The sequence below is a fragment of the Pelodiscus sinensis genome, chromosome 6, assembly GCF_052426305.1.
Source record: "Pelodiscus sinensis isolate ZL-2025 chromosome 6, ASM5242630v1, whole genome shotgun sequence".
NCBI lineage: Eukaryota > Metazoa > Chordata > Testudines > Trionychidae > Pelodiscus > Pelodiscus sinensis.
In genome coordinates, this window is record NC_143057.1 from 104,001,410 (window position 1) to 104,289,767 (window position 288,358).

General features: G+C 43.6%; 5 protein-coding genes, 2 long non-coding RNA genes and 1 other non-coding gene across 15 annotated transcripts; 5 read left to right on the forward strand and 3 right to left on the reverse strand.

The window, feature by feature from the left end:
- Positions 1 to 4,054: 4,054 nt before the first annotated feature.
- On the forward strand, positions 4,055 to 29,087 carry LOC112544104 (uncharacterized). 2 transcript variants are annotated; one of them, XR_012904936.2, is made up of 4 exons: positions 4,055 to 6,101; positions 19,985 to 20,085; positions 28,015 to 28,090; positions 28,950 to 29,087. It is a non-coding gene; the product is annotated as an uncharacterized LOC112544104 (long non-coding RNA). The 2 variants fall into 2 exon arrangements; XR_003087430.3 differs by lacking the exon at positions 4,055 to 6,101 and adding an exon at positions 11,786 to 12,029.
- Positions 15,966 to 58,874, reverse strand: C7 (complement C7). Of its 3 annotated transcripts, none has more exons than XM_006139492.5 (18): positions 58,679 to 58,870; positions 58,314 to 58,369; positions 55,932 to 56,007; positions 54,788 to 54,929; positions 53,358 to 53,499; positions 47,132 to 47,270; positions 45,502 to 45,636; positions 43,770 to 44,013; positions 42,926 to 43,039; positions 39,103 to 39,269; positions 37,505 to 37,733; positions 36,625 to 36,796; positions 35,607 to 35,694; positions 33,510 to 33,642; positions 29,013 to 29,204; positions 28,256 to 28,352; positions 20,234 to 20,418; positions 15,966 to 18,341 (listed from the first exon to the last, which is right to left on the reverse strand). In XM_006139492.5, the coding sequence occupies exons 1-18, from the start codon at positions 58,694 to 58,696 to the stop codon at positions 18,154 to 18,156; spliced, it is 2,517 nt and encodes an 838-aa protein (XP_006139554.3). In that variant the 5' UTR covers positions 58,697 to 58,870; the 3' UTR covers positions 15,966 to 18,153. The 3 variants fall into 3 exon arrangements, with proteins under 3 accessions (XP_006139554.3, XP_006139553.3, XP_089635535.1); XM_006139491.5 differs by having other exon boundaries at positions 55,932 to 56,010; XM_089779409.1 differs by lacking the exons at positions 15,966 to 18,341; positions 20,234 to 20,418; positions 28,256 to 28,352 and adding an exon at positions 28,442 to 28,796 and having other exon boundaries at positions 55,932 to 56,010; positions 58,679 to 58,874.
- A 25,461-nt stretch (positions 58,875 to 84,335) lies between these two features.
- On the forward strand, positions 84,336 to 88,946 carry RPL37 (ribosomal protein L37). The gene is made up of 4 exons (XM_006139490.4): positions 84,336 to 84,491; positions 85,451 to 85,586; positions 86,462 to 86,546; positions 88,833 to 88,946. The coding sequence occupies exons 1-4, from the start codon at positions 84,489 to 84,491 to the stop codon at positions 88,900 to 88,902; spliced, it is 294 nt and encodes a 97-aa protein (XP_006139552.1). The 5' UTR covers positions 84,336 to 84,488; the 3' UTR covers positions 88,903 to 88,946.
- LOC112544111 (small nucleolar RNA SNORD72) lies at positions 88,645 to 88,725 on the forward strand. The gene has a single exon (XR_003087436.1). It is a non-coding gene; the product is annotated as a small nucleolar RNA SNORD72 (small nucleolar RNA).
- Positions 88,947 to 100,019: 11,073 nt separating the features above from the next.
- Positions 100,020 to 128,149, forward strand: PRKAA1 (protein kinase AMP-activated catalytic subunit alpha 1). Of its 3 annotated transcripts, none has more exons than XM_006139488.5 (9): positions 100,020 to 100,205; positions 106,193 to 106,334; positions 113,458 to 113,551; positions 114,365 to 114,509; positions 116,299 to 116,386; positions 118,487 to 118,711; positions 121,148 to 121,634; positions 121,792 to 121,918; positions 125,222 to 128,149. In XM_006139488.5, the coding sequence occupies exons 1-9, from the start codon at positions 100,034 to 100,036 to the stop codon at positions 125,464 to 125,466; spliced, it is 1,725 nt and encodes a 574-aa protein (XP_006139550.2). In that variant the 5' UTR covers positions 100,020 to 100,033; the 3' UTR covers positions 125,467 to 128,149. The 3 variants fall into 3 exon arrangements, with proteins under 3 accessions (XP_006139550.2, XP_006139551.2, XP_075788623.1); XM_006139489.5 differs by lacking the exon at positions 100,020 to 100,205 and adding an exon at positions 100,240 to 101,234; XM_075932508.2 differs by lacking the exons at positions 100,020 to 100,205; positions 106,193 to 106,334; positions 113,458 to 113,551; positions 114,365 to 114,509 and adding an exon at positions 115,353 to 115,428.
- A 378-nt stretch (positions 128,150 to 128,527) lies between these two features.
- On the reverse strand, positions 128,528 to 140,880 carry LOC106733091 (uncharacterized). Its single transcript, XR_012904937.2, has 3 exons — positions 136,396 to 140,880; positions 136,106 to 136,283; positions 128,528 to 134,728 (listed from the first exon to the last, which is right to left on the reverse strand). It is a non-coding gene; the product is annotated as an uncharacterized LOC106733091 (long non-coding RNA).
- A 131-nt stretch (positions 140,881 to 141,011) lies between these two features.
- Positions 141,012 to 207,147, forward strand: TTC33 (tetratricopeptide repeat domain 33). 3 transcript variants are annotated; one of them, XM_014581757.4, is made up of 6 exons: positions 141,045 to 141,127; positions 141,907 to 142,097; positions 142,870 to 143,099; positions 185,866 to 185,947; positions 194,734 to 194,865; positions 206,168 to 207,147. In XM_014581757.4, exons 3-6 carry the CDS (start codon positions 142,879 to 142,881, stop codon positions 206,519 to 206,521), a joined length of 789 nt encoding a protein of 262 aa, XP_014437243.1. In that variant the 5' UTR covers positions 141,045 to 141,127; positions 141,907 to 142,097; positions 142,870 to 142,878; the 3' UTR covers positions 206,522 to 207,147. The 3 variants fall into 3 exon arrangements, with proteins under 3 accessions (XP_006139547.1, XP_014437243.1, XP_006139548.1); XM_006139485.5 differs by lacking the exon at positions 141,907 to 142,097 and having other exon boundaries at positions 141,012 to 141,127; XM_006139486.5 differs by lacking the exons at positions 141,045 to 141,127; positions 141,907 to 142,097 and adding an exon at positions 141,130 to 141,262.
- A 3,631-nt stretch (positions 207,148 to 210,778) lies between these two features.
- PTGER4 (prostaglandin E receptor 4) lies at positions 210,779 to 223,426 on the reverse strand. Its single transcript, XM_006139483.5, has 2 exons — positions 221,720 to 223,426; positions 210,779 to 212,988 (listed from the first exon to the last, which is right to left on the reverse strand). Exons 1-2 carry the CDS (start codon positions 222,542 to 222,544, stop codon positions 212,395 to 212,397), a joined length of 1,419 nt encoding a protein of 472 aa, XP_006139545.1. The 5' UTR covers positions 222,545 to 223,426; the 3' UTR covers positions 210,779 to 212,394.
- Between the last annotated feature and the right edge of the window lie 64,932 nt (positions 223,427 to 288,358).

Genomic DNA, 288,358 nt, shown 5'->3' on the forward strand with positions numbered 1-288,358 from the left:
AGTTCGAACTAGGTAAACCTCATTCTACGAGGACTAAGCCTAGTTCGAACTTACTAGTTCGAATTAAGGGGTGTGTAGCCCCTTAATTCGAACTAGTGGGAGGCTAGCCCTCCCCAGCTTTCTCTGGTGGCCACTCTGGCCAACACCAGGGAAACTCGTATGCCCCACTCCCGGCTCCAGCCCCCTTAAAGGGGCACGGGCTGGCTACGATGCCCGTGCCAGGTGGAAGCCTGCCAGCACCCAGCTAGCAGACCCTGCACCTGGCACGGCTCGAGCCAGCCACCCGATGCCCCCCAGCCCTCCCCCTCTTCCCGGGACCAGGCTGGCGGCTCCTGGGAGCTAGCCCGGGACCGCAAGAGGCGGGCACCCGCCTGGGCTAGTGCGGACATCATGGACCTCGTCCATAACCTCTGCACTAGGCACAGGAAAGTGGCCGTCTAGGGCAGGAGAGCTGCCAGCCTGGCCACCCAGGACCAGGTGTGCATGAAAATCAAGGTGGTCCACTGAGACCCCCGACCCTGAGCCCTGAGCTTACAATGGCCGTCCTGGGTCAGACCAAAGGTCCATCTATCCCAGTAGCCTGTCTGCCGACAGCGGCCAACCCTAGGGACCCTGGAGGAGATGGACCAAAGACAGTGACCAAGCCATTTGTCTCGTGCCATCCCTCTCCAGCCTGCTACAAACTTTGGGCAGGGACACCACTCCTACCCCCTGGCTAATACCATTCCATGGACCCAACCTCCATGACTTGATCTCACTTCTCTGTAAACTCTGTTCTAGTTCTAGCCTTCACAGCCTCCTGCAGCAAGGAGTTCCACAGGTTGACTCTTTGCTTTGTGAAGAAGAACTTTCTGTTACTAGTTTGAAGCCTGCTACCCATTCCTTTCCTTTGGTGTCCTCTAGTCCTTCTATTATGGGAACTAATGAAGAACTTTTCTGTATGCACCCTCTCCACCCCACTCATGCTTTTATAGACCTCTATCATATCCCCCCCTCCATCTCTTCTTTTCTAAGCTGAAAAGTCCCAGTCTCTTTAGCCTCTCTTCATATGGGACCTGTTCCAAACCCCTCATCATTGTAGTTACCCTCCCCTCTCCCACCCTCTCTCTTCCCCTCTCCCACCTCCTTTTCCCAGTCTCCCCCAGTTTTGTTCAATAAAGAGAGATTCTATTTTTGAACACAATTGTCTTTTATTTTGTACATCAGGAAGGGGGACTAGGGAAGAGTAAGTGGAAGGAGGTGAGGGAGGAATGGGGTACGAGCCCCCGATGGGGAGGACTGGGCTGGCTCTGTGGGCTTCTGGGGGTGGAAGCTCTCCTGCAGCTCCCAGATTACCCCCTCTCCCTAGATGGCAGCCTGCGGCAAGTGCAGCCGGTCTGATGGCCGAGTGCTGTGATGTGCCCAGTGTGGGTACTCCGGGCACTCCAAGCCAGGACTGCTTTGCAAGCGGGGCACCCCTGAGAACTGTCTGTCCGGGGTGGGGGTCAGGTCCCTTTAAGCACAGCCCTCGGCTAACCTGAGACAGCAGCTCCACGCTCTAAGTCCTCATCTGATGCCCTGCCGGCACTGCTTCCGGCCATCCTTAACCCCAGTTCAGGGTCCACTTAATGTGGACATGCTAGTTCAAATTAGCAAAATGCTAATTCAAACTAGTTTTTTAGTCTGGATGCGTTAGTTCGAATTAGCTTAGTTCGAATTAACTAATTCGAACTAAGTTAGTTCGAATTAGCGCTGTAGTGTAGACATACCCTTAGAGTGCCCATGCTAAATGAAGCTGGTAAGAATACTTACTACCCACTCTAAATACCCATTGTTTGGTTTTTTTTATGTCATTAAGATGTGGAATGTAGTCGAGCCATCCAGCCAACATCTTTGTTTAGATTTCCATTGTAGCACTCAAATTTGTAAATGAAATTAAGTTCTGTAGCTGGCTTTTGAAATTAGTTTGAAATATTATGATGCCTTTGAGATCTATTAATGAGTGCCCAAGCAAGTTAAATGTTCCCGAACAAGAACATTTGTGTGTTGCCTTTTTGGATATCTGATTTGTGTCCATTTATTCTTTCTCATAGGCTATGTCTAGACTGCAGGCTTCTTTCGAAAGAGAGCGTCTAGACTGCACGGAGAAATTTCAAAAAAGCGGCTTGCTTTTTCGAAAGAAAGCATCCAGTGAGTCTGGATGCTCTCTTTTGAAGAAGCCCGATTTACATTGAAGAACGCCTTCTTTTGAAAGAGGAACTTTCGAAAGAAGGCGTTCTTCCTCGTGAAATGAGGTTTACCGCCATCGAAAGAAAAGCCGCGTTCTTTTGAATTAATTTCGAAAGAACGCGGCTTGAGTCTGGACGCAGGGGAAGTTTTTTCGAAAAAAGGCTACTTTTTTCGAAAAAAACCCTGAGTCTGGACACAGCCATAGAGACTGCCCAGTATGGCCAATATACAAAGCTGATGCCCATTGCTGGCATTTGATGGCATAGATCACATTAGTGGATGTGCAGTTGTATGATCCTTTGATGTAGTGGTTTACTTGGTTAAGTCCTGTGATGATATTGCTTATATAGCTGTGTGGACAGAATTGGCATCAGGGTTGATTGCAAGTGTGGGTTCCTGGATAAGTATGATGGAGGTGTGCTGCGTGGTTATTGGAAAGAATTTGTTTGAGGCTGGAGGTTTGTCTATAGGTGAGGACTGGCCTGTCCCCCAAGGCTTGTGAGAGTGGGGGTCATTTTCCAGGATAGGTTGTAGATTGTTGATAATGCGTTGGAGGGGTTTAAGTTGAGGACTATTCATTGTTACTAAAGTTTTTGTATTTGCTTGGTAAGGCATAGGTATAAGTGAAGCCCGTAGCTCAATGAGCCCACAAGCCTCAAGGCCTTTAAGACAATAGCTGCCTTAACTAAACTAATCAAGGCATGAGGCCTAAAATGCCTTCACATAAGCAGCTAACCAGGATCATAAGAAATCACAAAATAGAATACTGTAGTAAACTAGCATGAGTGAACTGATATCATGTAACCACAAGATAATATCTATCAGCTTTAGACCTATTAAATTAGGAACATCAGCAACAACATCTAGCCACAAGAATACCATGGTAATTAATCGATGTGTAAGATAATAAGCTATGTAAGAAGGGAAGCCTCTCTGGATTGGAGTGTTAGTGACTTTGGTAATTGGGCTAATAAGTATATTACAAGGACAGAACACCTTTCCTAAATGTAATTCTCTCCTTTGTGCACATTGGGTTCTTCATAATAACTTCAATATTTCTGGGAGCAGAACTATCCCAAATCACAGCATGTGAACTGGGAATTAACACCTAATCAATAGATCAGGCAGCACACAAGATACATTGATTTCTAAGTTCAGAAATTGTGACAATAGGGAAACAGCATCAAAATGGCAGCAAGGCGGGAATCAGAACAGGATTGGTTGAAAAGGTCATGGGTATTCCCTTTAAATAGAATTAGTATTTCATAGCTTAATATGGATGTATGTCAATGTGCTAAAACAAAGAGTGTGAGATTGCAGTGGAAGAGGCTGTAAACCAGTGGCCTATCACTTTAAGAATGAAAGGTGTTGTTATTTTAATAGTGTATCTTGTCTAACTGGGAGCAAATAGTACAACTGTGTGATGCTGAGCCTGAATATGGGTGCCTGGCATCAGCCCTACTAGAAAATGGATTCATCAAGAAGAGGAGGTAAAACAAGTTGTTGATGTGTCTGAGGAGCCATATCCTCAGTGTAAATCAATGTTGCTCTGATAAAGTCAATGGAACTTTGCCAATATGCACAAGTCATGGTTGTGGCCCAATGCTTGCAGAAATGGGTCATTAGTTTTTGGAGAATTAGATTCCCCTTCCCCCCTCACACACACCCTTTTATTTTTATACTGAAAATTAGTCATTACTTGGAAAAAAATCCTTACAATGCTTGAAGATTCAAACAAATCATAGCCCAAATTATGGCTGACCCTGTGTAAGGGTATGAGAGGGGGGCAGACTCCGTCATCAGTCCTCCTCAGTGTGCCTGCTGAAGGGGCTGCAGGGTGCTGGGTGAGAGAGCTTCGTAACAGCAATGGTTGCATTAGTAACCACAGATGGGGTTTTCAGCTAGATCGCAAATATCAAAGTCTAGAAAACTGCAGTCTGTTCAAAGACAATTGGTAAATAGAAGAAAAGATTAAATGTGGGGAATGAATTATTCACTGCAAATTATGCACCCAGATATTGCCATGTCTTCTTTCAATGAATATTCAATGTACTCATTATTTATTTTAATTTTAGAATTTTAATTTTTAGAATAAAAAAGTACTTAATTGGGGAAGGAGCTGAAGTCACATGAATGGCTGGATATAATTCCAAGGGGTTATAATCCCAATAAGCAAGAAAGATGGTACAACTATATGATGCTGAACCTGAATGCAGGGGCCTTACACCAGCTCTGCTAGAAAATGGATTCATCAAGGTGAAAGGTAAATAAATTCCTGAGGTGTCTACTAGGTTGAACATGGACACAACAAAGCATTAAGTGCCAGCATAAGAAACAAGGTAAGTTAATGCTTAACTACTGAATTCAGGAGCAAAAGAATTATAAAGTAAATACCTTAGTATCCATCTACTAATTTAACCTAACAAAGGACATCTTTGCAAGTGGCATAAATATATCCAATATTAAGAATCTCTTTTAAATCTACTAAGTGAATTTATAGACCAATAAAGTACAAGCTATTAAGTCTGCAATATGCTAGTGATATCATTATTATTGTTTTGGTCTACTACAGATATTAAGTTTATGGTATAGCTATGTTAAATCCAAGTTTGCTTGCTAGAGGCAGTGCAAACATAGTTAGGTTGTTTTATCTGTGACATTTCTCAGAGAGTAGTATGTCAACATTCATTGTGCAACTATGTTATTTACTGTGCAAATTTGCAGCAGTGAGTTTTCCTGTAAACTTGCAACATTTTTCTTGGCTGACACCCTGCACAAAGTGTTTCTGCTGGGAAAAGAGTAGCAGCTACATTCTTCCATTTACATGAGAGACAGAGGGATGTTTGCACTCACAGATCAGAAAGACGGTACATCAAAAGGTGCCCCGCAGAGTGTGCAAAAATTCAGAGACATTGCTTACTGGTCATTGCATACTCTCAACATATTGCTCATCTTTTCAAAAAATAAGAAGATATATGAATAACAAGAACCCTGTATTGATGTATGCAACAGTTGCCAACACCGGCTCTGCCTTTCTGCTAATTACATCTCTAAGCATACCTTTTTGAGTAAAGCATTTAAAAACATTAAAATGGCTGCTGTGTGTATCATTGTACTTTCCAGAGCTGGATTTAGATACCTCTACTATTTTAGAATCATTGTCATAACCACTTCTCTACATGCTAATGCTCAGATGTATTTTCTTAGTTTACATATGGAATGCCACTAAGAGCATGTCTAGACTACAACATTTAGTCAATTTTATTTAATTCGACATTGAGCATTCAATTTAGCAAGAGCAATTTTCCATGTTGCCTTTTAGGTGGCTGCTGTCGATGGAGCACACCTTCACTTCCGGGGTTGCTTCGACTCAAGGAGCTATCCCATAGTCCCTTCAACAGATTAGAATTCTGGGCTAGGATCCCAATGCCTCATGGGATGAAAACATTGTTATGGGTGGTAATGGGTGCCAGTAATCAGACTCCCATGTCTGTGTCTCAGAACCAGCCTTGTCTTATGGTATGCTTTTCTAAGCTCCTTTATTTTCACATGGCATTGCTCTATATCCCTTGTGCATTCCTTATCCATCATGCGCTATGTGATTTTGGCATAGATATCAGTGTTTTGTTTGCTGGTTCAGAGCTCTGCCAACATATTCTCTCTCCTCTACCCCCTAGTAATCAGATCCACTAAATACTCCATGCTGGAAGTGTTTGTGACCCTGGGCATGCATGCTCGGCTGTGCTGGTAAGTGCTCCATGCATGCTGCTTCAACCGGAAATGAACATTCAAAAGTTCTTGGGACTTTTCCTGCTCATCTGGTTGAAAAGCTTTGGCGTTCAAAGTGCTCAGCGGAGCATTCACAGTGGAGCTCTCTGGATCACCACCTGGAGGTCAGTAACTCCAACTTCCAATACACAGAGTTTACCATGCCCTTAAATAGGGACATGAATGCTTTACGCCACTAGTTCAGGTGGAGTACAGGGGTCAATTTTAAAATCTCTTTGTCTACATTGTCCAGTCGACGTACTCATTAAAAATTGGACCTAAGACTGAATAATTGATCTAAGCTCATAGTGTAGACTAGCCCCCATGCTAGAATATTTTTGTAAGGAACATCTTTAATGCCAACATCACAGATGAATTGCTGTGTAACCTGGTGAAGAAGAAAGCAGAAACAAATCCTGGCTATTAGCCAGAATGGGTAGGAATGGTATCCCTAGCCTCTGTTTGTCTGGAAATGAATGATAGGAAAGGGATCATTTGATGATTACCTGTTGTGTTCACTCCCTCTAGTGCATCTGGCTTTGGCCACCATCAGCAGACAAGGGCTAGGTGGACCTTTGGTCTGATCCAGTATGGCCATACTTATGTACTTATTAAGTACAGTAGTTACGTGTGTAGTTATTCAAGATCATAGTACTAGAGATGCTTGAAAGAGCTCTAATATAACCTACCTACAACAGCATACTATTAAACTGTTACTTTGTCACAGAAGTTGGCCACATAGCCAGCAGAGGAATGAACTTGGTGGCCTCTCTGGATTCCTTACAGTCCTACAATTCTATGGTAGCCATGGTAAATGATCACTCTACTTACAGGCTTCTGGCCTCTTGCTAAAATTAATTCTGTACATTTAGTTATAACTGGTTTTCTTAAACAATGAACAGACCAAAAATATTTTACAGCAAACATCATCAGTGCTGAAATGTGTCAATCATTCTGTCTGCTGCTCTCAAGGTAGAATTCAGCCATATGATTTTACAGAAGCTAAATAATAAATGGGGGGTGGAGAGAGAAATCACTAAGGAACACACACACACACACACACACACACACACACACACACACACACACACACACACACACACAGAAATCTGAGTCCTAAATGAGCTAAAACATCTCAAGAATTCTGTCAAAATAAAATCCAATATACCTCACTCCCCAAGGGGCCAGAATTCATCCTTTCTGTTATTAAGCCAAATCTATCTCATCTCTGGTAGTACACAGAGGAAAAAATCAATAACATTTTATTTTACTGATCAATAACCATGTGCAGTATTTACTCCATAATTAATTGCATGAGAGGAACATCAAATTGCATGGCAAAGTAAATGCACAATCTGAGAGAGGTGAAGCTGATATGTAGTGTTATGAATAGCAAGATGTAACAACTTTAGAGCACTGTGTGACCAAGTCGGTGAGGGAAAATTATGTTGTATTTGATTTCCATCCTGACTGAATTAATTTAATGTAGATTGGGTGCTGTGGCAAGAACAAAAAGGGAAGCAAAACAATGGCTACTAGCTAAGAACACCCAGTCTCACACTTGAAAAAGATCTGCTTCAGGTACCTTACATCCTGTGTCAGAGGAAGATGCATGCAAGTCTGCGTTGCCCAGCTGGGAACATGGAACTCAAAAGAATACCAAATAGTAAAAAAAAAAAAAAACACCCTACAGACAGTTTGGTGATGCACTGTCTAGTCTGTCTGGCCCAACAAAGACCATCAGCTAGTCAGTTGACACATTGGCTATGTCTAGACTACAAGCCTCTTTCGAAAGAGAGCATCTAGACTACAAGCAGATTTTTCGAAAAAGTGAGTCGCTTTTTTGAAAGAGAGTCTAGACGCTCTCTTTTGAAAAAGCACAGTTTGCATTGAATAGCATGTTTTTTTGAAAAAATACTTTTGAAAAAAGGCATTATTCTGAGGTTTACTGCGCTCAAAAAAACTGCCACGTTCTTTCGATTTACTTTTCAAAGAATGCAGCTGCAGTATAGATGCAGGTGAACTTTTTCCAAAAAAGGCTGTTTTTTTAAAAAAACCCTGAGGTCTAGACACACCAATTGAGATAAGGCAGGGGATACACCTTATGACTCAGCAAGACATATAGGGGCATGTCTATGGACAGAAAACTTCCAGACCATGTTCTAGGCATCCTGTGTATGAGAGAAGGAAGTAGAAGCCATGTGGCAAAAGAAATATAAAAGACAGCTGCATTTTCCCCATCTTATTTTTATTCCTGCTGCTCATCTCTGGAGAGTAACCTTTCTACAACAGTGAGGAGTCTTGTGGCACCTTAAATATTAACATGTTCGTTTTTAAGGTGCCACAGAATTTCTCATCATTTTTGCAGATGCAAACCAGCACAGCACCCTCTGATACTTTCCACAAATGAAGTCTGACCAAAGTACTGAATGACACATTCAAGCTATGGATGTGCCCCAAAAGACACTAACCAATTCACCAGTAGTGCAAGGAACCTGATGGACTTTGAAGTTTATGGATATGACTGTTTGACCATTTAACATCTCTCCTCTTGTTCTCTTTTCTTTACAATAAAACTTTTGTTTTAGACAATAAAGGATTAGCTGGTAGCATAGTATTTTGGGTAAGATCTAAACCTGCGTGACTGGTAATGTGGCTGTATCTGTAAAAACAACAAGGAGTCCTGTCGCACCTTAAAGACTAACAGATTTTATTTGGGTAAAACCACTTTGTCAGATGCCTGGACTCCATGCATCTGACAATGTTGGGTTTTTATCCACGAAAGCTTATGCCCAAATAAATCTGTTAATCTTTAAGGTGCCACGGGACTCCTTGCATTTATTTTTGTTTTGTTTTTTTAAATAACTTCTTACTTACTGAGCCTCGGTGCTGGCAGCCAGACAACTGGATTTCAATAAAAGAAGCTGTGGGGATTGCTTTTCCTCCCTTTTTGATAACCAGTGTGGGAGATCAGAAGCACAGTTTGTGACTGGTTGGGAAGATTCAATTTAGCTTTACCCACCAGTGTTGGGGAATATCCAACATACCCTTTTGCAGCCTGCCCTAATGTTGGCATTTCCAGTATAGTCTGCCCCATGCACCTCTGGTCACATCAAGGACAAAGAGTGTTGTTGCCCTGATTATGTGAATCAAGGACAGTGGAATAGTGGAACTTTTTTATGACAGAGGGATTCGCCATAAACTAAGTAGCACTCGCTAGACAACGGGCATGGGTTCCAAACCCAGTCAAGCTGAGAGAGGCTGGGGACAGGTATTTGAACCAGGTGGTGGGGCCCTGTCTGAGGGCCTGTGACGGGGTGGGCCCCGCCTACCCCACTGAAGCAGGCCCACCCCGCACTGATCCCGCAATCGCGCTCTCACTTCTGGGGATGGCGCGGCGGGAACTGACAACTTGCAGGCGGTGAAGCGCCGCCGTGCACCAGCCGGGCAACGGGACAGCTGGCGTTGCTAGGCAACGCGCCCCGCGCGAGTGGGGAGACATGGCGGCCGGAAGTGACGGCGAGGGGCGGGGAGGGGTGACGTCAGACGCCCGGGGAAGGGGATCCAGGCGGTATAAACCCCCCCCCCCCCCCCGGGGAGTACTCGGGGGCGGCGGTTGGGGAGAAAGGAGCGAGGAGCACGGAACGAGGGATATAGGGGGCATTGAAGCAGGTAGGGTGGAAGTAGCCCAGGGCAGGGCACGGAGCCGGCGCACCGGTGGTTAAGGGGATAAACCCCTCCGGTGGGAGAGGTCCGAGAGACTCTGTCCTTAGGGCCCTGGGCTGGGGTCTGGGAGTGAGGGTGGGCCCAGACCCCCCACCCCGCGCACCCTAGGTGCAACGAAACAGAAAAAACTGCTAGTAGCTATAGTCACGCAACTCGGGAAGACTACAAAAGGGAGGGGGAGCAACGGGGCCTCCACAGGGCCTAAAAACACCAATTGCATCCCCTCCTTTCTCTACTGTGAAATATCAGAGCTAATTTGGATTCCATTAGGAGTCTAGTTGCAAGCTGCTGAGCTGACTTCACTGTGAGCCAATGATGCACTAGCACTGAGGCTCCTCTATGCACTGAACTTGCTGAAGAGCTGAACTCACTGGCTGTGTCTAGACTGGCAAGTTTTTCCGGAAAATTAGCAGCTTTTCCAGAAAAACTTGCCAGCTGTCTACACTGGCCACTTGAATTTCCGGAAAAGCACTGACGATCTCATGTAAAATCATCAGTGCTTTTCCGGAAAAACTATACTGCTCCCGTTTGGGCAAAAGTCTTTTTCCAAAAGACTTTTGCCCAAAAGGGCCAGTGTAGACAGCATAGTACTGTTTTCCGCAAAAAAGCCCCGATCGCAAAAATGCCGATCGGGGCTTTTTTGTGGAAAAGCGTGTCTAGATTGGCCACAGATGCTTTTCCGCAAAAATTGCTTTTGCAAAAAAGCATCCTGGCAATCTAGATGCGCTTTTCCAAAAATGCTTTTAACTGAAAACTTTTCCGTTAAAAGCATTTTCGGAAATTCATGCCAGTCTAGACGTAGCCACTGTGTGCTGAGGGGAGCCTCATGCTGTTTTGCTGAAGAGCTGAAATCTACTATGAGCTGAAATCACTGTGTGCTGTGGGGAGCCTGACGTTATACTGCTGAGCTACTAGCAGAGCAGTTCGTGGGATGGCTAGCAGAGCAGTTTGCGGGAAAGACTGGCAGGTGCATGCGACCAGCGGAGCGGTTGGCGGGGACGACCAGCGGGCAGCCAGTAGGAGTGGCAGCAGGCAGCCAGTGAAGCAGCTGCAAGAACAACCAGCTGGCAGCCAGTGGCGTGGACCAAGATGGCTGGCAGAGCAGGACAGTATGTGGGACAGCTGGAGCGGCTCGTGGGACAGCAGGTGGAATGTGGCAGAGTGACTTGCGTTAACAGTGGCAGTAGAACCCTATGGAGAGGCGGAGCCGTCGGCAGACCATGTAAGGTATATCAATCCCCGCCCCCTCCATTCCATCTAGGTTGGGATAGGAAAACCCTGCCAGTGAACTTTTGAACCCTGGGGCGGCACTGACCTAGGGCAGAGACTTTTGGGGTGTCGGACTTTGGGTGATTTTTTGGGTTGCTGGACTCAAGAGACTCTCTGGGTATTGGACTTTTGGGGACTTTGGGTGATTCTTGGCTGGGGGGTGGGTCTTTGTTCATGTTTGGTCTATGAATCCGAGTTGTGGTGTTTTCCCAATTTAATGCTGATGTCGGTTACCTCATGTTATTAAAGATTTGCCTCTATACCGAAGCTCTGTGCTTGCGAGAGGGGAAGAATTACCTCTTTGAGGCGCCCAGGGGTGTGTGTAAGATTTCCCAGGTCACTGGATGGGGGCTCGAGGCAGTGTTGTATTATGTTGTTGGGAGGAGACCTCTAGATACTGAACCTGGCCCTTGCAGCTATTAACTCAGCCTGGCAGAAGGGTTACACTATATGTAAGAAAATGCACATGCCCAAACCAATGCCTGATAATTCTCTCTAGTAAAAAAAAAATCTTTCTTTTGTGGCTGTCATAATTCATTGTAGGATTGGGAAACAGAGCATGACTTGATGATAGTCTGTTCTTTTCATTCCCTCTGGGGCACCTGCCATTCCATTGGCCACTGTCGGAAGATAGAATATTGGGCTAGACGAACCTTTGGTCTGAACCAGTTAGCCATTCTTATCTAGATTATTCACCCATCTAGATACTGCATAATCCACAGTAGTAAACAGTGGGAGTCTCCCCTCCAATTGTGTTTGACCATCTGTATCGCTGCCCTGAAGTCACACCGTGGGCCAAGCCAAATTTCTGGCCATTCCAGAAAGCAGCCAATTGCGCCAATCCAGTCTCATCATCCCAGATGGCAAACAGGTGGGTATAAATTGAGGTTTCTATCCGCAGTTGCTGCTGCTGCTCTGTGAGGACATAGCTATTGGCCACTGTTCAGCCAAGGTTGGTACTGGACTGGTTGCACTGGATTGACAGCTCTGGACATGAATGCATGACAAGCTGCTGGGAAAGGATATCAGTCATGACAAGTCAACAGAAACTGCAGAAAGTAGGTGTTTTCTTCTAGATCTTCTTGTGAGAAGTGTGTGTTGTTTATTGGAACTATTGTCAACGTTATGTGCAGCAGGCTGTTTTCATTTTTTCGTAGTCCTCCATAATGGGATCTTGCCAAAGTTCTGGAGGAGCTACATGAGCCAACACTTAGAAATTAGATATGAATGTGTGATTATGGCAACTACTAATGATATGGGTAGCTCTACTCAGTTCTGAATCAATGGGATGAGTACGCCAGCATCTGCCTCAAACTGTTGTATAATAACAAATAGGAAATAAAACCAGAACTGAGAATAGGTTTCACTCCCCAGAAGGTTCCTGCCAGATTCTGCTGGATGGTGGCCAGCAGAGACGCATTGTGGGGGGATAAATGAACTGTCCAATCCCCAGTAAAAAAGAAAACAATCTCAAATAAATGCAACCTTTTTGTTATTGCTGTTAAAAGTATGTAGTAAATTTGGATAAACTTCCCACCTCCTTACTTGCTTCTTAACTTGGATTCTTTATTATGGTCTCAGCTGGTCTAGCAACTTTTAAACAGAAGGTGATGTATTAACATGATATGGGTTCCAGCTTTACCCTGGGGTTTCAATCAGGAGGAACAGAATTCAGTAAATTCTGAGCAACTTTGAGCTGGAGAGGTGCAAAGAGTGTGAAATTTGATAAGACCATGTGACCAGATTCCAACATAGAAATCCCTGAATTGACATTGCTCTAAACAGAATATCATCAAAGACAGGGAACTCCTGGGGTCAGGTAGAAGGAACCAACATGGAAATAAGAAACCAGACTATGTATCTGGTTGGGGTGAGAAGGCAGAAGGGATGGGAGGCAGAGAAGATGGAGTACGGGGGTGAAAAGGCAGGAGGAATAAGGAAGTAGACTAGTACCCACAGAATGCACAGATGAGGCCTGATAAGAATTCAAACTTAAAGGGATTCACCAGAGTGAACTGTATGAAATTTACCAGCTGCAATATTTTGTGTCTTCTCACTATTGGGCAGAAGTTTTAGTAAATGTGGAAATTTCTGTGAGCTGGTATGTAATTATAAATCACCGTGAGTGGGTTTCTTTGAACTGTTCCTTAAGCAAGGATTTTCAGGCTTTCTTAAGATACCATGCTATTTTCTATGGACATTTTCCTCTTTTTTTAGGCATAGATCACAGGGTCTCTATTGTCTGTGTATATTTATCAGGAATTTTGCACTGAATATGGTTTTCTTTTTGCCTTCAGCAGTGTAAGGAGTTCAGAGCAGTAAAGTCTTTGTCAATTCACATTTCATGCTAGCTGCTCAGAGGAAAAGAGTAGCAACTGCTAATCTGTAACCTAGAAATAATGCTCTGTGCCTTGAGGGGCAGATATATACCCTCCGAAAATATTAGAGCAGAGAAAATTTTCAGGGCAAATAATCTATTGGATTCACTGCTCCTGGTTTTGGGGCTTTTTCTCCTCTTTGAGACCCGGTTAATTTTCTCAAATTCAAGTTATGTTGATTGGTTTTCAAAGAACATTTGTGTTGCATGTTCCTTATTCAAACTATTTGCATCAAGCTTCCAGTGCAAATACTCATGTTTAGAAATTCAAAATGAATCCCTATTAATATGGTATTGCTTAAAATTCACAGTGTCCATGAACAATCCTGTACATAGGGGCTGCGTCTACACTGGCATGATTCTGCGCAAATACTTTTAACGGAAAAAAATTTCCGTTAAAAGTATTTGCGCAAGAGAGCGTCTACACTGGCATGTGCTTTTGTGCAAAAGATATGCTTTTGCACAAAAGCATCTATGCCAATGTAGACGCTCTCTTGTGCAAGAAAGCACCAATGGCCATTTTAGCCATCGGGCTTTCTTGCGCAAGAAATTAATATTGCCTGTCTACACTGGCCTCTTGCACAAGAATACTTGTGCAAGAGGGCTTATCCCTGAGCGGGAGCATCAGAGTGTTTGCGCAAGAAGCACTAATTTCGTACATTAGAACATCAGTGTTCTTGCGCAAATACTCGCGGCCAGTGTAGACAGGTGGCAAGATTTTGCGCAAAAGCAATTGCTTTTGCGCAAAATCTTGCCAATGTAGACACAGCCTAGGAGAAAGGGTGGGAGAGACAGCTTGAGTTATAAGGCATTCATTGGGAGTCAGGAATGTAATGTATGGATAAATTGTATTATACACTTCAGCCACAGGACTCATAGAATCATAGGATATGAGAACTGGAGGGGACCTTGAGAGATCACCAAGTGTACTCCCCTGCCTTCATGGCAGGACGAAGCAACATCTAACTCATGCCTGATAGATGCTTAACTAACCTGCTCTTAAATATCTTCAGTGATGGAGATTCCACAATCCCCCCAGGCAATTTATTCCAGTGTTTAACCACCCTGACAGTTAGGAAGTTTTTTCTAATGCCCAACCTAAACCTCCCTTGCTGCAGTTTAAGCCCATTGCCTATCCTCGGAGGTCAAGCACAATCATTTTTCTCCCTCCTCCTTGTAACACCATTTTAGACTCTAAAATTTTATCTCTTTGATCTTCCCTGAGGGGTACAGTGGTGGCCACTCTGCCTACACAGCAGGGGCTCCCCAGGAAAGTTTATTAATGTGTCAGAAGATGGAGCAGGAATTCTTGCTGCACTTCTCTACAAAGCTCTCAGAGTGATACTCTTTCATCCTTCTCAGAAGGCTTCTGGGGTGCCCTGCCTTTTTCTGTCCTCCCCAGTAGGACACCTTTTCATGCCAAGCCAGCAGTAAGTGACTAGGCATCATTGCAGCACAAAGCATTGCAGCATAAGGTCAGGTCTGGGCCCATTCCATCAGCATCTGCTCCCTATCATGCTCTGTGATTCGGAGAAGACTGATAGGCTACGTCTACACTGGCATGAATTTCTGAAAATGCTTTTAACGGAAAAGTTTTCCATTAAAAGCATTTTCAGAAAAGTGCTTCTAGATTGGCAGGATGCTTTGGCGCAGAAGCACTTTTTGCGGAAAAGCGTCCGTGGTCAATCTAGACGCGGTGAAAAAGGCGATTGGGGCTTTTTTGCGGAAAACAGTACTATGCTGTCTACACTGGCCCTTTTGCGCAAAAGTCTTTCGGAAAAAGACTTTTGCCCAAACGGGAGCAGCATAGTTTTTCCAGAAAAGCACTGATGATGTTACATGAGATCGTCAGTGCTTTTCCAGAAATTCAAGCAGCCAGTGTAGACAGCTGGCAAGTTTTTCCGCAAAAGCAGATGATTTTGCGGAAAAACTTGCCAGTCTAGACACAGCCATAGTGTGCATGGCAACCTGAATGAAATAGGGGAAACACCATAACTGACAGCACTGAGGCATCCTATCCCCAACTAATCATGACTCCAGGTTTGCTGCCACCTTTGCAAAGGGCTCGAAGGGGTTATCCCAGGCTATAAACACACCTGGTCATCCTCCCCTCCACCCAAGCTATTGTGGGAAAGGAGAGCTGCAGGCATGCTGGGGTGTGGTGAACACACCCTGACCACATGAGCCCTTACAAATGCATTTGGTCCTACGCTCTTTTGCAGGGCCCTTTTGCAAATGCAGACACCTAGGTATCCAGGAGGGCCGAACATTACAAACACTCTGTCACACATTTTCAGTGGGAAAGCAAAAGAGCAAGAACCCCAACCTGTTGCTTACCATGCCTGCCATCACACCAAGCCCAGTTGCCCTGTGCTGTGTCTAGACACTTAAAATAATAACTTTGGCTTTGTACATAACACATATCTTTCCTGCAGCATAGTGCTTCATTCACTGAAAAAGAGTTAACCTTCTGTTTCACAATGCATCTCCTCTGAAGCCTACCCCGATTCTTCTTCCGCCCCCCCTCAAAAAACCCCTGCTCCAACAGTGTCTCTGTTACCCACACCCCCAAATCCTCCAGCACTTTGGCTACCACAGATCAGAAGAAGAAAAAACATTCACAGGATGACATTTTTAATGAGCAAATGCAATCAGCCCACACTGACAGAGCCCAACTGAATGCATGGAGGAGAACCATGTTACAGATCATACTGAACAGGAGAAGAGGAGAGCATGCAGGGAAGATGAGTGTAAGATGCAGGATGAGATTTTGAGACTTGAGTGAGCAAACCGAGCTCTCGCGTTAAAAGTATTTGCGCAAAATCTTGCCAATGTAGACATAGCCCCAGTGACGTCTCCTGGAACAGAAGGTTGTCATTCCTACAGTTTTGATTGCTCCACAGGGGGATTACAATAAGCCATTTACCCTCACATCCCCCATCCCCCACCCCCCAATCAGAGCTCATGTCCTGAATTCCTTTTCTGTCTCTGTTCCCCGTGTTTCTTAAATAAAAATGCATGATTTCAAAACAATGGGATCTTTATTATCTGTGCTAACTATGTGGTGGTTTGGGGGTGGGTGGTCTATAGGCCATTACATATAATTCAGGGGACACTACATTAAGAGCAACATACATAAGTGTGACATCACAGTCACAAAATAATGACACTTGTTTTCAAAGCCTCTCTGATTCACAGTGCCCCTCAGTGTGCTCTCCTTATTGCCCTGGTGTCTGGCTACTGATACATAGTGCTCATATATAGATTATAATCTGCCTCCCTCCCAACCCTGGCAGAAGCTTTTCCCCCCTTACTGTCACGCATATTATGGAGCACACAGCAAGCAGGCAAAACAATGGAAATGTTGTTTTCACTGAGGTCTAACCTAGATAATAAACTCTGAAATTATCCCTTTTAAATGGCCAAAGGCACAGTCCATCATCATTCTGAACTTGTGCAGCCTGTAGTTGGACTGCTCCTTACTGTGGTCCTGGCTGCCTGAGTACGGCTTCATGAGCCACAGAAGCAAGGGGTAGGCTGGGTCTCCAAGCATAACTATTGACATTTCAACATCTTCCAATGGTTATTTTCCAGTCTGGGAAGAAATAAAGCAGCCTTCTGAAGAGACCAGAGATCCTAAATTGCTCATGTCATGCTCCTTTCTTGACCATCCCACATTGATGTTGGTGAACTGGCCTTTGTGATCCACCAGCATCTGCAATACCATTGAGAAGTACCCCATGCAGCTTATGTACTCTTTGGCAAGGTGGTCCGGTGCCAAGATAGGGATATGCATTCCTATCTATCCTCCCACCACATTTAAGGGACCCCATTATGGCAAAGCCATTGACTATATCCTGCATGTAGCTGCCTATATTTGAAAGTTTAGCTCTCAGTGAAAGTTAGGGTGATGTGAAATACGGTTATATTTGTATGACACATAATTGTGCATAAGAAGCTACAGGATATTAATTCTTTTCATTATTTTAAGCTGTCTTCATTATTAGTGCACATTGCTTTGATTTATAAATGCTTCAGGCTCAGTGATAGGTACAGTGCTGTGCATTCAGTGGGCTTAATTGAATAAGGCAAAATGGGAACAAAATTACTTCATTAAAAGGAAATAATCTCATCTCTTATTGCATTAATGGGCCATTTTTTCCCCTGGTTTCAACACAGGGAACCTAGCTGGTCTAATCAGTGTATGTGTGCATTTGTGTGCTTTGTTTTCAAATGAATTTACATGGTTTAGACATTTAAATCAATCGCCCCTTATAAATAGCACTGCGGTATTTGCTGATTTAGACTATGAGTCTACAAATTGTTCCATGTACCTGCAGGAAATAAGATGAAGGGTCAAGGCCAATTTTGGAAACATTTTAACCCAAAGGAAGTGGAATGCAAACTTGCCCATTCCAAGTCAGAGCCATAGAGCTACAGAGTCAATGTTCAACTTGATTCAAATCCTACTGAAGTGAATTGAAAGACCAAAGGTGCCTGAATTAGTGGTGGGTGGGAGGTGGTGCTGCAGAATCCCCAGCTTGAAGTGGTTTCCATTATATGCAGGGTTCCAGTTTGGTATAACAGCTGTCAACATCCCCATGACACAAATTGTCATAGCACGCCTGGGAAAGACCCTCACGGATTTCAGTGGGCTTTGTGTAACACATTAAACAGAATAAGGTTTTATGTACATAGAAAGGAAAAAATAAACTCAAAGCCGCTTTTCAGCATAAAAGATCATATAACCTACAAGTGACATTTTGACATCCCCTGGCAGGAAGCAAAATGAATCATGAAACATCTTATTTGCTCTGTACATCACAGGGCCTTATGCTGACTAGGGTGACCGTCTTCCCGCGGCACTTGAGGAGACCAGCCTCACATTCAGTCATAGTCCTACTGGCGGCTTTCCCATTCACTTCAACGCAGATGCTTATTCCTCCCTCGTCGCATTGCCCAGCTTCTCGGCACACACACATGTTGGTTTGAGCTTAAAAAAACCACACACAGCAGTATTAGTATCTAATCCACTGAAGGAAAAACAGGTTCCTAACCAGCTATCAGAAACTGTCCCAGTAACTGAGCTCTTGGTCAGATGTTAATCAATATTACAGTTCAGTAGAAAAACTACAAGGACATTCAGGCTGGTGTGCTGTTGCAACAAGAGTCATAAGCCGTGTTTCCTGTAAACTGTGCACTTGTGCAGCCACTCGGGAGAGATTTTAATGCCACCCAGCTGAATAGCAGATCACCCACAGCTACGTTTTGTTTCTGCTGGTGATGCACATTCACACATGCCTACGTGCACATAAAATTTATTTTGCACATGGATGGAAAAATACACACGTGGATGGAAAAGATGAGAGAGGATATTGGTTATAAGTGTGTACTGGGACTGCTGCTAGTCGGAGCGGTTTTTTAAGTGCTTGCTGAGGATGACCCATTTAAAATTACTGCTTGAAAAAATACTAGCATGATTTATTAGTTGTTAAGTGGACCAGAAACTTTAAAAAAAACACATAAGATGAGAGGTTCCTGTTCCAGAGAGTAATAAGCCAAGACCCTGATCCTGCAGACTCTACATATGTGTTTATTTTTACTAACATAAATAATCTCACTAGTTCTGCTCACATACGTAAAAGTATGCACATGCATAAGCATTCACAGGATCAGGGCCTAAATAGCAACATGCAAACAATAAGGGGTATGAGATTTATTTTCCATTCCTATTTCCATTCATGTTTGTGTATTTAGGTATAAATGTACAGTTAGCTGGCCTTATTTAATGCTGAGCTATTTTGAATGTCTATTTGTTTAATTTTTGCCCAATTTCTTCACTTTCTATTTTAACCCTTTACCCATTTTATATTTTATATAGTTGTTTATTTTCAAAGCAATATTTGCTAAGGATCATTGCTTGAATCCACTAGACAAGAGATAAAAATGTTTTTGATAGAGTTTTATTGTAAGATATGTAACAATAATTAGTATGTATGTGGGGGTTTCAAATCATTTTATAAATGCTACTTTTGTTCAGCCTAGATGTAGCAGAATTTACAAAGAAGATTCAATGATAAGAATCATTAGGAGCTTGGAAGAACTTCTATTTCAGGATAAATTGAAAAGATTGCAAATATGTACTTTAGAAAAGAGAGAGAAATGAGTGTATAATGTACAAGTCCATGTGACGATATGGAGCACAGCACTTCTATTCACTTCTGTTTGCTTTTGCTCATAATGAAGGACCAAGGAGACTTTCAATGAAATTGAAAGACAGCAAGGAAGTACTTTTTCCACACAATGTGTAATTAGCCACTGAATTTTTATTGCTCCAAGATAACATTAGAGCAAACACTCCAAGGGATTCAGAAAAGGATTGGACATGGGTGTGAATAGTAACATCCAGAGTTAAGATGAGCAAGGATTTAGAAACAGACACCTGGGTAAAATTGTGGTCCCTCTGAAGTTAGTGGGAATTTTACCATTGATTTCATGGGGTCAGGATTTTACCCCATAGGCTCTAGAAGGGATATGAAATATCCTGCTTTGACCTCTAATTCATGGGATTTTGCAAGAAACTGTCCCTATGGACAGGTCATTCCACAATTATTTCCTACAGGCTTTTTTTTTCAGCACAGAAGCTTCTGGTTGGTATTAGAGACCAGACATTGGACTAGATGGGACTACGTTCTGCTTCAGGAGGGCAAGTCTGATGTTCCTAAAACTTCTGAAAGGTAGGAATTATTATATGTTTTATAAATGAGTTAATGGAAGCACATCAAGCCAAGAGCAGAGTCATGGCCAGTGTACAAGTGGCTATAGGTTTTCTTTTATTCACAAGCAGCTTTTCTTAGTCCATCCCCATTAATTGTGAGGACTCACCATTACATGTTTCCCACAAATGACATGAGCCACAAGGTTTTGCAGCTGCAGCAGGCATTTTGCAGTTTTCCTCACTGGTCAAAGAGTATTCTCTGCCCATACACTCAAGAGCATACATCTTACACACTGTTAAGGCTGTGTTTCTCTTGTTTCTCTCATCTGTGGCACACACATCCAGGGATGGTCTGAAAAGAAAAGCGGAAATCAGGTTTTTTCATATGCCTTACCTTGATACCCTTTAAACGGAAAAAACAAACCATTGTGTCATATTATGATCTTGTGTACATTGGTGTATCCACAGCAACTTCAGTGAAGTTACTTGTGGCTTACATCCAGGTAAGTGAGATCAGAATTAGGCTTTCTTCGGGTATATCTACACTTGCACCCTCTTTCAAGAGAGGATGCAAATGTAGACATTCGAAATTGCAAATGAAGCCAGATTTAAATATCTCGTGCTTCATTTGCATATTTGCATTCTGGCACTATATTGAAATAGAGCTATTTTGAAATAACAGACGCTGTTAAGACATGGTTATTTCGAGAGAAAACCCTTCTCTTAAAATAACTGGTAAACCTCATTGTATGAGGAATAAGGGTTATTTTGAGAGAAGGGTTTTCTCTCAAAATAACTGTGTCTTAACAGTGTCTTATTTTGAAATAGCGCTATTTCAAACTAGCACCATAACGTAAATATGCAAATGAAGCATGGGATATTTAAATCTGGCTTCATTTGCAATTTCGAATGTCTACATTTGCATCCCTCTTTCGAAAGAGGGTGCAAGTGTAGACATACCCTTTGTGTCTTCAGCATAAGTATGCTTTGCGTAACTGAGACCTTTATCTGCCCTTTGAAGTCCCTGTGAATTTTGATTTGACTTCAGTGGGAGCATGTTTTAACCTTTGGGCCCAGATCCAGCAAGGCACCCAGATTTAGGTGTCTAAATATTGGTTTTTAGGTATCACTGAGATCCACAAATTGGCTGCTTCACTGCTGCCTCTCCTTCTTGACAGCTATTAAGAAGCACAAGCAACAGGATGAAAGATAATATGGAGCATAATATATTGCCATTATATAAATTATTGATACTCCCTAGAACACACTGAGCAGTGCTTTCCAAATGGACTGGAGAGTTTGGAGGTGTTCAGAGAAGGGTGACAAGTATGTGAGGGTATGTCTACACTACCACCCTAGTTCGAACTAGGGTGGTTAATGTAGTCAATCGAAGTTGCAAATGAAGCCCGGGATTTAAATATCCCGGGTTTCATTTACATTTTGCCGGGCGCCACCATTTTTAAATCCCCGGTAGTTCGGACTCCGTGCCCATGGCTACACGCAGCACGGAGTAGGTAGTTCAAATTAGAAAGCCTAATTCGAACTACCTACTCCGTGCCGCATGTAGCCGCGGGCACAGAGTCCAAACTACCGGGGATTTAAAAATGGTGGCGCCCGGCAAGATGTAAATGAAGCCCGGGATATTTAAATCCCGGGCTTCATTTGCAACTTCTATTGACTACATTAACCATCCTAGTCCGAACTAGGGTAGTAGTATAGACATACTAGGAATAAGGAAAAAGCTCTCAGGGAAGAGTGACTGAAAATATTGTGATCACTGTAGAAATTAGATGAATAAGAGGCTATATGACAAAGCCTATTAAATAAAGAATGATTTAGGGAAGTTAGATCAGTAATTTCTATTATTGCTGTCATCTAGCTCTAGGAAAAGGGGGCATGCAAGGAAACTGAAAGGTGAGAAAATCAAAACTTATAAAAGGAAATAATATCATAGAAATATAGCACTAGAAAGAACCTCAATAGGTCATAGTCCAGTCCCCTGCACTGAAGCAGGAATATGTATTTTTTTCAACTGTTCCTGATGGATGTCCGTCTAATCTGTTCTTAAAAACCTCCAATGATGGTGATCCTGCAATTTACTTAGGTAAGTTGTTCCAGGGCATAACTACCCTGACAATAAGTTTTTTCCTAATGTCTAACCTGGGTATCACTTGGTGGAATTTAAGACCATTTCTTCAAGTCCTGCGTTCAGTATATAAAAAGTACAATTTACTATTCTTTTTATAACAAACTGTTAAAAAAGTGTTGTTATGTCCCCCTTTGCAATTCTCTTCACGTTCTCCTTCACAATTCCAAGTCAAACAAACCAATTTTTTTCAGTCTTTCCTCATAGGTAATGTTTTCTAGACCTTAAATCATTTTTGTTGCTCTTCTCTGGTCTTTCTTCAATTGGTTGACATCTTTCCTGATGTATAATGCCCAGAACTGAATACAAGACTCCAGTTAAGCCTTATCAGTGCTGACTAGAATGGAAGAATTGCTTCACATGTCTTGCTTCCAATATTGCTAATCCCATAATAGTGTTCACTTTTCTGCAGTAGTATTACATTGCTAACTCAAACTGACTTTGTGATCTACTATAACCCTCAGATTCTTTTCTGCAGGAATCTTTGCTAAGCAGTTATTCCCCATTTTGTACTTATATAAATGATTGCTCCTTCCTACCAGTTGTACTTTGCATTTGTATTGACTGAATTTCATCTTAATTATTTCAGGACATTTCTCCAGTTTGTCAAGATCATTTTGAATTCTGTCCTCCAAAGCACTTGCTAACCTTGGTATTAGCCACAAACTTTAGAAGTGTGCCATTTTCCAAATAATTTATTAGGAGTCACATTGAATAGAACTGGACCCTGGACAGATCCCTGTGATATACCATTCCTGCTTGACTGTAAACCACTGATAACTAGTCTGAGTACAATTTTCCAGCCAGGTGTCCATCTTTATAATAGGTTTGTTTTGGCAATATTCCCCTAATTCTCTTATGAAAAGGTCATGTGAGACTGTATCAAAATTCTTAATAAGATTGAGATATTTAACATCTACCACTTCCCTCCTCCCCATCTACCAGGCTTGGTAACTTGTCAAAAAAAGAATATTAGGTTACTTTGACACTATTTGTTTTTGACAAATCCATATTGATTTTTACAAATCAATTTATTATCTTCTAGGTATCAACTTGATTGTTTGATTATTTGCTACATTATCTTTCCATGTATCTAAGTTAAATTCACTGGTCTGTAATTCTCTGGATTGTCCTTATTCCCCTTTTTCTAGACATATACTATATTTTCCAGTGGAAGGGCCAGTTCAGCCCTGTCTCTGTTCAAACCCACAAATGCCTCAGAGAGCTTGTACTTGTGAAATACCCCATTTAGCTTAGTTATAAAATTAGTTTTCACTACCCTTATCTACTATATATTTGAGAAAGTCTGTCTGACTGTCTGTTTGTTCAAGAATTCCTCATAAATATTAAGACCTAGGACCACCAAATTTGGTATGCAGCTTCCTCCTACCATAGCTTAGCAAGTTATGGTTTGATTGTGCCAGGAAAATGGAATGTGCCTGGAATGGGATTGCTTCTCATAAAAAACATGCAGAAAAGAGACAGAATTGCAGGCAGGTGAAGAGTTGGCTGGGGGCACCCCTTCTCCCATCTAGGACTGACTCAACTCCATACTTCCCACCCCAAGACGCCCTTTAGGGACATTGTTCCCCTTTGTCAGGGAATGAGGGGTAAGTGCACAATTTCCTGCATTCTTCTCTCTGCCTGAGGAGCATAGAGGGCAGGCAAATCTGGAACTGCCCCAGCCAAGGGGGCATGCATCGCTCCCCTGGCAATGCCTGCTGGAGCTGCACCAGCCAAGCACCTGTGGGATGGAGGTAGCTGTTGGGCTCTGCTCAACTGAAGGGGGGAGGTCAATGCATATTTTTCTTCCTCTGCCCTAAAGTATATAGTGAATATCAGTCCAAAAGACGGGAACCCTCCTCTTTTACCCTGGCTGCTACCCACACTGGGGCATAGGGATGGGGTCCTAGGCTCAGCTTGGCAGGTTAAATCCAGTATTTGAGGGAGAAGGTGGGGAGAAGCTGAACTAGCACAGGCTATCATTGCCCACCCACCTGAAAGTCAGGGCCCACTCACATTTTGATTCCTAGCTATACCATGGAGATCTACTCTCTAGTAATTAATTAGATTTACAGTGACCAAAGTGGTGGCTCAGCTGCTGTTGTCCAGCATTCTTCTATATTTTTTTTCCTATCCCGTTCACCACAATTTCTCAGAGATAATTGGTAATGGCTCAGAGATTTCTTTTTACATTTTAATGTGACTGTGGAATTTAGTGGCATGTGATGTTAGAGACATTCGAATGGATAACAAGACTATCTAGAGTCTTAATAGTTAATGCAATAAAAAGAGCGTTTTGGAAGGATATTTTTAAACTTTCTGCTTCAGGATTGAAACCAATGTCTACCAATTGGGGATTAGGATAAAGCTCTCATGTGGGGCAGATTATCTCACATCTGCTCACTGTGGAATTTTGCACTTTCCTGCAACTAGGGCTGGCCACTGTCAAAGACAGTGCAGTGGACTACATGGACCATGGGTCTGACCCACTGGAGCCAATCCCTCTGTGTAGTGAGCCAGAGTGGGAGGAACCCCTCCATGACCCTTAGTGGGTAGAGTCCTACCCCACCTCACCATCCTGCCAGAAGTCAGGAGACAGAACAGGAAGTACAAAAGGCTTCAGGAGCTACTTGGAACCCAGCTGCCAGCCAGATGCCTCCCTGAGATCCAGAGATAGGAGGTTGCCTCAGACCTCAAGGAAGTTGAGGACTGGCCTCGACTGCCAGAACCATTACAGACCCAGACCCAGAAGAACTGCCAGCTCCATTCCTTATAACCTGGAGGACTGCTACTAGACCAGGTGTGCCCAGAGGAGGAATTAGGAAGTAGCCCAGAAGTAGCTGACTCTGATGTGGCTGGAGGAGTGCCAGTGAGTGAGTCAGCATTTTGTGGTCAGCAACTCCACTGACCCAGCCAGTATTCCAGCTCTAGGTTGGCAATCAGTGGAGTGGGTGAGCCTGCCTCCCCCCTGCTACACTAATCCATGGGTGGTAATCTCCTCCCCACTGTTTCAGAGCTAGGAGATGCAACTGCTTTGCAACCGCACCCTGAATTAGGGCCTGGGCTCACTGATTATGTTTGTGGAGTGGCCCTTGGTCAAGGATTATATTTGTGACACCTGTCACCTTACTGATGCCCTATGCTCAGCACCCAAGTGTTTAGCGAGGCAGAGTGGCCAGCCACAGACCTGGAGATGGTGGAGCCAAACCCCAATTGGACTTCACTGTGTAATCTGTTGTTGTTCCCAGCATAATCAATATAGGCTTTGGCTAGTGTTCCCTCTAATTTGTGCGGCAGCACAGCTTGACAGGTGATTAATCAGCCCTGCCCAGTCAGAGGCTCAGGGCTCCATGACTGACTGGACAGAGATGATTAATCACCTGTGAAGCTGTGCTGCTGCGCAGCTCAGAGGGAACACTGGTCTTGGCAGTCAGTTGTATTGGAGCCTCTTATGCACAGTTCTGGATTTGGACCATGGCTTATTATTCTTCTATTGCCTGCTTTTTTGGCCTTTGACACTTTACTCAAAGTGGCAGAAAAGTAGATAAACAATTATTTTGCAATCAGTTCGCTATTTAAAAAAAAAATCCCAATATTTAGCAGAGAGCATAAAACAATCATTAAAGAAGACTAGATGGAATAGGCACCTACTCAGTTGAGATGAAGTTTGCTGCCATTTAGGGAATAAGAATGTAATTTAAACTTGTTCTCTTAGGTCTTATCTTTCCTATGACAGTAAATTGACCTAAATGACATTTACTCCAGCAACATAAATGACGTCACTGGAGTTGATGTAGCTTAGATCAAATTCCCCCAGCATCGTCATTTCCCTACGTTGACAGGAAATGTTCTCCCTTTGACTTCCTTTAGTCTTCTTGGTGAGATGGCGTATCGGGGTTGACTAGAGAGTTCTCTGCTGGTGATTTAATGGGTCTTTACTAAACCTGCTAAATAGACAACCCCTGCATTGATTGCAACAGCGTTGTTCTCCCTAGTGGTGAAGTCAAGCCCTTATTCTGAGCCTGGTACTACCTTAGTTTGTTGTGGAGACAACTCAGCCTCCACTCAGCCCACTTGAGGAAGTGTGGAAGTGATGACAGATTACATATTGTCTGTCTTAGGGTATTTCTACACTACCCTCCTAGTTCGAACTAGGAGGGTAATGTAGGCATACCGCACTTGCAAATGAAGCCCGGGATTTGAATTTCCCGGGCTTCATTTGCATAAGCAGGGAGCCGCAATTTTTAAAACCCCGCTGGTTCGAACCCCGTGCAGCGCGGCTACACGGAGCTCGAACTAGGTAGTTCGGACTAGGCTTCCTATTCCGAACTACCGGTACACCTAGTTCGAGCCCCGTGTAGCCGCGCTGCACGGGGTTCGAACCAGCGGGGTTTTAAAAATGGCGGCTCCCCGCTTATGCAAATGAAACCCGGAAAATTCAAATCCCGGGCTTCATTTGCAAGTGCGGAATGCCTACATTACCCTGCTAGTTCGAACTAGCGGGGTAGTGTAGACATACCCTCAGGTATTAAGAAAGCCCTCAGCACCATAATATCTGAGCACATCCTACCTGTAATGTATTTATCCTCAAAACTCCTCCAGCAGGTAGGCAAGTGTAATTATTCTCCCTTTAAAAACGAGGAATGGGGAACAGAGATTCTGGGAATTTTAAAGGTATTTAAGCATCTCAAGATACAGTTGGGTGCCTAATGAGATTTTCAAAAGCAAGGTGCCTATCTGTGTGTTTAGGTGCCTAAATATCTTTAAAAATCCACCTGAAGTGATTTCCTGAGGGTCACACTGAATGTTTGAATTTAAAGCTATTGCCCTAACCATATGATCATCCTTTCTCATAGCACAGGGATGCATCAGACCTACTAAAACTGAATGAGACCCATTCACTTCAATTAATGTTCAGACATTCAAAATGTGCTAGGGAGAGCTTGTGTTAGCCAAGTGGCACTTTCAAAAATGCCTGCAGATAGACCAGACTAACATGGCTTCATCTCTATCACTATTCTGCATACATAAGAGTGCAACTTCCATTGATAAGTCCCAATGAAAATCCCCTCTGCCACCCTGGCTCACAGTGAATAGAACTTTCTTCCCTGAGCTACTCCACCAAAGTCAGTAGATTAGGACTATTCATGTACTTACTAATCCCTCACCAACAAGGGGCCAGATTCTCCATAGAGTACTGTTCCCTCTGAACAAGGGCCTGATTCTGTATAGTACTTGCCATGAGCCACTCCCATTGAGATGGAAATGGCCAAATTTCAAGCACTCACACCCAAAATGTTCAGCTGTTATCAAAATCTGGCACCTACTGTGGGCACAGAACTCTTTTGACCATTCAGTCTTTACTGCCTATAGATCCCAGCCATTTTTCTGTTTTCACAAATTAAAAAAAAAAATTAGTGGTTGAACCACTTTTATTTCATGCACAATAAAGGCTAACCCAAACTGCAGCACCATTTGTCCCCTTTGTAAAGTGATCTGAAGACTCAAAGCACCATAGAAATGACAATAATAAACTCAAGCCAGACTGCACATTATGAGGTGCAAAAAGGTGACCTTGAGCACTCTACCAGTGTCACAAGATGGTTTCTTCAAATTGCTGTGTAAATAGGAGATCAGATTATAGCACTCTCATAACTCTCCAGTCTCTCGATAAACTGCCTGGTTTATTTCACATGCTTATTACTTGGATAAGTTACGTCCCTGGGGAACTCAGCTCTTACTCTCCCTGGATCTTCTAAATATCTAGAATAACATTTTCTATTTTCTCTCATTTCACAGATTAAGTAGAGCTGAAATTATCCTTTTAACTTCAGCCATTTACCTAAGTTCCATCACTGCTAATGCCCGCTGACAGGTAAGTGAAGAACAGGGGACAGATTGAGCAGTACTGTAAACAAATCACAGTGCCTTTCCCTGGTATAAGTGAAGCTGTCTAATTGGTCATGGACTGAACTCCTGAGAAATTTAATTTGTCTTGAATAAAGTGAGAAAGTTATCGTCAACATCAGGCTGAACTTACCCACACTCATAAGGCATTTTACATACACATTTTGACTGCTGCACTTTCTCCCATGGCTGACATTTAACTTCTGTCAATTCTGGTTTCACACTGGGTACTAAGGCGAAAGAACACAGACAAAACCATTATAAAGCAGAAAAAGAAAGGACTATTTAATGGCGACTGGAATTATCCCCATCGTTGCATTAAAAAGGCATTGGGTTATTACATTATGCTTTAAAATTACAGCCTGCTTGTTCATTAAATTATCTGTTGTGTAGATGGAATCAATAGAATTTAAAAATATAATCAACTCTGTAGCAAGTGCAACTGCTGAATACTGTTCTAGCTCTGGGCCCAGAGTTAGACGGGGGGGACGTGAGTACTAGATGTGATTGTGGGATAATGAGACCATAGCTTATCGTGCTGATCAATGTTGTTTCCTTTTCCTCCCCTGTCAGTTTGTTTGTATCAATCTTCTATCTCTTGTCTGCCTGCTCTTCTGGGTGGGGTCTGTCTTTTTGCCCTGTGTTTATACAGCACCTAGCACAATAGGCTCCTGCTGATAATACAAATAACAAAGAATAATAACAATTTGCAAGTGCTGTCTACAGTCTTAAATTCTACTCCCCATTCTACAGTAATGGTCTATTTCTGCTGTACTGATCAGCACTGAAAATAGTAATGTTAATAGCTACATTACTCTATCCATTAGGAAGCACTGCCTCTCCAATCACTACCAGGATTTCATCCAGACCAAATAACTACAATGGCTTACCTCTTCTTTTGCACTGAATATCCTTTATATCCGGAGACCACTTGAGGTTGGGCTCACAAAGAATGAGAGCTGCCCCTTCCAAATGCATGCCATCTTGACAGGACAGAGTTATCTTCTCTCCAATCTCATAAGAAGGTTTCCATGGCTCCCCTCTCATGCCCTCCATCAGGACAGGTAAGACACAAGCTGTTTCTAAGAAATGAAGACAGCAAAGGGAATGGTGACTTTGTAGTTTGATCAGAAAGTAGTCAAACATTTCTTGTCTTGCCTTAAATGCTTTGAGTCTATTGCCCATGTTAAGAACAAACTCAGCTATTATTGTTAGGAAGACCCTAATTGTATTAATACAGAATATTAAGCTATTTGCTAAACATTAAGGCTGTGTCTAGACTGCAGGGTTTTTCGAAAAAAGTAGCCTTTTTTCGAGAAAACTTCACCTGCGCCTAGACTACAGCCGTGTTCTTTCGAAATTAAATTGAAAGAACGTGGCTTTTCTTTCGACAGCGGTACTCCTCATTTCACAAGTGCTCTTTTGAAAAAAGTGCTCTTTTGAAAGTGCTCTTTCGAAAAAAGGCGCTATATAATGCAAACTGTGCTTTTTCGAAACAGAGCATCCAGACTGCCTGGGTGCTCTCTTTCGAAAAATGGCTTGCTTTTTCGAAAGTACTGGTTGTCTAGATGCTCTTTTTCAAAAGAGGCTTTTTCGAAAGATACTTTCGAAAAAGCCTCTTTCGAAAGAGGCTTGCAGTCTAGACGTAGCCTAACTGGGTTGTTTGAGGCTGTACCAGAAACAAAGACAATCCCACCCCCAGACCTTCCAAACTAGTGTGCACTGGGATTTCCTAGGATAAACTACACAGGTGTAAATCATGTTTCACTAAGGTATTCATCTCTCACTGATGCAGTTATACCAGTGTCTGACACTCCAGTATTGACAAGATTCAGTTAAGATACATTGGGTATGTCTACACTACCCTCTAGTTCGAACTAGGGTGGTAATGTAGGCATACCGCACTTGAAAATGAAGCCCGCGATTTGAATTTCGCGGGCTTCATTTGCATAAGCCGGCCCCCGCCATTTTTAAATGCCGGGTTGTTCGAACCCCGTGCCGCGCGGCTACACGCGGCACGCGCTAGATAGTTCGAACTAGCAAGCCATTCCGCACTATCTGTGGAACGAGGCGTACAGATAGTGCGGAATGGCTTGCTAGTTCAAACTATCTAGCCCGTGCCGCGTGTAGCCGCGCGGCACGGGGTTCGAACAACCCGGCATTTAAAAATGGCGCCGGCCGGCTTATGCAAATGAAGCCCGGGAAATTCAAATCCCGGGCTTCATTTGCAAGTGCGGTATGCCTACATTACCACCCTAGTTCGAACTAGGGTGGTAGTGTAGACATACCCATTGAGAGGCCCAGGAGATGTTCAAGTTTTGTTTTGGTGGAGAAGGCAACTGATTGCCATGAGCTAATGTTTGTAGACAATGCAAAAGAAATGAGTCTTTTGCAGTGATGGAAATGAAGTAGTAGAAGCCTAATCCTGGGATTGGAAGGATAACTCCATGCATGTCATGGAAGCACAAGAATAGGAGGTCACAGAGTGGACATTAAGGCTGACACGTATGATAGTGAGAAGATGGGATCTGGATCTAGACCAAGCTGCTTTCTATCTAGAAAGATGCCTGTCTATTAGATGCACCATTTTAGTAGGTGACCCACAAATAAAAATGGATCACTGGGCTGCACAGCGGGAAGTGAGAAGAGAATGCTGGAGACATACGCTAAAACATTTTTATACACCCCACTTAGTTCATTAGCTGAGTTTTGAGCTCACCAGGATACTACAATATCTACTGGAAAACTATCTCAGGCCAGAACTGTCCCTAAGACTGTGACAGGGCATTCCCTCCCACGCTGAGCATGAGAGGGTTAAACCAGCTCTGAGGGCTGAGAAGGCTCCACTCCCTGAACCTTACTGAGCATGCCCAAGCTGTTGTGCTATAAAATAGAGCAGCCCAGCTCATTTGGGGCTTGTAGCCAGAGGGAAAGGATGTGCCTTACCAGCTCCAGGCAAACCAAAGTGACTGCCCAAACGCTGAGGCACTACCACACAGGCTGGAGACTCGACACATCTAGAGGCTGCACAGGTTCCAGAAGCAAGTGGAAGTAGCCAGATCCCAGAGGAGGGAGGGGAGCTGGAGAGCCACCAGCAAACAGAAACATTTGAAGCAGGAAGCAGCACAGGGACGGTGACGGCTACAGGGTGAGTGAGCCGCCATTGGAGAGTCAGCATGTTGCAGCTGAATTTCCCTGCTGACTCAGTGGCTAGAACAAGCCACTAACAGGGCCCAAGTCTGGGGTCCAATGGAGAGGGAGGGTCTGGACCACCCCAACCTCCCACTGGGGGATGTAAATCTTTTCTCTATCTATGACCCCTTAAATAGACTCTGACCATTGGGTTGCATGGGAACTATTGAACTTTGCTGCCCTGCCAATAGGGGCTAGTTACAGACTTTGACTATTGGGACTGTCCTGTCAATAGGGGCTAGATACAGATTCTTACCAGGAGACTACAGGGAAGGATTAGACAGACTTTGGGTGTGTGAGATTGGAGACACCGGCTGGGGAGAAAGGGGGTGAATTCAAGCATGACAGGCATGAGGCAGGCACCCTCACCCTGTCCTGGATGAGCATGCAAACGGTGCTCAGCCATGTAACAAGGACCCCAAGTAAGTTTTTGCATTATTATTTTACACAGAGATTTTTGAAGTACATTAACTAATAATGATAATTTTTGGCCATAGGCTCCGGGCTAATTTGATCCCCAAATATGTGTCTCTTAGAAATGAATTCACCATCCACTCCAAGATGTATTAGTTAAGACCATGGAGAGTTTTTGTTCCTAAGGAGAATTAAGCAGATAGTATCCAGTATAGTAAGAGGGCTAAATTCTCTGTAAGCTGTGCAGCTTCATGACCCCGCAGCTGTTTTCTGAGCTCTACTCAGAAATTCAGAGTTACCATGCATGCGGGGAGCTCAGCTGACCGGCAGAGGGAGTGGTGTCGTTTTGCTGAGCAAGCAACTAAATGGGGCTGCTCTGTACTTGAAACTCAGCAGCTTCTTGAGCAGGTAATAAAAAGTGAAATAAGGAGACAATAAGTGGCTGGGGTGGAAGGAGGGAAGGAGTGAGTAATTAATTAATTAATTAATTGGCTGAGGTGGAGTAAGAGGGGAGGAGAGTTTGGAGAGTCCCAGCTGTGCCTGGAGAGAGAGGCAGAAACTGAGCGCACTCAGGCTTCCTGGGATGGGGGAGGTAAGGGGCTGACTGCATGGACTAGGTGAGGGAAAGAGGAAGTGGTTGGATGCTGGCATTGGAGTGAGTTGGAAGGGGGGAGTGAGTTTGTGCTGTGAGGTGGGCGAGGTGTGGATAATTTGTGTTTTAGCTGGGAATTAGGACGGGGCAGACTGCTGGTGCCTGCTAGTCTGAGAAACCGATTTTATCCCAGCTCCCACATAGGCTGAGAAGAGCAGATTGTATAGGGGTAGGTTGGAAGAAAAGAGGGTGGGTGGGTGCTGGCATGTATGCAGTGAGGTGAAGGTAGGGGCAGTTTGTTTGGGTGTCCCTGACTAGCTGCAGTCCTCTGGCTGGCTGGGTTGAAGGAGGGAGAAGAGGGAAAGCAGGCTGCACGGAGTGGGTGTGTGCCAGGACATTTGCATGACAGCATTTCAAACGAAGTTTACATTGGTGTTAATGACTTAAAGTAAGAAAGAAAGATTCTTTTAACAGAATTTTTTGGAGTGTTGCACATATCTAAAACTCTGATTTCAATGATTTTTTTAAAGCCTTTGTTACTAATTAATACATGCTGTATTATATTACATTAAGACCAGACCTTTGCTATGTGGTAGAGTTCTGGCTCTTATGAGTCAGAAGTAGCAAGTACTAGGTTTGATGCTAGTTGTTTTGTAGGATGAAACCTTATTTGCAAGCTCTTGGAAAAAAATGCATCTGTCTACAAACCCTGAAGCCAGGTATTAATTTGTTCTGGGGCTTTTACATATATGGGTGTGTATGTTTGTATTGGTGGTGCACATCCACACACTACCTCAATATTGGTGTTGCACATAAGAAATGTCAATCCTCTCAAGGATAGAAAATGTTAGTGGGAATACTGTAGGAGGGTACATCGGAGTCAGGAAGAAATTTACTTCTGCATTATACCTTTGGCCTGATGCATTGTGAAATTTCTGGTTCAATTTTTGCCTTCCTTACAACTAGAACAGATGAGCCAGTTGTCCATTATATTATAGCAATTTCTATATTCAAAGAAAGAAAAGCAATTTAAGTCTGATTCTAGGTTGAGAATTGAAAGACTGTGTCTGTGTACATTCCTCCTCTGCCCTTTCCTCTATTCTTGAAAAATAGATAAGGGGAAAGTTTCACTGGGATTCAAAAGTCAACTTTCAATTGTACTTTGCAGTGAAAATCAATTTAAACATACTCTTGCATTGCATATCCCCAATGAGCCACTTTAAACCTTGCCCACATTTAGCAACAGGATCACCAACAAGAGAATAACCATCTCTGCAGGCGTAAACAACACTTTTCCCAACAGGATATGAGGAATCAGCATTCTGAAAGGAAATAAAGAGGGAAAGCTTTGAATGTGAAACAATAAGTCTGTAATAACCACTAAAATATCAAACTCTTTTTTGATTTCTAAGAAATCTGACAATTAACTGAGCAAATATAATCCTATGGTTTGCAAGATTTTACCTTTCTCTTCTGAGATAAAATAATACATGCAGGATGATAAATCATTGACTGGAAAAACAATTTGCAAAATACATGTTAGAGTACAATCCTTCAAACCTTACTCATGTAGGTAGACTCCATGAAGGCCATTACGTTTTAGATTTTTTTAAAAACTGATTCCTAGTAAATTTAAGGGAAAGGTATTTCTTGTGCATTTGCTAAAACTTACAGTACTGCTAACAGGGCCATCCTTACAAATTATGGGGCTCTACACAACTGAGAGCCCCCTAGCTTGGGGTCCAGGTGCTTCCCTCCCCCACCGGCCTAGTACGTGCTGGGAGCCTGGCCGCCTTGTGATTCCCCCTTTTTCCCTTCCCCACATAACTCCTTCCAGGGGTTGGTGATTTCCCCCCTCCCCTGACACTGCTTCCTTCATCCACCCATCCCCTGCAGCATACTGGAACTCAAGGGCTTCCCTGAGACTGGTGCAGTGCTGCAGAGGGTGAGAGCTCCTCTCTGCTCCTGGTCTGGTAGCAGGGAGGCCTCTGCTGCCTGAGAAGACCATGTTGGGGAGGAGGCAGGAAGGAGCCCTGCAGCAGCCACAAGCATACAGGTGTACACAACTGTGTAACGACACCTGAAAATGTGATGCCCTAAAATTATGGTGCCCCAAATTTTTGGCTGCCCTACACAGCCATGTATTTTGCGTATGCCTAGAGAGGGCCCTGACTGCTGTAAGTGTTAGCTATTTCTCATAGCAACCAAAAGAGTGCTAGGCACCTCACAGGATGGATAAGACACCATCGCTAGTCCACATATAAGGTCTCTTGGTACTCTCTTATTAAATCATGTCTGATATTAGACCCAGTCCTGCCACTGAAAGCACTTGGACCCTTGTGCATATACAGAGTCCTAGCTGGGACAAAAAGGTTGTGTCTACATTGGTGCGATCTTGTGCAAAAGGAACTGCTTTTGCGCAAAAACTTGTTGCGTGTCTACACTGGCCGCGAGTTTTTGCACAAGAATACTGATGTTCTAATGTATGAAATCAGTGCTTCTTGCGCAAGAACTATGATGCTCCCACTCAGGAATAAGGAATAAACTGTTCTTGTGCAAGAGGCCAGTGTAGACAGGCAACATGAATTTCTTGCGCAAGAAAGCCCTATGGTTAAAATGGCCATCAGAGCTTTCTTGCACAAAAGAGCATCTACACTGGCATGGATTCTCTTGTGCAAAAGCAAATCTCTTGTGCAAAGGCACATGCCAATATAGACGCTCTCTTCTGGAAGGGTTTTTGCACAAGAACTCTTCCTCAAGAGTTCTTGCGCAAAATCATGCCAGTGTAGACGTAGCCATAGAGTCTTCCAATGGTTAGAGCACATGACTTGGAATCAGGAGACCTGCATTCTATTCCTACTTCTACCACCAAATTTGCTGTGTAATGTTGAGCAGCTCACGTCACTTCTCTGTGCCTCTTTCCCTCCTACCCTTTGTCCATCTTGTCTATTTTAAATGTTAAGCTCTTTGAGGCATAGACACTCTTATTATGTTTTATACATGGCTTAGCACAACAGGCCCCTGATCTCTGCTGAAGGCTGTTGGTATTGCAGGTAATAAAGGTGAGGAAGGGGGAAGTTGTAAGTAAAATAAATCTTGGGTAACTTCTTATAAACTTAATCCCAGGGGAACATGCCAAAGATTTTTCTACAGCATCATATTAAATGTATCAAGACTAATCCAGAGTTGTGGGAGAACTACTATGAGTATATTTACTACAGCTCTACCACTGCAGCACAAAACAGAGCATAGAATGAGCAGTAAAAAGAACTTTTTTATAACCTACTTCAACAAATCCATTTTCCAAGAGCGGGGGAGGTGAGCAGAATTCTGTGGGGATTATGGACATATCAAAGCAGTGTGGTTCAATCAAACTGTAAAGTAAACATTTTAAGATAGTAAATATAATCACAAAGTTTAAGAGGGTTTTTTAGTCATTCTTCTAAAATACTGCTCTTCTCAGAGAAGCCCCTTTTCAGGGCCAATCTGCGTTCCCTTGTGTCATAATCAGACTAAACTCATTTATCATGAGTTTTTTGAGAGAGAATGTGAAGATTAGAGTGGAGTTAAGCCTATAGGTCCACTTCATATCAGGGTCATAGCTCTGGAATTTCACTCTTTCAGGTTTGAACAAACACAAAAACTTGATGTTTTGGTTCAGTCTAAGACACTGAATTTCTGTGACAGTTAACCAAATTACAAGTAATTTTGAGTCAAAATCATAAATAGTCATAAGAACGGCCATACTGGGTCGGACCAAAGGTCCATCTAGCTCAGTAGCCTGTCTACCAACAGTGGCCAGCACCTGGTGCCCCAGAGAGTGTGGACCGAAGACAATGATCAAGCGATTTGTCTCCTGCCATCCCTCTCCAGCCTCTGACAAACAGAGGCCAAGAACACCATTTTATGCCCTGGCTAATAGCCTTTTATGGACCTAACCTCCATGAAATTATCTAGCTTCTCTTTAAACTCTATTATAGTCCTAGCCTTCACAGCCTCCTCTGGCAAGGAGTTCCACAGGTTGACTACACGCTGTGTGAAGAAGAACTTTCTTTTATTAGTTTTAAACCTGCTACCCATTAACTTCATTTGGTGTCCTCTAGTTCTTCTATTTAGGGAACTAATAAATAACTTTTCTTTATCGGCCCTCTCCACACCACTCATGATATTATATACCTCTATCATATCCCCCTTCAGTCTCCTCTTTTCTAAACTGAAAAGTCCCAGTCGCTTTAACCTCTCCTCATATGGGACCCAGATCTCCCTCTTTGCATTTGAGCTCAAGGTGTTTCCGATCCACTTACCGAAAATGCTGCAACTCCTCATCCTCACATTGTCTGCTTTCAAACTGTTCTCCAATGCAGGATAACCCGCCACCACTAGGTGGTGGATTATTGCATGTTCGACTTCTTGTCTTTCTTCCTCCTGAGCAAGGACTCCAAGAGGACCAGCAACTCCACCTTCCATCAATTACTCCTGTATAATGTTAGAGTGAGACTTGACATTAGAGGTAAGTCTATTGCCCTTTTAGGGGCTGCTGGTACTCCTAAAAGCAGGAAACAACAATTAAAGGGATTGATGATCCCGAACGACTATCTTGGAGATGAATCCAAGATATTACTATCATGGATCTGATACTTTTCTTGCAATTTCAAAAGCCGGCTGAAGACAAAAGCCTGATTGCTTTCCATTCCTTAAACAGACTTTCCCCCAGGGAGGGAATCTTTTGTTTATTCTCCCCATCCCCATAGAAAAATACCAGATTCAAGATGGATTCTAGTTCCAGGTGGCATGGTCACATGTCTTTCCAGGACCAACCACAGTTTGGGCTTATGGGAAAAACAAAACCATTTATAGAGCATTACCTTGAGTACCAAGCAATTATGTTTCTGGAGTATCAGTAATGGCCTCATTAGCACATTTAGACTTATAAAGAGAGCCACACTTTATATGTATAACTTCACATACAAGAATGGTACATGGACAAAAATAGAATATACACATTCAGCAGATTATAATTTTAAAGTTACAGTGTTGCATGAAGCATTTTTCATAAAGTGTCTTCAAGTTATGCATATTCATAAGCCAATTCTCACAAAGCATGGGGGGAGGACTGTGATATTGTCATTGCAAGCAGAAAAGTATGCCTTAAACATATGAAATCTCAAAACAAAGAGTACATACCTGGCTGATCTTGTACGAGATATCCGAGTTCACAAGCTGTTCCAAACGTATATGGTTTGCAGAAACACAGGCACTCAGTTTCTACTATGGCAGGTTCACCACCATTTTGACAAGGCCGACATTTGCAGGGATCATTCTCACTCAGATACTCTTCAATGGCTAGTTTCAGGTAATGCCTTTTAACAGAGGCACAGGTCACTTCTTTTACCAGCTCATACAATGGTGTTAGCTAAAGGCAATAAACAGATAAATTTAAGTATCTTAAGCGTGTAGCAGTTTAATCGCACATTGGTTGCATGCTATACTTGGAGTATTTATATTGTGTGGACAGCTCTCCAAAGAGGGAAAACTCTTCATCGATCTTTAATAGGAAAGATCAAATCAGGTCTCATTTACACTCAAAACCAATTCTGGGGATCATTTGTTAAAGTCACTTGCAGCACAACTTATTGAAACAAAATTCAGCCATGGCTGTGTGAACTGGGTCTTACTAATGCTATGCCATGTAAAAAACTATGCACTAACCAAAATCTCAATGTGAACCTCACCTGTTCACAAACTTGTATATTTTAAGCAATTGTAAGACTTGTTTCATTGTATAATGATTAAGATGATGGAAAAACAATACTTTGCACTTCTAGAACCGTTTCACAGAATTCTACACTTCCTGAGGTCACACTAAATCCCAAACTCATTCATAGAATTCATTCTTTTCATTTTAATCTCTGCCCCACTTTTTGAGCCCTGATATCTAAGCAGATGGATCCCTGTGCTCATACAGAGCAGTAGTGAAATGATTGGGGCCATGCATAAGGACAGGGATCTAACTTTACAAAATTCAGTGCTGAGTCAGAGCCTGGATTTTGATTTTGTAAAACTGCCAGTCATTGCTGTCCATTTTTTTCTCTCAGTCTGCTTTGCCTGTGCACATTTTTCTTATTTTCATTTTATAATGCAATCAGGTATGGTTACCAGATGGTTTTCAAAAAATACCAGACACATTTGATCTCAGATTGGGGGGATGGTGGGGTGTACCAACTGTCAGGGAGCAGGGCTGGCAGGGAGGGGGTCGGGGGCAGGGCTGCCTGGGGTGGGCTTTGGGGGGAGGGAACCGGCAGTTGGGGAGCAGGGCTGGCCTGGGTGCATGCAGATCCCGGGGTGCTGCCCGTCCCACGCATGGTCCTGGCAGGGCGCATGGCCAAGTCCGGCCACGGGGATTCCATCCCATCCCAGCCCCGCCCCCCTCCTCTCTACTGTGTAGTTGCGTACTGCCTGGCTGGTAGACAATCTCATGCAGTGTGAGCTTGTCTACCAGCCAAGCAGTATGCCACTACGTACTGATATTCATGATGATGATAATAAAACTTACTTAATTAGAAAATATTGGACATTTACATGTCCGGTATTTTCTCAATTTGTTTCCCGGGAAGACAGCTCAAATACTGGACTGTCCGGTTTTAAACGGACACCTAGCAACCCTACAATCAGGACACAAAATTATTGCCATTTACAACTGGTGCTGATTAACCCCTATATCTTAATCATTTCCCCACTTCAAATAAACCCATCTGTGTTAGAAAACTAGTATCAGGGCTTACCTTTTGTTTAATTATTTTGGGGTAGTATATCACTGATCCAGCCCAGAAGGAATATCTTTCACTATTTCCAGCAGGATTATTCAAATCTATATAAGCAAGGCCAGCAACCGCTGCTGGATTTCCTCCCTCTACATAGGGATCACCTTTAATCTGATTATGACTGCTTCCTACACATTCAGGGATGAGAAATACAGAAGAGCAGCATTGGTATGTTTTCATGTAGCCATAGAAAATCCACAATATAAGGCAAATAGCTGTGTGACCAATTAAAGGACACATTAGCAGAGAATTTAAGTACTCTATCGGGTGTATATTAGAATGGTAATAGCAGACTAAATACTGAAATGATGTATCCCAACCAGGGAAGGGCAAGGGCAGAAGTGCATACAGGGAAAACAGCTCTAGAACCATTCCAAGTCCTTACAGTGGAAATGCTACAGTGTGTAAAGAAGGTGTGCATCTTTTAGAAACCTACCTTCATCCCCTGCTCCTGCAGTGACTTTCTATGCAGATGGCCACAGCAACAGCTCAGAAAACAGTTCACAAGCCTAAGCTTTGTTTGCTCTTACAACACACAGCTCAGTTCTCAAGGTGGCCCCCTAGACCCACCAATGGATTCTCCTCACACTGAACTCACAATGAGCAGCAAGCAGGTGGTCTCCAGGTGAGGAAAAGAGCACATAACCCATGGAAAACAAATCCAACAGAAAACAGATAAGCATGAACAAGATGGTTAGGATGGGAAACTAGAGAGGGGATAAGGCAAGAGAAAGTGCATAGAAAAAAGTAGATATATAGGTCTGGATCAATGAAGGGACTAAGCCTTTGCAATGCTGAGGACTGTGATGCCTAACTTAGAAAATCACAGGAACAACACTGCAGTTCACAAAGCCTGAGGGTCACGGGTGGTGAATTATATGGGCTCGTGGTGCCTGTGCTTCAGCAATATTCAGAGCTGGGGGGCCTGCTCCAGCAATATTTGGAGCTGTGTCTCTCCCCCAGCCCTGCCTGGAGCGGGCCCTGACTCCCCCCGACAATCAGTCGGACCGTCCCTGCTGTGCGCAGCGTTCAGTTGGCTCCCAGTTGCCGGCATGTGCTGCCAGCTGCTGCTGCTGCCACCATGCACAGCATTTCCAGGTGAGTGAGAAGACGCCCAAGCGTGACGTCATGGCCTGGGACTTTAAAACTGCTCAGCATGGTTTGTGTCGCATGGCCTAGCTCCCGGTTCAGAGTCCGGGGACTTCTGTGGCCTGAGCGCAGACTCCGGCCCTGCAAAGTGGAAGGCAGAAGGTAGGGCAGGGCAGGGCAGGGGAAGGGGGAAAACTAGGGAGAAGGTGTGGGAGAGGAAGGGGCTTGTGTGGAGGGGAGGGGTGGGAGAGGAAGGGGCTTGTGTGGAGGGGAAGAGGGAGGGGGTGGGAGAAGAAGGCAATAAGGGTCAGCCTGGAGGAGAAACAAATGCCAGGGGGCCAAATGGAGACAATGAGGAAAAGGGCAGGAGGGGAAGTGTCAGTGGGAGGGGGGACAGGGTGATGCTGGGAGAGGCGAGGGTAAGGGCATTGGGGGCTAGAAGGGGGAAGGGGAGATGCTGGGAGAAGGCTTGAAAGAAGGGGTGGGCATGAGAAAGGTGGGGATGGAGCAAGTCATGTGTGAGGGCACAGAGGGGCATGAGAGGAATGGGGACAGAAAGCGGTGAGGGGGTGGGCATCAGGGAAAAAGAGGGCAAAGGGGGCAGTAAGGGAAGGAGGAGGCACCAGGAGGGTGCAGGGCTAAGGGAAGGTGCAGGTGCCAGGAGATTCTGGGGGTGAAGCAGAAGGGCAGACACCTGCAGGGGAGGGACCAGCACCAGCAGGAGAGAGGCAGGGCAGGTGTGTAGAAGGAGGTGTTAGAAGAGAGGATGATGCGGGGTAGCTCACATGATCAGAGTGGGGCTACTGGAGGAGTGGGCACAGAGAGGAGAGAAGGGCAAAGAGGGAAGAGAAGGTCTCAGGAGGGTTCAGGGCAGTGAGAAGGACTGGAGTCAGGACAGCAGAGGAGGGTGAGGAGTTGGGGGGCAGCAGGCACGAGGGGAGCTGATGGAGTAAGGGGAGAAGACATGGCAGCAGAGAGAAAAGGTAAAGATTTTTGAGATATTTATTAATAACTTGGTTGCCACAGTGGCACATCCAAACAAGCCCCATGAACTCAGTACTGGTGCACGACACAAAATTCATTCTGCTCATGGGAGGAAACTCTTAGGCTATGTCTACACTGGTGGCTTCTTGCACAAGAACATCTTGCACAAGGGTTCTTGTGCAAGAAGTCTTGTGCAAGAACATGTCCACACTGCCATGTACGAGCTGTGCTTTTGCGCAAGAGCATCCATGACAGTGTGGACGCTCTCTTGCGCAAGAAAGCTCTGATGGCCATTTTAGCCATAGGGGTTTCTTGTGCAAGAAATCCCTGCCGAGCATCCACACTGCCCTCTTGTGCAAGAGAGTTTACACCTGTTAGAAAAGAGCGTAGCTCTTGCGCAAGACGCCCTCTCTTACCCTGCCGTACTGTAAATTTCCTTGCTCAAGAGCAGGTGGGCAGTGTGGATGTTCTATGGGTTCTTGTGCATGAACAGCTGTACTTGCACAAGAAGCCGTGAATGTAGACATAGCCTTAGAGGGAACATTTTCCCCAGCCTTTCTGCCCCCGAGTTAATGTCACACATTGGGTTAATGCAATTGCAGGATAGTTGCATGAGGAGGGATTGGTGGGGGCCAAACTAATCTTTGTTGGTAGGAGGATGGTGGGAAAAGTCCTTCAAGAGGGGTGATATGACACCTTTTACTTCTGGTCATGTATCCATCTTGCCCCGAGCGTGTTACTTCCAGAGGTGTGGTTAACAGGGGTCAGGGGCATGGTTAACCGGGGCCAAGGGGCATGGCTAATGAGGGGTCGGGGCGTGGTTAACAGGGGTCAGGGGATGTGGCTAATGGGGCACCACCAAAAATTATACAAACCTGCCTCACCTTCCTGAGGTAGGTGCCCTGCAGAAGGCATGAGAAGAATCAGGCACCTAGGAATGCAAACATCTAGTTCGGCCTCCTGCCAGCCTTAACAGATGTGAGTCTAGCCTGCTGTTAAACACTTCCAGTGATAGGGATTCCACATGCTCCCTTGGAAAACTGATTCTAAAGCTTAACTGCCCTTATACTTAGACATTTTTTCTTAATAGCTCCTTTGCTGGAGATAAAGGCAATTACTACTTGTTCTTCTCTTTATAACAGACCTTAACATAGTTGAAGACTGTTAGCAGGTGCCCCCACCCATCAATATTTTTTTCTCAAGATTAAATAAATCCAAGTGTTTTTAACTGGCCTCAGAGGTCAAGTTTTCTAAACCATTATCATTTTTGTTGCTCTCCTCTGCACTTTTTCCAGCTTGTCCACATCTCTCCAAAAGTGCAGCATCCAAAACTGAACACAGCTCTCCAGATGAGGACTCATGAGTGCAAGTAGTAGAGTGGCTAAATTACCCCACACACCCCATCTTACACACAACTCCTTTTAATATACCTCAGAATTATATTTGCCTTTTTCACAACCACGTTATGTTGTTGGGTCATTTTCAATTTATGATCCACTACAATCTCCAGAAACCTTTTAGCTACAGCCTAGTTAATTATTCCCCACTTTATATTTGTGCCTTTGATTTTTTTTTCTTCCACTTGTAGTACTTTGCACTTAACAAAATGAAATTCAATAAAGTCGACCTTAGACCAACTCTCCAATTAAAGGTCATTTTGAATTCTCATTTTTGACATATCCTGAAATCTCTGTATCATGGAATCACTTACCTGAAGATGATCTTAACACCTCATTCAGTTTTGTGCAGGTGGTTTTTTTCTTTTTTATGAAGAGAAAACGCTTACTTGATGTTGTACATTGGCGCATGTCTAGAATACTCAAATCTGGAAAGAAATAGATCCAGTCACCTGTAGGCTGAAAATTAATTTCTGATTTTGGATTCCTTCGTGGTGCTCCCATTGACCTTAGGCAGAAAACAACTGCAATATTTTTTTTGAAGGAGGGGACAACTAAAAAGCAGTTCTAATGTTAAGGGGTCACAGTAATTAGTAGCTATCCAAGGACAATGCCTAAGGATACTGGCAGAAAGCTGGAGGATGTATTTGTGTATATTTTATTTCCTTTTTTTCGATTTATCCCTTTACTCACCCCCACCAATGGGCCCCCCCCCCCCCACACCCAGCATTGGTTGTATCTTTGAGTGCCATCCTATGTGCAGTTTTGACCTTTGCTTTATTTTTATTTTGCTCTGCTTTTGCTAGAGATGACCTTTAAGAAAACCTCATATCCAAACACCTCTGAATTTTGGGGCTATTCAAAATCCAAACCAGGATTAGGATCCAAATTTTGCAAATGGTGTTTTAAATTTATAGTGCATAGAACCAAACGTATAATAGGCTAAAATCCAAATGTCCCTGAACTTTGAGTGTTCAAAACCCACATCAGGATCTAAAAACAGCTGTGTGCGCCCATCTCTAGCATATTATTAATATGGTGACTGGTGAGAAAGCACTGCATGTCTTTTTTTTTTTTAATTATTAGCTTGGAGGATCTAGGCAAGTATTTCTTCACTTGTACATTCTCTGTTCACTGTAACATACTCTAGTACTCTACCTTCTGTTTTCATTTTTTCAGTATCCATATAAAAGAGAACTTTATAATGTCCTCCCAGAGATCCAGAGTGCAGGAAGTGAGTACCAAAATGTTCAATTAATCTCCGGTATGCACTATATTCATAGACAGCTGGAAGGTTGGCAAGCTCTTTCCAGAATGGCTCCGTAAGAGTTAGAAATTCTGGGCGATTATTAATGAATTGTGCAACTTCCACATCATTCTCAACAACCATTAAATGGTTACTCTAAAAAGATGAAAATAAATCAGTCATACAGCTATTTAAAAATGGAATGGCTTCTGCCAATCAGCTCATCAGGATTCTGTACTTGCTAATGGACAATAGTTTTCACATATGTTCATTATGTTACCCCTACGTTCTGATTCACTTTTGTCCTGAGTACTTATCATGTATGTATGGCTCTTGTGATAAGGTAATTTTGTTTGTTTAAGAGACTGGATTTTTCTTTTCCTTTGGTTTTCCCTTTGAGGCTCTGTTCTTTCTCCTGTAATGGGTTTTCCTGTTTTGTGTGATAGGACCATCTGAGTGAATGTGATATGACTACTGTGGGAAGTAGACAGTCATTTTCTTTTTAATAACTGCAGCTTTCGTTCTTCACTCTCCACCTCCCCAGAACTTCAAACGAACAAATAGGTAAATGCATATTCCTGCATAATTAGGGAAGCTGCAGCAACCCCTACCTTGAAATAATTTCCATTATAGAGAGGGTTTACAGTGTGCTTCAATGGCTCTCACTTCCCCCCTTGTAAAAACTGTTCCAGCACCCCTGTATTTCTGTGTAAAAATTGGTTGCCAAGCATGAGCTGGCTAGCAGAGCATGATTGATAAGTTCAGCTGGAGACAAAAGTACTACAGTTCAGAAAACAGAGGCACCTGTAAATTCTCTTTTCTTTGCACCCTAGTGCAAAGTCTGGAGCAGGCTTTCCATGGTTTTATAAGTACCCCACTCATCTCTTTTTGTGACAACTCAGAACTAGTTAGCCACCTGCTCACAATAAATATGGCCTTCTCAGCTTTTCTTCCAGTTAAAGAAGTATTGTACTGAATTTATTAATCTCTTCATAGGTAAACGGTGTACACATTTCTGTGTAATAACATAAAAATGGTTTCTGAAACTTGATAGCAATCAGATATGTGCTAAAAACATATAAGTCTTCAATTAGCTAAAATCTGAGTTTTAGTCCAAGATACTAACATAACCTCAAACAGGAAGCACTCAAGGCATTGAATTAGCACTTGCCTATAATTTTGACTTAAAATAAAGCTTTCTTTTTTCATAAAGGATTAAGTAAAGTTCTCAGTTGAGTTCAGTTCTGAAATAGTTTGTCTTGCAGGTAGGCTATAAAATTTTAACCCTTCATTGTAGAATATTTTTAAATGCCTTTATATGCTGAAGAAAGTAATAAGGTGAAAAGAAAACAATATTTAATTGAACTGTTTGGAATAAAATTATCAGCATGGAAAATATTAATCAGTTATGAAAAGAAGCCAGTGAGTTTATTACTCTATAGCAAAAGCAGTCAACAAATCAAATAAACAGATAAACAGCAATTACAATAGCAAAAAATAAACTAACATAAACCAGCCTAAGTTGCACCAAAAGTGCCAGGATAAGACCAAAAAAAACTGTCATGAGTGCTCAAATTATAAAACAATATTGAGGCTTTAATCAGTCATGGAAAATTTTAAAGCACAAAGACAGTATATACATACCTTTTTGCTACTTTCCTCATGTGTTTTTTTGGAATAGTGATGGCCACTTTTTGAGATTACCTGTCTTTCTGTGTCTTTCATATAAGACCAACTACTGTTGTAAAACTCATAGCTAAAATCATTCTGAATTTTCACCTAGAAAAAGGAAAATGCAGTCCTTTATAATGGCAATTAGATGCACGTGCACTTCCTGGCACAGAGAGACTTTGAAGATTTCTTTGGGTGAATACATTCCAAGTGCTGTAGGAATACAGGATAATCAAACATTTTTGTAGAAACACAATAGTATGTAAGTGGATTAAAGGACAGACCCTGTTCCAGCTGAAATCAATGGGAGCAGGATCAAGCTTGTTAATGATTTGACAGTGAACAAAGCATCCCTCTGGCTATGTCTACACTGCCATTTTTTTTTTGGCAGAAGATATGCAAATTGCACTCATTTGCATATCTTCTGCCGATCCGTTTTGCTGAAGCCGTTTTGCCACTAAAAAGCCCTGTATAGACAGGGCCATTTGTCAGGGAAAAAAAACATTTTGCGCAAGATCCTGTAAACTTCATTTTTTGAAGAATAAGGGATCTTGCGCAAAAGGGGGGAGGGGAGTTCCGGCAAATGGCTCTGTCTACATGGGGCTTTTTAGTGGCAAAACCTTGTCCACAAAATGGATTGGCAGAAGATATGCAAATGAGAGCACAATTGAGTATCTTCTGCCGAAAAAACCCAGCAATGTAACATAGTCTTAGAGGGATGTAATATTTGTCTGCAAACATCCTAAGAGGCGTATGCATGCTATACTTCTAAAGAATGAGCAGATGCAAGAGCTGCTCATGGTCATAGGAAACCAAGTGAGGACAGACCCAGGCACTCAGTCTTCATCTCTTAAGGCCAAGCCCTTACTATCTCTACCATGCTTTGGCCCTCATCTTGAAAACATTTATGCACATACTTGACTTTAATCTTGTGAATACTCCAATTGTTGGGTAATAATCTTCTCTCTGAAGCCCTCAGTGAGTTGAACACATTCCATGGGCACAGAACGCTTCCATTGAATTAAAGGAGACGTAGGATGAAGACTTTGACCTAAGCAATAACATTTGGGGTTCTGTTCCTTTCTTCTAGTGATAAATCCTCCACTTAATGGTTATTAAAACTACAAAACATATATTCAATTTTCTAGGAAGATATAAACTTAACTCTCAGCAGATGCATTAGTTAGATTCTTGCCTGGTGTAACTTGACATAACTTCATGGACTTTGATGGAGTTAAGCCAAGTTTTGCTAGCTAAGGATCTGGCACGAGATCTCCAAAACTGCTTTTTTGCTGTTGGCAATCCTATTGCTTAAAAACATAGGCTGTTCAGGGACAATTTCCCAGCTCAGTGCAGTTCAATGGTGCTAATTGCTCCTCTGTCTGGATTTAATCCTTTCTGATGTATTGTGCATTGCCTTCTCCTTGGGGTTGGCTGAGTGAAGGAGCTACCAGCTAACTGAACCAACAGACTAGAAAGTGTGTTTGCCACAAGGAACTCTTCCCAGGAAGACTGTCACCTCCATGAAACTTTTTATACTTTGCATTATTCTCACAGGTCTAAACAGGACTCCCTAACCAAAGGTATAGTAAAGAAAACCTACTTGGAATGTGTAGGCAAGAAGGCTTTCACTCAGCCTGTAGTATTCTCTCTGATCACCACTAAACACCTTTCTGCACTGTCCACCAAAACTTGCAGTATGTATAACTTTTCCCCTTGTCTCTCCAGTAATGGCATCAAAGCTGCAAGAGAAAAAATACACAGATAGCTTAAGGCAACAGAGTTGCTCACAGGAAACCATGGTCAACAGGATGTGAAAACTGATATAATTGAATTGTGTTATATGGGCATTTAACAATCAAAAATGGACTTAGGGCCTTAGTGTAGGCAGTTTACCCTGGTCTACACTAGGAAGTTATTTCGAAATAACTCCCCTTATTTCAAAATAACAAGTGGAGCATCCACACTACCAAGCTTGTTCTTTTGAAATAAGAGGCTGGTTATTTTGAAATAACCCGTGCTTCCACGAGGAATAAAGCTTATTTCAAAATAGTTCTTTCAAAATAGCGGTACTGCGGACGCTCCACTGCTGCTATTTCGAAATAACTGCTCCCCAGAGTCATTCAAAGTAATTACTCCTCCGTGCTAAGTCAAAGTCCACATTAAGGGTAAGCCTACACTGCACACCTATTCTGAAATAAGCTCTTCCAGAATTCCTAAAACTGAAATACTACCTGCATAAGTGAAAAAACAAATTGACAGACCCAAAAGAGAAAATAACAGAACTCCACTTGTTATTGCCCACAGTCCACAATTCAGACTCCTTTATACACAATCTACAACCCATCTTGGAAAATGATCCCTCACTCTAAGGCCTTGGGAGAAAATCCTATTCTCACTTACAGACAACCCCCCAATCTGAAACGATTTATTTCCGGTAACCATGCCACATAACCACATCATAAGCATCCAGGAACCCAGCCTTGCAACCAACCACGGTGCCAACTCTGCCCACATATCTATACAAGCAAATTCATCACTGGAGTCAACAACATAAGCTACCAAATCAAAAGGTCATTTGACTTCACATCCAGTAATTCGATCTATGCCAGCAATGCCCCACTGCTATATATATTGGACAAACTGGAAAGTCCCTCCGGGAAAGAATCAATGGACACAAATCAGATATACATAAAGAGAACATACAGAAACCTGTTGGGGAACACTTTAATCTTCCTAATCACTGTTTAAAAGATCTTCAAGTGGCTGTCTCGTCACAAACCAATTCTACTAGCCAAATGCAGAGAGGCGTTGGAATTAAAATTCATCCGCAAATTCAATTCTCATGCTCATGGCCTCAATTGTGATGAGGGATGGTTGGGACATTATCAGCCTAACATTCAATGAAGGTGCCAACAGCTCTTTGTGTAGATTCCTGTGTTAGGAAGGGTACTGTCTATTGACTTTGATTCTTATCTGCTTTGTTTTAATTACCCAATCTTCAGGTGCTTACTGATTCCCAGTTCTGCCTTCCTGTTTTTCCCTTTGATATTTCCATACCCTCTGCTCCTTGTTTCCTGCCCCTCCTTCCTTTCCTCTCTCCCCCACCCTCTTCTCCCCTATTTATTTTAGGTCTGCACATCCTAAACTCAGAACTCTGGTCATCTGAAGAAGTGGACTGTGCCCACAAAAGCTCATGATACCATCTACATGTTTTTGTTAGTCTATAATGTGCTACCAGACCATTTGTTAGTTTGTACAGGACAAACTTAAAAAACATCTCGGCTACCCTCTGAAGTTTCTATTCTACAATAGTTATTGTGAAATAACTTATTTTGAAATAGCACATCTACACAGCAGAGAAGCCTCAAAATTAGTCCGAGGCAGGCTTCCCTAACGTAGACGTGCTATCTTGATTTAGAGCCCCAGAAAGCACTGGGGAGGAATAACATAGAATGGCCCTGGTGAGGGGCTTTTTCGAAATAGCTCTACACATGCCTTATTTTGAAATAGCTGTTTCGGAATAGGTGTTATTCCTTGCAGAATGAGGTTTAGAGATTTCAAGATAATTTCAAAACAACAGACGGCTTATCTTGAAATAACAGAATGGCTGTGAAGTCACTTGCATTGTTGTTTCAAAATAATGACAGGTACCTAGAAACAATGGTGCAGTGTAAATGCATCCTGAGGGAATTTCTTCATCATCATCCACAACTATGGTCTCAATGCCCATTGGTGTCAGATGCCTCCCTCACTATTTACTTCCATCTTTCCCTGTCCAATGCGGAGTGGCTTTGGTGTGGAGCTAGTCTGCAGAAACTATCTACTATATCATCTACCCATTCTCTGTGGGGTCTACCTCTCCTATTTGAACCATCCATTATGCTGAATATCAAGGTCTTGACTTTTTGCTCATCATTCATTCTGCAGATATGCCCGAATAGCTGTAGCTTCTGCTGTATAACCTTCTGCAGTAGGTTCTCTTTTGGCTATATCTTCCTTTTATAATTCCTCGTTGGTGACCTTCTGCATCCATCCTATTCTCAGGATCTTTCTATAACAACTCATCTCAAATGCCAATATCCTTCTCTTCGAATCTTTCGTTATCACCCATTTCTCGCATCCATACAACAAGCTGCTGAATACACACGTTTTCAAGACACTTAGGAAAGAAGCTAAACTAATTGCTTTGCTTTCCCAGATCTTAGCCATCGCCTTCAAACTCGCTCTTGCTTTTGCTATTCTAGTCGCTATTTCCTTCATACGGTCTAGATCATACATCATGTTGCTCCCCAAATATGTGAACTTCTCTATGTTCTCTAGTTTGATCCCATCTACACTGATCTTCCTTCCTATTTCCTTATCTCCAAATACCATTGTCTTTGTGTTATTGATATTCATAATCAGTCCGTATTGCTTCCCTTCCTCATTTAGCACCTGCATCTTCTCGCTAACTTCTCTTCATCTTCCTCAATGATAACTATATCATCCATGAACCTCAAGTTGTTAATTCTCATCCAGTGCACTGATATCCCTTCTACCTCTTCCTTGATCTTGTCTATCACCCTCTCTAAGTGTGTGATGAAGATATTCGGCAATATCAGATCTTTGTCTTGTACCTCTACTCATTCTAAACCAACTTCCCAACTCTCTGCACATTCTCACCGCTGCCTCCGCATTATCGTTGATATCCTTCAACAACCATATCCGTCTACTATCCACTCCGTACGACTCCAACACCACCCAGGTCACTTTCTGATCTATACTGTCAAATGCCTTCTGAAAATTGACGAAGCAAATGTAGATATTCTTGTTCATTCATCGAGCTTTCTCCGCTATCAATCTTAATGCCAATATCTGCTGTATGGTACTTCTATCTTTCCTGAATCCCTCTTGCTCATCCACTAGATGTTCTTCTATCTGCAGTCTCAATCTCTCCATCAGTATCATCATCAGCACCTTGCCTAGATAACTCGTTAGGGCAATCGTTCTATAGTTCTTGCACTCCAACGCGCTTCCTTTCTTGTGTATTGTCACTAGCACAGATCTTGTCCATTAAGTGCCTTCCCTTCTTTCCATGCTATATTATATAGTCAGTGTATTTCCCGAATCAGACTTTCTCCACCGTATTTGATCATCTCTCCGGTGATCTTATTTCCAGGGCTCTTGTTGTTCTTTAGTCATTTCACTGCTCTTTCTACTTCCTCCTTCAAAATATCGGTCTTGCTCTTGATACTCAGTGGTGATATCTTTCAGTTCTTCAATCAGTCTGTCTGAGACACTTGGGTCCAACTGTGCTTTGTACAGATTGGTACAATATCTCGTCCATCGCTGCACAACTTTCTCCTTGTTCATGAGCACCTTGTCGTTCTCATCTTTGCCATCTGCTTCGGCTACCACTTCCTATTAATATTCCTAATCATCCTATACACCTCCCTGATCTTACACTCCTCATAATACCTCTTTATATCTTCACACAGCTCCTCTAACCATTTCACCTTTTCCATTCTGGCCAATTTCTTTTACTTCATTGCATTTCACTCTATATTGCTGTTCTACCCTCTGTGAGACATCCCTTCTGATCTTCAATGTTCTCTTCTCTTGGACCAACTTCAGTGTCTCTTGCATAATCCACTTCTTATTGATCTTCTCTTCTTCCGGAAGTGTCTTCTCAATTGCTTCTTCTATCACCAAGGCTATCCCTTCAACTCTTTTATCTAGGTCTTTCTCTGTGCCCACATTCCTGATCTTCTCTTTGAGCACTGCTCTGTACGCATTCCCTATTTCTTCCTTACCTAGCCTCTCCACATCTCTTCATTTCTTAAACTGTCTTATACTTTCTCTTAAGTTTCATATTGATGTTTGCAATCAACATGGATTCCCAAACTGGGGGGCATGGCCTGCTGGGGGGCATTAAGAAATTCCAGGGGAGGCACGAGGTGACCCGTCTTCCCCCTTCCCCCAGCTGCTATTTTTGGCCAGTCCCCCCCCCCCCCCCTTTTTTTTTTTTTTTTTGCTTAACAAGTTTTGCTTCTATGGGGGGAGAGGGAACAGTGTGAAGGTGTCTCAAAAATCAAAAAGGGGGTGTGATGCCAAAAAGTTTGGGAACCACTGCACTAGACTGTGGTCCGAGTCCATATCCGCTCCTTGCAAAGTTCGGCACTGCTGTACTGATGTTACCCATCTTCTTCTTATCAAGATCATATCTATCATGTTCTTGGACTTCCCATCATTCGATTACCATGTCCACTTCCTACAGTCCTTTTGTTGGAATCTCATGTTGCAGCTCAGCATATCATGCTCCTTGTTTATCTGGGCAATGTCCTAGCCGGCATCTTTTATCAGTTAGTTGTACTGGCATCAGATTTCATTCGTATTGTTGTTTTACGATCAGCGCATCAACACTCCTCTGACCAATGCTCCTCCTTTATCCAGGCTTGAGACTGGCATGAAACCCCTAGACTCTACATGGCAGAGTTTAAGGGAGCCTGCCTCACACTAATTTCGAGGCTTCCCTGTAGTATCAACATGCTATTTAGAAATAGTTATTTTGGGACACGCTATTTAGAAAGTTATTTTATAATAAACAAGTTATTTCGAAATAATTTCCTGGTGTAGACGTGCCCTAAGTTAGTGAGCACCAATTTACTGATACAGGCAGTCCCCGACTTACGCGGATCCGACTTATGTCGGATCCACACTTACGAACGGGGCTTTCTCGCCCCGGAGGTCGAGGTGGCGGATTGTTACCTGCGAGCTCCAGGGCGAGAGAGCCCCGTTCATAAGCTGCTCCGGTGCCCCTGGTCTGCTGGAGACCGTCTCCAGCAGACCAGGGGCACCGGGTGGGTTCCTGCTTCTGGGGCTTTGCCAAAGCAAAGCCTCAGAAGCGCGGGAACCCGCCGCGGCTGCGGCTTCAGTCCCGGTGCCTGTGGTCTGCTGGGGACGATCCCCAGCAGACCACAGGCACCGGGACTGAAGCCGCAGCCGCGGCGGTTCCCCGCGCTTCTGAGGCTTTGCTCTGGCAAAGCCTCAGAGGCGCGGCACCCCCCTGCCGCTGCGGCTCTGCTCCCGTGTCCCTGGTCTGCTGGGGGGGGAGGGGGCGCAGCTAGTGTGCCTCCCTCCCCCCCCAGCAGACCAGGCTTTTGTTTTGGACCCTGGGGCAGAGCAGCTGGGGCGCTGCCGATTGGTCCTGCAGCGCCGCTCTGGGCACTACTGGACCAACCCGGCAGCACCCCAGCTGCTCTGCCCCAGGTCCTGATTCAGCCGCTGCTGGTCAGTTTCAGCAGTGGCTGAATCAGGACGCCTGGGGCAGAGCAGCTGGGGTGCTGCTGGGTTGGTCCAGTAGCGCCGAGGAGCGGTGCTACTGGAGCAACCCAGCAGCACCCCAGCTGCTCTGCCCCAGGCGTCCTGATTCAGCCACTGCTGAACTGACCAGCGCTGACTACAGGAAGCCCGAGGCAGAGTTGCTCTGCCCCAGGCTTCCTGGAATCAGCCGCTGATCAGTTTCAGCAGCAGCTGACTTGGGGAAGCTTGGGGTTCTTAAGTTGAATCTGTATGTAAGTCAGAACTGGCGGTCAGTTTCAGCAGCAGCTGAATCTGGACACCTGTTCCGACTTACATACAGATTCAACTTAAGAACAAACCTACAGTCCCTATCTTGTACGTAACCCGGGGTCTGCCTGTATTTGAAATGGGAGTGTGCCAGTATGTACAATACAACATTTATTGTTTCTAAGAAGTCATAGATTTGTTTTAAAATGCTACAAAAATACAACTTAATTAGCACAGATGTCGGTATAACATGAGATGGGATCTGCAGAGTAGCTCACCCAGCTCCTGTAAGTTCTGCATTAGGAGGCATTTTATCAATGTCGCAAGCTGGTCTGCTCTCTTCACACTGATCCTCATCAGCACCATCTTGCTCACAATCCTGGTCTCCATTGCATACCAGGGATTTACTAATGCATTGACCTAAAACCAAAACAAAAATCTAAGAGAAAGGGGGAAATGTAGGATTGTCCATGTGGATACAGATGAAATCAAAAACATGTTAATTAGTCAATGTAATCACATGTCCTCATTTTGTGAGGTTAAGATTAAAAACAAGCTGAATAAAAACTGTAAACTCAAGAAAAACTTGGATTAAGGAGCTTGCCTCTGTGACCCATATATCACTGGAAGATCAGAGTTCAAATTCTGTTTTTCTCCCTCTGAGGGTACGTCTAAACTACATGGCTCCATAAACGGAGCCATGTAGATTTGTTTTTTTGGCAAAGGCAAATGAAGCTGCGATTTAAATGATCGCGGCTTCATTTAAATTTACATGGCTGCCGCGCTGAGCCAACAAACAGCTGATCAGCTGTTTGTCCGCTCAGCGCGCTAGTCTGGACACTCCTCTGCCGACATCAAAGCCCTTTGTCGGCAGCCCCGGTAAACCTCATCCCACGAGGAATAACGGGGCTGCCGACAAAGGGCTTTGATGCAGGGGAGCGTCCAGACTAGCACACTGAGCGGACAAACAGCTGATCAGCTGTTTGTCGGCTCAGCGCGGCAGCCATGTAAATTTAAATGAAGCCGCGATCATTTAAATCGCAGCTTCATTTGCCTTTGCCTAATTATCTAATCTACATGGTTCTATCGATGGAGCCATGTAGTCTAGACACAGCATGATAGTGAACACTGTCTCTAAAAAAGTGACATGTGAATTGAACTGAGGGCATTACTGAACGTTATAAAAATACAGCGCAGCTTACTGGTGTGTATACACTAGAATGCAGCCTTAAATTGCATGATCACATATTAGGCCTGATTCTTCTCTGGTTTAGGCTAGTTTTACTCCATTGTAACTCCTCTGAAGGCAGTTGTTACCCCTGTTAACATTAGTGTGAAAAAGGGGAGAATTGGGCTCATCATTTCCATGCAACCCATAGCTCATTCCGATAGACCAGGGGATAGTGGTTGTGAATGGTGCAATTAAAACCCAGATAATTCATCATTTAAATTTACTGTTTGTGAAACTCAGAGTAAAACAGGGCCCTCTGTGTGCAACTGAACAGTGTGCATACAGGAGTGTTGGTGTGATGATAGTATATCTGATCTTTGGCCTGTGAATTTATTTTCTGTAAACTCTGGAGTTTTCATCCTTTGGTTTTATTTAACCTAGGATACTGTGATTTTTCTGATAAATGGGAAGCACCATCACACAATTATCTTCATAACTTTATTAGAAAGTTATGAAACATAAAATAAAATTAAATACCTGAAAAGCACCTGAACCTATCACCACAGCCCTCCTCTGTTGGGCATCCTCTCGTAGGAACACATTGTCGTGTTTCAAAGGCACTCCCAACACATGGGTTTCCCCCATATTGGCCATAAACTGCTATTGTTCTTCTACGAATCTGAATGGAAATCAATAGAAGCCTTTAGGAAGTGCAAACCGAAGGCAGAAATATTAGACTGCTTTCATGACAGCACAACAAATCTTTTGCTTTAATTATTTGAAACATTAATTTACATTTCCTGAAAACAAACACATGTTACTACAAATTAACAATATATTTTTTAATGGTTTAATAGAAAGGACTCCTCTGTTTTTAGCCCTAGTCCACTTATAAATCCAATTACTCTGTTCTAAAACCTAGGTACCACTTGGGAATTTTAGGAGCAAGTTGAAAATACTACTTTTTCCCTTCATTTTAGAAACATTGTTAATGGTGTCAGTTACTCCTGGAACTGACCTGTCAGAACTAAACTAAAACAGCTATCAACCCCAGCAGGAAGAAACTAGTGCAAAATCAAATGTGACAAAAGCTAAAATTAGACAAATGATTTTATTATTTTTGTTTTGTTTTTGTTTTATTTTTTGTATCTCAAAATAAATTCATGTTCATGTCAACTCTTCTGAAAAGGTGCACAATGGCCATTTTTAAATCCAAACCCATCCATTTGCCTATCTCTAATTAATGACTTATCAAAGGATGAAACAAGGAATCTGAAAATCAAAAATACCTCACTTGAGTAAAAGTGCCAATATAGAAAACTTTCAGTTTGTTTCTATTAGGAATGGCATACAATGGAGCAATTGGGTCATCCAATAAAAACTGACACACAATAGAAATCAATAGATATCAGCTGAAGAATTATAATCGAGTTTATGGGAATTTTGACTAGGACTTTTTTAAATTATCACCAAAACAGAAACAACTGGGTCAGTTATGCTTATGATTTTTATCCACTTTCCTAACATCAGTGTCCTTTCCTTCTATAGGATCAGCTCTTAATCTGTCTTTCTTGGAATATTGCAGGCTTTTCTTTCTCTGACAGATATAATGCTACCATAATTACTATAAAAATGCAAATTCAGGAAAGCAAAAGGGAAAAAAGCATTCATAGCTTTATACCTGAGTCTTAGTGCAGCCATCACATTCAGACCAAGGGCCATAAGGATTCCAATGACAATTGACTGGAGAGGAAGGACTGCTTCAATATTATTTATTGCGTTATTTAAAAAAAGAGAGAGAAAACCGTGTAAGGAATTGCAACATCTCCATTCATAAGCACTAGCACCTAGTTTTCAGATATAGCTGAATGGATGTTGATTAAAAATATGGGGCCTAACTGGGCTCCAACTGAAACCAATGGGATTTGATCATCATGCCACAGAAAAATCTCTTCTAACCACAAGACAGCCAGAAGAAACTATCCCTGAGGAGGCACATGGTCAGTCCTGAATGCAAGCACAGATTATATCAAAACTATACAATAGGAGTCAGATTCTGTTATCACAGCACAACCCTGTGTCCTGGTAGGACAGGGAGAGGCCAGATTGCAGAGGGAGCTCCCTCTGCAAATTCTCAGGCTCAGCCAGAATTCTGAGGAAGTGCACATTGCAATGACTAGGGTGATCATATTTCCCCATGCCAAATACAGGATACCAAGGTGGGGGACCTGCCGGTGCTTGGGACTTTAGCCCAAAAGGGGTGGCTGCTGGCACTTGGGGCTTCAGTCTTGCAATGAGGGTGGGGGGAAGAGGTGGAGGCACTCAGGGCTTCAGCCCTGTGGGGCGGAGGGGAGGAGAGCTGCTAGCAATCGGGGCTCCAGCCCCAGAGTGGTTGGGGGGGAAAGAGTTACCATTGCTCGGAGCTACAGCCCCATAGTAATGGGGGGAGGAACCACCAGTGCTCAGGGCTCCCACGGCTGAGTCTCCGAGGACCAGCAGCACCACGCCCACCCTACACTGCTGCAGGGATGAAGTTCGGCCCTGCAGCATGCAGAGAGGGAACAGGAGAGGAGGGGAGCTGCTAGTGCTTGGTGTTTCAGCAGCTGAAGCCCTGAGCACTGGCAGCTCCTCCCCACTCCCTGCTACAGCAGAAATACAGGACAATGTGTCTGGGGTTTTTTGTTTTTGTTTAAGTTGGGACGCTGGGAACCTTAAATACAGGACTGTGCTGGAGAAAATGAGATGGGTGGTCTCTCTAGCACAGAGGCGTAGCGAGAGTGTTATGTGCCCGGGGGCAAAGGCAAAATTTGTGCCCCACCCTGCCGCTGCTGTGAGGTGGGGCCCTAGACTTAGCACATGGATGAGCCCAACTCTGGGAGGAAGGGGAAGGGGGAAGCTTGTACCGCATCTTCCCTCGCCCCTATCAGTTTGGGGCCAGGCCCCTGCATGCACTAACCTGCCAGCAGAGATGGAGGAGGGTTGGGCTGGGGGTGGGGAGGAGGCTCCAGCTGCTGCCTGGCAGGTGGAGGAGGAACAGGCAAGCTGAGGGCTGACAGGGGGATGGAGGGGGACTAAACTGGTGCCCTCCCCCCCCCGTGTGGCATCCAGGGGCACCAGTTTAGTCCCCCGCCACCTCCCCGCTGCCCCCTCACTACACCACTGTTCTAGCAGGCTGTGTCTACACTGGGCCACTTATTCCGGAAAATCAGCCGCTTTTCCGGAATATGCTGCGAGCTGTCTACACTGGCCCTTGAATTTCCGGAAAAGCAACGACGCTCTACTGTACAAAATCAGCCGCTATTCTGGAAAAACTATTCTGCTCCCGCTCGGGCATAAGTCCTTATTCCGGAACACTGTTCCGGAAAAGGGCCAGTGTAGACAGCCCAGTATCTTTTCCGGAAAAGCACATCTACATTGGCCACAGACGCTTTTCTGGAAAACGGGCTTTTCCGGAAAAGCAGCCTGTTAATGTAGACGCTCCTTTTCTGGAAAAACTGAAAACGGAATAGCATTTCCGGAAATTCATGCCAGTGTAGACACAGCCGCAATGTGTTGTATCATGCAAGTAAGGTACTAACAAACTTCCACAGGCCGTTATTTAACAAAGGTGAAACCTCTTTACAAAGTTGCTGCTGCTCCCCTCTGTAGCTCTCACTCAGGCCTGGCCCATCTCCTTCCCCCTTCTTCCTGTTTTCTGTGCTTCCAGATTCCCAACAGCCAGTGCTCCCAGTTCTAATAATTACAAGCAGCATCTAAAACACCACACAATGGCAGAACATGCTCCCACACAGCTTGTCAGCTCTTCCAGTGTGTTCAGAGGGAGGCAGGCAAAAGCCTCTCTAACCCTCAGCTCCCTCCCTTCCCCCCCACCATAGGAGTGGTTGTTGGCTCTGATGATCCTCATAGGGAAAGTGGCTTAATTTTCATCGGGACACAAGCTGAGGGATTCCTATAACTTTCTCCCCATGGTGTGGGCCAGCGAGGTCTATGGAAGCCTATATATATACACATTAAACAAATCATTGTCATTTTCTAGCATACACAATTCCAAATAAATACTCACCTGGAAAAACCTGGAAAGAAACCTGTAATTTCCACCAGAAGGAAAAACGCAAACACCTGACCGAGAAGGAGGGAAAACAATCATTAATGTTCTATTTCTTCTGCTTTTTCCTTTTGCGTGAGTTTCGCCAGCCTTAGGGTCTGGTCTGGAGCCCTTATTCCAGTCAAACTCCAACGCACAGAAATACTGGCACTGCTCATAATGATCTGAAATCTGAAGATTAGCCACCCACACCACATTTTCTTTTTGTCTGCTTTAATGCAGTTTTATCCCATCATATTTTTCAGCCAAGCATCTTCTTTTTTAAATTAATGTTTTATCTTTATTAATGTCACTGGTAGAAATTAGTCAAGTGATTGTCTTACCTGCATGTTAGGAGACATGCTCTGATATCCAGCAACTACCAGGGAAGAAATGTACCTCCTCTGGGAATAAGGGATAATCCAGCAGCAGGAGGAGTCTATCTCTTCCGGAATCTGACTCTGCCTTGCTGGTTTGCTTTTCTTTCACAGAAAGACTGAGCAATACAGAGGAATTTAAATCTTGACCCATTTAATCACCTCCTGGGACACAAACAGGCTGTTCCTGTAGCTGCTTGGTGTCTTAAAGTCAGAATAATATACATATAAATCAAGGCTTGACTGTGCTAACTAGGGCAGGCATTAAAATTATGGGAAGGACTCACTGAAAGAAAATTTCGTTTCTCTCCCTTTTTATTATGGTGCAACGTCTTTCAGTTAAACTCTACTTTTCAGAGACTACGAGCCAGCTTTGACCTCAGTTACAAAAATATAGAGTAACTTCAACCTCTTCAGTGGAGGGAGTTACCCTGGTTTACTCCTGTATGACTGATGCTAGATTCTGGCCACAAATTCTTACTACATGTTTCGGTAGGGGTGATGTGCAGTAGCAATCCTAATCTCCACACATCAGTTTCTACCTTGAAAAATCAGGTCAGGATTCAAGTTTGGGTCTGAGTCTTCCAAAAAAAAACAACCCTCAGTGATGTGGCCCCCAAATGAGACACCTCACTCCTCTGGAGCTCCAGACATGGAAGGGACAGGGAGAACTGAGATTCAGGGCTTCCAATAGGCCAGATTTATTTTTCTGGGGTTCTGGAGTTAGTGGATTTTGTGGACTCCCTTCGATTCTGGGAGGGGGACAAAAATGAAGGGTACAGTATGCAGGACAAGGCTGCCTGCAAGTGCGATAGGGATGGGGGTACAGGATCTGGGTAGGAAGTAAGGTGCAGGAGGGGGGTGAAGGTGCAAGATTTGGGTGGAAGGTAAGGTGCAGAAGCAGGCTGGGAGTATGGTGTCTGGCCAGGGAGGAGGGAGCAAGAGCAAGGGAGGGTGCAGTGTGTGGTGAGGAGCAATGGTGGAGGGTGCAGTGTGTGGCAGGAGCAATGGTGGATGCAGGAGTAGGGTGGGAGTAGATGTTTGGCCAGGAGGGAGGTGCAAGAGCAAGTGCGGGTGCAAGAGCAGGCTGGGGGTAGGGTGTCTGGCCACAAGCGAGGGTGCAGAGTGTGGCCAGGAGGGAGGGTGCAGGAGCAAGGGAAGGACTAGGAGCAACCTGGGGTGTGGGGTCTTGGCAGGGGAAGGAGAGTGAGTGGTGGGGATTGGTGTGGGAGTCTGGGCATGCGGAAAGACACTTACCTGGCTTAACACCCTGTTGCATCAGGGAAAGCCTCTGGACAGCATGTCACTGCACTGCTGTTCCCCCAGCAGGATGAGGAGCAGGAGGGAGCTCAGCTCCCACCTGGCTAGCAATTAGCTCCTGGGCTCCCCACTCCCATAACTATTCAGTTCATTTATCCTACAAGAGATGTTGGCTCCCGGCGTCCCCCACAGCAGGACTCTCCAGGATGCTTCACAGGCTACAAGACTGCCAGGAACTGTGCAACATTGACACTAGGAGTCGTTATACAGGAATCTCTCACCTGGTGCAGAGAAGGAGCTGGCCCTGAGGTGGGATAGGGGAGTTGTTTAGGCAGGGATCCCCTGCTCAGTGCTGAGATGCAGCCACCTCTGGGGTGGAACTGTGTAAAAGCAGCACTGACTGCATAGTCGTTCAGTGAGCTTTTGATTGATGCTGACCTCAGATTCCTGATGTGATGCTAAAGGGGTTGATTATCTGTCTCTAGATGGGGGGGGTGTCTAGTTTGTTAGAACTGGGGATTCAGGGAGGTCAAAAATGAAGGGGTCAAGTTGCAGGAGAGGGCTCTGGGCTTGGGCAGGGGGTTGAAGTGCAGGCTCTGGGGTGGGGCTGAGGATGAGGGTTTTGAAGTGCAGGAAGTATTTTAGGGCTGGAACAAGGGGCTAGGGTGTGAGGAGGTGCTGGGTGTGGGCTCCATGGGAGGGGACTCTGGGTGGGAGCAGAGAGTTGGAGTGTGGAAGGTGTTTGAGAGTGTAGGGTCCTGGAGCACAGTTCCCTCCCCTGAGTGATGGCTCCAACGCTCCCATTGGCCAGGAATTGTGACCAATGGGCGCTGCAGTGTACCATCTGCAGGAAAGAGGGTAGCATGCAGTTGGAGTCTCACTGCACCTAGGAGCTGCAGGGACCTGGCAGTCGTTTCCAGGAGCCACATGGAGCCAAGGCAGATAGGTAGCCTCTCTTAGCCCTGGGCCCCTGCTGTGCTGTCAACCAGACTCTTAACAGCGCAGTCATCAACTGGAAGTGCCAGGGTCCCTTTTTGACCAGGCTTTTTCATCAGCAACTGGGTGCCTAGCAACATTACATTCTGAGCATGTTGCAAAACGCTCTATGCCACTCATTAAGATGTTTTTATTTTTATTATGTTGACATAGCAGGAGAATTTAAATTGGCACAAGGAGCAGTGTTGTGTGCACACCAGCACTGTTTTGCTGATTATAACTGACTTTTGTCCACAGAATTGTGTAGTTTACACAAAGCTTAAGGCTACTTTCTGCAATAAAACAATAATGTGATGGGTTTAGACATGATCCCAGTAAAGGCAATGAGAATTATTTTGCAAACACCTACATGGGCCAAATTGCTTTTAATCTATAAGACTATTCACAGGAGGTAAAATTCATCCCGTTGCTGATGGGAAGTGGAACTGAAATGGTGTAGATGGCTGATTTTTACCAGCTTCATTTTTGTCTGAGTTCATTGTCCGTTATATTCTTAAACAAAATCTGTGAAACTAGTTTTGTCCTAGCAACTATTTTGCAACACTTTTTTAATTATAGCTACTAAGGGTCATTGCTGATGGTTTTTATTATGCATTAAGAAGTGCGCCCAAAGTTGCACCCTTTTCCACTAAAGTAGTGTATGAAAACATTTGGGAAAAGAAGCAAAGGGCCATCCATAAGGCCAAGCAGAGACTGTCTTGTCCTAAATGAGAATTCCAACACAAGAATTAGTAGTGTAATGGCTGCATTCACTAGACCAATGATATTCTGCCTAGTCTGAAGATGGCATGAATTGCTGCTGGCTGTATTTTAAGGCAAACTAAGGTCAGCCAGTATATAATTACATCAGTGATATTTCCCTGTAGGCTTTTGATACTTTTACAAGATTGATGTGAAGATTTCACCCATAGTTTACAAGGCTTTAAATGGCCTTGCATCTTCATTTTTTTCCCCTGAGTTCATTATCTGTTATATTACCAAGTATAATCTATGTTCTGTAATTGCTGCAAATGCCAGGGAGTAAATCACTGTTGGGTGGAGAAAAAATACATTTTCATTATGGTTTAAATAGTGACATTCTCATTCTCTCTCCTCACCCCTCATCTCCCCTCTTCCCCCAAAAAATCTCTGTGTGTTTCTGGATTTTTATGATTGTGTTAATGTTGTCTGGCTTTTTATAATTAGCTGAAATTACCTGCTTTGCTTTCAATGTATTTGTTACATTTCAGGGATTAATGCCAAGTGCCTTGGGATGCATCTCCATAAATGTGTCAAATGACATTAATATTGTACTAGCTATAACTCAAATGATTTTATCCCCTGGGGCTTCTTACATGGTTTCCTTATATATGCTACTATGTGTGCTAGGTAAAACAAACATAAGTGAAATGCTGAGAGAATGCATGAATTCATGTTAGACTAACCTCAGTAACGTATTTTGATTCATTTAGTGCCTACACTGAATTTTAGGGGATTAAGTGTGACTTGAATTGTGCAGGTCCAGTGCCCAGGGTGGAATTTCACCCAATATGCTTGCATGTGCCAGTAGGTTTTTGATATTACAGGCAGTCCGGGTTACGTACAAGATAGGGACTGTAGGTTTGTTCTTAAGTTGAATCTGTATGTAAGTCGGAACTGGCGTCAGCCGCTGCTGAAACTGATCAGTTTCAACCACGGCTGAATCTGGATGCCAGTTCTGACTTACATACAGATTCAACTTAAGAAACCCAGGCGTCCCCAAGTCAGCTGCTGCTGAAACTGATCAGCAGCTGATTCCAGGAAGCCTGGGGCAGAGCAACTCTGCCTCGGGCTTCCTGTAGTCAGCCGCTGGTCAGTTTCAGCAGCAGCTGACTTGGGGACGCCTGGGGCAAAGCAGCTGGGGTGCTCCTGGGTTGGTCTGGAGCGGCGCTGCGGGACCAACCCAGCAGCCCCCAGCTGCTCTACCCCAGGGGTAGGCAAGAAAAGACTGGTCTGCTGGGGGGGCACTAGCTGCACCCCCCCCCCCCAGCAGACCAGGGGGACAGGAGCAAAGCCGCGTAGCACGCCCGCTGGGGGCGTGCTCCAAGGCTTTGCTCCCCGTCTCCCTACAGACCAGGGAGATGGAGAGCAAAGCCGCGGAGCAAGCCCGCTGCAGGCGTGCTCCAAGGCTTTGCTCCCCGTCTCCCTGCAGACCAGGGAGACGGAGAGCAAAGCCACTGAGCACGCCTGCAGCGGGACAGCCCGGGCACGCTTGGGCTGTCCCCCTGCGGGCGTGCTCCAAGGCTTTGCTCCCCATCTCCCTGCAGACCAGGGAGACGGAGAGCAAAGCCTGGGCGGCTTTGCTCAGGTGTCCCTGGTCTGCTGGGGGGGTCCAGCGGCTTTGCAGACCAGTGAGACCGGGAGAAGCTTTTCTCGCCCCGGAGGACATGAGTGGCGACCAGCCGCCCGTGAGCTCCGGGGCGAGAAAAGCCCTGTTTGTAAGTGCGGATCCGACATAAGTCGGATCCGCGTAAGTCGGGGACTGCCTGTACTTATTGATCATTTAGGGCTAGATTGTAACAATTAGTGCTGTGTGAGGAGTGGCATGGAACTGGCACAAGTACTTAAATGGCCTACAGTAGGGCTGTGAGTAGGGGAAGACACATATACTTTGTTGCAGGGAATAGGACCCCATTGGTCCCAAATAGGCTAGTAAAGAAAGGGATAATAGGAGCAGGACATGGCAGGCCACTGAGTTTGTGGTTCATATGGATCCACTGACAGCAAGCCACACATAGCGCACAGATGGACTGCACTAACATTTAAGCTGTTTTTTAGGTGGGGTAGGGAATCTGTCCCTGACAAACCCAAAAGGCAAAGAGGGTAACATTTTTCAATATTTCTAAGTGATTTAGGACCCTGGGGGGGTCATCGTTTTTTTCCTCCTAAATCACTTAGGTGCTTTTCAGTATTGAATCCATAGTCTAATTATTCTGGCTTTGTATAGTGAATTGAACAACACCCATGATGTTTTGATACTTCCAGTTCTTTTGTGTTTCTAGTATATCTGCATTATTAGTATTGGAAATATTGTTATTGGAATTGATCAGAAGACAAAACTCGCCTTGTAAGAAATTTTGAATGAATCAATCATTGCTCAAAATGTTTTGGGCAAAATCTTTTGATTTTTCTTCAGGAAGTTTCAGAACAATCTGGAACAAGCACATAATATGTTCCTCTCAATAAAGCAAACAAAATGTCCTTTATTTTGAAGGAAAGCTAGAGAAAAAGCTGACAGGCAAATCTTGACATAAACAGAAAGGCTTTCAGAGTTGTTTTTCAAAGTAAGACAGCATTCTTAGGGCCATCTGAAATTCATCAAGATTTGTCAAGTTGCACAAGAGGTTTGTAATTACTTCTGTCTCCAGCTTCAATGCTTCTCATAATGTGCTTTCTTCTCACAGAGATATGATCAGTTCTAACTGAACCTAAAATTTAAGTTTTTTGTGAAAATAAGCATTTGCAAAAATTAAGCCAATGAGCTAGAGTCTTTGTTGTGGTCAAGAACACAGTACAATTTGGGGTGCATGTGGTAGTGTTGATGACACACAGCTGACATACAGCTCACTTTTGCACTCCCTAGCTATATGTTAGTCCAAACCCCCAACATAAATTAGAGCAGCCTGAAGATTAAGCTATAGGCTAGTCCTTGCCTACAGACAGCCCCCCAACCTGAAGCAAATCCTTACCAGCAGCCACACACCACACCACAGATACACTTTCCCAGGAACCTACCCCTGCAACAAACCCCATTGCCAGCTCTGTCCACACATCTACTCAAGTGATACCATCACAGGACCCAACCATATAAGCCACAACATCAGGGGCTCATACACCTGCACATCCACTAATGTGATATATGCCATCATGTGCCAGCAATGCCCCTCTGCCATGTATATTGGCCAAACCGGACAATCTCTAAACCAAAGGATAGATGGACACAAATTGGACCTTAGGAATAGTCATAAACTTGTAGGAGAATATTTTAACCTCCCTGGACATTCAATAATGGATTTAAAAGTAGCCATTCTTCTACAAAGGAATTTTATCATCCAGTTACAGAGGGAGACAGCTGAACTGAAGTTTATTTACATGTTCAACGCTATCAACTTTAGCTTGAGTAAAGATCTTAACTGATTAATGCCCTACAAAGGTAATTTCCCCACCTTTGATGATCACATTTCCACATCAAATGCTATGAATGAGATACAGCCAGCCTGACTTAATTAGCTGCATTAACACTGGTCCTGCAATTGACAGGTAACTTATTCTGCTGTTATATATACCCTGGATTCTGTATTTCCATTCCAACTCATTTGATGAAGTGGGTTTTACCCATGAAAGCTCACGTCCTAATAAATGTGTTAGTCTCTAAGGGTATGTCTACACTACCACCCTAGTTTGAACTAGGGTGGTTAATGTAGGCAACCGAAGTTGCAAATGAAGCCCGGGATTTAAATATCCTGGGCTTCATTTGCATCTTGCCGGATGCCGCCATTTTTAAAGCCCCGGTAGTTTGGACTCCGTGCCCGCGACTACACGTGGCACGGAGTAGGTAGTTCGGGTTAGGCTCTCTAATCCGAACTACCGTTACTCCTCATGGAACAAGGTGTACCGATAGTTCGGATTAGAGAGCCTAATCCGAACTACCTACTCCGTGCCACGTGTAGCTGCGGGCACAGAGTCCAAACTACCGGGGCTTTAAAAATAGCGGTGCCCGGTAAGATGCAAATGAAGCCAGGGATATTTAAATCCCGGGCTTCATTTGCAACTTCGGTTGCCTACATTAACCACCCTCGTTCGAACTAGGGTGGTAGTGTAGACATACCCTAAGGGTGTGTATACACAGCAAAGTTATTTCAGAATAATGGCTGTTATTCTGAAATAACTATGCGAGCATCTACACAGCCATTCCATTATTTTGAAATAATTTAATAACGGATGGCTTATTCTAACTTCTGTAAACCTCATTCTATGAAGAATAACGCCTATTCCGAAACAGCTATTTCAAAATAAGGTGTTTATAGATGCTCTACGTCTGCTTTTTCGAAATAGAATGCCCCTTGTGAGGGGCTAAGTTATTCCTCCTAGGGCTCTAAATTGAGATAGCTCGTCTACATTAGGGAAGCCTGCCTCGGAATAATTTTTAGGCTTCCCTGCAGTGTAAATGTGCTATTTCAAAATAAGCTATTTTGGAATAACTATTCCAGAATAGCTTGTTGCAAAATATCTGAGCAGTGTAGACGTAGCTTAAGGTACCACAGAATTACTCAGGCTGCGTCTAAACTGGCATGATTTTGCACAAATGCTTTTAATGGAAAGGTTTTTCCGTTAAAAGTATTTGCGCACGACAGCGTCTATACTGGCATGTGCCTTTGCGCAAAAGATTTGCTTTTGCACAAAAGCATCCATGCCAGTGTAGAGGCTCTCTTGCGCAAGAAAGCTTTGATGGCCATTTTAGCCATTGGGCTTTCTTGCACAAGAAATTAGCGTTGCTGTCTACACTGGCCCTCTTGCACAAGAATACTTGCGCAAGAGGGCTTATCCCTGAGCGGGAACATCAGAGTATTTGCGCAAGAACCACTGATTTTGTACATTACAAAGTCAGTGTTCTTGCGCAAATACTCGCAGCCAGTGTAGACAGGCAGCAAGATTTTGTGCAAAAGCAGCCGCTTTTGTGCAAAATCATGCCCGTCTAGACACAGCCTCATTGTTTTTGAAGTTAAAATAGCCCCATTTCTCCAGGATTCTGAGGGCCAGATTTTCAGAAGTATTTAGGCACCTAAAGATGTAGATAGGTACCTAACAAAATATGAATTAAGTGCTTAACTGCTTTTGAAAATCTCAGTAGGTGCAGACCCACATCTTGAGATGCCTGCCCCAAATAGCTTTGAAAATCTGAACACCTTTGATTTCATTGGAAGCAGGATTCATGCTCAATACCACAGTTCCAAAGAGCCCTACTGCTCAGACATCCTTGAAGAAGGTGCAACAAAAGCAACCCTTTGAGCCAAGCTACCAGGGTCAGGATGGACACATGACCAAAGGAAAGGGTGTCATGTGACTCCTCTAAGAATTCCTCCCACCATCTTCTACCAATAGGGATTGGTTTGGCCCCCCATAGGAGCTCCTCTATGCAACTATACCGTCCAGGTGGAGGGAGCAGGAGCAGGCTGGGGATAGATGTCTGGCCAGGGGGTAAGGTGCAGGAGCAGGCCAGGAGGGCGGGTGTCTGGGCAGAAGAGAGGGTGCAGGAGCAAGAGAGGGTGTCGGTGCAAGCGGGGGGGGGGCATAAGGGGAGCATAAAGAGGTGGTGGGGGCATAAAGAGGGGATGGCAGGGGTTTGCTGGGTGGTGCACTGAAATGCAGGGTACTCCGGAAGCCATCCCAGCCACCTGCCAGCAAAGCACCAAGACAGGGAGCCACCTATGTGCTCTGTGAGGAGAGCAAGAGTATTGCTGCTGCGCTAAGGATGAGTCTTTGCAAGCTCTGGCAGCTGGGGAAGGGAAATAAACAGCAGTGCACTGGCCATTTCTAGCTTGCTGTTTCTCCTGCAGGACTTTTCAGAACATTTTGCTATTTGATCAGGACACTGGGACAGAGCAGTTAAATTTGGGACTGTCCCAGATTTTCTGTGTCAGAGTACTCATAGCCAGACCCCTACACTCACCCCACCAGCCAGAAAGCCTGCCCCCTGGCCAAACACCCCCTGCCCAAAATCCCTCCTGCCCCCGGTCCAAAATCCCCCCACCCCCCGTTCCTGGCCAGACACCCCTTGCCACCAGCCACCTGGCCAGTAAGCCTGCCCCCTGTCCAAAATCCCCCCTTCCTCCAGCCCCCCATTCAAAATTCCCCCTGCCTCCTGGCCAGATACTCCTTGCCCCCTGCCCCTAGCCAGACCTCACACCCTCACCACCTTCTAAACCCCACCTCCCGCCTAGATTCTGTACTCGCATCCTTATCCCATTTACTGGCAGCCCTGGCCTGCACATTTAATGCATCATTTATGGCTCCAACCCAGAGCCTAGGGGCCCCCACAAAATCCACTAACCCTGGAACACCAGAAGAGTAAATCTAGCCTGAGGCCTTGAACTTCAGTCCTCCCTGCTCCTCCCTCCCCGTACCAGGAGAATGAGATGTTTCAGTTGGGGAGGGGGGGTCACATCAGTGAGGGTTGGAGGTTTTTTGGAATTTTTTTTTTTTTTTTTTTTTTTTTTTTTTTTGCTTCTCACTTGTGTGGTCCCCAACTGGCTTTTCTATGGGTCAGTGGCCCTCAATCCAAAACAGTTTCCCCACACCTGCCATAAAGAAAGACAATGTTGAAACCTTTTGTGTTGTACATAATATTTACTTTATTTAAAAATGAATCCTGGCCAACAAGCCCCCATTTGGGGCTCAGCCCCATCTAGCCACAGCATCATAACACTCCTGCACCACCCCACACACACACCAACCCTGAGCCCATCATACATCTGAACCCCCTTCCCTGAGCCCCACATCCCCAAACTCATGCACTTGCACATCCCAGACTCCTGCACCCATACATCCCCAGTACCCTGCCATAACATTCCTGCATCCCCACATACCCCATCCTTGTGCCGAGTTCATCATACACCCCAATCTCCTACCCTGAGCCCCTCATATACCTCAACCCAGACTCCTTCACCTCCACATCCTCTACCCCTGCCATAAGATTGACAGATGACAGCCTGAATGTATACATGAAGCTGGATTTGACCAGTTATGATGTAAACTTCAAAGAACTGTGTGAAAAGATGTAGCAGCAGAAGTCCCATTAAATAAAGTCTGTGAGTACTGTATAATGTTTCATTTGTGCTATCATTAATCATTGTCAATTATCAATAATATTAAGTTGCATTTTTTCAGTCATGCAAATGGGCATTCTTATACGGCTCTCTGTTGATCACCTATTCTGAATTTTGATGTAGTTTGGCTCTGTTTTGAAAAGGTTGTCAACTCCTAGCTTAAAGGGAACCCTGGTTCATGTGTTTTCTGTGTCACTTTGCCTGGCTGGGCACAATCTAGTCTTAACAGTTCATATTAAGGGAAAGAAAATGAAATACTGCAGGCACTACAGATGTTATATTGTAGCAGATTTCCCAGATGCAACTTGTATGCTTTGTTTCCAGTAAATGGAAAATTGCCTGGACCCAGAAAGATAGTTCCAGAATAAACAGAGAAAAATATGTGTAATTATAAACTAAAACTGACATATTAGTCCTTAAACACTTAGGCCTAGATCTTCGGCTAATGTAAAGTGCAGTAATCCTATTGACTTCAATAGAACTGTGCCAGTTTATACCAGCTTAGAAATTGGCTTTTGCAGTCTACAAAGTTAGAATTTTCAATCAGCTACTTTGTTTTTGTTTTTGTTTTGACATATTTTTGATATCTCGAGGTCCCTTCCAGTCCTATGATTCTATGATAGTTTATGCATTATATCAGAGCAGTCAAAAATACACAAAAGAAAGCCAAACAAAACAAGCAGAAGAGTTTATGCAAATGGCAGTTTTTCCATTGTAAAATGTTAACACGGAAAGCAACTTCCTAGAACAATTCTCTAGACCAGCTACAACAATATGATGGTTTATTTTTAAAAAAATCATTTGGATCAGTTGTACCTCAGACTCAGTGTTTGTAAAAAAAAAATACTTTGAGGAAAGAGAGAAATTTATTTTAAGTAAGTACATGTAAGTATGCATAAATTGTTAATTCTTAACACTATTTTTATTATTTTCCAAACCAATTGTAAGTGACATGGTTTGCTGGTTTTGAACTTCCTGGACTTTCTGTTTAATAACACTCACTCTGACAAATTATTTTTTTCTTTGCCCCTGCACAATATTATAAGCTTGAGTCAATATTTTTCAAAATTCAGGATCTTAATTACACCTTGGAATATGTGAGCAAGTGGGCGTTAAGGCTTTGTATTTGACAAACATACATTTGTGAACTCAAAATAGATTCCCAACCTAGCTCATGTATGTTTTGTACAATTTACATTGGCTCATGTTCTTTGGTGCAGAGATTTGAAAATGTGGTCTTTAAACACATATTTGGTACTAACTGAAACCAATTTAAGCAGCCTCAGCAAAGAAACCATGACTGGACAATAGAAACTGAATTACACTTTTACTTTTGGGAATGGATTCATGTTAGGAATTCATGTCCATTGCACAAAATGCACAGCAACTTCTAGGGAAGAGGGGAACAAGAGGTTATGCTTTAAGGTCCAACTGTTTAAAGCAAGGTTGGTGTGTAATAAACTTAACTGCATCCATCTACTATATATTTGAGAGAGTTTGTTTGGACTGTAAGTGAGTGAGTGGGTCTGCCTGTCTGTCCATCTGTTTGTTCAAGAACTCCTACATGGTAAGAGCTGGGCCCACCAAATTTGTATGTAGCTTCCTCTTATTATAACGGAAAGTAAAGTAAAGGGGGAGATGAGCCTCCCTAAATTCCCCCCCCCCCCAAGTCATATGGGGACACATAAACTCCTCCTAAAGGCTAAGATCACCAAATGTTGCGTATAGCTTCCTCTTAGCATATCTTAAATCAAGGTAAGGGGATTGGGAAAGCTCCCACCACCCAACCATACAAGGATGCATGAAACCATACAGAAAAGAAACAGAATCACCAGGCAGGTGAAAAGGACTGGCTGAGGGCATGCACCCCACCCTGGTCTGGGACTGCCCCAACCTCAAGCCTCCTATCCCCTAGGTGCCCTTTAGGGAGGGCAGGGGGAGCTGCAGCTTTCCTTTCTCCTGTCCTCGGATTCATAAGGGAACACTGCTGGGTGTTCCCCTTTGTCAGGGAGTGAGGGGAAAATGCAGTTTGCTTCATTCCTCAATCTGGCTGGGGAGCTCTAGGAAGCAGATGAATCTGGATCTGCCCAGCCAAGGAACATGTGTCCCTCCTCCAGTAGTGCCAGTTGAAGCTTCAGCAACTATGGACAGGTGCTTCTCTCCTAGCCCCAAGCTGTTAGTGAAAGAGGGCTGGGATAGTTTTCTCTCCCCAGAGAAGTTTGCATACTGAACTCTCATCCCCACTCCCACTCCAGAGCAATGATTTTAATGAAGAAAAACAAAAAGTAACTGCATTAAGGACCCAAGCAACACTGGGTAAATCTTCTAGTAATTTAAATAAAGGTGAGATGCTTGACAATGAATGCAGAACTGGTTGGGTGACACAATGAAGGTGTGCTGACACCGTTGCATCTGTCTAGTTATGCAATTCTATATGAAGCAAGAGACAACTGAGAGGGTGATATAACCATCTTGTTTAAATCTGGCCTTACATTTAGGTCTCCCTTTCCAAACTGCATTTGAATGAGTGTCCTGGGAATGGGATTAAGACAGGACCCCTATCATAAGACAAATTATGATATTAAGGACTGATGTTCATGAAGGAGACAAGCCTTTCAAAATATTTGTTTGCCACTATCTTTGTATTAGTAACATTTAATATTTTCAACTTTTAATTTAGTTTCACCTAAAGCAGTTTATTGTATTTTGGCACCTTTTTTTTTTTTGTCTGCTTATCTTTTTTTGGATAACAAGCAAATTTAATAACATTCAGTAGTTTATCTTGAAATAGTGTTAGATCAGCTATATCTTTACTGGGCTTTTACTGTACATTAACACGCTAGCCATAATTTAACTTACTTTTTACCTTTATTTTTACATGCTTACTTATATTGTTTTGAAACAAGTGCTTTAAATTAATTACAGGTAGTTTAAAATGTTCACTTTTATATCTTTTGGCCATTTTACCAAAACACAATGTACCCATTTTATTATTTAAGCATTTTACTTCTTTGTTATTCAATTAGTTAATTAATCTAAATTTAACGTCCCTAACCTGAAGCCTCCTATGTTCAAGGCAAAAGAGCCTTTCATTCCTCTCCTGTTGTCCCTTATTTGTAGTCTTGCCTATCCAAAGGTAAGATAAGAGGGAAGGTCCTTTCATGGCTTTAGTACTTGTTAAAAGACAGGAAACAAAGTTTAGGAATAAATGGTCAGTTTTCAGAATGGAGAGCGGTAACTAGTGGTGGGGTCCCCCAAGGGTCTATACTAGGACCAATCCTATTTAACCTATGTATAAATGATCTGAAAAAAGGGTAAACAGTGAGGTGGCAAAATTTGTGATGATACTAAACTGCTTAAGATAGCAATTTAGAACAAAGCAGACTGTGAAGAACTTCAAAAGGATCTCACAAAACTAGCTGACTGGAAAACAAAATGGCAAATGAATTTTAATGTAGATAAAAGCAAAGTAATGTACATTGAAAAAAAATGCAAACTATATATGAACAAAATGATGGGGACCAATTTAGCTATAACCACTCAAGAGTGAGATCTTGGAGTCATTGTGGATAGCTCTCTGAAAACATCCACTCAGGCTACGTCTACACTGCAAGGTTTTTGCACAAAAATGTTCATTTTTTTGCAAAAACCTATGGAGTGTCAACACCTTAAATGTGCTTTTGCATAAATAAATCAGCAGTAAAATGGCAGAACAGAGGATTTTTGCTGGTGTAGGTAAACCTCTTTCTACAAAGTATAACTCCCTTTTGCGCTATAGCTATTGCGCAAAAAGGCAAGTGTGGATGCTCCAGAGGGGTTTCTTGCGCAAGAAATCCCTAAGGGAAAAAGCACAAGGTGCTATGATGGCCATTCTGTGAAAGGCCATCAGAGCTTTCTTGCACAAGATCATCTATGCAGCACAGATGCTCTCTTGCACAAAAGCACATCGCTTTTGCGATGCGCTTTGAGGTGTGGACGTGTTCTTGTGCAAGAAGTTTTTGTGCAATAACTCCTGCAGAAAAGGTTTCTTGCGCAAGAAGCCTGGAGCGTAGACATAGCCTCAATGTGCAGTGGCAGTCAAAAAAAAGCAAACAATGTTAAGAATCATTAAAAAAAGCAATAGAGAATAAGAGAGAGAATATCTTATTGCCTCTATATAAACCCATGGTACATCCACATCTTGAAAGCTGCATACACATGTGGTCGCCTCATCTCAAAGATATATTATCTTTAGAAAAGGGCAACAACAATGATTAGAGGTTTGGAACAGATGCCATATGAAGAGAATTTTTAAATACAAGGGAATATTTTAACCTAAAATTAATTGGGTTTTTTTGGTGCTGTTTACTTTGGGATATTACTTTTTAATGTGTCAAGGGCCCCTCTTACCCAAGCCACCACTTGGCAGGCCTCTCACTCCTAACCCAAAGCTTGGGGTTTGCAGCAGGTCTCTGTGGTAGGGAGCCTGGCCATGCCTCCTCAGACTCCCTACTTAACTGCCTCCACCTAATGCTGTTACGGATTGTTCTCTCAAACCTCTTCCTCACTGTCTCTCCACCACCTCCCTTCCATCCTCTCTCACACACACCCAGCTTCCAACTGCTGAAGCTTTTAAAGGCCCTCAGTCAGCCAGCAGCGGAGTCAGCTGGCCCCAATCTGCCTGAGCCAGCTCCCTCCCAGCTGCATCTAATTGGCATGCAGCTCTCTGCTTTTACTAACAGGGTTTTTTTAAATCTTTTTGGGCTGCCTTTTTCCTTCTCTACAGCAGCTCCCTGGCCTGACCCTGCTACAGTAAACACATAGGCAGATTTACCCAGCGTTGTCCTGATCCTCCAAAGTAGGGGGCTAGAAGCGTGGGGAGTGCAGGACTCAGAGGCTATGTCTACACTGGAGGCTTCTTGCGCAAGCACATATTGTGCAAGGGTTCTTGTATAAGAAGTCTTGCGCAAGAAAACATCCACACTGCCATGTGAGAGATGTGCTTTTGCGCAAGAGCACCTATGGCAGTGTGGATGCTCTCCTGCACAAGAAAGCTCTGATGGCCATTTTAGCCATAGGGTTTTCTTGCGCAATAATCTGTGCGGAGCATCCATATTGCCCTCTTGCGCAAAGCTCCTGCACAAGAGGGCTTACACATGATAAAGAGCTTAGCGCTTGCGCAAGAAGCCCTCTCTTACCACGCCATACTGTAAATTTCCTTGCTCAAGAGCGGGTGGGCAGTGTGGATGCTCTGCGGATTCTTGTGCAAGAATGGCCATACTTGCGCAAGAAGCCGCGAGTGTAGACATAGCCAGGCAGAGATCTGGGGATATATGGAATGGGGAGCGCAAAAGGCTGGGGATGGCAGGGGTATGCGAGTGAGGGTTGGAGGTTGAGGAGAGGTTCATCATGGGGGTTTCATAGTCAGGAGTACAATTAGCCTCCCATCTGGCTACTAGTGCTGTTTTCTGTCCCCTCAGCCCCCTCCCAGCCCCACTGCTGTGGCCAAGGGCCAGACAGGAATCCCCTTGTAACATCCATTTTTGCTTGCCTGGAGCATACAGGGCACACAGAGCAGAAGGCCCAGGCTGTGTGACCGTGAATGGCTATAAACAGAGATATGCCAATTGCTGACCAAGAGGCTGCCAAGGAGTGCCCTTGACTTAACCCATATTGATACGAACACACATCCATCCGTGGGGGGAGGAATCTCTCGCCCAGTAAAAAAATGTCTAGTGCTCACAATTTAGTTATCTCTCTTGCAAGTGTAAATTAACTTGAAACTTGCTTGTAAGAACTGGCGCCACAAAACGGACCAGTACAATTTGGCATCTTAGATAAGAAAGAGAATACGGGCCCCCAGGGGTATAAAGATAGGTCCAGCAGCGCATTTTCTCTGAGTGTCAATCTACCATCTATCTGCTGGTCGGGTTTGGTGTTTGATCTCCCGAGGTTCCAAGGGGACGCCCACCTCGTATTCGTCTTTCCTAGGAATTGAGAGACCGGCCCTGGCCTGACACGCTGGAGTCGAGAGGCACAGAAAGGGGTAAAAATTGTACCTGGATGTGGTCCTTTGTTTAAATATATATATACATAGACTTAGAGCTCTTTAAAGATTAAGCTGTCACTTGGTACCATTATTTCTATTTTCTATCTTTATTTTCTTAGCCCTCTCTTACCACGCCATACTGTAAATTTCCTTGCTCAAGAGCGGGTGGGCAGTGTGGATGCTCTGCGGATTCTTGTGCAAGAATGGCCATACTTGCGCAAGAAGCCGCGAGTGTAGACATAGCCAGGCAGAGATCTGGGGATATATGGAATGGGGAGCGCAAAAGGCTGGGGATGGCAGGGGTATGCGAGTGAGGGTTGGAGGTTGAGGAGAGGTTCATCATGGGGGTTTCATAGTCAGGAGTACAATTAGCCTCCCATCTGGCTACTAGTGCTGTTTTCTGTCCCCTCAGCCCCCTCCCAGCCCCACTGCTGTGGCCAAGGGCCAGGAGGGAGGCAAAGGGTTTGGGGCAGCTAAGATACTTTCTCCATGTGCTGGAAGGCAAGATGTCCCTGCCCTGCTGGTCACTCCCTTGGTGGTGCAGCTTCCCCTAGTGGGCATTCTGTGGGTATCTCTCCCCTGTGGACTCGCTGCCCCTAGTGGCCACTCTCCTATCGCATCCTTCCAAACAGTAGCCCCTCCCTTTGCATGTTAATAGCCCCTTTCCCAGAGCTTCCAGTTGTCCTGGCACAGCCAAACCCTGACCTTGCTTAAGTTAGAAGAGGAGGCTCCTTACCAAATTTGGTGGCCCTAGCTCTTACCACTTAGGAGTCCTTGTACAAACAGACTGACACACAGATAGATGCACTCTAAAATATATACAGTATGTAGAAAAGGAGTTAAAAAGTATTTTGCCAGGATTATCAGCTGGGGCCCTTCCTTGTTGTAAGGTTAATTTTTTAACATATCTTAGCAAAACCTTATTTTTCTTTTTCATTTGTTTTGCCTGCTTTATAATATTTGGGATTGTTGTTTTAATTCCCTATTTTTTTCTTTACAGAATTAATTTGTGCTGGGGTATTGGTAGCAAAAAATTTCCATTTTTTAATTTCCTTATCAGATGCTATCCTTTTCTTTAGTAAGTCTGAATTTTCATTCTTGCACTCAGATCATTTTTTAAATGCGTCATTACAGGATTTCCATAAGAGCCAGTCTGCAGCAATACCTCCTTTTATTGAGGTTGAGGGTTTGCAAGCCAGTGTGTATTTAGCCAATTTGTCCTCCAGATCTGCAATGGTATAAAGATCAGCTAAGGCATTGCCATACCTTGGGCTATGCCTAAAGTAATGCAAGATTTGTTTAAAAGGTGTACTCTCTTTTTTAAATGACAACTTCTCTTCCTCTTCATGAGGGGTCTTTTTCATAGATTTTTACTTCCTTTTTTTAAACATTTTCACAAATATTTCATTTGTTATTTCTCTGCTCTGGTATAATACAGAAATCAGCCAGCAGTCATGTATATGCTCACACACACACTGTCCTGCTAAAGTTGTTATAGTTGCCAATTTGTGGCTCGGACCAATTTTATGGCCAGTTATATTGGGCCCGTGTGTAGGAGCCAGGTTCTGCTGGTCACAATCCCAATGCTCTGAGGCTGTTGCTTGGCAGGATGAACCCAAAGTCTCATGGAAAGGCACCTCATATTTTATAGGAGTTTTTCTTATACAACTGTATGAGTTTTGCTGCATCATGTTGCAAACAGTCACTTTGAAACATAATCAGTCACTTTGCAATATATGTTTATTTGGATCTTTACACATTGCCAGTGCTTGCTTTTAATCTCGCAGGGTATGTCTACACTACAAAGTTAGTTCGAACTAACGGACGTTAGTTCGAACTAACTTTAATAGGTGCTACACTAGCGCTCCGCTAGTTCGAATTTGAATCGAACTAGCGGAGCGCTTAGTTCGAACTAGGTAAACCTCATTTTACGAGGACTAACGCCTAGTTCGAACTAGCTAGTTCGAACTAAGGGCTGTGTAGCCCTTTAGTTCGAACTAGTGGGAGGCTAGCCCTCCCCAGGTTTCCCTGGTGGCCACTCTGGCCAACACCAGGGAAACTCTATGCCCCCCTCCCGGCCCCGGACCCCTTAAAGGGGCACGGGCTGGCTACGGTGCCCGTGCCAGGTGCAAGCCTGCCAGCACCCAGCTAGCAGACCCTGCACCTGGCACGGCACAGAGCCACCCACCCGATGCCCCCCAGCCCACCCCCTCTTGCCGGGACCAGGCTGGCGGCTCCCGGGAGCTTGCCCTGGACCGCAAGAGGCGGGCACCTTCCTGGGCTAGTGCGGACATCGTGGACCTCGTCCACGATCTCCGCACTAGGCACAGGAAAGTGGCTGTCTAGGGCAGGAGAGCTGCCAGCCTGGCCACCCAGGACCAGGTGTGCATGAAAATCAAGGGGGTCCACTGAGACCCCCGACACTGAGCCCTGAGCTTACAATGGCCGTACTGGGTCAGACCAAAGGTCCATCTAGCCCAGTAGCCTGTCTGCCAACAGCGGCCAACCCTAGGGACCCTGGAGGGGATGGACCGAAGACAATGACTAAGCCATTTGTCTCGTGCCATCCCTCTCCAGCCTTCCACAAACTTTGGGCAGGGACACCACTCCTACCCTCTGGCTAATAGGACTCCATGGACCCAACCTCCATCACTTTATCTCACTTCCCTTTCAACTCTGTTCTAGTTGTAGCCTTCACAGCCTCCTGCAGCAAGGAGTTCCACAGGTTAACTATTTGCTTTGTCAAGAAGAACAACTTTCTCTTACTAGTTTCAAGCCTGCTACCCATTCCTTTCCTTTGGTGTCCTCTAGTCCTTCTTTATGGGAACTCAGGAAGAACTTTTCTGAATGCACCCTCTCCACCCAACCCCTGCTTTTAGAGACCTCTATCCTGTCCCCCCTCCGTCTCCTCTTTTCTAAGCTGAACAGTCCCAGTCTCTGTAGCCTTTCTTCATCTGGGACCTGTTCCCAACCCCTGATCATGTTAGTTGCCCTCCCCTCTCCCAGCCTTTCTCTTCCCCTCTCCCACCTCCTTTTCCCAGTGTCCCCCAGTTTTTTTCAATAAAGACAGAGTCAATGTTGGAAGAAACGTTATCTTTATTTTGTACATCAATAAGAAGAGGGGCTAGGGAAGGGTAAGTGGAAGGAGGTGAGGGAGGAATGGGGTACGAGCCCCCGATGGGGAGGACTGGGCTGGCTCTGCGGGCTTCTGGGGGTGGAAGCTCTCCTGCAGCCCCCCAATTACTCCCTCTCCCCAGATGGCAGCCTGCGGCAAGTGCAGCCGGGCTGATGGCCGAGTGGTGTGATGTGCCCAGTGTGGGCACTCAGGGCACTCCAAGCCAGAACTTCTTTGGAAGCGGGGCACCCCTTAGAACTGTGTGTCCGGGGTGGGGGTCGGGACCCTTTAAGCGCAGCCCTCGGCTAGCCTGAGACAGCATCTCCATGCTCTAAGTCCTCCTTTTATGCCCTGCCGGCACTGCTTCCGGCCATCCTTAAGCCCTGTTCAGAGTCCACTCAATGTGGACTTACTAGTTCGAACTAGCAAAACGCTAGTTCGAACTAGTTTTTAGTTCTAGACGCGTTAGTTCGAACTAGCGCTGTAGTGTAGACGTACCCAGAGTCATCAATCTGCCCCTCCCTCAGCACTAAATACAATGGGCACATTCAATAGTTCCTTGGTACTGCCAAGTCTTCGGTCCCCTTCCTCTTACCGTCTGGATACTCTGATGGCCTTCAGACTATTTTCATTTTAAACACTTACATTTTTTTACTTACACAAGGAAGGATTACATAGTTGCTTTTGTAAAAAAAATATTTAGTACAAAATATTTTAAGATGAAAGAAACTACTACTATTATTAATTATTTTCATAATATGAAAGCATTTTTATATTCTAAAATAAGAGAGCAGTCCTGGGGTAGATAAGGGTAAGTCACAAGGACCTTCTGGACTCTTCCCCCTGGATGTTAGTAACAGAAACCGACAGCCTAGCTGATGTGTCTTTACCAATGGCATTTCAGCTAGCCAAAAAGGATGGCAGGCAGGATACACTGAGGCTCATTACATTGTATAAGGCTACATTCTAAGAACATAAGAACAGCCATACTGGGTCAGACCAATGGTCCAGCCAGCCCAGTATCCTGTCTGATGACAGTGGCCAATACCAGATGCCCCAGAGGGAGGGAATCCTCACATGGTAATCCTCACATCCTCACAGGTAATCCTCACATGATCCCTCCCGGGTCACCCACCTCCAGAGAAATAGAGGCTAGGGACACCACTCCCACCCATCCTGGCTAATAGCCATTGATGGACCTAACCTCCATGAATTTATCTAACTCTTTTTTGAACCCTGTTAAAGTCCTAGCCTTCACCACATCCTCTGGCAAGGAGTTCCACAGGTTGACTGTGCACTGAGTGAAGAAAAACGTCCTTTGTTTTAAACCTGCTACCTATTAATTTATTTCGGTGACCCCTAGTTCTTATATTATGGGAAGAAGTAAATAAATTTTCCTTATTCACTTTATCCACACCAGTCATGATTTTATAGACCTCTGTCATATCCTTCCTTAGTCTCCTCTTTTCTAAGCTGAAAAGTCCAAGTCTTTTTAATCTCTCTTCATATAGGACCCGTTCCAAACCCCTAATCATTTTTGTTGCCCTTTTCTGAACCTTTTCCAATGCCAATATATCTTTTTTGAGATGAGGCGATGCATCTGGATGTAGTAGTCAAGATGTAAGCATTTCATGGTTTTAAATAGAATATTACGATATTTTTGTCTTATTCTCTATCCCTTTCTTTAATGGCCCCTAACATTCTATTTGCTTTTTTGACTGTTGCTGCACACTGAAACTACGTCTATACTGTGCTCAGGTGCACAAGAAAATATGCAAATGAGGCAAAGCAGTGAATATCACCGTGCCTCATTTGCATACTTAATAAGCTGTCATTTTTGTGAAAGGGGCTTTTGTGCAAGAGCCGTTCTGCCTGAAAAAAAGCGGTAGAACGGCTCTTGCGCAAGAGGGAGGTTTTACGCAAAAAGGAGCCATGTAGATGACTCCATTTTGTGGAAAAGCCCCTTGTGCAAAAATGGTGGCTCATTAAGTATGCAAATGAGGTGCAGCGATATTCACTGCTTCACCTCATTGCATATTTTCTTGCGCAAGAGAGCGCAGTATAGACTTAGCTGGAGGCTACATCTAGACTGCAGAGTTTTTCCGAAATACCAGAGTAGTATGGGTATTTTCCTCTTGTTATATATATAAAACAATTGAACATCCAGGGGGACTCTTCAGTAAGACGTAGGAATGGCTGGAGGCAGAAATGGTTTAGTCAGTTGCAAACTTTCTTGCATTTTAGCAAGTAATTTCTTAAAATAATTTTCTACCAATTTTTAAAAATCATTTTAATAACATAGAAGCTTTTTATATATTCACTAGTTTCTGGATACCCCAGCCTTGCACATATGAATAAACTTAGTTTTTCTTACAATAATAAAGCACAACTGTAACTTTGTAATATGAATTTCAACCAACTGATACAATTCATAGTCGTTTACGAGGAAGTAATCAAAGGGTTTCTTAGTAAATGTATGATAGGAAGAAGTTAGCTAAATTACACTGTCCTCTAGTGGCAATCAACATTGCTGTTCTCTACATTCTAACTAGAAATAATAGAATCTCTTAGAGCAGTAGTCCCCACTGCAGTGCCCGCGGGCGCCATGGCGCCTGCCATGGCATTTACATGCACCCGCCAAGTGCTCAGGGCCGGCCCCGCCCCGGGCGCATGGCACATGCGCGGTGCTGGTCCCAGGTGCGCAGCACATGTGCGGCGCCAACCCCAGGCGCATGGCTGGCTCCGCCCCTGGGCGCACAGCGCATGGGGAGCGCCGGCCCCGGGCACACGGTGCATGGGGAGTGCTGGCCCCGGGTGCGCAGCGCGTGAGTGTCCCCATGCCCAGGCGCATGGCGCATGGGCAGCCCCGCCTCCAGGCGTGCAGTGCATGGGTAGCCCGCACCAGGGCGCATGGCGCATGGAAAGCACCGGCCCCAGGTACGCGGCTATGGGGAGCACCAGCCCTGGGCGCGTGGTGAATTGGCAGCCCCACCCCCGCATCACATGGGGTCGCCACCCCTGGGCATGCAGTGCATGTGCGGCCCTGTCCCTGGGTGCCCGGCAGCTCCAAAAGCTTGGGGACCACTGTCTTAGGGTATGTCTACACTACAGTGTTATTTAGATCATGTCGCCTCCAGGGGGCAGATCCATAGGAGCATCCGTCAGCCTTCCATGGGCTGCCTGCTGCGGAGAGACCCGGGTCCTAGCAGCTAAAGACATGGGTATAATAAGCTCTCCCTGCAAACTCTGGGGCGTCTGTCAGCCTGTTGGCTGCCCACCGCGAAGGCACACTGGTCCTACCAGTCAAAGACACAGATGTAAAACTTCTCGGGGCGCCCGTCGGCCTCCCCTAAGGCTGCCCTCTGAGACAGGACCTCATGTCCTAGCAGTTGAAGACTCAGGTGTATAACACACACACACACGCACTGCCCTGACCATCGGCTGACTAGAAGGGGGAAGGGAAGCTCAGGGCTCAGGGTTGGGGGTCTTGCCGGACCAACTTGATTGTCATGCAAACCTGCTCCTGAGTTTGCATGTGGCCTTTGGTGGCCAGGCTGGCAGCTATCTTGCCATAGACAGCTGTGTTCCCCTATCTAGTGCAGAGATAATGGACGTTGGGGGTATCCCCCCCAACCTGAATAAGGTCCATGATCTCCACCCTGGACCAGGAAGGCACCCGCCTTCTCCGGGCTCTGGCAGGCTCCTGGGAGCTGGCAGACTGCTCCTGAGGAGCGGTAGAGGGCTGGCTGCCAGTGGCTTGCTGGCTCATGTTTTGGAGCCACTGGGTCACGGGCAGTGACTGCTGGTTCTGGTCTGGCAGGCCTGGAGCTGGCACAGGAACTGTGGTCAGAGTCTACCCCTTTAAGGGCTCTGGGGAGGGTGGGAGGGAGAGAAGTGTTCTTGGTTGAGGCTGGAGTGGCCACCAGGGCACGCTGGGAAGGCTGGAGGCCCCCTATTTCAAAATAAGTGTCTACACAGCAGACCAGGGAGACCGAGAGCAAAGCCGCGGAGCACGCCCGCAGCGGGACAGCCCAAGCGCGCCCGGGCTGTCCCGCTGCGGGCGTGCTCCAAGACTTTGCTCCCCATCTCCCTGCAGACCAGGGAGATGGGGAGTAAAGCCGCTGAGCACGCCCGCAGCGGGACAGCCCAGGCACACTTGGGCTGTCCCCCTGCGGGCGTGTTCCGTGGCTTTGCTCCTGTTCCCCTGGTCTGCTGGGGGGGAGGTCCAGCAAAGCCGCTGGACCCCCCCAGCAGACCAGGGACACCAGAGCAAAGCCACCACCTGGGCGGCTTTGCTCGTGTACCGGGGAGGAAAGCCGCCCAGGCAGCGGGAGTCCCGCTGCCTGGGCGGCTTTGCTCCGGGGCAAACGAGCAAAGCCGCCCAGGCAGCGGGACTCCCGTCGCCTGGGCGGCTTTGCTCGGGTGTCCCTGGTCTGCTGGGGGGTCCAGCGGCTTTGCTGGACCCCCCCCCAGCAGACCAGGGAGACCGGGAGAAGCTTTTCTCGCCCCAGAGGACACAGGTGGCGACCCACCGCCCGTGAGCTCCGGGGCGAGAAAAGCCCCGTTCATAAGTGCGGATCCGACATAAGTCGGAGCCGCGTAAGTCGGGGACTGCCTGTATGTGTTTGCCATAGTCCCAAGCAGCCTGAGGTCTCTGAATATGAATCCTCCAATTTTCTTTAAAAACGTAATGCTGGATAGTTTTAGAATCAACACCTTTGTATTACATGGTCCATCTAAGTTGATACAACACATCCTAGCACATATCCATCCAACATCTCTCATCTCCATAATCCAAGGCTACGTCTAGACTGGCATGACTTTCCGCAAATGCTTTTAACGGAAAAGTTTTCCGTTAAAAGCATTTGCGGAAAAGAGCGTCTAGATTGGCACAGATGCTTTTCTGCAAAAAGTGCTTTTGCAGAAAAGCGTCTGTGCCAATCTGAGCTGTCTACACTGGCCCTTTTGCACAAAAGCTTTGCACAAAAGGACTTTTGTCCGAACAAGAGCAGCATAGTATTTCCGCAAGAAGCACTGATTTCAGACAGTAGGAAGTCAGTGTTCTTGCGGAAATTCAAGCGTGCAGTGTAGACAGCTGGCAAGTTTTTCCGCAAAAGCAGCTGCTTTTGTGGAAAAACTTGCCAGTTTAGACGCAGCCCAAGAGGCTACTGGTTTAAACTGCTATGCCTACTGAACCAGAAGGGATACTCCAATTGTTCATTCTAGCAGCTTTAGTCAATTTGCACTACTGAAACAATGAAACTACTTCACCTGTTATTATGAAATCTATGATGCCTACTGTGACACCTTACATTCTCAGATTTTTCCTGAACATAATTACAAGCACATATATCTTTGCTGGATTTACAAATGGAATTGAGAATAGGGACTGCCCTGACTTGTTCCATGGATTAAAATGAATGTGGCAGAAATCGTAGTTGTGAATAACACTGAATTATAATTAAATTTGTTCAGTGTAAAATCCAAAACCATTTTATGTACCAGAAATAAAAAATAAGGCTTTTTCATGGAGTCAGGAGCCATTTTATTTTCATGATCAGTAGTATATTATCTCACTTCTTGAGACATCAATCCTAAATCATCAAGTGAATGAGATTACACATATTATTCTGATAACGAGCAATTTAGGAAATTGAGCAACACTACAGCTCAGCAGGAAGACAGGTACATGGTGCTTACAAGATTCACAAAGTAGTGACATGGGAATCATTTTATAAATGGTAGATTACTTAAAAATAATCTCATGGGTTTTGATAATTGGGAGTGGTGCCACAGCATTATTATTATATCCCTCTGGTTAACACCCCCGCTCCCCCCCACTCCAGTCTCCCTTTGTTAAAGTTGCTAGTTCAGGTTTCATCTACTCTAGGAGCTTTCATCCTGATCATAACAGCCATAAAACCTGAGCCACTGGAATAATAATTTACAATAACTACCCAGAAGCTTGCCCCAGTGGAAAATAAGAACCAGTGGATGCAGCAGATTCCTCCTTTCCTAGACGAGCAAAAAAGGGGAAGCCAGTCCAATAGTCAAGGTGAGAGTTCTCTAGTCCCGCCCCGCCCCCGCGCAATCGCGTCTGGGGAATTAATCTGTCGTTCCTGTGGTTTCAAGACAACCCCGGGGGCTCTGCTCGGACCTCCCCGCTGTGTCATGTCGCTCTATCCGCCATCCATCCCCCGCCCCTCGGGCCTAGGTCCCCCGGGTCGTCCCCCACAGCTGCCCCCTTCCCAGCCCTGGGCTCCCCTGCTGTATCTCCCCATCTCTTGCCCCTCCTTTGGGGCCTTGGCTCCCAGGCACTGTTACCCCATTGCTCGTCCCTCGACAGTCCCCCACCCTTCTGACCCGGCTCGCTCGTCCCCCCTCCTCCCACCTTTGGCCCGGGCTCAGGCTCCCCCACCACGTCTCCCCGCGCCGGGCGGAGAGGTTTCCCCGGAGCACCCGGAAGTGGCGCGCGGGACATAGCGGAAGTGCGGGGCGGGCCCAGGTCTCTTTGGTGCTGGCGGCCGGAGGAAGATGGTGAGCGCCGGGAGGGGGTCGGGGAAATCCGCTGCCATCCAGCGGGGTTTGGGGCTTGCGCGGCGCGAAGACGCTGCCCCGTGTCCGGCTCGTCCACACGGCACGATGGAGCTGCGCGCTGGGGCTCCAGCCCGCCTCTGGCGCGGGCCTGAGCAGAGGCGCCGCTGCCGGGGCTGGTCATGTTCTCTGTTGCCGCGCCGGGTGGCTGAGAACCGGGGGGGGGGTGTCTCCGCATTTGGGGTCCTCCCCGCGGGCATCTGCCCCCGCTTCTCTCCGCCCCCTGCCCCCGCATGCCGGGCCAGGACCCTCCTGCCCCATGGAACTAGCTCTGAATGCCCCGAGGGCCTGCTTGTGCTGGCCAGGCGGCGTTAACAGCGCGGTAGCGAAGGGTAAACCAGTAACCTGCTTGGCAAACATCCGATAAAAGCCTCCTGTTCGTTGGGGGGGGGAAGGGTCAGTGGCGCAAAACGGGGTGTGCGTGGGGAGCCAGCAAATATGAGAGGGCGTGAAGTAGGAAGGACTGCCTAGATCTAGGACTGTCAAAACCATTGTGCCAAGTTGTTTTTCTGGTGAAAAATATTTAAAAAGTAGCTTGTCCAGAAAGAGTGCTTTGATGAAGTGATGAAAGATCATTTATGGGGTTGAGATCAGAATTAGGAATCTAAAAATTTCTAGACCATTTCCAAGCAGTTAGTGCTGTCTCATTTTTATAGTATAAAGGTGGGGACATACAGAAATGTAATTCCTATTTAAGAAATTGAGATGTGATACTCATCTCAGTTTTATGTATGTTAGATGTACTTCCACCTCTGAGGTTGTGCTCACCTTTGATTGCTCCCTTAGAGTGTCTGGAGAGTTTCAAAATACATTGTTTTTAGGCACATATTAAATAAAAATAAGATTTTGACTAGTGTTTAACTAAGACTTTCTGACATACAACTTCCTGAGTTCTATTTCAGACGAAGGGAACATCGTCATTTGGTAAGCGCCGCAATAAGACCCACACTTTGTGCCGTCGCTGCGGATCCAAGGCATACCATCTCCAGAAGTCCACCTGTGGGAAATGTGGGTACCCTGCTAAGCGCAAGAGAAAGTGTAAGTATGGAATCTTCACAAATTATTTGTGTAAACTTTATTCTTTGAATTAGTTTTTTATGAAGAAACTGTTTATGTAATATCAGGATAGTCACTTGTGAAAGTGATGATTCTGTGTCCATGAACAAAATCAAAACCGTATTTTCTGTGATTTAATAGAAAAAAATTGTATAAGGCTGTGGTGTCCATTCAGTTCTGAAGCAGTAGCCATCGTAAACTAGCCACGCTCAACTCATGTGCTAGTAGCTAGTGTGTTGGAGACTATGTGTATAAAGAGTTCTTTGGTATTCTGCAGTGCACTTAAGAGTTTTCACAGGGCTTTTTGGTCACTACCTACTGTTTTCTTTATTATACATAAAAAAAAAAACCTGGGAAAATGAGCGCTTAAGTTTTAAGAATGTGATAGTACATGGTTAATCAATGAGTTTGGGTTCTTTGGTTAACTTTTACAATTACATGCAAGACGGGGATGCCCCCAGCCTCCCCTCCATGCTGCTGCTTCTGTATCAGAGGCAGCAGTATGGGGGGGAGGGGCAGGAAAAGCTGGCTCCTCACGCACACCGGCTCTTGCGAAACGGCTCGCACTCAGCGTGTAAATGTGGAACCACTGAAAAATTCAACAATTCCATGTTTCCAAAAACCATCCCGAATTTTAACATCCCTATTAAGTTCCCATTGTACCCATGTGATATGCTCTGCAAATAGATATACTTCTCCAAATCAAATGTATACATATATACAGTGACCCCATGGAAACAACCACTTGTCAATGTGCATATATATATTCAAAATATTGTCTTGCATATATGTTACTAAAGATTTGCTCTGCAATTGCGTGATACTAAATACATCTAATTGTGTAAATTGCTTTCCAGATAACTGGAGTGCCAAGGCTAAAAGACGCAACACCACTGGTACTGGTCGTATGAGGCACCTGAAAAATGTCTACCGTCGATTCAGGTACAGCACTGATTTTCAACAATGCAAGTTACACTATAACATGAAACCTGCACAGGCTTCTAATACCTTTTTAAAAAACATTGTCCAAATAAACACTTATTGTCTTTTTCTTTTGTAATTTATGCAGTACGTGTGTAGTCTTAAATTTTTCAGTTTATTGCAAGCATACTGTAACTTAAGGTTTATGATAATTCTTATATTTGACCCAGCGTTCTTTGGTAGCATTCTCCATTTTTGTAGCAGGATCACAGAATGAAAGTTCTGAGTTCTAAAGCAGGATCTCCCGTAACATGTCAAATGAACTTAACTACCTCACTGTATGTTTAATGAATGTTTATAAATGCTTTGGAAAGCCCAGTTAATGGGGGCTACATCAGAGATAGTATTGTTAGTTTCACATTTAACTTTGGCTTTATAAACAAGCAGGAATCAGAAATGGAAGTAATATTATCTCTTAAATGTGAAGCAGTATCTACACGAAAGTGTAGATAACTTGATATTTTAGTTAAAATAGCTATGCCAGTATTTTCCTCTATTGTTGAGGAATGAAGAACATAAGAGAAAAGGAGTTAATGGAATTTTCCACAGTGTTGATACTAGTGACATAAAAAGTCGTTTAAAAGGTAACAGTGTAACCGCTAAAAATCTTAGGTCAGTAGGGGCGGCCAGTAGGGGCTGCCAGCCGGAGTGGGGCGGGAGCCCCTGCCAGGGCCTGGCTTCTGCTGGGACAGAGCCTTCATTGGGAACTGCTGACTCTCCAGTTGGATAGAGTTTAATCGATAACATTAACTGATTAGCATTTCTTGATTAATCAGTTAAACTCTAGCATCCTTAGTTAATACATTTCTCTTTGGGATGATTGGCTTTCTGTTTCTGCACTTTGTTTCACTACTCCATGTTTAGATGATGTATGCTCTGGCAGGCTTGAAAGGATTTTCAGACTTTCACCTTATCTTTCAAAAATAGATCATTTTAGTCTTGTCCAGCACTCATTTTTGGGGGGCAGATTACTTCAAATTATCATTAGATCTGATAATTCTTCCAGGCACTGATAAAGTAAATTGAAGAGATTTTGCATCTCACAGATTGGGGCCTGTTGTCCATTAAAAAGAGTACTTATTTTTCTATCTTCTGGTTGGTGGTAGTTGCACGAGATCTTTGAAAGATTTCAGAGAGTTTTTGGCCCATGTGAGGCATTACTAGCAGAATCCGGAGATGATATTGTGATCATCGTATTTTGCTTTAAATTGTGGAGGAAATCATGTCATATTGATGAGAAATATTTTGATTTCCAGGATAGCCACCCATGAATAGCTAACACATTTTTGTTAGTCTGTTCCTTTTGCAAGAAACGTCATGATTGCCAGGATTGATGAGTTAGCAATATGTGTAAATAGTACAGCAATACTAATCCAAGAAAATGTACCTTATTAACACTAAGATAGTTATGTTTAATAAGTTGAAATTGCATTCAAAATGAATCACTTAAAATCGTGCCTTCCATGTTTCAATGTGGAGTTCATATGTAATCCAAAGCATCACTACTTCATGATATAAAATATAACAAATTAACACTGATTTCATTAGTGATTCTGTAGTGTTGCTCTTGAAAGTCCAAAAAAGGTTTATAGCTAGAGTCAGTGTTAGCACTCATCCTTTTGGCAAATGTAGTCCTTTTCCTACAGCAGCTGTCATAGCAAAGTTGTAATAAACCCCATAGTGTCCTGCAGCCTTCTATATGATATATCTAAGGCCATGTCTACACTACTCCTGAAGTTGCTCAAGATGTGAAAAAACATCCCTGAACAACGCAAGTTACACCAACAGAGCACTGACCATACTGCAGGAGAGCTGTTCCTATGGACATAGCTATGTTGATAGGAGAGCTCTCCCCTGTCTGTATAGAGCAGCTACATGTATGATTGCCGCTGTAAGCTCACTTGTGTACACATGGCCCAATGCATTTGTTAGCTGCATTTAATTGCCTTATCTTGGTGAAATTTGAAGTTTGTTTGTTTGTTCTCTGGCCACTCGCACTTTGCTTCAGTTTACTTCATTAGTAATTGGAAGCTAGGGGATTTGTATTGTGTTCATGAGCAGCTTGTCAATGATGTTTCTCTTTAAAAATGTCTGAACATATGAGTTCCATAGTGATTTTGACCTGTAACTGAGATAAGCTGAACCAAAAACATTGTCTGAAACTTTCTAATCAATACTACTTTGTGGAGCCTAGAATAGAAAATTCTTTCAAAAACACTAACTCTGTTACTGTCTTTGTACATACAGGAATGGATTCCGTGAAGGAACAACACCTAAGCCCAAGAGAGCTGCTGTTGCAGCATCCAGCTCATCTTAAGGACTCATCTGTTTGTTAAAATAAATGGCCTAATATAGAAAAAAGTTGTCAGGGTTTTTTTTACACATTTTACTTTTTTGAATGGTAAGAAGTCTATGTTTATGTGTGGGTGTAATAGATTCTGACAGTGTTGTGTTGAAATTTATAAAACGCATTCTGTTAAATGATTCTCATGTAATCATATTACATGAAAGAGTGTTCATCTAAATATTACAATTGCTGACATTTTACCAGCACAATTTTCTAATCTACATCCATCCATAGATGTTCATTGCTTAGTAGCTTATTACTGTTATAACTAATTTGTACACAAATGTGCACAGTTCTAGATATGACTGTATATAAGATGCATATTTTCCTTATTCCATCTGAAAGAAAGCAATTTACTCTCTAAGGGACTATAAATATTATTCCAATAGAGTTGCCATGTGCACTGGAGCATACTTTAAGAATGATTTATGGCTTTAGTTTTAGCTGATGGCTATCTTTGATGTTTCTGGTCTTGCATATGTTGTACTTTATCTAACCCATTTGTTCAGAGGGTTATTGTTGAGTTGAGTGAAATGTTCAAATCTGAAAAGAATTAGTGTTTTAAGTCACTAATGAACTTGTGGCCTTAGCCTAGTCCAGTGGTCCCCAACCTTTAGAGGCTCCCAGGCGCCCGGGGGTGGGGCCACTCACGCGCCGGGCACCCGGGGGGTGAGCCGCGTGTCCAGGGGCACGCCAGGGGACAGGGATGCCCTTGCACCCGGCGCCGGCATGTGCCCTGGGGCTGGGGCCACCCGAGCATCTTGCACCCAGGGCCGAGGCCGCACAAGCGCCTTGTGCCATGGGGCCGGCGCCGCCGCCCGAGCCGCGCGCCAGGGGCTGGCACTGGCGCCGCTCAAGCGCTGTGTGCCCCCATGTGCCCCGGGGCTGGGGCCGCCTGAGCGCTGCACAGCTGGCGCCGGTGCGTGCCACACGCCTGGGGCTGGCACCTCCAGTGCGCTGTGCACCGGGGGCAGAGCAGGAGCGGCCCAGGTTGTTGGTGGGCACGCACAAATGCCCCGGCGGGTGCCATGGCGCCCATGGGCACCGAGTTGGGGACCACTGGCCTAGTCATTATTACTAAAGACCTAACCAACAGTTGGGGGTCAGGCATCTGGATAGGAGTCTCCCTGCTCTTCCAAAAAGCAAAAGAAGCAGGACCGTAGTAACATTCTATTGCAAGAAGAAGCTAAATGAATTCTTTGCTTCAGTCTTCACGGCTGAGGATATTGGGGAGATTCCCAAATCCGAGCCATTCTTTTAGGTGATAAATCTGAGGAATTGTCCCAGATTTATATTGTCCCAGATGGTCATTACAGGAGGTTTTGGAACAAATTTATAAAGTTAACAGTAACAAGTCACTGGGACCGGATGGCATTCACCCAAAAGTTCTGAAAGAACTCAAATGTGAAATTGCAGAACTATTATCTGTGGTTTGTAACCCATCCTTTAAATCTGCTTCTGTACCTAATGATTGGAAGATAGCTAACGTGATGCCAATATTTAAAAGGGGCTCTAGATGTGATCCTGGCAATTACAGACCGGTAAGTCTAATGTCAGTACCAAGCAAATTAGTTGAAACTATAGTAAAGAATAAAATTGTCAGACACGTAGATGAACATAATTTGTTGGGGGAAAGTCAACATGGTTTCTGTAAAGGGCAATCATGCCTTACTAATCTGCTAGAGTTCTTCGCGGGGATCAGCAAACGTGTGGACAAGGGGGATCCAGGGAATATAGTATACTTAGATTTCCAGAAAGTCTTTGACAAGGTCCCTCACTGAAGGGTCTTAAGTAAAGTAAGTTCATGGGATAAGAGGGAAGGCCCTTTCATGGATTGATAACTGGTTAAAAGACAAGAAGCGGTAGGAATAAATGGTAAGTTTTTAGAATGGAGAGAGGTAACTAGTAGGGTCCCCCAAGGGTCTGTCCTAGGACCCATCCTATTCAACTTATTTATAAATTATTTAGAAAAAAGGGTAAGCAGGTGGCAAAATTTGCCGATGATACCAAACTGCTCAAGAGAATTAAGACCAAAGCAGACTGAAGAGCTTCAAAAAGATCTCACCAAAGTGATTGAGCAACAAAATGGCAAATGAAATGTAATGTTGACAAATGTCATGTACATTAGAAAAAATAATCCCAACTATACATACAATATGATGGAGACTAATTTAGCTACAACTAAAGAGAGATCTTGGAGTCATTGTGGATAGATCTCTGAAAACACCCAATCAGTGTGCAGCGGCAGTCAAAAAAGCAAATAGAATGTTAGGAATCATTCAAAAAGGGATAGAGAATAAGACAGAAAATATCTTATTGCCTCTATAGAAAACTATGGTATGCCCACATCTTGAACACTGTGTACAGATGTGGTTGCCTCGCCTAAAAAAAGATGCATTGGTATTGGAAAAGGTTCAGAAAAGGGCAACAAAAATTATTAGGGTTTTGGACAGGTCCCATATGAAGAGAGATTAAAAAGACTTGGACTTTTCATCTTAGAAAAGAGGAGACTAAGAGGGGTTATGATAGAGGTCTGTAAAATCATGACTGGTATGGAAAAATGAATAAGGAAAAGGTTTTTACTTATTCCCACAATATAAGAGCTGGGGGGGGGTGTCACTAAATGTAATTAATAGGCAGCAGGTTTAAAACAAGGGAGTTTTTCTTCACTCTGCGCAGTCAACCTTTGGAACTCCTTCTGAGATGATGTGATGATGGCTAGGACTTTAACAGGGTTCAAAAAAGAGCTAGATAGATTCCTGGAGGTTAGGTCCATCAATGGCGATTAGCCAGTATGGGTAGGTATGGTGTCCCTAGCCTCTGGAAATGAGTGACAGGAGAGGGATCATGTGAGGATTATCTGTTGTGTTCCCTCCCTCTGGGGCATCTGGTATTTACCACTGTCAGCAGACAGGACTGGGCTAGGTAGACTGTTGGTCTGACTCAGTATGACCGTCCTTACATTCTAATAAAGGTACCATGTGTAAGGACACTTTCTCCTTGCACCCCTAGGAAGTAGTGCTCTAGGGGTTAGAGATGTGCTCAACATGTGACTTACTTACATAGGTTGAATGACTGCATTACTGAATGAATTTTGCGCATTAGTTATGTGAAGGAACTGGTTAGGAGTCTTGCAGTGGATATTCATGGTTCTGATTCTTAACAGCCTACCCTGGAGGACTTGGTCATCCACAGCTTGTTCTTTATCTCTTTGGATAATGCTATTTGAAAAACTGCTGTATTGGTGAAATAGTAGGCTGACTTGAGGCTCTTTAGGTGAGGGAGAGGCCTAATAGATAAGACCGCAAGGTTGAGTATTTACTGGTACAGTAGGCCTACAACCAGGCTGAGATATTTATGGTACCTTTTTGTTCACCTTGTAACAGTTCAAGAGTGCAAGATGTTAACAAGCATCTATCACTACACCTTATTACACTAGAAAGAAAGATCAGTCACAAGTTAATATTCTGATATTTTTAAAAGGTGTTACTCGTGTCTTTGCTTTCATAACCAGTGATAATGGTCTGCCACATACCCATCTATCAAGCTGGAGATGGGTATATGATAGACCTCGAGCAAAGAGAAATTGGGGAGGGATTGCAACAGTGATTTTTTTGCATCTGAATGCATGTACAGATCTATCCAAGCTATACAATTTTAGACCTACTAGGGCTATTTCTAAACTAGGAAAAATTATTACTGCCCTAGTCCTTCCCTCAGCCGGTCCTGTCTTTGTATATACAGGAATAGATTCCATGAAGGAACAACACCCAAGCCCAAAAGCTGCTGCTGCAGCATCCAACTCATTTTAAGGACTTGATCTGTTTTTTAAAATAAATGGAAAAAGTTGTCAGGCTTTTTTTTTTTTTTTTTAAACACAAAAACCTGCTGTATCATCAATAGCACAACCACTACCATCAAGCATTTTGATACTGCCAAATTATTTGTTATTTTGTTGAAAAAGACATTTTAAGATTTCACTTTACACTTAATGTGTTGTGGTTTCTCATTTAATCTTGTAAGTATATATACATAGGCATTTTTAACCAATTTTTACATATTTGTAAGGAGATTCATCTATACCACATGACTACTGTCATGGTAAAGTGTAATGGTGAGGAAATTAAAAGAAACTAAGGTTCTTAGGAAAGCTTCCATACTGAGCTGTAAAGTTTGGCCTATATCACTTTTCCAAAATCCTTGAATGAGAACATCCACAGCCCTTGAACCCTAGGGAAAGGTTCTGTACTAGTCCCCAGATATAGAGGATGTAAATTCTCTTTCTACGTGGCAAAACATTAGTATCTCTGATTTTCAAGAACACAGCCCACTTAGGAATTTTTATTTTGTGAGCAATCAGATCTACTGACTGGAAAATCCAATATGCTGTTATCAAGGAAAATGCCTAGTCCTTTTCTACTACTGCTTCCCTGATGTGAATTACGTTGGGCTGTATTATGTGAGGAAAAAGGTCAATTTGTGTCATAAATAGAAGTGCTAGCGCAGAAAATCAATAATGTGTATGTAACACTGAAAGAGATGAATGAAGGGATTTTTATACAGGACAATAATATAGTAACCTGTTGACTACTTGAACACCAAATAAAAAATGCAAACCTGGTCAATTACACTTTTGTGAAATTCCTCTGAATACAGTACAAATGATACAAGTCATTTATAGACAGTTGTTGGAGCTGTAGGTCAATATCAATTGAATTAACATCAGTTTTTCTAGGTTCTTGCTTTGTTGTAATCTGCTAAACTAAGGTATCTTTAACAAACACCATAAAATAGTTAATGTGATAATTACTTGTGAATTATTTATTTTGAACATTAAAATCATACTTGTACTTGAGAACCAGTTTTTTTATTTTTTGAAGGGTAGGAGTGAAGCACTTATAAATAAGAGCTACTTTTTCATGTTTTAACATTCTGAAGCTTTCCAATACTCTTAAGCTTGTCCATGTTTTAAAAACGAAGACCCATTTATTTGTAATTATTGTATTGATAATAACAAGGCTATTCTAAAACTGATTGTAATAAGGTTTGTCTTATCACCATCTCTTTCTCAGAGCTTGGATCATCACCTTATTTATAAGAAGCCTCTGTTTCTCTAGAGCAGTGTTTCCCAATTTTATTTGGCCATGGAACCCTTTTCAGCTTTTCAGAATTTCAAGGAATCTGTAGTATCAGAGGGGTAGCCATATTAGTCTGGATCTGCAAAAGCGACAAGGAGTCCTGTAGCACCTTATAGACTAACAGATGTATTGGAGCATAAGCTTTTGTGGGCAAAGACCCACTTCGTCAAATGCATGACAAAGTGGGTCTTTGCCCACGAAAGCTTATGCTCCAATACATCTGTTAGTCTATAAGGTGCTACAGGACTACTTGTTGCTTTTTAAGGAACCCCTAGGTTTATCAAGCAAAAAACAGGGGGACCCACCAGTGCATGAAAATCACATTCCTTCCCCAAGACCCCACCCCTTCCTTGATGCCCTATCCTCTCTGTTCTCCTTTCTCCATCACTTGCTATCCCCAGCCTTGGGTTGAGGCAGGAGATGCAGGCTCTGAGGTGGGAATGAGGGATTTGGGTGTGGGAAGGGGTGAGAAGTGTGAGCTCTGGAAGGGAATTTGGATGCAGGAGAAGGGGATGCTGGCTCGGGGAGGGGGCTCCAGGCTGGGGAGTGTTGGGCTCAGGTGGAAGGTTGGGGTGCTGAGCAAGCCACATGCTTGTGGATGTGAGGGGCTCAGAGAGGGAGGCTGTGAGTGTGATGGGCTCAGGACACAGATTTGTGATGTGTGGATGGTGCAGGAGTGTTGTGGCAGAAGACTGAGGCTGTGGGGATGCGGGAGTTTGTGGATGTGAGAGGCTCAGGACAGGGGGTTCCAGAGTATGATAGACTCAGATTTGGTGTTAGGTGGTGCAGGAGTGTTATGATGCTTCAATGAGATGGGGTTTGGTCCCAATTGAGGGCTTGTTGCCAGGCTTTATTTTTAAATAAAATATTGTCAAACTCAAAAGGTTTTAGCATTGTCGTTATTTATGAGAGGGGTGGAGAACCTGTTTTGAGTCAGGGATCACTGACCCACAGAAAAGTCAGTTGGGGCCACACAAGTGAGATGCAAAAAAATCCCTCCAAAACCCCCAAGCCTCACTAATGTAGCCCCAACTGTGCTGGTGAGGGCAGGAGATAGGGTGCTAGTGGGTGCTGGGGCCAGGGAGAGGGTGCTAGTGGGTGCTGGGGCCAGGGAGAGGGTGCTAGTGGGCCTGTGTGGGTGGCAGGATTCTGGCATAGGTGACGGACTGCTGGAGCAGGATGCTGGGGCAGGTGGCAGGATGCTGGGGTCAGGGACATGGTCCTGCTGGGCACTGGAGTGGGTGGCAGGGTGCTGGGACAAGGAACAGGGTGATGCTGGGGTGGAGGACAGAGTGCTGGTGTAGGTAGCAGAGTGCTGGGGCCAGAGCCAGGGTCCTGGGGTGGGTGGCAGGGTGCTGGGGCCGGGGACAGGGTGCTGCTGGGTGCTGGGGACAGTGCTGGTGGGGGCAGGGGCAGGGTACTTGTGTGGGGGAGGTCTGGACAGGGGCAGGGGGCAGGGGAAGCTGGGACCAGTACCTGGCAATCCTGCAGCACCTCTGGGTTCTGGGAAGTGTGTGACTGCACTTCCCCTCCCCAAACAGCTGGTGTGTGCACTGCCTGAACAGCAGGGGCTGTTGCACCCCAGCAACTTACTTCCATGATGTCATCCTGCAGGGGAGGGGGGGAAGGGTGCGGGGAGTCCCAGGGCAGAGCGCACTGCCTGCACAGTTGGATCTGCACAGCTCCGGGTCTCCTGGCCTCTCCCCACCACCGCTCAGAAAGGCCGTGGAACTAAGTTACCGGGTGCCACAGCCCCAGCTGTTCAGGCAGCATGCACTGGCTCCTTTGGGGAGGAGAAGTGCTTCCCTCCCTGCTGTAGGTCACGTGGGATCACCCCTGTCTGGCACCCCCTTAGTGTGCCGGCCGGGAGCAACTGTTCCCCTCTGCCTCCGCCTCGCTACGCCTCTGCGTTGCCAGGAAGGAAGGGGAAACAAGTGTGCTGCCTCTGACCCCAAAAAAGTGACCAGACATGATGACCCAGGTGTGCTGCTTCTATGGAGCCCTCAGCTGAAGCTACAGAAAGGGTGCTAAGGCTTATTGGTCCTGATAGTTACTCCATGTTCCTGGCTGAGAGATGAGGGCCCAGTCAGAGACATGCACATCCTAAACGTGACTGAATGGATGATATCAATGGGAAGATTTCTGCTTCTTCCATCATAGGATGCTATTTCAGAAAGGCCTGTTGGGATAAGATAGGGAACAGCATTTTTGCACAGTGACTAGCCAGCCTAGGGAGGAGGACTGTAAACTAGGTTCAAAGGGAGTAGGTGACAAAATCCCACAGGTAAGCATAAAAGTTACATTAGCAGAAGTCTAGGTGGGATGGGGGGAATAAGAAAAATTACATTAGGGCCATAGGAGCAAACAGGGAATTCACTTCAAGTGTCTACACACACATATGAGAGACTGGAAGAACTGGAAATATTAGTACTTATCACAGAGATAGTGGTGCAAATCCATAGATCTCTGCATCCACAGATGTAGATGCAGATGTCTGCAGCTCGTTTTTGCATATATGAATGTGGATACCAATTTTGTTTCTAGAACCCCACAAATTTGTGGATATCTACTTTATAGCCGTGGGTATCTTTTGATGCAGATATCTACGGCTCATTTTTGCAGATATGGATGCCAATACAGATACAAATTTTTTATCCATTCAGGGCTCTATAAACAGCAATGATTCTCAATCTTCAGCCCAGTCAACACAAATCTGTGCTGTGACATCCTCAGGGCTATTTAGATAGTATTAAACATATTGTGGGCTGCATAATATATAACCCACTATGCTAATAGGTTATAAACCACTAGCATCTAGAGATGCAGCTTGTTCAGGAATTACAGGCATAAGGAGAAGGTGTAGTTGATCTCAGGTCCAGAAGGTGAAAAGCAAACTAGGTAAGTCTTTAGGTAAAAATAAAAGGGGGGGAAATAGAGGTTATGCCCACTGTTCCCTGTTAGCTGAGCACTTAGGCAGCCACACAGGAGAGATTCAGATGCCACCCACATGACTAGCAGAGCACCTACAGCCAGCAGCATGTGTTCCTACTGGTGGTGCACATTCACACATGCTTCTGCATGTAACAGAATTTATTGTGTATATGGATGAAGAAAATTAGAGGGAACATTGGTGATGCCATGGTAAGAGGTCTTCTTACAGACCTTAAAATCAGGGAGAGGAAGTGGAGGAGGCGTTTCTAGAACAATATCCAGAGCAGAAGAGCTAGTAATGATGGGGGACTTCAGCTACTCAGACATCTGTTGGAAAAGTAATATGGCAAAAGAACAATATTTAGAGTAAGTGCTTGGCATGTATTCAGAAGCCATTTTGTTTCAGAAAGCGGAGGAAGTAACCAGCCAGACAGACATTTTAGACTTGATTCTGACCACAGGGAGAAAATACTTTTGTGTCTGAAGGTGGAATACAAATTACTAGGGGTTTGGAATGGGTCCCATATGAAGAGAGATTAAAAAGACTGGGGCTATGTCTACATGGCTGAGAAAAGTCGGGAAAAGATACACAAATTACTGAGGGGCCAAATTTCAGAAAAAACTCCTCTTTCAGAACTGAGAGGAATACAAGGATGCCAAAAGAACATGTCTGCTTTTTTTCCGTTCCAAAAAAGCGGACACATTCCTTGTCCTCCAGTATCCTGGAAAAGCTCTGCAGTCTAGATGTACCCTTAATCTCATCTTTCTAAAATGAGAAATCCCAGGCTATGTCTACACAGCAACATTATTTCAGGATAATGTCCGTTATCCCAAAATAGCGTTCTCTGCATCTTAACAGCACACCTGTTATTTCGAAATAATGGGTGTCTTATTCCAGCTTCCTTTAAATCTCATTGCATGAGGGATAAGGAAGATGCTGGAATAGCGTTCTATTTCAAAATTAAATTTCAAAATAGGTTATCTTGAAATAAGCTACGCAAATTGTGTAGCTTATTTTGTGCTATGCGCAACAATGTAGACAAGGGCAACTCAACACGCGGCCTCTGGGCTGCATGCGTTTGTGTGCAACCCGTGGTGCGGCTTAGGTTTACATGGGGTTCAATACGCAGCCCACAATGGGATCCTTTGAACACAGCCTCCACTGGGAACATGCTCCACAGCGGCGAGTCAATATAATGGTCAATATAATGGTCTTCTGTTGATATGTGTTTTAGTAATTAAATTTCTGGATTGTCATTGCTCATTAAAAGTGCTGTCATATGGGTGGAAATTGGGTAAACATTGCATTTTATTAATATCAGAAGAACTGACTTAAATGGGGCTAGTGATTGCAGGGCCAGATTAAGGGGGGGGGAGCTAGCCGGGCAACTGCCCGGGGTGCCAACCTATGGGGGCGCCAATCAATGGCTATTACCCAGGATGGGTAGGAATGATGTCCCTAGCCTCTGTTTGTCAAAGGCTAGAAATGGATGACAGGAAAGGGATTACATGATGATTACCTGTTCTGTTCACTCCCTCTGGGGCATCTAGCATTGGCCACTGTTGGAAGACAGGATACTGTGCTAGATGGATCTTTGATCTGACCCAGTATTGTCATTCTTATGTAGAAACATACAGATATTTTCCAGAAGAAGCCTAACCCCAAACACAAACTTAACTTTTAACGTCACTTTGCTATTTGCAAAGGCAGATTCCTTCTCTGCAAAACTGGATGACTGACCAGGCCATAGGAAATCCCATTCTGGTGACAGTCTAATGATACTCAGCGCTGAACTAACAGTGGTAACATTTTATTAAAATCTGAAAATGGTGAATTCTCCCACAGCAATTTTATTGTAAGTACGCAATATTGTACGTTCATTTCCCCATTCTGGCATTACTATGGACACCAGGTGGCCTTGAAAACTGGGAATATGTAGTGGGAGCTTGTTAACTCACTGGAGATGCTGATTTCCTGAAGGAACTGCCAGCTGGCAGAGCAGATCACACTAATTGGACTGAGCAATTGGACTAATTGTCAGGAGCAATTTCATCAAGCTTAATATCACAGCTTAACACCCTGCATTCTTCACCCCAGTCCTTCCAGTGACTGCCTCCTTTTCTAAGTCACTCATCTTTGCAAGGTAACAAGGAAGAGTAGTTGCCTCAGAGAGCACACCCCCCCCTTTCCATTTCCCTGACATCCCCCCATCTTACCCAGATGGGGTAGGTAGTGGATAGGCTCTTTATTTTGGATATCAGCTTAGAATAGAGATGTAAAAAGTTGTGTAAAAATGTAACCACTAAAAATCCTGCAGACCTTACAGCAAAGCTTCCCCAGGAGCAAGGCTGACAACCCCTGTGGATCCTGCTCCTGGGAAGCTGGATACTGCCGACCCACAAAGAAGTCTCCCTGGGAGTGGAGGCATGGGGCTGCTGGCCCTGCTCCCAGGCAACCAACTGTCACGCTGTGATCTGCACTATATCTGGCTCCCTGGGAGCAGGACTAGCAGCTGCAGCCGGTCCTACCCCAGAGCAGGCTTCATTGCGGCTCCAGAGGAGCCAGTATGTAACCTGTGGCAGGACAAGCGGGGAGCTGTTCCAGGGAACCGGTAAACGAATGGGTGAGGCTTATCGGTTAACCGTTTACATCCTTAGCCTGCCTTCCCGGCCTTGCCTCGTCTTTTCCCAGCATTTCCCTACGGAGTGGCTCACTTCGCCACTACCTAGCCAACCTCTGTCGCCCCCATGCACCCCTCCTTGCATTCTCACCTCTCCTCGCCCCCCATCTGTGCCCCCTTACATCTCCCATCTCTAGAAACCCATCCAGCTCCCAGGGCTGCGAGGCACAATCCCGGCCCCGGACACCTGCAGCAGCCTCCTCCTCCCCCATGCGCCGCGCGCCCCCGCTAGGTGCAGTTAGATGATTCCACACCCACCCCGGAAAGACACGTGGTTTGCTCGTGCGGAAGGCGATAAGTGGCTGGTCAGGCCATGGGTCCGCTTCCGGGTTCGGTGCGGGAGGGCGCTGTATGTTTGCTCCTCCCCCGAGCCGCCCTCTCTGGGCTATCGCAATGCGCAGACTCGGCTCCTGGCTCAAGATGGCGGCGGCGGATAAACAGAAACATGAACACGGGCGGGTGAAGATCGGGCACTACATCCTGGGGGACACGCTGGGCGTCGGCACCTTCGGCAAAGTCAAGGGTGAGAGCTGGAGACCCCCCGGGGGGGCTGGTGCCCTGGGATTTGGGGTCCTTTCGGGGCGGGGAGGGCTGTAGGGTCTGGCCTGCGGGAGCTGGAGCCGCTCGCCCCTCCTGCTGGCCTGAGGGAGCTGGGTCCTTCCCGCCCCCCTCCGTCAGCCGGAGAGCGGGAGCGGGGGGCCGGGTCTTTGTTCCCGCTCTCCGCCCGTGCGGCACTGCCCTGCCTTGTGTACCCGCCGCAGTCACCTTGCAGGCTGGCGCCACTGTCTCCGGCCTCCGCCCGTCTGCGAGCGGGCGCCGAGCCACCCCCCCTCCCCCGGATCCCATGCGCGGGAGGGCGGCGGACACGGTCCCCTGCCTGAGCGGGGGCGGCTCGCCCGGGGCCCGAGGCGTGCGCGGCCCGGAGGCCATGCGGCCTGGGTCCGTAGTGCGCAGCTCGGCATGTCGCGGCCCCGGCCGGCGTTAAGCTGCGCCGGTGGCTGGGCTCTCCCGGAGTCTCCGGTTTGCGGACACCATCCGGAGCTCTGACGCTGCCAGGATCATAACGGTGCTGCGGCAGCCCCAGAGCCCGCTTATCGGCCGTGCAGCAAGAGCGCCCTGCAGCCGACGCCTGTGCCTACATAAGAGTCGCGCCCGCTGCCTCTAATCGCGGTCAGCTCCCTACAGTTTAACAGCCATTTTCCCGGTGTGGGCTCGGCCACTGTTTCAGACACGATACTAGGTTCTTAGGTGAATCCTCGTGTCTGGTGTAGCAGTTCCTGCGTTTTAACGAGGTCCTGAAGCGGAGTGCAGAAAGCGGGGAGGTAGGCTGGTGGAGAGAGACCGAGCAAAGGCTGTTCCCCTGAAGTTCCTGCAACTTCTGCTGTCCGAGAACCTTGGGGCATCTGGAAGGCGGGCACCTGAGAGACAGTCATTTCAGTTAGACTCCAGTCGAACATCTAAGTTTCAGTTTCCATAATGTAGTTACAGCATGGGAAAATAGTGAAATCAGTGCAATGCTTTTGGAGGGTGTGGAAATGGCTTCTGTTACGTTGTAAGTATATACAGGAAATTATAATCGAATTTGCTGATTTTTGACAATGTTTGGGACCTACCGTCTTGGAACAAAAAACAACCATTGCTTAGTGGAGGAATAGCTTCAATTTTTAAAAAAGCATTAAGAAAATGTGTGTGTTGAAATTCAGCATCACATTTTCAGTTAACAGTGATTGTAACCACCCTTGTGTTTAGAATATTCTGAGTTATGCAGTAAAAATATCAAAGGTTAACACTGATTTAGTCTTTATTTAATTTTGTGAGATTACTTTTTCAAAGTTTCATTTTAAGTATGTTAGTGGTAAAATTCTACATAAAACAATGATGCTTAGCAGTTTTGTAAGGCAGGACACTTTCCGCCCAGTTTACTAATGGGGATACAGAAGTATAGAAAAGTTTTGATGTAGCCTACCTCATTGTATAGCCGTGGGTATATATATCTACATAGTAAGTTAACCCCAATAACAGTGAAGATGTGGCAGCATAGGCTAGCAATTAAAATAGTACCTTCTGGCTTTGTATTTGAGCAGTTAACCAGCATTGAAGTTTGTGCTGACACTTCCTCACTATTATTACTGTCTGTGCTACTAAACTAAAATGGGTGTGGATATGCCTGTCTGTGCTAGTCATACCATCCTTCACCATGTAAACATAGCCTTAATCACATAGCCAATATTAGGACTGCATATGCTGAAGCCACTAACATCGGCATCTTAAAATATGAGAGTCCTGTTGATATATTGTGGATATGTAAATTAGAAATTTCCCCTCATAACTAAGGATGTAAGCGACTAGTCGTCTGGCTGAAAAGCATAAGTTTATCAGATAGTCACTTCCTCCCTCTCCCCTTCCCCCGCCTCTATCAGAGGCAGCAGTGGGAGGGATGGGACAGGAGCCAGTGCAGGGGGGGCTAACTTAAAAGCTGGTCCGTCTGTCCCCAGCACCATCTCCGGGGTGCTGCATGGCCCCCCTGCCTCCATTAGAGGCCACAGGAGAGGGATAGGGAGGCTGCTGTGAAACAGTCCCTGTCCGTTGTGGCCCGGTCTGTTCTGGTAGCAGCCCCTGGCTGTGGCCAGCCCTGGCCACCATGAACAGGGGCTGGCTGGCAGGGGTACTCAAATTGGGATTGCATGGTTATTATATGGGCCAACTGCTCATAACTTCCTTCACTCCAACCCTGCTTACTCTTCAGCATTTTTAACAGTGTTAAATATTTTCTTAAAAGCGTTTTTAATTTATAAGGGGGATCACACTTGGAGGTTTGTTGTTTGAGAACCACTGAGATAAGAAATGGAATTGTACTAGGGACTGGAAAGAGATGTATTCACCAAAATATGTAAATTGTTTTATTGTTGTAACTATTTGTTTGACTAACTGAAGTGTGTTGTGCAACTAAGAAAAAAGAGATGCCAATAGTAATCAAGTAAGGTACAAAATATTTTAAAAATGGGAAGGATATAGGTTAAATTGTTTAGCTACGAATTCTGTAAATTTTAAGCTTTTCCCAGAATTTTTTTTAACTCTTATGTTATTTAACTGAAGGGAAATGTAAAATGTGATTTGTGTCAGTTGCAGAAACATACCAGAAAGGTAGAAGATAAAAAATCTTTCTGTTGCTTAAAAATATACCAGAAAGGTAGAAGATAAAAGATCTTTCTGTTGCTTAACCAACATGCATGCAGTACCAAAATACAGATAGTAGAGCTTGTACTTTGTACTTTGGGGCAGGCTGAAAGATGTAAGTGCTGTGAAACTGTTCTCCCTATAAAGTAATATCCTTTCTGCATTCTGCTGATCTATTTATCTATTTTTGATTTGAACCTGGGTTAGCTAAAGACTTATCAATAAAATAATTGAACCCTAATAACACTTTGCCAAGAGTATCCACTGGGGCTGTGCACATATCTTACAAAAAGGTTCTAGGCTCGTGCATGTGAGATGGATATACTTGTAGATGGATCTTTTTGGACACATAAGAACTGTACTTCTCCTGACTCTTAAGTGCTGTATTATTTTATCTTTATTATGGACTTTGGTGATAGCTGACGGTTTCCTCTATGGGTCAGTTAACTTTTTTTTTCATTGCTACTAGCTGCATAAATGGTCTTTGCAAGACCAAGATAAGATGTTATACTGTCCTAACAAGGAGCTATCTTGCATTTGCAGGGTGAAAGCTTACCCACCTGGAAAGTACAAGTGGAAGGCTTTTCTGACATTTGTGGTCCTAATGCTCTTGTTGTGCGTCCACATTTAATGTTGGTTCTATAATGTTGACGAATACAGCAGATGTTCTATGTAATACTCTTTTGAGGGTTTTGTAATAGTCTATCACAATGACCCTTTCATGCAACTCAGAAAGTAGTAATGCCAATCACCAAGGTCTTGCTATTATTTCTAACCCAGGGAAGAGAGAGCTGCTCACCACACCTAAATGGAGCTACTGAATCATATATAAAACTGCTGTTGTCAGGGAGCTGCAACTGAGTCACTAGAAATCTTCGGGAGCACTATGATCCAAGTTTTACTGCAAGCAAACCTGACAAACTAGGAAGAACCTTGATGTAAATTAAATGCTGGTACAAGAGGTCTTGGCTTTTCTAGAGACAGTTGGAAATATCTAGGGAAATTAGGAGCAAGAGCTGGTGAAAAGGACTAAGAGGAAGAAGGATTTGAGCTGCACAATTGGGGCAAGGGTTAATCAGTACATCAGAATAATCTATTTTAGGGATATCCACTAAGGATGTTAAGAGGCGGGTAAGCTACTAATCATGTAGTCTATAAAAATTTGTATAGACTATACCAGTGGTCCCCAACTTTTGGGGCTGCTGGGTGCCCGGGGATGGCCCAGATCATTCCACGGGTGCACATAAATGCCCCGGCAGGCGCCATGGTGCACGTAGGCACCACATTGGGGACCACTGGACTACACGATTAGTCAGGAAAGGCTTTCTCAGTTCCTGTTCGTGCCAGGTCCAGGAGATACCCCATCTGCAGCTTAAATGTAGTAAGAGCTGGGCACACAGGCAGCCTGGCTCCTACCACATTTAAAATGTAGAGGTACAGTGGGTCTAGCTCCCAGACCCAGCATGAGCCAAGACTGAGCCGGGCTTGCTCAGTCCCAGCTGGTGCTGGATCAGGCATCCTCTGCAACCAGCCCAGGGCTGCCGCAGGCAGATAGAGGCTACTTAGGCTGGCCATGAACAGGGACTGCTGATAGAGCAGCCTCTGCCCATGGAAACCTCTCCTGATAGAGGCAGGAGTATAGAAGGGGTGCAGGTAGCACCGTGGAGGTAGTGCTGGGGAGAGCCAGCTTGTAAGCCTGCTCCCCGCATCTGATCCCCTCCCCTTGTGCTCTGCATTTAAAACTTGGATTGGCAGGCTGGCCTGTCCAGGTTTTAAATGAAGAGCATGTAGGATAGGTGAGCTGCCTGCCACTCCGCACTACTGCCTCTGATACAGAGGTAGCAACATAGGGTGGCAGGCAGGAGCTGGTTTAAAAACCAGAGCCATGGGATGCTGGAGCTGGTCTGTGCGGGGAGCTGTGGGATGCTGAAACAGCCTCTGTCTATGGAGAACTTGCTCTGCCCCCTGCAGACAGTTGCTGCTGCTGCTGCTGCCAGGCACTGCTGCCTCTATCAGAGGCAGAAGTGCAAGGTCACAGGGGATCCTGGGGAGTAAGGTTGGGAGTGCACCAGCTACCGCCCATTCCCGGGGGGGGATGGGGGAGACTATCCAGTAATCATGTAATCACTAAGAATTTTAGCGGTTACACAATTATTGAAATACCCAATTTCTAATATTCCTATTTATTTAGGAAGATTAAACTTCACGGTGTAACTTCCAAATTCTTACAGGATGTTTTTGTTCAATAAATACATTGAAAGAAGATTCTGTAATCTTTCCCGTAGCTTCTACTCACTATTTATCTAATATAATCTGACACAGGATTAGGTAGTTGAACCAAAGAGTGAATTTAAACTAAACCTGAACCAAAGTGTGGTCGTCCCCTCCCCCCCCCCGTTTATGAAACCTGACCTGGGGTGTGGAGGGAGGGGGAAGGTTTCAGAACAATATTTTAAAAGATACTTAAATATTAGTTCTGTCCTCTGTCTCTCTTGCTGGGTTGTAATTGGTGTGTTAATGTTTTCATGACCACAATTTTCTATTTTAACTATTCCATAGGGGTTGGGCTTATTTTTATGGCATAAAAGAAATATATTGGTAAGGTTTTTGGTAATGCTACCATTAGTGTGTATGCATACATGCATGCTGTAAATAAGTAGTGGTAAGATAACTGTTCCCAATTGTATGCGAAGTCAGATGAACTATAGTTAAATAGACTTTAATTGCCAGCTGTAAATTGTAGTTAATCAAAGTAACTGATGAAGTATAAAGTAGGCAATAACTGTAAAAATAATGGTAAAGAAACCTAAGACTCTTGTTTATTGGCGGAAGAACCTTCCTTGAAGAAGGGGAAGTAGACTTGCAAGGTGATAGCTCCAGAGATGTAAGGACCACAAGCAAATTGGCCAAAAAGCTTAAATGATTTATATAAAGTAGGCTAATGGGATCCCTGGTAACAAGGGCAATGCTGGGGATACAAAATGACCTTTAAGTTGAGGAGTCTCTTGTTTGAGAGAGCAACAAATGTGCTAACACCTGAAAACTAATGAAGGCCCTGCAAGACGTGGAAAATCTCGGACTAAAGAGAGCTAATGCAATAGGGGTATAGGTTTATTGCTCCACTTCTAAATTGACTCCTGATCTTGCCCTACAGGTATAGAGGAGAGGGGAGCGTCTAATCACTGCTTACCCTACAACCTTCTCTAGGATAATGGGGATTGGAGAGAGCACTCTAATCTTGCTATGGTGTTTCCAAACCACAGAAGATTCTAACTAAATTAATTTATTCTGAAAAGTGCTTGGTAATTCTGACTCTTTACTTTTTTCTGGTAGTTGGCAAACATGAGCTGACAGGCCACAAAGTGGCAGTGAAGATATTAAATCGACAGAAGATTCGTAGCCTTGATGTAGTAGGAAAAATCCGCAGAGAGATTCAGAACCTCAAGCTTTTTAGACATCCACATATAATTAAACTGTAAGTCGTTCTTATTTTTATTACCTCTATACTTAGAGCTTTGTTGAAGTAGAACACTATTTTATGTTCAATATCCATTGTACAAATTTAAAAGTAGAGGGCAATGTTACTGTTCCAATAAAATTTAACTTTTTTCCTATCAGCTATCCAATTATAAGGTTTGTGCTGCAATGCATCTAAAGGAAATTTGTTTTATGTGAAAATATATCATCCTTAAATCTTTGGTTGCAAGCTGGTAAGATAGTGTTCATAAATGGAATTGCTAGCAAAACAACAAAACTCTTCAGTCCTCAACTGCTAGTTGGAATTAAGTGGTTAGGTTGGACCTTATTTTTCTGTTTGCAAATTGGCAATGAGTAATTAGCATGGAGTTGAGGGGAAATTGTTTCTACAGGGAGGTCCAGACTTACTCTCTCCTACCATGGTTTTCTAGCTTCCTGTCAGTGCAGTATGGTGTATCCAGCTGTAGCTTTGCTCTTTAGAAGTTTCTTTGAGACAGATAGTAATCTGTCATACATGACTTTAGTATATAGAAGGGAAGAACTCTAAAAAAGTTTGTCCTCACTGTAGAGTTAACTGCAGTGATCAGTCTTCTAAGAGTGAGCACCTGGGTTGGCCTAATTCAGGGTTGGCAGCCTATGACTCTCTGAAGCTTGAGCCTAGACCCTCCCACCCCCTGCTCTCCCCGCAGCAGATAGCCCACGATGGCTCTACAACAGGCCTGGGAAAAACACCCCTCTGCTGACGGGATCGGGCCTGTGGAAGCAGCATGGAGCACCTAGGCAGCCTCCCATGCTTGCCCTGCCCCTGTGCACCACTCAGAAAAGCAGCTGCAGAGCGCTTTGTTTTCTACACACTGTGAGTGAGCAGGGGAGGGGGTGATTGGTGCCTCATGGCTGCTCCCACCCCCAGCACAATCCCATTGGCTAGTTCTGGCCAATGGAAGCTGCCTGTTTCAAGAACATGTGGGAAGCACCAATCCCTCTCCCCTCAGGCTCTTAGTCACCGAGCACATGGCCAGGCAGCTTGTGTGGTGGCAGGGGAGAAATGGGCTGAGCTGCAAGTCTCACTGGTATGTGTCCTGGCCAGAGCTTGCCTCTGGCACCTCAGCCCCTGCCTTCTCTCATATCCCACAACCCAAACCCTCTGCCCCCTTCCTGAGCCCGAGCCCATACCCCTCCCAGATACTGCACCACAATCTCCTGCCCCAGAACACCATCCAAACCCCTGGCCAGACACCCACCAGCATCCCACTCATGCCCCCTCTCACCTGACCAGACATGCACCAGCACCCTGCCCCCGACCAGACATCCACCTGCACCCTGCTCCTGTCCTTTTCCCCCCTGGCCAAATAACTACTCCCAGTTGACTCCTGCACCCTACATCCCACCCAGATTCAGTACCTCGCACACTGGACACTTCATTTTTGGCCCCAACCCAGAGACCTTGAACGTCAGTCCTCCCTGCCCTTCTTCTCCTTCCCTCCCCCCCTCCCCCTCCGGGGAATGAGGGGTCTCAGTTGGGGGCTTGGATGTTTCAGGAGCATTTGGTTTTTTTGCTTCTCACTTGTGTTCTTCAACTGATATTTCTGTGGGACAGTGGCCCCTAACCCAAAAAAGGTTCCCCATCTCTGCCATAAATAAAGACAATGTTGAAACCTTTTCTGTTTGGACATATTTTACTTTATTTAAAAATGAAGCCTGGCCAGCAAGCCCACAACTGGGACCCAGTCCCCATCTGCCTGCAGCATCATAACACTCCTGCACCCCCCACACTAACCCTGAGCCCATCATACATCTAACCCCCCAGCCCTGAGCCAACCAAGAATTATTATGATTCTCTACTTTATAAAATGTTGTTGTTGCTTGTCTTAATTTGAAATATTCCCTGTTGTGATTTTGACCTTTCTTAATAGACCAACTTTTTTCCAATTCTAAATGTTAATCTGATCAAATCTTAAAATTGCAAGGTGTTAAAAGGCTGACAATGGCATAGCCAAAGTGGTGTAATATATAATTTATTTTTCTACAAACTGATTTCCCACTCTGAAATATTAGGTTAAGGTAGTGTTTCCCAAAGTATGAGGCACATCCCAAAAGTTAGAGAGGTTTCAAAGGACTAGTGGGCACAAGGGACAAGATGTCTGAGACATTTTTCTAGAGTCAATCTTCTATTTAAAAAACTGAAGGGCTGGGTCTACTAGGGATGTTAAATAGCATTTACCCCCACTGCATCTCTACCTCCTCTGCCCCCCTCCTTCCTCCCCTCGCCCCATGGAGATGGTGATCAGAGGCAGCAAGAGGGGGAAGTGACTTGTCAAGTAGTGACTTGACTACCCGGTGACTTGACTACCCGATAAGCCTAGGCTTATTGGATAGTCAATTAGTACCTTATATCCCCTTATATACCTTATATCCCTAGTTTCTACATCTGGGGTCAGCAGCCTTTCTGCAGTGGCTTGTCAAGCTTTAACCCTCTTGCCCTGGGCCACATCGCTCTCCTGAGAATGGGGGTAGGGCCCTCCGCCATATGCCCCACTTAATCATATGCCCTGGGCTCCATTCCAGCTTTTCCTTTGGCGGGGGGAGCAGTGTGTGTGTGCTTCCCAGGGAGCTGGCATGGAGCCTTGGGGCTTCCCCTACAGGAAGCTGGCACTGGCTCCAATCTTGCAAGGGACATGGGCTGGGGTCAGTGTGGCTTGGGCGGGGGGAGGGCTCAGGGAAATAGGCAAGGTGGGGGTGGGTGTCCAGCCCACTGCTGGCCCCATGCTCCCTGCGGGGTTTCTGTTTTTGAAATGTACAAGTGCCCCACTGGAGCTCTTGTACATTTCAAAAGCGGAATCCCAGTAGAACTGGCGTAAGCAAAGATTGCTTCAGTCCCTGCTTGTGCCGTTTCCTGCTGTGCCTTTACCTCCCCTGCCCTCTTGCAGAGACGGTGCTGAGGTGAACCAGCTTTTAAGCTGGCTCCCCCCAGCGCCGGCTCCTGCCTTCACCCCCCCCCCCCCCATTGCTGCCCCTCTCTGATAGAGGCAGTGACTAGTTGCATCACTAGTCAACTATCAGATAAGCTTATGCTTACTTGATAGTTAGTCGCTTACATCCCTTGGCCCAGAGCAAGCTCCCCTTCTCCCCGCAGCAATCCAGCCTGCCCATGGCAGCCAGCTTTGGGTGCTCTGCTGCCCCTGCAGTGTCCTGACCATCCCTGGAGCAGCTCCGCCTCCCTGAGCAGCCCTGCTCCATGCAGCCTTGTGGCTCTGGAACAGCCCCACCCCCTGAAGCAACCACCTGTCCTACAGCCCCACCAGCTGGTCTGCATGGCTGCTGCAGAGCAAGAACTGGGAACGTGGTGAGGCTGCCCCAGCAGAGACAGCCTCACTATGGCCCAGCTCCGGCTGCCAGAGGAGCAGATACTGTGGCCCAAGTCCCGGCCTTGACCGCCAGAGGAGTGTGGCCTGATGAGCCCCCACATGCTCATCACCAGGTCACCTACTTCCACTGGCTCACTGCTGCATAGCTCTACAATGCGTTGGGAGGGCAGAGAAGATGCAGAGCACAGGCCACTCCCACACAGCGCAATCTGCAGTCTCCCCGCCTGCCCTCTGGAGCTGGGGCTGCATCTGTGTCCTAGCCCCACGGCTCCAGTGACAGCATGGGCTACCTGCTATGTGGGAGAGAGGGGGCCTGAGCTCCTGCTGCACGTGACACTCAAAATTGATATGGGTGCTGTGGGTTGCTGATCCTTGGTCTGCACACTGACAAACCTTCATAGCATAGATGCAGTTTATATTGAGATAACTGGGGAAGCTATCTTTGTTCCTACACCCATAGATAGCGTAAGCTGTGCTGGCAGAAACACATTTATCACCTCTAATATCATTAGCTCACAGACATTTACCTTCTTCCCCCCCATCCCCCTTCTGTTCTGAAATTTGATATGTCCTTTTCATATGTGTTCATTTTTTTAATTGTATCCTTTGGTATATATGGTTGTGACAATTTTCTTCCACTATTTGATCTGAGGAAGTGGGTCTGGCCCACGGAAGCTCATCACCTAATAAACCATCTTGTTAGTCTTTAAAGTGCTACATAGTCCTGTTTTTTGTTTAAATGGTGACTCATGGTTACCCAAACAGTTACATGCAGCTCCTGGCTCAGCTCCTGGGGAACAGACTGTTGCCCAGGGCTGGTGTCTTGATACAGAGGCAGCAGCATGGGGCAGCAAGTGGGAGCCATTATGTGCAGGGAGCTGGCTTAAAACCCAGTTCCTGATGTGCACTAGCTGCTGGGGAGCTGGCTGCTGTCTCACACTGCCACCTATGTATCAGATGCAGCAGGTAGAAGCTGGTACGCACAGGCTGCCGCCCTGTCCTGCTGCCTCTGATACAGACACTTCAGTGGTTTATACGGTTCGTCAGTTACCAGCATTTAAACATCCCTAGCTTACACCAGTTACACAGGTGACAAGCTATGCCAGTGAAAGCATTGGCATAAGTGAATCTACACTAGGGCTTATACCAGCAGAATTGTGGCAGTGGGGGAGGGGAAATTCACTGCGAAACTGTCAGTTAGATGGTGTAAGTTCAAAGTCTAGACCAGTACCAACTCTCTATCTATACAGTTTTAAAGTTTATCTTTAAAACACAATCCTAGTGTAACTGATGCAGCAATGTCAAGTAAAGGCCAGATAAACATTTTAAAAATTAGGTTGATCTTGCTTGTAAGGCATGTGAAATAGCTGTACCTACATTAAGGGCATGCCTTCACTAAGCGATTGATGCAGTGGGGGTCGATTTATTACATTTATACCACCACCACCAAGTGCTCTCTGGTCATCTCTGGAATTTTACCAAAGTGAGAGGAGTAAGCAGAGTTGACAGGAGAGCATCAGCTGTTGACTGACTTCAGAGACGATACTTCAATGAGCAGACTTATGTAATTCGTGTAGCTGAAGTTGTAGAAGAGTCCACAGTAGCATAGACAAGGCCTATAAGTTAATGCTGGCATAGTTACACTGATACAGTCCCCATAATGTGGATGTGGCCTGAGTTTTCAGAGTCTGTGAACCAATAGTTCTGAGGTTTAAACATCCTAATTTTAGTGGGTGGATGGTTCCTGACATGACTGGTAATACTTCTCATCTTGAATGTCATCACTGTTAACAATTTCACTGCTTCAAGTGGCATTGTATTATGAAGATCTAAACCAGGGTTTCTTAAACTTCTTTGCACTGCACCTCCTCTTCTGACAACAAAAAATACTACATGACTCAAGGAAGGGGGGATTGAAGCCTGGGTCCCACTGCCATGGGTGGGGGAAATGCCGCGGAGAGCCTGGAATCAGCTAGGAACCCCAGCTGACCCCAGGTTCCACATGGCATTTCCCCAGCTTCTGGGGAATGACCCCGGATTCTGGGGAAATGCCTCTGGCATTGGGGGTTCAAAGAAGTTGCGCCTCACAGCTGTGTGGCACTGTCACTTTGAAGTACCCCTTCCTTCCTCCCTCCCTCCCCCCTTTTGTTGCCTCTATTTGATAGAGGCAGCAAAGGGGGAGTCGACTAGTCTTTAACATCCTTAAATCCACCAACGTCTATGGTATGTTCCTGCACCACAGAGCCCAGGTATAGGGAGGTCTGGCCATGGGGCCGGAACACGGCGGGGGAGAGAGCAGCTCAGCCAGAAGCCCTGTCGAGGCGGGGACAGCACAGCAGGGAGTTCTGGCCCCAGCGGCCAGGCAGCAGAGGAGTTCTGGCTGCAGCCGTGGAGCCTTGCCACCCCCAGCCCCAGCAGCAGTGGGGCCAGCAGCAGCTAGAGGTTTTGGGGGAGCTGGGCTGGAGCCTTAGTTGTGGGAAGGGGAGGGGGAAGTGTGGTTCAGCACAGGCCATGAGGGAGGAGCGTTCTGAGGAGCTGGGTTAGAGAAGCAATTTAGCACAGACTGAGGGGAGGAACCTCACCGGTCTAACACATCTGCTCGTTCAGGACCAGTCAGGTCTTAAGGGTGCTGGACAGAGGGTCCATCCTGTGTTTGGAACGACCACTTATGTTGGGTATTCTAAGTCATTTAATGACAAAGAATGAGTCACTAAAATGAAAGCTCTAAAATTAAACAATGTGAAACTAAAATAAACAAGAACGAACTGCTGTAAGAGTCTCAGAATTCAGGCTACATTAGAAATTTGAATATTAAAGTGTATTTTGTTAAATATTGTGATTGTTTGTGTTAGCCAATATTAATCACCCAGATAATCTGAGAGCTCATTCTTGTCAGTAACTCTCAAGAATAACTTGTCCAGCCATGCTGAAACTCGTTTTTCATTCCCCTAGGAAATCTTTCTATAAGAATATGCTACAGTCCTTCTGTTACGTCTACAAGTAGTTAATTGTGCCACAGTATGCGTGGCATGTATAAACTGAATCACCACATGGCTTTCTGTCTTCACCTATGGTCTCTTATTGGTCACATCTTATCTAAATATAGCCTGTAAAATAATCAAGGGAGAGACCTAGTCTTTCTCTTTCTCCTGGAAAGCAGTAGCTGGCTTTTGGGTGCTGTAGAACTTGTACATGTAATGTCATATCAAAAACAGAGAGAACATGCCCAAGCATGGAACAGTTGATTACTGTTAAATTAACCACTTCTACATTACTTTAATAATAAGCTTCCTTTCTCTGCACCTGTTATATCACTAGTCCTTTAACCCCTTTCCTGCTTGTATATTTAAGACTCCTTGTGCAATAACAAGAATAATATTGTGTTGTCAGTGATGCGCTGACTTTAACAAATGCTTGTCTCTTCCTTAGCTTCTGGAAAGGGGGTATAATCTGCTTTGTAATACTTTCTAATAGGCCTGAGAAACTTCCATTCCTAATCTGCCAGCTAAAATTGAACCTCCTCAGAAGTATAAATTCTTAATATGCTTCCCCCTGTTGCTGCAGTGGTCCCATTCCATGAAGAGAGATACTGAAACTGGGATGTTTGAACTACTTAATTTCATATAGGAAATATTTAATTCTGTGGTATAGCTTGTATCAACTTCATTTAACAAAGCCCAATACTGTTTTAATTATAATTAACTAGTTGTGTGTGTGCACGCATGCAGTGGAATTAATAGATGTGTTATGTTTTAGGTACCAAGTCATCAGTACACCATCTGACATTTTCATGGTGATGGAATACGTTTCTGGAGGGGAACTGTTTGATTATATCTGTAAAAATGGAAGGGTAAGAGTAACTTTAGCTCTGCAAAACGTAGATTTCATTTTATAATAACTTACAAAAATGGTTCTCAGTAGGTGAAGGCCTATTTTTCTAGTCTTGCAGTTAGCAGTACAAGTCTTTAAGATCCTATCCTTTTTCTAAGTCAGTAAACTTTGCTCTGAAACTAATCTATTAAGTAATATCTGCTGGTTTAAATTTATGGAATTTTGTTCATGAATATAGTTTTACTTTCTCTGAAACTGCTCATGCCTTTTTAATTGAATAATACTACTAAATTTTAATAAATGACTGCAGCTGTGCAAAGCAAACTTTATGTAACCAATCATTTTTAACTTTCTGAAGGTTTTAGATCAGGTTGAATTTGCAATTTTTGATATATATATCAGATTGAAATATTAACTCTCTTCTACATAAACAAAAATAGTGACTAGGTGAGCTCTAAAGATATTCATTCCTAATATATAACACATTTGACAGCCATCCTTCTGAAATTGACTGAAATAAGCAAGTTTTGACTTTGTAATTGAATCTGTGGATAATGTTCCTTAAAAGTATTCAGTTTAAGGCATTGTGGGCTAGAGAAATTCATTCTGGGTTCGGGTGGCTCTGCCACAAAATTGGTTACTTGGTTCTTTCCATCTGTTACTTTATCTGTAAAGTGTCCCTACATCAAAATACTGACATGGAATTTGCTGCATTGTTTATTTCATCAAAAGAATGACTTGCATGGAAATCTAATACAAATTATACTTATGCATTGCTGAATCAAGACAAAATTTGGACAGATGTTTTAAATGGCTTTTTTCACTTTCTTAGCTTGATGAGAAGGAAAGTAGACGTTTATTCCAGCAAATCCTTTCTGGTGTGGATTACTGTCACAGGCATATGGTTGTACATAGAGACTTGAAACCTGAAAATGTACTGCTTGATGCACACATGAATGCCAAGATAGCTGATTTTGGTGAGCTTTTTTTTTTAAATTCTAAACTTGATCAAGTTGCATTGGATGCTATTTATTAATGCAGGAAATATTTGACTATTGGAATTCTGATACATGAATACAATGGTAATGGGCTACAGTACAAGAGCCTCAGGAGTGTCCTCGAGATACTAGATCATCTAGTGCATAATTCTCTTTTCCTTACAGGCCATCTTTGAGCCAGATATTTCTGTGATTAGTTAGAAATTAATCGTCTGGCTTGGTCTGGTAGAACAAAACTGTCACTAACAAAATATTACATTTTATTTTGCATTTAATACATGTAATTCCATTTATTCCAAGATTGATCTTTGGTAAGTTCCTTAACTTCTCCACTTGCACAATTAGGACAACTGTCTACCTTTTATTTTAATAATTCTAACGTCTTCTGACCCACAAGGACAGTTAAACAAACTTGATAAGCACATCATTCTAATGAAATGCATTCGTGATAGTATAGCACTTAGTGCTAGTAAGTACTACTTTTCATATCTTACTATAAACTTAACTTAGAAGTAAAACAAGGAAAAAGATCTTCCCTGATGTTGTTGACAGACTAAAACTAAAATTTAAGATCATGAAAGATAAGAGGAACTAACTTATTAATTCTTGCACTTGCTGTATATAGTGTGTTTTGCCAAGGGAATGAGGGGTATAGTTCTTGTACAGACTTTTTATAAAAGAGCACAAAATACAACTACACAGAGAGTGGCAGTTAATTTTCAGGACTGGCAGCATTAGGAAACCTTCATGCCATATAAACATAGAAAGGTATCCATATTGCTACATAATCCTGGTATTTCTCTTGTAGACATAGTGGATTATACCTGCCCTTGTAAAGCGCTTTGAGATCTCTGATGAAAGGTGCTATATAAATGCTAAGTATTCAATTATTTCAAAGGTATGGTGTTCAAATACATTGGGGATTGGGAGTCCTGTTAATGACATTACTTTGTATGCAGAATGCTTTTAGATGAAAAATGACTTATTCTGTTACGCAAAACAAGTTGTTAAAATGGCTTTCTTACTATGCATATATTTTAGCAAAGCTGTTAAACTTATTTAACTAAACAAGAGTATGTGTAAAGAAACTGCTTGTTTAATAAGTATGAAAGCTTGATTGAGGCACTCTTTCATATCACTTCAGAATCAAAAAAAGGAATATTGCATTAATATAGACAGCCATAGCTAGAACACTCAGATCTATCCAAACTGTAGCCTGCAATTGTCCAGCGGATGTTCAGAGAGATGGCCATCTCCTGCTGTAGGTAATCACTATACTGTTCTTTAAAGAGCTGCTACTGAATCTTATAGAAGCTATTCCTTGTACTGTTCTGTGGTAGTTTTCCACTTGAAGAATTTGGAAGCAGTCACATTTAAGAATGCTTTCTCTTGCCCAAGTCCCACCTTACTATTATACCTTAAAACTCAGCCATGTGTTGGGTAACTTGAAACACTTTCTTGCTGTATCTTAGAATGAATGTATTCTCTCAGACATGCCTGGATCATGTGCAACATGTCTTTAGTTTTGACACGTGCCCTCTTCAGTATCAGTTCAGTAAGACTTCTGGTGTGCTCTATGCAGCATCTTAAACTGTATTCTGTTTCTGTACATATTTCAGTAATTCTAAACAGATGACTCCACAATTTAAGAAAAAGCAAATTGTAATATACTATTATTAGCATTAGTGGCTGGATTAAGTTGTGCATACGGTGTGTAATCAGATTTCTCCAGCTGAATTTTTTAGTAGCTGCTTTTGTGCACTTTCAGGTCTTTCAAATATGATGTCAGATGGAGAGTTTTTAAGAACAAGCTGTGGTTCCCCTAACTATGCTGCACCAGAAGTAATTTCAGGAAGGTAGTATCTCTTCTATTTTATAAGCACATGCATGTGGTTGAAAAATACTTCGCTATTTAATATTAAAGACAAGACAATATGATAGTATAAAATTCAGAGTTGAAAAATGTTGCCTTCCCCACCTTTTCTAGCGTTTGAAGCTTACCTATATATTGATTAGTGGCCTAGTAAGCTTTATTGGCTTCTTCAGTTTCACTGTACTGTATCAAGAAGTCCAAACTGCAGTGTGGTAAAAATGCAGTTTTGCCAATTAGAAAATTAATGTATAGTGAATGTCATAAACTGTCTCTTTCCAGAATTGCCAAAATGGTCTTTAGTACAGTATTTTGCAAAACGGTGGGTTCCATCTCCACAGGTGATCATAGGAAGGTCTTGGATGGGTCACCAAGTCCAAGATTAATTTTTTTTTTTTTAAACCCCATCAGTGGGTCCTGATTTAGGCAAACACCTACTCTTCTTGTGGTGTTAGAGGGAAGGACTAGGGAAGATGGATAGTGAGCTCCTCCCACATTCACCCTGCAGCAGCAGGTTTTGTGCTCCAGTGCAGTCATAGTAGTATTCTGGTTTGTCCTGGCTTCCCCTTTGTCATGGGAAGGGGAGCAGATGGGTCAAATATAAGTGATTCTGCAACTAGAAATAGATGCAGCCTTATGTGGCAAGAGCTGCCACTGCTGGGTAAATGTGTGTTGGGCTTGATCTCCAACTCCCCCAGGCCGCCTCTCCACAGCTAGCTGGAAGTAGAGTTGATAGAAGATAAGGGGTGTATATGTCATGGTGAGTCACCAAAAAAAAGACCAAATCAGTCAGTGGGTTTAATTAAAATTAGTTGGAGAACCACTGACCTAAAGTATCACAGTACACAATTTGGAGTAGCACTTTTTTTTTCAGGTGAAGAGATAGAAAAGTTCCAGGCAGTTACATTTGGTATTAGTGCAAATTTTTATTCTGGTGTAACTTTCAATTTTATTCAGTTGTAACATTCCCTATTTTAACTCAGTCATGTAACTATTAAATCCTCCGACACGGTTAGGCTATGTCTACACAGCAGCATTAATTTGGAAAAACTGATGTTATTCTGAAATAACATTCCATGTCTACTCCCAAGCAGTTATTTTGACACAATGTCAAAATAACGTTGAGCTGGAGGACTGCTTACTCTGACTCCTGTAACCTTTATTGTATGAGTAAGGGAAGTCGGGGGAAGAGTGCTCTATCTCGAAATAACTGCTGTGTAGACAGCACCAAAAGTCAAAATAAGCTATTTTGACTTCAGCTATGCAATTAGCAAGTTGCATAGCTTATTTCGAGTTTAGCCCTGCTGTGTGGACAAGCTCTAAGTCAACACAAGAATGCAGTTAGATGTGTCACTTGCGGCTTGTGTAGGTATACTGATGTTGGCTATAATCTAACTAGCTTGCTAAAAAGCTGTATTGAAGACACAGCTGTGCTCGCTAGCAATGATGGACTGTGCGAACTTTTACACCTCAAACTGAATCCCATGCTGTTGCAGCATCTTCAATGCTATTTTTACAAACTAGCTAGATTAAAGCTAGCATAAATATATAGTGCCCACCCTACTGAAAATTGTCTCCAACTGCATGATAAACATACCCTTGGTGTCCCCTAGCTTACACTAGGCAACCCACTAGCTTTTACCTCACTGCACTAGTTACTATTGCTGAGCATAATCTAGGCACCTGATTTATTATTAAATGGGACAATGAAACATGAACATTTACTCAAAATTGTTACTCTTCATCAGTATTAAACTCCTAATTTTCTAGCTCCCAGAATGATTTTTGTGGCTTGGTTATGATTTTTGAGCTTTGATTATGATTTTTGAAACACACATTTACATACATCTGCCTTGTCATTCTAATATAGCCTTCACTCAGTTTAGAACTATGGTAAATTACATAGTTCATAATTCTGCTCTGTCGAGTGGAGTTCAGCTCCACAGTCATGTGCATACCATGCCTGCCCAGTGCTGGTAGGCCTCCATTTTCTGAGTGCCTTCAACTGCTAAAATTCAAGCTGCAAAAAGATATCTATTTAAATGTACTACACTTCTTTAACTTATTAACAGATAACTTTTTCCAGATTATATGCAGGTCCAGAAGTAGATATTTGGAGCAGTGGGGTTATTCTCTATGCCTTGTTATGTGGAACCCTTCCATTTGATGATGATCATGTGCCAACGCTTTTTAAGAAGATATGTGATGGTATATTTTATACCCCTCAATATCTGAATCCATCTGTGATTAGCCTTCTGAAGCACATGCTGCAGGTGGATCCCATGAAGAGAGCTACAGTCAGAGACATTAGGTAAAACACTAATTGATATCTAATCACAGATGTCATAGTAATGGTCCCAGTCTAAAAAAACATAACTAAGAAATAGTTCATACAAATTCCTCTCCCATACAATCCACTGTTACTGAGTTAGTAAATGTGTTAGTTTTATCTTTTGGAACCAGAGTTGTCCAAGTTCCAAATGACAAAATGTGCTTATGACTAGAATTTTTATAACTAATAGGTAGAAGGTATTGTAGTTCAAGAAATGTAAGTGTCTGTATTGATTCTTTCCAGGAAAAAAAAATCCTGCTAAAAACTAGAATTAGGACAGGAAGAGACCTAAAGATAGATGTTAATGTTAGTGGGTAATATAATTTTTCTTGCACCTTCCATCAGAATATATCAAAGTGCTTTATGAGTGCTAAACCTTATAATAGAGTAGGTGAATGGCATACTAATCTTACGGATGTTTTTTAATAGGTACACATAAGCCAAGTGGTGTGGTGAAGGTGTCTGGGGTAAGATGTAAAGAGACGAGCTGACTATCCGATAAGTATAGGCTTATTGGATAGTAGACTAGTCTCTCAACTACTTGCTTTCCTCCCCCCACTCTTGCTGCCTCTATCAGAGGCAGCAGGGGAGCAGGAGCTGGTGCTGGAGGGAGCCAGCTTAAAAGCCATCTCCCCCCAGCACTGTCTCTGCGGGAGGCAAGGGAGTAGTGGGGTCTGGGCACCTACTGGCTCTTAATACATTTAAAAGGTAGAGCCATGGTGGGGTTGGCTCCCAGGGCCGGAAGCTAACCCTGCTGTGGCTCGCCACTTATCGACTAGTTGATTAAATTAAATTTAACATCCCTAGTCTGGAAAGTTTGTAGTAGGGTAGGACTAGATCTGTTGCTTAAACAAGTGCCTTCCACTCCTTGGACAGGACAAATTGCAAACTAAAACTATTCGTTTCCTTAACTAGCAGTCCAGTTATATTTTCATATTTTTAGATGAAGAGTGTAACATTTTCTTAGACTTGACTACAAATTAAATCACTGCAAAATTCTTGTTTATCCAAGTTTAATGACAGAACACCGGACTGTTCTTATATAGCTAGCTCAGTGCACTGAAGTGACAAATCTGTTGCTTTTTGTATTTTCCAGTGGAGCAGAACTTTGAAAAATAAGGTTTCTGCTGTATTTTAACTTTTTATTGTGTTTTGAAATGTAAACTGTTGACCAACATACAAGAACAAAACTTAATACCAGACAGTACCAAAGAGTTACAGCCTTAACAGACTTTTCTTACCCTTTCCTTGGCAGCTCATTCTACTAACTTTGGGGGCAGTGAGAGCAGGTGTCTTTTGAATACAGATTAAAATGAACAATGGCTAACATTCAAAAATCCAGTTTTGTTATATCTACCAATGCCTGTCCTAACACCCATCAAGTGGGTTATTCGATATATACAAATAGTATGTGACTTTTGGGATTGGAGCAGACTGAGTCAAATTCAACCAATACTTTTGGCAAAGAAATTGGATACTTTTTTGCAAATCAGTGGTTTGGGTCTTTTTCAACTATTTCAAAACAAAATACTTTGATTTTTGTTTCAAAATGTAGCTGACTTTTTTGTTTTTTCTGTGTTTCAGGTGTTTAAAAAAATTGTTTTGGGTCAAACTTTTTTGGGGGTGGTGGGATTAAACCTATGGATCAAATAGTCTGTTATTGGTTCAGTTCTTATTTGGAAGGAGAAGGGGACATCTAATGCTTGATAACTAGCAACAATAAACTTTGTTAGAATTAGGCTGAAAATTCCAAAAACAAGAATTTTGTGACGTTTGTCAATTGTTTGATAACAATAAACAATCTACTGGATTGTGGTTCACTTGGGGTAATAGAGTTAAAATGTTAAGGCTGTGTCTAACTTTTTTACCTAGAGTATAGACAAAGCAAATTGTAGTTCAGTGTTGCTAGAGTATCAACCTCTACCCCCTCTGTCAATTACATCTATAATTTGCCTGATATGTACCAGCACTTTTTTTAAAAATACGCCTCTTTTTCTGGTGTTGAACTGACTAAAATAAAGCAGATTTTTCAGATTTACTAGTAATGGTACCTAATGAGCATCTTGACTTCAACAATTTTCCTTTTTAGGAAAACTGAAATACTTTAAAAACTAGTAGTCTTGTAGCACCTTAGGGACTAACAGATACATAGACAGTATCGTGTGCTTTCATGGGCAAAACCCACTTTCCCCATAAAAGCTCATGATACTTCCTGTATATTTTTATTACTCTCTAAGGTGCTACAGGACTACTTATTTTTAAAGTTACAGACTAAAACGGCTGCCCCCTGAGACTATTCAGATGCTTTACTAAATTTAATTTATTAATAAAGTTTGTCTTTAACTGATTGGGTTTCCTTAAGGTTTGCATAAAATCTTTGTGGTTGTATTAAAAACTACTTATTTTTACATCTAGGGAGCATGAGTGGTTCAAGCAGGACCTCCCCAAGTATCTCTTTCCTGAAGATCCATCATATAGCTCAACTATGATTGATGATGAAGCCTTAAAAGAGGTGTGTGAGAAGTTTGAATGTACAGAAGAGGAGGTGCTAAACTGTTTATATAGCCGAAATCATCAAGACCCCTTAGCAGTTGCCTATCATCTTATTATAGATAACAGAAGAATTATGAATGAGGCCAAAGACTTCTATTTGGCAACAAGCCCACCAGATTCTTTTCTTGATGATCACCATTTGTCTCGCCCTCATCCTGAAAGAGTGCCATTTTTAGTAGCTGAAGTACCTCGGCCACGCCACACACTTGATGAGCTAAATCCACAAAAGTCAAAACACCAAGGTGTAAGAAGAGCTAAGTGGCACTTAGGAATTCGGAGTCAAAGTCGCCCAAATGACATCATGGCAGAAGTTTGTCGAGCAATTAAACAACTGGATTATGAATGGAAGGTGAGGGAACTCAGGGGTTTCTGACAGATGATTGTGTTTTGCTTAAAACACTAAGATGATACCTTACTTTAGAGGATTTAAGTGCTTGCTTACATTTGTCATTCTCTTGCTAAAAATTATAATGGAAATTAACTATTTCATCTGTATCCTCTACCAGGTTGTAAATCCATACTATTTGCGTGTTCGAAGGAAGAATCCCGTGACTAGTACATATTCTAAAATGAGTTTACAATTATACCAGGTGGACAGTAGGACATACTTACTGGACTTCCGTAGCATTGATGGTATGTGACGGAAAATAATTACATTGCTTTAATAGTTATGCATTTATTCAAAAAAAAAAAAAAAAGAAAAAACTGTTGTCTGCTCTAGGGATGTGAAGGACTAGTTGACTATCCAATAAGCAAATGCTTATCAGATAGTCGACATGCTAGTCGACTAGTTGATCTTCTTCCTCCCTCCCCCTCCACCTTTGTTACCTCTATCAGAAAGAGGCAGCCAGGGGGGAGGGGGCGAAGAGGAGGGGGCACTTCAAAGCGGCAGCGCCACTTGAAGCCTGGGGCCAGATCCCAAGCTTCACATGGCGTTGCCACTTTGAAACGCTGCATGCAGCCAGGGACCAGCTGTGGTGTCCACAGGCTGCATGTGACATTTCAAAGTGGCAGCGCTGCATGGAGTGCGGGATCAGCTGGGGGCTCCTCTTCTGATCCCGGGCTGCATGCGATGCTGCCACTTTGAAATGCCACGGGGAGCCCGGTGTCAGGTTCCTCCGGGCGTTTCAAAGTGGCAGCACCGAGTGGGACTCAGGATCAGCTGGAGTCTGCAGCTGATCCCAGGCTCCATGCGGTGCTTTCGCCTTTTAAGTGTAGCAATAGCCCTAAAGCTGCTGTTACTTTTCAAAGGTGGAATCACCCTATAGACTAATCAAATAGTCAGTGCAAAATGCATTCACTATTTGGTCAGTCAATTAGTCGATATTTAACATCCTTAGTCTGATTGTGATTTTTCACACTAAATATCCATTAGAAATGTGGTTTGGAAAGCCATAAATACCTTGGGCTTTGTCTTCTTTATGAAAGAAAGGTATGGGTTGGCTTAATTTGTTAGCTAATTCTGAAGTAAAATCTTAACAGACAGTTGCAGTTTTCATGTGAGTTGGCAGGTCAAAACAAAGACAATGGGGAAGATTAGTCTTTACCTGGACCTGTTAACTATAATTTGCCTGGTCTCCCCTAGTATTTTACTTCAGGTTAACATGTTTCCTAGTGACAATAGCCTGGCAAAACTAAGAACACAAAGTTGTCCCATACTCTTCCACTCATGTAATATATATGATATATATCTGTCTGCTATTACTAAAACTTCTGAAATAGTTAACAATAGATAAATAGAATGTGCAGTCAGTCTGTTTAGGTTGAGATATTTATCTGCAGCTCATAGTTCTATGTGTGGGAGTTAAGTTAGAATAAAGGTAAGGTGGTCTGTCTCTGAATTTGTTCCATGTGGCTACATTAGCTATAATGATGGACATTTGGGGACCACATTAAAAGCAAAATGTGGATATTATTCAGGACTGTAGGAATGCACCCTGTTGATAGACAGGAGGATGGTGCAGCAGACTGAAAAGAAGTTTGAATTGGAGAAGGATGTTTGTGTGACTGTCAGCCGACGGTCAGGGCAGTGTGTGCGTGTGTGTTATACACCTGAGACTTCAACTGCTGAGACCGGGGTCCCTTGCAGCGGGCAACCCGGAGGAGGTTGACGGGCGCCCCAATGAGTTTACAGGGAGAGCTTATAACACCTCAGATTTTTAGCTGCTAGGATACAGAATTCCCTTCGCAGCGGGCAGCCTGGGGAGGCTGAGAGGTGCCCCACCCGATCTGTCCCCTGGAAGCGACACGATCCAAAACACCCGCTCTCCCTATATCTGTCCCTTATTACCGGCTGAAGTTCTTTTAAAATTGTGCTTGGTTCTGTTACAGCAACTGAAGGAGTCAGGTTGAAGCTTAAACAGTTACTATTTTATTGTTACAGGGTAAACTTAGTTGTTAAATGCTACTACTGTGTTACAGATAACACAGCCACTACAAAGGACAGGACAGAAATTACACTAAGTAGTCACTTATAGGTACCATGAAACCCTTTTGGTTCTCTGAGCTCTTATTAAATGCATGCAAATAGACACCTAGCGGGTATAATTCTCACCCCGGCGTTCCAGACTTGGCATGGTCAGCGTCTTTCTCGCAGTCCCTCGGGAAGAAGTAGGGTGAGGTTGGGCATCCCACAGACCTCGGGAGACAATCAATACCTGCCAGCAGGTATAGATGATTGGAGCTCAAATGGGGTGGGCTACTAAACCCCTCTTCATACCCCTTGGGTCACGTAGGCTTCTTCCTGGTCTCAAGTGGCCAATTAGGAAAAATGGCTTTGGATGCCAAGTTTCCCACGAAGGGTGCAAAGCATAATTCACACCTGGGAAAATGCAGACAATGGGCACCTCTGGTATGTGATGGGCGAAGATTCCTCTCTGGGACAGTGCAGGCGTGTCAATTACTGGTACTAGCCATCAGGGCAACGGGAGGCCCCGGGTCGTCAGCTAGCTCATTTGCTCTCTGGGGGAGGTTGTGGGGGGGAACAAGATGGGGTTTGTGTCTGGCTACAGTGACTGATGCATAGTTCATCTTACATGGCAAGTGTATAGGATGGTACAGCAAGGAAAAGGGTTTATAGAAGAGACACAAAAATATATATTGTTTAAAGGTGGCTTATGCTGTAGAGTGTCTGCATATGCCAGGAGGGCTCAGGAGAGGGATCCTGCAAAATTTTGAAGGTAGACTTTGTGAAAGGGTGGGTGGTGTTCTTGGCTTTGAGCTAGTGTATAGTGTTATAGCTTTAAAATATTGGAACAAAAATATTGGTGTCACTTTCAGCAAAACTTTTGTTTGAGGATTTGCTTTAAAAAAAAAAAGCTGCATTTCTAATCTATATGTATACGCTTATTCCTGTGTATACCTGATGAGAATTGACCATATGTGTTTGTAAAATTGATCTGTGACTTGTGGACTAAGTCTGACATTCCAAAAATATTAAGATCTTGTTAAAACAAAATGGAATTCCATCTTAACTTCATAAACTGATCTGTCAAATACAAAGTGAGGGACAAGTTCAGTGGTGTGAAATTTAAATATTTAATCTTATATTCAAAAATTGTTTTCGATAAAGGATAACTTCATGGAAACATACTTTGTAAACTAATTTGAGCAGTTGAATGGACTACAGGATTACTGCCCTTGATTTCTATAGCTAATTTGATAACCTGTGCGTACACGTTTTTCAGAGTAACTTGAATGCTAAACATCTGTTTTTAACCATGTGGAAAAATTACATGGATTTGTTGCTGTACATATTTTGATTTGTGTAACATATGCATTCAAATGCTGTGTAAATAAGTAGAAAACAAGATTACCTTTTGAAAGAGGTTTTAAAAGGGAGGGGAGAGAATCTCCAGATTCTCAGCTTAGTGCTTGGTGGTTCCATTTGCCCTTGAAATTTTTTTTTAAACTTTTATTTTTTGTCCTTTTCTCTAGATGAAATTATTGAAGCAAAATCTGGAACTACCACGCCCCAGAGGTCAGGTTCTGTGAGCAACTATAGATCTTGTCAGAAGGAGACTGATGGTGATGCACAAGGAAAATCTGCAGATATGTCTCTTACCTCATCAGTGACATCTTCACTTGACTCTTCTTCAGCTGATTTAACCCCAAGACCAGGGAGTCACACCATAGAATTTTTTGAGATGTGTGCAAATCTTATTAAAATACTTGCACAATAATTTTAAAGATTGGCTTATTTCTTTTATAGCAATAAGCATGCCTAAATCATAGTCAAATGCTTCCAATTATAATCAAGTTACAATTAACAAAGGCGCTGAAGACTAGCCACATAATGCAGTTTGCACAGGGATTGAAACATGATTAAAAGCAGTTAGACCTCTAATACATTGAAGCTAAAGGGAGTTACGATTACATCCACTACTCAGTAGTATAATACAGTTACAATAAATTACAGGCCTTTTGGGAAGTTCTCAAGGTTTTACACTGAGTGCACATTAGGCTTCATAGAACATTACTGTTAACCATAAAGACCTTTTTCTGTGTCTTTATGCTGGTGATAATTTTGTTGCAGTGTAGATGAGTGTTCGCTGCTAGCCCAGTGGGCTATGAAGGTAACTTGTTGGGCACACTCTGAAGTTGTGCCCCATTTCAGTATACTATTCAGTTGTCTATTACCAGGAACGCATTCAAGCTGCTGTAGTGTTCATCCCACTTAAAATTGGCAGTAAATAGGCAAGTTGGGTGAATATTTTAAGCAAAAATCATAACTTTTTAATAACTTTGATAGATTTTGATTGTGTATATGTTGGAGAGTACAAACTTAATTTTTCATGCATTTGAATACTCTGTAAGCACTAAAGATGAAATCCTGTGGTCTGAAATAGATCCATGAATCTTGTCCCTTGCCACAAGATTTTGAGAAGGCTCATGCAGAGGAGATTCTTCTGTGTCTATGCACCATGTAACAATGTTCCACAAGAGGGAAAGGCTTTCAGTGGGTTCATGAACTGTACAGATTCACTAGCCTGTCTTAGAGTAGCAGCAGTGGAGCAGCTCCTTGCATGCTGCTAAGGGGGTTAGGATTCTGTTCCTTAGGCCTGTGAGTGTGCTTTTTCCAGAATCTTACACTGAGTTTATTCTCAAACAATCAGTGTTCTTGATATCCTATGCTGGGTCAGCTATAGGAATGTATAGAACTCCTTTTGCAGTTGGAGCTATTTATCTAGAATAGGATGCCCAAGTCATTTTTATAGCACATCTTGCTGTTTTTAATTAAACGATTCTAAAATTAACAATCTAATTGATCAATGCTAATAAAAGCACATCAACTTGAGTGTTAATATTCCAGTGAATTTAACAATCACAGATATTGACAAAATTGGCATGAATAGGTTAATGCTTCTAAGCTTACCAGGCCTGCTCCAGTTTTTAATAAATTTGATTTAAAAAAATGGAGTATTAGAGAAATCATAGCACAAACACATTATGAAAATACTTTAAATGTTTCTCTATTTGTAGTGAGTTCAGTTTTTCAAGGATTCATCCACAGTGAACTGCTAAAGACATGCATAGTAAGAATTGTTTATCATTGTATGTAGTACTACAGTAATCTGAGTTATCTAACTTTAGAAGTTCATAAGTGTTTCTAATATGCACTGAGTTTGAAGAAACCCGCAGCTGCTTAAGCCCCAAGATCTGCTGTGTCCTAACGTTATGAATTTGGGAGTTGCATGGTCTATCCCAGTAACTGGGTGCAAGTTTCAACTTCAGCTCTCCCACTCTTCAGAGGTGTCACACATGGTCCCTACAAGGCAGGATTACACTACTGTATTTCAAAATGTAAGGCTGTATTTTTGTTTAAGGATGATGCTCTGGGTTTATACTGCTGACAAAATGTAAATGTTAGCATGGGGGACCAATCACAAATTCAGCTTTTTAAAATATATTAGTCTTGACAAAATAATTCTGATACATCTGTTCAATAAGTTATTGTGATCCCTTTTGTCTATACTGTTTTATTTTTGAAATGGTTAAACATTGCACTTGTACAAATAGCATAATAAATGCACAGATTTTTATTGCAGTATTTCCTCTTTGGGAACACTTAAACTGTCTCATTATATGTCTTAGATTAAGTCCTTACAACCAGTATCTGTTTTGGTTTGCAAATACTTTGTAATGCTGAACACACACAAAATGTCAAAGTGCATACAGTTTTCAATTTTTTAATACTTTTCCAGCTCTTGTGCTTTAAGGCAGCCATGTTTTTACTTTGTCTTGGTGTATGAAGTTTAACATATATTTCTGGCAGAATGCATAGTTCTAAATAAAATACATTTTATTGGTATGCTGAATCAGTTTTGCTGGCCTAAAGCTTTCTCATTGGATTGATTTTTATTTTTTTTTAAAAAAGGGGGTAGTGAAGGAAGTAGGACTATTTACCTATTTGATTCCAGCTTCATTTGTTTCATTACTTTTTTTTCTTACACTTCAGATCTTGGTGTTTAACTGTTTTCTTCATGAGACCTTCCTATTACTCCTATAATGAAGACCAAAAGCTGACCTTTTTAAAAAAGGCTATTAAAAAAAAATTGTTTCACTGCAAAATATAGTGGGACTGTTACAGAGTTCTTACTGTACTACATCTTTAATACTTTCAAAGGGAATACTGAAAACGGCTTTTTAGATTTTTCCCCAACCTTGCTCTACATGGAAAAGCCCCTTGTATTCTTGCATTTTTATTGTAATTGTTCATAAGGCATGGATAAATCTATTTGTCCACAGATAATGTAACTTACACTGGTAAGGTGGTAAAAAGTCCATCTTTGTGGTGCAATATTTCAGAGACCATGTTCCTTGTATGACTTGACATTGAAATAAAATATTTACTTTGTCAGTTGATTACCATTGTATGTTGTAAGAAATGGACACTTTTTTCAAACAAGATGTGCCTACTTCCTATTGCAATTTTTGGCAATACTGAATGAAAAATGCTTGTTACGGTTGTATGATTTTTTTAATCTTTCAAGGATGTGAAATTGTATGTTAGTCTATAAAATACTCAGCAATCTCACTTGAAAATTGTGTGCATGCTACTTTGTCTTTTTGGTATCCATACATAAAATTTTGTATACTAATTTAAAGTGGATGCTACATTTATTTCAAATCCAGAAAGCTATCAAAAGTATAGAATTTAGATTAAACTAATGGAACAGCAATAACTGACCACTTAATCTTTCATATCTCTAGCACATTCATTAGTTATGCTATTGTCTTTCTTCTCTACAAGGCATTTATCAGTAAACCTGCTTTATGGCTTATGACAAGGAGCCCTTATTTGTCATTGAGTCATTAAAACTTTTTTTTTTTAAATCCAGTTCTTCAGTGCTTTGAACAGTCATGAACCCAGTTTTCAAAAGCTGTGTGGATACTTCCTTGTTCTAAGGGTTGTTAACTCTTCTACAGTATAGCTCAAGGAGGTGAGAATTGACTGTGGGGACAATCCCTAAACTGCACCCTCCCAACTGCTTCTACCACTACCAACTCCTCACTATCTAATTGGCAAAAAAAAAAAAAAAAATGTGTAGCTCATACTAAGGAGACAATGTCTCAAACCTCTTGACAAAATGACTCAGCTACTTGCTTTCCTTTGGTCACAATTTGTTTTGGAACTTTGAGGTGCATGTGTCAGGATTAATTTTGAATTGGTGCTGTAAAACTCATTAAAATAGTTAACCAGTTAAACAATATAATTTTAATTAACTGGTTGAATCACTATACTAGGGGCTAAGAGCTGCTCTAACCTGCTGCAGGGGGCTGCTCAGTCAGGGCCAGTTAACTGGTTACCAGGTATGCAGGCTTACAAGCCTACTGCTTACCAGGTAACTAGTTAACCTCTTCACTTGTTACCTAGTAAGCAGTAGGCTTATCTGTGTAAAAGTAATTATGTACAGAAGCTGATTCAAATGATAGGTTACTGCAGTGGTCAACCAGTAGATCTTGGAGCCTGACAGATGATCCTGACTGATTTGGCTAGGAAGCTATCAAGTACTGGCACTGCAGTTGCCCCGTTGCCTTCAAGCTACCTCTTCTTCCCCAGCCCCTGCAGCCTCCTGCTTGCTGTGCAGTGTGTGGGAGGGAGAAGAGGGTGTGTGCGGATGTCAATGTGTCCTTCCTCCCCCCACTTCTGTACCTTGTCTCCACACAGAAGGGGATGCAGGGAACTTGGCAATGCAAATCTGTCATTTACACAGTCTATAGCTCTCTCATTCTCAGACACACATTATCCTTCACTCTCAACTCCCAACCCAACACGTGGGGGTTGTTGCTTTTTTTTACTGCTTGCAAAGTGGGTTATTTTTGGTTTTTGACTGAGCTGTGCATTTCATACTTTTCACTTTTGTTTAAATTTAATTTTTTGAGCAGAGTTCTAAAATACCTAACCCATTGTTGCTGGAGTAATTATCCCTATGGTAATTGGTGCTACTAGAAGTGGCTGGCAGCCCCTGAGAGAGGCAGAGTAGGGGGTCTCCCACATGCTGTCCTTGACTGCAGACACCCCTCCTGCAGCTCCTATTTATTGAATTCCTCATAACTATTACATGTCTCTGTCTAATAAGTGGAGTTCTTGTTCGAGGAGTCCCCGTAGGTGCTCCACTGTAGGTGCTGGGTTTGCCCTGGTGCCGCAGGACGGAGACTTTTCGCAGCAGTAGTCCGGCCGTACTGTGCATGCATGGGGAGCGTCTTGTGGCGTTCATGCCCTTTCGCACTGCTTGGTCTGGTCTGAGCCAGTTCCTCTTCAACTGCCTCAGGCTGCAGATGGAGCGAACCTCTTCTCCCTGGATCCCTTCACTTGCGAGGAATGCAAGCTTGTTCTTGTTAAACAGTTTTACCTACCTTGTTCCCATTCCTATTCTTCTCTTAATGTTTTTTTAAAAAAACAACAACCCTTTCTCAAGTTGAACTTAGCAGTGTTAAGTAGTTAGTTTTTAAAGATTCTTACCTTCTTTGAAAGTCCCAGTTTATTGACTCTCCCTTGTTTTTTTTATTTATTTATATGTATATATAATTTTTTTTTAAAGAAAAGGGACAGTTAAACGGCTGTTATCGCTATGCCTAGCTCACCAGGTTTTAAAAAATGTGAAGTATGCTGTGAGGCCATGCCCATCTTGAATGGCCACTCCTGCTGCATTCGTTGTCTAGGGGAGGGCCATGTTCCACACAAATGCTCTCACTGCTCTAAGCTTACAGCTAGAGCTAGATGTGACAGGGAGATGAGGCTCAGGATGATCCTATTTGATAAAGCCCTGCAGCCTCAGGGATCAGCCTTCCCGTGTGGCCCTTAGCGGAGCCACCAAAACGGAGGGTATTTTCAGCTGCCACAAAAGACCAAACCGTCTCCAACCCGCTCTTTGCCTGCCACTTCGCACAGCAGATTGAGTGTTGGGACAAAACCAGGCATTTCAGGCCTCTCTAAAGTCCGGTCGGCACTGCCAAAAATGGTGAAATCCAGACCTTTGGTGCCGACTGTACACCACTCATTAGCACTGACATCTATGGCACCGTCAAATTCTGCTAGCAGCACGTTGGCACTGTCAGGACCAACAAGTTCCACTAGAGCCATGCCCACACGGCCGGCACCGACCCCCAGGGAGGTACTGATTTCCACTCAAGCCACCCACGGTACCAACCCATTCCAAAGATCAGTTGATCCCTTCGGCACTGACGTAAGCGCTGAGGAAGGTGCCGGTGCCCACGACTCCTCCCGCTAGACCGGACACCCCGGTGCCGATCCTGGCACCGAAATTAGTGCAGCCTAGAAAGGCTACGGCTAAGACACCACAACACCAGAGCCCATCTCCATGCTGCCCTTCTCCTACGTTTTCTCCAGAACCCTCCTCAAGACTGCCACCCCAGTCACCAAAGAGGTCGCCACCTAGGAAATTTCCCTCCACGGAATGTCTGCCACCTCCATTTCTAACACCACTAAAGGAGCACCGCTACCAGGGGGAACATCAACATCACTTCTCTGTCTCTCCCTCTCCATTGCCTCGGAGGTCTTACTCTCCCTTGCTATCCTCTTGATCACCTAACCATCCCTATAGGAGACCTTACAGCAGGTCTCATCGCTATGACCACTCACCATCCCGTTACTCTTACTACTATAGGGATCCATATGACAGCTGTACCTACTATAGATCCGACTCTCCATATCACTGTGCCCATCACCAATCATCCAGATCACTGCTTCGGGCGAGAATGTGTGACTCTTCCCTCAGCTATTCACCTGTGGCTGACCCATCTCACTTGGCACGTAGCTCGCGGTCGCCACTCCCCCTCCACCCTCAAGCTGAAGAAGAGCAGCACTCCTTGGGAGACTCACATCAGCCTGAGACATCCCCTGCAGATCCATCATCATCCTCGCCGGATGAGGTGATACCAGGTGACATCTCACCCCCGGATGATCTCAGGCAATTTCAGGAGCTTTTCAAAACGGTAGCGTGCTCTCAAGAGATCCAGCTCACAGAGATCAAGACTAAGCACCACCGTCTCTTCAAGAACCTAGAGACGTCCCATGCTCCTAAACTGGCTATTCCCCTGGATGAGGCTATATTGGAAGTCGCTAACGAGTTGTAGCAAACCCCAGCATCCATTCCACCTACTGATAAGAAAGCAGACAAGAAATACGTTGTCCCGCCAAGGGGACAGAATTCCTGTTTACTCACCCGCTCCCCAATTCCTTGGTTGTTGATGTGGCATGACAACGAGCTCGGGCACCACAATACAGAAACCAAATCTCGGACAAAGATTCAAAGAGGTTAGATTTGTTTGGAAGGAAGGTGTATACATCTGAGACACTCCTTCATATAGCCAATTATTTGGCACACTTATCTCATCATAACTTTGAGAATTACTCAAAATTCATGACCCTGATGGAGTCTCTACCTGAGTTTAAGACACCCATTCTGAAGGCTCTGGTCTAGGAAGGATATGCCTTAACTAGAAACAGCTTACAAAGAGCAGCTGATGTAGCTGACACTGCAGCCAGAGCCACAGCCACCGCAGTGGTCATGAGGAGGGCCTCATTCCTCCAGACAGCAGCAGTCCCTAAGGACCTACAATCAAAAGTGGATTACCTACCCTTTGAAAAAGATAACCTCTTTGCGGAAAAAACTGATATGCTACTGCACTCCAGCAAAGACACCAGGTCCACACTGAGGACACTGGAGATGTATACTACACCATTTAAAAGACATCAGTATACACCATTTCAGAGGCATTATGACTACTACCATCAAAGACAACCATGGCAGCAACAACACAGACCACTAGATAGTTTCCACCAGCGTCAATGGCCTCCAAGACTAAGGAATCAAAACAGCCGCCCACAAAACCAACCTAATGCCAGGCAGCAGGTTTGACTCCTTGGTCAGGAGCATTCAACCAGTCTCACCCATTACCACCCTGCTGTTTCACCACCGGCTATGCCTATTTTATCACTATTGGGCAGGCATCACCAGTGACAAATGGGTGCTAGAGATAAGAAGAACTGGCAACTCCATACCCTTCCTCTTCATACCACCTACAATCCCCCCAAACCCATCCCTTTCAGGGACCCCTCTCACGAAGACCTGCTCAGGTCAGAGATACACCATCTGCTGCAGATCAGCGTGATAGAAGCAGTACCACATGATTTCAGAGGGAAAGGGTTCTACTCCCACTACTTCCTCATTGTACACTGCAGGGGCGGCGCTGGCTCCTGGGTGCGCGGTGTTTGGGTGGCCCCGCCCCTGGGTGCCCGTTGCGTATGGCACATGGGCGGTGCCGGCCCCTGGGCAACGCAGCACAGTGGTAGCACCGGCCCTGGGCATGTGGCACATGGGCTGTTCCAGCCCCGGCGCATGGGCAGCCCCACCCCTGGGTGCGTGGCACAGGAGCAGCGCTGGCCCCGGGAGTGTAGCGCATGGGTGGTGCCAGCACCAGGCGCGCAGCATATGGGTGGCCCCTCCCCCGGGCACGTTCATGGCCCTGCTCCCGGGCGTCCGGCAGCCCCGAAAGGTTGGGTACCACTGAGTTAAGGTTTACAGCTTTGTGCTCAGACCACCACATTGACCCAACACTTGCTCCTATTCATACCATTCTCGACTACGTAATGGTCCTTCAACAAACGGGGCTCGTGTTAGCATCACTCAAAGCACATCTTGTGGAAATAGCGGCTTTCCGACAACCAACAGAGGGATTTTCCATATTTGCACATCCCCTCATAAAGAAATTCATCAAGGGCCTAACTAATTTGAACCCGCCCTTGCGCACCCCACCTCTGCTTGGGATTTGGACTTGGTACTGCAGACCCTTAGGCCCCACCATTTCAACCGTTGGCCACAATACCACTACAGCTCCTGACCCAAAAGTTGGTATTCCTGCTTGCGATCACCTCACCGTGTAGAGTCAGTGAGCTCTCGGTGTTGATGGCGGTACCACTGTACACCATCTTCCAGATGGACGGTGTTGTCCTCAGACACCACCCAGCCTTCATACCCAGGGTCTGTTCTGAATTTCATGTTAACGAGACTATAGTAGTACCTGCGTACTACCCTAAACCACACGCATCCGCTAAGGAAGCCGCTCTCCACACACTAGATGTACATAGAGCTCTAACCTTTTACATTGACCGCACCAAGCCATTTTGAAAGACAGCCAGACTTCTCCTGTCCCTAGCTGAATGCTCCAAGGGTCAGTCTATTTCTGTCTAAAGAGTAGCTAACTTAATCGTGTCAAGCTTAACCCACTGCTATGCTAGTCAGGGAATACTGCTCCCCGAGCGCCCTAGAGCTCACTCTACAATGGCCATTTCAACTTCCACTGCCTTTCTTAGAGGGGTTCCCCTTGCAGACATCTGTAGGTCAGCCATGTGGGTATCCTATCACACCCTCGTAGAACATTATGCCTTACAGCACAGATGGCTGTCAGATAAATCTGTAACAGCTGCAGTTCTTTCATTGGCCAATCGATAGGCTCTGAATCCCATCTACCTCGATGATATGCGGGGAGGGGGACACTGCTGTGCAGACACCTACAGTGGAGCACCCATGGGGACTCCTCGAAGAAAGCGAAGTTACTCACCTTGGTGCTGTAACTGTCGTTCCTTGAGATGGTCCCCATAGATGCTCCACTACCCACCCACTTCCCTGCTTCGGAGTCTGTGTCCGCTTTATTTTACAGTTGTTCTTTGAGTGGTCTCCGTGGGTGCTCCACTCCTGGTGTCAGGTCCTGTCCCAGCGCCGTGGCTAGGAGAGCTGTCATAGCCGTGCTCCGCTGGACCGTGTACGTGCGGCTTCTCTGCAGTGCCGTTCGCGTCTTTGATCACCCGCACAGAGTCCAGCAACCGCTCAGTTCCTCTCAACCGCCTCTGGTCGCGGTCGGAGCTCCCTTTGTTCTTCTAGTTTCTCTTTCAGAGAATGATCTTTAGTTTATCTCCATCTGTAAATAGTTAAGAGTTTTCTTGTTAACTGTGTTCCTCTTCTTAGTTATCTCTTGTTCAAAAAAGAAAAAAAAAACTTTTTTTTCTCTTCAGAATTACTTAGGAAGCCAGTACGGCTAATCGTTTAAAACAAAAACACACACAACCAAACCAAAAAAACCAAAACAAAACCTGAAACTGACCAAAAAAAAAAACACCACCCCAAGCAGCAGAAGATGGGGACTAAATAGAGGGTCGGTACTCAGCCACCTTTACCGGCCCCTTGACAAGGCCGGGGCCCCCAGTTTTAAAAAGTGTTCACTCTGCAGTGAAGCCATGCCAGCTTCTGATGGCCATGACGTTTACATTTGGTGCCTGGGCGAATCACATATCCCACAGAAGTGCACCCACTGTTGCAAGCTCATGACCAGAGCTCGGAAGAAGCGGGAAATGAGGATGAAGATGTTAATGTTTGGCAAGGCATTGCAACCTGACAGCATGCCTGCCGCAGCCATTACCCAGTTCTCCAATCACAAGCGGAGAGTGGCTTCTCCCGGGGGCTGGTCGTTTCAAAGAAGATGAAGCTGTCTCCAATGTACTCCCTCCCGTCGGCAACTTCAAAAAAGCCAGCAATCTCCAAAGTGAGCACCGTGGGGTCCCGACACTCTGCGGGCCCTAGCACAAGCGGGTCACTATCGCCACCGAAAGTATGGATTACCTCGGCACTGACATCACCACTGGTGCCGCAACTGACAAGCCAGCCAGCACCGGCTTAAGTGGCACCGACCCCTGCAGCATGGGAACTTGCCATGCCAGCCTCAGCACCATCGGCACCGGCAGCAACACTGGCACCGGGCATACTGCAGGCACTGGCAACACCACAGGTTCAGCTAATCTCCTGGCACCGAGCTCCCCAGTTGCCAAAGAAGCTGACAGTGCTTCAGCACCTAGGAAAGCACTGCCAAAAACTCATGCAAGAGAGAGGTCTGTCTCTCCAATTTTTTCTCCGGGACCGTCCCCCTTTCTGCCAAGGCATCAGTGGTACTATGGTATCGTGTTTCTCCCATCCATGTCACATACACTGTCTCTCTATAATTGCATTGTCTGTATCTAGAAGCACGACGGTCCTGCTTACAATCTTGTTCACCTGGACGATCATCGAAGCACGGATCCACTTAATGCTCTCTGTCGCGTCTATTACATACGACATAGTAGTACACTGCCCTCACGTCACCCCTCCCCATCGCGTTCAGAACAATACTACAGGCACTATCATAGGTCCTACAATGGTCATTCCCATCACGACCACACTCCATTATCTTATAGGGGATCTTCCTGCAACTGTCGATCACTAAGTGTGCAATACTTACCTCAACAATCTCAACAGTTTCACTCACCTCCTCCATCGAAGAGTCCAACCATTCAGCATGACCAATCCAAACGAGAAGAGGGGCAGCTGTCTGAAACAGAAGACCCTAAGCCGGAGACTTCTCTGACTGTTCCTCTTTATCACCGGATGAAGCGGTATTTCCAGGCGACATATCTCCATCAGACGACCTGAAGCAATTTCAGGACCTGTTTAAAAGGGTAGCAAGCACACAAGAAATACAGTTGGCAGATGTCCCGATCAAAAAGCACCATCTCCTAAAGAATCTCCGCCCACAACAGCGTACGAAGATCGCCTTACCGATTGATGAAGCGATTATGGAAGTGGCGGATGAGATATGGCAGACCCCAACATTGGTTACACCTACAAGTAAAAAGACCAATAGAAAATACTTCGTGCCTGCTAAGGGGTTGGATTTTCTATTCAATCACCCCCAACCTAATTCTATTGTAGTTGATGCAGTGCAACGTAGAGCTAAAGCGCTGCAATACAAAAACACACTTCCAGATAAGGACAATAAAAAATTAGATATATTTGGTAGAAAGGTTTATTCTTCCGCCACACTTCTGTTACGCATTGCAAATTATTCTGCTCAGCTATCAAACCATAATTTCGATAATTTATTCAAAACTAGCAGAGTTAGTACAACATCTCCCAGACACTAAGAAACCACTGCTAAAGGCAATAGTGCATGAAGGCTATGCATCATGTAGCACTGCACTGCAGATCGCCATGGATGTAGCTGACAGCTGCATGAGCCAGTGCTACAGGAATTGCCATGAGAAGACCGTCATGGTTTTCTTCAGCAGGAGCCCCAAGAAAGCTTCAAAGCAAGGTCGAAGATCTACCCTTTGACAAGCATAAACTTTTCGCAGCAAACACATAAAAAGTCCTTCATTTGGGCAAAGATTCTCGGCCCATCCTACGTACACTGGGAATGTCACGCTTCCCTTTAGGCATAGACGCTACTACTGTTATCAATGAAGATATGATTACAATTTCCAAAGACAACAGCCTCATACTTTAGAGAATCAGCGTTTCAGAAACACCCTCAACGAAAGTGGCCCCAACAAAACCGTTCGTCTAATCAATCATCGACAAAGCAGCAGATTTGACTTCCCTGTCGAGGATGCAAGCACAGTTTCCATAGTCAACGTGGAAAACAAATCTCTTTCACCACCGCATTGGGAACTACTGCCTCAGACAAATAGGTACTAGAAGTTGTGCAGTCCGGTCTCTCCATTCCCCCTACCACTCCATCTATCCCGTCCCTTTTCAGGGACCCTTCTCATGAGAAACTACTATAGCAAGAAGTTCAGCACTTGCTCACGATCGAGGCAATAGAGAGAGTGCCCAAGCAGTTTTGGGGAAAAAGTTTTTACTCCCAATACTTTCTCACCCCAAAGAAGACAGGAGGATGGAAACCTATCTTGGACCTTTGAAAATTAAATCGCGACCTTCAAAAACATCATTTCAAGATGGTGATCTTAACAACTATTATTCCGTCATTGAACAAAGGAGACTGGTTTGCAGGCCTCGACTTGCAAGACGCTTATTTCCACATTGCTAATCATATGGCACACAGACGCTTTCTCCGATTCCAGCTGGGAGACGAACATTTCCAGTACAGGGAACTACCGTTTGGCCTGGCTTGTGCCCCCAGGGTTTTCACCAAAACCTTAGTGGTAGTAGCAGCCCACTTACACAGGACGGGGTAATGATATTCCCCTATTTAGACGATTGGCTCGTCAGGGGCCGCACTTATATGGAGGCATGTCAAATGGTAGTTACAGTATCCAACATTCGTATCCCTGGACCGTCTCATAAATGTGAAAAAATCATCAACGGTACTGTCTCAGGATCTGATCTTTATAGGAGCACGACTCGACTCAAATGCGGCACGTGTTTACTTACTGAGGGAACGTTTTGCAGCAATCCAGGATCTTGTATGCACCCTGACACACGCTCCAACAATTCCCACATGAGTTTGTTTACAACTAATGGGCCACATGGCTGCCTCCACCATCGTGGTACAAAACGCAAGGTTACATTTTCGCTGCCTCCAACATTGGTTAGCCACGATTTACATTCCAGCAAAGCACTGCGTTCACAGACCAGTAGTGGTACTGCAGCACATACGAGAGTCCCTCCAGTGGTGGACCAAGCCAAACAACCTCTTGGTGGGCATTCCGTTCCATCGCCCACAACCCACAAAGCAAGTAACAACAGATGCTTCTCTTACCAGCTGGGGAGCACACCTGGGCAGCCTTACGGTCCAAGGTTGCTGGTCTACAGAGGAAATGCAGTTGCATATCAATGAGCTCAAGCTACGGTCAGTACAGCATGCTTGCAAACATTTTCAGTCCCAGATAAGGAATACAATGACCAGAGTCCTAACAGACAACATTGCAATCATGTTTTACATCAATAGGCAAGGAGGCGCCCGATCTCGTTCTCTCTGTGCGGAGAGCATCCGGTTATGGAACTGGTGTATCCACAAAAACACTGTTTTAACAGTATCCTATCTACCAGATGCCAACAACTCGATAGCAGACTCACTCAGCAGGCATTTTCCCCACAATCATGAATGGGAGATCTGTACGGACATTGTGAATCGTATATTTGCCCGGTGGGGGTTTTCGACAATAGACTTGTTTGCAACGGAAAACAACACAAAGTGTCCCACCTATTGTTCCAGAGCAGGAATAGGATGTCACTCATTGGGGGATGGTTTCCTTCTCCTCTGGGGAAGGTTCCTGTTGTACGCCTTTCCCCCAGTGGTTCTAATGCCCAAGATCCTCGAGAAGATCAATATGGAAGAAGCTTGAGTAATTCTTATTGCCCCAGCGTGGGCTTGCCAACCGTGGTATTCAGTGCTCTACCAGATGTTAAGGGCACCATACACCCTGTCTCTTCTCCCGAATCTCCTGACCCAGGACAACGGATCGCTGAGCCACCCGAGATCCACCTCATGGCATGGATGCTGGTCGTTTTAACGATTCTGAAAAACTCTATTCACAACGGGTTAAGCAAGTGTTAATGCACAGTAGAAAGGAATCTACACAGGCGATGTACACAGCTAAATGGACCAGATTCCGGGCACGGTGTGTGAGCAATAATCTAGGCCCTCACTCTGCAATCTTATCTCACATACTGGATTATATCCTACAGCTCTATGACAACGGACTGGCAGTAGCTTCTTTATGGGTGCATTTAGCAGCAATTAGCACTTTTCACCGTATGGATGAGCATTTTTCTTTATTCACTCACCCCACTACAAAAAGGTTTCTGAAAGGGCTCACAAACCTCGATCCACCTCAGAGGCTGCCTCCGCCCTTGTGGAATCTGGACCTAGTTTTGGAAACTTTGACTCACCCTCCCTTTGAACAATTCCGCTACACATACATACTGTCAAGCTTTTATTTTTTTTAGCCCTTACTCTACGAACTGAGGTAAGTGAGATAGCGGCCTTCATGGCTTCACCCCCTTATACAATCTTTTCTAAAGAAGCAGTGTTGCTGAGATCCTACCCAGCGTTTATTCCAAAGGTCTCTTCTGATTTTTATATTAATGAACCATACTTCTTCCCTCAACCCCATACTTCAATGCAAGAAGCAATGCTACACACGCTCGACATAAGGAGAGCTTTGGCATTTTACATCAACAGTACGTGGGACTTTAGGAAAATGGACCGTTTGATAGTATCATTAGCGGACAATTCGAAAGGTCAACTTCTCAGCACATTTAAAGACTGGTAGTTTCATGCATAACTATGTGTAATTTTATACATAACAAACCTTTACTGTATCTTCCTAAGGCCCATTCTACCAGAGCGGTGTTGTCTGCTACGGCCTTTCTAAGAGGAGTCCTATTTTATGACATTTGCAGGGCAGCAACATGGTCCTCTAATGTCACCTTTATGGAGCACTATGCTGTAGTTGATCATTTTTCATTCTCTCCCCTGCCATCATGGCACAGGTTCCCCTCCCACCAAAATCTGAAATGGGGGGCCTAAAGCTGAAATATAGAGTGGGTGTGTAAAACTGATTCAATTAACGTGCAGGCTGTATGTTGACATAATTTAAGTTGACCTAATGTGGTATTGTAGATTTGTTCTAAGACTATAGGATACCTGAAGCACTGCTGAATTCAAAGTACCTAGTTTATGCAGCGGTAGAAACAAAAAGGGAAATTGATTGCTAAACTGTAACAATTGAAAGAGAAGTACTGAATGGGGTAAGTCTAATCACTCCCGCCATAATTCTTGGAAAACTGTTTACAGTTAGAGCTACAGCGGTCATGGGGAAGCTTGAACGTAATTGATTTTGCTCTCATTGTCCAAAATGCGCTGCAGAGAGAATGTGTCTGCCCTTAATGGAGGCAGGTCTGAACTGCACCAAGGAGCATGGTGCCAAAGCGTTGGGGGGTGGGGGGGAGGCTAAAACACACGTGGTTCTTGAATAAATAAAGCGAGGGACAATAAGCACTGCGAGAAAAGTACGCAACACTCCTTGCAGTTCTTCTGCAGGCCAACAGCTTGCGATGGTTGGAAAACAACTCGGGAGTTCCCCTTTGTTCGTTCGCGCCCTGGTCCCCATGCACGAGTGGGGGAATTAAGCCCGCTGCTTGGCCGTGGCTCGGGAGAAACGAGGGGCTCTCCGGGGGCGGAGCCTTTGCGTGACACTAGCCCCACCTCGTCTTAGGAGCCTCGCTCGCGCGGTGACATCACCGCCCGGCATGGGGACCGCAAGTGCAAATGCCGCACGCTCCGGACGCGCACGGGGTCAGGAGTCCATAGAACCGCGGCTCCGAGCTTGTCGGTAGCTTGGGGCACGAGACCAGGCTGGGCGGGTGCACGGGCTGCTGGGAGTTGTAGTTTTTGCGTGGGGGGGGGGGGGGAACCAGGAGGCAGGCTGGGAAGGACAACTTCCGCTTCCTCCTAGGCGGCGGCTGCTTCCGCTTCCGTGCTAGCCGGGTTCAAAGGTCGTGTTTTTAGAGGTGGCGGAAGAGCAATAGCCAGAAAGGGGGCCAGGTAACGGCCTCTGGCTGCGGGTTCCTCCCCTGCTTTCCTCCCCGTTCCGGCCCAGTGGGATGGACTCCGGGGCTGTGCCCTGCGCGGCGGCGTTTCGTGGTGCCACTGGGAGCTACACTAACCCTCCGGCTTGGGGTGGGTCAGTCCCTAGGAAAGCGCCCCCTCCCTCTCCGATGCTGGTGGAGGTGCGGGACCTCCAGAGCCTGCAGCTGTGAGCCAGGGCAGCGGCACGTGTGCGAAAGGGGCGCGTAGCACGCTGACGAGACAGTTGCGTAATCCTAGACCCCCTTGTCCCTTAGGCTCTGTTGCACTGTGTTACGGGGCTTTCCTTTACCTTTGATAGCAGGGATGGGAACCTTTTCCAGGTCAGGGGCTGCTAACCCACAGAAAAACCAGTTGGGCCCAGGCTAGTAGATTTTGTGTGCTGCAGCTCCGAGGGTTGCCAGGTGTCTGGTTTTGAACTGGGCACTCCAGTATTTGAGCTTTCTGTTTGGGAAACAAATTAAGAAAGTATAAATGTCCAGTATTTTCTAAATAAGATGTAATGCAGATTGTGATGTAATGTTAAGTGTGTCTGGTATTTTTGTTGAAATCATCTGGCAACCCTAGCAGCCCCCACAGGGGGAATAGTGGGAGAGGGGGACCTGGGGTGCCCGTGTAGGCTCCCCAATGCTCAGGGGGAGCCCTGAGACTCAGGAGCTGGATTCAGGCAAGCCTTAGGTTCCCCATCCCTGTTTTATAACAGTCTAAATGGATCACCTGTGTTTCTTTGGCTCTAGGTGGCTTTGTCAAAAATCAATATTAAACTATCATGTTCTGGATTGTCTACTTTCAACAACAGCATCAAAACTACCCTCCTGTGCTGCTGTTTCTTACTGAATGGGAGGAGACCTTCAATGTGCCCCAGTAGTCCAAAAATGAGAGTGTCTCACAAAGAACACCTTGCTGCTAGGCCTCTACTGGTAGCAAGGTAATAGCATATGGTGCAGAGTAGACATGTAATAGTATAGTCGATTAACTGATAAGCAAAAGCTTATAATGCTATAGACCATGCATTCCCCCCGTCCCCCCCGTCGCTTGCCAGTAAATTTTTTTAGCCAGCATCCAGTTCAGTCCTGGCTTGCACTGGGTCCTGGACCTACCCCTGCTGCAGCTCTGCATTTAAAGTGTATTAGGAGCCAGGTGGGCAGGTAGCCCAGCTCGTGCCAGGTCTGGGAGCTTAGACCCCCCCAGAGAGGGGCTGCTCAGGGACTATAACATAGTCAACTAACCTATAATAATTCATGAGGTTAATTGATTATTCTATTAACCAATATTTAACATCCTTAGTGCAGAATAAAAAGAGCTGCCAAATACCCATGGATACTTAGGGCTTTATAGACTTATATCAGTACCCTAAGTGCCACCCACATTTCAAAACAGTCAATACACATCCTATCACAGGTTTTGTAATTTATCATGCATCTTTGACCTCTTGTCCTCCAAATTTGTTCTCTATCTCTGCCTGAACTACTTCATCTTTCAAATGCTGCTTTTCTTTCTAGTCAACCTTACAGAGAAATGTTTCCCATACACTTTCAGAATTGCACTGGCCTTATGCTGTCAGTAGGCTGACATCTAATTCAATATTCATGAGATTGAATGACAGTTACTTTCTCAGTATCAAGATGAATAAATCAAACATATGATGGCTTTTTCCTCCATATGTTTAGAAACAAATTATTTAAAATGTTTTCATCTAGTTTTTTAGAATGGCTTCTTTTGGGTGGAAGAGGAAGATTGGTGAGAAGGTTTCAAAGGCTACTTCCCAACAATTTGAAGCTGAAGCTGCTGATGACAAAGGTCTGGTTGATAATGGTGATGTTGACTGGCTCCATGCCACTAAGAGAAGAAAGGAGATTCTGTTGGAAGACTGCATGGAAAAAAGTAAACAACTAAAAGAAGAAGGTGCACTTTTGGCAGAAAATAGGAGGTATGGATGTTATTTTAATCTTTATTGGTGTAACTTCACACTTAATACCATTTTATTTGTTTCTCGCAGGTAGGAAGTATTCAATAGAGGTTCCTGGATTGGCATATGTTTAAAAGATAAATCCTACTAAGATGCTCCTACAGTCCAGTACAGAGTCAGTCATTAACAGAGCTCAGTGCATAATTGTTTTTTCCAGTTTGGTTGATGAATCAGAAAATCCAAAAAATTTTGGCTCATTTTGAAACAAAATTGATTTTTGTTGTTTTTTTCTCATTGAAAAACTGCAAAATTTTTGTTCAGGACAAATACACTTTTTGAATAATAATTCAGAATGAGATTTTGAAACAACATTTTGAACTAACATTTTAGTTAAAAAAATGTGTCAAATTTACACAGTTCAGCTTTGTCAAATCCATCCCATTTTTTATTTGGCTAAAACTATTCACTGAATTTGACTTGCAACTGCATTTTTCTGTATATTTACTATTTGACTGAAAAAAACCAGCCACTTCTAGTAATTACCTCCGCTGGGGATTCTTGTGGATTTCAAAGCAGGCACGTGTGTGCAGCCTGGAGTCAATGGGATTTCCTGCTGGCCCGGGCTGTACAGGGAGTTCCGCATTCCTCCTTTGAAATGTACAAGAGCCCCAAGGATGATGGTGGAGGGCTCTAAGGGGTGGGGGGTTGGCACTAGGGAACTCTGAGGATGGAAGGATGGCACTGGGGGAGGTTGGGTGCAGGGGACTCTGGGGTCACTGGCTGGCGTGAGGTAGGGATGTAAAATACTATCGACTAGTCGAGTAGTCGATGGAAATTCCATGACTACTCGACTAGTCCATTAACTGCAATTTAACATTCTTACCCAGTGCCAGCCACTGACCCCAGAATCCCCTGCACCCAACCTCTCCCAGTGCCATCCTTCCATCCTCAGAGCTCCCCAGTGCCAGCCCTCCGCCCCTTAGAATCCTCCACCACCAGCCAGCCTCCTGTTTCAAGAAGCCCACTGCACCCCCTCTGAGCCCCCTGTGCCAGCCCACACTCCCCAATATTAGCCCTGTCCCCAGAGCCCCCCATTGACAGTTCTGCTCCCGTAGCCTCCACAGTGCTAGCCCCACCTCCAGAGCCCCCTAGTGTCAGCTTCCTGCTCCAGAGCCCCCTGGTGTTAGCCCTGTGGCTCTTAGAACCCCACCTTGAGAGCTCGTCAGCACTAGCTCCAGAACCAGAGTCCCCCGATGCCAGCCCCGCCCCGTTCATCTAGCCTTGCGCTGCTGCCAGGGTAGTAGCTCCTGTAAGACTGCTGTGCCAGGTTCTGTGTGGCCCTCCTGCTGCACAGTGAACTGCTGGGAGGAGACCCTACCCTTGTCTGGCGCCAGTTGGCTGAAAGGTGGCATAGGACAAGCCTCTTCCAACAGCTGTGGCGAGAGGGGAGGTTCTGAGTGGTGTACCCTAGCCCTGTCCCTCAGAGTTGCTGTGGCCCAGCAGCTAGTGGTTCACAGCTTGGTGCTGGTCCGCAGACTGGCAGTTGGTAACTGCTGGCTTAGAGTACATGCAGTCCCCAGGTTACATCAATCCGACTTACGTCGGATCCCTAGTTACAGATGGGGGGAGGGGGGACGGGTGCAGCTAGTGCGGGGTGCCTCCCCCACTGTCGCTGCCTCCGGTGGCACGGGGGGCACTTCCCCCCAGCAGACCAGGGAGACGCGGAGCTAGCGCCCCCCCCAGCAGACCAGGGAGACGTGGAGCTAGCGCCCCCCCCCCCCCCAGCAGACCAGGGAGACGCGGAGCAGCTTTTCTCGCTGCAGAGGACGCGGTTCTGCTGGGGGGAACAAGACACCAGCTAAAAGGGGGCACCCCAGAGCTGAAAAATTAATGTCCTAGGGAACAGCAGGAGCAGCAGGCAGTGAGACCCATTGTGTTACAGTTCCCACCTTGGGAGCAACAGCTCTTTCCCTCTTCAGCACTAGAGCTGCAAGTATCTTGTTAGCGTCATGTGAAATTAACAAGTTCCTTCCAGCCTGGCAGAGGTGAAGCTGAAAAATTACCCAGTGGTGTGGGAGGGCAAGAATGGGGAGGAGCAGGATAGAAGGGAAGAGGGGATAAGCTCCAACCCCACACCCTGGCTGGAGCGGAGCAGGGTAAGCCCCGAGGGGATGGGTCTGGTTGCAGAGTGGGTGAGTGGACAATGAGGACCCACCTGTGGCTATACTCATGTTCCCAACACAGAATTTTTCTTTAAAATTAATCCTGTGGATAAATTCACACACTTCACAGGAAGGGATTTCCATTTTCTGCTCAGCAGAATACAACAACAGCTTTGATTGTATCAATATTTCACTGTGCTCTCCAATGACTATTGGTTACACTTAATACCCATTTCACTGAACCATCTGTAGAAAATTCTATTTGGAACAGTAATATGCATTGAATAAACTTTTTTTAGTTATAAAAAACAAAGATTCTGACTATTAAATGAATAACTGGGATCTTTCAGGTACCCCAAAAAGAAGATTTGGATATAGCATGAAACACTGAAACTTATGATCAATTTTTAATTAAAATATCAACCAAAAAAACCTTCATATCAAAACAGTATGTGTTTTTCTTAGAATAAGGAAGTTGTATGAGAATCAGGGTCTTTTCCACCTAACTCCAGCTCCCTGTCTCCCCCCAAAATATCTACCAATTCCGACTTACATACAAATTCAACTTAAGAACAAACCTACAGTCCCTATCTTGTACGTAACCCGGGGACTGCCTGTACTCAGAATCAAGCTTTTGATAACTTTGGAGGGGTGAGGTGAATGAGACACTTCCACTGTCACAATCATGCTGCATCCAGAAAACCAACTTTAAAGCAATGAATATAATTAGGCTATTAATGAAACAAGGTGATATAATTCTATATAGCTTTTGTGTTGCTTAGTTCTGTTGTAGATCTGAAGTATTGACATCCCTCAAAAATAACATGTACAAAGTTTTAAATTCACATAATTTTTTGATTAAATATTTTGTTAACATTTTTTATAAATGGACTATATGCTTAGTCTTAACAATATGAAGTGTTTTTTCTGAACATATTTTTTCAACTGTAGTTCAGGCTAATGTAAATTATAACTTGCCAGAGTTTCTAATTCTCATATTTCAGGCTGCAATAAAACTGTAAATTCCACATGAATGTCTGTGGCTTTTATGACTTAAATCCTACTCTAGCAAGATGCTGACTGGGTGCTTAACTTTATGGCAGACCTCAAGTTTTAGAAATTATTCGAAAGATTTCATGTAGTTCAGAAGCAAAAATCTTCCGTATGAACCTGTCTCTGTCTTTTCATTAATGTATTGTATTGAGTGATCTGGAGGGTCTGAAAGTGTGTGGGCAAACCGAGGGTCTTCCAAGTAGTGGTTATTCTTTCTCATGCAAAAGTGGTTCATTTGAACCAGGGTTTAGATCTGTGCATTGTATATTGTTGTTTTGTTGTAAAAGCAGTCCAGTTCCTTGGGTGAAAAGGTCTAACACATTTTTCTTGTAGGAAATGTGGCAGTGGTGTTTTTAGGAGTAAAACATCTTAGCAGTCAGTTTTAGAATAGCATTTCTTGCCTAGGGGAGGCCCGAAAAAGACAAAGTAGGAAGTGAAATAACCAGATGGGGATATTGAGGCTGGTCTTACTGATGGAATGAAGAGGGGTGAAGAAGGAAAGCAAAAGTCGACAGGAGTGAGAGGCTAGGAATGTAAAGACTTGAAAACAAACAAGACACAATTGACTTGATAGGGAGTGGAGGAGTTCCAAGGGTCTGTATGTGTTGTGATTAAAGGAGTAGATTAAGATGATCATCTGAGTCTGCAGTATTTTTAATGGATTCTAAGAATACAAGTTAAATAGATGAAAGACAGAAGAGTAGTTGAGGTTATAGGATTCAAGGTAAAATAACGTGCAGAAGACCGTTTGGATTAGTAAGGGGAAGAAAAAAAAAAGGAAAGGGCAGATCTTTGAAATCTTGTGGAATAGTGTCAGGTTTGGTCACTGACTAGATAGAGTGTAGGGGGATGGGAGGAGTCAAAGATACATCATCAGGATAGCAAAGATGGTTATATTATTATCTCTATGGAAGGCAGTGGAGAGGATTTGAAAATTAAAATAAGATCAGTTTTGACCATGTGGAGTTTGTAATAAAGCAGATCATCCAAGGTGAGAAATCAGTGTGGGCTTGCTTACCCACAGAAGTTACACTTATATTGGAATAAAAATCATATTAGTTAAGCAGATACAGTTTTCTCTGTGGGCACTTATAGGCCTATATGGCACAAGAGAAACTGATATATCAGTTTAAATCTGTGTTAGGGATGTCACAATAGAAAGTTGCACTGTTTAAAGCACAAGGAGTCCTGTGGCATCTTACAGACTAACAGATGTATCGGAGCACAAGCTTTCATGGGCAAAGACCCACTTCGCCGATACGTCTGTTAGTCTATAAGTTGCCACAGGACTCCTTGTTGCTTTTGCAGATCCAGACTAATACGGCTACCCCTCTGATGTTTAAAGCACATCAGTTTAGAATTACACCTTCATGAAACCAATGCAATTTTGGATGCGTCTTCTCAGCACCCTATGCTCAAAATAAGAAACACAATTTGCACTATGCAAATTGCACATCTTATTTTGATTGAATTTTGAAATAGGATATTTTGAAAGTTGGCTTGTCTACACAGTGCCAACTTCCGAAATAATGTGGTATTTTGAGACATCCCTTAGCCCTTGTGGGACAGGATTACTGGGGTGCCAAAATAGGATGCCCGTTATTTAAAAAAATATTTCAAAATAACGGGTGGCCTGTAAAGATTCAGGGTAGCTATTTTGAAATAACCATGTAGCATAGATATACCCTTTGTGAATACGCTAGCTGTAGTGGAGAAGTCCGGATTAAGTACTAAAGTTCTGTTTCTATCCATTATCTTTGAAGTTTATAATATGGAGAGTTAATAGTAAAAGAAAGGTAGAGGAAAATTTTAATTTGAGGGGAAAAAAGATGATTAACATGTCTGTATTGCTGTGAATAAGTTCTTTCCTGCTCCTCTGCAATAAGAGGCTGTGATGACTGCTGGTCCAGTAGATGGAGCTAGAGACTTTTTAACTTATACATCTTTGTGGAAACCTTACTTATTGTTTTTGGTCATCCGGGGGAAAATGAGTAGCCTGATGTTTTATTTCGTATAGGCAGAAAATTACTAAATTCTAAAAATTTCTTACTAATAATTTGTTTTTATTTTGTAGTTGTGTAGATTTTATGTTTTGTAAAAAGTCAAAGTTTGTAGAACCCTCACATTTCTGGTGATATATATTTCTTATTTCATTTTGTATTTCATGAAAAAACCTTCTTTTTCTAAAGGTACAGCTGGACTGTGAGGATCTATCGGAAAAAGATACGCAAAATGTGCTCCACATTTGCGTATCGTTTTCCAATGCTTTTGTTGGAAGAGGCTTTTCCAAAATTTGGGCCATATACACTAGGCCAAATTTCAGGGAAAAAAAACCTTTTTTGAAAGCACCCTTCTTCCTTGTGGACCGAGGAATACAGGGGCTTCCCAAAGAGCGCATTTGTTCTTCCATGAAAAAAACAGAAGAGCAAACATGTTCTCTGGATGCGGCAGAGTGGTATCCCCAAAACCCCCCGCAGTCAAGCCGCACTCTAAAAGCCCAGCACATGCTGTGTAGCATAGTGATAGAGCATTTCAAGAACACTTTTTTTATTCAGAACAATCTAAAAGTTGGCCAATGTCCTACATTTTTGATTACTCATTTCTTAATTTACAGGAAAATCCCACTTAATCCTCACTGGATACATTTATTTTTTCTTTTATTGATATACCTCAGATTCCCCTCAATATGTGTTCGATACCGTTATCTAGCAATAACGGTAGGATAGGATAGGAGGATAGGACTAGGCATCATACATTTTTATGGTTAAACTAAGATTTAGTCGTGGGTAATTTAATGTTCATCTGTCCATGACTTGTTCTATATACAGGCAGTCCCCGAGTTACGCGGATCCGACTTATGTCGGATCCGCAGTTACGAACGGGGATTTTCTCGCCCCGGAGGACTGGAGCGGCGGGATGCCTGGTCCCGCCGCCTGCCTCCTCCGGGGCGAGAAAAGCTGCTCCCCGTCTCCCTGGTTTGCTGGGGGAGCCAGCAGACCAGGGAGACGGGGAGCAAAGCGGCGGAGGACCCGGGGCCGGACCCGCGGCCGCTTCCAGATCAGCTGGAAGCGCCGCGGGTCCGGCCCCGGGTCCTCCGCGGCTTTGCTCAGTGTCTCCCTGGTCTGCAGACCAGGAAGCTGATGTGGAAGCGCCGCGGGTCCGGTCCAGGTCCTCCGCCGCTTTGCTTCGCGTATCCCTGGTCTGCTGGGGGGGGACACAGCTAGTGCCCCCTCCCAGCAGACCAGGGAGATGTGGAGCAAAGCCCGGGGGCTGTGGTAGAGCAGGTGAGGCGCTGACGGTTGGTCCCGCAGCACTGCTCCTTGGCACTACTGGACCAACCCGGCAGCGCCCCAGCTGCTCTGCCCCAGGAGTCCTGATTCAGCCGCTTGATCCTGCCTTGAGGGCGGGGGGCTGGACTCGATGACCTCTCGAGGTCCCTTCCAGTCCTATTATTCTATGATTCTATGATTCTATGTGTGTTTGGGCACTGCGTGTATTCCGGGGCTGAGGTGCCTCAAGGGCACAACTGCTTCTTGTGGAAGAGGGTACTGCTGCTCAGTGGGTGTGGAGGTAAAGGTGCATCCCGAAACTGCCACTGCTTTTTTTGGGGGGGGGGGGGGGCAGTGGTCCAAGTTTGCCCCAGTAGCCACGAGTGCAGCTGATCCGAGGGCAAGTCATACCAACCTCTGGAATAGTCATGGATTTTCTGGAAAGTCACTGACCATGACCTCTGTGACAGAGTCAAAGTCTTAATTACGATAGAAGTATACTTGTGGCATTTGAAGAATAAGAAACTATAAAAGAGCTTGTTAGAAGAAAAGATTAATAAATGAAGGTACAGCCTGTCCCCGAGTTACGAACGCATTACGGACCAAACGCTTGGCCATAACTTGGAATGGTCGTAACTCGGAACCCATTGAGTTACATTGTGACCACTCTGTTCGTAAGCGCGGATCGCGTTGGTAACTTGGAGCCCACATTTTGACCGCTTTGGTCATAAGTGTGGATGGTCGTAAGTCGAGGTGGCTGTAAGTTGGGGACTAGCTGTATTTCTGTCCTTTTGAGTCAATGTACTCTTACTTATTTATCTTTATTCATATACTCTATTTCTTCCTCCATAAAATGTGATAAAGTTTTTATTCAAGCAGTTTAAAGTGTATTTTTTAATTTTGATGTTCCTTATATAATTAAAATAAAATAATGAAATGTTTTCCAAGAAGATCTAAAAGTCATCTCTGGGATGAAACGTGGGAACTGTTTAATTAAGTTTAATTAAATTACACAGTAGTCCAAAAAGTGATCAATATTTTGTCTAGTGAGAACTGCAGATAAATGTAGATTAGCAGAATGTTATTGGCTCATTTTAGAATTTGACCAAGACTCTAGGCTGATATTACCCATGCTTTTTACAAAAATGTCCATCGGAGATGTGGTCATTTGACCATTTAACCAGAAAGAAATCATCTGTGAAATATATTAACCACACTAAGGTCTTTTAGAACTGACTTGAAAGGAAAGGTGTTGCCTTTTCAGGTACTACGTCTGTTGCCTGCAGCAAGCTGGATATATTTTATTCCAGTGGTACCCAACCTGTGGTCCGCGGATCCCTGTTTGTCTGCAATGGTACTGCAAGGGGGTCCGTGGAAAGTTTAAAAATGATCTGAAGAAGTGTGTCTGCCCCACGAAAGCTCATCACCTAATAAATCATCTTGTTAGTCTTTTGAAGGGCTACCTGACTGCTTTTTTTCTTTTACCAAGATCAGACTAACACAGCTATCTCTCTGTTACTTTTTAAAAATAAGGATTAGGCCCACCACTTTTTCTTTTTCCTTTTGCTTTTCTTTTCTCCCCCCCCCGGGGGAGGGAAGGGGTCTGTGAAATTGTAATGGATTGAAAAGGGGTCCTTGTGCTAGAAAAGGTTGAGAACCACTGCTTTATCCATATTTGCTTAGTTTGTGCGATGTGATGCAATTGATATGATTACATCCTGGCATATCTGATCTCATAAATAAGCAGTTCCGTTTATTAGTTTATATATTTGTATAACATATAATTATGTAAAGTTGCAATATTTTATCTTGCATATAGGTGTATTTTTAAGAGGATTTTTATCTTCATTTAAAAAAAAATTAAACTTGAAAGGTCTGAATTTGTTGTTACATATTCTGTTACAGAAAAAAAAAGAGCTAATAAACATTTTTGGAATTTTACTTGAAATATAAAGACTCAGGTACTCACACTGTCTCCATGGAAATGCTGTTAGCTGATTTGGAAAAATACCTGGTTTATGTACAGATACTGGATGGGAAAAGTCAATAAGTTGTATAGTCAATAACTCTTGTCAGGTGAGAAAAATATTCAGCAGGAATAAGACCATCTATAGAAAAGATTTTTCTAGACACACTTCAAAAGGTGGATAGGTTTTACAATGAATAAAATTACTATAATATTTGATGCATAAACCAAAAAAATAGTATTGCAGCAGATGTTTTCCAGTTTGTTTAATATTTTGAACTAAAGTAATGGCATGGCCGCCAACAGTAATAGAACATGACTATGTAAACTGTAAATATTGTGATGGCCTTTGAACTTTGAAATTCAGATACTGTAGGTAATGTCTTTGGTAGCCATTTAGAAATGGATTTGGTAAACAACAATATGTGGGTAAATCTGGGGTACAATTACATCAGGGAGAATAGTCTTCTCTTTTTTAAAAACAAATAAAAAAAAGAAGCACTTAGGCTTTATTGCTCAGTCCAAAGAGGGTGGACAGTCATGGGTATGCAAAATGGGATTACACAACGGAATGTGTTTACCTATGGAGAAATATATTCGTAGGACAAATTTCTAAAGTTATGTTTCTTATTTTGAGGATATTTTTCTGATCTTGCAAAAAATCATTTTGAAGCTTTGTTTAGTGGTTAGAACTTACTGATTTTTAAAAAAAACTCAGTAAGTACAGAAAGTGTTTTTTATAGTGTTTAACATCTTCACTTTAACTGGTATCTGTAACATTTTACTTTTAGTCTACAAGTTAATTATTGTCAGTTTTATTATTTCTCTCTCACTTGGTAAAAGAGCTGTGGCCTCCTAGTGATGCCTCCAGCCGGCTTATATAATTGAAAAGGAATCTTTGTGTAGAACACTGGCCTCAGTTCCTATATAAATTTGTTTAGTTTGATGTGGTTCCATTTCTCTGGTTCTGGCAAATATTATTTTCTAAAAGTTCATCACTCTGCTTTCAAAGAAGTTCATTTTTACTGTTTTCAGTGATGTTCTGATTTAATTTGAAAATGTTTCCATATTTATGTGTAAAGAATGAATTACAGATTTTATGAAAATTTTATATGGATTTTTTAAATAATAACCTTTGCTTTGGGACTTGTTACTGTCATTTGACAATAGAGAACGGTAGATTTGTAGCATCAGTACTTTAGTTCAGTGTTTCTCAGCCAGCAGTATGAGTACCCGTAGGTGTACTCGAGAGAAGTCTGGGGGGGTATGTCAATACAACTGAAATTTGGAGAAAACTGAATTTTTGTTTTAAGTTTTACAGCGCTTTATTATTTTTGTACTTTTTACACCCAAAAATGTCATCACCTGCCCAGCTACGATTAAGTTGTTTAAACAAATGTGTTGCAATGGTAGAAAACAAATGTGTTTATCTGAAAACTCTAGGTACTGGGAGTACTTATATAATTTTTTTTTTGAAAAAGGGGTACTTCATAAAAAACGGTTGAGAAGCATTGCTTAAGTTGAACACTGTGTATGTTTTTGTATATATGTATGTTACTATGTATACATAAATACTGAAGGGAAAGAATGTACTTAAAGAACAGCTGTGAACAATGAGATTTTCTACTAACTGAATACCTACCATATTCAGTAACTAATTTCTAAGTTCTTGTTTGAAGAGGTGGTCTGAGCTTCGTATTATCTGGGAGTGTGGTCAAGCCATGAGGGACTATTTTTTCTATTGAGGGAAAATAGTCCATATACTTGGATAATCATCATGGTCTTTACTAACGGAGAAGTGTTTGTGTTTCCTTAATCAGTCTGCTTTGATTGGGTCCCTAGTTTAATGCATAACTGAAGTAATTTTGTTTTAAAAGATTCTTGTCTCCTGGAAATATATGTCCGGTTGCATCTAAAGTGATACTATAGTGTGTATTAATTGAGTGGAAGAACATTTGCAGACATAGCTGTTCCTATCAGGTGAGAGTTCCATAAAAGTTTCCATGTGAATGTAATCTATTTCAAAACTCTGTATAGAGGAACTACATCTCATATGTTTTATTCTGTTGTCCTCTTAATACATGTTACATTATTTGAAATTAGTGAATGTCAGCTCCAGATTTTTATATTTCCTGTGTGATTTTACATTTGGTTTCCACATTCAATATTGGAAAATTGGTAATAAATGGAAAAAGAATGAATAACCCAGATTGCTCCACTGAAACCTTATCCATTTTATTCCTAGCAGATTTAGCAAGAGTTTCTATTTATGTCCAAGTAGAATTTGTGGATTTGAGGGCAGAAGTTATATTAATGATACACTTCCACAGTGGTCAATTTGATAACTTATCTTGTTAGAGATTGTAGGAGAGTAGTTTAATCTGTGGGTGATAAAAATACTGCATTTGGATGTATCTATTGTATGCTGAAGATTTTTTGAAATTTATACAGATCTTTGTTTTATGCTTGTATGTTTGAAGAGCATATAACATTTTTCTGTGATATCTGAAGATGTGAAAGGTAATTTGATTGTACATATAATCTGGGCAGATTGATGGTTAGTTCAGATTTACATTACTTCATTTTATATATATTTTTAGAGCATTTGTATGTCTATCCATGAGTCCATCTATCTGAGAGTCCATTTGTTCAAGAACTCCTAAGCCAAATTTGATATGCAGCTTCCTCTTATCCTAACTTAAAGAAAGATCAGGGTTTGGAATAGGAAAAAAGTGATAATTTAACTCTGCATTTCAGTATATTTTATAATGTTATAGATGAAGATAACTAAGTGGAACCTAGGTTAACATTTTAATGAAAATAGCTATAATTTCAAGTATAGGCAGTCCCCGGGTTACGTACAAGATAGGGACTGTAGGTTTGTTCTTACGTTAAATTTGTATGTAAGTAGGAACTGGTACATATTGTACCCCAGGTGTCCCCGATTCAGCTGCTGCTGAAACTAACCAGCGGCTGACTATAGGAAGCCCGACGCAGAGCTGCTTTGCCCCGGGCTTCCTGGAATCAGCCGCTGATCAGTTTCAGCAGCAGCTGACTTGGGGACACCTGGGGTAGAGCAGCTGGGATGCTGCCAGGTTGGTCCCTGCAGTGCCGAGGTGCTGCGCTGCGGGGACCAACCCTGCAGCGCCCCAGCTGCTCTGTCCCAGGCGTCCAGATTCAGCCGCTGCTGAAACTGACCAGTGGTGAGAAAAACCTGGTCTGCTGGGAGGTGGGGAGGGCGGGCGGGTACACTAGCTGCGCCCCCCCTCCCCTCCACAGCAGACCAGGCTTTTCTCGCTGTGGAGGACGGGGGTGGCGGGACCGCGGCGCGTCTCGGCGGTCCCGCCACCCGCGTCCTCCGCGGTGAGACAAGCCTGGTCTGCTGGGGGAGGGCACACTAGTTGCATCCCCCCAGCAGACCAGGGAGACGCGGAGCGGCGTTTCTTGCCGCGGAGGACGCGGGCAGCGGGATCGGCGAGACGCGCCGCGGTCCTGCCGCCCATGTCCTCCGCGGCTTTGCTCCGCGTCTCCCTGGTCTGCTGGGGGAGCGCCCCCAGCAGACCAGGGAGACGCGGAGCGGCTTTTCTCGCTGCGGAGGACGTGGGCGGCGGAACCGCCGCGGCGCGTTTCTGCGGTCTGCTGGGGGGGGTGCAGCTAGTTCAGGGTTCCCTCACCCCGTTCTTAAGTAGGGATCCGACGTAAGTCGGATCCACGTAACCCGGGGACTGCCAGTAACTAACAAACCCCATAACGTCAAGACTGTGATCCCAAAAGGTCCATGTTAATGTATATGGACAGGAAGCAGCTTACAGCATTTTTTAAAATATTTAGAGCCACAAATAAAAATGAGTATTAATGTTTTACTTCAGTGTGTAAACTCAGTAATTGAGCACAAACATATAGTATGCCATTTATTCTCATTTTCCATATTTAATAATATCCTTTTTGTAAAAAGCCAAAACTTTCACACTGAAACCAACTTCTGCATATTTATTTCAAGGGCAGTATTGAAAACTTTGAGATAGAATGACAGAAATCTGACAATCTGGCAACCTCTTGAGGAGCAAGCAAAGAATTTTACTTCGTCTCAGTTTTAATCAACAGCATATTTTTCTGTGTTGTTACCTTAAAATGACCTTTGCCTTTGCTTTTGCCTTCCCTTCCCTTGCCCAGGTTTTATTCCCAGATGTGATGTTAGTTTTGCCTTTCCCTTCTTATCAGTATAAAACATTGTGATTAATGCTTCTTGGGAAAATTTCTTAAAACAATCATAAGAATTAGCCCTCCAGTTACACAAGAAAAAAGAAAGTAATCTAAAGAAATGCGATTTGTTTAACAGTAGAGAAGACATTAGAAACCTTCTGAGAACATGTAATTTTGTTTACTCAAAATGTAACTCATTTACCACATCTTCCTTATTACAGAATAAGGGTTGAAATGATGAACATGCTCATTAGGGAATTAATTTGGAAAACCTTTCTACAGTGTGGTGTTCAGGATTTCACTTGTGGTCTGTGTAGTTCTCTTTGACAGCTATCCGTTTAAGTAGTTTGTATTATTTTGAAAAAGTTTGATAGTGTTCAGCAGGGGGGAAGCCCTGTAACCTAGGAGTTAAAAATGGGAAGTGGGAGAACAAGAGTCCAAACATCTTGTTTCTGTTCCCATCTTGCCTCAGTTTTCCCAGGTATAACATGGAGTCAATCCTAGTATTATAATGTGCTTTTATATCTTCTGATGGAAGGTACTATAAAAGTGCAAAGTATGATTTGTTACTGTTAACCTTGATTGATGTTGTGTCTATCCTTTTACATTTATGCCATTCTGATCACTTTTTTAGCAACAGTCTAACTTAGATGTGGAGTTCTGCTCACTGAAGCCCTTCCCCGACTGTACCCTTCTACCACATTCTTCCCACCCCCAGCAAGCCTCCTAGCCTCCTGTCCTTTGAAGACAGCTCACTGTGGCAGGGAAATAGACACTCAGTTGGAACTGTGACTGTCAGTGCTTGTTTACACCATATTGATCCTTTACCTAACATGAAGCCGCTGGAGTGTGGCAGATTTTATACTAAATTTAAAATAAAGTTAGAAGCTATTTTGTCACAAAGTTTAATCAGAAAAGTGATTTGTTAGATATGGGACAGTTTTGAAGTTGTTCGAATTTATATTTATAAAGGTCACAGAACATTTAAGTTCTTCCATGTCTCACTCCCCAAATACAATTTAATAAAGTTGGTCAGCCACATACAGAGGTTACTTGACTCAAAAGAAAGTATTCAGTTTTTCCTTAAACATAATTTCCATTGCTGGGCCTCTCCCCTATTCTGTATAGTTTCTTGCTCTTTTAAATGGGATTCAGGGAAATTTCTAGAGAGTGAGGACAGGCCAAGTATGTTTACTGAACTGTGATGTGTTTACTTAACTGGATGTACAGTGCCTGGTACATTTGGTAACAGTGAATCAGTGAATACTACATTAGTGAATACTCAGCCTTATGATCTGAGTTCTGTAAATTCCTAGTTAGAACTCGTGTAGATCTCATTTATAATAATTTGTCTTTTCTAAGGCTTGGTTCATGCATAGATTTGCTTCTTCTTTGATTAAACCCATCAAATGGGGTCTGCTTTATGAGTCGTCGCTCTCCAAAGTTCTCTGTTCAGTGCTATATCCTCTGTCACACTACATGCTAACATTTTTATGACACGCCATCACTTCTTAGACATCTATCAGGACAGTGCTTGGTCCTGCCACAAGGGCAGAAGACTGAACTCAATGACATCTTGAGGTCCTTTCCAGTTCTAATATTCGATGATTCTTGGATTAGCCTGTTTTTTTTTCTTCAGTTTTGATCTATTGGACTGTTTTACTGCATAATTGTCAGGAATGCACTTCACATGACCAAACCATTTAATCCTGCACTCCATTGTTTTTCTTTAGGGATGTTACTTGAAGCATGTCTCTAGTATGCACATTTCTCCCATGATCTTTCTTGCTTACACCGCTCATTCATCTCTAGACATTTGAATTTCTGTGAAACATATAATCTATTATATATTTTGAAGAGTTTGTTTGTGTATTTGTTAGTGCAAAATAAAGTCATGTTTCATGATTGCCTACAGATATCAAATTTTGTATAAACAATCCTGCCACTTAAATTACCTGAATGCACTACTTTTTGTACTGGACTATGCTGGGTGAAATATTTAAATAATTATTTTTGTTTTTCATTAGAAAAAAAGTCATGCCTATTATGATCAGAGTTCATAAAAAAATTTGTGAACAGAATAAAAATTGAGTCACCTATTCAACGGTCATTTTAGTGCAAAAAAATTTTTACAGTTACAAATCATCCTCCCTTTCTCTATTGATTTGCAATGTGGACCCCTTTATTCCATTAACCTGAAGAAGTGGGTTGTGCCCACGAAAGCTTGTGATACCATCTACATTTTTTTCTTAGTCTCTAGGATGCTGCAGGACTATTCACTGTCTTTTAAAATATTTCAGATTAGTTACAGAAAGAGTAATGTAAGCTTTATGAGTTTCTGATTCAAATTACTATGCATGGTAATTATTCAATAAAATGAATAATGTTTGAAGTTTATATTCTACACATTTAAAACTGTTCTTTTACTTCCCTTTTGCAAACATATTAATAAAAAATTCTATTACATATATTTCATTTCTTGAACTTTCCTATAAGTGTAATTTATGCAAAATGACTTTGCTTGGTCAACAACAGGCCTTACCTGCTAGTTTGCTCATGTTTCTTGTTTGTTGCTTAACATTCAGGGCCATACATTATATCTGAACAGACCAGTTTTTCATAGACTTTTCCTTTTGATTTTACCATTATGTTCACATTACATACTACACCACTTATCCTTCTCCATATGAGCCAGGCATGCATTCCAGCTCTTAATGTTTTCTGAAAATCACAAACTGCTTTGGTTTTGATTTTTTTGTTTTTGTAAAGATCCTTGCATCAGGTCTAGGGATATTAAATATATACTAACTGATTAATCAAATAGTTGATGTATTTTGCATCACTTCAAAGGCAAAAGTGCCATGTGGAGCCTGGGTCGTTCCACATGGTGCTGCTGCTTTGAAATGTTGCATGCAGCCTGACGCTGGGCTCTCCACGGCATTTCAAAGTGGCAGCATCACACAGAGCCCGGGGTCAGCGGGGGATTCCCCTGCTGATCTTGGGCTCCACGCAGTGCTGCTGCTTTTAAACGTCATATGCAGTCTGGGGACACCCCAGCTGGCACCGGCTGCACGCAGCGTTTCAAAGCATCAGCGATGCCCCCAGGCTCCAAGTGGTGCTGCCGCTTTCAAGTACCCTCCGCCTCCCCGGCTTGCTGCCTCTTTCTGATAGAGGCAGTGGGAGGGGGAGTGACTAGTCAATTAGCCTGTCGACTAGTCCTTCACATTCCTAATCAGGTCTTCCAGACTCTAATTATATGCAGTGTAGTTGTAGCCATGTGGATCCCAGGATGTTAGACACACGTGATGGGTAAGGTAATATCTTTTACTGGACCAACTTCTGTTTGTGAGAGAGATAAGCTTTCCTGTTTGGCTTGCAAGCTTGTCTCTCTCACCAAAAGAAATTTGTCCAGTAAAAGGCATTACCTCACCCACCTTGTCTCTCTAAACTCTGATTAATTATAGACCAGTTTTCTATATACACTAAATTTGACTATTCAACAAATAACATGTGTTTCTGACCTCACACAGAAACATTAGTAGTACTGAGTAAACTGCTCATTAGTGCACTTGTTTTGTGTATTTGATTTAACAGGAAAGCAAGCAATGTTTTATCTTCTTTATTGGAAACATGATCAGTTAATTAACTTGTGCTTCCAGGTGGATAATGTGTATATTTTTTCCCCTATCACGTGTTGCTTTAAATAAATTCTATAGGAGTTTGCTCTTGCTGGAATCAAGCATTAGTTACTTGTTGAAACCTCTGCCATCTATCGTTTTCTGTCCAGAGTATGCTTTTCTGTTCCTTTTGGCACCTTCTGTGGACATTTAAGAAGGGATTTCTCAGCATTTGATTGATATCTTACTGCCTCTATATAAAACCATGGTACTTCTACATCTTGAATATGGAGTATAGATGTGGTTGCCTAATCTCAAAATAGATGTATTGGCATTGGAAAAGGTTCAGAAAAGGGCAACAAAATTGATTAGGGATTTGGAACGGGTCCCATATGAAGGGAGATTAAAAAGACTTGGATTTTTCAGTTTAGAAAAGAGGAGACTAAGGGGAATATGATAAAGGTCTATAAAATCATGGCATGTGTGGAAAAAGTGAATAAGGAAAAATTATATAAGAACTAGGGGTCACCAAATGAAATTAACAGGCAGCAGGTTTAAAACAAACCAAAGAAAGTTTTTCTTCAATCAACGCATAGTCAACCTGTGGAACTCCTTGCCAGAGGATGTGGTGAAGACTAGGACTTTAATAAAGTTCAAAAAAGAGCTAAATAGATTCATAGAGGTTAGGTCCATCAATGGCTATTAGGATGGGTAGGAATGATGTCCCTAGACTCCGTCTGGAAATGGGTGACAGGAGAGGGCTCATGTGATAATTACCTGTTGTGTTCCCTTCCTCTAGGGCATTTGGTATTGACCACTGTCGGCAGACAGAATACTGACATGATGGACCTTTGGTCTGACCCAGTATGACCATTCTTATGTTCTTACGGTGTCATTCCAACTTTATTCACATTTATTAATTTTTATATACTTCCCAATGTCAGTTTTTGTAAATAGTGCTATTTTAAAAGAATAAAACAATGCCAGCATCATAGGAAATGTATTTATGAAAATCATGCATACAAACTGTGTTTTCTACATTTATATTTTTCAGTTTCTGTTTTATAGGTTTTTTTATATCCTAATTCTCCTTTGTTAATTCTTGCAAAATCCTATATTGTTTCTTCCTGACTTCTTTAAACATGCTGTTGAGCATCCTCCAAAAGGTGGGCACACTCTGTACTTTCCTTTGAAATTGTGGCTTTGACAAGCTACTGCATTTATAGTACTACTGAGGAAACAGTCAAATTAATTAGGTTTAGAAATTTATCTCCCTTAAAAGTCAGTTCTTTTGTTGGTTTCAAAGCAGGAGCTCTAAGCTATGCCTGAAAGAAAATGCAAGGTTTTCTAGATGTAACTGTTTCTGTGCAGATGTTGGTTATAATCAGAATGAAAGGAATAGGTTTCATAACTGGAATTCTTAAATATTAAATAAAAAATGTATAGGATCAAATGTAATAGTAAATTATAGGAGTGTGCCAGATAAACAAAAACTCTCACATAAAACAGATGCTTCTCAAGGGGTGCCTCTACACAGAAGGCTAAAAATAAGCTACACAAATAAGCTACTCGGAATAAGCTACACAAATTGAGCTACGTCAATTGCGTAGCTTATTTTGAAATGTCATGGTGCGATGCTGTTGCAAAAAAAAGCAAACATGATTCTGGGATGTTTTAACAGGAGTGTTGTGAGCAAGACACAAGAAGTCATTCTTCTGCTCTACTCTGTGCTGATTAGGCCTCAATTGGAGTATTGTGTCTAGTTCTGGGCACCACAGTTCAAGAAACGTGGAGTAATTGGAGAAAACCCAGAGAAGAGCAACAAGAATGTTTAAAGGTCTAGGGAACATGACCTATGAAGGAAGACTGAAAGAATTGGGCTTGTTTAGTTTGGAAAGAAGAAGACCGAGAGGGGACATGATAGCGGTTTTCAGGTATCTAAAAGGATGTCACAAGGAGGAGGGAGAAAAATTGTTCTCCTTGGCCTCTGAGGATAGGACAAGAACTGCAGCAAGAGAGGATTAGGTTGGACATTAGGAAAACCTTCCTGGTTAAGCATTGGAATAAATTTCCTAGGGTGGTCGTGGAATCTCCATCTCTGGAGATATTTAAGAGCAGGTTAGACATCTATCAGGGATGGTCTAGACCAGTTATTCTTAAACTATGTTCCACCGAACACTGGAGTTCCGTGAACAACTCGTAGGTGTGGCACGACCTTTTCATTGTTTTGTTTTTGTGGTTTTTTTTGTCTGACAATTTTTTTTTTGAAGAAAATTTTCATGGGGGTTCTTCATAAAAAAAAATTATTGTTTGGTGTTCTGTGGTCTCAAAAAGTTTAAGAAATACTGGTCTAGATGGTGTTTGGTCCTGCTGTAAGGGTAGGGGACTGGACTTGATTTCCTTGCAAGGTTTCTTCCAGTTCTAGTATTCTATGGTTCTGTGATTCTAAATAGCTTATTTCGAGTTTTGGTGCTGTCTACACATCACTTATTTTGAAATAGAGCACTTTTCCTCACACTTCCCTTACTCCTTATAAAATAAGGGTTACAGGAGTCGGACCTCCAGGTTGACAGTATTTTGACATTATGTTGAAATAACTTCTGGCAGCGTACACACGGACTATGTTGTTTCGAAATAATGCTAGTTATTTTGAAGTAATGTTGCTGTGTAGACATAGTCTAGAAGACCTATTGTGCTAGGAGTCAGAATTTTTGTAGTTGTAGCTTATTGTGCAAACTCCCATATTGTTTCGTCACTATCTAGAAATACTAATACTTGATTGGAAAAGAGATTGATGTGTAAATATAAATCTTGGGAAAGATTGTGTTAGCTGCCTCTGACAATAAAGGCAAGTTAATTGTAGATCATGAGGCTGTAACAATTATAATTCGGTGACCTTTTTAAAGATCCATTGAGGCAGTTTTCATTAAATGAGTTGGAAGAGTTTGAAAAAGATAGATTAATAATTCTTTTGCAAAAGAGATTTAATTATTTTTATATTTTAAATCAATGTGATTAATCTAGTGTTTAAGGGAGAAGCAGGGGAAACATTTGTTAAATGCCATACATTCATGATGAATTTAGGCCCAAATCCTCCCCACACCTTCTGCATGTGCAAATCTTAATTATCAGCATGAACTCTCTCCAAGTTTGTGGCCAAGGTAGAATTGTCTCTCCGTGGTTACAGTCAGGCTGTGTCTAGACTGGCAAGTTTTTCCGCAAAATCATCTGCTTTTGCGGAAAAACTTGCCAGCTGTCTACACTGGCCGCTTGAATTTCCAGAAAAGCACTGACGATCTCATGTAAGATTGTCAGTGCTTTTCCGGAAATACTATGCTGCTCCCGTTCGGGCAAAAGTCTTTTTCCGAAAGACTTTTGCGCAAAAGGGCCAGTGTAGACAGCACAGTACTGTTTTCCGCAAAAAAGACCCAATTGCGAAAATGGCGATCGGGGTTTTTTTGCGGAAAACCGCGTCTAGATTGGCCACGGACGCTTTTCCGCAAAAAGTGCTTTTGCGGAAAAGCATCCTGCCAATCTAGACGTGCTTTTCCAAAAATGCTTTTAACGGAAAACTTTTCCGTTAATAGCATTTTCGGAAAATCATGCCAGTGTAGACATAGCCTCAAAGTTGCATTGTGGCTACTATTGCATTGAATGCAGTTTCTTCTTAGCTTTAGAGGTGGAATGCAAAGCATTCTTTTCAGACTTCCGCCTATGCAGTAGAAGTAGATGAAGGGATAGGGTTATAAAGTGAGACAGTAAAAATAGGAAACATGAATTTGAAAAATAACTTGACAGAACAATGGATTGAGTGGGTTAAACATCTTCAACAGATAATCCAACAAATACATGAAATGTTAATTTTGTGTTGAATTTTTTGTGCTTTTTATTTCTCCCCCTTTCCTTTGGGCTGTGTCCAGACTCGGGGTTTTTCGAAAAAAGTAGCCTTTTTTCGAAAAAACTTCACCTGTGTCTAGACTGCAGCCGCGTTCTTTCAAAATTAAATCAAAAAAACGCGGCTTTTCTTTCGACGGCGGTAAACCTCATTTCATGAGGAAGAACGCCTTTTTTCGAAAGTGCTCTTTCGAAAAAAGGCATTCTTGAATGCCAACAGGGCTTTTTAGAAAGAGAGCATCCAGACTCACTTGCTGCTTTCTTTCGAAAAAGCAGCTTGCTTTTACGAAAGTATTGCTTGCAGTCTAGACGCTTTTTTTCGAAAGAGGCTTTTTCGAAAAATACTTTCCAAAAAGCCTCTTTCGAAAGAGGCTTGCAGTCTAGACATAGCCTTGGTGTGAGAAAATGCTGCCTCACTTCTTTTCACTTTTATTATGACTGACCATTATCACATTGTAATAAAATTTCCATGTGACAACCCACGTCCCTTTTACAGCACAAGTCCTTTCTTGTATGTTTGTTCATGAGCATTATAGTAGACTTTAAGCATATTTACTGATCTTTTAGTGCCCTTATGTGTCTGATGGAGATTGGAACACAAACTCATGTCTGCCTCTTCCATGTCCATACTCATGCCCATTTATCTAGGTTATCTTGATGCTGTAGAGAGGTGACATTTCATATCTGGGTCTTCGCTAGCGGAAAGGCCCACTCCTGCAGCCAATGAAACATATACAAATCCTGTTTAGGGTAATTAGGGGACTGATAATGGTTGTTACACATCTGACTTTGGTCCTTGGTGATCATATATAAAAAACAATATAGCCATGTAATAATTATTAATAACAACAATAACCTAACTTTAGTCACTGGCATCATCAGTTAGGAATCATCTAACACCCTTTCTTAATTTTTTTCTCCTCTTATTTGTGTGCAGAAATGTGGCTGTTTATTATTTGAGAGTTATCCAAAACATGCCGCCTCCTGAATTTGCTTTGCCATACTTGAGGATATCTCCCTCCATTGATCAATGTATTTAGTTTCTTCTGATATTTTCCAGCTTCCTAATTTGCCTTGTATTTGATCAATACAGAAACTGCAACACTTAATTTTAAAAACTAAGGGGCCTACATCTTTCAAAAGCACCTAATGGAATTAGGCACCTACCTTCTATTGAAATAATGGAAAAAGGCAAAACAAATATTATATTTGGTTTCCAGGTAATAATGTATCACATATACAAGTGTACACAGATGCACATGTGTCTGTGTATATATATGAATTACATACCTGTATATAAATATAGATAGATTCAAATGTGTCAGTATTATATATGAATGATATATCACAGGGCATATGAGTTTGTGCCTACATACATTTACATAAAATCATAGAATACTAGAACTAGAAGGAGTCTCGAGAGGCCATCAAGTCCAGTCTTGTGTACTCATGGCAGGACCAAGCACCATCTAGACAAGGGATGGGCAATATTTTTGATGGGAGGGGAGGGGCACTTTGAGAATTTGGTAAGTGCTCAAGGGCTGCACTCTTACATGATATTAATGGAGGAGCTGTGGAGTCTTGGATTGGAGGTTGGGTACAGATGGGAGTTTGGGTTAGGGAATTAGAATTCAGGAGGGTGTGTGGAGCTTGGGAATGGTTTTGAGTGAAGGAAGGGGTTGTGATGTGGGGCAGGGAATTGGGTTGTAGAAGGGGGTACAGTGTCCACGAAGGGATATGGGTTGTGTTCGGGAGAGGATTCCGCCCTGCAGGAGAAATGTGGGAGGAGGTGCAGGGTCTGGGAAGTAGTTATGGCCTTGGGCGGGAATGCAGGGGTTTGGGCTGTGACGTATGGCAGGGCATTGGGGTGCATGATCTGGGAGGTGGTATTGGTGCAGGAGTGGGGCTGCAGAGGGTTTAGGTTGTGACCTGGGACAGGGATGCAGGAGAGAGGGCTGAGGGAGGAAGAGATTGAGGTGCCATGAGCAGGCTCTGGCCAGGAGGTGCTTGCATAAAGGGCTCCTGGAGAGCAGCCCAGTGGGACCCTCAGACAGACTCCCTACCTTCCACATCCCTGCATGCCGCTCAAAGTGGCCAGTTGCAGGGGCCACGTGCGCTCTGAGTGGTGCAAACCCTGGAGATGGGGGGTGTGGCACACGACCTGTGCTGCAAATACAGTCCTGGCAGTTCCCAGGTCTGTGAGATTGTGCTGGGGATAGGGGCAGCATGCAAAACCCCTCCCCACGCGCTAGCAGCATGCAGATATATGGCCTCTGCAGCTGTCCGCTTTGAGCAGCATGCAGGGGTGTAGAAGGCAGGCAGCATGTCTGAGGCTCCCACTGGACCATGGGACAGTGGCAGGCCACATCCAGTCCATAGGCTGCAGTTTGCCCACCTCTGATATAGAACATCCCTAACAGTTGTTTGTCTAACCTGCTTTTTAAAAATACCCAGTGGTGGATATTCATGTATGTCAGTGGTCTCCAACCTTTTTGAGAATGAGAACACTTTTTGAATTTAGATGGAATCCAAGATCTACCTCCACTATAAATACCCTTGCCCCGCCCCTTCTCCTAGGCCTCGCCACTGCTCACTCCATCCTCCCTTTCTTGCCCATCCTCACTCATTCTCATCAGGCTGAGGCAGAGGGATGGGGTGCAGGCTCTGGTCTTGGATTAAGGGATCTGGAGTACTGCTCTTGAGACAGGCAGTTGGGGTATTGGAAGGGGTTCTATATGCAAGCTCTCGGAGGGTGTTTGGATGCAGGGGTGCTCGGGGCTAGGACAAGGGCTTGGGGTACACAAGGGGCTTCATGACTAGGGTAGGAGCTTAGGATGTGGGCTCCAGCTGGGGACTGCTGGTAGCTCCTGGGTGGTGATGCAGAGGGGCTAAGGGTGACCCTGGCCCTGGCCCACTCCCTAAAGCACCCAGCAAACTCCATCCGAAACCTTCTTGTGCCCCCTCTCAGCTCTATGGAGATAGGATACAGAGTGGGAGAGGGGGCACCCTGACATCAGCATTTTCCGTTCCGTCCCGTCCCCTGCCCTGCACAGAAAGCAGGAGGCTCCCAGGGGGAAGGGCAACTCCAAGGCAAAAGGCAGGAGATGAGCAGCAGTGGAGGTAGAGGCAGCTGAAATGCTGGCACTTGCTAGCCTCTTGGCCCAGCTAGTAAGGATCACTTGTCAGAGGCTCCAAGATCTACCAGTAGATCCCGATCTACTTGTTGGTGACCATTGATGTATGTGCACATCTCTATATGTACAATTTTTTTCCTGCAGGACAACAGAGTGACCTAATCACACCAGTGTCAACATTCTGGGGAAGGGGGTAGGCAGAGCTGAAGTGGAAGGAGCCTCACAGGCAGCATGGTCTACAGCAGGGCTACTCAACTTTGGAAGCCCCGGGGGCCACAAAAATACCCATAGCACATGCCGAGGGCCGCAACTTAAGCATGGCTGCAAATATATGTAAATAGCTTCTTTCATACTGATGGGCATGAATACAAAGATTAAGGCAAGACTACACAACACAAAGGCCCCATTTAAGTCAGATCTGCTGATATTAATAAATATTTACCTGATTTCCATCCATATGAAAGCACTTTTAATGAGCAATGACAATTCAGCAATTTAACTACTAAAACACATATCAACAGAAGACCATTCTATTGGCTACTTTTTTGTTTTGGCTTCACAATTTTAACAAATCAAACAAAAACTGCCAATACAATATTTACTGAAATATAAGTACAATCATTGTGAAGTTAAATGCACTGAGTGGAGAAGTGACATGGCTAGAAAAGGAACTCAGGAATCCTGCTTCCCAGAATCCCTGCCTGCCCCACAAAGCACCAGCTCCCACAGTGCTCACAGAGCAGAGACTGGAACCCCTAAATCTAACCAACAAACCCACTGCCCACCTACAGGAAAGGAAAAAAGCCAGAAGTTTTTAACGCCCGGTTCCCTGCTCTAACCCAGTGCCCCTGCCATCCCACACAACCAGGCACCCTCCAGCCTTCCTGCTCCAATCCAATGCCCCATCACTCCTCCAGAGCCAGGTACCCCCCTGCTCTAACCCAATGCACTCACCCCTCTCCCAGTGTCAGGCACCCCTAACCTCCCTGCTCTACATCAAAGCTCTTTCCCACCCACAGAGCCAGGGACATAAATCTAGTGGGACAGAGGGTAATGCCCTGGGTCTCACCAGAGCCATGTGTTTTTCCCTCCAGGTGCTGGGCTCCGTGCGCAGAGCGGCTGTGAATGGTCCAGGTGTGCGGCCCGTGGGCTGCACGTTGAGTAGTCCTGGTCTATAGTGACGGGTGTGGCAAGGTCCTTCCTCACTCCTGCCCCTCCATCCAGCCTCCTTACTCACCAGCATCTGCTTCCCCCCCCCCCCCGTAGGAGGGAGCTCATGCTGGCACCCCAGCCTTACCCTTCACTTCCCCCCTCAGAGGTTAAAGCACCAGCACAGGCTTCCTGCAGGGGGAAAGCAGGGGAAGTCCCCAAGCCTCCTTCCTGGATCCAGCTTGCCAGCCCTGCATGCTGTTGTTTCTCCTCTCCCTCCCCCATCTGGGGGAACAGCAGTGCACAGTCACGTTTCCTGGAGGCTTTCCCTGCTGCTTCTATTGGAGCAGCGGGAAAAACCTAGTGCCTGGGAACAGTATGCAGCATGAAAACTTGCCCCTCCCAGCCTCTCATGTCCAGACCATGCACCACCAGCCCCATCATGCACCCCTTTCCCTCACTGAGACCATGCACGCCCTGCCTATTCTTGAACCCTCCCTCCTGGCCAGACACCTGCTCCTGCATCCTCCCCTGCCCCTTCTCCCTCCCCCTTGGCCAGACACCTACCACTCCCTGATTCGGCACCCTTCCCACCCTGGACCGTCACACTCTCCCCCAGACAGACACCCTACCCCCAGCCTGCTCCTGCACCCTTCCCTGCTTCTGCTTCCTCCCTCCTGGCCAGACACCTATCTCCAGCTTGCTTCTGTCCCCTCCCCTTTGGCCAGACACCCTGCCCCCAGACTGCTCCTGCACCCTCTCTTGGGGCCAGACACTGTACCCCCAGCCTGCTCCTGCTCCCTTCCTCCTGGCCAGACTCTGCCCTCTCACCCCCTCCTGCATCCTGCCCAGATCCTGGCAGAGATGGGAGGGAGGAGGCTGCATGGCTCCCTCCTCCCTGGCTCCTAGAGCACAGGGAGGGCGAGTGCTGGAGGTAGCAACACACATCCCCAGAATGCCTGCTGCAGGAGTTCTGGGGACTGTGTGTGTGTGTGTGGGGGGGGGGGGGGGATATGCTGCCTCCCCTTCTCACTCTGCCAACACTGATGACATGATGATGTCATTCTGTTGTCCGGCAGGAAAAACTTTTTTATATATAGAGAGAGATTAATCACGTCAATTATCAATAATATTAAGTTGTATATTTTCATTTGTGCAAATGGGCATTCTTATATGGCTCTTTGTTGACCACTTGTTCTGAATTTTGATGTAGTTTGGCTCTGGTTTGAAAGGGTTGCCGACCCCTGTACCAGAGAGAGGGGGGAGGGGTTGGCGAGTATAGCAAGCAGAGGGCACAGCACCCTAGTGTATGTGTGTGTGTACCAAAAATCTGACACATCTGACAAGATTAAAAAGATAAAATGTTTGTTCAGTTGAAGAAAACAAAAATTCATACTCTTGAACCTAGATCTGCTGCTGTTTCTAAAATCCAAATACGTTTTCAGTAAAAGATGAGTACTTCTGAAAAGTTATTAAAAATTCAGCACCAAAATTCACATCCCATTTATTTTTTTCTGCCTACTGCTTTTAAAGGAAATACAATTAGAACTTATTTTGGAAACAGCTCTTGTTTCTAAGATTTTGTGCTAGCAAAATGGCAGCTTAAAAAGGACAATTTTTTTAGTTTTCTAGACATCTGTAGAATTCTATTGTATTCAGATGTTGGAGATTTTATATCTATTGCATGCACAATCTGCTTATGTGGCTTTTGAAAATAATGAGTGAGTTAATTTTACTTGAAGGCTATAATATTGCTTCCGTTATCAAGTTGGGAAGGTCACAATATAATAATCTTAGCATTTAAATTATTCTGTTATAAGTTCAAGATTAATAAGCTTTATACTTCAATTCTTGAACTGGATTTCCTGGTATAAAGCTCCTATTTTTCTTCTGTTTGTCATTGTTTATTGCAGTTTCTTACAGAATTATTGTCATCTGAAATGACGTACTCTGCCCAGTTTTAATTGTATAAAATGTCTGTTGACTTTGCTGGGATTAAATAGAACACCCACATGTTTATAGGCATGTGCATTTCAGACATCCGGTTTAGAGAGAGCTCCCTAGGTATGTTCCTGTTTAGCTATTATCCTCCTGAAAGAGTAAAAGTTAAAATTGTACACGTAAGCCATTGCTAAAGTGCTGAATTTCATTTAGCTGTATCTAATATGTGTTTGCTTTATATAATAGTTTAACATGTTTATTTAGACTTAAACAAAGTCTTGTAAAAGAGCGCCCATCCTGTGCACTGGGCATGCAGGATCCTTTTTAAAAAATAAATTATTCTGAACAGAACTGTCAATTCCCAATGACCAACTAAAATAGACATTGTAAATGACTGAAATGAATCCATTCCACTCTTAAACTTCTGAGCCAAAAAGCCTTATTCCCTATCAGCAGAAAGAAAAAGGTAGTCTTTCCAATGTTTGTATTTTTTGAATCAGTTTTGTCTTAGTGTCATTTTAGTGTTATAACACTCAAGATCCTCTCTCTATTATTTTATTTTAGTTTTGGTGCTTATTGGGGAGAATGGGCAGTGTTAGGAGACTGGATTTCTATTTTTGGCTATGCCATGGTTTTCCTGCTTGTTTTACATTGGGTACGTTTAGTTACCTCTGCTTTTCTTTTGCTTAACAAAACTGTGCATTTTAATAGAAAAAAAGAATACTTCAACAAATCTAACAAATTAAATCTCACAATACCTGTATGAATTAAGGCAAATAATATTATCCTCATGTTGCAGATGAAGAAATAACATCATTGGGCAGAGGTGGGTCCAGAACCCTAATTTCTTGGCTCCCACATCTTTGCTTTAGCCACTAAACTGCCCTCCCTTCTTCCCATAACTATTTTATTTTTATAAATATTTATGATGAGGTATATAATGAATTTATATTTGCATAATAGTTGAAATGACCGTGGGGGCCATATTTACATGTGTGAGTATGAATTAAAAATATAGAAATAGAAATTATAACTCTTCAGAATCTCCTTTTCTAGTACAGCAAGATGGTGGAGGTGGTTATTGCTTCTGTTGCACAATGAAATGTTTTCTGTGTGTTCCTTTATGTAAAAAGAAATGAATGAATGATATTTATACTGTCCATTTACTGTTCTCTCTAACGTACTGGACTGATTTATTTTTAAATTGACTGTTCTGTTATGAAATTATATGTTTGAAACTTACTATGTAAAAACTATTTCACTGTAATTTCAATAATAGTCATTTTCAACACATCCATCACCAGTATCTAAGAATGAAAAAAATTGGTACTGAACAGCCTAGTAACTAAAATAGAAATTCATACTAATATAATAGTTATATACCAAGCTTAATATAGAGTTAAACAAATGGGATATAGTGTATTGTGAATACAGGCAGTCCCCGGGTTACGTACAAGATAGGGACTGTAGGTTTGTTCTTAAGTTGAATCTGTATGTAAGTCGGAACTGGCGTCCAGATTCAGCCGCTTCTGACTTACATACAGATTCAACTTAAGAACCCCAGGCATCCCCAAGTCAGCTGCTGCTGAAACTGATCAGCGGCTGATTCCAGGAAGCCCGGGGCAGGGGCTTCCTGTAGTCAGCCACTGGTCAGTTTCAGCAGCGGCTGACTTGGGGACGCCTGGGGCAGAGCAGCTGGGGTGCTGCTGGGTTGGTCCAGTAGCGCCGCCGCTCCTCGGCGCTACTGGACCAACCCAGCAGCACCCAAGCTGCTCTGCCCCAGGCGTCCTGATTCAGCCGCTGCTGAATCTGACCAGCAGTGGCTGAATCAGGACGCCTGGGGCAGAACAGCTGGGGTGCTGCCCGGTTGGTCCAGTAGCGCCCAGAGCGGCGCTACGGGACCAACTGGAAGCGCCCCAGCTGCGGTACCACAGGTGTCCGGAGCAAAGCCACGGACCACGGGGGCAGCGGGACAACCCAGACGCGCCGTGGCTGTCCTGCTGCCCTCGGGCTCAGTGGCTTTGCTCTGCTTTGCTCCCCGTCCCCCTGGTCTGCAGACCAGGGGGATGGGGAGCAAAGCGGCGGAACACGTGGGCAGCGGGACAGCCCAGACGCGCCGTGGCTGTCCTGCTGCCCGCGTGCTCCGTGGCTTTGCTCTGCTTTGCCCCCCCCCGTCCCCTTGGTCTGCAGCTGTCAGCTGATCGCGCCTCCGCGGCTTGGCTCTGCTTTGCCCTCCCCCCCGTCCCCCTGGTCTGCAGACCGGGGGGGCGGGGGGGGGGGCAGAGCCAAGCCACGGAGCGCGCGATCACCTGACAGCCCAGACGCGTCTGGGCTGTCAGCTGGCCGGACGCTCCGCGGCTTGGCTCTGCTTTGCCCCCCCCGTCCCCGTCCCCCTGGTCTGCAGACCAGGGGGACCGGGGGGGGGGGGCGGCAAAGCAGAGCCAAGCCTCGGAGCGTCCGGCCCGCTGACAGCCCTGATGCGTCTGGGCTGTCAGCTGATCGCGCGCTCCGCGGCTTGGCTCTGCTTTGCTCTGCTTTGCCCCCCCCCCGTCCCCCTGGTCTGCAGACCAGGGGGACGGGGGGGGCGGGCAAAGCAGAGCCAAGCCGCGGAGGCGCGATCAGCCGCTTTGCTTCCTCCCTGGTCTGCTGGAGACCAGGAAGAGGAACGGCCCCGTTCGTAAGTCGGATCCGCGTAACTCGGGGACTGCCTATATACTAAATATAGTACATAATATAATATAGGTTGGACCTCTCTGGTACAGCACTCTTGGAACCTGAACAGTCCAGGATGAGGGATTTTATCAGACCAAGCAAAGTCATTTCTGGCCTTCCCTGCCACTTTCCCCACTTTCTGCTGACCCCACTGAGCAACCCACTGAGGAGCCATGGTGGTTCCCAGGCCCTCTAGACAGCCATGCCATGTGGCTCCGGGACCTGCTGGGCAGCCACATGCCATGGCTTTGGAGCCAGGCAGTCACACACAGCTGCTGCAGCTCTCTGTTCCACTGAGCCATTGCTACAGTAGCTCCCAGTCCCACCAGGCAGCCCACCAGGTTTCTCAGTCCCACTGAGCAGCCCCACTGTCAGCTTGCTTATGGGCAGCCTGCTATCCCCACAGGGGTCCCTGCTGCTGGCCCTCCACTGGGTCTTTCTGATCCTGCAACATCCATGTCACACCATGGATGTTGCTGGACCAGAGAGTCCCAGTTTAGAGAGTTTCAACCTGTACAGTTGCTACTCTTGCATCACTTGATAAAAAGCTACTTTTGTACTCCTTTCCCATAGAGAGGTCTTGTTTCCTTGTCCCCAAAACTAAAAATTACTCTGGATTAAGATTGATTAAACAAAGGTTTATTATTGGGGGGGGATAAAGGGGGAGGGGAGAGATATCATGAATAATACAAAATAAAATTTGTCTTGAGTAAAATAATTTACCCTATGACTATATCGAAGTCCTGCTAGTTTTACTCAGGGAAAACTCTCATTAAATCAGCCTATTAAATTAAAGATTGATTTATGGGGAGTTTTGACTAAGTGATGGTGGTAGAAATTAGGCCTTTTACACATCTCAAAAAAAAATCTTTACGATTACTAAGAGCTACTGCAAAGAACATGTAGTTCTACACGTCACATTTAACAAAAAAATAAATTAACAATGTTACTAGTTAAGGTTAAATACAGAAGTATGAAACTTCATTTAACATCCCATTCTTCAATGTGCATATATACCCTAGAATTTTCTTTTTGTGTTAACTTCAATGACTTTGCTTCTTGCTCTTTAGTGAATGCACCTTCTGATACAAGGCCATGCATTCATTATCAAAAATCAAAATGTGTTTTTGCTAAGGATGTTAAATACTGGTTAATTTACTAGTCAAGTAGTCGATGGAATGTCCTTCGACTACTCGACTAGTTGATACGCATGTCTGCATTCCTCCTTTGAAATATACAAGAGCCCTGAGGTGTGCCAGCTTTGAAATGTACAAGAGTCCCCAGCGGGGGCTCTTGTGTATTTCAAAGTGGAAGTGCTTATTATATGGAGCCCAGGGTCAGCGGGGGGCTCAGAATCCCCCGCTGACCCAGGGCTCCATGCAGTGCTTCCACTTTGAAATGCTGTGTGGAGCCGGGGTCAGCTTGGGACTCCCCACCTGATCCCGGGCTCCATGCAGTATTTCCCCAGAACCCAGGATCAGCTGGGGACTCCCTGCGTGGCATTTCAAAGCACATAGAGCCTGAGGTCAGCTAGGGGAATCCCCAGCTGATCCTGGGTTTGGTGGAAATGCTGCACAGAGCCCGGGGTCAGCTCGGGACCCCCTAGCTTACTCCGGGTTCCGAAGAAATGCCACATGGTGCCAGCGGTCAGTTAAGGAGTCCTCAGCTGACTTCGGGTTCCAGGTGGCATTGCCACTTTGAATCGCTGTGGTGACATTTCAAAGGGACAGTGCCGCACAGCTGATCCCGGGGTCTCTGTGGTATACTCCCTTTGAAATGCTGCCACTTTGAAACCCTGGAGAGACATTTCAAAGGGGCAGCACAGCATGAAACCCAGGAGCAGCTCCATGCGGCGCTACCACTTCGAAACGCCACGGTGGCATTTCAAAGGGGCAGTGCAACACTCTGCACGGCATTTCAAAGTGGCAGTGCCCTACTGTTTACAAGACACTTTAGTTTTTTTAATCACAGTTTGGCTAAGTGAGGTCTGTCATGAGCAGAGTATAGTATTGACATCACTTAGCTAAACTATAGTAAAAGCTACTTGCACTTCCTTTCTATTAGAATTTTACAGCAGGATACCTAAGCTATTTAGTTATCCCACAGCAAAAACCACTTATTTTGGCAGTGTAGACGTGACCATAGTTTCCTTTGTACTTGATGTCTGAGCTTGCAAGTTGAGGCCCAGAATTAAAGGACGTGTCCTTTTGGCATCAATAACTTCTTAAAGAGATTTTAGAATTTCACTGTCTATAGCTGTACACATCTTTAAAGTTGAAAAGTCAATGTGCTTCTACATAGCTATTACAACTTCAGTCCTTCTCCTGTATTCTCTTCATTATCATCGTCCCTTTTAAAAGGGATTTAAACAGTTTGTAGATTTGTAAACATAAAGTGATCTAGGTTTAAGAAGCTTGTAAATGTAGGTGCAAGTATAGATATTGTATAAAGGGTAGAACATTGATAAATTATTAAGATGGTTGATTATAAACCCACATTCATTCATTCATTCATTCATTCTCTCTCTCTCTCTCATGCAAACCCCCCACTGGTTAGAGGGTTTTTTCTTAATTAACAATGGGGAATGCTGTGTGCAGTGTTGCAGCTGTGTTAGTCCCAGAATATTTAAGATACAAGAGGAAGTATGGGGAGTGCTGTTCCCTGTATGTGCCCAATTAAAAATTTAATATGTTTCTTTCGCATGATAGATTCTAGAGTGGGTCTTCAGATACTGCCTTTCAGATGGAGATATTGTCAAATTTGTTCTGCCTTCATAGCTACATGTAAGCTTGACCCATGACCGCTATTGAGCTCTAGGTTCTTTGGGCCTAAAACTTCTCTTAACTAAAACAAAATAAAGTTTACATTACATAGCACCTACGGGTCTGGCCCACGAAAGCTCATCATCTAATAAACCATCTTGTTAGTCTTTAAAGTGCTACATTGTCCTGCATTTTGTTCCTATGTGGACTTCATATATGCAAGCAGGCTTATAAAAGTAGTGGCACTGACTACATGTGTTTCATGCTAAATATCAAAGACCAGAATTTGTACCCTAAAGTGGGTTTTCCAGGGAATGGGAGCAGTGGGAGGCGTGTTACATGGTGCCTGCCGCATTGCGCGAAAACAAGTAAGTGTCCCCCATTCTCTCAAGCCGAGACCACTCGCCCAATAGGTCCCCCTATCCTCCAGGCCAGACACCTCCTGCTCCCATCTCCCCCCAGCCAGATACCTTCTGTCCCTGGCCAGACACCCCTTGACCCCAAAACCTCTCCTGCCCCCAGGCCAACATTCTCCTTGTCCTCTGGCCAAAATCATCCTTGCCCCATGGCCAACGTTCCCCATCCCCCTTCTCCGATGCCCTCTGTCCCCTGGGCAGACACCCCCTGCCCACTCTTTCCCTCTGGCCAGGCAGCTCATCCTCTGGCCAAACCTCGCACCCTCTCTCCCATCTACCACTCAGATCTTGCACTCCCATCCCTATCCCATTCACTGGCAGCCCTGTCCCCAAGCCTCATTTTTGGCCCCAACCCAAAGGCTAAACATGTACTAACCCTGGAACTCCCAGAAGAGTTAATCTGACCTGAGGCCTTGAACCTCAGTTCTCCCTGTCCCTGACCCCACCTAAATGACAAGAAGGGAAGGAGGTTTAGGATGGACATTAGGAAAAAACTTTCTGTCAAGGTTGTTTACCACTTAAATATATTGTCTAGGAAGGTTGATGGAATTCCCATCATTGGAGATATTTAAGAGCAGGTTAGACAAACACCTAGCAGGGATGATCTGAATGGTGTGTGGTCCTGCCATGAGTGCAGGAGATTGGACTTGATGATCTCTCGAGGGTCCTTCTAGCGCTGTGAGTCTATGATCTCTTGTTTCATTTGTGTTAGGTGGGACTAGATTTAAAAAAATAGATTTGCTATAGGTGGTGCTTGCTCAGACCTGCCTCTGAATGAGAAATAGATAGGTCTTGATTACAATAATGGTTTAGTATTTTTTAGCTCCTTTTTAAGTTACAGGGGAGGTATTGTTGGCTCACTGGTTAAAGCATTGGACTGGGACTTAGGATATGTGGGATCTCTTGTTTGCTCTGTGATTGGTCTGTTTGGTGGCTTTGGACAAGTAACTTCTTGTCTTTATGTCTCAGTTTTTCCATCTGTAAAAATGGAGATAACGAAACTGAACATTGTAAGTCACTGAGATTTACTGAGAAAAAGCACTGTATAATAGGAATGTAAAATCCTATTTAATTAGTTAACCAGTTAAACGTTTTGTTTAACCAGTTTACCAATTAAATGGGAGTGGCCAGGGGCTGCTTGAGCCGGGCTAAAACGCCCCCGCCCTCAGCGTGCCACTTCGGCTGGACTGGAGTGCTCCCTGCCCATAGCAGACCCAATGGGGCTGGAGCAGCCGCCTGCCCAGGGTGGGTGGAGCCTGTTCCAGTCTCCGCTGGTTAACTGTAACAGGTAAGCATCACCTGTTAAGGGTGACCATGCATATCCCTACTATATAAGAGCTTGGTGGTGGTATTATTATCATCAATGTAATTCTGAAATTCAGCATTTTCTTTGGGAAATGGCCAAACTTTTACTGAGTTCGTATAAACTGAAACTTGAATACACAACTCTATCGAATAGGATGCATAAAACTGGATTCATTTAATTAAATCCACAATATAGCTTGATTTTGCTCTATGAAAGATGCATGAATAAACCTGTATGATTTCCAGAACAAAAAATGTCAAGTTGTACTGCAAGTGTGTATCAAGACTATAGTTGATCTTAGTGTAAATCACCTTTGAAAAATGTAAGCAAATAAGAAAATGAAACCCCTTAATGCCTGAAACCCAGAAAATTAGACTTAAGTTTGCACTTTTCTAACAGGGCACCTAAATTAATAGAGGTCTAATCTATCATCTTCCAGTTTTCTGAATGTAAATTATTTATGTTGTGTACCACAAAATTTTGATTTTATGTTTTGTTTCATATATGAGGGTCACTGCTTTTCTCATCTCCATGTAAATGAGGTGTCCATTGTTTTGGCCATACCTTGCTTAATTTCTTTGAATACATGATCTTCCCTCTTGTCTGGGAGAGACCTGTTTGGGTTGCAGTCTCTAAAGCATAATATTAACAATATTCATAATTCCTTATGTAGAACACTACATGCAGTTTACAGTGCTATTAATCACCAGTGTGTCATTGGCTTTTATTAAAGATCTCACTCAATACAATTTGATAATATAATAATATTGTATACAGTCAGTAGATTCAAATGCCTATAACTTGAGTTTCAGCACTCCCATCTTTTTAGATCAGTAAACCTTTGTAATATATTATTTGAAAAATAAAACCTAACCACACTTTTCTCTCCTTCTGTATTTAGATGCTGTGCTCCCCCATTTTCTATCTTGATATTTTTATTTACCTATGTAAATAGACCTTCATAGTCTCTGCCTAATGCAGAGAATCAAACATATTCCTTTGTCTAGGGGAGACCCTTTTACAAACTCACCCTGACATACAAGTACATTTCAATCACAATTCAAGCATATATCCAGAATTCTTAGTTCCCATGTACATCACACAAAGAATTAATGATCAGTAAGTTACAAGTATGAAATTTTCAAATGCTATATTACGTGATACCGTTGAGATAAAGATTATCACCATACTGAGTTGGGGGTACAATGAATTGGTCAACCCAGCGGAAACTCATTGCCTGATTTGCCACAGAAGGTAATATCTACTCTAGTCACTGATGAACCATGGATAAGTGCCTGCACCATAAGTGTTAATAGAGATTTTGTGTTAGAATGTCATTTGTTTGTTAAAAAAAACCCAGTAGAATGAAGAAACTGTGGTTTTAGGACCTTCTTCCGGACTTCCTTCCCACCAATTGCTGGTAGCACCTCAACCCCCTTAGTAGGAAATCCGCTCTTGCACCATGTCCACATGCTGTCCCACCAGTGACTAAGGATGTTAAATACCAGTTAATTTACTAGTCGAGTAGTCGATGGAATTTCCATCGACTAGTTGATAGGCACTTCCACATTCCTCCTTTGAAATGTACAAGAGCCCCATCGGGGGGCTCTTGTACATTTCAAAGGAGGAATGTGGAACTCCGCGTGCAGCCTGGTCCAGCAGGAAGTCCCGCTGAGTCAGGGCTGCATGCGAGTGTGCCAGCTTTGAAATGTACAAGAGTCCCCAGCGTAGGCTTTTGTGCATTTCAAAACTGGCATGCCTGTGCAGCCCTGAGTCAGCAGGGGACTCAGAATCCCCCACTGACCCCGGGCTCCATGTTGCGCTGCCGATTTTAAATACCACACGAAGCCCGTGCAGCATTTTTGTGGAACCACAAGTTCCATGCAGCATTTCCACAGAGCCCGGGGTCAGCAGGGGAGTCCCCAGCTGACCCCAGGCTCCATGCGGCAGCTGCTGCTTTGAAACACCGCCTTGGCGTTTCAAAGGGGCAGCGCCGCATGGCTGATCCCAGGCTCAGCTGTGTGGCACTGCCACTTTGAAGTACCCCCTCTTCGCTGCCTCTATCCGATACAGGCAGCAAGGGGGGTTGGGGGCGGGGAGAATCAACTAGTTGACTGACTATCCGATAAGAATTTGCTTATCAGATAGTTGACTAGTTCTTAACATCCTTAAAAAGAACCCTGTTCTGATTAACTGCCTGTGGTTTTTCAGAATGAAGCTTCAGTTCCTCTGGCATCTCTTTCCAGCTCTCCTATTCTGAACCCTCACTTCTCTGTCGTCACCCTCCTGCACAGCTCAGGTTCCCCTCAGAGAGGAGTTTTCTAACACTCAGGGGTTCCCTAGGTTGTATACCAAGAGCAAGAGCAATGTTGTATATCCAGACAAGTATCCTAAAACTCACAAAGAAAGCAAAAAGAGTCATTAATCTACAGATAGTTTGGAGTCAATGATAGTTAATTAAACCTAAAGCTGCTATAATGTTTAGGGTCATATTATGATCAATATGTACCTGTACTATTACAAATTCATTTTCGTCTGGTACTTTTCCTTAAAATTTACTATTGATTAGATGCAAAAGAAAAACACTAGGAGAGCCTGACTGGTATAGATATAGTGACAGAGGGTAGTTTGGTAACTGAGTTAGCTTAATTTTTATTACAGACAGAATTTATGGTTTTCATCAAACATTTACTGGAATATCAGCTTTTACATCTGTATCTAATAGTTCCACATAAGTTTTTCAGTAGCATGTCTGACATTTAATATACTATAAACCTTTTCTTTTTAAAGAATGAGTCAAAAATGTTTTGATTAAAAGTAAACCCTATAAAATGGAGATTTCCCCACGCCCATCCTGCATCTTATTACAGCAAGCAGCATGCTTCACCTTTGAGGATAATACTCCATTTTGTTTTTGGAGCAAAAATGGCATAATTTTGTTAGAATTAAAATATGTATTTTTTGCATAATTGTAAAACATTTTCTAACTAGCCAATTAGCACGTCATAAGACCGGATTTTCAGGTCTCTCCTCCATGTCCGTCTTCTCTCCTGAGCCTCCGGTCTCTCTCTCCATCTCTCTCTCTCTCTCTCTCTCTCTCTCTCTCTCTCCTCCTCCTCTTCCTCGTACTGCCTCACACCCCCTCTGTTCTCCTATGCCTTCCGCCTCTCTCTCCGTCTCTCTCTTTCTCTTCTCCTCCCCCTCCTGCCTCTGACTCGGGACCGCGGAGCCCAAATTGCCGTTTGGGCTTCTCACTCCCCGTGCTGCATGGGGGGCACAGAGCCCCAATGGTCACTTGCGCCACTTGCTCCCATGCGGCGGCCTGGCTGAGCAGCGTAGAAGTCAGCCGAGCGCCATGGCGGGAGGCGAAGGGGGGCAGGGTGGTGACGTTCACAGCCAGAGGGCGGGGCGTGGAGCTGCTGTCACACCGCATGTCACCAGCCCGCCCCCCTTCTCCCGCTGTGGCGCTCGGCTGACTTCTGCACAGCTCAGCTGGGCCGCCGCGGGTGAGCAAGCAGCCATTTGGGCCCCGCACTCCCATGCAGCACAGGCCACCCAGAGGGAACAGCCTGCATTTCAGCAACAACTCTGCCCAGAGGGAACAGCCAGCATTTCAAGCAACAGCGCCGCCTGGAGGGAACAGCCAGCATTTCAGCGTTACAGACTCTCAGACATTGGGCTACTATATATACTATGATGTACATTTTTAACAATTTTAACAATAAACTTAATTCTTTGAGAGAGGGTCAGATGAATTACATTGGGAATATCTTATTTTTACATAAGCACTGACAACGACAATGCTAGTAGTTTTTCTGCAGTTGGTACAGTACCCACCCACAAATAGGTCTCAGTCCTTCTCTGCTTTCCTTACAGTTCCAGTAGGAAGTTTTGTAATGTAGTTCTCCCACCATGGTTTTTCCTCTTGGATCACTCTGCCTTGAATACATAGGTTGAACTGAGAGAACAAATCAGACATCAGGAGTAGTAACATATATAAACCTGTAAGGGAAACACATTAACCTTCCTGGACATTCAATAATGGATTTAAAAGTGGCCATCCTTCTATAAAACTCCGCCATGAAGCCTCTAGGGGTTTCATGCCAGGCCCAAGTCTGGATAAAGGAGGAGAGTTGGTTACGAAAGATTTGAAGAGAAGGATATTGGCATTTGAGAGGAGTTGTTATAGAAAGATCCAGAGAATAGGATGTATGCAGAAGGTCACCAACGAGGAATTATATACGAAGATACATCCGAAAGAGAGCCTACTGCAGAAGGTTATACAGCGGAAGCTACAGCTATATCTGCAGAATGAATGATGAGTGAAAAGTCAAGACCTTGGTATTTCACATAATGGATGGTTCGAATAGGAGAGGCAGACCCCACAGAGAATGGGCAGATGATATAGTAAATTGGTGTGGAGATAATTTCTGTAGACTAAGCCACTCCGCATTGGACAGGGAAAGATGAAAGGAAATAGTGAGGGAAGCCCTGGACACCAACGAGCGTTGAGCCCATGGTTGTTGATGATGATAATGATGATGATCCTTCTGTAAAATAATTTCAAAACCTGATTATAAAGGGTGATAGCTAAACTGGAATTCATTTGCAAATTCAATATTATTAAGTTAGGATTGAATAAGGATCTTAATTGGTTAACGGATGGCTACTCAACACATGTGGCCCATCGGCCATTTGTTTGTTGCCCGCAATGAGTTTGATTTATGCAGGGCTCAACACATAGCCCACGGGTGGGATCCTTTGAACATGGCCTCCACTGGGAACACGCTTCACAACAGCAAGTCAGTATAATGGTCTTCTGCATTTTATTAGTTAAATTTCTGAACTGTCATTGCTCATTAAAAGTGCTGTCATATGGGTGGAAATCGGGTAAATATTGCATTTTATTATTATCAGCAGAACTGACTTAAATGGGGCCTGCGTGTTGTATATCTTGCCTTAATCTTTGTATTCATGCCAATCAGTGTGAAGTAAGCTATTTGCATATATATTGACATGTATATGCAACCACACTTAAGTTGCGGCTCTCTGCATGTGCTGTGAGTATCATTGTGGTCCCCGGGGCTTCCAAAGTTGAGTAGCCCTGGGTTAACACATGACAAAGATGATATTCCCTCACTTGATTTCTACACCAATTGCTTTGAGAGAGCCCCATTTACACAAGATCTGTTTCTTTTGTTGTCCTTTTACCCATGCCTCTGGAAACTCCACTCCAGTTCATCTGATGAAGTGTTTTTTACCCATGAAAGCTTATGTCCTAATTAATAAATCTGTTAGTCTCTAACGTGCCACAGGAATTCCTCTAATGGGCATCATTCTATCCCAACAGATGGAAAAGTACCCTTTCACTTGATGTCCCTATCCTTTCTAAAATCCATTGCTTACAATCTATTTTCAGGGCAAACCACCACACCTGAACCACAGAATTATGATTAAAACAGCCAACACATTTAGTTTGTCTTGTCACTCATCTTTTTGCCTTTCCACTTCTACCATTCTTTCTGATCAGATGCAGTGTCATTACCTTATTTCCTCATTTTGTGATTGTCACATAGTTCCCATTGGACCATAACTTGCTTTCAAGTATGCTTTCCAGTTCCACATGCCATCCTAATGCAGCTTGTCTTTGACTGCCTTGCCAACATGTCTCATGATTGAAGTGAGGGGTTTCCATGCTTGTCCAATCCTGGTTGCTATTTAACATTTATATTGTGGTAGTCCTGTGCTAGATATTATATAAATATATAAAAAATGACAGTCCCTGCCCCACAGTGTCTATAAGACATCTTGCTCCTTCTCCTCCTCTTTCCTTCCCCTCACCTTAAGATTGCCAACTATTTTTCTGAAATGTGAGCACTAAGCTGTTTGTTTAACTGGGAGAAAATATGAAAACACATTCCTTTGGCTTATATTTAACTTGAATTATAAACATAGTTGTCAGCAATTTTCATCTGTAAACTTTTTAAAAGGGTAATTATAGCTGAAGCGCTAGTGACAATTATAGTTTAAGATTGCCCAAGGGGTTTCTATTATAATCTGTTTTCAGTCACTCATAATAATATGAAATCTTCACCTATTAGGCTGAAATTTTCCAGACTTCGTCCCTGCCAGAGCTGCGCTTTTTTTTTTTAAACAAATATAGGATAAAAACATCTGTCATCTATTTTGTTTGTGAAAGGGGTGTGTGTGTGTGAAATTTGTCCAAGTTTTATACATATTATATAAGAAGTTGCAGTATATATAGCTTGTTGCTAATTTTAATAGCTCTAGCACCTAAGCAGCAGAATTCAAAGCTGAAATGTATCAGAGAGAAATCACTCATTAAGGAGAAATGCCTTTGAATGCCGTGGAAAAAGAGTTATGATTTCATCATTAATGTGCAATTGAAAATTGCATTTAATATGTACAGTAGTTTATTGGTGTAAAAACATATGTAATATTTTAACACTAATTCATGTTAAAAGTAGACCACACTGTGCATGTGTGCATACACAGCTAATTTTGCTGTATATTTAAATTTTGCTGTATATTTAAAATGAATATCATAGATACATTCAGTTAAAGGTTACACAATGTAAGCCTAATCAAAACTAATTGAAGTCATTGGAAAGACTTTCAGTAACTTCAGAGGGCAGTAAATCAGGACATATATGAACCCATAGTCTGTAGTATTCCATCTCTATACTATTTCATGTTAAAGTACACACTGAAGCCTTTGGATCCTAGGATCATCTTACAAACTAATGAACTAAGCATCACTACAGGTCAATCTGTTGTGAACTATTTTATAGTGTTCTTTCAGTCGTCTGTATGAAAGAGAGAATTCATTGAGAGAAGAGAATAATGGGAAAGTATGAAAATCGGCTGTAGCATATTTCTCCTCCACTTAGTAATTGGTAAGCGAACAGAATGAAAAACTTTTAGGACTTGTATACATGAAAAAAATGCACCAAATTATCTAAATGGTTTTTAGAAACTGATATAGCCAATTTGGTGGCATTTTTTTGTGTTGACACTCTTACTTTAGTTTAATTTCCACCACTGGTTGCACCAATTTAACTACAGTAGGCGGCATGGGAGAGCTGCCTGTATAGCTGCATAGGCAAATACTCCTACTGCATACACAGTTCATACCAACATAAAAGCTCTTCTGCCAGCAGATCTTATACCGGGGTGGGCAATAATTGTAATGGGAGGCCACTCCAAGTTTTTGGCAAATGGTCAAGGGCCGCATTTCCGCCAAGGGAGTTTGGGGTCTGGGACAGAGGTTGGGTGCAGAAGGGAGCTTGCGGTAGGAGACTGTGGTGCAGGAGGGGGTGTCTGAAAGGAAGTTTGGGTGAAGGGGAGAAGGGGTTGTGATCTGGGGCAGAGTCCAGGAGGAAGTATGGGTGCAGGAAAGGATTCTGGCTTGAAGGAGGGACCCTGGGAGGAAGTTGTGACCTGGGTGAAGGGGGTGCAGAGGGTTTGAGTGATGACTTGAGGCAGGGGAATGGGGTGCAGGGTCAGGGTGGGGCTATGGGTGCCCGAGAGGATTCTGGCCTGGGGGAGGGTGTAGGAGAGGGTGCAGAGTCTGGGAGGGAGTTGCGACCTGGGAGAGAGGAGTACAGAGAGTGTGGGTGGTGGCCTGGGGCAGGTAATGGGGCGGGAGAGAGTGGGGGTGCTAGAGGCAGGCTCTAGCGCTGGTAGGCGCTTACTCCTAAGGCAACTCCCAATCAGCAGCCCAGTAGGAATCTAAAGGCTGCAGTCACAAGCTGCTCCATGTGCTCTGCTCCAGCAGGGTGAAGGGGGAGCAGGGGAAGCAGGGAGAAGGCTTCATTGGCTGCCCCTGCCACCAGCAAAATATTTCAGATGCTATTGGTCGGAAACTGGCCAATGGGAGCTAAGAGATTTTGCTCAGGGGTGGGATAGAGCACAAAGCTTCCCTCCTTCCTTCCAGAATAGAGCAGCCACGTTTAAAGTGGCTGCAGCTGCACTGCGCTTAAGGGTCCCAGTGAGGCCACCATGGGCTGGATCCAGCCTGCTAGCAGCCTCTTGCCCACCTCTGTCTTATTCCAGTCCTTTAAGGGTTTGTCTACATTACAGAGCCTTGGTCGGTACAGATGTGCCTACAGAACCCTTGGCATAGATGCATTATAAGCCTGTAAATGAGAGCTCTTCTGCTAACATAGCCACATCACCTCCCCAGAGAACATTAGCTCCATCAATAAAAGCACTCTCTTGTTGGCATAGTTATGCCTCTCAGAGGCTTTGCTAGCACACCTATGTTTGCTAGACGGTATGATTTGTTTTGCATTCCTAGTTATGGGCAGCTATATTCACACAAGACGCTCATTTTCAAATGTCACAAGAACAAGCAAAAAGAAAGATGTTTTTAAAAGATGAGAACTTGGTTTCCGAATCACAGTTTTGCCATGATTGCAGGGGACTGGAGTTGACCTCTCCAAGTTCCTTCCAGTTCTATTACTTTATGATCTTTCTAAAAATGAGATTATGATTAATGTAGTGTAGTGATTATACATTGTCTCTCTAATTGCAATAGAAGAAATAAATTGGGTAGGCCAAATTTCAGTCAACCTCTTACACTAGAAAGAATTTTTAAATGAAGTGTATGTCATGTGTGATCAGGATGATCAGTGATCATTGCTACTATTTAATCCCAAACCAAGGAACAGAGAAAAAGGATGGTTTTGAAATGGAGGAATTGGACTGAGATTCACAAGATCTGGTTCCAGTTCTCAGCTCTGCCAGGAGCTTACTTTGGGACCCGTGGCAAATCACTGAGATTTTCAGAAGTGCTTGGCATCCAGAGTCAAGATCAGATTTTCAAGAGAGCTCGTCTTTCAGGCATCAAAATAAGTAGATATTTTTTCAAAATGAGCTCTGCATGTTGACGCCTGAGTTGTTTTGAAACTCTGGGCATAAGTGAAAGCTGTTGGTTCAGAGCACTTTTAAAAATCTGGCTTCATTTGTTAGGCCTAGCTCTTAATCTCTTGATGCCTCAGTTCTCCCATACGGAAAACAGAGGAAATATTTCCCTGTATTGTGGGGTGTTTTGATAGTAAATTCAGTATTGTTTGTGAGATGCTTCAATATTTTGGTAGTAAGGATGATATCACTTGAAATACCCAGTCTAAACCATTTATAAACATAGTGAGAACATAATATTGTTTTAACAACTACAGGTACTGGGAAGCTGTTCACAAATGGGATGAAGCACTTCAGTTAACTCCAGAAGATGCTACACTTTATGAAATGAAATCACAGGTAAACTCATGAAAATTCTTTGTTAATTTAGAAATCCAAAGTTACATTGTAGTCTTCAATAGATTATACCTAAAGCCCTGCCACCGTTTGGGTGTGTAATAAGAGTTCAACTGGATTTTGGTCCCTGAATTTATTAAATATTGCTTGTTACAGAGTCAGGGATAGATCCTCTTTTTCCCCTTTCAGCACAACAGGGAATGTTCTACAAGTTAGAGAATTGTTAACCGTGTCAAGCATACCATGATAACATCTCTGTCTAGGTATGAATTTGGCAAATATCTAAGTGTAAACTTTAAATTGAGACATTTAAAAATTATATTACTGTTACTCCAGGTAGGTAAATCTACTAAATCTAAGTGGTAAATCTTTGAATCTACCATTAAAAATCCATATGATCTTACCGAAGATTTAGTTTATTGCCACCTCCTTCCTCTCTCCCCTCCCTCTCTCAAAAAAAAAAAGTTTGTGGTATGTGACACACATGCACACTCATTGCACAAACTTTGAAGGAAGATGAATTTAGTTAAATACATTGATTAGTCTCAATCGTCAGGGTTGTTCTGATGGATTAAGGCTCCAGTGTCCACCAACACTACACTGAAACTTTGATATGTAATGCTGTCCCTTTTCTTCCCATGCAGCTAGTCAAATTTTGGGGTTATGAGGCTGTTCCAATTAGAAAAAGCTGGAGTCTGCAATTTCTTTGATGCAGTTTTGTTTATTTACAAGGAAAGTACAAAGTCCCACTTCTCCAAACTGAGGAGGAATCAAGAACAAAAGAAGCAACTTTTTAGCTTTGTGCTCCTGACCTCTTTAGGCAACAGACCCAAAGCTCTCTAATTTTTCCAAGACTCACACTAACCTTGCAGGTTATGTCATGGCTTTCTTGTTTTGATGCTTCTGCCTCTAGCTCTCTTCTTGTCCCTTCTTTGCTTCTGTGTGTTCATTTACACACCTAGTTGCAGTACCAAGTGGAACCCTCCTACCTACCGTATGGTGTTAATTCCTGGGCAGAATGTATTAGTCCTGTTTTAGGTATGTCTCCTTCCCTGATTCAGTTATCTTAAATGAGGCATGTACTTACAGACCAGTTTGAATTAAGTTGTAACTGAGCCCTGAATGAGTTTTCAGTATCAGCTATATGGATTAAGAAAACTGATGAGCTCACAGTGGCTTCAATGGCAAAGTTACTGGATGCCATTATTTTATGCATGTTCATGTGCTTATGTCCCCCTTTTACCTAAGTAGAAAAATAAGATTTCCCATCTGTTTGTACTATGCTTTTGAATTGGAAATGAGGAGCCAGTAAGAGGGAGAAAAGATGAGATCTATGGGTTCAAACATTCTATTACATTATTTTACTTTTCAGTTAAGCTTTTAGTAAGCCATTTTGTGTTTTTATTTAAGGTATTTTAGGGTTTTTTTTTTCCTGTTCATGTGGGTGATTTGCTTCTTTTTGCCTCTTATCTATCATAACAATGTTAGTGGCCAGACTACTTCTGAATTTAGCCGCACCACGGTAAAACATGCCTGCTGTGCATCACTGATATGATCTCTTCTGTACATCTAGGAATAAAGAATATAGACCATACTTATAGGAATCTAACCTGCAAAGCAGCGACTATGAAAAAGATTACAGTGTCATATTCGATAATCAGCTGAATGTGAACTTCTAGTGCAACACTGTAGGTAAAGGGACTAATGTGACCCTTAAATTCATAAATAAGGAAATCTTGAATCAAAGCAGAGGTATGACTGCTGCTGGAATACTGTGTCTTATTTTGGTGTCCATAATTAAAGAGGGGTATTGACAAATTGGAAGGGGACTTGAGATTACCCACTAGAATAACTAAAGGATTAGAAAAATATGCTCTACAGTGACAGATTCAAGAAGCTTGATCTATATAGCTTAATAAAGTGAAGGTTAAGAGATGACTTGATTACAGTCTGTGGTTCACAGTCTACATGGGGAACAAATATTTACAACTGGACTTGTCAGTTTATTGGGTATGGTATAACATGATCCAATGGCTGGAAGTTGAAGCTAGTCAAATCCAAGCTGAAAATAAAATGTACATATTTGACAATGAGGGTAATTAGCCACTGGAACAATTTTCCAAGGATTATGGTGGATTTTCCATCACTGAACATTTTAAACTCAAGGTTGGATTTTTTTCCCTCTAAAAGATATGTCCTAGGAATTATGTTGAGAACAATTCTGTGGCCTGTGTTATACAAGAGTTTAGTCTAGTGAACACAGTGGTCATGTCTGGCCTTGGAATTATTAATCTATGTTTATTACTTAGTTAATTATATGTGAGCCCTTCAGCAGAGCTTTTTTGTATTCTTTATTTTTATACCTCACTCATCATGGTAGTAAGCAATGCATCTGTCATATGTTGTTTGTTCTCTCCTCCTCCCTCCAGAGAGGGAAACATGTCCAGCAGAGTGTCTTCTTTTGCTAGTGTGTGAGTCTTTCAGTTTTTTAAATATAAATGTACCTGTTTCTATTTGTTTATATTAGAAGTAGGTAAGATCAAAGAAATGCACTTTACTCTTGGAGCAGAAAGAGGTAAGGTTTGTGACAGTTTTTAGTTGCTGGGGAAGCGAATTCCATAGTCTCAGAGTAGCCCTCTCCTGCACAAATTTTTTGCTTATAGTTGAGAGTTCCCTTGCAGTTGCCAACCACCAGCTTTGTCCTGGAGCTTTAGATGATCTTTTCGCCACCTGGGACTCAGGCCATGGAGTACCTTGAAGCTAAGGACCAAGAACTTGACCTTCATTCATACTTTTGTGATCACATTCACAGCTGTGCATGAGAATGTTCAAATATAAACATATTTTGAAAATGTAAAGAAATAATTTCTTACCTGTGCAGTTGTCTAAAACCTTTTTTTTAATATAAAACCTAAATTTTGGGCATTACGTAAATTGGCAGCGTTCTTATATTTGCAAGCAAATGGCTAGTACAGATGTCATTTACGGTATGACTTCTGTTAACTAACTTCCAGTAAGCATAACTTTTGTGTAATTTGATGCCCTTCTGCTTTTAAAGGCACTAGTCTGAACAGTGAAAATATTGTTTATGCCAAAATTGGAATATGTAATTCATTCAAAAAATATTATTGTTAATATTTAAACAATATTTTCTTACACTTAGATAATTTGTTCCAACCCATCAAACCAACTTCAATCAGACAATTAATTTGTTAACTACAAATTTAGAGGAACAATAATACATTCACTGAGCAAAAAATAAATTTTTCAGAAAAAGTGTTGAATTGTCATTGTGTGAGTAACTCATGACAGAATGTGATTCCTACTTAGACTTTCTTGGCATTAGCTGCAAGGATTGTTTAGAATCACTTGGAGGTCTTTTCCTCACTTCCCCAGGTGCATATTTAAGTTTAAAGATTGCTTGATATACCCAGCTGGAGAAGTGAGGAAACAGATTGACAGAGTCAGAAGAGTACCCAGAAGTCCCCTACTTCAAGATAGGCCCGAGAAGAAAAATAACAGACCACCACTGGTGATTGCCTACAGCACCCTTCTTAAATCCCTCTAGCACGTCACTGACAATATACAACCTGTTCTGGGAAACTATCCCTCGCTCTCACAGACCTTGGGAGACAGGCCAGTCCTTACCTACAGACAGCCCCCAAACCTGACGCAAATACTTAACCAGTAGCCACACACACACCACAGAAAAACTTAACCCATAACCTATCCCTGCAACAAATCCCGTTGCCAACTCTGTCCACATATCTATAAAAGTGACACCACAAAAGGACCTAACCATAAAAGCCATACCATCAGGGACTCTCATAACTGTACATCCACTAATGAAAACATATAACATCAGGTGCCAGCAGTGTCCCTCTGACATGTATATTATCCAAACTGGACAGTCTCTGTGACAAGGGATAAATGGACACACATCAGACATCAGGAATAGTAATACACATAAACCTGTTGGGGAATGTTTTAAGCTCCCTGGACATTCAGTATTGGATTTAAAAGTAGCCATCTTTCTACAAATGAACTTTATCGCCTGATTACAGAGGGAGACGTCTGAACTGGAGTTTTTTACAAATTCAACACTATCAACTTAGGCTTGAATAAAGATTTTAATTGGTTAATGCACTACAAAGGCAACCTCTTTTTATAGTTGCATCTCCACATCAAATGATGCGCATGAGACCCAACACCCTGACTTAATTAGCCTCATTAACACTGGTTCTACAATTGACAGATAACTTCTTTTGCTGTTATATATATCCTGGATTCTGTAATTTCTACTCCAGCTCATCTGATGAAGTGGGTTTTCCCCACGAAAGCTCATGAGCTGTTGTACTTTAGAGACGAACAAACTTATTAGGACTCCTCTTTTTGACAGTTACAGCCTAACACAGCTACCCCTCTGACACATTCAACTGTTAGGGTATGTTTTCAGGATTAGCACAGAAGGAACTATTTGCGTAAAATGTGTGTATCTTTAGTCCTCTTAATTAGTTAGGTCTGTTAGGGATATTTTATATTAATATGTAGCAGTGTTCTAATTTACTGAACTATAAAATAATATATTGTAAATGTACAGATTACTTTTCTGTTTAATAAAAAGCTTAAATAAATATGCTGTCTGAAGACATAGTAAGAATCCGTAAATATTTACAGACAGAAACTAAATAATCACCTGTTCATATTTTCATGAACATCTGTTTTATTTTATTGGGTACATAAATTTTAAGAATTTTTGAAGAAAGGAAATGAGGCTTTCAGGTCCTAATTGTCAGTTGAGGGCAGGAAGTGTATGTTTGTAGGCAGGGCTGGACAAATCCACTCGCCTTTGACAAGTAGATTTTGGCAGCTGGCGAGCTGTGACGCGGCAGAACCGCCCCGTGGTGGTGAGGGCGACCCAACCCGCACTTCAATGGCGCCGACCGCCGTGCTATACGGGCAGCACGGCATTCTGACAGCGGTCTGTGCCGCTTGTTCCCATGCGTCCGCCCAGCTGAGCGGCATGCAGGGGGGCTGAGTCCTGGGATGGGAGCCGGAAGTGGGGGCGGGGCCAGAGTGTGAGTGCATCCCTGACATCAGGGGGAGAGGCGCTGGTGAAAGAGAGCGCTGCATTCAAAGGAGAGCAGCGGAGGAAGGCAGAAGGGAGAGGAGACGGAGGAGAGTAACGGAGGGAGAGGGGAGAACAGAGGAGTGAGCTAGAAGACGGCGGTGGATGGAGGAGTGAAGGGTGAGAGCGGAGGGGGACAGGAGACGGAGAAGGTCAGAGAAGGCAGGCGTGAAGCAGAGCGTGGGGGCAGAGGACGTGAAAGGAGAAGCGGAGGTAGGAAGCAGCCCAAGATGGGGCTCCTTAGTGTCTCCACTCTGGGCTGCTTCCTACCTCCGCTTCTCCTTTCACGTTCTCTGCTCCCATGCTCTGCACTCTCCACTCCCTGTCTCCCTCATGCCTTCTCTGACCTCCTCTGACTCCCGTCCTCCTCCGTTCTCACCCTTACTCCTCCGCCCACTGCTATCTTCTAGCTCACTCCTCTGTTCTCCCCTCTTCCTCCGTCTCCTCCCTCCTCTCTTCTGCTCTCCTCTGCTCCCCTTTTGAATGCGGCGCTCTCTTTCACTGGCTCCTCTTCCCCTGATGTCAGGGACACACGTACACTCTGGCCCCACGCTAAGCCCACGTGCGGCCCCGCCCCGCTTCCGGCTCCTGTCCTAGGACTTGGCCCCCCTGCACACTGCTCAGCTGGGCGGCCGCACGGGAGCAAGCAGCACAGACCGCTGTCAGAACTCCGCGCTGCCCATGCAGCACGGGGGTCGGCGCCATTGAAGTGCGGGACGGGTCATCCTCGCCGCTGCTGAGTGGCCCCGCCCCATCACGGAAGCCATCCTGGTTGTCCCGTTCTCCAGGTGGCACGTGCCTGCGTGGTGGGGGTCACGCGGTGGGGGTGGCAAGTCCCTTTTTTGTCTGGCGAGTAGGGTTTTCTATAATTTGTCGAGCCCTGTTTATAGGGTTGGGGAGCCTTTTTTGGGTCGGGGGCCACTAACCCACAGAAAAATCAGTCGGGGGCCGCACACAAGAAGCAAAAAAGAAACCCATCTCCTCAAACCCTCACTGATGTGGTCCCTGACTGAGAAGGACACTTCTCTACATTCCCCTTGCACAGCAAAGCTTGGGAGAGTGGGGGGAGCCAGGCTAATAGATTTTGTATGCTCCAGTCCTGTGGTGGGCCAGCAGGAGAACTGGAGCGCCAGCATGGGCTCCCCAATGCTGGGAGGGGGAAACCCAGAGCCTCGGGGGCCGGATCTAAGTTTGCTGGTGGTGGCATCTAGTCCCTGGGCCTTAGGTTTTCCACCCCTGGTTTACAAAAACCCATATGGGACATGTGTACTGTAATTGCTTAACTAGGATTTGATTCAAAGCCCACAGAAGTGGCTGAGAATCTTTGCATTGCTGTCACTGGGGCATACATAACTACATACAGACACAGGCCTGTCGATGGGGGGAAAGGAAGTTAAAGGGGACAGTTGCCCCAGGGTCCAGCAATTCAGAAGGGCCTGGGGCTCCATGCCACTGCCACCACTCTGGGCAGCACTAAGGAGTGGCTTGGGGGCGCACATGCCATAGTCTGGCAGCACTGAAGGCTGGTTGCCCCTGCCCTTCCTCTTGAGGCCCCACCCTTTCTGGAAGCACAGAGCCAGCTCCCTCTCTCCCCCCTGTGACTTGGCGAGGCTGTTGGCTCCCGTGTAGAGACATTAAGTACATAGAAAATGTTATGAGCAAACATATAATACCTTCTTTTGAATTTACAGTTCAGAATGTACAAAGAAAAGTTAAATTGCACCATTGTTACTGCACCATTTGCTAAACACTTGTATGGCTCACTTGGAAAAAGTCCCAAGTGTGGAGAAAATTATGCATACAGCTTTCTTGTAGGTGTTTGCAAGAAGTTTTAGGACCCCTTACATATCAATTTTAAATATATTTCAATATCAGTGAACTAGGGTTCATTGGAGTAATAATAATATTAAACAGTACTTCTTATATTCAAAGTGGTGTACAAGTATCTTCACGTAATATGCAATGTAAAGCTTATTGATGTTAGTAAAAACATTGGATTGGCAAATGCACACATCCCATATGAGTTTGTGGCTGCTTTCAATTAGAAATCAGAAAGAACATATATAGAACAATTGTTTTATGCATTTAGATCCTAATTTTTAGTTAAGTCTCCAGGCATGGATACTTATAACTGATAAATAATCCGTTGCCCGAAGTGCCATTCCCTACAGACATAGGATTCCACCTTTCCTGAGTTCATTGCTCCTTTTAGAAGGTAGAAAAATCAAAACTGGTAAAAGGATATACTTTTTAAAACAATACACATTTAGTCTTTGAGACTTATTGCCATAGGAAGTAATTAAGGCCAAGAATGTAAGAAGATTAAGAAAGGAATTGTACATTTATTTGGATAAATGGATAACAAGAATATACAGCTTTAGGAAGGGATAAGAAGTCACATGCTTCAGGTTTTAAGTCAGTCTAGGCATTCGGAGGAGATCTAATGTGGAGTGTGAGTGGGGCAGGAATTCTTCCTCTGATAGCATTGTCAGGGCCAGGATACTGATCTACATGAACTCTGTGCTCTCATATATAATAATTACTATATTTCTTTTGGAGTTTCAGTAAGTATTATTAATGTAAATATGATATTCACTCTGTGTTCTGCATTCTAAATGCTCTCATAATAGGTGGTTTACAATTTTTTGTAAATCTGATTATTAATGAAATGTTGTAATGGTTCAGTAACATGCCAGACTTTACACCTAGTGAAGTAAGCAAAATAAATTTTCAATTTTTTATCTTAAAGTATTTATTTTGATCTATTAAGACATTAGTAAAGTAGAAAAATATAGACATCAAAGACCTACATTTTTAAAGATTACTTTTAAAATGGGAAAATAGTGGTAGATTTAGCACTGAAAGAATTAAAGTTAATTGCAGAAAACTAGGTGACAGAAGTAGCAGGTAGGTCAAAGCCTGGAGGAATAATAATTATCTATTGAGTCTGCTAAAAACTATTGACTATAACTATGAAGAATTTCATTCATCAGCACTTTGAAACCAAGTTCTTGGAGCAAGAAAGCAGATCACTTTCACTATACTTAGTATGTGCCCATATGTATTAAACTGATCCAGTCATAACAGTACATTGAGCTAATCTAAAGCAGGAGTTTTCTTCAGTCAAACTCACAAGAATGTAAGGCTTAAATAATTCCAAAGTAATGTGAGTAAGAAGTAATAATTCGTATTACTGATTGGATTTGATTGTAAAGCCAACCTCCAGGTGAATATTACTATATTTTAATTAGAACCATCAAGCAATTAAAAATGAATTGTGCGATTAAAAAATTAATCATGATTAATCACACTGTTAATAGAATATCATTTATATCCATATTTTTGGATATTTTCTACCTTTTCAAATACAGTACATTGATTTCAATTACAATACAGAATACAAAGTTTACAGTTTTCACTTTATTTTTATTACAAATATTTGCACTATAAAAAACAAAAGAAATAGAATTTTTCAGTTCCTACAAGTACAAGTTGTGCTCCTCTCAGTGCAACTGGGAGATCCCTCAGAGCCAATATATCTATGCACAATCCATAGGAGAGGGCTCTCTGGCTTTTGCCACGCTAGTCATTAATGATTTTCCATTAACTGCTTGAGATTTTTGGATATCCCTACCTGACCTACACATACTATTTTTCATAGGTCTTGATGGCTCTACATGAGATGTTCCCAGCAGTGCATGCAGCAGAAATGGCCATCCAGCGAAATCCGCATTCTTGGGAGGCATGGCAGACTTTGGGACGTGCTCAGCTTGGATTAGGAGAAATAGGACTGGTAAGAAACAGCCATATCAAAGACCTGAACATAGAAATCATGAATTCAGAATCACGTGTGATAGAGTAAAAGTACTGAAATGACAAAGTAATTTACTTTCTTTATAATACCCAAATGTAAACAAGGCAAAAGATTATTGTTGCTTTTATTTCCAGTAATCTCTCCTAATTTGTTTCTTAACAAACACTTCCTGTGTAAGTTTATTGTTGGGTTAGTGAAAGACCTGATCAGATCATGGCTTTTCACCTTATTTACATGGGAGATGTATCTAACTACACAAGTTCAGATGCCTATTTGTATGCAATGCATTTTACCATGGTTTGAGATCAGATACACTACACCTGTACAAGGTGTTGTCTACACTAGTGCAGCTTGTCTATAATAGGGGTTTATACCTGTACAGCTACATCAATGTAACTACATCAGTGGGTGAAACACTCATCTAAACAAAACCTTGTTCTTTTCCACAAGGAGAAATTTTATGATTTAGCATATGTACAGTAAAACTCCATTAGTCCGGCATCCAATGCTCCGGCACTCCTGATGGTCCAGCACCATCAGGAACCCGGAAGTGCTGGGGCAGCCGGACAGGCTTCCCCCATTCAGATGCTGCTGAAACTGACCAGCAGCTGAATCAGGGAAACCAGGAGCAGAGCAGCTGGGGAACTGCCGGGTTGGTCCCGTAGCGCTGCCCCTCGGGGCTGTGAGACCAACCCGGCAGCACTCCAGCTGCTCTTGGGGACGCCTGGGGCAGAGCAACTGGGGACGGCGCTACGGGACCAACCAGCAGCACCCCAGATGCTTTGCTCCAGACGTCCCCGATTCAGCCGCTGCTGAAACAGATCAGCGGCTGATTCCAGGAAGCCCCTCCCAACCCACTCCAGAACCCTCATAGCCACCCCTTCCGATAGTCTGGCATATCTGATAATCCAGCACCCCCTGGGTCCTGAAGGTGCCGGATTATCAGAAGTTTACTGTATATGAAACCAGGGGTAAGGTGTCTTCTCCATTAGAATTCTTAATTTTGGGAATCAATTATTTTATACCTCTATTATACCTAGTTTTGCACTGGTACATTAATTTTACAGTGTGATTAAGAAATGTAGGTACATTATGCCCAGAGTTAATTGTGATGGGTAGTTATTAGCGTTCCCTGTAAGATGAGAACTTGGGCAGCCACGCAGGAGAGATTCAGATGCCACCCAGCTGATGTGCAGAAAACCCACAGCAAACATAGCTGGCAACATATGATTCTACTGGTGTTGCACATCTCCACATGCCTCAGTGCACACAGATGGAAAAAATTAATGGGAACGTTGGTGCTTATGTGTCATGGTCAGGACATGGGTGGTCACACCTAATGGTTGGAGCAGGAGTCTGGCCAAATCAGGCAAGAGTTCAAGACAGGCCAGTGGGCAGATTGAAATTCAGACATTAGGAGGCAGGCAAGGTGAGGTTGCTGAGAGGCCAAAGTCCAAGGAAGGTGAGATGCAAAGTGAGAGCCAAGAGGCTGGCAGGGTCAGGTTACCAGGAGATCAGGGTTGGGCACCAGGTTACAGACAGCAATTAAATAATGAAGTCAAACACAAGCCAGGATCGAAAGCCAGAATATAGGGTCTGTCTCAAGTAGGGGCTGAATTCAGGTTTTGTGGGGTGGTACTTTCTGCCAAGACAAGCTTTGCAGGGTCCTCACCCAGGAGCTCAGTGTAATTATTCTATGGTGATTTAGTGCTGTCAGCTACTTAGAATCCCCACAGTCCCTCATTCTGTCCCTGATGGATTGTACTAGGGATGCGAAAGGTTTATTGGTTAACCAGCAAGCATCATTCTAAACGGGTAATGCTTTCTGGTTCTGGTTAACTGTAGGGGCTGGAGCAGGTCCATTCCTGCTCCTGGTGGAGGGCTGATTCTGCCCCACAGAGCCCACCGCAGGCAGGGGCTGTTCCAGTTGGCTGGCTGGAACAACCCCGTCTGTGGCAGGCCCAGCCTGGCCCTCCTACCACAAATTACATGCTGGCTCCTCGGGATCAGGGCCAGAAGTTTCTACTGGCCCCCTCCTGAGGATCCAGCTGCAGAGTCTGCAGCAAAGCCTCCTCCCCTGGAGTGAGGCCAGCAACTCTTGCTGGCTCCGTTCCTGGGGAAGTGGCTTCACTATGGCAGCCAAGCCTCCCCAGGAGTGGAACCAACAGCTCCTGCCTCCCCAGGAGCAGAGTAGGCAGCCCCTGCAGGCTGGCTCCCAGGATGGTGGCAGCAAAGCCTCCTCCCCGGGGGAGTGGAGCGGGCAGCCACTGCTGGCCAGGGTCCTGAAGAGGTGGCTTCACTGTGGCAGTAAAGCTGCCTCCCTAGGAGCAGAGCTGGCAAGGGCTGGTGGGCTCCACTCCCAGGGAGGCTTCATTGCAGGTTCTGCCGTATAAAGCTTATTTAAGCTTTATATTGCAGCACCCAAAACTGTGTAATGGCTAAGATTTTCAGTGAATACATGGTTGCCTTTTTAACTTACCTCTTCTATGCCTAGTTTGTACATTGTGTAAAACAAAATATACAGAGATCTGGAATCACATTGAGTTGAAAGCTTGCAAGTTATTGATGTTGACATTTTTAATAATGGTTTACAATTATTTATCTTATTTTTAAATACAATGAAACAAAATAAATGAATAACAGCTCCACAACTTATCTTGCCTTACTAGTGTTTCAGAAGTAGATCTTGTGAAGGAGGGGAGTAGAGGATGGTCTTCAGGACTAGTCATGCCATTCAAAGCAGTCAGTACAGAAGAAAGCATGGAGATGTTTATGCCAGAAGTAAACAAGTGGATACTTAAGGCTAGTGTAGCAGAGTTTTAGATTTCTGATCATCGTATCTCAGGACCAAATTACAAAAATAAAAAAGTCCCCTAGGAAAAGCTCCCATTAAGGCATAGACTACTGAACTGGAACTACAAATAAAACAAATATCTCCCTCAAATATTCAAGCCAGGTGTCTTCCCATAAAGAGCAATTATGGGTGAGACCTGAATGTTTGTGATAATTAAATGTATGACATTCATATTTGTGTGTGAAATTTTCTGGCTGTTTTAATTTGAAAGTACAACCAAGCAGAACTATAGATGAAAACAAATGTAATGAAGGCAAAAAACCATCAGTAAAATGATTAATAATATTTGCTTTATTTTATTTGATCTTTTGTAACACATATGGCTTGGCAGCTGTGTGATGATCCAAGAATAATACATTTACAGGGAATTCAGAATCCTATTTAAAAGACAATCATTAAAGGTGTAATGTTTAGACTGACATTTATGAGAAATCAATAAGAAGTATTTTTTGTTGTTTTTGTGGCTGGATCGCTCTAAGAGTTCTTTTTAAAAAAAATGTAAATAGAATTGTCAATGAAGACTAGTGCCTTTATCATATTTGAAAAAATGTGACAAATAATATTTGAAAGTTGTATACGTATGTGCAATGTCTATTTTTTGTTGTCTCGATCTCACAAGATGATGTTTTACATACAAACTCATGCATATCTGAAGTTTTGCAAATTGGTGATATTATATGGCCTGTGTTTTGTAGGAGATGAGACTTCGTGTATGTCTATGCTATGCAGTTTTAAACAACAAGGTTGCATCAACACAGTCCTGTTGCTAAACATCAGCACGTGTGAATGCTGTTTGCCCATACTTTTGCCAACAAAATACTTCCACCCCTGACAAGTCCATTTCACTTTGTCGGTAGGAGAGCGCTCTCCTGCCAGCAGAACAGTGTTCACACCTCCATTTGGCGAGGCAAAACTTTGTTTTTCATGGGGGTGGGTGGAGAGGCTAATTTTGTGTCATGTTCAGATTTTGTTACCTCGCTGTTCACTCCTTTGTCCGGATCACTTATGAATATGTTGAAAAGCACTGATCCTAGTACAGATCCTTGAGAACCTATGCTCTCCACTGTGAAAACTGGCCATATATTTCTACCCTTTGTTTCCTGTCTTTTTAACCAGTTGCAGATCTATGGGTACGTCTAGACTACAGGCTTTTGTTGACAGAGGCTTTGTCGACGGATACTGTTGACACAGCTTCTGTCAACAAAGAGCATCTAGACTACATCCAGTTCTGTCGACAAAGCAAGCTGCTTTGTCGACATGAGAGTGTAGATGCAAAGGACAGTGTAGATGCAATAACGCCTTCTGTCAACAGAACTCTGTTGACAAAAGGCATTATTCCTCGTAGAATGAGGTTTACTGCCGTTGACAAAACTGCCAACTTCTATTGACGTTATGTTGACAGAACTCAGCGGTAGTGTAGATGCAGGTATAGTTTTGTTGACAAAAGCCTGTAGACTAGACACACCCTATGAGAGGACCTCCCTCTTTTCCCATGACTATTTACTTTGTTAAAGAGTCTTTAGTAAAGGACCTTGCCAAATGCTTTCTAAAAGTCCACATACACTGTGTTCAGTGGATCACCATTGTCTAGTATGTGTTGACACTAGCGCTATCAAGTGATTAAAAAATTTAATCGCGTGCACCTACCCTTTGAAATGCCACCATGGCGTTTCAACAGGGCAGCACTGCTTGGAGCCCAGATCAGCTGTAGTCCCCAGATGACCCAGGGCTCCATGCAGCGCTGCCCCTTGGAAGCGCTGTGGCACTTCAAAGGGGCTTTGCAATGCGGAGTCGTGGATCATCTGGTCACTCCAGCTGCTCCCCAGTTTCACTTGCGCTGCCTCTTTGAAGTGCCAGAGTGACATTTCAAAGGGGCAGCGCAGCATTAACACCTGCAATTAACGTGTTTAAAAAATTAATGCGTTAAAAAAGTTAATGCGTTAATCCTGCCCTGTGTTAATCGCAGGCGTAAACGCGGGTCAATTGACAGCCCTAGTTGACACCCTCAAGAATTCTAGTATGGTGATTCTCATACTGGGTTGGGAACCCAAAGTAGGTTCCGACTTCAGTCCTCCCTCCTGAGGTTGTGTAGTAATTTTTGTTGGGGAGCAGAAGAGGCTTGCGGTGCAATGAAGTTTGAGAACCCTTGTCCTAGTAGATTAGTGAGGCATTATTTCCTTTTATAAAATCCATGTTCCCTTCCCCCAGTGTATTATGTTCATCTATGTGTCTGATAATTTCTTATCAATAAACCAGGCCAATACAACTTAGATGGGGCTACTATAAGGTGAGTGCTTAACTGGCTGGATAATCATACTCAGAGAGTAGTTATTAATGGTTCACAATTCTGCTGGAAAGGTATAACAATCAGTTTCACACATGCAGAATGGGAAGCGACTGTCTAGAAAGGAGTACGGCAGAAAGGGATCTAGGGGTTATAGTGGACCACAAGCTGAATATGAGTCAGCACAGTGATGCTGTTGAAAAAAAAGCAAACATGATTCTGGGATGCATTAACAGGTGTGTTGTGAGCAAAACATGAGAAGTCATTCTTCTGCTCTACTCTGCGCTAGTTAGGTCTCAGTTGGAGTATTGTGTCCAGTTCTGGGCACCACATTTCAAGAAATTGGAGAGGGTCCGGAGAAGAGCAACAAGAATGATTAAAGCTCTAGAGAACATGACCTATGAAGGAAGGCTGAAAGAATTGGCTTTGTTTAGTTTAGAAAAGAGAAGATTAAGGGGGGGACATGATAGCAGTTTTCAGGTATCTAAAAGAGTGTCATAAGGAGGAGGGAGAAAACTTGGCTTCTGAGGATAGAATAAGAAGCAATGGGCTTAAACTGCAGCAAGGGAGGTTAAGGTTGGACATTAGAAAACGTTCCTAACTGTAAGGGTAGTCAAACACTGGAATAAATTGCCCAGGGAGGTTGTGGAATCTCCATCTGTGGAGATATTTAAGAGTAGGTTAGATAAATGTCTATCAGGGATGGTCTAGACAGTACTTGGTCCTGCCATGAGGGCAGGGGACTGGACTCAATGACCTCTCGAGGTCCCTTCCAGTCCTAGTATTCTATGATTCTATGATAGCACTCTACTATCGTTTCAATCATGCCTCATTGTACCTCCATCTTTCCCACCACACAGATAAGTCATGGACCCCCTGTGTAACTGTGTTAAACCATGGCCAGGAAGAACTACTGAGTTTTCCTGTGCTTTGGTGAGTTTTCATAAGATCTAACAGCAGTGCTTAATTTTTTCAGGACTCAAACCTGGCACCTCTAGGTTTGGCAGTTCATAGCCCTACCACCTCTGAGTTTGCTGCATTAGTTATGAAAGTAAACTTCCAATAATCCTGCACTTTTAGGACCCAGAGGGTGCCGGATTATCAAATATGCTGGACTATCGGAAGGGGGGGCTATCAGGGGTCTGGGGTGGGGTGGAGGGGGTGCCACGCCAGACCCCTCATAACCCCCCCTTCCGATAGTCCAGCTCTGCCCCAGGCATCCCCGATTCAGCTGCTGCTGGTCAGTTTCAGCAGCGGGTGAATCAAGGACGCCTGGGGCAGAGCAGCTGGAGTACTGCCGGGTTGGTCGGGTAGCGCCGCCCCTTGGCACTGCGAGACCAACCCGGCAGCACCCCAGCTGCTCTTGGGGATGTTTGGGATGGAGCAGCTGGGGTGCTGCTGGGTTGGTCCCGCAGCGCTGAGGGGCAGGCACTACGGGACCAACCCTGCAGCACCTCAGCTGCTCTGCCCCAGGCATCCCCAATTCAGCTGTTGCTGAAACTGACCAGCGGCTGACCAGAATCAGCTGCTGGTCAGTTTCAGCAGAGTGTGACTTTGGGACGCCTGGGGCAGGAGCAGCTGGGGTGCTGCCCAGTTGGTCCCGTAGCGCCACCCCTCGGCGCTGCGGGACCAACATGGCAGCACTCCAGCTGCTCTTCCACAGGCGTCCCCAAGAGCAGCTGGGGTGCTGCCGGGTTGGTCCCGCAGCCCGCAGGAACAGCGCTAAGGGACCAACCTGGCAGCACCCCAGCTGCTCTGCCTCCTGCTTCCCCGATTCAGCTGCTGGTCAGTTTCAGCAGCGGCTGAATTGAGGAAGCAAATTGCAGAGCAGCTCCAATTGTCCGGCACCCGGAGCACTTCTGGGTTCCTGATGGTGCTGGACCATTGGATGCTGGACCAATGGAGTTTTACTGTAAAAATAAATTGCTTGAGCCCTTAAAGCTCTTTCATAACAAATTAAGCACTTGTCTAACAAGAAGTATTTGTACAAGGAGTTTAGAGTTTACATATGGCCAGACCATTTGCTCTGCTTGGTGGGAAGAACTACAATGAGACGAGGAGTTAGAGATCCTTACTTATGGTTCTACACATTAGGTTCTCTTCCCTTCCTCGCTCTGCTAGGTCTGTTTCAGAAATACGAATTAAAAGTAGCCCATTTGCACATCTGTTAATTGTAGTTTCCTGCAGAATTTGGTTTAAAGCAGTGGTCTGTGTGATTAAAGTGGTAAAATAGATGAGGAATAAGAATAGAAACCAGCATCTTGCCTTCTGTATGGGTGTTTTGAGTTACATAGGAGGGCACTAGCCAGTAGTTAAAATAATCTAACCAACGCTGGGTAGGTTCATGGATTCCTTTGTTTTCAAATTGTAATTTTGGTAGAAATTGGTGAACATTAAAATGTTTTCCATAAATTATAGTACTGCTTTTTATGTGGTGCTTTGACCTGATATAAAGCTAATCCCACCAGTTGTCTGCACCTCTTTGTATTAAGCATTATAATGTGCAAATACTTAGCTTTAATATCAGGCTTACAAAGAAAGAACAGGATTGGTTGTATTCATGTTAAGTATCCAGGCTACTTTTCAAAATATTGAGTGAAGCATTGTTGACTCTAGAACATCTGTCTACCTGCCTACAGTTATTAATCTAGATTTTATATTTACAGTGCCGTAAGTATGGATGGTACATTACAGACAATGATATGCCCTTGTCCTGTGGACTTTAAAATCTTAAGTAGATGTTATTGTTTTCTTTTTTCTAATACTTAAGAAGTTCCAGTTGAATGCATTATATTTACTCACTGCGCAAATATTCTCTTAAAGTTAAAAGCTAGTTAAGATCAGTAAAATGACACTGTTCTGAAAGAATTAAATTACTGGTTCCCTGTGTCCATAGTCTTATGATTTCAGAACTTTTAGAATTGACAATATGTCTCCAGAAACATTTTTAAAAATCATGTTTTTCTTGAAATTGAATGACATTTTATCAGAACAACAGCAATACCAATGACCTACTCAGAACAAATTTATGTTATAGAATACATAAATTACTCTGTACTTGGCAAGAATAATTTAGCAGTTCTTTTAACCCAAAAGGAAGACAGAGAATTTTGAAGCAACTGAGATATTTAACTTATTTCCATTAAGTTAAAGGAAAAACATTACTTTTGCAGCTCAACTGTTGATCATATTTATTTTCTTGTCAAGTATCTAAATTGGTTGCGAGGCTAAACTACAGATCAACATTATCACCACCTATTTGCAGCACAGTCCCAGGTAACAATGTTTTGTAGCCAGTTGTAGCTGAATTTGGGTCAGTCAGATGGAAACTTTTATAAGTAAACTACAGTAAACTTCCGATAATCTGGCACCTTTAGGACCCAGGGGGTGCCGGATTATCAGATATGCCGGACTATCAAAAGGGGGGGCTATGAGGGGTCTGGAGTGGGGTAGGAGGGGATGCCACCCCAGACCCTTCATAGCCCCCCCCTTACGATAGTCCGGCTCTGCTCCAGGCGTCCCTGATTCAGCTGCTGCTGGTGAGTTTCAGCAGCAGCTGAATTGGGGATGCCTGCAATACAGCAGCTGGGGTGCTGACGGGTTGGTCCCGCAGCGCCGAGGAGCGGCGCTACGGCACCAACCCAGCAGCACTCCAGCTTCTCTTGGGGACGCCTGGGGCAGAGCAGCTGGAGTGCTGCCGGGTTGGTCCCGCAACGCCAAAGGACGGCGCTGCGGGACCAACCCGGCAGGACCCCAGCTGCTCTGCCCCAGGGGTCCCCAATTCAGCCGCTGCTGAAACAGATCAGCGGCTGATTCCAGGAAGCCCGGGGCAGAGCTGCTCTGCCGGGGGCTTCCTGGAATCAGCCGCTGATCTGTTTCAGCAGCGGCTGACTTGGGGACCCCTGGAGCAGAGCAGATGGGGTTCTGCCGGGTTGGTCTCGCAGCGCCAAGGGGCGGCGCTACGAGACCAACCCGGCAGCACCCCAGCTGCTCTGCCCCAGGCGTCCGGATTCAGCCTGCTGGTGAAACTGACGCTGATGGTCAGTTTCAGCAGCGGCTGAATCCCGACGCCTGGGGCAAAGCAGCTGGGGTGCTGCCGGGTTGGTCCCGTAGCGCCGCACCTCGGCGCTGCGGGACCAACCCGGCAGCACCCCAGCTGCTTTGCCCCAGCCGTCGGGATTCAGCCGCTGCTGAAACTGACCATCAGCGGCTGATTCCAGGAAGCCCCGGGCAGAGCAGCTCTGCCCCAGGCTTCCTGGAATCAGCCGCTGATCTGTTTCAGCAGCGGCTGAATCGGGAACCCCTGGGGCGGAGCAGCTGGGGTGCTGCCGGGTTGGTCCGGCAGCCCCGAGGGGCAGCGCTACGAGACCAACCCGGCAGCACCCCAGCTGCTCTGCTCCCGGTTCCCCGATTCAGCTGCTGGTCAGTTTCAGCAGCAGCTGAATGGGGGAAGCTTGTCCGGCTGCCCCAGCACTTCCGGGTTCCTGACAGTGCCGGACTATCAGGAGTCCCGGAGCATTGGATGCCGGACTAATGGAGTTTTACTGTACTTTGGTCAGAAGGCTTTGTCTGTGGTTGCTCTTAGGAGTCAAAATACTTTGGCTTGAAGGTTTTGTCAGTTTTGTGTGAAGAGGTACTGACTTTATAATGAATTTAGTTTTACTGTGAATTTGTAAGATCATAATAGGAATGCATATAGTAAATCTTAAATTCATTTGTATTTAAAATCTAATCAGTTGTACTTTGTGCTCCACATTTTTCCACTATTTCCCCGCTATTTCAGTAATTTGTCCCTTTATAACTAAGTGTAAAAGCCTTTAATTGAGCTGACATTGGCTCTTTTCCTGTTGCCTTCATTTTCTCGTGGATAATCTTTGAGTGCCTAGTACAGTACTTGGATTTGCAGGAGACAGCAATAATTTGGATTAGCAAAGGGAAGGGTGAACACTCAGAATAGATAGTATTCCTGCTTGGTAGGAAAGCTAAATCATTCACAGAAGTTATCCACTTCTTTGAACAGCTCTGCAAAATGGGAGAGTTTGTCTTTTTCCACAGTTCCCTGATTAGATCAGGTTTACATGATCCAGAAAGCTGTTTATTTTGTGGCCAAGATGGTGCATAATAGATCTATTTGAGATACATGTTAATTTAAATGGACAACGTGAACCGTGATTATAAATCCACTCAGTAATCCAGATTTGTCTTTTGAATTAAACTGCAACTATTTTCTCTTGCCCTCCTGTATGATTATTGGAAGGGAGGAGGAGGTCAGAGGAATGGGAAATAACAAAATAAAATGATTCTGACTTGATTTTTTTCTTTTAATTGATAACATAACTTTGTCATTTTCATATTAGTGTTAAATGCTCTTACGAGTACGTTCACGATGCATAATTATAGGGAAATAACACTTTTATAATTTTGGATTAGCAGCATGTGATCCTTCATCTGCATTGTGCTTGAAAGGTGTTCCATCATTTTTTTGTATAGCAGTGAAATTCTATGAATTGCTTGCCAATTATGTTTCTGTGCAGAATGGTTTGTGTTTTCGGAGAGAAAGAAAATTAGTATAGTGTGGCATTACCAACTAAGAAAGTTTTATATTTGATTTTGTTGGATTGACTAATTTGTATAAATGTTGTTACCTTGAAATATGTGAAAGAATATTATAGTCAGTCCTCTACCAAACTCTCATATGAAATCATAGAATTTTCATAGGGCTTGATTTTCACACAGTTGGGTGTGCAATTAGAATCCTTATTTGCATTGGTAATTAGCATAGTTGCATGCATGAAATGGGTATTTGTATGTGACAACTACAAGTTACATACCGTTTTCTTGAGAAGCGCCTAATTTGTTCATGGTCTATTTGTTATTGTTCTGATTTGTTCTATTTCACATAAATTAGGTATGCACATTCAATTTTCCAAAAATCAGATCCAATTAACCATGAATAAGCATTATAAGAGAAAATGGGAAGTGTGCTATAATTTAAAACTGGGTTGAATAGAGCAATAGAAACATACTGAAACAATCATTTAGACCTAAGTGGATTAAACAACCTAGAAGATTGTTTTCATCTCTTTGATTTTAATGTGTCAGTTAAAAAAAAAAAACCCACAAACTACTTTGTTGATTTTTAGGCAATTCGCAGCTTTCAGGTGGCCTTGCACATCTATCCAGTGAGCCCTGAACTATGGAAGGAGGACCTTTCCTGGGCAAGAAAGCTGCATGAACAACAAAATAAAGCAACAAAAACTAAGACAGCAGAGGCTGAGGCAAAAGAAGCAGATGTTGCTCATGAATCAATCCCAGACTATGACTTTGAAAGCGATGAGATTGTGGCAGTTTGTGCAGCTATCGCGGAGAAGGAGAAGACTGTTTCAGCAACTAAAACAGTGGTGATTGTGTCTGCTTCTGGCACAGTAGAGACCGTAACTGAGAAGGAGGAATGTTCTACAACCCCCGATGAAACTGCTTTTATTAGAGCCCGGTAGTACAGCATAATCTTTTGCTAGTATTCTTTTGAAATGTAACGTTTATTAAGTGTGGGATGAATTTTTTTAGCAGCAGTGTAACAGGGTAAAATAGAAGGGGTCATTATTTCTGAAATAGCTTTTTCAGAGAAAAGATTTTTAAAAGAAATTGTGAAAAGAACAGATACACAGACCTGAATTCCTGCTGCAACCATACTATCAACTAGGTGTTGATATTAAAACTCATATTGTAAGATTGCACTATCATTTGAAAACCTTGACTACGTTATCAAAACTGCTTTCATTCAACTCCATTTCTTAATTGCACAGATGAAACAACATCTGCTGTTTCTCCTGTAATTAATTGTCAGTTATTTAAAAAACAACTGGAAAAGAGCAAGTTGATATAAGTCTTACAGCTCAAACTTGTTAATAATTAACATTATAAATGTTGAAGATGGTGAAGTGAGCAATAATGTCTTCTTGCATGAAGGAGCACCTAGCGCAATTTTTGAGACTGTGTTTTATTCCCAAATTTGACATCTGATGGAACAAACCTTATTCTAATGTTGTACATTGTGTTGTATTTTGCATGCTTAGGTCTTGGACTTCTCCATATTGTAAATAAAGTGGGGACTTTCCTGCCAGTCACTGGTGGCTGATTATTGTGGGAGCAGGGTCATTGGAAGAAGGTATGCCCAGAAGGCAGATGTGCCCTTATATTTTTAGTATGCTATGTACTTGAGCAGCCTATTGTTTATTTTGTTTCAGAAAGTATTGAAAATGTATTGTATATTACTCTGAAATATAATCATTACCTTAAAAATTAGTATTGAAAAATTTTAGCCAGCACTTAAAAAAATATCCAGCTTCTACCCAAATCTAGAGTGTTGAAGCTGCAAAGCCTTAGCTCCAAGCCTCCATATACAGTTTTGTATAAGAATAAGATGCAGCTACACCCTCATCCCACCTTTCTGCCAACAGTGGTGTCGCCTTTTCACATCAATCAGGACATTTTTTTTCCTGTTTTCTTCTCAAAACCATATGCCATGGACAGGAACAGGGTGCTGCATTCCAAGGATGGGAGGCACGCCCTTGCCTTTTATATTGAGCACACTAAAGTGTTCTGTTGGTCGACACAACTTTTCGTCTCTCTTGTGGAATGTATAAAGGGCCTCCAGTTACATCGCAGTGCTTGTCGTTCTGGATCACTGCATGTATCAAGCTGTGCTATGACTTGGCTAAGGCTGTGTCTAAACTATATCCTTCTTTTGAAAGAGGGGTGTAAATTAGGCAGATTAAAAATGCAAATGAAGTGGGGATTTAAATATCTGTGCTTCATTTGCATAATTGCGTCACAGCGTTCTTTCGAAAAAGGGTATTTCAAAAGTGAAACAGTCATTTAGTCACGGTTCTTTTGGGGAAAAAAACCTCTTTTTTGAAAGATCCTGTACTAGGGTTTTTTTTCTGAAAGAACCGCGTCTAGACAGCAGTTTCATTTTCGAAATACCCTTTTTTGAAAGACGTTGTGACACGATTAAGCAAATGAAGTGCGGGATATTTAAATCCCCACTTCATTTACACTTTCAATCTGCCTAATTTACATCCCTCTTTCAAAAGAGGGACGTAGTTTAGACATGCCCAAAGGTGCCTGCTCTGCCTATCACAGTGCATTGCACCAGGGTGCAAGCCTTTCGGTGGCCTTTCTGGTACAAATTCTGATTCAGGACATCTGCAGGACAGCCTTGTGGTCATCTGTGCACACCTTCATGACTCATTATGCCGTCAGCCAGCAGTCATGGGATGATGCGGCGTTTTGCAGAGCTGTACTGCACTTGGCAACAAGTTGAGGTCCATCCAATCCTCTGGTCAAACTGCTGGTAAGTCACATATTGGAAAGCACATGAGCTATCACTCAAAGAAGAAAGAATGGTTACTTTTTGTAACTTGTTCTTTGCAAGGTGTTGCTTATGTCCATTCCAGACCCTCCTGCCTCCCTTCTGTTGAACTGTTCTGGCAAGAAGGAACTGAAATGGGAGTCAGGTCATCAGGGTACGTACAAGGTTAAGAGGCATCATCACAAGAGTCTCCACAGGTGACCTGATGACTACTGCTAGGGAAAAAAATCTTCTGATGATATATTGGAATGGACAGCACATCTCAAAGAACAACCGTTACAAAATGTAAGTAATCCTTCTTTGTATATTTTCCATGAAAACATCCTGTATACTAAATGGCTTAACGTAACTTTGTGACCCAGTTAGAAATTGGAGAGACAAATTAAGATGTAGGCAAGCATTTGCAGCTCTTGGAGACAACTGTGATCAATAACTTAACCCACCTTCCCCCTCTCATTAAAACAAGCAAGATTAGATCTGATCAGGAGAAAAGAGGTGCTTTCCAATTAAATTTGAAAAGAGATAAAGTGTGGATGAAGGTGAACTGTTCAGATGACATAGGCAGCAGAGATGGTTGTCACACAAACAGTGGTGTGATAGTATGAGACAGTTAGTGCTAGAAAAGTATGGAGGGGAATACAGGAGATTTCAGCATCACCTAGCCGTTTTCTCCAACATGATGGGCAGAGGTTGGGGCCCACATGAGAGAACTAGTAGTTAGCTGAGGCTCAGTTCAGTCTCAGGTTATATTGGTAGGTGTGGGAAGGAATGCAGGAGGTTATATGACTGAGGTAGTGTCATGCAGATTCACAACTTTAATAGATCATTTAGATCAAGTTGGGCAAATTACAGCCTGCGGGCCGAATCCTGTCTGCATGGTTATTCTCTGGTGGGCCCCAACTTCTATATTTACCTGTGCCTCTGCAGGTATCAGGGGATTGCAGCTCTTGTTGGCTGCAGATCGCTGTTGACAGCCAATGAGAATGACAGGAAGTGGTGTCAGTCTTTGCTGCTTCCTGCTGCTCCCCAGCCCTGCCTCCCCTTCCCCCCGCCACCACTACCTGTGTCTGACCTAGGAGCTGTAGTGGAACAGGGCAGTTCATGCAGGCCTCCCCTACCGGTGCTCTCTGAGCAAGCCAGAGGGAAGAAGGAGGGGGTCAACACAGGCCTCCTTTGCTGGCACTCTCTGGGCCCTGGCTGGGAAGAAGGGCCAACTGAGTGAGGAGAAAGGGGAAGGGGTCATGCAGGCTCGCCAGCCACAGCTACACTGGGCAGCCCAGTAGTGCAGGAAGGGGAGGTGCCAGTGGGTCCTGTGGAGGGTGGCGGGGGCTGCGCTGCACAGCCCCTGTGGTGCTCCTGAGAGGGGCCATGGTGGACTCTCCCCTCCCTCCAGTCCGGTGCTAGGGCAAGGGCTGGAGGGAGGGGTTTAGGGCAGGGAGACCACTTAACCTGGGTCAGTGGTAGGCAAGATGGCGAGCTCCATCCCCAGCTGGCCACTCTGCTGGTAGTAAGTATCACTACCCCCAGTAGTCACTCTGCATGATAGCTCTCCCCTGCGCTTGCTGTTCCTAGTGGTGATCCTGTGAGAATAGTGTTCCTCCTGTCTTTGCCCCTCCCTTTTTATGTTATGGAAAACAATCAAATTCCAGGCACATATAATTTTTCTGGCACAACCAAACCCTGACCTTGCTTTAAATTAGGAGAAGAGGAAGCTGCATGGTATGGTGGTCCTACCTGCTGCATACCTAATTTTGTGGCCCTAGCTCTTACCATTTAGGAGTTCTTTAACAAATGGACTCACAGACAGACACACAACAGGCACACAAATCTCTAAAATATATACATAGATTTGTTCCCTGTGCAGATACTTATAGACTACTGGTGGGCTGCGTCCTATGCTCGCTACGTTTGCCAACCCCCTCTCTCTGGCTGCTTTGACTTTCGCAGCCAGCGAGCATGAAAACATGATGACATCTGTTGCTCGTCAGGAAAAACTCTCTCTCTCTCTCTCTCTCTCTCTATATATATATATATATATAATACAGAGAGAGAGAGAGAAAGAATATACATATCACTTCTGATGCAAGTGCTTGTGTGTGCAGGCTTACCTTTCACTTTCTACCTTTATTCATGCACGTAAAACTCAATTCATTGCTTCAAAGTTAAAGGGTCAAAGCACAGCCAAAAAATTTTATGTAATAATTTTGAGTGAAGACTGTAGTATGTTTTTGAATAATTCATCTAGCTACATTCCAGTGCACCCAGCACTGCAGGGATTGTGTGGGATGACTCCTTGTTGATGGTGATAGTTGTGTAGCTAACTTCCTTTGCAGTACTTTACAAATGGAAGGAATGGAGTACATTGGACAAGCTGTTAAACAATGTTTTGAAAGTTCTGTTTTATTAAGATGAAAGCCAATGGGCTGGCATTGAGTGAATTACACACACAATTAAAGACATCCATAAATTTCTGAACTCAAGCGGAATGTTTCCATTTAATTGCATTCTCCAAAATAATTCTGGTCAGTACAACTGTTTCTTAAACATATTAACATCAGGCTCAGAATTTTAATTACAATAAAGCAATTCACATGAAAACACTTTAAGCAACATAACATGCTTCATAGTTCTTTGACAATTTTTTCCCCAAAGATCTGTAGAGAATTTATGTCTGATACAACAACACTGCTGGAACAAGAGCTATCTTTTAAAACAAACAAACAAACAAACACAAAACTTCTTTTTAACACTGGTCAACAGTTATTTTTGGTAATGGGTTTGTTGCTACATCTTAGTAGTAAATAATTTTCCTTGGGGCTAAGAACAGGAAATAGAACCATATACCCATACTTTATAATGAAGATATTCATATTATTATTTGATGGAATAGCAGATCAGACAATCATAAGATTATTTTTACTAAAGTAAAATGATAAATGTTATGAAAAATAACTTTAGTAAATTGGTGATTCTAAAACTAGAGTGAATATTAAAAATGTTAACCAGGAATTGAAAGTTTTTGGCCCCAGTCCCAAAAGCAATTTATGCAAATGCTTAATTTTATTCCTGTGAAGAGTCCAATTGAGTTCAGTTGGACAAGTCATGTGAGTGACATTAAGTATGTGTGTAAGAGTATAATGGTAGGGTCCTTTGTACTTGGAAAGGAGAAATTATGTTCTGTAGATAAGCATTCACAGAATATAAATCTGGCTTTTTTAGAATGTACACACACTGGAAATAATATTTTAAACTTAATGTGTTTTCTTTTCTCCCTTAACACAAAATGTTCCCATTTAATTAAACAAGTTTTCATTTGTTCCCTTCTAGAGAAATAGTTCTCGCTCTACCTTTAAATTTGTATGAAAATCAAACCTAATTCAAGAATGTCTATCAACAGCCAGCCATACTGGGAGGAAAAGAAGGCTGGCAATTGTTTGTATATTCCTTGTATTAATAATAAACCTTCTCATAGAGAAGAATAGATTTTTAAATATTTTCAATCATGATATTTACAGCAATAAAAATTCACATTTTCACACATTAGTGAGACTTATTAAAATTGTACATATCTTCCCACTAACTACCTCGCCATCAGCTCTCTAGTACCCAGAGACTTAAACCTTTGATAGTTTAGGGTGAGGGGGAAGAATATATGTTTCTAGCATATTTGGACAAAAAAATGACAGCTCTTTCCAGCCACAGAGTCCTAGCAGCAATCCTAGGTCACAGAGCAAGACAAGGCAATAACAGTGTATGCTTCCAAACCCATTAAACCTGTCTTCTATGTTTTGTGGTAATAGGACCTGATTGTAGCAGCTGCTCCATGGTATGATCCTCAGTAGTCGGAAGAACTGTACCCATCCCATGGCAAGAGAAAAATAGCCCTTCAGAGTGTACATGAGCCCCTGTTACCTTTAGCAGGCAGAGCGCATGTCTATTGCACCAGTTTTTCCAAAGTATTGGGCAAGGATCACCTGTGTGTGATTCCTTCCATTGCTATATACATTTTTCTGATAAGTTCAATGTTTCACTAGGAAAGGTGACCTGGAGGGAGCTGCCTTTGGGTGTAGAGCTGGTATCGCCACCAGACCTGACTTCATTCACTAGACAGACACTCTCCGAGTCCTGTCCTTGGAAAGAGTCTGAGGTCTCTGAGCTGCGTAGTGTCCGCACTGATGTAGTATCACTTTGAGCCAGACCACCACTGGCTCCTGGCAGCAGCATGCGACCCCCAGTGCTGCTTTCACTTAGCTCTGGAGGGTAGAGCAGTGTCTGTGAGGTGCTACTGATCTCTCTCAGCTCCCGGGAGATGAAGGAGGGTGAGTGGCTAGACATAGCAGAGGAGGTTCGGCAACCATCTGCACAGTTGAAATTGCTCCCAGAGTGTTGCCTTCGAGCTCCGCCAATGCGGCAAAAGAGGCACTTGATTTTCTCTATGACTTTGCTGAGCACTGTCTTACGGAGGAGGATGTAGACCCATGGGTCCAAGATGGGGTTCACTGAAGCAATGCGGATGGCCTGCAGATCAGGGTTTTGACTGATCTCCTTCACTAGGGCTGGCCTGTACAGCTGGTTTACAAAGACACGTACCTGCCATGGGGAAAAGAGAGACCCATATTTAGAGTTCAATCCTGGAAACAATAAATGACATTTCAAAATAGAGAGCCGGCTTAGCAATTGCATGTTACAACAAGGGGAAGATTAGCAAAGCCAAGCTTCTCATGTCAGTAGCAGGTTTACTTTTGGAAAGGTCAAAGATCAAGGAAGGAGCTCTGCTGTACATTGACCTTTTTTCCTTACTCTGAGGGGAAGAACAGCTCTCTTTCCCCCTCCTCATTACTACTTATACCTCTGAAGTATCCTTGTGTCAAGTTTATAATTTTCAAATCCCGGGTTGTTTTGTCCTTCTCTTTATTACTGGACCCAAATTCAAGATTCAGGCTCAAATTCTTCTTTAACCAAATGTCTTTTGCTAGCCAGGAGTACTGGGGGAGGCCATAGGTCAACTGAGGAGATCTATCTAATCATTGCATATTTCCTCTAGCAAGGCTCTCGTAATTGTATGTTTAAAACCACACGAAACCCACATTGCCAACTATCAGGCAAACTGGTCTCCAGAAACAAGCCCAGAGTTGCCTCTTCCCTAGTTTAGAACTATCTGTACTGACAGCTTCCATTATTAGAGCTTCAAAGCAATTGTTTAATACCCTCAACATTCCGCTTGCTGAAGCTTGTTTCAAGAAATGCTAACTGCTGCCTCCAATTGCCAGATTTGTCAGATGATCCCAGCACTGAGCAGACCTATTTAGATCTTCCCACATAGGTGTGCATCTGGGTTTGGTTGGAAAGGTGCAAAAGTAATAACCCTAAAATGTTCAAGATGTTCAGTGAAATTGCCGGGATACAGAGGTTAGTTTAAATAGTGTTTCTAGGTAACCACTCAGAAATTTTGTAGTGAATTAACATTTGATTGGGGTCTCGTGTATCCACGGTAACATTTGACCATTCAAGCTCCTTTCTTTAACGAGAGGGAAAAACAATAGCACAGTTCTGGCTTGTTCATTAATGATCCATTCTTGTAATCACTGCTGTGCAAAAAGTCCAGTCCAACGCCCAGTGAGGTCAATGAAGTTATCTTTCCTGTGACTTTAATGAGTACTAGCTTGCACATGTACAGTTTGAATAGTCTGAAGCTGAACAGTTTCAAACCATAACTATCAAGACTTGAAATGTGTCCCAGGAATAGGAAAACCACTGGAAAGCCTTTCCCGTGGAAGTGCCTGCCTGCTTTGCAGACACTATCAGTTAAGTATAGTAGGGATGTTAGTGTGTCATTGAATAGTCATGTAATTGCATGAAATTTGGTTACATGACTATTCGATAGTCCTCGGGGACAAGGCCGGCAGCCAGTGCAATCCACCCCCACTCTTGGGGAGCTCCCTGCCACTCTGCTCTACTGCCTATTAGAGGCAGCAGTGGGGGTGGCAGGTGGGAGTTGCACTGCAAGGGGGGCCAATTTGAAAACCAGCTCGCTGCAGACAGAGGCTACTCTGTGGGATGCAGAACAGCCACTGTCCGCAGGGAGTTTGGACACACTGCCAACAGAGGCTGCTTTGCAGCAGCCTCCCCTGCCCTCCCCTGAGTGCGAGTAGGGAGGCAGACAGCACTGCTGAGCTGGTGCTGGGGTGAACCAGCTTTTGAACTAGCTCCCTGCCTCTGTAGCACGTAGCAAGGGGGGGCAGCCAGCAATGCAGGAGGGATAGGTAGGCGGATACGGTGTTTATGGGGAGCCTGCTTTTAAAGTCAGCTCCCCATGGCACCGGCCCCACCCCCTTAAATATCTAGTACCGATAACCGATTTTTTGAAGTCTCTTCTTTGTATTGACTTCTGAAGTGAATGTCAGGTTTTGGCCCAGCTGGATGTGGTTTCAGACAAGTAGGTAGATGAGGGTTTAAATGAAGCAAAAGAAAACACAAGCAAACCTCTAAAATCATATTTACCAGAAGAGTTGTGTGTGAAACAATCCAAGACTCATGAAACATTTCACAATTCCTTTTTGAAAGATTTTTCTGCCGTATAGTAATGTGAGGTTTGGCCTGATTCTTCCAGCAAAAGAATTCAGAACTTGACTTCATGCCACTTTAAATACATCAACTTAAAAAATAGAAAAGCTAGGTCCTCATCCTGAGTGAGAATCTGAGTCTTAAGTGTATCACTGAAAGAAAGTGAGTATGTGTGGGTTCCCCTGCTGTCCTATTCAAACTGTAAAAATCATTTTCTGAGCTCTATGTAATCTATATTCAGGAATGCATTCTTTTACCTGCTTAGGATTAGTTAGTTAATAGGTTGAGATACAAGTATCAGTCATACTTGATATAAAAGTACTATAAAGAAGATCACTATCAATATAACTATGAATTAGTTCCGTTTAAGGGTTTTTTTATATTAGGGATCAAAATGTCAAATCTTCTGATCTGAGTGGTCATCCATTTGTATCAGTGCTTGAGGAACAATTGCAATAAGACACTTATTTAAACTGTATTTCATTTATATATTAAAATACATAAAATATTGCCAATAGATGCTGGGCAAGTTCTGTAGAATTACATTGACAAAAAACCTTCACCATTTGGCTCGGAAAACTTATTTTAGTGCAATAAAAGTAATCCCATTATCTGACTACAAAGTCTTGTAGAGAATCTTTACCACTAGGTGGCACAGCTGTCACACTTTAAAAGTTCCTCTTCCTATCTGTAGTTTGAGGAAACATGAAGCTCTGTTACTAACTATGGACTTCCTTTGGCAGGGAGAGGTACCAGGAAAGATGTGCCATATACAATTTAAAGTTCTCTGAACACAAAACCAATGCCAGCCACAAACCAGGCAGAACCGAAGAGGTAGGCTGCTTAACTCCCACACCTCTGAGATGAACTTCTGCATTGAAATGCTATCATCTCTTTTACACAATGTGAAGTGGCAGTCAGACTTCCAGAAAGCAGCAGTATTAGCTTTGTTTGACATCTGTTCCTTGGTTTAAAATGCTGTTTGCAGAAATTCACTTGGGGCATGTCTATACAGCAGGGCAAAAACCGAATTAAGCTACGCAACTTCAGTTATGTCAAGTGCATAGTGGAAGTCAAAATTGCTTATTTCGGCTTTTGGCGCTGTCTACACAGCAGGAAGTCAAAGGAAGAACACTCCTCCTTCAACTTCCCCTACTCCTCAAAATGAAGGTTACAGGAGCTGGAGTAAGAAGTCCTTCAGGTCACTATTATTTCAAAATAATGGGCTGCTATGCAGACGTGTTCTTTGTGTTTTGGAATAATGTCAGTTATTCTGAAATAATGCTGTTGTGTAGACATAGCATAACAATGCTGCTGTTGTTTGTGTCTAACTTATTTTTGCAAAATATCAGCATTATTCTCCTTCTCCAATCTCAGAAATATAAAGGTTAAATTGCCAGAGAAGATTTTTCTCCTAATCTTTTCCTATTAGGAGATTTTTTTTTAAATGCAAAGGATTTCTTCCACAGCTAGTTCCATATGCACTCTGCAAAAATATATACATCTGTCTTGACACAGACTATTTGATATTTACTGAAGGATACTACACTGACAGGTAGGGCTCTATAAGACAATATTTTGTGGGTAGAAGTAAAGTCTTTATTTTCCTATAGTCCCTTCCAATTAACATTTGTACTGTGTGTATGCAAGATGAGGAAGACTTCACCAAGGGAGGAAACACTATTACTGATACATTCAACTGATATAACAGGGACATCCTTGAAAGAATTGGTTAAAACCACTCATGAGAATGTATTCTTTTTCCAGTTTTAAAAGTTGATCTTTTTCATTCTATTTTTACATAGTTGTAAGTTTGGATCATCAATATAATTTGAAAGATTAGAAGATAAATTTAGTTATCAGCTATCAGTGTCTGAACAGGAAGGTCATGTACTTTGACACATCCCTTTATGTTTACCTGGCAAAGCATACTGTAATATGAGAATCTATCATAGTGCTGATTAAATGGTTGGTGATGATTTCCAGTCTCTGACACTGTCCGATTATATTGCAGCAAATTATTCTGAATATTCCACTGATAGATATATACTAAAGACTCTAAATTTGAGCCTACTTTGTGAAAACTTAAGTACACAGCTGTTACTACATCCCCAACAAGCCTACACCGTATCTTTTATCACAAAATCCAGTGGCATATCAAACTAGTTTTACTAGTGCTTTCCCATAGCATATGCATGTATCATTTATTAATCATATGTCTGACAAAAAAGAAACTGAATGGATCTTCAGTCATATCTTATGCAATTGAATTAATATTCATTTACAGCATCTTCCACAGAACAATGCTGAAATGCATATAATGTTTTGGGAAAAGTTGTCTTTTTACAAGATGTTTGATGAAGTCAGCCTTGCTTCTTACAAACAACTATCCAGCCAATCCACTCTATTGCCTTAAAGCAAGGACCACTATCTACCAGAGTTAGTTTGACACTTGAAGTTGTCCAGTCTGAAGTTCTTATTAAGCAAGTAGTAAATTGGGACTGATCAAATCCTGCCCCTAGAACAGTGGGCAGGATTTCTAACTATAGGAAGCAGACAGTGTTTTAAGGTGTATTAACAAACTGCTTCTTATAGTTGTGTTGAAATTGTTCTGAAGTTTATTCCCAAGCGATTACATTCTAGAAGCACTTGGCTGCTACTGCTTCTGCTCACACAATGCACGAATCTGGTTTTTTGCTTTTTCTTCTGACTAAAAGTAAATATAAGTGGCAATTTTTACCCATCTGAAGTACCATCAAGTGCTTTTTATGATAGTTATAATGCTGAATAAACAAAGGAGTAGCCTTCTACCCAGTTTTCACCTGCCCCTCATAAAAAACTCCCTATGTCATATATTAACGTACTATAAATAAAAACCTATTTAATAGCAAGCAGGAAAAAATTGCAGTTGTACAAGCCAAATAAGCTTTGTCCAACAAGAACTTAGTATTTGACATAGCTGATCATGCCATTGCTCCAAAATTTAATCTGCCATCTCACCTCTGGCAGCGGACAATCCTGAGACATCATAGAAAAACAAACAAACAATATTATCCACTGGGCCAATTATAAATTAAGTTGTAAATCTCCTTTCTAGCACCCCGTTAGGGATCAAATGTATGCAGCAGAACAGAAGATTTTATTACTCATACTACTTTAGCTTAGCAAGCTAAATTTATTGTTAGAGATTAAATGATTTTGTCTTTTTTTAAAAACTGCAGCAATACATTCCAACATTTGATTATCAAGTATCTCTTTATTCTTGTGAGAATGTAAAAGCAAAATCACAAATACTAATCACCATTATGTTTTCAATCAAATCCCCTCTAATATCACCATTTACTGCCATTTTCTTGTAATCGCTTATATATTTATTTTAAGATGAAGTGACCAATGATGAATTCAAATAAAGGTCTGAGCATACAGTCTGTATTTCTTCCTATCTTATTTCTTAACTTTCTTGATCAGACTCTTCACCACGCCATCCACAATAACTTTCTGCAAGTTTAGAATATGTGGGTGTACGTGAAAGGTTTAGATTATTTTTGCAGGTGTACTTTCCTGTTGGTGTTGTTGGTTCACTTTACCTACCTTCATGGTCTTTTGTTTTCTCGTGTCCATCTAAAATTTCTTACAATATTCTACAGATTTTATTAACCAAATTCATTTAATGTCATCATAAAACGTCACTGATTCACCATTCAAATAATTACAATACTAAAAACTCTGAGTTCTGAGTATCCTGTTGTTTAACCATTCTTTAAATAAAAACTTTATTATATCTTGGTTATTTTGCTTTTCTTAAGTTTTTAAAAGCTCTTTTGTAAACCCACGTAAATAAAGTCCACTGGATCCAGCTCTATTTATCTCCTGAAAGAGCTCACTCTGAGAAAGTTAGATAATATGATTCTCTCCTACAGAAGAGACCCTATTAGGTTATGGTTATTCAGCTTCTGTCACCAATAGGAAATCAACTCATCAGAAAATTTCATAGCCATAAAGAAGCTTCTGCATCTGCCTTATGTGATTGTGGAGTGCCACTCAACAGAATCGGCATGCTCTTCCTTATCAGAACATATTATTCTATTATTCTATTCAATGAGACTCTATCAGTTTCCAGTATAGTGAGGTTTCTAAGTTTAATCAACAGGATCTGCACTGGCTCATAAAATGTATAGGAAGGTTAATTATTTTCCAGTTTTTCTGCCCAGTGATTGCTTTTAAAGGTATACTGCATATTCATATCTTCCCTCCGCTATTCCACACCTTATTTCCTTCAGAAACTCTAAGGACATGTTTACACACAAAGTTGGGCCACTTTTAACTGTGTAACTGAAGCAGGCCAACCCTGAAAGTGTGGATCGGATATAATGATATAAAGGTGCTCATATAGCTTAGGCTTGGTCTATACTTAAAAGTTGCTGATATGGCTTCATCAGGTATGAAAAGGAAGTTTCCTCCAACCTAGCTCACATAGCACAGAGCGCTGGTGTTCCCACAGCTATGAAAAAACCCTTGCCAGTTGCACCCACACTACAAGGCTATGCCAACACAGATTTACACCATTAGAGTCCCTTTAGTGTAGACATGGCCTGAAACAGATAAATCACTACAACACCTATGTGTAGATCAGCCCTTAGGTCTTACCTGTGCTGCTAAAAAAGGTGTGTTCTTACCTCAGTGTAATTAGCATGCATGAGCTATTCTGAGTTAAAAACAGTGATGATTAGGCACTTTAATTTTACTATGAGGTAAAGTAGGCAAAACCACCCTGAGACAGAGGTATAGAGCTGTCCTCTCTTACCTTGTGGTAAAACTAAAAGTACGTCATCTACACTCTGTTTTTACCTCAAGGATATGTGCTATCCTTAGGTACAAATACCGCACTTTTAGCAGTGAAGACTAGACCTGAGATGGATGCAGCACATCCTAGCCCTCTTTTCTCTTGCATGCAATCAGTGGGCTTTCCACCAAAACCACTTACCCCTCAAGACCATTCATTTTAACTGTCAACAATCTGGTGGAGCCACTTCTGCCCCAATGTTTTGGTTATTATTTCTGTAAAAGATTTTCCAGCTCCTAATGAAATTGAACCACATCGCCTTGCACTGAGACTTCTTAGTTCTCCCGGTCCTGCAGATGAATCTCGGTATCACTTTGAAAAATCTGCCAGGGACCTTGAACTGAAACCTTTCACCTACTTATTTATATTTAGCTTTCAGATCCTTTCTGTTGCATTACCTATATCCCTTCCAATAATATGATATTAAAATATTTTCAGGGTTGCTGTTACAATGTCAGCTTAATTGAATTAAGTATGGTCAGTCTAGTGTCAGGAAGTTAATCATTATATGATCTGAGTTTTGATTGAATAGGAAAACAATACCTGCAGCTTCTGATCCCGAGAACTGTACTTGAACCTGATTTGTGTATGTGTGCGCGCACACACACAAAACCCTGATACAAAATCCATGCTTAATTGAGCCAGCCTTCCAATTCTGCAAGCAGTAACACATGGCAAAGTAAGCAGGTGTGCACTGCAAAACACAAGGCTGAAGGCCAAGTGGCTGCAAAGTTCCAGGATCCAGGTACTGCTACACTTCAGTGACTTTTATACATGTTAGTAATGTGGCAAAACTGGCCTGACACCTGCAATTATACCATTTACCTGAACAGTTCACAATCCTAGTTGACCAATCATATGTCACCCTCATTATGTGGCGTTCTGGTATAATAACCCTGATAAAAAGCTATTCCAAGATAGCTGCCAGCCACAGTAAACTCCATTACAATTATCCATATTCTAAAACCACCTCTTTCTAACCCCACTCAGCTCACAAGATTCTGTTTTGGGAGGTTTGCAACTATACATGGCTAATTGCTTTTTTTCCCTTCATTTTAATGTATCTGAATCAACAAAGGAAAGAAGTTTGTCAAGTTTTATTTGTAATTTTGTATTGAGTGGCAAGCACTGACTGAGCCCGGAACTGGTACTGTTTTTCCTGGAGGTAAGGTGGAGGACAAGGTGTAATTCACTAATCAAACATTGGATCTTTACTGCCATTGAGGTCCATGGCACCAGTGGTTGTAGCTGCAATGTTAGCCAGTCTTCAGTGATAATGCCCAGGACTAACCTGTGATCTCTAGATTACATAGGGTCAGATTCTGCCACCTTTACTCTAGTTGAGGAATCAATAAGTGTCCCCACAAATTAAGGCACAACTCAAGGAGTGAGGGTGCTAGAATTTATCCCTATGACTGTAAACTCTTCAGCTTTTTTTGTGCTTTTTGTGCTATATAAATAATAACTTTGCTCTCCCTTGTGTGTTAAGAAATGCCATACACCAACAGCAATACTGCAAATACCTTTAAAATGCATTAAGTATTCTCAAGTACAGTCCTGTCCCAAACCACACCCGCTTAAAATTTGTTGAGGTTTGTAAGGTACCTTCTAACCTTGCAATCCTGTCAAGACTTTGCTATGGTATGTCTATGAGATATTGGGGAGGCCACTAGTTTTTTTTTGTCATACAATGTCAAAGGCACCTGGATAAGCATTTTTTTTGTTACGGTTCTAAATCAAAGTAAGTTTAGATTGCTATGCCTGTAGGATCTCATTAGAATTGTTTTAGTGGCTTATGAGAGCCCAGGAAATAGAAGGCTTATCCTATAGCCACAAATTAAAAGGAGATGGGTGGATTTTGCCCCAGAGGTCTTAGTGGGGGGGAAGATAGAAAGGGCAGTACATGATACTCACCACCAGTGGAATAGAGCAGATGAGCACAACCAGGGAGGTGGCAATGAGCAAAATGACCATCTGGATCTCTGCTCCGGCCATGCGACGAAAGCTCCTGCGCCGGCGAAAATCAGACAAGCGGTTGGCGGTGTTGTCTGTGCCCAGGGAGGTGCGTCTCATGAACTGGCGGTGCATGCGGATCAGGGCTACACACACCATGACATTGCAAACGACTGTGACCATGATTAGAAAGGAGCTGAACCCAGCATACATGTAGGAATAAGCGGCATGGGTAGCGTTCTCAGTCTTCCAGTCTATGAAACACCAAGTGTAGGGGTACTGGTAGGTAGACCTGCCCAGTCCCATGTTGGGCAGGGCACAGAACAGTACATTGGAGACATAGATGGCAAAGAGAGTGAGCCCTGCCAGCTTCTTATCCACATAATGGTTGTAGAAATAGGCATGGTTAATGGCCAGATACCTTTCTATAGACATGGCACAAATGATACTGAGCCCAGACAGCCCAAAGAAAAGGAGGATGAAGGAACTGTATTCACACAGTTCATCTCCACCTGGCCAGCGGTTCTGCAGGTATGTGGCAATAGTGACGGGACTCACCAGACAGGTCCCCAACAGGTCAGTGATTGCCAGTCCACACACCAGGGTATAAAAAGTGGTCTCCTTCTGCTCCTTCCGGGACTTGCAAAGCACTACAATGGCAATCAGGTTGCCCACCACCCCAAAGATGAACATGACAGTGGGGATCGTGGGAGGGGGCCTGCTGCCCCCATGCTCACTGGTGGAACTGTTCACTATTGTATATATGGTGGTGTGGTCAAAAGACATGATGATGAAAATACTGCTGTTGTGGGTTGTTAGGTGCCGATGAAAACAAGAGTGGATCCAAAAATGTAATTCAAAGACAGCCCTCCCCTCCCTGTCCCACCCCAAAAAACGTCAAGGAACAAATTACTGTTCAAGACAAGTGAGTCAATTTAAAAAATTCTGCATTTCAAGGGAGGGGCGGGGGAGACTTAAGAAGCAAGCAAAGTCAAGAAAAAACAGACCTAATGAAAAGTGGAGTGACACCTGCACACACACAAAACCTCGCAATTCAGAGAAGCTGCAGTTAATGTTGTTGGGTTTTGGTTTTTTACTTCTAACAGCTTTCGTGGTGGCTGAGCCCTCTGTCTTTAAACAGGTTCTTGCATTTTCCAAAGTTCAGCTTGGAATCAGATCCCGGCGTCTGAGCGCGCGACTTTTACCTCTCTCCGGTGAACGCTGCTCTTTGCCGTGCCCTTACCCCTTCGCTTTGTAGAATCAAAATCTTCCCCGGGTCCCTTCTGCAATAGAGGTTGGTTCAGCGGGATCCTGCAAGCCTGGCAGTCGCTTTCCAAGCCCGTGTGTATCCCCGCCTGCCCACAGCGGCTGCTTCCCGCTCCTTGAGACGTGGAAATAAGAACGTCGAGGGGCAGGCGCGGGGTCTGCTCCCACTTCCAGCCCTCCCCGGGACCCGCTGCGGGGGGCTCGCGCAGGGCGCCGGAGTTATAAAAGCGGCGGGCGGCGGTGGCAGGTGTGTGTCTGTCCTCGCAGCAGCCTCCGCGGGATGTTGGACGGAGCGGCTGTCAGCTCGGCGCGGAGCCTCCCATGCAGCCGGGCGCTGTGAGCTGTGCCAGTGGCTGGCCCTGGCAGCGCATCCCTCCGCCGAGCATGTGCTGCCCTCCTTCGCTCGCAGGCGGGGCGGGCGCTCGCTCCCCTCAAGTTTTTGCCGAGAGGGAGGAGGTGGAGGGGGCAGCTCCCCGGGGCTCCACCCAGCCCCCGCGCCCGATTGGTCGGGGCTAGGAGAGCACCGCCCGCGGGCGCCTGCGTCTCGCCAGCCACGGCACAACCAGGCGCGGGGCCGCGCGGCGAGTCCGGGCAGCCGCTCTCAGGCGCACGCTGGATAGATCCGTGGGCTCCTGGATAGGGGGCTGGTCAGGCCGCGGGGGCACTGGGGCCTGGGAGAGAGACCGGAGTGAGACCGGGCTAGGGAGAGAGAGGGGAGTGGGGCAAGGGAGGGGGAGGAAGAAACCAGAATGGGAGGGGGGGGGGTGCACTGGTGACTGGAGGAGAAAGACCACAGTGTGGCACAGAGTTGGGATTGGCAGAATGTTGGAGAATTGGGGGCAGAGAGAGCATGACTCCTGGGGTGCGGGGTGGGGCAGTAGTAGGAGGTGGGGGGAGGCAGGGCCAGACAATAGAGTGGCAGGTGGTTGTGGCAGGCCAGGTCCAGTGGTGACATCCCATGCTCCCTGCTGAGCCACCAGTGCCATCCTGAAGGCGGGGGGGGGGGCTGAGAGAGCATGGGAACTCAGGAAAGCCAAAGCTACAGGAGTCACTCTTAGGAGGGAAGGGAGCGAGCAAGAAGTGGGGGAGTGGCGCAAGGGAGCCACAAGAAGATGAACGGGAGTGGGGGAGCCATTGTCGGGATGGGAGCGCCTATCCAAATGCTGGTATGCCACATGAAGAGGCCAGGTTGCCTTTGTGAGAGGTGTCAGCATGGTGCACCCAGCCCCTGCATTGTGATGCACATTAGTTGGCATTTCTGAGCAAGGCGGTAGCTGGCCAGACTTCAGGGCGAGGAAGCTGGTGGGAGGTGGTGGGAATGAGCAGTGTTGGACAACTGGCTGGCATTCTTTGAGAGACCATTTACAGTGGATGTGCTTTGCATCAGACCCCCGCTCCCCCAGCCCACCTCCATTCTCAGATGCCTGTTCTTTTGCTCTAATATTTGGTGGCTTACCATCCAAGTCAGTCCACATGGGATGCATTTTCTCTCTTTTCTGTATGATTCTGTCATGCCTCCACAGCTTGGGAAAGTTTGATTTCCTCTGCTTTTAGGAAGCTCATAATTAAATCAGATTTAGTTCTGTACTAGTCAAATTAAATCTGATCTCCTGTACTAGTCAGGAGAAAGCAAAACTCTTGCATTTGCATTTCTGGTTGAATGCCCTCCAGTGATTGCAATGGCAATGGAGAGCCCTCAGCACCATGCAGGATCAGGCTGTGTAGGACTTTCCCAAAGGAATAGTGTTTCTCCATTCCGAGAACTGACAGTTTGCTCAGCAGTGTTGTATCACAAAAGCCTCACATTTCTGGAATGGCATTTTGGGAGAGGCCGAGCTCTTCCTCCTCCAGGGCAAGGCATAAACTGAAGATGTGCATAGGAGATGATGATGTGCCTTGCGATGAAGTGATAATACCACTGCTATTGGCCATATAAGGAAGTGCCTGCCATGTAAAACTGATTTCACATCTTGTTTATTAATGACAAGCAACAAAAAGAGACTTCTCCTGGGCTAGTTTCTAAGAGGATGAGTGTAAGAAAAGTGACAGAGTACAAAATACAAAATACAGCAGGTGCCTTGTGCATACAAGAACACCTGCCTGTTACTGCCAGAGATAATCTCTCTACAGCAGTGCAGGAATGTATAATAAAATTTACCTGCATTTGGCACGAGTCCTTTATTATTTAAATATTTACTAAACACCAGCAGGGTTGGTGTATATGTGCGCATATGAGGAAAGGGTTTATACATTACCAAGAAGAACTTGTTTTATCATAATCAGGAGGACTGGGTGCACAGGGCATTGGTAATGGTACTGATTGGCTACGTCTAGACTGGCATGATTTTCCACAAATGCTTTTAACTGAAAAGTTTTCCGTTAAAAGCATTTGCGGAAAAGAGCATTTAGATTGGCACCGACGCTTTGCCGCAAAAGCACTTTTTGCGGAAAAGCGTCTGTGCCAATCTAGACGCGCTTTTTTGTGCAAAAACAAATCTGAGCTGTCTACAGTGGCCCTTTTGCACAGAAGCTTTGCGCAAAAAGACTTGCCCGAATGGGAGCAGCATAGTATTTCCGCAAGAAGCACTGATTTCAGATAGTAGGAAGTCAGTGTTCTTGCGGAAATTCAAGTGGCCAGTGTAGACAGCTGGCAAGTTTTTCTGGAAAAACTTGCCAATCTAGATGCAGCCATTATGTTTAAAGTTCAAATTTGGCTCAGCTTGGTAGTGGACAAAAAATGTTGCCAGGCAGTGGCTATTTATTGGCTTTTGTAAAAGGAGCTGATGGTCATAGGGTTCCTGGTGCAAAAGTGTCCAGATACAGATATAAATCAAAGAAAAATGTGATGCCACAACCTAAGATCGCATTATTTCTTTCAGCAGAACAGCAGTAATGACAACAGAGGGGTAGGTGTGTTAGTCTATCACTAAAAAAAATTAAAAATCAACAATCCTCCTGTAGCACCTTAGAGACTAACCAAAAATATAGACAGTATCATGAGCATTTGTGGGATAGGGTTTTTTGGTTCCCACCCCTTCTGCTGGGGCACCATTTCAGATTTTGGTGGTGGGGTGACCTGTGCATGCCATGATAGGGGGAGAGGAAGAGAATAAGAGCATGAGGGGGGCAGACTGAGGACACAGGCTTCAGCAGTGTCACTGAGCATGTTCAGTACAAGCTAAACATCACATTAGGAAGAGGAGGAAGCCAACCCCATCTGCTTCCCCCTCCCCCCCCATCATCTCTATCAAGGGGCTACCATGATACTGGAAAACTCTACTTTTTTTTTAGCAGAGAAATTAGCAGTTAGTTGACAGAAGCACTGTATTTAATTCCTATGTAAAAGAAAGACAAATAAATATTAAACCCACTCAGCTCTAACACTAGTATATGCTGACATTTTGTGGCAAGCCACTTATGGGACATTGGTTAGCCTTAAAATGTTAATATATATTTTTACTTTTCCACCACAGAGTTAGTAACTGAGAGACCCCCATCAGGACTCATGGCTCTATCTCAGTTCTGAAAGAGGAGTGAGGTTTAGTGGGTTACATCAGCGGGCAGATATATTTCACCTCTGTATGATGATGATGGGCGATCACTCATGGCTGAATATGATCATCTTCCATGGAAATTGTGGATCCTCAGGTGGCTGATAAGGCCAATCCTTGAACCATAAGTTCTGTTACAACGCGGACTGATGTTTACAAATACAACAGGAGGCTGTTGACCATGACTAAAAGCCAGTCTCCCCTTCCTCCTGCACCTCTTCTGCTTCGCCTTTGTAAGCAGGCAAATTCAAAATGCAGGGAACCATTGCATAAGACTCAGGCGCAGCCCGAGGCCAGCTGCAGCAGCTGGCGCCCTAGGCGGGGCAGTGCAATCGGCGCCCGTGCCTGCACGGCTGTCAATGGTCATGACGTCATCATTGGGCGCCCAGGCCAGCAGCGCCCCTGGCAGCTGCCTAGCTTGCCTAGGCTCACAGGCCGCCCCTAATAAGACTTCTCTCCATTTTGAGCAATCTTGGGTGAGTGTCTCCCAAGGGTCAACATCAATGTTGCACTTCAAGTTATCCTTTAGCAAGCCCTTATAATATTTCCATTGTCCTCCCACATTATGGTATCCTTCTTTCTGCTGAGAAAACAGAACCTGTTTTGGGAGGCAAGGCTCTGGCAATGTGACCAGTCCTGCGAAGTTGCTGAAAGATTATCATTGTCTCGATATTGGCAGTCTTGACCTCTTCCAGAACACTAATGTTGGTGTGCCTGTCTTCCCATTTGATCTTCAAGATCTCGCAGAAGCAATGTTGGTGAGACCTCTCAGGGACTTTCAAGTGATGTCTGTAGGTTGTCCAGGTTTCCATCCCACACAGTAGTATTGGGAGAATTATGGCTTGATAGACAAGAGTTTGGTGTCTGTTTGAATGTCATGATCTTCAAAAACCCTTGCCGTAAAAGAGCAAAGGCTGCACTGGCACAGCTAAGATGATGTTGGATTTCTACATCACTATCTGCCTTGCATGAAAGATAACTTCCAAGGTAGAGAAAATGATCAACGTTCTCCATCTCCTCTCTCTTGTTTTTAATAGGTGGGGCATATGGTACCTCATTTGGAGAGGGATGATGGAGCACTTTGGTCTTCTTGATGTTGAGGGTGAGATCAAGATGTGTGTAAGCATCAGCAAACACGTTCAAGATAGTTTGAAGATCTTTCTAAGAATGGGCAAAAACTACATGACTATCAGATGTATATAAGAACATCAGAATGGCCATATTGAGTCAGAATAGTGGTCCTTCAGACCCTGTTCCCTGTCTTCCAACAATGGCCAATGCCAGATGCTTCAGAAGGAATAAACAGAAGAGGCAATCATCATGATCCATCTCCTGTCACCTGTTTGTTTGAAATCTGCTGCCTATAAAATTAATTGGGTCAGCTTCTTCTGTTATGTTACTGAAGGAATGAATAACATTTCCTTATTCTATTTTTCTACACCATTCATGATTTTCTAGACCTGTAACATATCCCCCCGCTCTTTAGTCATTTCTTTTCCAAGCTGAAAAGTCCCCATCTTGTTATGCTCTCCTTATGTGGAAACTGTTCCTTACCCCCTAATAATTTCTGTTGCCCTGTCTATATTTTTTCCAAATCCAATATATCTTTTTTTAGATTGGTTGACCAGATCTGCATACAGTATTAAAGATGTGGCATACAATGACTTTATATAGCGGGAATATGGTATTTTGTCTGATTATCTATTCATTTCCTAATGATTTCCAATATTCTGTTAGCTTTTTAGTTTTAGACTGCCACTGCACATTGAGCAGATGTTTTCAGGGAACTATCCACAAATGATTCCAAGATCTCTTTCTTGGGTGGAAACAGCCATTTTAGATCTCATCATTTTTGTGTGCATAGTTGGGATTATACTTTTCCATATGCAATACTTTGCGCTTATCAACACTGAATTTCATCTGCCCTTGTGTTGCCCAGTCACCTAGTTTTGAGAGATCCCTTTGTACCTGTTTGCAGTCAGCTTTTACTCCTTTTTCAAGAAATTTATGAGAAGTTTAATAGCTATGGTCCAAATGCAGCACCCTGAAGCACAACACTCATTTCTACACTTCCCTCCTCCCCCATCTTTTAAGTACTGAAAATGTTTTCATGATGATCTAATAATCCTTCAGTTGCTTGAATGCCCGGTCTTTTGTTATTAATCACCTCACCTCCCTCTTTTTTATAATAAACTCCCTGCCCCAAAGGCAGACTGCAAGCAGCACAAATTATTCCCCTCAGCCCCTCATAAATGGCACCCTTGCCCGCTCCCTTCTACTTCTGCTTTTTATTTGAAACTCTGTGTCGCTTGCCCCATATTTGTCATCCGAAGAAGTGGGTTGTTTCCACAAAAGCTCATGATACTATCTATATATTTTGTGGTTAGTCTCTAAGGGTATGTCCACACTACAAAGTTAATTCGAACTAACGGGCGTTAGTTCCAATTAACTTTAATAGTGTCTATACTTACACACCGCTATTTAGAATTTAATTCAAAATAGCGGAGCACTTAATTCGAACTAGGTAAACCTCATTCTATGAGGAATAACGCCTAATTCGAAATAGCTAATTCAAAATAAGTTCTGTATAGACACTTATTTCGAATTAGGGGGCCTTCAGCCCTTCCCAGTTCCCCCTGGTGGTCACTCTGGACCAAACCAGGAAAACTCCTCTCCCCCAGCCCCAGGGCCCTTAAAGGGGTATACTGTGGCCAGATGGCACTTGCCAGAGCCAGGACTGCCAGCAGACTCTGCCCCGACCCAGTGGCACCAGAATGAGCCAGGCAGCCAGTGACAGCCAGCTGTCCCCCACCCAGTCCCCCAGCACTCAGGGGCCAGCCAGGAGCCGTAGATGGCACGCACCCTCCTGGACTAGTGCTGAGGTCATGGACCTTATTGAGGTTTGGGGGCAGGCCCCCAGTGTCCATGATCTCCTCACTAGGTGGAGGAACGCGGCTGTCTACGGCCGCATAGCAGCCACCATAGCCCAAAAGGGACACAGGTGCACCCAGGAGGAGGTGTGCCTGGAAATCAAAGAGCTGCAGCAGGGTTATGCCAGGGCCACCAGGGGCGGCGCCACAGCAGGGGCTGCCACCTGCCCCTACTTCCCTGCTCTTGACCAACTCCTGGGGGGCAGGGCAGGCCACGCCAGCCCGGGAGGCAGCGAGCCGGGACCGGAGGGCCCTGAGCCGGGCGCACCGGAGGGGCCACTGCCAGCTATGCTGGCACCGGCGTCGGCAGCGTCATCCAGGGAGGCCATACTGGGTAAATGCCAGCACTGTCCTCTGCCCAGGGGGGAGGCGGGGAGGCAGACCAGGGACCGCACGCATGGGCCATGCCTCCCACAGATCACGCAGCCACCTGTGCACGTGTGAGCACGTGCCATGCCACCCTTGGACAGATGGCTCCAGCTGCGTGACACCCAGGGGCCATGGCCCAATAGGCACATGCATGTGTGAAGAGACCTGACACACTCCTGATCCCGGGGCGGGACTCAGCAGGAAGGTCTCCCATCACACACCCCCTCTACACAGAGGCAGGGGACATCTCCCAAGACATCTCCCACCCCGGCCACACTATACACGGCACAGAGGCATGGATACAGTCTTGGGGCAGCTCCCAGTCCTGGGGAGTGCCAGACATCCTGACCATGGCCTCTGTGCAAGCACAGCGGCTCTGACAGTGCAGGGAATGGTCACCCTCATGTTGCGCGGGGGGAGGGGGGGGAAGGGCTGGGCGTCATCCACTGTGTCCCCAGGGAGAACTGATCACTTCTCTTCTTTCTCTACAGCTGCACCAGCTGCTCGTGCAGGGCACATCACCCTGCATGGGACATGCTCTCGCACCCACGGCCTGCTCCAGACCACCACCACACGGCCGGAGTCCTGATACCAGCACCTGGGGGCCCCGCGAGCCCTGCACTGCACCATCTAGGCCTGGATGCTGGAGGACCTGCAGCTCTGCCAGGAGCAGCTTGCGGAGGACCGAGCGAGGAACTGTCACCTGCAGGCCCTGCTGCAGAGCATAGTGCCCTGTGCCGGTCCTGCGCCTGCTGCCCCCCCAACTGCTGTCCCTCCTCCCACTCCTGCTCCCCCTCCCACCTCTTCCTCCTCAACCTCCACACCCTCCCTCTCAATGTCCACACACCACCTCAACCTCAGCACCCTCCTCCCCATCCCCCCAGGGATGCCGAGGCCCCCTCCCTCGCCGTGCTGGGAGGCGGTTGGCCCAGCAAGACCTCCATCCCTGATCCCTGAGCTTCCCCTCCACCTTCTTCCCCTTGCTTTCCCCTTTCAGCTTCCTCCTTCCAGTTTTCTCCCTCCCCTCTTCCACCCTCTCCCACCTCCTTTCCCCCATCTCTCCACAGTTTCATTCCCCCTCCCCAGTTGTGTTCAATAAAGAGAGTTGTTATTTTTGAAAATACATGTATTTTATTTGACATCAGGAAGGGGGGCTAGGGAAGGGTAAGTGGAAGGATGTGAGGGGGGAATGGGGCACAAGCCCCTGGTGGGGCAGACCGGGGACACTGTTAGCACTCCTCAGGGTGGAAGCTCTCCCCCAGGGCTCCCTGGATTCTGACAGCCCCTCGATGGTGCTCCCGGATGGCAGCCTGCAGACAGTGCAGCCAGGCTGCTGGCAACATGTCCACGAGATGCAGCGGAGTCCCCGGGGGCAAGTCTGCTTCCATGTTGCAGAGAGCCGTGGTGCCCCGAGTGAGGACAAGCAGAGCACGCCGAGACACAAATGCTTTGCTGTCCCTCAGTGAGGTGGACCAGCAAGCAGAGAAACCTGAGAACTGTCTGTCCGAGATGGGGGGTCAGGTCCCTCGAGGCACAGACCTCGTCTAGCCTGAGGCAGCAGCCCCACACACTAAGTCCGACCCTGATGCCCTGCCGGCACTGGTTCCGGCCAGCCTTATGTTTGAGTCAGTGTCCACTCAATGAGGACATGCTATTTCGAATTAGAAAAATGGTATTTCAAATGAGTTTTTGTGTCTAGATGCGTTATTGAACTAGTTAATGAACTAATTCGAGTTAAGTTAATTTGAAATAACGCTGGAGTGTAGGCATATTCTAAGGTGCTACTGGGCCATTGTTGTTTTTTAAGTTTTATTAATGACAACGGTTAATATTATCATGTCTAGGTGAAAAACATGGGCGTTGCCGGACTGGAGCCGATCACCTGATCCAGTATCTAGTCTCGTGGGGAACTGTCCCAGATGTTTCAGATGAAGGTGACAAAGACTGTGCCTTGAGGCATGTGGTTTATACGGCTTATTTAAAAAATTCCAGCTAGTGTAACTAGATGTTTTCTTTCTGTGGGAGAGAGTTTATGTGTGGGAGTGGGACACACTATCTTCATTTTTCAATGGTGAGGCTACTCCTGTCTTTTTATGGTTCAATCACTTAATTTTCTGCTGTCAGCCTGGCATATTCAAATACTAAATTAAAGTTTAGAAATTAATAGAAAATAATTCTGTAATAAACTTTATAGAACTAGATTGCTGAGACTAACCTGATGTTGATCTTCTTTTTTGGGGGGAGTGGGAGGGATGGGAGAGAAACACCAAATTAAACTGTTTATATGCCTTTCATGACAGCCCTCTCTTCTTTATATCTGCAAGATCAAATACAAAATAAAATAAGTTCTCTTTCATTGTTGTTAAGATCTGATAACAAAATTATACGACAGCAGAGCAAAATAAGTGTGTAAGTGTGTATATTTGCTTAATTGACAAGGCAAATTGATAAAAATCTTAGGTATCTTTTTATAAACAGTTCAAAAAACCCTCAAGGATACAGATGTCACTACACTACCTTTGGAAAATTATACTTGCATGTTTAGTAGGCAAATGCAAGGAAGGCATAACAGCAGCTGATACTACTACAGGGAAGGAGGCATCATCCTGTTTCCCCTGACATACAGCCTCCCCCCCCCACGCAGAGTCCATTTATAGACTCTAAGCTCAGAGGAACACTATTTTTTGTAGTGCTTCCTCTCTGTTTCACTTCCTGCTTGCTATGAATTTGATCATGTGAGATATTTAGATTCTTGCCTCAATTCCAGATGACCTCATAGGAATAAAAGGTGCTCAGATGTCCAGGTGCCAGAGCAAAGGCCTACGATTCATCACTCTCCCACATACACACACTTTTCAGGTTTCTTGTACAATTGCTTAATTTGTTATAAGAAATGTATGTAAAGCAGGGGAGATAAGTGACTGTTAAGCCATCAGAAGTATAGTTTTGAATGCAAGGATACTAAAATCAGGTTCTGAAATGAATGTCCTTTTACAGGAACATCCCATGTGACATAGAAAACATTAGAAAACATTACATTCATTGTGTGAAGACTTGCAAAGCACTAGAAAAATTAAGAAGTTTTAGTAAGCTTGAAACCAAACTTGGAATTTCCTTTTGAACTCAATGCACTGATTCCTGCTAATACTATCAAGCTGAAAATCATAACCACACAAAAAACTTAAAAGCTAAAGAGGAAAGACTAGATGTAAAGTGGAACTGAAAAATTGAAGAAATTCCACTTGCAACATGAACAATCATCAGGTCACAATGACAGTGCCACACATTTCATAAACAGGTAACCACAAGAGAAGCTTCTGTCTGTTGAAATCACTAGAGTGACTAAATATAATCCAGTGAATAGAAAGTAACAGACATAATTAAAAAGACCTTTGAAAAGGATTGTCTTTGTTAGTATCAAGGGCTAAACCAGAAAGTGGTAGCTCCTGTGCACCTGCTAATAATTCTAATGCCAGCTGCTCGTTGAGTACAAATAAATCAAATACTTGTTTGCAAGCACAATTACCCAACTGCCATATATAATAAGTAAGGTGCAGATTTCTAACACTGAACATAATTAACCATTGGAGCAACTTATTTAGTTAGGTGTATGATTCTCTATCATATGCACTCTTTAAAATACGACTAGGTATCTTTCTAAAAGATATACTGTGGCTCAGACAGAAGTTCTGGGCTTGATGTAAATTGTTAGTTTATATTGTTTGGTCTGTGTTATGCAGGAAGTCAGATTATATGACTATAATGATCCCTTGTAGCATTGTGTCAAAATGTATGAATGTGCACATACGTATGCATGGTTTTGTTGTTGGCGCTTAAGTGGTAGTATTTAAAATGTAAGGCCATATGCTTGATAGCAAAAAATAAACCAATTTGCATGTAGAATAATTGGAATAATATCTGAGCATTTTAATTCTAGTTATCTTCCTAATTTGCTTCCATAAAGAAATAACCAAAAACAACCAACACAAACATACATTCTGATCTTCATAGAATCATAGAATCATAGAACTGGAAGAGACCTCAGAAGCTCATCAAGTCCAGCCCCCTGCTCTAGGCAGGACCAATTCCAACTAAATCAACCCGGCCAGGGCTTTGTCAAGCCGAGACTTAAACACCTCTAGGGATGGAGACTCCACTACTTCCCTAGGTAACCCATTCCAGTGCTTCACCACCCTCCTAGTGAAATAGTTTTTCCTAATATCCAACCTGGACCTCTCCCACCACAACTTGAGACCATTGCTCCTTGTTCTGCCATCTGTCACTACTGAGAACAGCCTCTCTCCATCCTCTTTGGAACCTCCCTTCAGGAAGTTGAAGGCTGCTATCAAATCCCCCCTCACTCTTCGCTTCTGCAGACTAAACAGACCCAAGTCCCTCAGCCTCTCCTCATAAGTCATATGCTCCAGCCCCCTAATCATTTTGGTTGCCCTCCGCTAGACCCTCTCCAATGCGTCCACATCCTTTTTGTAGTGGGGGGCCCACAACTGGACACAATACTCCAGATGCGGCCTCACCAAAGCCGAATAAAGGGGAATGATGACATCTCTGGATCTGCTGGCAATGCTCCTCTTAATGCAACCTAATATGCCATTATCCTTCTTGGCTACAAGGGCACACTGTTGACTCATATCTAGCTTTTCATCCACTGTAATCCCCAGGTCCTTTTCTGCAGAACTACTACTTGACTGGTTGGTCCCCAGCTTGTAACTATGTTTGGGATTCTTCCGTCCCAAGTGCAGGACTCTACACTTGTCCTTGTTGAACCTCATCAGATTTCTTGTGGCTCAATCCTTCAATTTGTCTAAGTCATTCTGTACCCTATCTCTGCCCTTAAGCGTATCTACCTCTCCCCCTCAGCTTAGTGTCATCCGCAAACTTGCTGAGGGTGCAATCCATCCCCTCATCCAGATCATTAATAAAGATATTGAACAAAACCGGTCCTAGAACCGAACCTTGGGGCACTCCGCTAGAAACCGACCGCCATCCTGCCATCGAGCCATTGATCACTACCCGCTGGGCCCGGCCTTCTAGCCATCTTTCTATCCACCTTACCGTCCATTTATCCAATCCACAATCCCTTAACTTGCTAGCAAGAATATTGTGGGAGACCGTATCAAAAGCCTTGCTAAAGTCAAGGTATATAACATCCACTGACTTCCCCATGTCCACCGAGCCAGTTACCTCATCATAGAAGCTAATCAGATTGGTCAGGCACGACTTGCCCTTTGTGAATCCATGCTGACTATTCCTAATCACTTTCCTCTCATCCAAATGCCTCAATATGGATTCCTTAAGGATCCCTTCCATGATTTTTCCAGGAACCGAGGTAAGACTGACCGGCCTATAGTTCCCTGGATCATCCTTCTTCCCTTTTTTGAAGATGGGCACTACATTTGCCTTTTTCCAGTCATCCGGGATTTCTCCCGATCTCCACGACTTTTCAAAGATAATAGCCAAAGGCTCCACAATGACATTTGCCAACTCCCTCAGTACCCTCGGATGCACTAAGTCCAGACCCATGGATTTATGTACGTTTAGCTTTTCTAAATAGTTCCTAACCTGTTCTTTACCCACCACGGGCTGTCCATCTTCATCCCATCTTGCGTCACTTGGCGCAGAAGTCCAGGAGCCGACCTTGTCCGTGAATACAGAGGCAAAGAAAGCATTGAGTACTTCAGCTTTCCCCACATCATCTGTCACTAGGTTACCTCCTTCATCCATTAGGGGCCGCACACCCTCTCTGATCACCTTCTTCTGGTGTTGATCAAGTTAGAAGCTTGTTTGCATGAACCAGAGACAGGTGCAGTATAAGCAGATATGATAGGTAGCATCTCACACCCTACCTACAACCCTGCCATTGTTTCTTAATCATGATCTACAATACTGATCTTGACTTCTTGGGAACACAGAAAGCCAATTAAAAAAATTGTTTGGTGGTTTTGCAATATGGACAAAATATGAAAACGATACTAAGATGTATCCTCTACGTGCATTTTCAGCCAAGATGAAAACCAAAACCTGCTTTTAGGACAGTAGCGGTGAAAATCCTAGCATCATGCATTATTTTATGTGAGCAATTTTAGTTTATATTGAAGATTGATAGCCTCTGAAACTCATGGGGTGCGTCTAGCGTGGCAAGAGTGCGCAAAAACTTGCCAGCTGTCTACACTGGCCACTTGAATTTGCACAAGAGCACTAACTTTGTAATGTACAAAATCAGTGCTTCTTGTGCAAATACTTTCATGCTTCCTCTCAGGAAAAAGCCCTCTTGTGCAAGAATACTTGTGCAAGAGGGCCAGTGTAGACAGGGAAGAACTGTTTTGTGCAAAAAAGCCCTGATGGCTAAAATGGCGATCGGGCTTTCTTGCACGAAATCGCGTCTAGACTGGCCACGGATGCTTTCACGCAAAAGCACTTTTTGCACAAAAGCATCCTTGCCAATCTAGACGCACTTTTGCGGAAATACTTTTAACGGAAAAACTTTTCTGTTAAAAGTATTTCTGCAAAATCATGCCAGTCTAGACGCAGCCATGTAGTATAATATACAGGCCAAAAATTTTAATTCTGGGTATCTAATTTTAATCTGAAATGCTGGAAACAACTATGCAGGTGCTTGTATTCAGGTGAGTAGGCTGACTGAATCCAATGTGGATAAAGTTGAGCACGCATGTAACTGTTTGTAGGATGGGAGACTTTGGCATCAAAATCTCCTTTTAGGCACGTAATCAAGTGGCTTGATTTCTAGCAGTGCTAAGTATTTCAAAGCAGTTGCTAGTCATCATCACCCTTGAAAATCAGGCTACAGGAACCTGAATGGAGATGTGGGTGTTCCACTTTGTCCAGCCATGTCTGAAAATTTCCAGGGTTATGAGGTGTTGCCTTCTTTTAGCTCTTACTGAAGACTCCAAAGTATGTTTATGCTGTGAAATTACAAACAAAAGTCCTGAGGCAGGAAGTCTCAGAGCCTGGGTCTGGGCTCTGGGCCTGGGCTCCCGGTATGGGACTAAAAATAGCTCCTGCTTGGGCTCTGACCCTATCCTGTCCTGGGTCCCACTGCTTCAGACCCTGGGTGGGATTATTTACACTGCTGTTTTAGTCCTGTAGCACGAGCCCCGCAAGATGGAATCACTTGACCCAGGCTCTGAGACTCACTGCTGCATGGTTTCATTTTTGCAGCATTCGTGTACCGTAAAGGCGTATCTTCACCACACAGTTAATCCTGCAGACGGGGACCCTCTTAGTACCCTGGTTAGCCTAGGCTAGTCTACCATCCCCAAAGCAAAGCCCTGCCCACTTGATCTGTACTTGCCAGTGTGTGTCCGGGGGCATAGGCCATGTTTCTTTGTTCTGCGATACTCTAGGATTTTTTTCCAGTCAATTGCAGGAGAACTTGTCTGTTCTTTGAGGTGAACTATGGGAAGGCATTGGAGGATATTGTCTGAGTCCTCGCTACAAAGTGGTTATGTTCCAGCCCAAATGAAATTGGAGCACTTTTCTACCCTATGCTCCTTCCTCCAACCAAATAAACTAGTTCAGGCCTAAAGCACCTTCAGTCATGGGGAGGTTTTTTTTTTTTTAATATAAATGATAGGGGAGTTTGGGCTAAAATCCTGGCAATAGCATGGGATAACTGTGCAGTGAGTTAATAGCATGGGATAACTGTGCAGTGAGTTAATAGCATGGGATAACTGTGCATGCACTCTACTGAATTGCTCAACACTCTAAAAAGTAAGGCCCCCTGACATATAAAATTTGGTTTATGGAAAGATTATTTTCCCCCTTTTTAAATTTTTGTGGTGCTAGTTTGAATATCAAAAATTTAGTTTCTGGCATATCTATCTATCTACTTCTGGTACAGATTCTTGTCACTTACTTCAGCAGATCTTGTGAGCTGGGGATTCCCCCAGTGAGGGAGAATCCCTGGTTGATGGCCATGTCATCGTAGGTTCTTTCTGGCTCCTTCTAAGGCAGTATAAAAACCCAGCTAAATCCTAACCAGAGAAGCAGGCATGGCTGTTGCACTGCTGCATTCCAGTGATTCTTTCTGGGGCGAGAGTTTTGTTACCCGTTGACAAAATGTAATGCAATTCCAAGGCTTCTCTAAATTATCCCGAAGCCCAAATCTGATTCCAATTGTAGGCCACCTTTAAGACACTGTTGCCTCCTCTTTCACAGCTGTTTTAAGTAGCTGTAAATCTGTCTATCTTTAAATGTGGACAAACGTCTGTTAGATTACGCAGAATATGAGCTACAGAGGAATTATGTGATTGTCATTTGAATTAAATCAGCACACCCAAGACAGAGACATTTGCTATAACACACACATTTTTAATTTCCTTTTACCTACATAGGGTCAATTGTGTGTTACATAGCACCATATCACATGTGCTAATGGCATTATTTTTGTTCATGTCTGTGGCCTTTTTTATGCTGTGTTCGGAGTGAATTTTATCTTTTTGAAACTGATGTTTGTAACTGTAGCTCTACTCATTTTCACTTCTTAGAAAAAGGTTAAAGAAAATCCCCACAACCAGTTGTCTTTAAAAAAACGTATCTGTGTACATTAGCAATTAGAGTTGCATTCCTTTAATGACACGAAGTCCTGTGATATGCATCTGATGAAGTGGGTCTTTGCCCACAAAAGCTTATGCTCCAATAAATCTGTTTGTCTATAAGGTGTCACAGGAGTTCTTGTTGTTTTTGCAGATTCAGATTAACTCAGCTACCCCTCTGATACTTGATTCCTTTAATGAATTGTCAGTTTGCATAGAACTGTATGGATTAGATTAGATTACCCTTTGCTCAACAGTAGCTCCCAGATCTATTTGTAAACAAAGGTAAACCCTTTGAAAACACATTGATTTATGAGATTTGGCAATGGTTGTGTTCCTTTCAGATGATAACTGCACATATATTATTATAACGAACTACCATGATTCATACATAGCATTTAACACAATTTACCATTTCAAATTGTTGTGTAAAAATATTAAATAATTAATGATACACACTAGCTATGTCCAATCACAGTCTATGCTGATGACCACACGAAAGGGCAAATTCTCTTTAGGCATAATCTGTTGCAGATCCATTCATATCAATGAATATGATTTGTTTTTAAGAATGGCCTGGTCTCATGAGGAACATTACTGTGAAATGTGTGCATTAATAGCTGAAAATATGATGTGTCTTTTGATGTCTTTTTTTCCCCAGGATTTTTTAAAATTGTGCAATTGCATGTATTTCATTTTTTGTAACAATCTCCTTGAGGGTACAACATTTCACAATCCTGGTGCGGAAGAACCAATGGCAGGAGGAAGCCATGCAGATAGGGCCTGGTGATGGTCATTTGCTCCAAAAACTTAATTAGGGCCCTGCAGAATTGAAGACTGTTTTCTATGTAGCCTCGTCATATCCTGTTCTGTGAGGCTGCCTTTAAGTCAGAGACTTCAGGTCAGGAACTTCAAGCAAATATGTAACTTTTCCTCATCTCTGGCCTTTTTTTCTCTGGGATAGAATAATTCCATGTTCAGCTTCCGCTGCTGTGAAGAAGGAACTCCAACTCTTTTATTCCATTTGAAAGAATCAAATTATTTCAATACATACAAATTGAAATTGTGCAAGTATTAGTAAAAGCTTTGGACCAAATTCAACCCTGTTTTGTGACCTGTGCACTCCTAGTGGATCTTCATAGGTTGTGAGACAGGCTTTTGGAATCAGGAAACCATTTATGAAGATAACCTTGAAGTCTCCTGAATTTGATCATGCTCTAGCACTTTGTTATATTCATGTGCCTGGCCTTTCACATTAGGCATCATTTTGTTACTTAACACTGCCCCTGGGAAATAAGCCTATCTCTTCATGGTCATCCCTGGCTCTGGCCAAACGAATGGCCCCTTTCCACTCTGTGATGGTGAGTGCATGAGATTCTAAACATTCTTTCTTTGTAGTAATAAAAATCACGGAGGGCCATGAACTTGCCTACAGCAGAGCTGTTTGGGTCCTCTGTGGAAGGTGGGCAGGCTCCTTCTAGCCTCTGCTGAGCATGCATGGGCAAAGAGTGATGACCATCTGAATATTTAAAAGGATTTTCTGCTCACTGCCTCTTATGTCTCTGGGGGTGTAAATTCAAGGACTACTGTAACTGATGAAAGGCTGCAAGATGCACAGTATTTTCCCTCCAGTATGGCACTTGAAAATCTCTGTGCCTGAGCAAAGGAACATCTTCCTAGAATTGGTGTGTTACAAAGTATTCTTACTAAGTTAACAGGCTTGCTTAGTTTTTACAGAAGCTATCTGTACTCATTCTATGGGAGTGACTCATGCAGTGGGTGAGCCGGTTACCTTTCACCAGGAAGACAATGTCTGAAAATAACTGGAATAAACACCAGATTTATTCAGTTGTAGCAAGAGGCAAACTGTATCTGGAATTGCGTGGTTTTGTTCAAACTGTTACGAAGTTGTTCTCTAACCCTTTCCTTCCATGTAGAGTCTCTGTTGCTCCAGCAGAGGGTACTTTATCCTCTAGGAAGTTAGGTTTATAAAAAAATGATCAGGAAAGGTAACTACTTACTCCCATCTCTCTGTACTTGGTTATCAGGGAAATAAAAACAAACCCCAGAAGACCAAACTCACCAAATTAATATACACAAGTATATTGCTAGGCTACTACAGTATGTTGTCAAGCTGGCACTGGAAAAGGCAGCCAAGTTCAACAGAAGTTTCATTCCTGTCCTACTACCAGGCATTTCATGTGACCTATAAGAAGATTTGCTACATTTTGCTTCATATGCAGCGACTGGTTCCAGCCTCAGCTGAATGCTTATGAGCTGGGTGTAGTCCTTGAATGTCATTTGGCAGCTGGTAAAATTAATAGACCTTGAAATTTGTTATATTTAATGCATAATTGTCAATACTAACTTATACATATGTATGCAGACTGTTTTAAACAGTCCTATCTGCATGGAATGATGGTGTGACTGCTTCTAGCGACCTTTATTTTAGGGGGCATCTGATCACCTGCAGTCCAACGACCTCATGCATGTCTTGTGACCTCCCCCCCCCCAGCTATTGGTGAGCTCTGTTCTGATTCAGTAGGTCGCTCTAGGATGAAGCAGCCAAAAAAAGGATACAGGCACCTAAAATGCATCAGAAATAGAGCTGAGCAGGTCCACTGGTAGAGCAAGGTTATTAAATCCCCAGAGACCCTGAGGAATTGGAGCAGAGATTGTAGAGTGGATCTGCTGCCTCTGTGTGGCTTGCATGTGTTTCTGTTGGAGGAGGGGAGATAATTCATCTTTCCCCCCATCCCAGTATTCCATAGCTGAGCTTGGTAGAGAATTTGCTCCAAAGTCCAAGTCCACTGTTAAAAGAGGTGTGGGAAGAGGAGACACAGGCAGCTCCTTCAATTTCTGAAGGGGGTTGAGGTGCTCTCCCCGTCAGATAAAAGGCTCATTGTTTCTTTCCCGTATCTGTCTGTTGGCTCTAGTCACGGACTTAGATTGTGACTTCGCTAGGTCCTTTTCTTCTATCTTCATACAGTGGTCCTAGTTCATGGATGCTAGACGTTACAACTCATCATCATCATCATAAGTCACTTAATTAAATAACCAATACTTAGTGTTTTAGTGTACTTAGGTCTAAGTGATTCAGAAGCATGAACTAATGAATCCTATATATTTCATGTTTTAGTTTTTAATTCCAATTTAGTTTGCGCTGAAAAATAAAAAAATTTAAATACCCTTTTTAAGACTTTTGTAACTAGGATTATGCTATGTAACCCTAATTTCACAGCTAGTTTGTCTTCATGTGGTGGGTATGTTTGTTCCTTTTTTAAAATTACATCTGAGTCAGTCAGGCTTATAAAGTCTAGTTGTATCATTTTGCTTCATAGACAAATGTTAAGGATTCCCCCCCCCCCCCCCCGTCTTGACTTTGAATCTAAATCCAGAGATGCTTTTTATTTAATTTAATTTAAAAATCATTATTCTCTAAAGAAATCAGGAGAGTAGATACTGAATCTAAAAGTCTTGTTTTATAGATGACACAAATATGATTTTAAAAATATTTCTTTGCACCCTCTTTACATTGTTACCAATATAATATAATCAAAGAAGTCCTATATAACTTGTTAAATCATATAATCAATATCTACCTATCATTTTTATTAGCAAGATAGCACAATGGAAGGGAAGGGGCAATCTCAGTTGGATCCTTTAGAAGGCTATACTAAGTACTGTGCAAACACAGTAAGAGAAAAGTCCCTGCTCCAGAATTATTACAGTGTGAATATTCAAGAAATGGGTGGGTGAGGTATTATCTTTTAGTGCATTCTGAGGCTGCATCTAGACTGGCATGATTTTGCGGAAATACTTTTAACGGAAAAGTTTTTCCGTTAAAAGTATTTCCGCAAAAGCACGTCTAGATTGGCACGGATGCTTTTGTGCAAAAAGTGCTTTTGCACAAAAGCATCTGTGGCCAGTCTAGTTGTGATTTTGCACAAGAAAGCCCCGATCGCCATTTTAGCCATCGGGGCTTTTTTGCACAAAACAGTTCTTCCCTGTCTACACTGGCCCTCTTGCACAAGTATTCTTGCACAAGAGGGCTTTTTCCCGAGAGGGAACGTGAAAGTATTTGCGCAAGAAGCACTGATTTTGTACATTACAAAGTCAGTGCTCTTGTGCAAATTCAAGTGGCCAGTGTAGACAGCTGGCAAGTTTTTGCGCAAAAGCTTGCCAATCTAGACTCACTCTGTGTTCTTACTTACTTACACAAAGTTCTTCAAAACAAAGGATGGGAGGGAAAACAGGTGATTTGTCCAAAGTCACACAGCAGGCTAGTGGTAGAGGCAGGAATATAGTCTAGGTTTCCTGAGTCTCTGTCCTGTGACAATACTGCTTTTCCAGACAGCTAGATAGATGTAACTATTTCTCTTGTAAGGAATTTAAGTTATGCCTTATATTAAGGTACCATTTGTAAATGGTTAATAGATACAAGCATTTACAGATGTGATGCATTATTTATGGTTATAAGCACATCAGTTAAAGATGTTCTATACAGTTATAAACCTACCGCTATTGCATTCTAACAGTTGATTAATAACTTATTAAAACACATATAGACCACTTATAAATTTTATAACTGGAACCATTAGTATGAGTGGCATTTATCTATAGCACTGATCATACCTGTTGTTTTTTTAAAATGGAGATATACCTATCTCTTGGAACTGGAAGGGACCTTGAAAGGTCAACAAGTCCAATCCCCTGCCTTCACAGCAGGACCAAGTACCATTCCTGACAGATTTTGCCCCAGATCCCTAAATGGTCCCTCAAGGATTAAACTCATAGCCCTTAGTTTAGCAGACCAATGCTCAAACCACTGACCTATCCCTCCCCTCCTCAGTGCAGCACCTAGGTGACTCAAACCAAAAAGAACTTTATTTTCCCTTTAGCAAGGTAGGCAGACATACAAGATGATGTACAAACCTAATTTCAGATGCTGTTTTCTTCACCAGCCCTGAAACCCCTCAGTAGAAGAAATACTGAAACAAACAACCATATGTCAAACATCCTTTTTGACTGCCTAAGTGGTACTCTTAGCATGCAATCACATCCTTTGATTGCAACAGCCTGAACCTCCAACTGCCAAAAGGAATCTAGTTTTTCAAAAGATAAGTGTATTTTCACTTGTGTACATTGGCCATCTCACTGCCTCTTTCTCTTATTCTATCTCTCTTATAACACTGATTTTGCAAGTTCGCACATGTTTCACACTAAGGCAAGATGAAATGTTATCCAATTATTGTTGACTTAAGCACTCAGAGGATCCAGCTACTTGATGTGATAGTAATAGTGCAGGTATCATGTACTGAAAAAGATTACACTCAGTACAAAAGGTTTAGGCTTGTTTTATACATGGTAGTGCTGCTGAGTCCACCATAGTTTTGAGCATGAGGAGCCTATAATTGTCTTCCAAGAAAGCTAGTTTGGACTCTCCCCTGGCTATGCATAAGGAAGAGGCAGAGGGCTCTCTCTACAGTACTGTGTCTGCTTATTCCCCTGTGCTTTGTTTCTAATTAGAAAGAACTCTGTAGGGTAGAGGGGTGGAAGTAGGGTTGCCAGATGGTTTAAAAAAATAATGAATAAAAATTTGTTGAGAGAAAAGAAAAGAAAAGAAAAGAAAAGAAAAGAAAAGAAAAGAAAAAGCAATGGGGAGTAACCAGAGAGACCTGGATGGGGGGTAAAGTGGAGGTATAGAAGGTCGGGCCGAAATCCAGTCACGGCCCCTTTAATTGCTGCATGTCCCGAGTGGGCTTCCGTCAAGTGCCAGCTGGGCCAGGAAAAGCAGAAAAACTTACTTAATTAGAAAATACTGGTATTTTCTCAATTTGTTTACTGGACACAAAGTCCAAATACTAGACTGTCTGATTCAATGCCGGATATTTGGCAACCCTAGGTGGAAGATGGAGGCAGGTGAAACGCCTCAACCTTATTTTTAATGCCCTGCATGACTTTCCCCATGCTTCTCTCTGTGCTTTTGTAGCCTTTTGCTTTCTGTGCTCCTCCCAGAAGTTTCTAATTTGTTTACTTCCTCCCATTCTTGGCTTCACACTTTCTTTCACATAGTTTCTGCCATGTTCTCTCTCATGTCTGACATCCTTCCTTTAAAAACACTTTGTCCACAGTCTAGCCTGATCATGTGTCCAATGATTTCTGTTTTATATCTGTTCCTATACTATCCACCTCACCCTAGTTTCTGAGTACCTTCTTACTTAAATCTGCCACATGTAGTTTGACATAACAGAATGCTTTTAATCCACTGCTTCTTTGCTAGAGGAACAGATCAACCGCCCTTCCCTGAACATTCGTCCCATGTCTTGCAGGATCTTTGTTACATTTCTACGGCTCCAGAAAAGTACACCAGTTCTATTCACTTCTCTGCAAAGTGCCATTTATAGCACTATATAAAGCTTTGACAAATAATAGAAATGGCCTGAAGTGATGAGTCATCCTTACTCCACAACCTGATTAAACCACATACCATGATGAATCATTTCTGTGCTCAACACCAGCCAATCCACAAGCCAGGAGTTGGTCTGGTGACTCTCAGTGCAGGTGTATAAGCGTCACAGGAGAAACAGCAGCTCAGTCTGCTCAATGTCATTTTGCAATTGGGCACTTTCTCCTTCCTGCTCTGTGGCACTGGAATAGCTTTTAGGATGGAAGTGCTGAGGTGCACCCCTCTTATATGTGTTCTGTGCCCTTCCCATGGGTGCCAACGCTCCTGGACTGACTGGATGCCATTTGTGGCAATGATGTCCAGTCCATAGAGTCTGGGAGCATTGGCAACCCTAGCCTCTTGCACCCACAGAGCAGTCACAGCTGGGGGCAACTACTGAGCCCGAGGCCAAATCTGGGAGCTGAGCCCTAGGCCGGTGGTAGGACTCGAAGCAGCAATGGAGCCTCTTGGGCTAGTGGCCTGGAGCCTGGGGCTGACAGGCTATAGGTCCCATAAGCCTGCAAGGCTCGTGGGTGGCAGCAAAGCCATTGGGCCTGGGAGTACTCTGCAGGGACTTCCCAGAAGCTGGGACCCAGGGCTGGCAAAGCTGGTGGTGGGTTGGCAGTGGGGCCAGCCCCTAAATGTGGGGAAGCAGAGTACAAAACTTAGAGGTGCTGTAGCACCTCCCAACCCTACTTCCTGTGCCTATGTGCCTGATAGTAGTGGCAGATTCCACAGGCTTTTGCCTGCTCCAGCTTCAGCCTTGTTCTTGTGCCTGCTCCAGTCCTGCCTGTGGTCCAGCCTAGCTTCCAGCCCTCCTCTTGTTTTGCCCTACTCTTGATGACGCTGCCTCTGGGTCCTGGCCCAGATGCCATCACACTGACTGCTACAGTTCTGAGCACTAGTTCTGGTCCCCACACAGCCTGCTTTCTGACAAATGATCCCTCAGTGTTGAGTTTGGATCTGGATCTAAACTTTCCCAGGGTTTTGGGAATATCCAAGTATTGGATTTCCATGTAATAATAATTAATAAAATATATAGTAGCCCAATGTCTGTAACTGTAACGCTGAAACCCTGGCTGTTCCCTCTGAGCGGTGCTGTTGCCTCCCACCGTGGCGCTCGGCTGACATCTGCACCGCTCAGCTGGGCCGCCACATGGGAGCAAGTGGCACAAGCGGCCATTTGGGCCCCGCTCTCCCCATGCAGCACTTGCGTGCTGAATGGGGAGTGCAGACCCCAAACAGCAGCTTACATCATCATGTCACTGTCTGCCAGTGCTTTTCTATGTGCAATGCAGTTGTTTTTGGCATATGACCCATCCACTTTTTTGGTGAGCAGTGAGATGACTGCAGTGCTTTTAACTATGTCTGCATCATACAGAGATACCAATGGTCTCATGGCAGAAAACTCCTTCCCTAAGGCCCTGCCCCTCTCTTCATCCCCTTCCCTCACTTTCACCAGGCTGAGGCAGGAGGCTGGGGTATAGGAGGGGGTGAAGGCTTTGGGAGGGAGTTTAGGCTGGGACAGATGGTCAGTATGCAGGCTCTAGAGTGGAAACAGGGACGAGGAGAATGGGCTACAGGAGGGGCTATGGGCTGGGGCTGAAGCGTTCAGGGTGCAAGAAAGGACTCAGAGATGAAACATGGGGTTGTGATGTGGGAGGGGATAAAGTGTGTGTATGGGGTTTTCCTAAAGCAGCTTCCAAGGAACAGCCAGCAGATTGCTGTAGCTTCTAAGCATATGGGAGCCAGGCCAGGCCAGGCCAGGCACAGATGCTGCCCACACCCACAGGCACTGCCCTTGCAACTCCCACTGATTACAGTTTCCAGCTAATGGGAGCTGCAGAACCAGTGCTGGGAGTGGTGGCAGTGCATGAAGCTTCCCTAGCCCCTCACGTGCCACTCAGATATGCAGACTACCCCTCTCAGCCCCAGGATTCAGCTCACAATGCCTCTCCTGGACCTCCAGTGGCGGGGCGGAATTTCATGATTTTAGAGAAGCTGATAGATGGGTGTAAAAGTAGAGCTGCTTCTTAAATGTATACTTGAATTCCTGCCTATGCATAGGCGGCAGCTAGAGTTGGGGCCGCAAGAGTTTGCTCTGCAGCATGCTTCACAGCAGCAACAGAACTGTGAAGAATTACTGAGATAATACACTTCATAATAAATTCATCTTCCTTTCCACTCAGAACAAATATTTTTAAAAAGGAAATGAAAATTAAATATTTATAAATACAATATGCTGAACTGCAAACAAATTCCTGACCTTCAGAGAAAGGGAAGAAGGCCTTTTGAAAGTGGGAAATATCATAGTTACAGTAACTACAAGTTCAACTATTGCACAAGAAATTTAGATCGACATCTGATGGTCAGGGAAAACAACTGAGCGTCATCTGCTTCCAGAGCACTTGTTATGGAGATATTAAACTCCTGTCCTGCAGATGCTAATGAATATTAGTAACTTTGTCCTACTGGCTTCAGTGGGACTATCTGCATATGTAAATGGTTACACAATTTGGCTCTTAATGATACAGTTTTATAGAACAAGAAGTCCTGTGGCACTTAATAGACTAACAAAATTATTGGAGCATTAGCTTTCATGGGCAAAGACCCACTTCATCACATGCATGTAGCGGAAATTCCAGAGGCAGGTATAAATATATAGGCATATGAAAGGAGTACCAATCAAGAGTAAGGCCAGAGATAACAAAGTCAATTCAGTCAGGGAGGATGAGTCCCACTTCTAGCAGCTGATGTGGAGGTGTGAATTCCAAGAGAGGAGAAACTACTTTTGTAGTTGGCTAGCCATTCACAATCTTTGTTTAATCCTAAATTGATAGTGTCAAATTTGCAAATGAACTGTAGCTCTGCAGTTTCTCTTTAAAGTCTGTTTTTGAAGTTTTTGTTGTTGCAGGATAGCTACTTTTAAATCTGCTATTGTGTGTCCAGGGAGATTGAAGTGTTCTTCTACAGGATTTTGTATGTTACCATTCCTGATATCTGATTTGTGTCCATTTATTATTTTATGTAGGGACATGCATCTGACAAAGTGGGTCTTTGCCCATGAAAGCTTATGCTCCAATAATTCTGTTAGTCTATAAGGGTATGTCTACACTACCACCCTAGTTCGAACTAGGGTGGTTAACGTAGGCAACGGAAGTTGCAAATGAAGCCTGGGATTTAAATATCCCGGGATTCATTTGCATCTTGCTGGGCGCCGCCATTTTTAAAGCCCCGGTAGTTCGGACTCCGTGCCCGCGGCTACACGCGGCATGGAGTAGGTAGTTCGGATTAGGCTCTCTAATCCGAACTATCGTTACTCCTCATGGAACAAGGTGTACCGGTAGTTCGGATTAGAGAGCCTAATCTGAACTACCTACTCCGTGCCGCGTGTAGCCGCGGGTATGGAGTCCGAACTACCGGGGCTTTCAAAATGGCAGCGCCCAGCAAGATGCAAATGAAGCCCAGGATATTTAAATCCCGGGCTTCATTTGCAACTTCGGTTGCCTACATTAACCACCCTAGTTCGAACTAGGGTGGTAGTGTAGACATACCCTAAGGTGCAACAGGACTTCTCATTGTTTGTGCAGATTCAGACTAACACGGCTACCCCTCTGATACCAGTTTTATAAGGCACACTGAGTGGCTGAAGTGTCTTCATTCTTGCATTGTTTTAACGAAAGGGTCTTGACTCTTAGTTAACTTATTAGTAAGGGGCTTGTTGACAAGGATCTGTGTCATGGTGCCTCCATTTTGTAGGGGCTCTGCTATTGTGCCTTAGCCTGCTCCAAGGTCTTCATTCTGCTGGCTGTGACTTGCAGAATTCGCTCTACTTAATGTGTCAGTTCCCTTTATTAAAAATAATTTCTGTTTTACAAGAGTGGAGAGTTCATCAGTGTAACAGATAAAGGGATAAAAATTGTTGCATGGTTGTTTTCTAACAACAGCTATTGCTCTGATACTATATGCAGACCTACAATGGAAAACCCCTATACTGATGTCACCCTGATTGCAAGACTTTAGCCTGCATGGAGATTTGCCTGCTTGACTACAGGAGCCTGTCAGGAGAGAGAGGCTGTCACTCATCTGAGCTTGCACAATCAAATGGGGATTAAATGTGCAGATTTTCCATCACAAAGCCTAGATAAACATGTTTATAATTAGCACCACAACACTGCAACCAGGGAAATTAAGAAATACAAAGAAAACAAATGATTTGAATTGAATTAGAAAAGCAAAACAGGCAAACTGTAAGAAAGAGAAACACCAAATATGAAGCACAAAGACAATCTCCATTTATCAAGCATCCATATTTGAGGGTGCTCTGAAGAGTCGATAGTGCTGTAATTGTTAGATCCACTTCAGGGGATGTGGGATCAGGTAGATACCGGACACAGTGTGGGTGTATAATACTCTAAGGACTCTTTATTGCTTACAAAATGAACCTCATTCACTCTACATTCATACCCCAAAGGACACTACCTTAGAATCTGTGGTCAGAAGTCCTGATGGCCATTTGGGGTTCAGTCCAGTAACAGAGTATGGGGAGTCTGCAAATACCACACCATATCCAAATAGAGCTCCAAATTGCAAATGTGTTAAGCCTCCATTTATAATCCACTACATGATGTCATTAGTTTTTTGTCGCTGTTACCTGAGCCTTCACCCACACAATTCCAAAGACAATGAGGAGACCTCTGGCACCTTAAAAACTAATAGATTTATTGGGGCATAAGCTTTCATGGGCAAAGACCCACTTCGTCAATGACTTTTTGCAGATACAGACTAACACGGGTACCCCGCTGAGATAGTTTTATAAATACAGTTATTATTACAATAAACAAAAGTCAGCAGTCATCCACACAAAGCTAGGTCTATAGATGTGTGTATGTTTCCCTTCATTTCAGCCTTGTGTATAGTATGTTGTTATATAACCATTTATGCACATCTATACCCATATAAGCCAATCAGTTATGCATACACCCCAAAATATTTATGTATACATCCAAGTCATATATCCATACACAATGTAACTAGGAGAGCTATAATAATGATATTCTACTTTATACAGCCTTTCATTTTAGGCAAGCCTGCTGTTCTCAAACACTAAATTCCTAATTTTACTTTTATCAATATGATTCTTCCCATTTAATGGTTAAAGAAAATGACTATTTTAGCGGGCTTATCCTCCATATAGATCCAAGTACTGTACAAAAGATGTGAAACAAAGATAATGATAATGACAGGTGGGCAGGGAGAGGGGAAGTGAATTGCCCAGTGTCACCTAACACGCTGGTTCCCAACCTTTTTTATTCTGTGGACTGGCAAACCTATTCACACATTTTTGGTGGACTGGCAGCATTTTATTTGCATATTCATTATGCAAATAATGGACATGCAAATACAATGCTACCAGGCCACCAACAGCTGGCTTCCACTCCGGCAGCTGTCCGCCACATGGCTTCAGCCAGTGTCAGCTCAAGCAGCCAGTGGTTCGCAGCCCAGCAACCACTGACCTAGCAGGCCTGCATCAGCCATAGGAATACAATTCCTGAGTCCCAATCCATTGGTTTATCTGCTTGGCCACATCACTTCCCTTTGCCTCACTAACTTCTTTGTCTCCTCCCTTTCTAAGATACCCAGTGCCCATAAGGGATCCCTGTGGACAGGGAATCCTTTGAATGTCATCCTACACTGATCCTGATGTAGAATTGGGTCTTTAAAGACTAGATAAGCAAAACTGAGCTCTCTGTAGGAAAAAAAAGTAGTTCCCCTTAGAAGAGTGACTTGGTGTGTCTGTTCAGATGACTAGCTTTCTATAAAAGGCTTTGTGGAGGCAGCAGCAATTGCAGATTTTCTTTTCATTAAACTCTCTAGTGTTTCTACTGTAAAATTTTATAGTAGTTTGTTGCTTTTTGTGTACAATTCCTAAACACACAAAGACATGACTATGGGCCTGATTCTCCCCTCATTTCCATCACAGTCATTCAGAAGAAACTCTATTAAGTCAGTGGTGAGTGTAAGGGCAGGATCATGTTAATTTCTACATCTTCCTTATTCTTAGATATGTCCTCACAAAAAACTGATGTGTGCAGTTGTTAAGAAACAGCACTGAGTGTATATATATAAAGGATGTGAGTCAGCTTCTATTTGGAGGCTAATTTTGACTCCTCCTTTAACTACCTTTAAAAAAAGTTTCTATTTAGGCAATAGGCGTATGCTAGAGTAAAACAGAGGTTAATCAAACAAGACACTGAGTGTTGGCCTAGAAAAATGTGTGTGTTTGTTCTACTTTTTTGAAAAGTAAATTTTTTTGGAAAAGCATTTCTGATGATGGTCACATTTGCTTTATATATTATTTTTCAATTTAGTTCATGTACTGTGCTTCTATCTTTAAAGCTTCCTCTAGCACTAAATCAGTGGAATGTTATGCTATAGGGAAGACCTGGAAAAGTGGAGCAAACTCTTACCCATATGCATAGTCCCATAATAAAAGCTACATTGTTAGACAATTCATGTCAATAAAGGTTTGCAGGACTGGATCCATAGTCTAGTAATGTAAAGTGTAATAATGTAAGAGTATGATTCACTATAATGTTCTATTATTATTTGGTGCAATAGAGCTTTGAATAAAAATGGATCCTCACTAAGGGCATGTCTATATTAGGAAATTATTTCAAAATAACTTATTTTGAAATAATAACTCCCAAAATAAACATTTTGAAAAGTGTGTCCACAGTACAGGGAAGTCTTGAAATTAGTCTGAGGCAGGGTCCCTTAGGGAGCATCTACACAGTAGCGTTATTTTGGAATGATGGCCGTTATTCAGAAATAACAATGCAAGGGTCTACACAGCAATTCCGTTATTTTGAAATAGATTTTAAAAAATGCATGGCTTATTTCAACTTCTGTAAACTTCTTTCCATGAGGAATAACGCCTTTTCTGAAATAGCTATTTCAGAATAGTGGTAGTGTGGACGCTCTACTGCTGCTATTTCGAAATAGCTCCTCTCTGAAGGCTATTCGAACTAATTACTCCCTAGTTCCACCTGGGGCTCTAAATTGAGGTTGCATGTCCACATTAGGGAAGCCTACCTCGGACTAATTTTGAGGCTTCCCTGTAGTGTGGATATGCTATTTCAAAATAAGCTATTTTGGAGTATTTCTTCCAGAATAACTTATTTCAAAATAAGCGTGCAGTGTAGATGTACCCTTAATGTGGACGTGCTAGCTCGACCTAGAGCCCCAGGAAGCACTGGGACATCAATTACTTTTAAAAACTCTGGGGAGTAGTTATTTTGAAAAAGCAGCAGTGAAGCATCCATGACAGTGTTCCCTCTAAGCTTGTGTAGCTACCCAGGAGAAATTCAAATTCCACTCAGCTGATTAGTAGAGTGCCCACAGTGCCCAGAGGCAGCAGCATGTGTTTCTACTTGTCGCGCACATCTGCAAATGCCTTTTATTTCACACATGGATTTTAAAGCTTAGAGGGAACACCGGTCCACACGACCGTTATTTTGAAACAACTATTTTGAAATAAGCATTATTCCATGTGGAATGCAGGAGTTATTATTTCACAATAGCCAGCCTGTTATTTTGAAATAAAGGGAATTATTTCAAAATAACCAATGTATTCCGGAGCTTCATGAGCTAGGTATTTTCTCCACATTGCATTGGCTCTGATTCTAAAGTACATAAGAACATAAGAACTGCCATACTGGGTCAGACCAAAGGTCCATCTAGCCCAGTAACCTGTCTGCTGATAGTGGTCAGCACCAGGAGCCTCAGAGAGAGTGGACTGAAGACAATGATCAAGTGATTTGTCTCCTGCCATCCCTCTCCAGCCTCTGACAAACAGAGGCTAGGGACACCAATTCTATCCCCTGTCTAATAGCCTTTTATGGACCTAGCCACCAGGAAATTATCTAGCTTCTCTTTAAACTCTGTTATAGTCCTAGCATTCACAGCCTCCTCTGGCAAGGAGTTCCACAGGTTGACTACACAAGTACCTTTTATTATTCATTTAAATCTCATCTATAGCACAGCATTTCTTTTCTGTCTTTTTTATTGTTGCTTTCCCCCTCATATTCATTTAATTTCCCATATGGTTATTTTTCATTTACTTTCTCTTTGACTGCCTTCACAAAGCTGTAAGAAATACATAGAAAATAGGCTTAATAATCAGAGGGCTTTTTTTTAGAATGATATGAGAAATAGTGATCTTCCATTAAATTTGTAAACACAACATAAATGTTTTTAAATCAAAGCAAGCCTCCACCCTACTTATTTCCACACTAATTTAGCAGGATAACACTTTCTCAATTGCTATGAGTTAAGTAGCATGGTGTACTGGAAGTTCCTTGCTTGCAGGGGAGCCCTTGTATGTCATACTTAGATAGTATGAAAGGGTCAATTGCTTTCAACATTATTTTTAGAGTAAAAAGTCAATGAAATATTTCTGACTGACATGTTTTCCAGCCATATAGTTTTCATCACTGAGATCAAATTTGCGTATTCTTTGGCTCTTGTACTTTGGTTCGTTTCTCTGAGTGATAAAATACTAAAGAGAAAAAGACCCCCCAAAACATATGTATGACGCAAAGAAAGCTACTGTAGAGCTTGCAAACAATTTTGTACTTAAGAGCAAAGCAACTTCATTGAATCACTCTGTAATGAGGTGAAATAATGGAAAGTGCGTCTGTGTGATTAGTGTAGTTGTAGAGATATGATGGAGTGAAATGCGGCTTTTCCGCTGAGACACACTAAGAGCCTTTTTCATTCTTGGCTTTTATTTCAAGTGTCAGCCATTACTAAACACATCTGACAAAAATATTCTCTTAATATCAAAACACAACATTTTCATTGTCCAGTTAGCCTCTAGAAATGATGATTGAAATATTTATTCTCCAAACTTTCCACAACATGTACCAGTCTGGCAGAAGTATGGCTTCAGCAAGCAATTTAGAACAGCCTTGTTCTTGTTTATGAAATTTGATCGATTAATAGAATATAGTGTGAATTCCTTGGTCCAGATTCTGCTACCGTTACTTATGATGAGTTGTGTAAGATCTAATGTTCTTCTGTAAAATGAAATGGTGAAGTGACTGGCTCGCTCAGCCTGCAGGCAGACTGATGAATGCAGATGGTTTACAGCAGGACTCCCTGACTGGCAGAAGGAAGTATGGTTTCTCTTAAATCCAGCAGCATCACTCCTTTGTCTGCCTTGTTTCCAGCCTTGTTTCTGCTATAGCCTTGTTCTGTGAGCTCCCAACCCAGGTCTCTGGGGGTATGTCTACACTACAGCGCTAATTCGAACTAATTTATTTCAAATTAGTTAATTCGAAATAAGCTAATTCGAAATAACGCATCTAGACCCAAAAACTAATTCAAATTAGCGTTTTGCTAATTCAAAATAACACGTCCACATTGAATGGACCCTGAATCGAAGGTAAGGCTGGCCAGAACCAGTGCCAAAAGGGCATCAGGGTCGGACTTAGTATGTGGGGCTATTGCCTCAGGCTAGCCGAGAGCTGTGCTTAAAGGGACCCGAACACCCATCTTGGACAGACAGTTCTCAGGTTTCTCTGTTTGCTGGTCCACCTCGCTGAGGGACAGCAAAGCATTTGTGTCTCGGCGTGCTCTGCTTGCCCTCACTCGGGGCACCACGGCTCTCTGCAACATGGAACCAGACCTGTCCCTGGGCACGCCGGTGCATCTTGTGGGATCATTGCCATTGGCCTGGCTGCACTGTCTGCAGGCTGCCATCCGGGAGGACCATCGAGGGGATGTCAGGATCCAGGGAGCCCTGGGGGAGAGCTTCCACCCCGAGGAGTGCTAACAGTGTCCCCGGTCTGCCCCACCTGGGGCTTGTGCCCCATTCCCCCCTCTCGTCCTTCCACTTACCCTTCCCTAGCCCCCCTTCCTGATGTCAAATAAAAGACATGGATTTTCAAAAATAACAACTCTGTTTATTGAACACAACTGGGGAGGGGAAATGAAACTGTGGAGAGACAAGGAAAAGGATGCAGGAGAGGGCAGGAGAGAGAGTGGGAGAGGGAAGGGGGAAAACTGGGAGGAGAGAGCTGGAAGGGGGAAGCAAGGGGAAGAAGGGGGGAGGGGAAGCTCAGGGATCGGGGGTGGGGAGCTCGCCGGGCCAACCGCCTCCCAGTACGGCGAGGGAGGGGGCCTCGGTATCCCCGGGGAGATGAGGAGAAGGGTGCGGAGGTTGAGGTGGGGGGTGTGGAGATTGAGGAGGAAGAGGTGGGAGGGGGGGTAGGAGTGGGAGGAGGGACAGTTGTTGGGGGGGCAGCAAGCACAGGACTGGCACAGGACACCATGCTCTGCAGCAGGGCCTGCAGGTGACAGTTCCTTTCTCAGTCCTCCGCATCCAGGCCTCGACAATGTGGTGCAGGGCTCGCAGGGCCCCCAGGTGCTGGTCCCAGTACTCCTGCCGCGCAGTGGTGGTCTGGAGCAGGCCGCGAATGCGGGAGCATGTCCCAGGCAGGGTGATGTGCCCTGCACGAGCAGCTGGTGCAGCTGTAGAGAAAGAAGAGAAGTGATCAGTTCTCCCTGGGGACACAGTGGATGATGCCCAGCCCCACCCCCCCACGATATGAGAGCAACCATGTCCTGCACTGTCAGAGCCGCTGTGCTTGCACAGAGGCCATGGTCAAGATGTCTGGCTCTCCCCGGGACTGGGAGCTGCCCCAAGACTGCACCCATGCCTCTGTGCCGTGTATAGTGTGGCCGGGGCGGGGAGGAGATGTCCCCTGCCTCTGTGTAGAGAGTGTGTGTGACGGGAGGGCGTTCTGCGGGGTCCCACCCCGGGGTCAGGAGTGTGTCAGGTCTCTTCACACACGCATGTGCTATTGGGCCATGGCCCCTGGGTGTCACGCAGCTTGAGCTACCTGCCCAAGGGTGTCATGGCACGTGCTCACATGTGCACAAGTGGCTTCATGATCAGTGGGAGGCATGGCCCATGTGTGCGGTCCCTGATCTCCCTTCCCACCTCCCTGGGGGGCAGGGGACAGTGCTGGCACTTACACGGTATGGCCTCCCTGGATGACCCTGCCGACTCCGGTGCCGGAACAGCTGGCGGTGGCCCCTTCTGTGCGCCCGGCTCAGGGCCCTGCGGTCCCGGCTCGCTGCCTCCCGGGCTGGCGCGGACCACCCTGCCCACCAGGAGTTGGTCGAGGGTGGGGAAGTAGGGGCAGGTGGCAGCCCCTGCTGCGGTGCCGCCAGTGGTGGATTTAGGGCAGAGCGAGCGGGGCGGCTGCCCCGGACCCCGTGCTTCCTGAGGCCCCGCGCATGCGCCGTGGCACCACGGTGCATGCGCCGTGTCAAAGGGGGACCCCCGCAACATTTCTCTTCCCAGGGCCCCGCAGCACTCTCATCTGCCCCTGGGTGCCGCCCTTGGTGGCCCTGGCATACGCCTGCCGCACCTCTTTAACTTTGAGGCGCACCTGCTCCTCGGTGCGCCTGTGTCCCTTTCGGGCCATGGTGTCCGCTTTGCGGCTGTAGACAGCCGCGTTCCCCCTCCTAGTGTGGAGATCATGGATGTTGGGGGCCTGCCTCCAAACCTCAATGAGGTCCATGACCTCCGCACTGGTCCAGGAGGGCACGCGCCGTCTACGGCCCCTGGCTGGCCCCTTGGTGCTGGGGGACTGGGCGGGGGATGGCTGGTTGTCACTGGCTGCCTGGCTCATCCTGGGGCCACTGGGTCATGGGCAGAGACTGCTGTCAGGGCTGGCTTTGGCAAGTGCCATCTAGCCAGAGTCTACTCCTTTAAGGGGCCTGGGGCTGCGGGAGAGGAGAGGAGTTTTCCTGGTTTGGCCCAGAGTGGCCACCAGGGCAACCTGGGAAGGGCTAGCCTCCACCTAGTTCAAATTAAGTGGCTACACAGCCCTTAATTCGAACTACTTAATTCGAACTAGGCATTACTCCTCGTAGAATGAGGTTTACCTAGTTCAAATTAAGCGCTCTGCTATTTCAAATTAAATTTGAAATAGCGGTTTGTAAGTATAGACACTATTAAAGTTAATTCGAACTAACGGCTGTTAGTTCGAATTAACCTTGTAGTGTGGACATACTCTGGGAGCTCAGAGGCTCCAGTTGTCTATGACCCTTGTTTCTGGCTCCCGACATTGGCTCTGACCCTTGGCTATGTACAACAACTCTCACCCTCAGCTCTGGTGTCTAGCCCCACCTTGCTCAAGTTCCAGTGCCTCAGACTTGACATGATGTGTTTATGTTCAGAAAGCCAGGGCAAAGGATTAAGTGGGACATAAATGTGGCAGTGGAGCATGGGCCCTATGCTTGCCTCTGTACAGAGATGTCCTCATTACTGTAGGACACTATCAATAACTTCTTCACTGCCATTTAAAACATTCTGGGCCATAAATATCAGAAAGGCAATATAGATCCATATTTGGTTATTAATCTATCTTTCTTTTAGAATCAAAACTGTTGACAATGATCTACAGATTAAATTATACGATTCATCAACTTGGACAATTGGAACATAAACATGCACTTTACACTGCAGCTGTGCTCAGGTATAGCAAGAGTATTGATCATAAATCTATGTTACCAAGCAAATGACTTCTGCAGTCAGTGACATTTTCAACGATCATGCTGGGATTGCAAATTACTTTCAAATCATTTTATGAGTTTAAAAATGGAAGGTCTGAATAACAGAGTGTTTCTTCATGTGCTATTTTGGGGAAGATGATGGCACTGGAAAATTACAATTTCTTTTCACCTGTGCTCACTTTTCACAGGAGGACAGTACAGCTGTAAGTTTCTGTCTCTTTTAGGTGCTTGGATAAGTGGCCATGCATGAGAACGTTTTCATTCCAAACCGGACAGATGAAGGCAGTAAAGATGCAATATATGTAATATGATATGTATTGACTCATTTTGGTTGTTTCCCACTAGTTCATTTTATCTGAACAAATGTTCTTTGAAAGCCTGATACCATTTGCTTTTCATTGTGGATAACTCATATGGAATGAGGACTGCCAAACAGAACCAGCTCCACTGCCAGACATGCAAACTTAAAAAAGCATGACTATTGTTACATCATAATTTCATAGGAAGTGTTTACTGTGAATAAAGACAATGACACGTTCCATTTATGGGCCTTGATTCAGCAAAGCAAAGCAGGTGTTTAGTTAGATGAAATCAATGGTGCTACTCACTTTATACATGCGTAAGTGCTCTGCTGGATCAGAGCCACAATGCTATATTTGAATTTCTCCTATAACCTTCCAAGCAGCTACTTTTGTTCCTATCATTCTCTAGGGGCCACACTGAACAAACTATCTTGACAGCCTTGTTGGAGCTTCTATGTCAGTGACACCTGACAAAGAACAGTAGTTGCATCAGAGTTCCTGCAGGAGCATCATGCTTTGCAATGACAAGGGATTTCAATCACCTGGAAATGGGAATGGAATTTACCAAGTATGATTAATAGAGTCACCAAACTGGTTAATTTATTAGCACAAGATATTCCCATCGTAAGACTTCTACTGAAACAATTACATCAAAACAGATTTAAATCCACAATCCAGGATGAACTTTTTTAGTTTGGCACCCTGAGGACCTGATGGTGCTGAGCCAGAGAATTTTCTGAACCCTGGGAGGTCAATATTGTAGTGAGTGGGTCGCTTTATTTGTATTTCACGAAGTTAATAAATGGAACAATGCTTGCAATGTATGACTATACTGATACATTCTATATAAGCCTAGGCCTAGTCAAGGCTTATTGGCTCTCTTCATAATAAAGTGTTAGTGTTGTTACATACTTTAATTGTATTGACACAAAAAATAAGTAGATTAATCATGCTTATGCTTAGTGGCATTGCCAACACTTCTAGCTGGTCTCTTAGAAGACATTTAGGGGTATATTAGATCTAGATAACAGCATAGAATACTGTGAGCCAGGACTGGTGGCTATAAACAAACTTTACAGGACCAAAGGAAACTTGGCCATACCCGTGATAAGTTGACATCCAGCTAACTAAAATCATGGCAGACCACAGATGTTGCCGAACCTGCGAATGCTGGACTAGAGAATTTAATCCTGTATTTTTTTGCCTCATAATCCATTTTGCGGCCTGATGCTATGAATCAGATTTGGCTACACCTGTTTAGTCTATAATATTATACATTTGAAGTGAAATTAATTCCTGTGCAGATCATCTACACAAGACCTATGTGACACTTAAAGTGCATTTATGCTCTCAAGATATTGGCTCCTGGGTCTTGTGCTGGTGCTCTGTGCAGGGGTAATGAAGACTTTTGAAGACTGATCAGACTGATGAACTTATAAATACCAGACATACCAAACTTGGCTGAAAATAATAGACAGCCTAGGTGAGCTAGAGAATCTCTTATGAGCCAAAGACTTGTAAAGTCATAGAAAGCATTTGCTGGGGTTTCTTTCATATTTCCTAAATGCAGTGACATTTTTTTCTTTTTATTCAGACATTATAACTCGCATAATTGAATTTTAAAAAAGGTTCCATTTTAAACATGATAAAAAGCACAGTCCTCATCATGCCATTGTTGCTGATGGTAAATACTATTCTGCTACAGCAGTAATACCATTACATAAATGGTCTTGAGTGTGTAATAAGGTACTATTCAATAAGGGTACGTCTAGACTACAAACCTCTTTTGAAAGAGGCTTTTTTGAAAGATACTTTTGAAAAAGCCTCTTTCGAAAGAGAGCATCTAGACTACAGCCAGTACTTTCAAAAAAGCGAGGCGGTTTTTCGAAAGAGAGCACCTAGGAACTAGGAAGTTTGGATTAGGCTTCCTATTCCGAACTACCATTACTCCACTCCTAGTTCGTGCCGCGTGTAGCCGCGGGCACGAAGTCCGAACTAGCGGACATTTAAAAATGGCGGCGCCCGGCAATATGCAAATAAAGCCCGGGAAATTCAAATCCCAGGCTTCATTTGCAACTCCGGTTGTCTACATTAACCACCCTAGTTCGAACTAGGGTGGTAGTGTAGACATACCCATAGGAATTTGTATAGCATCCACAAGCAAGTCCTTTTGATTGCACTCAGCAGCTCACAAAGTCACCCGTATCATTTACACATGTAGCACAATATCCATTCATGCAGGATCATGCAAATCTGAGTAAGCTCCAAGAAGAGCTGCTATCCCATTGGAACTCTAGAAATGTTTGCATATAGTTTCAGAAGCATTAACAGTAGTTGGTTGCCAACATAAATTGCTGTGCATAAATAAACAATTTGTAAGGCCTCTGCAATGCACAGCATTTCTGAGAAGGGTGAGTAGGTTGCTTTTTGAACCAACTTGCAGAAATCCCTTAGGCCAGTGTTTCTGAAAGTGTTCCATGGAATCACTCTCAGAAACACATTAACTGGTCACCTTGGTTTGTTTATTTACCGGCGCCATGGCCACGGAGCCTTGTGGCTCCCATTGGCTCCATTTTGTTCTTTACAGCCATGGGGAGCCACGGGAAGTGGCCAGGTCTATACCGCTTTCCACGGCTCCCCTTGTCTGCAAAGGACGAAACGGAGCCAATGGGAGCCATAAAGCTCCATGGCCACGGTGCCGGTAAATAAACAAAACAGGGAAGCCAGTTAATATGTTTCTGAGAGTGATTCCGCAGAACACTTTCAGAAACACTGCCTTAGGCTACACAATATTCTTAATGTACAATTTAATATTATTCTCTATGTTCCTTGGGAAAGGGAAAAAGGCTCTAATCCAATGGCCAGAGTTCGTGTGAGTGAAGTTAATGGCAAGTTTTCATTAACTTCAGTGCTGTATGATTAGCCCCAAGCTAACAAGATGTACACATCCTGCACATGACACTCAGTAACTGCATTATCATATTGGGGAAAGAGCAAGGGTGCACCATTCAGTTCCCTCCTACTGCTTGTCATACCCAGTTGTACTGTCAGATGTAAATTTTAGGCTCCAATTCTACTTTAGCTCCATGTAAGCAAACCTCTGAGTGCACGTGTACATCCCCTTTGACTTCAGTAGGGCTCTGTGTGAACTCATGGGAGGACTCAAGCCAGAGACTAGATGTTCTTTTGGGCAGGCTCCGTCTTCCTGTGAAGTATGTAGCATGTTCTCAGCATCTATTCTACGCCCAAAATTGAGTTAGACAAATGCGACTGACAGAATAGAGCCAATAGGTCTGGGGGGTCAAATCCTGTTCCCAATGAAGTCCATAGCAGAATTCTCATTGAACTCAGTGGGGCAATGGGGTCTTGAAAAAGGAGGTGAGATGGATAGAGGAGGCCAGTAGGAGCTAACTTTTTTTCTCAGTATTCGAAGTGTAAATGTATTTTTCACTATCTGTTATTATCTGGCATGTACAGTAAGTTGGGTAGGACAATACATGCCATTTGCCTCCCCTTTGTTTTTAATTACTAGTTGAGGATATTAAGCCACAAGTATTATTCCAACAGCAAGCTTTAGTTCCCTGGCAGACTCCTTTGGCTGCTGAATTGACAAGTCTGGAGCCTCTGGCCAGAGGCAGATTAATATTAATTGGGACCTTAGAACCAAGGAACATTTGCCCCTTCATACTTGGGTGATCAGCACCCTCACCACAAAGCATAGCCCCTGCTAGTGGTGACAGCTTCCTGCTGGGAGAGGGGCCGCGGTGGCCTTATCCCTCCTCTCCTCATGGGTCCCTGTTCCTCCCCTTCCCTCATAGGCCTAAAAGCCTCCCAGGGAGCATGGAATGCTGTATGGAGCCCTGGATCCTTCACCTATGCTAAATGGCATGCCTGGGGGGTTGGGGCGGACACAGGTCAGGGGCTGCTCTTGGGCTCCCCAGGCCTTCCTGCACAGAGGTCCAGGCTTCGTGGGCAGATCTTACTTCAGCTCAGGTCTGGCTTCTGGCCTGGCCAGGGGTGGGGCCCCATGGGAATGATATGCATTAGGGATTGGGGGCGGGGGGCACGGGGATGGCTACTGCCTCTCCACCCTTCTACCTGAGTTCTGATGCTCCTGGGGTCCCAAACTGGCCAGAGCTCCATGGACCCATGTATTAATCTGCCACTGCCTCTGGCCACTGCTTATAGGTTGCTCTCCATTTCTTTCATGGAGAAGAAGGTTTGCCTAACTGCACTCATGCAAATCCCACAATATAATCTTGTCATAAACTCTTGTAACATGACAAAAGACAGTATGCCTCCTTGCCCATATATGGCGTCTGCATTAATCTTCTGGGCATTGGCTCTGAGGCTGCCTGACTGTAACATATATTTCACTTCTGTTTTGGATTACCTGCTGAAACAGAAGGAAAATATGAAGCTTCTCTGCAAGAAAGAAAAATGGCCACAAAGGGATAGTGACCTGTTTGGGTCCTCTAGGTGCTAGAGGACTGCAAATCATCATGCATTACATTTCCCAGGGAATATGTCCTCGTAAGACTTGGCTCCAAAATTGTAGCACTGCCCATAATCTAGTGGTTGAAGAAAGGAGCTCAAAGCTAGTTTTCTTGAGTTTTATTTTTTGATATGCCACTAATACAGTGGATCCTTTGGCACGATACCTAGAAGGCAAATTTTCAAAAGAACAAAGCAGAATTGGGTGCCTAGCTCCCAATGGAGATCAATGGGAGGTGAGCCCCTAACTTCCCTTTGTGCCTTTGACAACCTCCATTTGATGGGGCATTTGCCCCACACTGGCCCTTTAAGGGTAAAATCCACCCCTTGTAGAGGGTGGAGAGAGCAAAGTCCACAGCTGAGGCAGATACTGCTAATTAGGGCCCAGCTGGGGGCTGTATAAATAAGGGCTCTCTGAAGGTGGTGAAGACAGAGACACTCTTGCACTACCTGGGGAGCAGAAGGCACCTGGCTGCCAGGACAGCAAGGGGCTTCCTTACTTAGAGCAGAGCCTGGCAAAGGCAGGCAGAGCTGGGGAAGTTTTCCCAGGCAAACTTCCAGGCTGCAGGGACTCCAGCAAGGCTGCAGAGAGGCAGCCAGGATAGGCAAATGCAGCAAGTCCACGCCCCCTTGCCAATGATGAGTGGCTATTTCAGGCTGCAGTTTGCCCCTGAGATAAGGAGCTAGATGATGACTTGCAGTTGGTCACTGAGGCAAGGTGGGTATAGGACAGTGGTCACCAACCAATAGATCGGGATCTACCAGTAGATTTTGCAGCCTCTGACAGGTGATCCTGACTACTTTGGCCAGGAAGCTTTCAAGTGCTGGCACTTCAGTTGCCCCTCTACCTGCTGTTATGCTGCTCCTGCCCTCTGCCTTGGAACTGCCCATCAGGGAGTTTCCTGCTTGTTGTGCAGGGTGTGGGAGGGAGAATGGGTGTCCTTCCTCCCCCACTTCTGTACCCCCATATCCACACTGAGGCTATGTCTAGATTGCAGGCTTCTTTCGGAAGAAGCTTTTCTGGAAGAGATCTTCCAAAAACTTCTTTCGAAAGAGAGCGTCCACACTGCCAAAGCGCATTGAAAAGGAATCTGATTTTTCAACATATAGCGTCTACACTGAATGGACGCTATCTCACATGTAAGCTGTGATTACTACAGGTGCAGTGGCCACCAGGACACCTGTGCTTTTTCCTCTTCAATCGACAGAACTCCCTCTTCCGCATCCACACATGCCTTTTTCTGAAAGAGCTCTTTAGCAAAAAGACTTCTTCCTCGTAGAAAGAGGTTTACCGCTGTTGGAAAAACCCCTCTATTCTTTCGATTTTTTTTGAAAGAATGCGATTGCAGTGTGGACTTACGTGAGTTTTTTTTGGTAAAAAGTCTGTTTTTCCAAAAAAAATGTAGTGTAGACATACCCTGAGAGAAGGGGGTGGAGGGAGCTTGGCAATGCAAATCTCTGTCACTTTCACACAGTGTGTGTGTGTGTGTGTCAGTCTCACAAACACTGTCCTTCACTCTCATTTTCATTTCTCTTATACTTACATGTAATTCTTTGAGTAGCGAGTTTTAACACGCTTAACCTGTCATGTCTGGAGTAATTATCCCTGTGGTAAATGCTGATCCTGCAAGTGGCTGGCATGTCCCTGCAGCCCCTGAGAGAGGCAGAGCAGGGGGTCTCCACATGCTGTCCTGGCCTGCAGACACCACTCCTGCAGCTCCCATTGATCAGTAACAGGGAATCATGGCCAGTAGAAGCTTTGGGCTCAGTGCATGTAGATGAGGGGCAGCACATGGCACAATGGAGACATTGCTGTACATGCCACCTGCTTTCAGGTGTGGTGCAGGGCCAGGGCAGGAGTAAGCCTGTCTTAACCCCAGTTTTCCACCACCTGGAAGCTGTCTCAGTTAAACAATGCTCAGCCAGAGCCTGCTTCCTGAACCCCTGTCCCAGCCCTCAACCTCCTCCTGCCCCAGACATGAGTCCCCCTGCACCCAAACTCCTTCCCAGAGCTTGCACCCTGAAACCTCTCCTGGACCCCAAACCTCCACCCTGGGCTAAGCCAGAAGCCCCTCCCACATGCCAAACCCCTTGGCTCAAGACCAGAGCCTGCACCCCAAGTCCCTACTCTGCCTGGTAAAAGTGAGTGAGGATGAGGGAGGAAGGGGGATGGCATGAGCAAGGTGAGGCCTTGGAGAAGGGGTGGAGCTGGGGCAGGGCCTCACAGAAGGGGTGGCAATGGAGGCGGGGCAAGGGTATTTGGGTTTGAGGTAGATCTTACATTGTACTTAAATTGGAAAAAGTGATCTTGTGGGTAAAAAGGTTTGAGACCACTGTTATAGGGGAACTAGGGGTTCCCTGTGAGGGGAGGGCCTCAGGGTGCAAAGACACAGGAATGCTGATAATCCCCCCTCCCGGGAAGGAGGACGAGAGACAATTGTAATGGTCATTGCTGGAGGGCAGTGTTCTGAAGAGGACACTGTTGTCTGGGAGCGATGTGGGTCTGGAATGGAGAGCGTGGAGTGAGAACACAAGGTGACACCAGCCAGAGGGAGGTGCCCTGTGGGCAGATAAGAGCTAATTCCCAGTACTACTGGCAGGAGTCACTGCAACAGTGAGTTGCACCCCATGACACTTCCCTCTAATTTTCCCTTAGTTTCAGCTAACTCACCTGTGAAAATGGGGAGAATTCTTACCCTGTTCATGGAGGTTTGGGTATGTTACACAAGCACATGGGAAATGGTAGGCGACATCGGGCCCAACAGCCAAGTAGTCTAGTATCCTGTCTGATGATGGCCTACACCAGATGCTTCACAGGAAGGTGCAACAGTCCTTATGTATTGTGAAATGATTTCATGAGTTCAAGGAGAGGCAGGCGCAGGAGCAACAGGACAAGGTGCTTCAAAAAGCAGACTAACAAACAGAGAATTGGCAGGAGGGGTCTCATGGGAAGAAAGATCAAAGGGAAAAAGAAGTCTGGAAGAGCTATCAGTTTCATAGAGACAATATTAAAGACACAACAGCAAGTTATCCTGATGCAGAAGAACAGGAAGAAAAGACAAAATCTAAAGTGGTACCATCAGGAACTGTTTAATGACCTGAAAATCAAAACTGGTGGCCAGCTGAAACCCTGAAGCATGAGCTCTAGAAACACCTGGATCACCTGGATCGATTGGTCTTCAGCTATCATTAAGATTGCGCCGATCACAACACATCCACCATTCTTCTCGCACTCTTGCCTTTCTTCTCCACATTCGTCCAAAATGTTTAACAATGTCATCTTCCCATCTTCTTGGGGGCTGACTGGGTGGTTTTTTCTGTTCTCGCGGGTACCACTCAGCAATAATTGCAGTCCGCCTATTGTGCATGAGCTGTGCTCTGTGGCCTTCCCATTGCATTTTATTATGTCTGCTTTCCATGATAATATCTTTCACACTGCTGCGTTCTCTGATCATTTAATTTGGAACACGATCCAGAAACATCAGACAAAATTGGAAGTGTCTAACTCTCTTAAAGCTAATTGAGCTGTTTGCTTACACAACTCCCGCTGGGAGGCCAGTTTCTCTACACATTGAAAGACCATACTAAAAAAGATGTTATCAGTGGTTTGCTATGAAATTTGGAGGATGTAGCTAGTGGGGTTCCATAGCATCCTGGGTCCAACACTATTTAATATCTGCATTAATGACTACTCACCTTCTTTTCTAGTTCATTATTGTATTACAAAACATTGGATCTTGTGTGGATCCTTGAGACTGCCAATAGGAAACCTTCTGCCATGCTGAAAAATGTTCATTTATCCTACACTTTGTTTCCTCTCTTTTAGCCACTTTTTGATCAATGACAATGGTTTGAATCTCTCCCCAAGACTATTTAGTTTCTTTAGTTGTCTTTTGTGAGGGGCCTTGTCAAAAATCTTTGTGAAAGGCTGAATCACTATGCCAAACAAGTCTGTCAATGGGGGGAGAGAGGGCAAAAGGGCAATTGCTCAGAGTCCTAGTCAATTTAACAGTGGCAGCCAGGAGCCTGGGCCCTTTTAATTCATCCAGGGAGGCCACAGGGCTCCTAGGCATGTGCAAGGTGGTACCAGTGGCAGCAACAGTAAAGGGAAGCCAGCCCAGGCCTGCCCAAATGTCAGGCAGACTACATGAATGATGTCATGGCTTGTGTGTACACTGTTCTGCTCTAGGGCCTGGAATTGCTGTCAGCAATTTGCTTTGCAGAAACTGCTGAGTCAATGTAACCACCACCAGGCAGATCTGAATCTGGGCCCTTTGGAGCTTAGTATAGGAGCCACTACCCTTTGAGTGTAAAGCCAGCGGGCTCACAGCCCATGCTGTAGATGTCTCTTGGTCTTATCTGTTGCTGTGGTCTAGGTGCCATTGTATGGGACAGTGAACCACACTAGGTGTGTGGGTTACATAAACTTCGTCATACCATAGATGTCCACTATTTTTGATTATTGATTCAACTAATGTACTGGGTACAGCTGTAAGGCTTACTGGTCTGTAATTCCCTGGATCACTCATTGAGCCTTTTTAAAATATAACTACAACCTTTTCTATGGTCTGTTTCTCTGGTAAAGTCACTGTTTTTAATGAGATTGCATATTTTTGTGTCATCATCCACTTCATATTATTGAAGCTTCTTCACAACTCTTCAATGGCTACTGTCTGGGTCTGGTGATTTTCTACTTTTCTAAGTAGGTCTCATTTTGTAGAGTCATTGATTAAACTTCCCAGAGCAGTTTGATCTCCTCCAAGGCAAGGCAGTATAAGAGCACAAAGTACTACCCTGTACTCTCTATTATTCACATTAAATATTAGCGATAGATCCACAGCTGATGCAGCTACACTAATTTACATCAGTTGAGGAGCTGGCTTTTAAATATATTGCCGAGGAAGCTGATTTCTTTATCAAGCACCTTCTACTCACAAGTTGCAATGCTATGTAAAAACTCAAGTTTGGAGCTGAATAGCAGAGTAAATAGTCATGTAAAGCTTATCTCAGTCACAGGTCTGCAGAGGCTTGTTCGATTTCTTTTTGTCCTTCCAATAAACCACATAACTTGTTCATTTGTAGTAGAAACATGTCTTGGACTGCTGACACTCATGGGCTTCCATATCTTTATGCTGTTTCACAGGGCTGTGACAGGAGGTTTGCTATTCAGTATCAGCGGTCATAACAGCAGAAACCCTGTGAGTGAAATTCAGTGCAAAATCCCAGACCAAATTCCCCAGAAGTGTCCTGTGTTACTGTCCCAGATTATCCTTCATAATATGCCACCTCTATAATTGTATTTCTTCTCCCCACCCTTTTGTTCCTGGGAACTTTGCTGTTTAAGAACAAAAAGTGTGCCCTCTGGCTGGAGGTAAGAAGGGTGAGGCTTAGCAAGTCTGAATTTGTATGCTTTTATTTGGCATCGTTATCGCACCATTTTTATTAACCTATTCAACTAATCTTTTCATTGTAAAACTATTACTTTGGTACCACTCCTCATTGTGTGAAAGACTCAGAAGGCTCTGTTACAATTACCAGGCTGATAACAACAGACAGAATTATTAGCTTCTAGCAATGGAGTTATAAAAAGGGTGTCATTTGTCTTTATTCTCTCTACAGGACAAGATTCCTTGCTTTTTTCCATCTGTTTGTAGGAGGAGAGAATCTTGGGTCAGCTAATATAGGTTGGCACTGCTAGTGATTTATACCATCTGAAGATGTGGTCACTAATTTACATACACAAATATACAGCGGTTGCACATAATTACTTTCCATTTTGCCTTTGTTAACTAGACCATCACCTCAGTGTTTGGAGCACTCAATATACTTTCTTCTACACAACATAGGCAATAATAATGCAAATACTTCACAGGGCCCATGAGCTTTCCCTGGCCTTTGAAGAGAGGTAGATGGGTTGAGTCAGATGTAAGGAGGGGTTAGCATTGAATTGTATGCTGAAGCTTGGAGGGAAGCCAGAGAAGCCAATGGCTTTGTTTTGGCTTTGTAATTTTAAATAATTGGGAAGGTACTCAGAAGTTTTGGAAATGAGATCAATGTATTTTCTTTAGCAGATGGAGACATCCATTTAGAATTGTAGGGGCAGTGTCTGCGGCTGCAGTTAAGCGTTTTTGTGCAGGCAACATAATCCTCTTCCTCCTGAAAACAGGTCTAAGTCTGTTTGGTAGCACTTGTGCTATCCTCTTCTTTGGGACAAGGGCTCATTGTACGTGAACAGACTGAGGCTAACAGCTCATTTCATGTAATGAAATGAAGTAATCAAAAAGTACAGGCAATGGAAAATGAGGGTCTACTATGAAGGAAAGCGAATGGAGAGACGTCTAAGGATGAAGTTGTCCAAACAGCTGCAGGTGAAAGGTTGAGAAAGAAGAAGCACTGTTGGCTATTTTCAAATTTTGGGATGGACTCTGAAAGTAGATGTTACCTTCACTAATGCTACATTTCCCCTCCTTTCCAAATGGGAGAAAGACGATGGGGAGGATATTGTTACACACTGCATGCAAAAGATCAGTATCCTAAACTTCCCAGGCAGAAGTGTTTCTGATATATCTATTTAGCTCTTCTTGATCTCTACAATGACTTTTCCCCTACATGTCAAACAATAAGAAGTCTGTGGAGGAATTTAGCTCAGTTTGTGAGTAGACATTGCTCATATTTAAATACCTACATAATGAGTGTCTGGTCCTCTTTGATTCTGGCTAGACTGAATCAAGGAAAATCTCAGATTAGAGACCATTTAAGTGGGTCAGGATTGGTACACAAACAAACTGTATAATTAAGCCAGGGTTGGAGCATATTTAATTGAAGGAAGGACATGTCAGTGTTTTGCATGTGTGCCAAAATATTAGATGGGTTTGCTTAATATTAATTAATAAAATGTTTAAAAACAAAACATAAAGGGCTAAAGTCTTGTTATGTTCATGAATATAAACATTACAGGTAGCTCTAGTGTAAACACACATTAAAACTGATTTAGAATGTGTGTCAGATATTTTTTGTTTTCTCTGTCGAGTATAATCACTTATTCCCTGACAGGAAACAAACTGCGAGTTAAGAAGTGTTTTGGATCCAAGTCCACTCAAGCTTTTTTGAAGGACATAGAGCATTAACACTTCTGCCAGCTTTACATCAGTGTAATGCCACAGATTCCAATAGACTTATTTCTGCTTTACACTAGTGCACATAGGTGCTGGAACGAGGAGTGCTGGGGGGTGCTGCCGTGCCTTCTGACTTGAAGTGGCTTCCATCATATACAGGGTTTACAGCTGGGTTCAATGATTCTCAGCACTGCCATTATACACATTGCTCCAGAGCCACTGCTAGTGCAGGAGGAGAATTGGCCCCGTAAAGCTTTCGTAAGAAAACAAAATGCCGCATTAGCCAACCAGTGATGGTCATTAGGCTGAACAACAGTTAGAGAAAAGAGTTTTATTTATTTATTGCATAAGTGTTGGAACAACCAAACAATGAGGGTATCTAATCCATGAAACCATGAAACCTTATTGTTTCTGTTCCCTTCCCCATCTCTGCTACTACCCTGATTGTATTTTACTTAAAATTAGACTGACTATATGTTCATTGAGGCAGGAACAGTGTCTTCTGTGCATAACACCTAGTACAATGGGGCTCCTTATTCTGACTGGGGCCATTAGGTGCTATTGCAATACAAATAATTCATACTAGCATTAGCCCACGACAGCCAGGTGAATAACAAAAAAATATATTAATAATAAAATAGGGTATGTCTACACTACCCCGCTAGTTCGAACTAGCGGGGTAATGTATGCATACCGAACTTGCTAATGAAGCCCGGGATTTGAATTTCCCGGGCTTCATTAGCATAAAGCCGGCGCCGCCATTTTTAAAAGTCGGCTAGTGCGAACTCCATGCCGCGTGTAGCCGCGCGGCACGGGGTTCGCACTAGCCGGCTTTTAAAAATGGCGGCGCCGGCTTTATGCTAATGAAGCCCGGGAAATTCAAATCCCAGGTTTCATTAGCAAGTTCAGTATGCATACATTACCCCACTAGTTCGAACTAGCGGGGTAGTGTAGACATACCCATACTGAATGCAACATGTGATGTATGTTTTAGTTTGGCATTTTAGTCTCTAACTTGTGGGATGCAGAAACTAATTCTACCTTGTTCTCTGAAAGGAAGAAGTGTTTTCCCATAGCCAGTATGGTTTTCCCCATGCATAACAGTGGATTGTAATACTATAATATTGGAAAGGACCATTATTCAAACAAGAAGATGTTTGGATATGCACCTTATATTTTGCTCTGCTTTTGTAAACACGCACCACTAATGTGCAATTCCTTCTGTAAATCCTAGTTACGTGCCCCACATTTTAAAACTTGTATTCCTAAGTCAGACATCTAAAGCTCTTGATTCAGCACTGTGATTCACACAAGCAAACTATTTCTCCTGCAAAGCCCCACTGTGGACAGTGGGGATTTATGCTGGCATAGCAGTCTGCCTGCTCAGATCACAATGCAGGAGCCATGCAGGAGCTCTGTATTTAGGTACCTAGATAAATGGCCTGCTTTCCAGAGATGTGTAACTTCCACAACCAAGTCTGCTTGATTCCAATGCAAGCTTTGGGTGCACAGCAACTCTCAAAATCAAACCACTTATTTAGATACCTACATAGGGGATTTAGGTCCCTAACATTAGTAAATAATTTTGAAATTTTATGCAATATCTATTCAAATTTTAAAAGAACATATTCTGGGTCCCGTTTCTATTAAAGTCAATGGGAGAGTCCTTTTGATTTTAACAGGAGCATAGTTGGCCTGCTGTAAAATGTCCACAGTTTAAAGTTGGTAGCCATTTAGTGCATTATATAAAATCCCTGGAAAGCCACAGTCATAATTGCTTGGGATATTTGAAAACTATCCATAGGTAAAGTATAGTTGGAATGAGCATTTGACAACAGCTTCAAGAATCCAGCTGTTTGCTCCTAAATATGTTACAGCAATGATAGTTTTGATAACCAGAGTTTACAGTGATAGTAAACTGCCTATATGTAATATTTCTTGATGCAGAATATTTCTTTATAGGTCATCTGTGGAAATGTAATTGTCAGGTGGGGGTAAGGGTGGAGTGAAACGTTTCCATAGGGATGATGGAAAAACATGGTTTAAGTGTGAGACAAATAAACCATGACTAGAGGTTTTTTTTATTACTTTTTGGACTTTTTGGAAACATTTTTTTGTCAGTTTTTGGCATCAGACAGCATTTTTGTGGTGTACCACAAAAGGAGCCCTTGTAGTTATGACTATTGTTACATTAAACACAGGATGAATTCAGCATTTCTATGTTACAATAGGAAATTCAAAGTTACATTTCCTACAGTAACTATAACTTGTCTATGAAATATTTTGTTTGACTCTGTTTGGTATCAGTTCTATTGTCTTTATATAGTCTAAACTCTATTACAAAGTCTTCATTTACCAATAATATCCGCCACACCACACTATGCTGTATCTGAGGCACAAGATATTCTCACCATGACACAGAAGTGAATTTTACCCTGATGGATTCAGGTCCACATTGTGCTGGACAAGCAGGGCACTAAGCACATGCTTATCTTCAAACATATAAGGCATCCTATTGGTATCGCTGATTAAGCTCATGCAAAAGTGTTTTGCTGTATTGGGACCTCATGTAGAGAAATAACCTTATTATGTTTTCTGGCATGGACCTACATAAAGTTACTTGATTGGTATATCATTTGCTTGAGCAGGGCAGAACTTTCTCCAGACCTGGATGCATTACAAGTGTAAATAGGCAAGTTTTACTCTAAGGGTACATCTAGACTGCACTCTAAAATCAAAATAAGATATGCAATTTGAGCTATGCAAATTGCATATCTTATTTTGATTTTTTTCAAAATAGGCTATTTTGAAATTTGACGTGTTTACATGGTGCTAAAGTTTGAAATAAAGCACTATTTTGAGATATCCCCTATTCCTTGTGGAATGAGGTTTACAGGGATGCCAAAATTGCACGTCCGTTATTTTGAAAATTATTTCAAAATAGCGGATGTGTGTCTTGGATTCAGGGCAGCTATTTCATGATATAGCCCTGCAGTCTATATGTACCCTAATTTATAAAATTTGCAGAAAAATAACCAGGAGCTATGTCATCTAATAAAAGAACCTTTTTCAAAAGCAGTTTTGCTGTTTTCTGGTGGTTATGCAAATTCCAAGCTCTTAATTAAGATTTCAGTTCTACTGTTATGTCACTTTAGGTGATTCCATCAATCTTTCCACAGATTTTAGTGGATATTCTTATCTGGATGCCTGAGGATTATGTGAAGTAAGTATATAAACACCTTTAACAAAATGAGGCTATCCGTATATTTTCTAATTTGTAGCAAGTACATGGTCTCATTTAGACCAAGTTGTCTTGTGTGATTTACCTCTTAAAGGGCAATATAAACTTTTGAAGTTGGAGAAGATATAAAGAAAACACCTGGGGAAGATATCTTTCCATTTCTTCTGGATAGCAATGGATACTGATAAACAGATTACTGGTTTGAACCATTTAAGCATGTTAATCTAGTCTTATGAAACAAAATTCCATTTCCTTTGGACCGTGTATTGGAAAATGTACCATGTAATTTTATTGCCTGTGATATTAACAAATAGATAATTGCTTTTATTCACACACTAGAGTCTGTTTTTGTGAAAAAAAATGACAAATTGCAGGCTGGAAAATCCAAGGTAGTTTATCCTGTTAATGACATGCTAGAATCACTGGTTGCGAGTGATGTGATATTTAGAGACCTGTACAACTTAATTTTGGTTCAACAAACACACAATTCAGTGGTTTGCTTTAGCAAACATTGATATAGTGAACTAGCCTGTCATGGTGTGAAAAAATAATACAAACAGAAAATGCTGAGCATAAACTTGGCCAGACCCCTTCTGCCATAAAGCAATTTAAAAGACATGTTGGGTGACTCATCTTGCACTATTCTGAATATTGTGAAAGAGCAATTTTTAACTAGATGGGCTAATACTTCAATACTGTGTATGCCTAACATGTTAGTCCTCAACTGATGAATGACTCATTCAACAGGGTGTTCCAGCATTTTTGAAGCATGTAAATAGTCTTATTGGTTGGACTACTCAAGGGTTTAAGGTTAGGTGCATGTTAGTAAGAGCTCTGTGATGAACTGGAATCTTAAGGTCAGATCTAAAGCCCAGTGTAGTCAAAGTCTTTTGGATGATATAAATGAGCAATGTAGGGGCTACACAGTACACATTAACCACATAATTAAATGCTTTGCTTTGAGAGACACAAATGTAGAATTCTGCAACCTTGAATAGAATGACTCCTACAGAGGAACTTCTCGACATGTAAACACATTGACAAATTTCACTTTACTAACAGAAGGATTTGATCAACAGTGCTCCCATAATTCACTACCTTCAGCTACCAAGGGAACTGACTTTGAAATATTATAGATTTGAGTTTAACTCAGAATTTGGAAATGATCAGTCCTCTCACTTCCCTGCCACACTTGCCATGTAACAAAAGGAAACTTACTGTAATGCACTAGCAGCAAATCTTATATTGGGTGGTGGCTTTCATGCAAGAGAGCTATTGAAGATAGCAATTGTTTGACCTGTTTGAGTTCATTTGTTCCACAGGGCCACATTCAAAGATTCTAGCTCAAGGTGCTCCCCCACCCAAGATCCTTGGGCAAAGGGGCCCCCTTGCTGAAGGATCAGTTGTTCTTTCATGGAAGGTGCCTTCAGCCATCTCTACCGTAATGTTCCATGCCCTGCTTCCTCTTCCAGGATCCTTGGAGGGTACTTCTGGGGACTGAGACCCACATATATGGAAGAGGGCAGGAGGCAGTCTCATGTTGGGCAGAGGTAAGGCTAATGAGTACAGTCATTATGTCCTTTCCAGCCCTTCAAAAATTAGGTGGAAAAGATAAATATCTCACCTGTAGATATCGTACTTTTCTGCACCTCACTTTTGTTTCAGATAGAGCTGACGGCTTACTGAACAGAGTGGCTACGTCTAGACTGGCATGATTTTCCACAAATGCTTTTAACGGAAAAGTTTTCTGTTAAAAGCATTTGAGGAAAAGAGCATCTAGATTGGCACGGACGCTTTTCCGCAAAAGCACTTTTTGTGGAAAAGCGTCCGTGCCAATCTAGATATGCTTTTCTGCAAAAAAGCCCTGATTGCAATTTTCGCGATCGGGGCTTTTTTTGCGCAAAACAAATCTGAGCTGTCTACACTGGCCCTTTTGTGTAAAAGCTTTGCGCAAAAGGACTTTTGCCTGAACAGGAGTAGCATAGTATTTCCGCAAGAAGCACTGATTTCAGACAGTAGGAAGTCAGTGTTCTTGCGGAAATTCAAGCGACCAATGTAGACAGCTAGCAAGTTTTTCCGCAAAAGCAATTGCTTTTGCGGAAAAACTTGCCAGTCTAGACACAGCCAGTGTGTATGTTGTATAGTCTCCAGTCCTGTCACCCTGAAATTCTAGCATTTTGAAAAACAAACTACCTCCTCACACAACTCCAAACACTCAGTGAAAGTCACTGGACTTCACAATACAAGAGTGGCTTATAAATTATGACTGCAGCCCTTCTGCTGGCAGAATATTACTTGGCCAGGATTGTGCCTCTTCTAAGGCACAACTTCATTATAACTGGCAGCCTGTTGTAACCCAAAATGTAATTTTCATATTGTAATTCACTGAGACTTTACTCCAGGTCACCTTGCCTGCTCTGATACACCAGGAAAAAAGGGAATGGGAAATGCTTAAAAGAAGTGCACAGGCAATGAGGCAAACACCACAAGCCACAGACTGGAGGTACAGGCCTGGAGCTGGAAGAACAAGTGCTTATTTCATAAGCAGCATGAGAGAACAATACAAAATGACTACAGTATCACTGAGGATTTTTGGGTCTGGAAAAAGCAGCAACAAATGGTGCTCTGCAGTAAGGCAACTCACTGTAAATGTGTCCCAGTGAAGGACTCATGCCTCTTTAATGGTCACACAGCAGATGTGTGATGCTACCCTTGCTCCATATGTTTTTTGGCTCCAAGACTAGGATCTAGCTCTTATAAATAATGTTTTACTAGGGACCTGATCTGGACCCCCACTGAAACCACTGAGAGAAATGTGTAGGGGTTTAGCAGAGACTACTCAGGTGAATAAAATGACACACGTGCTCAGATGTTGGCTGGATCTAGGCCTAGAGGAGGGTTTCTCTCTATGGCCCACATTAAGCAATTTTTAAAAAACTTATAATGCCACCAAATGTTTCAAATGAAGTACCTTTTTAAAACAAGGCCATGAGGTGAATGGATTTTAATTCTGTTTGCACTATTGTTTGAACCCACTGCTCTTAGTGTTTAACTTAAAATAACAAGTTCATTCCTGCCCTTCCTTCCAAATATCAAGCAGGTAATTTATTATGTTCCATGATGAAAAAGGCATAATAGTATGAAGGTCCTACGGGAGCTTCTGACAGTTTACAGTAAGAGGTTAACAATATTTAGTTTTCCAATCTGCATAAAAGCTATTTCAGAGTCATTTATTTAACATCAGACTGAAAGCTGTTTGACATCTGCAGTATATTATAGAACATACTGTTTGCATTTGCTTTGCATAGACTTGACGTTCATCTAGTGTCTGCTCTCAAATAAGTGCTCTTAGTCTTACAGATATTTTGTTGCCAGGACACTTGAGAAAGAAAGAATTGGATTTATTGAATCTAAGCAAGTATTGTTCCTAGGGGGATGGTGGAGGTGTATTTCTCCACGCACTGACTGTATATCCCACCCTGCTAGTAAAAGCTAAATATCCAAGATTTGTGATGTAGTTTCTACAGTAAAATATACATGGACACAGCTCAGAAGCTAAGTGGTCACCAGAGCAAAGACATGAATAAAAGTGTTTTCTTCGTTCTGTTAAATGTATTGCATTTGTATACTCTTTACATTCAGAAAAAAGAGTTATCTTAAACATATGGGCTGTGTCTAGACTGGCCAGTTTTTCTGGAAAATCAGCTGCTTTTCTGGAAAAACTTGCCAGCTGTCTACACTGTCTGCTTGAATTTCCGCAAAAGCACTGACTTCCTACTGTAAGAAATCAGTGCTTCTTGCGGAAATACTATTCTGCTCCTGTTCAGGCAAAAGTCCCTTTTGTGCAAAGCTTTTGCACAAAAGGGCCAGTGTAGACAGCTCAGATTTGTTTTCCGCAAAAAAGCCCCGATCGCGAAAATGGCGATCGGGGCTTTTTTGCGGAAAAGTGCGTCTAGATTGGCACGGACGCTTTTCCGCAAAAAGCACTTCCGGAAAATCATGCCAATCTAGACGCAGCCATGTACATTCCTCAGCTGTAAGATGACTGGGGCCCAGACTGTCTTTACTTTGTTCATTGATGCAGCACCTAGTATAATGGACCCTTTGTTACAGCTAGTAGGTGATACCACAGTATAAATAATAATAAAATTGGTATTAATTATGATGGGGCCCCTTAGGGTACAATCTGGAACTGGGTACCAGAACTCTCTGTCTCACCAGCCCAGACTCTCTCTCATGCTGTGCTGCTGAGCCAAGCTGCAGACTGCTCTCAATCCTGCACTCATAGAAACCTTTACATAGGCAGGGACATACCTAGCTGCAGTTACATGAAGGTTTCTCCCCAGCGCCACAGTCTAGGACTCCAGAGCTGAACCATCTTGTCCTGGTCAAAAGCCTGACCAGTCTCAGTTTATTACACAGGCTGCCCCTTCATGTGGAGAGGACAATGCATTACTTTTAGTTCCTGAGCAGATTCCGCAGCCACTTTCAGCAAAACACACAGTTCTAGGTAAAAATTATAAACACATTCATTAATTACAGAAAGATAGCTTTTAAGCGCTTATAAATCTTGAGCTTACAGATCAAAGCAGATTACCTAAGAAATAAACATAAACACAATCTAAGCCTTATAAACTAGACAGGATTTAAATCAAGTAGTGTCTCTCTCTATTAGTACAAACAGTCCACCAAGCTTTCATACACAGGCTTTCCTCTGTCCCGCTTGGCACCTCCTTCCCTACTTGTCTTTGTTACATAGGTATATTCAGGTCCTGTGTTGTAGGGGGAGTGAGGTCCAGTGGTAATGTAGCTTCCCCCTTTTATAGCTTCTTCCATGTAGAGGGCACTTTGTTTCAAGCCAACACTCCTCTCCCAGTAGTCTGCGGAAAAGCACAAGCTATGAGATTGAGTCCAGTACCATGCGATCTAGTCACATGTCTTTCATGCTTGGATGAGACATGGCAGCCACTACCCATAATGTAATTGATGCGTACACAGGAAAGCTTATCGGGTGAGGTTAAGTTTTTCCCCTGGTCCACTGTTTTCACTGATGAGCCATTATGTTGGGCAGCCCCTTCACAATGTGCTGGCTAGAATGGATGTAAACTACTCTTTGGGAATTACCCAGGGGTAAACATATTTGAAATACAGATGCACAGTCAATATTCATAATTCCAGATACAAACATGATATATGTATATGTAACCCCCTTTTCCTCCCCAGGTTACTGGGGAGCAGGTCACACTCACAGGTGTGCCTGGGCGCCTGATGTTTTAACCCGAAAAAAGATCCTGAGCACCCCAGTGGTGATGGTGTTTAGTTGGAGAAAGCCCTATCCACCCCCTTGCTGCAGTCCCTTGCTTGTATTGAATGTAAAATGGCAGTGCCTCCACCTGGCTGGCCTTGTATACACTCACTGGTGAGCTTTGAGAGCCTCCAGGAACATACACATTCCAACATAAATCTGGGTCTAATTCCAGAACAGCTACAAATCATATCCATCTAATAGAATACTTTAAAATAAACAATCTTTACTTAACTTAAATAAACAGGAATTAACAGATTTAGCAATGAATAGCATTAACAAAACACATAACAATAATTGAAGCTTATATAGCTAACAGTTGTACTAACAGTGACCCCACCCTAGAGTGTGCACACCCCTGGACTCAGAGTCCCAGACTCTTGCTTGCATTGGCACGCTGATGTTGCAGCTGTAGTGAAGATTCTGTCCCAGGCAGCACTTTTCCAACAAGGCCCAAAAACTTACTGCCTCATGCTGTACCTATCGGAAGCAGCCTGCTAAATCTCAGTTCCAACAGGCATCTAGTCCCGGTGTGTAGCTGTACTCCGACAGCCCCTGGACTGGATCAATCTCCTTAGCAGCAGCCTGGCTCCCCCTTCGGTTCCAAACTCCATGGCAGAGTCCCAGACTGCTAGTCCTCTTCTCCATGTACATGGCAAGAGAGTCATCTCCCCCACAAGAGTCCTTCCTTCCTGTTTTTCCCAAGGGCTCATGGGAATTGTAGTCTGGATTGTAGCACACAGGGTCTTTTCAGAATAAAACAAAGGCCCCTTTAGTAAGGGGACTACATATATAAATAGGATAATCATATTAATCAAACCATAACTTTTTCATTGATATCTCACATGACATATTTTTTACTAGATGCATCATCATCATGTCATAAACATCTCAATCATCTCACTCTGGTGAATATGGAGTGTAGAGCAGCACATTAATAATTTATGACAATGATGCCAATATTTCCAATATTGTGGAAAATGTAAAAAAAAACTTTAGATAGCTTAAATACTTAAAAGTGTGTTGTTTTTTGCTTGAAAGTCTGTAAATGTCTTTAAAAGTCAGTGTAATGATACAAGGCCCAAATTCAGTCCCAACACAAGTTGTTACAATTCATCTGACTTCAGCAGAAGAAAAAGAAATTGCACTTCAACCTCCCACTGCATTTGCATCATTGGAAGGTGAGTACAAAGTCATGCCTACTTTCAGCAAAGCTGAATTGGTCCCAAAGCATATAAGAAACCTCACTCTCTAAATTTTCTTCTTCCAGATTAGAGAGGTAACTGTTATAAAACTGCTATGCACTGCTATAGTACTCAGTAGATGATGACTTACAACCATAAAAGTAATAGCAATGAGTGGATAGAAGTGATTCTAGAAAGAAAGAAAGAAAGAAAGAAAGAAAGAAAGAAAGAAAGAAAGAAAGAAAGAAAGAAAGAAAGAAAGAAAGAAAGAAAGAAAATGAATTACCTTAGAAGTTTGAACTGGTAGAGTTTAAACATGGGGGGAGAAAGCCAAGCCACAAATAACTGCACACCACTGAGATTCCTTAAGTCCAGCATTTGAAAAAGAAAAGAATATCCCCAGTGAGAAGTGAGAGACAGAGAAGGCAATGGAAATAAAATGGGTGAACCGCAAGATGGAAAAACGGTTCCAGACTATGAGTTCCAATGACGCAGGCTGAAAAAAGGTGCTGCAACACAATTATGCTCTTCTGAGACCCAGCAAGACCCCGTCAGAAAGCCATTTCTATAGGAGAAAAACCACATGAAAGTAGTGAGTAAGAAAGACTTTAATGTTTGAATAGACAGAGACACACTATGAACACCAGCTGTTTTGGGAAAGCAATTCTGTATCCAAGAGGGGAAACAATATGGCCTTATCCAATGGCTAACATGATGGCAGAGCACATACCAAGAACCAGGAGAGACATAGACAAACAACCGTGACAGCACCAGGACAGAAGGCAAAATCAGTACCAAAATAGAGAACTAGAGTGAAAGAGGAATTGTACTGGGGGAAGAGCTAAGAATACAAGGGAAACCTGATTATATTAAGTACAATTATTAGGGGAAGTTCCTGAACTACTACAGTAGCTCAAAATATTGAGCCTTCAGCCAGCACTCTCTGGCACAGAGCAAGTGGAGTTTGCAGCAGTACAAATGCTTTCATAATGTCTTTCTCTTTGTATTCATGGTAAGTTCATCTACAAAAAAAGAGGCAGGAAAAAGCAATAATTAATACATTATTAATACAGGCTTAGTAATAGTGTCAAGGGATGAATTTAAACGCAATTGTAGGATGGGAAAAAATGTCACTGACCCTAACTGGCACAATTAATGTTGAATATAAAACTAGGAGAAACATACATAACTAAAACCAAACACAAATATTAGCAAAACTGATTAAAATAATTTCTGACAAAGATGATTAAAATAATAGCTCTTTGGTCTTTCTAATATTTGTTCTGAAAATGAGAAGAAACATAAACAAGTCTGCTTTATTGTAACTACATCAAAATATGTCTCTGTGACTACGTCTAGACAGTATCCCTCTGTCGACAGAGGGATGCAAATCAGGCACATCAAAATTGCTAATGAAGCAGCGATTTAAATATCCTGCATTTCATTAGCATTGACATGGAGCTTTTTCGGAAAAAAAAAAAGGCAGTCTAGATGCGGATCTGTTGAAAATAGACCCTTTTCCAACAGATCCTATATTCCTCAAAAAATGCAGTTTACAGGATCTGTTGAAAAGGGGTTTATTTTTAACAGATCTGCATCTAGACTGCCTTTTTTTTTTCGAAAAGATTCCATTTAGAAAAAAAGCGGCAGCCATGTTTGTGTTAATGAGACGCAGGATATTTAAATCCTGGCTTCATTAGCAATTTTGATGTGCTTGATTTGTATCCCTCTGTCGACAGAGGAATGCAGTCTAGACGTAGCCCCTGTGTGAATGGTTTTATTCCCAAAGTTTTATACGCTAAAGAGTCTGATTTTTAAAAATGTTGGGCACCTGTATCACCCATTGACTTCAACTGCAATTGTGGGTATGCAGTATTTCTGAAAATCTGACACCAGGTATAGAATCCTGGCCCCACTGGAATGAAAGTTTTGTGACTGACTTCAGTTAGTTCAGGGTTTCACTATGTTGCCAATGTAGAAAATGAGGCGTTGGTGTAGCTTACTTATACTGTTTTAATGTCTCAAGTTGTTCATTGCCAATCTTTTTCTTGTCATAGCATGTAACTATATTTTTCTTCAGGCAGCTGATTTAACATCTCTGTGCAATGACATTTCTTAGAAACAAGATATAGATCTTCAGTTTCCAGTCTTCAATACATGATCTTTAAGTCCAACAATACAAACGAGAATATACCTGCTAACAATTCAATAAAGCCCCCTACTTTTCTAAATAACTGTAACACCAAAAATTAATTTTGAAATGGATTTGTCATGGTACTGCAATTTTTATGTAAGTGGAATAGCTCTTATGCACATGAGTAGTTCCTTTGAGGAGTCAATTGCATTTGCATTTTTAATTAGTTTATGAATACCAGCTAACCAAAGCAAAAATGTTTTCTAAAGCAATCCCTTGTCATCTTGTTATTTCTTCTATTTGAAAGCTTCTGTTGATCAGTGCCAGACAATGTTATCTAATGGCTCAGTTATGGTAACACTTTGAAAATCATTTATGTGACTTAAGAGCCTAAATCTGTGCTTTAAAAAATTTACTCTTTGGGAACTTTTCCAGTTTGGGAGCTGGAATAAATCGAGAGACACTATAAACATCAGCTGTTTTGGAAAAGCATATACCAAGTACCAAGAGAGACATAGCCAAACAATTGCAAAAGCATCAGGACAGAAGGCAAAATCAGTACCAAAAAAGAGACCTGAGAGCGAAAGAGGAATTGTACTGAAGACAGACTGAAAAAGTAATGGGATGACTTCACCTACTTATTATTCAGCTTCAGCCCAGATTACAGAATCAGAACAGTAGACTTTTCATTTAAAGTTCTTTAAATAGTGCTTTATCCTTTCAAATAGTTGCATTGCACATCCTGTATTTCATGAGTGATATAGCAAGAAAAGTGATGTCCCTTTTTAAAATTAAATTTTGTTCACAATTACCTGTCAAGCTTCTTGACACTTTGCTTCACTTTCAGATACAGGTTGCTCCCCAAGTTCACCTCCAAACTTGTTCTAGCAATATACAACATATAAGCAGCAGACTACAAAATCACAGAAATATTCTCTTGTTACCATGTGTCTCCCATCATTCTTCCCTTGTATTCCAAGATCTTCCCTCAATACAATTCCTCTTTAACTCACAGTTTCCTACTTTTGTATTGATTTTGCCTTCTTCCCTGGTGCTTTTGTAGTTGTTTAGCTCTGTCTCTCTTTGTTCTCAGTACATGGAGGGGTTTTGCACTGAATCTCCCTGTTTTTCTGTTTTCACACCCTATCATGCCTGAACAGAGCCATTGATGAGGCAATGTGGGGGAAAGAGTACAATTGCCCCAGTGCCTGGTGAATTAAAAAGGTCTGCGACTCTGAGTCACTGCCACTGCTACTGCAGCAGCAGCAGCCTCTGGAGCCCTGGGCCCTTTAAATTGCTGCCGAAGCCCTGTGCGGCACTGTTCAGCGGCACCAAGGGGAGCTGTGGTGTGATTCAGGTGGCACTGAGGGCTGGCCGTCCTTAGGCCTGCCCCTTCATAATGATGCCATGCCTTCTAGGGGCCTGGAGCTGAGCCCTGCCCAGATTGTCTAGGGCCTGGTGAAGTCTGTTGCCAGCCCTGTGCCTGGACATTATTAGAAACACCCACAGGCCCAATCATCTTTCTGAGTAAGGCAGTTTGAACAATATTTTCTCTAGATACTCTCAGAGATCATTCTTAGCTAGCCACAGTGATCATTATTGAGCAACAGAACACACATCTTCTGTGTGACCAAGTGACTTCCTGCCATCCACCAAAAAAATTATAGGTTTAAAACACATCCTAGTTGCAAAGAAACTTGTGATATTACAGCAAACTCCAGGCCAACTCTTTGCTTCTTCAATGGTTCTTCCCTAGACACAACTCCTTCGTAGCCAGTGCGCCAGTCCAACTACCAGTACTGAGTGGAGGTAAGAAGCAAAGAGTCAGTCAGGACTATATTCATAGTTTCATACCTGGTTCATACCTGCTGTGTCTGTACCTTTCTGCTATATTTCCAGGCAGGGGATGAAGTAACTTTCTGCAGAACTCAGCCTAAGGGAGAAATTATCAATTGGGAAATGAACCAAGAGGGACAAGGAGCAGAGCTCAGTATGTGAGTTCCTTGGAAAACTCCTTTATCAGAGACCACATCAAATAGAATCTGTGGTTATAGCCAACCCATTGCTCATACTCTCTTCTATACCAAAGGGCTGAGAGCAGCAGTTCAGAGTAGAATGTAGTGCTTAAAGGTTTGATCCTTCAAGGTGTTGAGCAGTCCAGCATAAGTTGGTGCTGAAGCACCTTTTTTCCCATAGACTTTTGTATTGTGCTGCTAAGTGTCATTCCTCTCACTGTATCTTGATCTTATATTGGGAGGAATTTTCTTTAGGGATAAGCAATTAGTTTTTCTCATTTTTTTCACTTGGCCACTTTGCTAAGACTGCCAGCAAGGGGCCAATTATTACTAATTTTGCCGGTGTTTGTAAGGACACCTGTTTAGTAGGAACTGGCCTGAGTCTGACTGCTTATTTTGTACATGCCAGTGAATATACTTGTAAATTTAAAGTCTAGCCTCATTTCTGCATATATTTAGTTTGTTAGGGAAAATACTTGTGCATGAAATAAAGAGTAGCAATTAAAATGATCCTTTGATGCCGGGTGACAAGATAAGTAAATAAAGCTTGAAGAGTTTCTTAATTTGACTTGAGCTGTGCTTTTTATGAAAATATTAAGCCTGTTCATATCTTTTGCCAAAGCTATGGTGTACTGATTATTTCCTGTTAATAAAATCTCTCTTTCGCTCTGACCATGACAAAATTTTGGCCTGGATGGCCTTCTAAAGATTAAAGGGGGATTACAAGACAGAGTACCCTCAAATTTAAGAGTGACAGTCAGCAGACAATTGGTCAGCTTCTTTTCTAGTGGTGAAGTTCTGTAGACAACCAGAGAGGAAGTAGTTAAAAGACCTATAAGTGTACGATGACTGACTGAAAGAAAATACCCGACTGGAAGCAGGTGATGTATTTCTGAAGTCTTCTTTTAACCTCTGAAGTTTATTGCATGGTAAAATACAAATTAGTCTTTTATTGATGTACTAGCACAATGTCAAAGCGCTCCAATGTCATGCTGCTGCTGAAAAAGTAGAGAACTGGTTTCTAAGTGCATTATGAGGATACTTAATATTAAATTCTGTGCTGCTGTGCAAGTGTGGAGGGGAACAGAATGTAGAAAGACTTCTGCACACACAAGAAGTTCAGTATTATATTGATTCCATGTGATGCAAACAGCAGCCTCTGTCTCTAGGTAAGCATCATGCACTCTCAACAGCCAAGAGGAGATGAGACTAGAACTATGGTCCTTCAGCTCCCAAAACACAGGCCTTGTGAACATGTGCTGGAGGAGGAGAGCTCCCACAGTGGATAGAAGTAGATCTGCCACTCTTTGCAATGTACTTTTCCTCTTTTCCAATCACTTGTATCCCCTCTTTACAGCTGGTACTCTTAGACTCAGAAAATGTAAATAACTTGTGCGATATCATTCCATGGCATAGCTGGAGGTAGAAGCTTGTTCCCTATATTCTGAGTCCTGTGCCACAAGAACATCCTCTATGTGGTAGGAAACAAGCAACAGTACATACAACTATAACTGACAGTGCCTATTTGTACCCCTTTGCTGTGAAAAGTGTAATGGCCAATATGTAGGACTTTATATATGTGACTGCAAAGTTTCTGCAAAGTGTTTCCTAATCTTAACCCCTTCTTCAGATATCAGTATGAACCATCTGGTATTTAGTCCTAGAACCACAACAATTGTACTATCAATGTGAATTAAACTGAAGCGGTTAGTAGAAATGAATAGAAAGACAGCCAACATTCGCAATTAGTGATTAGCTGATCATATACATAGTAGCCCAATGTCTGTGACTCTGTAATGCTGAAATGCTGGCTGTTCCTCTGGGCAGCATGGGGAGCGCGGGGCCCAAAGAGCTGCTTGCGCCACTTGCTCCCCCATGGCGGCCCAGCTGAGCAGCGCAGAAATCAGCCGAGTGCCATGGTGGGAGGGGTAGGGGGATGGGGCGGTGATGTATGTGGCCAGGGGGCAGGGCCTGGCCGTGTATGTCACCACCCCGACCGCCTACACCTCCCCCCATGGTGCTTGGCTGACTTCTGCGCCGCTCAGCCGGGCCGCTGCAGGGGAGCCCAAATGGCCACTTGCTCCGTTTGCTCCCCTACGGCGGCCCGGCTGAGCAGTGCAGAAGTCAGCCGAGCACCATGGCGGAAGGTGAAGGGGGGCGGGGCGGTGACGTGCAGCATAACAGCGGCTCCAGGCCCCGCCCCTTGGCCATGAACAGACCCTGGCGGGGGGGGGGGGGGCAGGGGATCGAGGGGAAGGTGGACAACTGGGAGGCTGCAGGCTCAGTGCTGGGGTGAAGGGAAACGGTGCAGGGGGGAAGCTGGAGCTCATAGGCAGTCACTCAGCCAGGATGCCGCACAGGAGCAAACAGTGCAAAGAGCCATTTGGGCTCCACACTCGCCATGAAGGAGGAGGAGGAGAAAAGAAAGAGATGGAGAGAGAGGCAGATGGAGAAGAGAGCTGAGAGAGAGAGGGGGAGGCAGTAGGAGGAGGGGAGAGAGAGAGAGAAACGGAGCGAGAGACTGGAGGCTCAAGAGAGTAGACCGAGATAGAAAGGAAATAGGACATGGGCTATGTCTAGACTGCAAGCCTCTTTCAAAAGAGGCTCTTTCGAAAGAGAGCGTCTAGACTGCACGCGGAATTTCGAAAAAGCAAGCCGCTTTTTCGAAAGAAAGCACCCAGTGAGTCTGGATGCTCTCTTTCTAAAAAGCCTGTTTGCTTTCAAGAATGCCTTCTTTCAAAAGAGCACTTTCGAAAGAAGGCGTTCTTCCTCATGGAATTAGGTTTACCACCGTCGAAAGAAAAGCCGCATTCTTTCGATTTAATTTCGAAAGAACGCGGCTGCAGTCTAGATGCAGGTGAAGTTTTTTCGAAAAAAGGCTACTTTTTTCGAAAAAACCCGAGTTTGGACACAGCCATGGAGTAGAGACCTGAAAATCCCATTTTATGACAGGCTAATTGGCTAGTTGAATAATAGTTATACAATAATACATCTTGATACAATACTCATCTTGGTACATTTCTATTCACCACTCTTATTACAAATAAAAATGGGGATCCCTTCTGCTTTATATTTTATTACAGAGACTGCTTTTCATACAGGAGGAATTAACCTTTCTGATCCTGATCGATAGCCCATTAAAATCAATGGTCAGATTCCCATTTGCCTGAAGGCTTAAGACCTTTAATAGGGAGTATAATGCTTTTGGGTGACTTGAGGAAACATTTTCACTGGACTGTACTTGCACTCTCTATTCACAGAGATAGAGGGGAACAGAAGTTTCTACCCTGCAAAGCTATAAAATTAAACATAATGAGTATTATAATTAAACAACTGTTTCATTTTAAAAGTTATAACTTTAATGACTTGGTAGTAATACATTAACAAATGTTAGTCATTTACCAGCATATTTAAAACAAATGTTTTAATGGCACATGCAACTTGTTAGTATGTGTTCCAAAGCACAAGCAACTTCTTTTAAATTAATAATTTTTATGAATTTTACTTTATGAGATAGCAGTTGAAATCTCTCTCACTTTAGGAAGCAACCTCTATGTTTAGTTTAACACTTTTCATTGTAAATAATTACTGTGACTGTTCTTTGAGAAGCTCTCACACTAGACCTCAAGCCTTTTCTTTATCACATGAAATTCTGTGAAATTATTGTCCATGCCTGATGTAGATGGTGGTTGGTCCTGCCATGAGGATAGGGAACTGGACTTGATGATCTCTCGAGTTTCCTTCCAGTTCTAGTGTTCTATGAGTCTATTAAAATTTTGACAGTTTGCCAAAATGGCAAAGAAGAAATAGCAGTACCAGCTGTGATACTGAAAACACATGGTTGCCACCAGAACATCTATGGGAGGGGCAAGAGAACAGGACTTGGCTCCCTCTGGGCCAGCCCAATGTCCCGTTTCCCTTTATCCCCCTGTTAGGCTTGACTTGTTCTTCCACAAACTTCTCTATGGAGTCTAGCACATAGATCCAGCAGCCCATTCTTGCCCCCTAAGAATAGATAAATAACTAAATACTCAGATCACAGGATGCTATTGTACATTATCTGGGGGCTAGATAAGTTAATGATAAACTATTTTAGAAAGCGGTTTAAAGCATTTTACAACTTTATTGGGACTATTTATTGTACTCTTCTGCTTTTAAGACCAACTGCCATAGTTACCACAAATCTGACTGGACAGGATTCACACACAGAGAAAAAATATTAAATTAAAACATGTAAAATGCCTCAAAATTACTTCAAAAATCAGGGCTATATAAAAAATGCTAGGGTTTTAAAGTTTGCCTGTGCTAAGAACAATGTCTGGATTGTACTGGGAAGTAACTAGAATCCAGCTTTTCCAATGGTATAAAGCTCCCACATGTAGTCTTTGCAGGGATGCAAAAGTAAGAATATGGAGATTGTGACATTTTTATATGTAACAAACTTGACGCGGCCTCTCATCTATCTAGGGCTACACAGAGATAGTGTGAGGCTGAGAGGCAGTTTGACATTTGGGAGAAGAAGAAAGCATTGCTCTCTGTTGAAATGAATAGCAGTAGTTGTTTAAAAGTGGTGAGGGATTTGGGCTATTACAGTAAATCCCAGAGAGACGGAGTGGAGGCAGCTGATGTGGGCAGGAAATACATTTATCAGCTAAGTCACTAGTTAATCACATGGATGTCATCCTAAAACATAAGGAGCTATATGTAAATATATAATTTTCTATCCATCCACCTATCTAGCTAGTACACAGATACATAGCTATTTACCTAAGAAGTCCAACAATGTAAAGATAAGCACACAAACTTTGAGAGGGGACACATTTTATTATGAAAGATTTATTATTTCTTTTAATGAAAACTTCATTTTCCACATAAAATTCCTCAATGGCTTTGGAAAAGACATCTGAAGTTAAACAAGCAAGCTGGGGGCTTTTGGATAGAATAACTGAAGAAGTGGATTATGTCCACGAAAACTCATCATACCATATATGTTTTGTTAGTCTTTAAAGTGCTACTAAACTATGTGTTGTTTTTTTAAGTTTTTCCTAATTAATCAGCTTATCCAATTGTGTTTGCCTGGGT

What these genes read in the sequence shown, in the direction of transcription:
- C7 (XM_006139491.5), bottom strand. An exon ending in GCAGAACTTACAGGAGCTGG is followed by an intron (nt 47,271 to 53,357) that starts GTGAGCTACTCT and finishes TTTCTCTTGCAG; the next exon opens with CTTTGATGCCATTACTGGAG. An exon ending in GAGGAGTTGCAGCATTTTCG is followed by an intron (nt 35,695 to 36,624) that starts GTAAGTGGATCG and finishes TTTACTTTACAG; the next exon opens with TTTGATTGAACCACACTGCT.
- PRKAA1 (XM_006139488.5), top strand. Translation starts at nt 100,034, where the DNA reads ATGTTTGCTCCTCCCCCGAGCCGCCCTCTCTGGGCTATCGCAATGCGC. An exon ending in TGCCAAGATAGCTGATTTTG is followed by an intron (nt 114,510 to 116,298) that starts GTGAGCTTTTTT and finishes GTGCACTTTCAG; the next exon opens with GTCTTTCAAATATGATGTCA. An exon ending in GCTACAGTCAGAGACATTAG is followed by an intron (nt 118,712 to 121,147) that starts GTAAAACACTAA and finishes TTTTACATCTAG; the next exon opens with GGAGCATGAGTGGTTCAAGC.
- RPL37 (XM_006139490.4), top strand. An exon ending in TGCTAAGCGCAAGAGAAAGT is followed by an intron (nt 85,587 to 86,461) that starts GTAAGTATGGAA and finishes ATTGCTTTCCAG; the next exon opens with ATAACTGGAGTGCCAAGGCT. An exon ending in AATGTCTACCGTCGATTCAG is followed by an intron (nt 86,547 to 88,832) that starts GTACAGCACTGA and finishes TTGTACATACAG; the next exon opens with GAATGGATTCCGTGAAGGAA.
- TTC33 (XM_006139485.5), top strand. Translation starts at nt 142,879, where the DNA reads ATGGCTTCTTTTGGGTGGAAGAGGAAGATTGGTGAGAAGGTTTCAAAG. An exon ending in CTTTTGGCAGAAAATAGGAG is followed by an intron (nt 143,100 to 185,865) that starts GTATGGATGTTA and finishes TAACAACTACAG; the next exon opens with GTACTGGGAAGCTGTTCACA. An exon ending in GATTAGGAGAAATAGGACTG is followed by an intron (nt 194,866 to 206,167) that starts GTAAGAAACAGC and finishes GTTGATTTTTAG; the next exon opens with GCAATTCGCAGCTTTCAGGT.
- PTGER4 (XM_006139483.5), bottom strand. Translation starts at nt 222,544, where the DNA reads ATGTCTTTTGACCACACCACCATATATACAATAGTGAACAGTTCCACC. An exon ending in TCTGCTCTATTCCACTGGTG is followed by an intron (nt 212,989 to 221,719) that starts GTGAGTATCATG and finishes TCCCCATGGCAG; the next exon opens with GTACGTGTCTTTGTAAACCA.